General features: G+C 48.8%; 1 long non-coding RNA gene across 1 annotated transcript; it reads right to left on the minus strand.

The window, feature by feature from the left end:
* Nucleotides 1–10,831: 10,831 nt before the first annotated feature.
* LOC138514261 (uncharacterized) lies at nucleotides 10,832–171,300 on the minus strand. Its single transcript, XR_011281902.1, has 4 exons — nucleotides 171,217–171,300; nucleotides 171,005–171,113; nucleotides 170,123–170,287; nucleotides 10,832–10,893 (listed from the first exon to the last, which is right to left on the minus strand). It is a non-coding gene; the product is annotated as an uncharacterized lncRNA (long non-coding RNA).
* Nucleotides 171,301–288,358: the final 117,058 nt, after the last annotated feature.

The raw sequence follows: 288,358 nt of genomic DNA on the forward strand, positions 1-288,358 counted from the left end.
CTCCAGCACCAGGGGGAATAATTTGCATTTATTCTATGTAGACAATGGGGGGAGGGAGGTGGGGAACAGGTACCATCTATAACAGATTGCATAGGCTGTCTCCTTGATAGCTATGCTTTTAGATATTTTATGTGCCCTCCTCCAAATCTGTCCCCATTTCTCTTCCGTGATTGGCTCACCAAAAACCTTCTCCCAACTATCTTTATACAAGAGCTTATCACCCCTTTGCAAGCTATCCAACAGCCTATACAGTCTCGCTACCCCTTTAGTTGTCACACCTTCCTGAATGGTCCGTTCTAGCTCCACTGGAGCCCTTGTGCACGCCTCAACCTTCTTTTGGGAGATCCACGGCCTGATTTTAATTTATTTATACCTTTCCTTCTCCTCTATTCCAAATTTCTGTTTGCATTCTTCAAATAGAAGGGAAGCCCCTCCTGAAACATTTCCTTTAAGTTGATAGAGTCCGTACCCACCCAATCATTGCAGAATTTCTTTGTTGGTCTGGGGTAAAATCAGCATTGTGGGCCATTGGGGAGAATGGACCTAATCCGTGCCGTATTTTGTAAATCGGGTTTTAACCCTTTAAGTGCCATTGTTGTCCCCCCCCCCCGTGCCACAGGTTTTTTTTTTTAAAAATCGCGGTACCCACCGCAAAACCCGCCCAACATTTCCCCCGTCATTAACCCCTTAAGTGCCATCGACGAGCCGGCTCGTCGGTGGCAACCTGGAGCGGTTTTTACCGATGAGCCGGCTCGTCGGTGGCATTTAAGAGGTTAAGGTCAATAGGAGTTTATCCATGTCAATTTGATGACTTCATTTGTTATTCATTTCTATCAAACATTTATTTTATACATCAGGTACATTCATATACTCTAATATGTACATTTGAGCAGTCAAATAAAAAATTAGCTCGACGCGTTTCGGGAAACTGTCCCCTTCATCAGGAGCGAACCTTTTATTACATTCATGAAGTTCATTAATTTTCTAGCTTCAATTATGTTTTATAAAGTAAAGCAAAAAAATAACTAGTGAGTGTTTCTACAAGGAAGTATATCGGGGAGTCAGAGATAGTTAGTGTTTAAGTGTCACCTTATAGGAGAGTTCATCAGAATATGCGCCTTCCGAAATGGGAGATCCCACCATTCGATCTAAACATGTTCTTGTTTTTTAGTCCTGTACTTCTATATTCTTTCTAGTCTCTTATTTTCAGAATTCTTTTAAAAACTGTAACTTTAGTCATAGACTACATGTCTTCCGATCATACCTTCATCGCATTGAACTGACCAACAACTAAATTCTCTTGAGCGCAAACACAGATACTCAATTTGGAGGTATGTGCTTCTTTACTTACCTTTTCGAGCGTATTGTTTAACTAACCAGCTATTTCTAAAACAAGATTGGTCTCTGTTATATTTCAGAGTAGACCAAGACTTCCACCATTACTTAGTGACACGCCTTCACGGGACCAGTTGGTGTTCCACCCACCCAACAGGCTTCCAGTAACAGCGGTAGCACAGTAAGGGGGTTATACCCAAGCACCATATAACCCACAACAGATGCAACAGCAGCCCAGATTTATACATTTTCAACAGCCTGGATTTGCATATGTAGGAGGAGTAAACCAGTACATGGGACAATATCCGACAGGAAAGGGATATTATCCAAGGGGCACAGTATTTCGAGATGGGGCTATGGGGCCCCAGTTTGGAGGACAGTGTTTTGTTTGTGGACATTTTGGTCAAAATCCCAGAACATGTCCACTCATTCAACGAACAGGACAGCAAGGAGGAGTGCAGCCACAGCAGCAAAGCATGCAGACATCCGCACAACCTCAACAAACGCAAGTGATACCACATCAACATATGCAACTGTCGCCTATAAAGACATAGGTCGCAACAACACAGGGACAAGTATCAGTCCAGGGGGAAAGATAGCATGATTATTAAAGGGTAAAAGTGTAATGCAGGCACCAGCGCAGACACACGCACAAGAGAAGGTGACAATATTGGGACTGAATGATGCGCCCCATTACACCGGGGTTGCAGTGGTGGGTGAAAATCCATTCACATCTTCACCCAATAGGGGTGCCCACGGGATGTACGAGTGTGTCCTGTCCGAGCAGGAACTGAAGACCCTCAAGAGGAGCCTGAGCTAGCAGTTGAAATAGGAAAGAGGGACTTTTCTTTTCTATTACTGGAGCAACTGGATCCAGTACAAAAGAAGGGGGCTCCATTATCCAACAAGAAATTGGACATGCAAGGCTTTTCGGGGATCATCCAAGCGGTTCCTCTGACAATAGCGACGCAACACATTGTAGCCCCATTATTGCAGTCAAAAGACACACCTATCAACATATTAGGAAGAGATTTGTTAAGCAAATTGAATGCCACCATTTCATTTTCAGAGAAGGGGGTGGTATGCACCACACCTGAGATGTACCCAGCCAGGGTGGCAGTGTTGATACAAGCATACTATGCACACAGTACATTGAGAGGAATCCCAACGCGCACAGAGGTTTTCTTGTACTGAGTGCAAGTACTGCTAGGATTGGTCCCAGGGATACAAGGAAAGGTCTTTCGACTGTCAAATGATTTTGTATTCAGACCGCAGTGCCATTTAACCATCAGACCAGGCACACACACTGCTATACCTAGAGGAATTAGTAGTGAGAAAAGATAGGATTATACTGGTTGCTACAGATGACGATATCATGGAGTGGTGAACAATACTGTGCATCGATCCCACACTGACTAGAGTAGCAGACACTTGAGTTGTTCGCTACAAAAGACGAAGAGGAGGGAGAGTTAGTGTTTCCGTTGAGCATACCCTGTCCAGTACAGATAAAGGAAAGAGCAGTGCCCCAGATGACACAACTGGTGAAAATGCATTAAATGCATGGATGTGTCTGTCCCTGGGTTGCAAAATGTATTAACCTCTCGTTTGCCAAGGTGTCTAGACCATTATTTCTGAAAGAGGCCTAGGTCATCCCTCTTTTAAAAAAAAAAGGAGAATCTCGATTCCTTCTCTGTGGATAATTACCGCCCTACTACAAACGTCCCCTTTCTTTTGAACATTTTGGATAAAGTGGCCTATAACCAATTTCAAAATTTTGTGAGGGGAATGACATTCTCCTGGTACACCAGACGGGGTTCAAAATGGGGCACGGCACCGAAACTGCCATGCTAGACCTTAAGGCAAACCTTCTACATAGTATTGATCTTGGGAAACCAGCAGTATTGATGTTACTGGATCTGCCCTCTGCTTTTTATCTTGTTGATCATGTACTGTTAGAGGATGGACTCTGCACTGCACTGTAGTTGAGTTGCCTCAGGAGAGCATCCAATGGATCTCTTCTTTTATTGACCCCCGGAATGCCAGAGTGAGCGCTGGTGAGGTCTTCTCTGAGCCTACCCAGATTACATGTGGTGTCCCGCAGAGATCCTGTCTGTCACCCTCTTTGTTCAACATTTATATCATCCCCTTTCTGAGACTTCTTGACAGCCTGGGTTTCCAGTATGTGAATTGTACAGATGACACCCAGCTTGTCGTGAAACTCTCTGGATCCGACTCTGAGGCCAACCTGAACTCTATGCCTCATTCCATACCTGGATTGCTACCAATTCTCTCGCATTGAATGCCAAGAAGACAGAGCTCCTGATTGTTGCCTGTAGCTCTAAACTGAAATCTCTCTCGCCCGAATAAAAGAGCTTCCTTATTCTTGGCACCACGATTTTCATGGCTAAGAAGATAAAGACCCAGGGTGTTGTTTTAGATGCTGAGCTCACTATGAATCAACATGCCGCCCATAATAGATCATTCTGTGGGCTGATGAACAAATTGTTATGCAACATTCAACCATTTCTGACGCACTGAAAATGCAGCAACTCTTGCTACCATCCTCATTAATTGCCGATTGGACTGCTGCAACAGCCTTTTGAGTGGTTGTTCGCAGTCTAATATATCTTCTCTCAAGGGGGCGCAGAATGGAGCAGTTTGTGCTGTCCTTGGTCTGTCAAGACGAGATCCTATTATTGCGACCAGGCGGGACCTGCATTGGTTGCCTGTGAAGCTCAGAATAACGCATAAAATACTCACCCTGACCCATAAATGTCTTCTCAATCTTGCCCCTATATATCTTGTGGCTAGTATTCAGCCATATGCCGCGTCCCGTACTCTCCGGTCACAGAATCAACTCCGAGTTGAGCACAGATTTAAACTTGTCAAGGCCGGTGGGCAGAGCTTTAATGTCCAACTGTTTGGAATCTACTCCTATATGGCCTAAGTGCTATCCATACAAGAGTAGAGTTTAAAAATAAAGTTGAAAACACTTCTCTTTAACCTACCACCTGACTAATTGGTTTGGCTCCTTTTCTCCTGTTTGCCGGCTTTTAGATCTACTGTTTTCGCGTGTGTGTGTGTGTGTGTGTGTGTGTGTGTGTGTGTGCGCACCCTAACGTTGCTTGCTGACAAGGGGTAGAAAGTGGAGAAAGGAAAATTGCAATTTTTTTTTTTATGCGTCTTCACGTATCGACCCATATTGGGGGGAAAGAGGCATTCTGGTTCAGCAGTACTAGGACACAAACATGGAATACACAAGGAAGGGAAATTCAGTTTTCTCCCAACACAACTGCCAGCACATTACGCCGCACAAGCAGCAGAATTGGTGGCCTTAATTGAGGCACTAAACATGTCAGAAGGACAAGCAGTAATTTTCAGATTCTGCATCATTCACATCTACAGTACATTCAAGACTAGCAAGATGGGGAAAGGAAAGGGTTCAGAGAAGTGATGGCACAGAGGTACAACATGCAGCACTTATGAGTGCATTACTGGAAATGCTACCATTCCCAGTACAATTGGCAATAATCGAGTGCAAAGTCCATACTGGAGGCCAAGATTTTATTTCATTGGGTAATGAAAGAGCAGACCGAGCAGCAAAGGAAGTAGCAACTAAAGAACAAAATGCACTGTGTAAGGATTGCATGGTATTAGGAATAGACTGACACAATTGATCACAGTTCAAGGGTGTTTATTAAACTGTATAGCTAGGCTGGAAAAACGCCTAATCTAAGATGGGAGCAAGCTACGACCATCAAATCCAAATAAGGCAGTCCTAGTGGCGTTTTGTCAAAATAAAAGGCCTATACTATGAACCCCCTCCCCCCAAAAAAAAACCTATTGCCAATCGTTATGATAAATACAAAAGAGTGTGGGATAGGCTCATAAGAAATAAAGAAGTGTTCATAAATAATAGGTCTGAATGCGGTAGTCGTGGTCTCCCTTCCCCACGTTTTGAGCATGGGACATTGCAGGACTCTGGAGCACAGCACACGCTCGAACCTCCCTAGCACGAGACAGCAGTTCCGTTTTCAGCTATTGGGGTCCTTGATGGCCAACTCTCTTGCTCTATAAAAGTCTTACCTTCGAGGGCCTGATGTATTCAACAAAACAGACAGACAAAAAGTTCCTTTCCAACTGGACTTTGGGTGTTGACTGTTCACCCCTGGATCTCCCTCGGTCGGGCTCGGATCCAAATGCCAAGAGGGACAATCAACTCACCTGGTCTTACAATACTTCTTGCACTCACAAATCTTAATGTCTTTTTAAACAGCTCCTCTGGCTTCACCCCTTTTTGTCAGCCTCCGTCTGCCGTGTTTACTCTTGCCCAGTTTTGTAAAACAGTTCACTGTGGACATCCCTCAGGCAGGTTCACTCTTGTCAATAGTTTGTTCATAGGGACTTTAGGCCCTGCCTTCTTTTGTTAGCCTCCCTCTGCCGGGTTCACTCTTGCCAACATACTGTATTTCGGGACTTTAGACTTCGCCCCCTTTTATCGGTATCCCTCCTTCTGGTTCCCTCTTGTATCTTGTCATTCGTATCCTTCTCATTCGTTTCTTGTCAAGGTGGACTAACGTCTCTTCGCTTCACACATCTGTTGGCCAAAGACTTTCGACTGTACAGAGGATTTTACAAGACCCTTGTATGACCACTTTGACCCTCTCGCCTTTCCCAAGGCCTTGTGGTAATGTTAGTTTCAACAATCGGGTAATCGGCCAGAGTTTCTCTAGTGAGCACCCACGTGGTTCCTGGCTAATCTGCAGCTGGCTTTCCTCTTTTCCATCAACATTTCTTTGTACATTCTGCAATCAGTCAGTCAAGGCTGGTGCCACGGTAGCAACCGTCTTCCCTCTGTCCTGCTTATCAGCGTCTGCACGCTCCGTGTACAGTTGATATCTGCTGCAACACACTTGGGCTATTATCCGCGGTCTTACAATTCCTTCCACGGGGGTCTCGCAACCCTTGGTCAGAAAGGCCAAGGTCGCTTTTCTCCTTGTCACCCTCTCGGTTTGCGCTGTCTTTCTCCTCCTCTTGAACTGCTGTGTCTGGATAGCTCTCTCGTGCGGTCTGCCTTGCTCCTCTTGTGCCCCATCTTTAATTGCTGTGGGAAAAGGAAAGGGCCGTCGGGTGTGTGCGGTTCTGGTCAATGGCCTGACTTTGCCAGACCCTTGTATTGGGACATGTCAGGTGAACGGCTCGGGTGTTAGTCCGTTGAATGTGGTGTGCGAAAGTGTTCATGTCGGAAAAGAGGGGGTGGAGTAGGGCTCTTGAATATACTATGTGGTAGGATGGGGAAGATTTGTTATATAGAATTATAGCTTTTGTCCTAGGGGGGGGTAGGTGATTTCGGAAGGGTAAGCTTGGCAGGGTTTGTGACACAAACGGGAATGACCAGAATGATTTATTATAAGATGAACAGGGGGATTGTGGCAACGAACGGTAGTGTTTTGTTTGAACACATTGAGATTGTGGGAAATAACAATCGGGGACGAGAAGGAGAATGACTGACTGGGAGTATTAGGGGGGGTTTCAGAATGTACAGGGGTCGGGATCCTAAGAGGAGGAGATTTATATATGTAGAGTGTGTTGGATGTTGGCAGGAGAGATGCAGTGAGAGGAAGGGAGGCAGAGATGTACAACCTACAAAAGCCTTATGGACTCCGTCTTTCTCACCTTCCTCTTCAATATAATACTGTGTATCACCTGGGTTATTTGTCTGAGCATAACCCCGGGCTCCCCCACCCAGGTGATCCTCTCACTCGTCCGCCCCTAGAGTTGGGATCTGAGAGCGTCGGCGCTCTCCAGGCCACCTGAATAAGGGGTTCTTGAGCCCTGCTCGGGAGAATACCCTAAGGTTTCTCACAACTGGCAGAGGGCTTTAATGCAACACCGAAAGGGCAGATAATAAAATTCCAGGGAGAAGCACCAAATAATGAAAAGAGCTTTGGAAGAAAAGGGAGTGCTCTGTCTCCAACAGGTGGCAAGACTGTACCAGCAAGGTGGTAATGCCAAGAACATTGTTGATTGTGGCCTTGGAACAGCTTCACTACCCTGCCCACGTATTGAAAGAGCATGTAGCTTCAGGGATAAGTGTGGATTGGTTTGTGCCAAATTTACATGAATGCGTGTCTGAATCTGTGAACAATTGCATAGTTTGTCAAATGTTTTTACATGGCCACACTTTGAAAGTGATACACGGAACATTACCACGAGCGGAAGGGCCCTTCCGGCACTTGCATACAGACTATGCTGATATGCAAGACAGATGTACCTCTTATAGGTACATGCTTACTGTTGTATGACTGTTTTTACGTTGGTTTGAGGCTGGTCCCTGTGCCCGTAATGACAACTGCTCAGCGGCAAAACCTTTGGTGAGGGAGTTATTTCTGAGGTGGAGATCGCAGATGAAATTCGCTCTGACAATGGTCAGCATTTCTAAAATGATTTGGGGAAATAACTGCCCTTCTGGCAATACGGCACAAGCTATGTACCATTTACTGCCCATATATGCAATTCGCCTGGAGGACACTATTTCACTCCTCATGAAATTGTTACTGGTTGGCGAATGCATGCGCCTATTTCTCCGGCACGTACAGTTTTGGATGCTGACTCTTCTAACATCTTGGGGGAAGAGTTTCATATGTAACTCACAGAACTTACAGGATCGCTTGCCTATATATCACAACAGACAAATCCAAGAATACGTACTGAGCAAGCAGATGAAATAAACAGTGGCAATCAGTCAAGGAAATTTCCGTGAGCAGCAATTCTCTACCCCAGAGATAAAGTCTTCATAAAAGAAATTGCGTCAAAGTGGAAAGATTACCGTTTTACTGGTCAACACACAGTGAGGTACTCGACACCAACAGCAGTGTAGGTGAAAGGTCGCCGACGATGGTTCTCCTCACCGATGTGTGCATGGACAACAGCATCATCTCCCCCGGAGAGGAGGGGCAGAATGCAACGTGATGGGAAGTATACATCGGCTCTCATTCACTTTTTTCTCCGCAATAAGGTTGTATAGAAGACCAACGAGGTAAGGAGGAGAGGGTGTGTTTCGGAACAATGGGCCTCATTACATCGTAGGCGGTAGAGTGATAACGGCGCCGGTAGAGCTGCCGGCGCAGTTATCACTTACCGCCTCACTACGAGGTCTGCTGCGGGTCCCGCTAAGGACGTCTGGACAGACCAGGCGTCCTTAGCGGTTCCCGCTAGCAGACCAGGATGCTAAAAACGGGCCCGTTGTTAGCATCCTCCCCATTCCCATTGAGCCCTATGGGGGCTCAAATGGGAATGGGGATGTGTTGGGTCTGGGTCCCGGGAAATGGAAATTACTGGCCCTCCAAGGTCAGATTGGCCCGGTAATTCCCTATTCCTGGAACCTGGACTCGGTACCCCTTAATTGCTGAGGGTTTTGCTCCGAGTGCTGAGCCCTTTTTGACATTTTGGTTTGTCGCATTCAATCCCTTGTAACTTTTTTGTTACGAGTGATATCCCTGCCAAATTTGCACCCTTTTTCGTCCCCATGTAGGCGGTCATAACGACACAAAGGATTCCTAGTTTGCTGTGTTTTATAAGGTTTATTTATTTTTTATTTAATTTTTTCATTTCTAAAGCGCACAAAGCGGCCTTGGGCGTCATGGCACTGTTACAGCAGTGCTTGCTTAGTTACAGAGAGTCGACACAAGTGCCTGTCTGTTAATATCAGTTTTGTGAGAAGTAGGTGATGGGGGGCCCCCCTTTTTTTCCTTTCAATAGGACATGCTTGGATGGAATGGAAGAGGAGGGTAGGAAATCTGCATGGGAAGACAGAAAGGCATTTCTCCCAGTTCAGGAAACGGTTGTTTGCGCAGTTCGAGCAACAATTATGTAGCTAAAATTCCCATTGTTTGGTAAAATATTTGCAATTTGACAGAAAAAAAGTTATGTGCTGGACATGTTTGGACTTGTAAGGTAATGACTTCTGTGAATATTGAGAAAAGCAATGCACTGCTACATTCCCTCGACTCTTCTAGTTAGGAAATCACAAATTATTCGTAATATTTCACAAAAAAAGCAATAGCACAAACTGAACCATGATACACAGGATTTTTATGCTGATGGACTAAACGGACTTACTTAGTATGTGAAAATAAGGAAAACAAGTGTGGTGAAGAATGACAAGCATGCATTTTTTTTATTTAACTTCATTGGTTTTCTGATCACAGTCAAACATCAAATAACATGTCAGTTCAAAGGACAACCCCTCATAACGACAATTCTGATACTGTAACATACCGTGTCCTGAGTGTGCCGATTTTACCCACCTCCTCATAAGGTATTATGGAAACGTTGCCACTACATCTCTACAGTTGCACCCCCTCCATGGATTGCTGCAGTGATCTTTTCCATTAGATATATATATATCCCTCGCTGTAGTATCCCACTCTTTCAGTTTAGGGAGGGCCACCCTTTTCCAGTGTCTGGCTCGGTTTGCCCGGGCTGCCCGAAGAAGGAAATGTGCCAACGGGGGGAGAGCACACCACCTGTCCTCATTTTCCTCAAGACTAAAAAGTATCAACATTGGATCTGGCCCAAACTCCCCCTGCATCCTTAATCCTGCCCAGTACATCTGCACTCTAGGACAGTCCCACCACATTTGCCATTAGTCTGCAGCCCTGCCACATCCATGCCAACATTGGGGATTCACTGTGGAAATATCCTGGATAGCCGCATCAGGTCGTACTGCAATCAGTGCAATAATTTCATGCTGTGAAGCTTATATTGGCAAGAAATCGTTGTCTTGAAGGCTCTCCGGCACATCTGTTGCCAGAGGTTTTCATCCCAGGTCACTCTCTGGCATAGCCCTTGGGACGCCCACCCCCCACCCCCCCCCGCTTCGATTCTAGCATGGACCCATAGAGACGCAAAATAGGACCCTTCATCTCCTTGTGTCCATCCAGGACCCTTTCCACTGGCGTAAGATCCCTCTGAATCAACTCCCTCTACTTTTCCGCCATAAAAATGCCCTTCAACCTAAGGTAAATGAGCACTGAAAGTTTGCCTATAGCTATGGCTTCTTCCAGCTCTTGGATACTCACGAATTTCCCATCCTTTCACAGTTGTCTCACCCTGGAGAGCCCGCCCTCAAACCACGCCTGATACCTTGAGACTTCTGGTATAGCGTCCCACACCGGGGTGCCCATATATCGCTCATCTGTGAGGGCCATGTGGTGATCCCGCCCATTCTTCCTCCCATGCCAAGCACCTTCCAATGGACCCCAAGAAAAGGGTGTTCAGGGATTCTCCTCTGGAGCCTCCCCTTCGGGACCCAGGGCCATTCCCCCACCGTTGCCAGGAGCATGTGTTGATTCTTTAAGTATACCCATTGTCTCTCTGGATCCTCCCTCAGATGCTGGACCATTGCCCTAGGCTATGCTGCCCTGTAATACAACATTGGGCCTGGGAGCCCCACACCCCTCGATCCTTTGGTAATATTAGTGTTTCATAACCCACCCGCGAGATCCGCGACTTACCTTCTCTTCGGTGCGCCTCTGGAGCCCGGACTGGCAGCATCTGAAAAAAAAAAAAACAAAAAACAAAAAAAAATAAAATATATATATAATTACTCTCAGGAGCAGCTTCATTTATATTGCATTAAGCCTCCCCATCCACAACAGCTGTCCCTTGCTCCAGGTTACCATTTATGCTAATTTATCGAAGAGGGGGGTAGGTGGCTCCACCCAAGTCCTCTCCCGGTCTGACGATATTTAGTCCCAAATGTCTAATACTATCGAGCTGTATCTGCAGTCCCAGGGGACCGGGCCCCTCGGTCTCCCTGGTATCCCCTTCGGCGATCGGGAAGATCGCCAACTTGTCTGTTAATTTTAAAAACCTGAGAACGGCCCATATTCCTCAATTATCGCCAGTGCTGGTGGGACAGAGCTGATGGGATTCACCAGGTGCAACAGAACAGCATGTCGTCCGCTTGAAGTCCCAGTTTGAACTCCCTCGTACCCGCCCTAATGCCCTCCACCTGTGGGGCCCTCCTTACCCGTTCTGCTGACACCTCCAGTGTTAATGCAAATAGGAGTGGTTAAGGGGGCAACCCTGCCTAGTCCTCCTTTTGTAATCCGAATGCCCTTGACAACCGCCCATTCACTGTCCCCTTCAATACTGGGGCTGCATAGCCCAGCCCATAATTTCAGATGCCATCCCCCCCCCTCACACATCATTCAAATAGCTTAGCCTTCTAGTCTATCATGTCTGTGCCGTCCCTTTCCACCCCTACAGGAATATCCTGAGTTCTTCTGTGGAGGGGTGTTCAACTTTTTAAACTTCCTGCCACCCAGCATTTTCTTCTTAACGCTCTGCGGGCCCTCAGGTCTACGCTTTTCTGCTGGTGCGGCCGCCGACCCCTCTTGACCTTCCTTAGGATTCTCCCTTGAAGAATTGGAGAACCTGATGCGCATCCTGTAACTCGTTAATCTGCCTCCCCTTTCTCAAACGGCGCAAATGGGAAAGACAAGCGATATCTTATGCCCCTTCCATTGCGTGAGGGGGCGCAAAATCTGCGGCGCGTTAGGGTGAGTCCCAACAGCTCTTGGAACACCCTGATCGAGTCCTCTTCATATTGGAAACTCCCCAACCTCTTGGCTTTCTCCAGGACCTCCATGTTCTCCCGATATCTATCTCAGAAAGTGGACCACTATGGATCTTGGCCCCGTTCCTCCTCCACCGCCTCCTCTATGCGCCTTTGCCAGCTGTACCACCTACCCACCCCCAAGACAAAAAGCTGGTTGATTAGTCATTGCATCTTCCTTCCAACCTCCACAATGCGTAGGTTGTGCCGGCGCTCTCTATTTTCCAGGTCGTCCAGCTTCAAAATGGTTTCTTTGGCATTTCCAGGTCATACTTCATGTCCAGGAGGTCCACCTGCAAGTGGTTATTTTCCATCCCCCTACATTTTATCTTCCAGCTTGTCCAATCGGCACTTTAGGTCTCATATATAGGCTTCAATGTCTGTCCATATCGCCTTAATTCCTTGAAGTATGTCCTGAAGGTTATCTCTAGTTGGCGCCGGTGTACTTTCCCCTGCTGCCATCTCAGCCTGGGTTAGGAGGCTCCCCTCCCTCCCCCCTGCTGTCAGCAAGGCCCCTCCAGAAGTGTTGAAGTGACTGTACTCACGCCTGCGCCACACTTCCTTGTCCCGGCTGTTCCTGACCATCCTCCAGCATGGCCCCAGGCAATGTCCCTCAAAGTTCAGCACACCTGCTGACCACCACTGGCCCCTCCTTGTCTTCACTTCAATTCCTAGGCGGGCCGTCTCTTCTCCGGGGCCTCATGTGGGCTTCAAGCACCAACATCACTGTGGCTATGGCCTCACTGTTCTGGGCATCACCCAGGGGGTCTGTACTCTTGCTTGCCTAACTTCCCTTGGCAGTTCACTCCTGGTCCCGAACCATCAACCCCCTAGGCTCTGTGCATCCTCCACAGACCAAATTCCGAACCATCTCCTCTGGTCCCCACTCCACTGTGTGTTTGGGCACAAGCTCCCCAAGGCTTCCCTATCCCTTTCGGTGAGAGCAGCTCCTCACTTCCCATTGTGGTCTGTGTTTATCCTTTGCTGGGACTGGGGCCCAGTACTTCCTCTGTGTGTGCCATCCTCTCCTTCGCCTTCTTCACCTCTGTTTCTTTATTGCCTTGAGTCCCCCCCCCCCCTCCTCTCCTGTTAATCTTCTTTTTTTATTGTTCCTGGGAGTTGGGGAGTGTTTTCACCGCTCTGGGCCCTAAAGCTCAGCTTTGCCATCATTCCCTGCCCCCACCCGTTGTAGCACCAGGGGGAGGGCAGGCCGCCACAATACCCCGTTCAACACCGTTTAGAGTTGAGGAAGAGGGACTATGCTCCGCGCGTGGGTGATCTTTCTCCCTGGCTCTCCTCCGCCCCCCCCCCGGTGCCTGCACCCCAGTACTCTCCGATGAAGTCGCCTGCTCTCACTGTAGGAGCGCCCGGGTTCACGCTCTGTTTCCCGACCGTGCCGCTGCAGCGCTTCCTCACCCCCCGGGGTTCACCGCAGCTTCCGTGTCCTGCACAGTGTGAGGGGTACCGCCCCCACCAGCAGAAGACTCCGGTCCTCCTTTCACCTTGTGGGTGGTGCCAATCGCCCGCTCAGGGCACATGTTGAATCGTTTTTCTCCACGCGCCAGGCCCACTGCAGCCTTCATGTGGGTTCTCCACTCTTTGCACCAAGGAAGCGGGGTGCCTTAACTCAAAACCCCGTCTAGGACCTCGGGGGTCCAAAAACTGCACTTTACGGCTATACTCCTACGTTCTGTCCCCTTTCCTCCATACTTGTGGGACATTTCGTCCTTCGGAACGGGACAGGATTAGTTTTGTCAAAAAGCATCAAAAATTAAATTGTTGCCCTTTTATTTATACGCGGGGCCGCCGCACGTGGCCGTAACACCGCCCTCCTGAGAAGCCCCCCCACCACCCTTCAGTCCTTTTCTCTGCATGGTCTGTGCCGGACGCACTAGAATTTCTGGGAATTTTTCATTCCCATTGCCCTGCCTTCCTGCTCCGGTTCCACGGTCATCTTGTCCTCCATCTATGCCGGAGCGTCTGGGATTTGTCCTGTTCATCCTGCAAACGCTGTTTTGCAAGGGCAGATCCCCACTCTCTTTGCCTGGAGTGTCTAGGCCCGGAACACCGTTGGGATTTGTGCTTTTATTGCGACTCCATCGTTGTCTTGTTCGGTGGGAGGTGTTTCACCTCCACCGCATTTGGAGCTCTTCATCGACGAGAAAAAGAAAGGCTCAGTGAGTTCTTTACTGGTTAGGGCGTCCTGGCTAGGGGCCTCCTTCCTGGGGTCGACCAGGTCCAGGAGGGGCTCAAGTAGCTCTTCTACCAGGGGTATCCCTGAGGTGTCCTACAAGGGGCCTAATGGGCGCACCAGAGCTCCCTCCGAAGGTCCCCACAATGGGCCTGCCAAAACCAGACATTCTTCTGAGGCTCCCCTTTTGGGGGCTAAAGTTAAACCCAGTTCTTCTGTGGCTCTGGGTACCGGGGTTCACCCTGAGGTCTAGGTTTCTGAGGCTTTCCACACCGTGTCTCGGCTCAAGGCCCCTCCTGAGGGAGCTAAACGTACCGGGTTCCATCCTGAGGTTCCCCTTCTTGGGACTAAATCCAGTACCAGCAGAATTGAGAGAGCCTCTTTGAGGGTCCTGGCGGTGAGGTATATCCCTCAACCTTCCCATGCCCAGGGGCGTGGTGGTACCAGTTCTGTCGAGGGGGCAAAGAAGGTGGTCACGCACCTCAGGACTTCGAGTACCAGCTCTGCCGAGGTTCATCCACAGGAAGCTAATTCTGGGGCAGTCCCTAAAGTATCAAGTAAACACTCTAGATCTGCCAGTACTGGCTCTGCTGAGGGTCCTTGTTTCAAGGCAAAAATGTTATAAATAACCCTGACTCCCCTGAGGAGACCATTGCCTCACTTTCTCCTGTGATGCAGTTCACCTCAGGTGTCGACAAACCTCCGCGGACCACAGCGGCTATTTTGACTACCTCTCTTACACCAAAGTTCACTACGGCTGGTGCTGGGGGGCTCCTTTTGGGGCTGAGCAGCCTTTTCCATGCCATGTAGATAACAAGAACCTGTTCCGCCCTTCAATCGATTGTGTGCTCGGGTACCGCTGCCTCATAGTCTCGTTCCCTCCTGGTTCTGCACTCCTGATCTATGTGGACCCAATTGGTGGAGGTCCTTCCTGGCAACCGTCCTCATTGCATTCATGGGGGTATTCCCCTTCTGAGTGGCCTCTGCCCACACCCACAACTTCCTCTGATGATGTGTTTTTTTTAAAATGTATTTATTTTTTTATTTCAGATGCTTGTGCATTCTGATCCCATGAAGATGTACATTAAGGATCTGTTTAGGGAAATTTATCCTAGACCTCCTGTACCGCCCCCTGCTTCAGCAGATCCGACGCAGGCCCCGGTGGTGCCACCTCCTCCACCTCTGCCTGCAGGACCTCCTCCACCACTTCCTCCTCTGCCTCCCCCGATAGAAAAGATGTCGGGTGCTATGCCAAACAATACTTTGGGGCCTGAGGCGCCACGTGCGGCGGATCACTCTTCTGCTCCTACTTTGAGCTGCCCCGCTCTATTAGAGCATTTCATGACCGGGTGCTGGACAAGATGGCCCTGCTTGATTCCAGTACCCGAGGCCCCTACTCCACAGGAGGGGGTGCTTTCTGGAGCCTTTACTCGATCTCCTCAGGAGCGCACCGGCTTGTTCCTCCAGAAGGACATCTTGGCTGAGGCCTCCAAGGTCTGGGGAAAAACCTCATTCCGGGCAGCATCTCAAGAAGAGGATAGACCCTTGATACAAGCTTCATTCCACCGAGGACATGTCGGCTTGTCCGGTTCCATTGTAGAAAGTGCTGGCAGCAGCCACCCTCTAATCCAAGCCGCCCACTACATCCTCCACTGCAGCAGCCCATATCCTCTCCAAGGAGGACAAGCTTCTTGACGCCATTGGCAAGAAAGTCTTAGCCTGACTTGGCGCTATAACTTCGTCAGGTTAACACCGAGCTTATCCTGGCAACGTCCAATGTCAAGCTGTGGAGGGAGCTAGCCGATTTCCAGGAATGTATTCCTACGGCTAGGCTCGAGGACATCAAGGCCGGTTTGTCGAGATGCCAGAATGTTGGCACAGGATCTACTGGAGGCTGCTGCACACCATGTGGATACCTCAGCTTGAGGCCTTATGATCGGGGTTGACATCTCCCGCCAATGTGGCTCCATGCTACGAAGTTCTCAAAGTGCAGGACAAGGTGCTGGATCTTCCTTTTGATGGCAAGGAATTGTTCCATTCCTCCAAAGAAGAGGAACTCACTAAGGCGAGCAATCAAACAGCCAAGTGTTTGTCTGTCCTGGCGAAAACTCCAGCTAAGGCTCCTTACACACAAAGGTCAGGGTCCCAACTCGGTCCTTCTCTGGATTTTGGGTTTTACGGGATCGCCGTGCATGCCAATCTGAGGCTCCGGGTGGCGGGCCCCACCGTAAGCAGCAGCGGCAAGGTGGCCGGTTTTTCTCTCGCCCATCAGCCTCCTCCAGGGACAGGTAGTCTCCCTGCTGGCAAATCATCCAAATTATATTTTTTGTTGGTCGCACGAGACTCCGGTGGGAGGATGAATTTCGTCGTCTCTGGAGGTGTGGTAGACCATCACCTAAGAGGCCACTCCATTTGCCCCTCCCCCCTACCCTACAACCCTCCCATCCAGCTGACTGGGTTGCCCTTCCTCAGAGCCAAGGTACAGAAACTTCTAGACCTGAGAGCAGTGGAGCATGTTTCCCTCGCGAAGAAAGAGGAGGGCTTCTAATCTCATCTGTCCAGTGCCCAAACCCAACCAGGCTGGCCTGCGCACTATCCTCGATCTTTCCCAGTTCAATCTTTCTCTTCCCCCAAGAGAAATGCAAGATAATCACACCTTGCCAGATAAAGTCCTCTCTTCGGAAGGGCGACTGGCTCAGTGTGGTAGACCTCCAGGATGCATACGTGCACATTCTGATTCGGAACCTGCATCGAAAATATCTGCAGTTCTCCGTGGGAGCGGAACATTTCCAGTTTCGTGTACTCCCTTTTGGTCTCAGCTCGGCACTGCGTGTCTTTACGAAGATGTCGGTCATTCCAGCTTTTCTCAGACTGCAGGGGTTCATGTTTATCAATACTTAGATGATTGTCTCCTGCGCACAGACGGCCTTGACCAATCTTCAGTCTCTCCTTCAGCTCCTGTTCCATGTTAACTGTCGGTGAATTGGCAGAAATGTTCCATGATGGTCTCTCAAGACCTGATTTTCCTAGGTTTCCGTTGGAACACGGTCAGTACCAAGGTGTTCCTAACAGCGGACAGGATTTCAGACCTTTCGACTACTGCCAGCTCTTCCTCCAGTCCTCGCACAGGACGCCCTGGTGGTTCCAAAGACTTCTGGGTCTCATGGCCTCTTGCGTGCTTGCTCTACCTTTCGTACGTCTGAAGATGAGGCACACTCAGCTAACTCGCTGGAGCTGCTGGTCTCTGGCATCGGATCCGGATTCCAAGATAATTCCTGTTCATCCTGCATGACGGCAGATCTACAATGGTAGTCCTCGACCAACAACCTTTCAGTGGGGTCCTCCTTCGAGGAGCCCTGCCCACAAGTGACGGTTACTTCAGATTCCTCCCTTCTGGTGTGGGGCGCAACGCTGCATCACCGCCAGGTTTTCGACCTATGGACGCATCAGGACAAGCAGTTTCATATCAATTACCTGGAACTCCTGGCTGTGTTCCTGGTACTTAAAGCCCTTCAACTGTCTATCACCAACAGAGTAGTCGGTATTCGCACGGACAATTCAGTGGCAATGTTTTACATCAAGCAGGGAGGCACCAAATTATCTCTCATTGCGAATCTTGCCATACAAATTTGGGACTGGGCCATCCAGTAAAAGGTCTGGCTTCTAGGCTGTACACATCCAGGGTCACATCAATGTGACTGCAGACTCACTCAGTTGGCAGCCAGTTACAAGTGGGAGATGAACAGCGATGTCCACTCCAACATCTTCCATCAATGGGCTACTCCAGAGGTGGACCTCTTTGCGACTTCTACAAACAGAAAACTTCCTCTTTATGCGTCCAGGGACGGGCTTGGAGCGTCCTAACTGGGAGATGCCCTTGAGATTCTGTGAGACAACATGAAGGCGTACGCCTTCCCTCAATTGCCACTGATTCACTAATCACTCTGCAAGCTTGGGGCTGCATCAAACTGCACTCTCCTGTTCATAGCTCCTTGGTGGCCAGCCAGATTCTGGTTTTCGGGACTTCAGCATCTGTTGAGTCTTCTTCCGATCAGATTGCTGCTGATACCCAACCTTCTTCACCAGCTGTGGCACCGCTCCCCTCAATCGTTCAGCTTTGCAGCCTGGTGCCTGAGTTCAGATTGTTAGCGCAGTTCAATCTGTCCAAAGACAATATGCGCATTATCCAAGCGGCCAAGAAGCCTTCTACAAGGGCCCAATATAGGAGCAAATGGTGCTGTGTTTGCCACTGATGCTTAGCTAAACAGCTTGATCCCAGGCATGCTACGGTCGACACCGTTCTATCCTTTGTGTCTCACCTGGCAACATTTGGCATTCATGTTCTGTCTTGCAGGACTTATTTATCTCCCATTGCGGCCTACCTGTCCACGGACAGCTGTTTCGTTTCATTGACTAATCCAGTCAATAAAAGGCATTTTGCTGGACTTCATCTTTTCCCACCGGTGCAGACTCCTCATCCCAAGTGGGATTTAAATATGGGCCTCACTGCTTTATGCCATAGCCGTTGGAAGTACTGATCTTAAGTTCCTTTCTTGGAAGGTTGCTTTTCTGATTGCAATAACATCCGCAAGGTGAGTAAGCGAACTACAAGCGCTTTCCGTAAGGATAGTTTTGCTTTGCACTCCTCCTTCCTTCCTGCCTAAGGTGGTTACTGACTTTCATTTGAACCAATCGATCTCCTTACCAGTCTTCTTCCCAAACCTGGCATCTGATGCCGAAAGACTTCTACACAATTTGGATGTCAGGCGAGCACTGAAGTTTTACCTCGATAGAACCAGTGAACTCGGGAGCTCTTCACAACTCTGTTACATTCCGTGACCCGAAAGGGAAACCAGCTTCTAAAGTGTCCATTTCCCGCTGGATTGCCTCATGTATTTCAGAGGCCTATAAATATATCCGAGGCCTTCAACCACCAAAGGGCATCCATGCACATCTAGTTTGCAGCAAAGCGGTTGCTGTTGCCTTCCAAAAGTATGCTCCTTGGGAGTCCATCGCCAAGGCGGCTACATGGGCCTCCCCCTCGGCTTTCTCTAAGCATTACTGCTTAGAGCTGACCTCCAGGGCGAATGCCCAATTTGGCCAGGCTGTCCTCCAAAAACCTGTTTCAGTGAAGGGATTTTCCACCCACCCATAATACCTCTGGTTGTGCTTGGGAATCTCCCACAAGTATGGAGGAAAGGGGACGGGGCGTAGAAGTATAACAAAGTTACTCATTGTAGGGGACTATCTTACTCCTAGTCCATAGTCCCCTTTCCTCCATATGCCCGCCGCCCCCTCTAAAAAGAATCCTCTATTGGTGCTTAAATGGTCGCAGACGTTGCGCTAGAAAAGGACTCAAGGGCGATACGCAGGGTGGAGCTCAGGAGGGCGTTGTTACGGCCACGTGCGGTGGCTCCACTTAAAAATGAAAAAAGGACAAAAATTACATTTTTGATGCTTTTTGACAAAAGTGCTCCGGTCCGGCCCCGAAGGACGGAATGTCCCACAAGTGTGGAGGAAAGGGGACTATGGACTAGGAGTAAGATGGTCACTACGGTGAGTAACTTTGTTCTGCCGTGGGGGGGCAGCAAACTCCAGTGTAACGGTGCTCGGGCGGAGCAGCAACTTCAGACGGCCATCACGGTCCATGCCACCTGGTGGTCTTAAGCATACATTTTTTGAAAGAGCACAGACAGACCTTTTGAAGGATAGGTGACTTGCGCAGGTTACAAAAGTGTACAGTGCCTAAAGCGGCGACTAAATGTAGGTCACATTTGGGAAATGAAAGGGTTGTGTACCCAAGTGCAGTAGATAATGTATGAAAAAGTTAACAAAACCAAGAGAAAACAACAAATGTCCAACCTTCCCACAGGTGTTTTCCGATTAAAACTGGTACCTCACATGAGTCAGTGCACTAACCTGGGAGCAAAGGGAAAAGGCTAAACCACTGGTATACCAAAGGGCTGGGAAGACAACATTTTTACTGTATTTGGTCTTCTGGACAAACCACAGATTTGGCCCTGGGGTGTCGCAGCCACTAAGGAAAAACAGGGAACCTTAAGCATTTCTAAAAGACACCTATGGAGTCCAAAGAGGTCTTAAATTGGCAAATCCCACTAGAATGTATTACCCACAAGGCCACGCAAAGTCCAAAACGTAGGGAAAAATACTCAATACTCCTTCGTCCTGTCCCCTTTCCTCCATACTTGTGGACATTCCGTCCTTTGGGACGGGACCAGAGCACTTTTGTAAAAAAGCATCAAAAATGTTTGATTTTGTTTACTTTTTATTTTTACGCGTGGTACCGCACGTGGCCGTATCCCCGCCCTAATGAGCTCCGCCCCACGCATCGCCCTTCAGTCCTTTTCTCCGCATGGTCGTGCTGGACGCACTGGCATCGCCAGTATTTTTTATTCTTTTTATTCCCTTTGTCCTTCCTTCCTGCTCCATGGTCATCTAGTCCTCCGTCTATGCCGGAGTGTCTCGGGTTCGTGTCCTGTTCTTCATGCAGACTTTGTTTTGCGGGTGGCGAATCCCCACTCGTGCTTCTATTGCGATTCCCTCTCCGTCCGTGCACTCCCGTCGGCTTCTTTGGTGGGAGGAGGTGTTTCAGCGCCTTACTCCACCTCATTTTCATCTCTTGATCGACGAAAAGAAGAAACACCTGGTAAATTCTTTACATTTTAGGGCGCCCCAGCCATGGGCCGCCTTCCTGGGGTCTTCCAGGACCGGGAGGGGCTTGAGTAGCTCTGTTACCAGGGGTCCACAAGAGGTGCCCCACAAGGGTCCGAAGAGGCGCTCCAGAGTCGTCTCTAAGGGTCCCTGCAGCACACCTGCCAAAACCGGACACCGTTCCGAGGTTCAGTGGTTGGGTGCTAAAGTTCAGCCCAGTTCTTCTGTGGCTCTGGACACTAGGGTTTGCCTTGAGGTCTCCTTTTCTGGAGCTTTCCACACCGAATCACGGCTCGAGGTGCCTCTTGAGGGAGCTATTCGTCCCGGGTTAAAACCGGAGGTACCTCTTCTTGTGGCTAAATCCAGCACCAACAGAATCGAGGGATCCTCTTTGAGGGTCTTGTTGGTGAAGTACGTTCCTCAACCGTCCCACGCTCAGGGTCGTGGTGGTACTGGTTCTGTCGAGGGGGCAAAGAAGGCGGTCAAGGACCACAGGCCTTCCAGAACCGGCTCTACCGAGGCTCCTCCACTGGAGGCTAATTCTGGGGCAGTTCCTAAAATGTCCAGTAAACATGCAAGATCTGCGCGCACCTGCTTGGCCCGCAGATCCTTGTTTCAAGGCTAAAGTGTCACTTACTGTTACGCTCACCTGACTCCCACAGAGGCGCTGGCCTAGTTTGCGCTGCTGTGACCTCTTCTAAGGTGATGCCCAGGGTTCGGAAGACGGACTGGACCGGGCCCCCAAATCTGGCTTGTCTGGTTCGCAGAAGTATCCTTCCGTAGGCGAAAACAGGGGATTAACTGTCTGCGGGGTAATGCAATCGGCCTCCCACTTTCCCATCTCACCCTCCTTGAAACCCTTCTGTGATTTCTCGTAGCGTCTCACCTTAGGGTCTGGAAGGACGAGCTCTCCATCCTGCTTCTGAAGCAGGGGCGCGTTGGTATCCAGTTACTTCACTGGATTTTCGGATTGGTGAGAACCAAACTTGCTTGGCTTCCAGGTAAGTTTTTTGATAAGAGGTTCCCCTTGTGTCCATGCATTAATGTACTAATGCTAGTGTCTTTTTCCCCATAGGGGCCGGGGTATGGAATGCCGGGGAACAGGCACCGACCCGAGATGAGAGGTGAAATCCTTGTAGAAATCAGGTAAGTCTTTAATGAGCGTTTTTTGGTAATGTCTTTTCATTCGCTCATTAACGCTGATGTCTCTTTTTCCCCTTAGGGGCCGGGATCCGGAAATGCCAGGATGCGGCGCGGACCCGAAATGAAGAGGGAATGAATCAACAGGTAAGTCTTAACATGGAGATTTAACTTTCCTTATTCTCTTCTCTCTCTCACCTTTTGTTCTGGTCTTTTTTCTCCCTAGGCGCTGGGGCATGACTGCGAATCCGGATGATCGCTGCTGAACATGGAGGCGCCCTGTAAAGGTGAGTGGAATGCAGCGCTGCAGCGATCGACGCGATGAGCTTTTAAATTAAAGTCTTCCTTTTCAGGATTGTCGGCGAGATGTCTCCGGGATGCGGATTTAGCAGGTAAGGACTTTTCCTTCTACTGTTCTCTTCTTCTCTTCCTTTGCAGGTGATCCAGGATGCTGGCAGGCGTGGCAGAAGTCAGGATGCAGGAGCAGACACGGTGAGCGTCCAGCTGCTAGATGCAGAACAACGCGAAGCACGTGTGGCTGTTTGGGTGGGATTTAAATACCCTTGGAAGAAGTTCCAGGTATGTATCCTTCCTCCAATCAGGTATGTATCCTTCCCCGACCACGCCCGGATGGTAAATTAGTCCCACAGGTAAAGTAGTTCCTTTCAGGCCTCAAGGAGGCCGGGATTCTGCAGCATGGTCTGCATCAGGAAAGTGCACCCAAGCATTCCCATAATGAGCCTGGCGCCTATGGCGCCAGGACACTGTCCAAAGGGCCCCTATATGGGGTTGCTGGGTCCTTCCTTGGGGACTGGATGTCCGCTTTTGGGGACGCCGGGCTTGAACCGGCTCCCCGGGAGCGGGCATCATGACACTTAAGTCCCCTGAGGAGACGATTGCCTCCCCATTACCTATGACGCAGTGCTCCCCAGGTGTCGACAAAACGGCAGCCCAACCTCCATGGTCCACCGTGACCATTTCGGATACCTTTTTATTACACCAGCGTTCACGACGTCTGGTGCTGGGAGCATTTCTTTTTGGGGCTGAGCAGCCTTTTTTATGCTATGAGGACAACAAAAACCTTCATTCGACTGGCGTGCTCGGGCACTGCTGCCTCATACAGTCTCGCTCCTTCCTGGTTCCGCGCCACTGATGTATGTGGTTCCGGCCGGCGGTGGGCCATCCTGGCAACCATCCACATTGCGTTCATTGGGGTATGCCCCTCACCAGTGGCCTCTGCCTGTTCCAGGACCTAAACCTTCGTCTGAGGATGCGTTTTTTGGGAAGTTTCACAGGCTCCTACGATTTAACCCCATGAGGGTGTATTTTAAATTTCTTTTCAGGGAAATGTACCTTGAACCTCCTGTCCCACCTTCTGCCCCGGCTGTTCCTATGCAGGTCCTGGTGGTGCCAACTCCTTCACTGCTTCCTGTCGCACCGTCTCCATCATAGAAAAGACACCGGCAGCGCAGGATAACCCTTTAAATCCTAAGGTGTTACGCGCAGTGGACCCGTCTTCTGTTCCTGCTTCGCTGGATGAGCCTGAAGTGGACCAGGACAGCGATGACAGCCCCGCTCTGTTAGGGCATGTCATGACCGGGTCCTGGATATGATGGCCCTGCTTGAAATTCCAGTACCTACTTGATATTCCAGTACCTGAGGCCCCCACTGCACAGGAAGGGGTGCTTTCTGGGGCCTTTACGCTGTCACCTCAGGAGTGCACCGGCCTGTTCCTCCAGAAGGACGTCTTGGCTAAGGCACGTATGGTCTGAGATAAACCCCATACCGGGCTACATCTCAAGAAGAGTATTGACGCACGATACAAGCTTCACGCCTCGGAAGAGAAAGCCTTCTCGGCTTGTCCGCTACCTTCAACAGTGTTGGCATTAGCCACCCTTCAGTCCAAGCCGGCCTCTGTATCTTCCACGGCAGCGGCCCAAATCCTCTCCAAAGAGGATAAGCTCCTGGACGCATTCCCTCCCTGGATGGAACAGCTGTAGCGCATCACAGCCAGAGCTACAGAACGGCCAGGGATGCTTCAGCGGGCTTGTCTCCCATTTGGGACGACTGCCCCCAAGCCCTGCGGCGGTCCCACTGAACTCTGGCAGGGTCCCCATCCTTCCCCGGAGGCAAGAGCTGTAATGTAGCCTGTACAGACATCTAGGAAGGACAGAGCTGCTACCCCCAGCCTTGGGCGTCTGCCTCGTACATGCCAATTTCCCCCCCCCCTCCCCAGCCCAGCAGCAATCCTGGGGTGACCCGGCGGGGTCCCAGTCCCTCCACGGAGAAAAAAGCTCTAACGTAGCTCAGCCAGAGATCCAGAACTGCTGGTGGGGCTGCGACGGGCAACAGGCCAAACAGCCCTCGTCCCCAACCCCCCTAAAATCCTTTGCTTTGTAGCATAGTACTCCTTTCTGCTTCCCAGAAGTGGCAAAATGGAGCCAGACCCTCAATTTTGCCCACCCGGAGAAGCAGAACAGAGGTGTCCCACAGTGGGAGAGGGGATTCCTGAGAGGGCTGGCCCCCAGGGACTGGGCCAGCCCCCTGTTGCCCCCAAGTGTGCCACCAACAATGTAGTGGAATGTTGCTTTTCCTTCCTTGGGGGCAAATGGGTGCAAAACCATCTGCCCCCCCAAAAGGCAAAACATTGTGCCCCCACCCTTTTTTGTGGTGGGGTTGGGGGCCTGTTTGGCTTGGAGGGGGGGCAAAATCAATACCCTGGTGTTTCAGTGGTTAATCTCCTTGATTAAGGGTTCGTTGGAAAGGGGACTCTCCCCTTTCCATTGAGTCCTCACTTAAGGAAATAGAGCAAAACAATGCCAGAGCGGTATGCAAAAAACAAAAAGAGGATAGTTGAATATATAACAGAAGGCTCTAAAAGGGGGGAAGCAGATGATTAGTGAACACAAACAATTGCAGTGTATAGATAAAGAGGGACATAACATTCCCTGGTGTCACCATTAATGAGAATAAAAGGAGCAGTGTGGTATGGTGGCCAATGGGAGGGGGGAAATAATGCAATGTTGTGCTGAAGGTTTAGTGGGATTCCAACAAAATGTGTCCAATGTAAACAATAGCTGCAAGGCAGTTTCGGTGAAATATGTACATGCATTGACTTGGATAGGTGAAACTCGTACCAGTTTACATGAAGAACTTTATACGATTCCCTCTATAGTTCAGGTCCAGTGGGTCCATCCATTTGGGAACTAACACCGGCTGTGCCAAAGTGATGACCAGTGCGGCACGGATGCAAGGGACAGCCGTCCTTATGGACCTGTGGTGGGTGTGTGGATCAAAGGCCTGCTGAATGGAGTGGGGCTTGTGCGATTGTAACGCTGCACAGCCCTGTCCTGGTGGTGCCCTGAAGCAACAACAACATGGGGCTTTCTTTAAAGGAGTAGTCAATTTTGCTAAAGGAAGAAATGATGCAGCAAAGAATTCAAGCACTACTAAACAGAAAGAGGAGAGAAAACGGTTGGCCTAAGAAGAGTGCAGAAAATGTGCCAGCAATTCCTGCTGAGTTTCGACTGTTCTAAGAAAACCACTTCCAGGGGGGCAAACTGCAGCTAATGCCAAGTGTCTGCAGCTCACAAGATATGAGTTACTGAGACTGGCCAACTCAACAAAAAAAGGGCCTTAATGCAGTAAAGGAAGAGCGAAGGGCATTAAGTTTGTTGGCACTCCAGACTAGGTATGTGTTGCACCTTCTCACTGCCATAGAGGGAGCAGTTCGTGCCAAGATAGGAAGCAGCTGGTGTACCATAGTGCCCAATGGTGAAGCATTGAATGGAACATTGAGAGCAGCTATCAATGAAATACATACACTACATAAGAAGAGGGCAAACTGGTTGAACACCCCTTTTGCCTGGCTGCCCGCTTGGCTCTCAGGAGTATTTAAAGTGACTGTCCCCGCGCGTTGGTCCTCATGCTTGTCTCCTTCTGCATTGCCAAAACTATTTTGAGACTCTATACTAACAAAAGGAGAGGAACATGTATGTTGCCCCTGAATGTTGACAGGGCAAATGATAAAAATAAGCCCATAAACAAACAAGCCAAGGGTGAAAAAGTTGATGATTAAGTTGATTGGGTTACAATACTGCCAAAAGATAGAGAACTATGATGCCTATTGGATTTCATGCGATAAGGATAGGCAGGGGTGTGTGCTGATAGTGGGACCATTGGAAGACTGGTAAGAAGATGGAGGTGACCTGAATAGACTAAAGAGTATGGATCACTAAAAAGAGAGCAGTGGAGACTGGAGGAAGGAAAATATTTAGTTATTGATACATCAATAAAAGGGGGGGATAATGTGGTAAAGATGCAAGTTCAGCATGGTAAAAAGCTGCACATTTACCAGATGTGGGAGTCGCCTGCTGAGATGATAGGGGGCTTAATTGATAGCCATTCTATTATATTCTATGCACTAGGCTGGAGAATGCCCTAAATAATTGTTTCAAGCAAATAATATATATGCAATAAAGTTGAGTTACAGGTAAGTATATGTAGCTTAACATTAGACTGAGGCACTGTAAACCGGCCTCGGTGCATGCTTTTCATTAGAAACAAATTCACATTTTACTAACTTGCTTAGTAGCAGCAGAGGCTGCTGGCACATTGCAAATTACAAGTTCCCAGGATCATACGGTAAGAAAGGAACCTCCTTTGATACTTTCGAGGTCAGGACGCGAAGCTCGTGGGTGCCGGGGAAACGCAGTGAATGCATAATCATTTTTATAATTCGGCATATTAGTTTATGAAACTGGTCTACTGACGGTTTCAAAATGTCCCATGGTGGTTTGAAATTGTCCCTTTGCATATATGATCCTGGGAAGAGGTTCAAAGAGTTCCTAAGATGCAACATTCAAACTGTAAATTGTCAATGGTTCATGGCTCCTGCAGTGTCATGATCACTTGTATTCCCATGAGAAACGTATAGAGATGACCGGCGGCAGATGAATAAAGATCCACTGGTCATCTAAAATGTCTCAAGGTTTTGGCACTATGATGTGGGAAAATGTGGGTTGGACTGTGACGTCACAGAGGTCGTCGAGGGTGATGTGGCAAGGTTTGCAGGACCCAATGAATTCAGGATAATATATGTCCCACTATAGGGGAATGACGCAACTCTACCAATCAGCTTCACATGGAGGACTATCCTATTGTTGCAATGTGTTTTGATGCTAATTAGTTTGTATCATATAAAACCTTGTGTCTTAGGGTGTATCTTTGAAAGCGCCTTTCATGCAGTTCTGTTCTGCATTCTGTATGAATCTTGCTTACCCAGTAGGGATTGGACCCAGAATAAATTGCGTTACTTCTTGCTCGGTGTACACTCCTTTTGGATTGCTTTTGTAATTGGTTACTGGGGAGTTCCGAGGCAACCCACTGTACAAAAGCATCCTCTCTTTTGCATGTAGTTGCACAATCAAGAGTTTACAAATCCTTGGACATGGATCTGGTGACTACATTTTTAAATAAAAATTCTGTTCGGCAGAAATGGTGTAACAACATTGTTTGGAAAGACATAGGAAAAATAACACTTTATGACATTTTGAAAATCTTATTGAAGATGCCTCTTGGAATCATAAAAAAGGTATTCAAATAAGGTCTGCTTTAGTGAAGATGCATGTTCTCCAATGCTTGCAGATAAAGAAAAGGGGTCAGTTTGCAAATGTTTTGAGTAGGAACTATACAAAGTCTAGCTAGTGGAGCGCCTACCAGAAGTCACACATGCAAAAGATTTTCTGCAATTAAATCGATGTGAACTGTGGGTCATCATGGCAGGGAACTAATTAAATAGCACTTTTTTAAGTGGGGCTTAACATGCTTTATTCGAGGGGATTGGGTCCTCCGACGTATTCCATATCTATGACAGGTAATCACCACAGCTGTGCTGCTTCGGAAACTTTTTCCTGCGTCGATGACCTCCTCCGACGACGTCGGATGTGATAAGTAGGACGCACGACGCCCGTAGCCTCAGTTCCGTTTTTTCCGCGAACCTGTTGCTTCGTGAATCTCGGTTAACGCCTCGACTCTTTGGAGTTCTGTTCTTCTTGGTTCTTCGAACCTGTTCGTTTTTGTGGGAAAATCCTTTGTGTGAAGATGTCTTCTACTTCGTCTTCGACCCCGCGTCCGGGCTTCAAGAAGTGCGGGGAGTGTGGGTCCAAGATGTCGGTGACGGACTCGCACGACGCCTGCCTCTGGTGCCTCGGGGAGGCCCACGACACGGATGACTGTATCGACTGCCAGTCGCTCACGTCCAAAGCCTTACGTGAACGTAAGAAGAAGTTGTCGGTAGGTCGTGGTGTCCAAGCCCCGGAATTCAAAGTCTGCGGGGCTTTCGACGGATGATTAGAGAGGTGACTCTCCGCGTCATCGTCGGAAGTCTCGTGGGTCTCCATCTAGGAGTTGGTCTCGCCACTCCTCGGCCTCTTCGAGGCATTCTCGGAAGCGCCGACAGCGGTCGTCTTCCAGGTCCTCTTCTGAGGACTCTGCCCGGCACGTCGCTTACCCCACCAGCCGTGCGACGCCAGAGGAATGGGCTTCCTTCGGGAAGAAAATGCTGGCGATTCTCGAGTCGCAGGGTACTAAGCCGTCCGCGCCCCCGAGTGGGGTCGTCCGTGAGAGGTCGAGAGACACCGCTCGCAAGAGTGGTCGGCACGAGTTACGGGAGAGGACCCGTTCGGACAAGGGGACTCGTTCTCGACGTACCCGTTCCAGGTCCCGGTCCTCGACGCGTTCGAGACTGTGTGCACCTGTGATGTCTTCGAGGAAGACATCAACGTCTGAGGCGTCGAGGGCGTCGACAGGCTTTCTCGAGGCTCCGGCTCCGAGGAAGTCGTCGGAGCCGTCGACGCTCAGGTCGTCGAAGGACCCGCTCGGAGCTCCGGCTTCGAGGACTGTGTCGACGCCGATTTACTCGACGCCGGCGCCGATTCATTCGACGCCTTTCGAGGCCGGGGTGTCGGAGGTTCCCCGTGGCACGGGGAACCTCCTAGGAAGGCTCCGGTTAAGAGCAATCACTCTCGGGTGCCTTCTTTTCACCACCTGGAATATATTTCGGAGGTGGATGAGGATTCTGATGGCCTGGTTCCTAGTCAGGTTCCAGATGAAATGGTCTCGGGCCATAGTCAGTTTGACGATTTGAGGCAGTCGCTGCATGATGCCAGTGGACTGGACACCTCTCCGGAGGTGGAGTTTTGTAGGCCTGAGCCTGGCTCTCATGCCGATTCCTCGTACCGGCGCCTTATGTCTAGGGTTTCCGAGTACTTGGGATGGTCTGCTCCCCCAGGGGAGTTTGTGCAGGATGATCTCACGGACATCCTTGATGTTGGTCCCCCAACTGACCCGGTACTGCCGTTTCATATGGCTCTACAGAGAAGGGTGGCGGCGGCTTGGACTGCTCCGGAGAGTCTCCTGGCGGTGGGCAGGTCCTTGTCGTGAAAATACCATCCAGCCAGTAGCGACCCCTGCTACTTGACCAGGCACCCCACTCCGGAGAGTTTGGTGGTGCAGGCAGCCACGGCCCCGGCAAAGCAGGCGTCGTACCCTACCATCCCTCCTGATAGGGGCGACAAACATTTTGATGGCTGGGCAAAGAAAGTGTTTTCTTCTGGTGGTATGGTGCTTCAGGCAGCCAACTCCATTTGTGCCTTGTCTTGTTTCACACACACTCTGTGGAACTGTGTTGCGTTAGCGGCTGAACATATTCCCGAAGGGGACGAACGGGATGGTTTCCTTGCTATGGTCCAGGATGGTAAGGATGCCATGTGTGAGTCCGTTCAGTCAGGTTTGGACATGGCTGAATGTGTCAGCAGGTCCATGGCGGCGAGCACCGTGATACGCAGGTTTGCGTGGTTGCGGAAGTCGGGGTTTGCTCCTGATGTGCAGTCCCGGCTCCTCAACATGCCCTTTGACGGTGAACACCTTTTTGGCAGCAAGGCTGATGAGAGCCTTGAGAGGTTGCAGACCTCCAAAGCTGCAGCAAAGTCGTTGGGCGCTGCAGTTCGCCAACCTCCGCCTTTTCGTCCTAGGGGACAGCAATGGAGGGGTGGTTCCTTTCGCTATTACTCGTCCTTCAGTAAAGCGAGAGGAGCTGGCAGTCAGAGGCCAACGCAGGGGTACCAGAGGTGGACGACAGGGTACCCGTGGTGCCAAGGCCGCTCGGGCAGTTGCCTCTTTGCCCTCAGGTAACGCCGCAGCCGCTACCTCTCAGTCATGAGGCCATGTCCCATGTTTGCCGGTTGGGGGAAGGCTGGCGCACCATCTTGTAGAGTGGCGTGCCATTACTTCAGATGTGTGGGTTCTGGAGATCATAACCCATGGCTACTGTCTTCCCTTTCGGCTGAGGCCTCACGACAGTCCACCGGGGAACCTCTCTTTGCAGAGTCCGGATCCGCTCCTTGCACAGGAAATTCAAGCCCTGCTGGAGAAAGGCGCCATAGAACTGGTGCCTGTAGCAGAGAGGAACAAGGGATGGTATTCCCCTTATTATTTGATTTCGAAGAAAGACGGGGATTGAGACCCATCATGGACTTGCGCGGTTTGAACAAACTCCTCAGGAAGGAAAAGTTCAAGATGGTTACTTTCTCTCAAGTCCTCCAGGCCCTTCAGCTTCAGGAATGGTTGGTGTCTCTCGACATCAAGGATGCTTACTTCCATGTGCCGATCCATCCCAAGCACAAGAAGTACCTGAGGTTCGCGGTTGGCGACTCACACTTTCAGTTTCGGGTCCTGCCGTTCGGATTGACCTCCGCCCCGAGGGTTTTCACCAAGCTCATGGTGGTGGTGGCAGCGCATCTCAGGCAAGGGGGGATTCACGTCTACCCCTACCTGGACGATTGGTTGATCAGGGGGAGCTCCACCGAGCAGGTCCTGGATCATCTGTCCGTCACCTGCCACTCCCTTCACAGGCTGGGCTTCTCCCTCAATTTAAAGAAGTCCCATTTGACTATATCACAGCGGCTCCAGTACATCGGAGCAGTGCTCGACACTTCCCTGGGGCAGTGTTTTCCTCCCCAGGTGAGGGCTCTTCACATTCAGCAGATGGTGCACAAGTTTCAGCATGCCCAGACGCTCCCAGCGTTCGAGTTCTTGAGGTTGCTCGGCCTCATGGAATCCTGCATTCTTCTGGTGCCAGAGGCTCGCCTGCGGATGAGATCTTTGCAGTGGGCACTCAAGATGCAATGGTCGCAGTCCTCCGGCAGGATGTCGGACACGGTTCAAGTGCCGCCCTCGGTCGCCCAGGACCTTCTGTGGTGGGCCGTCGAAGGAAACTTGATGAAGGGGGCTCCATTTTGGCTTCCCTGGCTGGAGGTGACGATCGTGACGGATGCATCCCTCACGGGATGGGGAGCTCATGCCAACGAGCTGGCAGTCAGCGGTCGTTGGTCTCCGTCGGAGTCCAGACTCCATTTCAATCTGTTGGAGCTGAGGGCCGTCAGGCTAGCCCTGAAGGCTTTTCTGCCGACTGTGTGAGGAAAGAATGTCCTGATCCTGACGGACAACACAGTGGCCATGCACTACCTCAACAAAAATGGGGGGGGAGGGGCAGGGTCACTTCCTCTGTGCAGGGAGGCGATGCAGCTCGAGTTCTGGGCCATCCAGCAGGAAGTTTCGATCTCGGCAGTTCATCTGGCCGGAGATGAAAACGGGACGGCGGACGCTCTGAGCAGGCAGAGCACGATCTCTCATGAGTGGGAGTTGGCTCAGGAGATTCTCCTGGAGTTCTTCGCCCTTTGGGGGAACCCCTCAAGTGGATCTCTTCGCCTCCAGTGTCAACCGGAAGTGCGAGAGGTTCTGCTCGCGGGAATTTCCTCCAAAAGGAGCCTTAGGAGACGCGTTTGTTGTGGAGTGGTCATTCCCACTGCTGTACGCGTTTCCTCCAGTCCCCGTCATCCCGCAAGTGCTGCGGAGGTTACGGAAGTTCGGTTCCCGGATGATCCTCATTGCTCCGGCGTGGGCTCAGAGGACGTGGTACCCGGACCTTCTCGACTTGTCCATCTGCCCTCCACGTCGTCTTCCCTACCGAGACGATCTGCTCTCACGGGAGGGGGGGGTCAGGTTCTCCATCCAGAGGTCCGATCCCTCAACCTTCACGCTTGGCTTTTGAAAGGTTGAGGTATAAAGATTGGGACCTCCCTGAAGACGTGATGGAGGTGTTGCTCTCGGCCCGACGGCCAGCAACAAAGTCTCTGTACCGTTGGCGTAAATTCTGCGACTGGTGCAGAGTTCAGAATGTGGATCCTTTTGCATGCGACATCCCCATGGTTCTGTCCTTTTTACTTTCTTTGGCCCACAGGGGCTTGCAAGTGGGTACCATTAAAGGTTACCTGGCGGCGCTGTCCATCTTTAAGCGCTCGTCTGAAGTGTTCCTACTTTAAAATCCCTTTAATTTCACAGTTTCTGAAAGGACTCACTAATGTGTTCCCTCCGTCACCTTTCCTGGTGCCCGGTTGGGATTGAAACCTTGTTCTTAAGTTTCTTATGGGTGCTCCATTTGAGCCTTTGCATTCTTGTCCTTTGAGGCTGTTAACTCTGAAAACTGTGTTTTTGGTTGCGGTAACTTCTGCTCGCAGAGTGAGTGAGTTACAGGCACTTTCAGTTAAGCCACCCTTCACTGTATTTCACAAGGACAGGGTTGTCCTTAGAGTTCGTCCTTCTTTTCTTCCGAAGGTGGTTTCGGAATTTCATTTGGCCCAGAAGGTTGTTCTTCCGGCATTCTATCCTCCTCCGCATCCTGGTAAGGAAGAGGAGAGGCTCCATAGGCTTGATCCTAGGAGAGCTTTAAGCTTTTATGTTTCACGCATGTCCTGGGTCAGAGTGGACGATCAACTCTTTATTGGTTACGCTGGAAAGCGTTTGGGACAGGCTGTGACGAAACAGACTTTGTCTCTCTGGATTATTTTGCCCATCTCGGAGTGTTACCGCTTGGCGGGTAAGGACCCGCCGGCTGGCTTGCGGGCCCATTCTACCAGTGGTATGGCTGCATCTACTGCCCTGCAGTGGGGTGTTCCTATTCGCAACATCTGTGATGCAGCCGCCTAGGCTTCAGTACATACATTTGTACATCACTATTCCCTCGATTCCATCCGAGGACAGGATCTGGCCTTTGGCAAGGCGGTCCTTTGCTCTGCTATTTGATTGGCAATTCTAAATTTGGATTCTAAATTCTTTCCCTCCTCCTTACTCTGGTACTGCTTTGGGAGTCTGTCATAGATATGGAATATGTCGGAGGACCCAATCCCCTCGAAGAACAAGTTACTTTCTTACCTGGTAACGTTCTTTCGATGGGATGGTCCGACGACGTATTCCATATCGCTCCCTCCCTACCTTCCCCGCTGCAGAATTTCTTTTGCGATTGCATCTTACGTTCCGCAAGGCTTTGTGTCTGACTGGCAGTTGACTAATGTCACACGTTCTGGGGGAAAAAACTACAACTGAGGCTACGGGCGTCGTGCGTCCTACTTATCACATCGGATGACGTCGGACGTCGGAGGAGGTCCTCGATGACGGCGCGTCGACGTCATCGACGCAGGACGCAGACGCCGAAAAAAGTTTCCGAAGCAGCACAGCTGTGGTGATTACCTGTCATAGATTTGGAATACGTCGTCGGACCATCCCATCGAAAGAACGTTACCAGGTAAGAAAGTAACTTGTTCTTCTTAATGCAGTACATGTTTGATAAAAGGTCTATGTGGAAACATGAATAAGCAGTTCTGGATGGCCTTCTCGGTTGTACTTTGCAAACTTGTTTACAGAATGATTGGTCCTCGTGTCTTCTATCCATGGCGTTATCTTCCCTGTCTTAGTCCCCACTGTGCTTCTTATGGGTGGCTCTCACCGCTGATACTTTGTTTTCAAGGGTACTGGTTGGAATAAGTATCACAGGCCTGAGGAGAACATAACCTAAAAACAAGAGGGAGCAGCTTTGGCAGTCAGTTTCCCATTTCAACATCACAGGAGCGTAGGGTGGCCACAGAGGCCTCGTTCAGTTCATGCACATTCTCGGGGGTATTTAAAGCATCCCCTGCACGCTTTTTTTTTTTTTTTTTTTTTTTTTGGCTTGCCAGTTCCTCCCTGCATCCTTGAGCGCCCTCCTGTGACTTTAGTTTGTAAGCTCAGCACAACCTATGCATTTCCTTGGCTTTAGTGGACACCCAAGACAATTTATCAGCAGAAATGTCCCCGCTCCTGCCTGGGTGCTTTTATTTATTGATTTTTGTAACGCCCAGACCCGAGGATATCACAGCGTTTTGTACTGGAGCAGATAGAATACATGACATAAAAACAGCAGAGGCATGCATTGACAACAGCTCGTAGAGCCAGGTCTTGACAAGTTTCTTGAAACTAGTGAGCGAGTGCTCATTATGAATGTGCGCATGTTAGGGAGTTCCAGAGTTTGGGGCCTGTTCCGGAGAAGCGAACGCTGCCAGACCTGTTGCTCTTAAAGCATGGGGCGGTCCGTAGCGTACTGGTGCTTGACCGAAGTGATCACACGGACAATTTTGGTGATGCAGCTGTTTAGGTAGGAGGGGGCTTCTTGGTGGATGAATCGGTGTGCGATGGCCAGCATTTTGAAGGCAACGCATGCTTTGCTGGGGAGTCAGTAGGATTCTCGTCTTATGGCTGAGATGTAGTCGGAGCGTTTTAATCCAAGGGCAGCACCAAGTGCTTTATTTTGGAGTAGTTGGAGTTTGGACAAGTGGGTGGAAGTTGTGCCCATGAATAGGGCATTACAATAATCCAATTTGGAGAGGATCAAAGCATGAGCCAAGGTGAGGCAATTGCATGGAGAGCGGAATTGCCTACTTTGTGAGAGGAGTCTTGCAGTGTAGGCCTTCGAGGAAGCCAGGGCATTGATCTGTTTTGTCATTGCTAAATCGGCTTTGAGGTGCGCTCCCAAGTCTTTTTATGTGTTTGAGGATGGGGATGTTTGACATATCGATACAGATGGAATAGGAGGAGGAATCCAGGTCTTTGAGCCGGTAAGGTGAGCCAATGATGAGGGGCTTGTTTTTTTTTATCATTTAGGCTTAAGTTGTGGATGGCCATTCAGTTTTGGACTGTACTGTATACAGCATTGATAGTGGAAGTGTCTCCAGTGTGTTCACCTGTGATCGGAATGAGAATTTGGGTGTTGTCAGCGAAGTTGGTGTAAATAATCTTCCTAGTGACGAGCAGATCAAAAAGGGGGTTTGTATATGTGTTTATAGTGTGTTGGAGAGAGGCACAAGTCTTGCAGAATACCAAGTGGAGCAGGGATGGGGTCAGCTGCGGATTCCCTGAGGAATACTCCTGTGGTACGATCACTCAGAAAGGATTTGATCCAGTCACAGGCTGAATGCAGCAGAGAGGTCTAATAGCAACAGGATTGCTAGATTGGCTGAGTCTCAGATGGAGTCCACTTGGATTTTTAGATCCAGCAAGGCCATTTCCGTGCTGTGCGTAGGGCGAATGCCGGATTGCCTATTGCCAGGAAGGCAGTTTTGCTCGAGGACATTTTGGACTTGGTTATAAGCAAGGTGGTCTAGGATTCTAAGCAGTAATGGGACTGTTGTGATAGGGCTGCAGTTGGTAGGGATGGCAGCATCTAGCGTTCTCTTTTAACAGGGCTGCTATCCAGGCAGATTTGATGCTGGAGGGCACCACACTAGATGTGAAATTGTGACTGTTAGCTTTGCAGATGATAACCTCACCACACTCACCCTTAACTGTAAGAAAGAGGTTAAGTGCCAAGCAGTTATTAGCAGTGGGCTGTTTCTTGCATATGTGTTCTAGCAATCTTCTCTCTGCGAAGTGTAAGGAAGGCATGGTATCAAACAGTAAAGACTGACCCAAGTGATCACAGTTAAAGGGTGTTTATTGAACTTCAATTAGGTTTGAAAAATGCCTATCTAATCCTAAATCTGAAGATGGGAGCAAGCTACGACCATCATAACGCAGTCCTAGTAGAGTCTGCTCAAAAGGGCCCTATACTAATAAACCTATTGCTAAGCCTTACTTATAAATACTAAGGGTGTGGGAAACACATGTTATACAAAAGAGTGTTCAAGAATTGTCAGGATAGTTGAGCTTAGCACATACTCTGGCTTTTCTAGCACAAGGATGCAGTTCAAAATGTCAGTATCTGGACCTTCTGTGCCAAAGTCTCTTTGCCATTCAAAGTCTCTTATTTTAGAGGGCCTGATACGACAAACATTCAAAGTTCCTTTCTCCTCAGGATTCTCCTATGCACAACTTCTCTGGTGATTCACTGTTCATCCTGGCCCCCCTCCGCCAGGCTCAGACCCACATTAACACAAAACCTTCAATTGGTCTCCCTCTGCTGGGCTTGGACCAAATGTCTCATTTTATAAACTTTCTTTACTATATCAAAATCGAAGATTTTCGACTGTGCGCAGGGTTTTGCTTGACCTGTCGAAAGGACCACTTCGATTCACAATTCTTTGTTCTCCTCTTAATATAACGCTTTAACTTTCACTTCTCAGCTAGATAACTTGCAGAGACCTTTGAGCACCCACGCGATGCTGGACCACTCTGTCAAAGGTATCTTATCAAAGTATCTTCAAAGTTCAAAGACTCATCAGCAATTCAACTTTACTTGCGTCTTTTATGACACACATTTTAACAATGTTCGTTCCAGCGCTCCCCATACAATGTTGCTACTTGCAACCTTGGCTTCAACACAGTGAGGTCTTGTATTGGTCTTCTCAACTCACCAGCTGTTGATTTTGCAGATGCGGCTTTGTTCTTGGAGCCAAGGACGGTACCACAGCAGCAGCTACTTTTCCCTACCTTTATTAGTGACGCGGGAGGGCCCTGGGTATCTCCTACACACAACAGGTTTTTTGGCCTGGTTTCCGGCTTTCTAATCGTAAGGGCTTTTGAAAGTAATGTTTTTTTGTCGGAAGGGCCAAGGGAATTTTCCCCCTTGCCATTCCCTCCTGTTTTGCTGTCTTTCTGCTCTCTCATTCAGCTGCGATCTCCAAACTGCAGTTTCTTTGTGTGCTTTGTCTTGCTCAGAGTGTGCTCTCGTGCTCTGCCTTTTATCTGTTTGGGGAAGCCTAATGGAAGTCAGTCGGGTGTAAGTGGTGGTCAGTAATTGCCTGACCTCACCTAACCATTGTTTTGGGACACGTCTGGTCGGGTGTCTGTTTTCCCCCAGAGCGTGCTGTCCATGTGAAAGTGTTCGTGCTGGGGGATGGATGGAGTAATGTTCCTCTGTATCCTATTTGATGGGATGGGGAGGGTAAAGGTGTTACACGGAAGGGGATACTGCGTCTTGACATCTGGCGTTCCACTCCCCGAAGACCCCCTCACCCAGGTGGTGATCCCGCACTGGTCCACCCCCAGGAACTGGATCCAAGAGCGATGGCCATGTCTTGGCCACCTAGATGACAGATACCCCGGGTACTAGTGGGTGAGACACCTTCTGGTTTCTCACAGAAGGCAGACTAGATCATATGTGAACCAGATATTTTTAGGTTTGAGGTTTTGGGATTTTTGGATTTGATCGGAGCAAGCTGATCAAGGGCCTTGAGTAGGCCTGTGTGATAGAGATTAGCAAGGTTGTGTGCTGTTATGTTCTGACTAAGGTGAGATGATCTTAGCAAGACTAAGAGAGGGCAAGTTGTAAGTGTTGCGGAATTGTATGGGGCTGAGCGACACAGCTGGGAGTTTGCACGGTTTAGTCAAGGAGATGTTGAAGTGGATGAGAGTGGTAAGACTAGGGAACTGAGTTGATGTCTGAGATGGTGACATTAGTCATGAGGATCCAAGCAACGATGTGTCCTTTTGAGTGTATGGGGGTGGTTGTGTTGAGAGAAGTTAATATCGCTGAGGGAAGTGGATCGCGCTGAAGCTTTGATGTCAGTGGTATCATTATAGCCCAAGTTGAGATCTCCCAAGATGATGCTCTTGGTGGAAGGTTTCATGAAGGGTGTAATGAGTAAGGGTATATCAAGGTCAGGACAGCTGGGTCCATTCGGTTGTCTGTAAATGAGGAGCGGGTTGAACGTTGTTTGTGAGACAGTGATGAGTGTCAAGAGCAACATTTCATAGTCTGGGGTAGACGGTAGGGTGTACTGTCTAATCAGTAGGGAGGATTTAGCTATGAGAGCTACTCCTATTTCATTCAGGTGGTCTGTTCTGAGGATGGTGTAATCTGGGTGAATGGCTAGTGAGAGTTAAGGGCTGAAGGTGTTATGTAGCCATGATTCAGTGGTGCTAGGGTGGCTGTGAAACTCGAGGATGAGGTCACGGATTTTGATAGCGTGGGCACCTATGGATCTGGTGTTGATGGAGCGTATTTGAGAAAATGCTTGCTTGGGGGTCGTAGGGCTGGTGTTGAGGGAAGCAACCTGTGCTATCGGGTCAGGGGTAGGGGAGGTGGGGTGGAGTGCGTACGAGAGACAAGCCTAACTTGCTTAGTTGCTCCTAGGAGAGGAGGCGGTAGTAACTGATCAGCGTAATGGAGCGTAGTCTATGTAAGCAGGATACACCTAGGATGAGTGATGTGCTGCCCAGGGTAGCGAGGGAGTAGGTCAGACTCTGGATGTGCGTGTCAGGAGCAAAAGGTCTGTTGGAAGTGGATGTACCTAGAGATGGGATGTTGTAAAATGCGAGTCTTGCAGCAGTTCTAAATGGTGATTTTACAGGCTTAGCGTAACGGTTGGCAGTTGGATTGGCGTCTCATACTGCACAACAGTGGGAGGTGGGGTTTGAGGGGATGGCAAGTGTTCTGGCAGTGGCTGATTGCCCCTGAAGATGGGGTAGGACTTTCACTATGGCGTGATTACTGTGCAGAGGGGGTAAGAATGGTGTTGGGGTAGGGAGGGTGATGTTGGGTTTAAGTTTGCAGGACAAAGCACCTGGGAGGAACATAGTAGTGTAATAGCCAAATTATGGGTAGATTCAGGCAGCATGGGTACAGAAGAGGGGAACCTGCAGTGGGTCATAACTCACAGGCTCAGATTGGAACGTGGTGGCGTCAAAGCAGTTTACTGCTGGCATTAATAATTTTATATGCAGTTTGAAAGTTTAGAGACAAGCGATGAGTCAAAAGCCACATGCTCGGGGTGGAGCACTGGAGCATCAGGACATTTTTTAGCAGGCAATATATCATTATTCATGCAGAGGCAGGCAGGAAGTCATTCTACACGGGCTCAGAGTGTAGCACTATTTCTACAAGGCATCAAAAGGGGGACGCAACAAAAGAGGTGCGATGCAGTGCACCATAGTAGTATTGTGCATTATGGCAAACAACATTTTAGACTAAACCTTTTCTCACCCACCAGACATGGTTTACCCACTTTGGCAAGAACCCTCTACAGGCTCCGTTTTCTCCTTTGCAGACATGAGCCCACCAAAGCCTTTGCCTTTCACTACGCGAATATGAGCCCACAGTGGGCTCCGTTTCTTCCACATCATGGTCTGGGTTCTCCCTCAGTATATTATGTGGCCCCCGAGCAGGCTAACAAACCTCTCCTTAGATCTGATGGCCTTTGGATCCTGGCATAGTCGTAGCTATAGTCCCAAGTTGGCTCTGGTCAAGGTGCACTTGTCACAAACCAGGCTACATTACTCAAAAGACTCCTCCTTTCACCTCCTTTGTCTCTCTCTGCCTCTGACCCTCCCTCTCTTGTGTTTGTCTCGCTCTCTCACGCTCCCCCATAGCACTTCTGTTCATCAACTCTCTGGAACTCTGTCATAACTGTAAGTGGCTCACCTAATGCCTTTTAGATTGTCTTTGGGTTACTAGTTGTCCAAATGAGGTCTATGGTTGGGCTCTTGTCTTGTTAGTCCTTGGTCGTAGGATTGGCTAGGGGTTCTTTAACCATTCTCCTCCCCATGGGTTTCCTCTCCTTTAACTAACATGGCGTTCATCCCTATTGACTGCGGATTGATTCTTCAGCTTTCTGTGGAACGGGTTTAAGAAGGCTGGTTGACATGTTAAAATCGAGTTAACCTGTCATGGCTCCCCGGGTTGCCAGTGAAGGCGCTTAGCTGTCACAGCATTGGATTGAGCTGTGCACGAGCAGTCGACTCCTCTTTGCAAGCTTCCACTTGCTTCTACCTCGCTGTTCATGTTCATCCTGAGCTTCCCAAACCTCTGGACTACTTTTGAGAGGGTATCCTGCTCTGTGGATGGGCTTACAGAGTGTACTGTGCAACCCTAGTCAATTTGCTGCACTGTTTCTAAATACTCATCCTCATCCTGTTGTATGTGCTCCTCCTCTTCAGTATCATTTATCCATTGGGCCTCTAAATGGGAGGGCGGGGGGGTGGGGCAATCTGTACCTCTGTGTAACTCATGCCCTATTCATCCCTAATCTAATCTTGTGACAAAGGGTTGGGACATCATTGAAGGGGGATTTTCAGGTCTCCCTCTGGTGGGGCTTTGGGGCCATCTGGAGAACTCTGGAAAATACTGTGTACACCACAGTGAATGGCTACATAATCTCCATCCTGTCCAACAGCCCCCATCATGTGACGGCTACAGGATGTATTAGGAAAACGAAGGAAAAAAGAAAAGGACAAAGATAAATATAATGGGTCTGATTTACAAAGATTTGCATACCAGCTAATCAGGAGATGCCCGTTAGCATCTCTGATTTACACCTTCAACCTTGTATCTAAAATGATAGATTTATATCTAGAGCACACCTGTAGATGTCCTTGTGCATATCTTTGTGAATCTTATTTGCATTTGAACATCTCAAACATTCTCCAGACATCTCCTCCGTAATAAGGTAGCAGGTGCAAATCCGAGATGCTAAATTGAATCTTATCTATTCCAGTACAACTCCTTTTGTAAGCCAGGGCAATTAACTCAAATCTTGGAATCAAGAATGAAGGTAATATCCTGGATTTTAAATGGTTTTGTATTGTAGTTTTGTAACAAAACTAGATTTAGGACAACATAATAGATGCATTTCAGATTGTTTATTTTCTTTGTCAAAATGATGGGAGGGATTTTGAGTGTCCTCCCCAACACTCTACAGGATGGACTTTCTTTGATTTCAACAATATACTCTCTGGCTTCAAACAAATGCTTTTGAGTTCAAACAAAAATCTGTGTTTCGTACTCTTCCATCGGGGTTTAGTTTCTGGCATATACACTCCATTTTCTGTCACCCTGTCTCGCTCCTTGGTTGGTCCAGCCTCCATTCCTCGATGATCCCTTTGTCTTGGGACACTGCCTGTGCATGCACATTTGGCCTGGCCACATGCAATAGCTAGGTTTTGGTGAGGTGGGAAGGAGCTCCAGAGCTTCCACCAAGATGTTGCTGCCCTTACCTTCTCTATTGGTTGTGTCAGGGTACCTAATTCACCTCCCTGTCTTGACTGCCTGACTCCATTCCCCAACATAACCTCGTTGATTTATCACAATGGCTCATGCCTAAGGGGACCTTTTCTGCACCTATTGTTTGCACTTTTTTTCTCTTTCTCTCTCCTCTTCCATGCCTACACATTTGCTCGTGGGCCCACCCCTCCTCCACTCACACTCCTCAGTCTTAGAGCGTAATTGATCCACTCACAACTCCTTCTCCTCTAACCTGCCTTCGACTAGTATCCTCCTGACAATTCTCCTCTACCACCTTTTCAATGTCACCTCCAATCTCCTCTACTATGTTACCCTTCCTCTCTTCCTTTTAGTTCTCCCTCCAACCACCAACTTCTGTTGTTCCTCATTACCTCCTTCCTTTTCACCTCCAACCGCTTCTCCTGCTCTCTAACCACCTCTCTCCAAACTCGTTCATACTGTTATAACTCCTTGCTCTAACCTCAAACACTCTCCTAAGCAACTTCTCCGCTTCCACTCTCCACCTCTGTACTCCAGAGCTTCCTATCCCTGCTGGGCTGGAAGCTGGCCTTTATGAAAGAAGGGCTGACTTGAAAGGCTCCGCCCTGATTGTTTAGAGTGCTCACGTGACTGGTCTGGTCTTGCACAGTGTTAGGGATACATTGTTGCTCTGCCCCTCTGGATGAAGTCTTTAGATGGGCCAGACACCATCTTGGATCACATTCCAGAGGGTTCTTGTTGGTGGCTGGCTGCAGCTCCTGTATATAGCCTGTCAGTAGATGTGCTGAGCATTCTCTTTCACAGGTGGGAAGGCTACAAAGGCACTTCTCCAGCATGTGGCTTTGTGTTTGTGTTTCTCCAATGAGAGGAAGGTCTGCAAGTCTCTCTCCGGATTGTACTTGCAGCTGTAGGGAAGGCATGCGTTACCCCCCTCCTCCTCTACACAGAGGTATGATGTGGACGGGGGGGAAGTGGCGCTCTAGCTGGATGTCCAGTTGCTGCATGGGTGGTTGCCACACTTAATTTTGCCCGTCTTGGTGCTAAGTGGGTAGGGGGTACACGCTCTTCACGATTGTCCTCTTTAGTAGGCAGAATATTGTGGGATGCTCAGTTCCGCTCTACTGTTCCTGCACCAAATATGTACATATTCTTTCGTAGTTGGGTCTAGGTTTTCCCTTTTTTTACATAGAAGGAAATTCTTTGAGGTTTAGTCTTTTGATTGTTGGGTGTCGCAAAATAGGCAGGGTAACATAGTCTGGAAATGGAACTACCTGGGCTATACCTGGCTTCGAGGACCTGATGTCATGTCCAGGTTCATGTGAGGATGACCAAAAGGACAAATCATTCTAGTTCAAAAGATGAAGGTTTCGAATTGCATGAAATTCCTGAAGTCAAATGATGTACTCATTAGGCAAGACACCTGGAAATCAGACCTCTTTCAGAAAGGGGGGGTACGAAAGATATTTTAGAGATGCTATCAAAGGGCAGATGTACCCTCCAAGATGAGGGAAATCATGGTAGTGTGTGTGTTGGTGATCGAGATGATTGAATCCTCATGCCCATTGTTCTGTAATGACATGAGTATATGCCACAGTATATGCCACATTTAAAACCGTGGAGTGAAAATGCCGGAATTGAGAAAGTGTTCCAGTAGGTTATTATGGCAACCGAGGGGAAAAAAAGCTCTAATGCGGTTTATGTGTGACTTGAATACAAAAGTGACAAATGGACAACACAAGGGGAAAGATATATTGATCTGGAATCCTTGCTAGGGACTTCCCAAAGGTAATTAAAATAAAAAAGTGAGATTAGGGAAGCCTGGTTATGCAAGATGCCTTACCTAACATAAAGATAATTGCACTAAATGGGAAGATGTGGACAAAGTGAAGAAAATACTATTTTTCAGGAAAAGGGGTGACTTTAGATTATGGGGTTGTGTCTGCATATTACTGAATATGGTGAAAGGGTTCAGATGTTAACTCTCAACCAGAGAATAATGCACCCCTAAAACCGAGCCTTTTGCAAGCAAAGAAACTTCATGAATGCAGGGAAATTGTAAGCAGAAATGCAGACACCAAGGTACTGAGGTGCAACAACGTGAAGTCTTGAAAGAGAAATTAATGCAAGGGAATTTTGATAAATGGGCAAACCATCTTCCCGGTCTGTATCTAGCAGTAGGGGGCAGCATCAGATCTACATCTATTTGGTAGATGCAATTTTAACATCTGCAGAAGTAATATCTGAAAATGTGCCTTGTAAAAAGAATTTTGCAAATTCTGAACAGTTTGACAGAGAAAATAAGCCCAAAACTCCAGGGTATGCTTTCTCAAGCAAGGCAGCCCTTTCGCGCAAACACACAGGAGTTCTTTAATAAGAAGAAAATGTGCTAAAAACTGCTGGCACTCATAAGCAATTTATTTCTAAGAAGTGCTAGGAGCAAGGGTAACAGAACATATTGGTACTTGATAGAAAATGGTACATCTATCATCGGAGCAAACTATTCTGCTAAAGTTCCTGTGGACATTTGGCTGAACATTGAATGTTTACAAAGGTGCTGGCAGCACTGACTCGGGCCTTTAAAAGATCAAAGCGTTCACTCTTCAGAGCCTATCAAAAAATACATCTGAAAAGGTTTTTACCAGCATAATGGAGGCTTTCAAGAATGGGACAACCACAGTTCTGAACAATTTCACAAATACCTTATTTAAGAAATAAATTAAAGTCTGGGTCCTAATGCTAGGGTGAGCGTATGTGTACGTGCTTATATCTCATAATCGCGGGATGAAGGGATATTCAGAAAAGGGGGTATTAGGGATCCCTTTTCATTTAGGCTAGGTACGAAGGTAGATGTGTATACCAAAATGTGTTGCAAAGCATAGTACTCCAGCTCGAATGCAGAGTGTAATAGTTAATTTACAACACTGTGGCAGGCTTCAGAACAACCGCTTAACCATGATCAGGCTTTTATACCTTCCAGAATTATAGTGACCTGTGTAAAAGGCAAAGTTATGCGGCCAAAATGGTCGTGGACCTGTGAGCTCCTTGCCGCTCCAACAAATCATCGCAATCCTGCTACTTCCCGATCTGCCACCGCATTTCCAACGGTTGCATCAGGTGCATGAATCCCTTGGGCATACCCCTGTGGAATGTTGGAGGTGCAGCGTATGAACAGAGTGTGTGCTGTGAGGCGAAGGGAGTGGACCGGTCTGCAGCGCATGGTTATGGAGACGTGCACAAGCAACTGGTGACCTTTGGCGAGCCGTGCTGTAGATGTGGAGGCTTGGCTCCCCGAGTTGAGACCCTGCTGTCAACGGAGGGATTGAATTGGCACTTATCGTATGCTGGGGTACAAAATGTATTAACACTAGACAGCACAGGCGGTGAAAGCACTGAGGATCCCACACACACAGGGTGAGTGGCACCTGCCTGTGGAGGCAACACAGTCCCAGTTCCAGTTTGGGTCTTAAAGCTCACGGGTGCAGTGGTGAGCATTGGTATTGCAGCAGAGATGGAACTGAAGTGCTGCAGGGCCACAGCAGGAATAGCAAAGTGAGCTACTGGAGGCAGGACCCATCTGTGCAACCCAGCCGCTCTGACTGGAGTCGGTGTGACCATAGAAGCCTCCCACGGAAGCGCTGATGGTGGGGAGGTAGAGGCCCTGTAAATTGTGGCTCGTGGATGAGTCTGCCAATCGCGATTGGTGAGCCTCAGCAGAGGAATGTATTGAACATGATATATTATGGCGCCCTGTAACATGCTTGCAGGTTGTAGTGGTGTGAGCTTCATCCCATGAGCCCTGAGAAACATAGGCACTGGTGTTATGAGACTTGGCTGCCCACCCCAGCATTGTGCAGGTGAGGAGCTGGAAACCTCTTTTATTTTATATTGGAGCTTTGCTAACTGCGCACAGCAAAAACTGGTACTGGTGGGAGGTGAGATGGCGCTGGCTGGAGGTGTGGGCCTACAGGGAACGGCAGAGGCTGGCAGACATTGAGTCCTGTTACCCGTAGCACTGGGTGGTGTGATTCTACAGCTGGAGCTGAGACAGTGGTGCTTTTGCCTAAGCACATGAGTGGATAACTTGGGTTGGATTGCACGTCCATCTGTCGGAACGGTCTGCATACCCCATGGTGAGCAGCACTGCATGACATGCCGGGTGCCCACTATATGAACATTGAGGAGGCAACTTGCGTCTAACTACGGGGACACAGATGAGAGGTGGCGTAATGATCACCTGCGTTGGTGCGGCGAATGCAGAAAAGGCTCTGAGAGGGGACTGTGGCAAAGAACCAGAATGATAGTAGCAGCGTGGGTTTCCCCTGAGGCTCCCCCCTGCTGAGAGGAGAGGCAAAGGCACCAGTGCTGTCACATCCTTGATTGTGGTGACAGAGCAGTGGGAGCATAGGAAGTGGGGATCGCCCTTCCCCCGATACCCAGTGCTGAGGGCTGACATTTTCATTAAGGGGGTTATGAGTGTGGTGCATGCCCCAGCGCCGGAGGAGCGACACTGTCGAAATTGCTAGAGGTCAGAAAGCAGCAGTCCAAATTGCATTTTGACATCCCTGAGCAAGTAAGAAATAAAGTGGTGGAAGACTTGCCGGATGGACCCTCTCAACCCCCCTGATCCTAGAAGTGCGTTTAATGACATTAAGGTTATGTTTAATCAACTGCAAGCCAGCATACAATCGCTGGATGGGCAAATGGACACTCGCGTAAAGTATACAACATGCAGATGCGTTTGGACAAACGTGGGGAGAGGTTGGATGAGGTAGGATGAGTCTCTACCGTAGAAGATAAATCAGGATCTGTATCGCGTGAGCTCGTGAAAGTCAGAAACTCTCTTAAGGAGCTAGTTGAGAAGCAGGAGGAACTTGAGTCAGTCTGGACAAAATAACCTGTGGATAGTGGAGTGCCTGAGGCAGAGGATTAACGGGCCATGGAACCCTTGGTCGAATCCATACTGCAGGAGGCACTCTGGGGCGAGGGATTGGCATGCTCGGCCTCCGCTGCCGCATACAGTCTCGCTCCCTCTTACATCCACGCCTTTGATCTACGTGGATCCAGTTGGTGGGGGACCTTCCTGGCAACCATCCTCTTTGCGCTCCTGGGCCTATGCCCCTTCCGAGCGGCCTCTGCCCTCCAGTGCCGAGACCTTCATCTGAGGATGTGTTTTGTGAAGTTTCAGACGCTTATGAATTCTAATCCCATGAAGGCGTACTTTAAGGATTTGTTTAAGGAAATGTATCCTAAGCCGCCTGAACCAGCCCCAAAGTTCCAAGGGCAGGGTTGCATTGTCTCTCTAAGGTACTGGTCATGCCCGTCTAGCAACGCCATCATATCCACAACCCGGTCGTGAAAGGCTCTAATAGATCAGGGAGGGTCGCCGCTGTCCTGGTCCACTTGATCTTCATCCAGTGTGGCGGGAACATAATCCCGATCTGCAACACGTGGCACCTCAGGCCCAGAGGGTAGGACTGACTGCGCAACGGGAGTCTTTAGCACAGGTGAAAGTGGAGGCAGAGGAGGCAGTGGGGGAGGGGGGACCACTGAAGTAGTGGAGGAAGTGGCACTACCAGGAACTGCAGAGGGATTGCCTGAGAAGGGTGCGTCTCAGAATAAATGTCCTTGAATAAATCCTTAAAGTACGCCTTCATTGGATCAGAGTGCATAAGCGTCTGAAACTTGCCAAAAACAACACATCCTCAGAAGAATGTAACGCTCACCTGATTCCCGTAGAGGCGCCGGTCTTGACTGGGCGTATACCGTATCTGCAAAGGTGATGTGTAACACACGGCTGGCTCTTTGGGCTGGACCTCTGTGCACTGTATGTCTGACTTGAAGGGTAAGATGTCTGCAGATAGAAAATATGGGATTAAGGAACTGGGTTATTGAATGTCTCTCTCTTCTTCCCTTTCTCTTCTCCTGTAGAACCCCAAAGGTTAACGCTCTCACCTTAGGTAAGTGAACGCCGTGCTCTCCATCTGCCTCGGGGCAGGGTGCTGTAACCAGTTTCTTCACTGGATAAGGGGAGCAGGCCTCTTGACTTCAGAGGACTGCTGTCCGTCGTTTACTGCACGAACGGTAAGTTTCGAGTAATTCTAATGTCTTTAAAGTCTTTAGTAATGATGTTTCTTGTTTTGCAGGGTTCCGGCGATGGCGGATGCCGGGCTGAAGTGAGTTGAAGATGGAGCCGTGTGATGAATAGAAGCGCCTGGAAGCACGTAAGTAAGCGCTTGTTTCCTGCTTCACGATGCGCTCTAACTGTCTTTTTATTTTGCAGGTACAAGTTCGGAGCGGCTGCAGGGTGCCGGAATACCCACTGGGTTAGATGTGGAAAGGAGTAATGGCATGTGAGTATTAAAGTTCCCCAATGTCTTTAAACGCACCTTGTTTTGTCTTTCAGATGCGGGATGCAGCGCCGAAGGCCTCCGGAGCATGCGAAGAGTTGGTAAGCTTTTGTCTTTCAGATGCCGAATGCAGCGTGAGGCGTTGGTGACAGCCGATGGACCAGGTAAGTGAAGAGCTGTCACTGAAGACCGTAATGCTAACCTGTTCTTTCTTGTCTTTATAGGTGTTGCTGAAGACTGGATTCAGGATGGTAAGCCTTTTTCCTTAGGCCCAGGATCAGATGCAGAAGACACGATGAGCGTTCTGCTGCAGAGGATGCAGAATAACGCAAAGCAAGATTCATCCATCGGGTGTGGTTTAAATAGCCTCCTGTAGTGCTTGGGTGTCTCCTTCCACAGCCACGCCTAGGTAAGAAAAGAGTTCCTGCTTTCCAGAAGAGTTCCAGTGTTCTGAATCTAGGGAGTGGCTCCTGCCCCACCCAACAGGAAAAGTAGTTCCAAACAGAAGAGGATCAGAGGCTCAACTGGCAGGCAAGTAAGCAGCATGGTCTGCTGCAGGTAAGTCCACCCAAGCATTATGAGCCCGGCGCTTCCAGCGCTGGGACTGGGCATATTTATGAGCCTGGTGCCACTGGCGCCAGGACTGGGTCCAAAAGGTCCCAATTGGGACTGGTTGGCACTCGGAACCTGGGTTATGGATCTGCTTCCAAGGGAGTTGGGAAAACCCTGACCTTTTGAAAGCAGAGATCATGACAAAGAATACCTAGGCGCTGGAGTGGGCAGAGGCCGTTCTGAAAGGGCATACACACAGGATCGCGAAGAGGATGGTTGCCAGGACGGTCTTCCACCAACTGGATCCACGTAAACCAAAGGAGCAGAGGTAGGAGGGAGACTGTGTGGTAGCGGAGACCGAGCACGCCAATCCATTGGAGGGCAGAACGGGTTCTTATTATCCACAAAATGTGTAAAAGGCTGTTCAGCCCCGAAAACAGGCCCCTCAGGACCAGCCATTGAGAACATTGCTGTGAGAGATAGTCCAAATGGCCACCGTAGACCTTGAGGGTTCGACCGCCATTTTGTTAACGCCTGAGGTGAACTGCGTCACAAGTGTCAGTTAGGCTGTGGTCACCAAAGGGGTATCAGGGAACTTCTGTTACATTTTAGCGTTGTGACAAGGAGCATCGGCAATGCTAGCAGATCTAGAGTGCTTTTGCGAGCCCTTAGAGACTGCTGAGGAATTAGCCCCCAGTGAGGGAACCTCGCAGGGCTGGTACTCAAAGCCTTAAGGTGTTTAACCGGCTTCTTTGCTCACTCGGCAGGATCGGTTCGACCACAGGCCTGAGTGTGGAAGGTCTAGGGTCACCCCCTGAAGCCAGAGCCCTCAAAAGGGGCCCCTCATTCTTGCTTGTCTTCGATATAGCCCCAAGACGGGGGATCCTCAGGGGTAACCCTGGTACGTTTAGTCACCTTAAAAGGAACCTCGAGACGAAATGAGGTACACTTAATTCCAGGTCTGGAAACCTCAGGAATTACCCCAGTGATAACAGGCCCAGACGTACTGGGCTTAACTTTAGCCCCCAAAAGGGGAACCTCAGATGAAGATCCCGTCGTGGCAGCCCCTTTGCCGAGAACCTCGGAGTGCCGGTTAGATCCCTTACGGGGGACACCTCAGAGAGATCCCTGGTACCAGAGCCACTTGGGTCCCTCTCAGAACTAGAAGACCCCGGGAAGGAGTCCCCTGGCCGGGGTGCCCTAAAAAAGGAACAAACTTACCGGCCGCTTCCTTTTTTTTTTTTTAATGAACTGCTGTAAATGTGGAGGAGGAATCCGCTGGAACACCTCCTCCCACCTGACAAGCGGACGCTGGAGTGGCCAGAGAGGGAGTCGCAGTAAAAGCACGAGTCCCACCAGTGTTCCAGGCCCCAGCCCTCTAGGCAGAGAGTGGGGATCCGCCCTCGAGAAACAATGTTCGCACGAAGAACATGACACGAATCCCAGATGCTCCGGCATAGACGGAAGAAAGAAGACCGTGGAACCAGAGCAGGAAAATGAAGGACAAGGGAACAAAAATCTATTTTTTTCCCCAGATGATGCAAGTGCATCCGACCCCGACCACGCAGAGAAAAGGACTGAAGGGCGATGCATGGGCTGAGATCAGGAAGGCGAGGCTGCAGTCAGGTGCGTTGGCCCAGTGTAAAGATAAAAAGGACCAAGAAAAAAGATGTTTTAAAAGTGCTCTGGTCCCGTCCTGATGGACGAAATGTCCCACAAGTATGGAGGAAGGGGGACGGGACATAGGAGTAGCACCTTCCCGCCCACATGCGTCCACCTCTCCACATTAACAGGTGCATAATAAACCATACCAGTCATCTTTCAATCATATTCAGGGTAGCTCCCCTCCAGAATACAATGTAGACTTTTGAGCTCAAGTAACCAGATGAAGTTTTTAAGGATCCCATATGTCCCTGGGTCTGGCACAGAAATGTACTATTCTTCCATATTCAAGTTCTGTCTCATTGCAATAGAGAATATCCTCCCTCCATCATTAAATCACAGGACCATGAGGTCCACCCCACACCATTACCACTCTCCACTTAGCTAAAAGCAATAGCAGCCCCGCCAGCTTCCTTACTCAGTTTGAAATCTTTCTGGTATTACCCAGCAGGGCAGTCTCCGGGAGTGGCTCCACCCTCTCCCCGATTATCGCTCACTATCTGAAATACTTGTTCCCAAAATCACTATGGGGGGGGCAGCTCTACCCCACATGCATGAAGCCCACTGGTGCGGTGGTACATCGAGCGCATTTATCTGAGGTGTCTGGGAAGAATTTATGTAACCTCGCAGGCGTATAATAAAACCGGTGTAGGTACTTAAAATGAAACCGCTTAAATCGACTTAAGGGCCATCTTCCTTGTTTGTGCACAACAATATCTCCATCTATCCTCTGAAACAGTGCCCCTTAAAGAGATCTCCCACTTTGTCTGGGAGGACTCTGCCCAACCCATCCGGGAGTCCTGTACCATGCTGTAAAGAGTAGACACAATTCTACTGGTATACACCCATTCGATCATCCCATCCAATATAGGTGCCACCCCAGGTTCGTGTGAAAGGTCTAGCATAAGCTTCAAGGATTCTCACATTCTAAAATATAGAAATAGATCCAGTGATGTGAATGAACCCTTGCTGCGCATCTCCTCCACAGTTATAAACTGCCCTTCTGAATAGAGGTCCCGGAACCAAGATATGCCCAGGTGCTTCATGCAACGCACGAATCCCAGCTCGCTGGTCAAAGATGAACCCGGGACGTGTATGATCTGAAGTTTTGGAGAATGAACAACTTCTCCCTTCACTTTCCTCTCAATACAAACCCATAACAAGTCAACGCCACCATGTTCCGTACTTTGGGTGATCTATCGGGAGCCGTTAACACAACCGCACGCAACAAATACGACGCTGCGAGAGCCCTCTACCTCCACAAATTCCCAATTAGAGTATTTTATAAGTGGGAAAAATGTGTTTTAACAGGAAATTTGCACCTAGTTATTCATGCATATTTAAAGCTACAGCTTTACCTCTTCTGATCAGGCAGTTATAACTAGTTTCTTCCTGTTGTACTATGTGCATTACTGCTCCAAACATATTCATGGAACTGTATGAGTGAAATGAGGGGCACAAGCTCTGTTTCCTATTTTCTGTTGAGAGTATTTGTACTCCCTATTTTTATTTTTTGGGAGTATTTGCCTATTTTTAGGGAGTAAAAGTGGCTGATACACCCTTTATCTGTAGGGCTGATCATAGTACATCTCAAAATTAGGAAATTCCAACCCCCCCACCCTCCTTCCCCCCGTCTAATGGTGCAGTCAATTGTTCCCAGGACACACTTGCCTGCCTAGATAAACCACGAGACCCGACTATCGCACAATAATACGACTGCTGCATCACCAGGGGTACATTAACACAGAGAAACTGCAGCAACAAAACCATTTTAACAAACGAGATCCATCCATATAGTTTGAGAGGCAGCCCCACCCATCTGCCCACCAGAGTCCGAGCATGTTCTAACACTTTTGCATAGTAACACTTATACAACTCATCTGGGGATCGCGTGATATCGATCCCCAAGTACCAGGTGTACACCACAAATGCGCTGGAATCCATAGCCATCAGTGAATCATCCAGTACAATCAGTGAATGGGAAAAGTACTATTTTGCAACATAATTCACAAACCAGAAAAATCTCTGAAGTGTAGCACATCCACCATGACCGATCCTAGGTTATTCTGCGGGTCTGTGACATACATTACCATATTGTCTCCATAAAGGGAAACCACCACCTTATGTCTATATAGCTGAATTCTTCTATGGACAGGCCTGTCTAAGTAATTCAACCAAGGGTTCAACTGCAAAGGCAAATCGTAGAGGTGAAACAGAACACCCCTGTCGTGTGCCTCTCTCCAGCGGTATAATTGATGTTAGCTGGCCATTCACTGTAATTTTCACCACATAAAAAAACAAAAAAAGAGTATAGAGTAGTGAAGTCATGGAGATAAATTCCTCCTCCATCCTCCGTAATACTGTGAAAAGAAAGGGCCACTCAACTTAATCAAATGCTTTTTCGGCATCCAATAATGCCGCCACAACCGGTTCATCCTGCTGAACCACCGACATTAGGCAAAACATCTGCCCTAATCCATAGGAGGTGGAACGCTCCAAAATGTTTCCCCGACTGATCGGACTGCATGCGCCTATGCATTAAAAGGTGCTAGCCGCGTCGCCTTAGCTAGAGTTGTATTATCCAAGTTGATATTTGAGATTGGGCAGTAGGAAGAGCATTCATGCGCTGCTTTCCCGGGATTCAACACAGCAACCACCGCCTCTCTCAGATTCTGGTAATCAACCATTTCTCAGAGCCTGTTGATACACCTCTAAAGGATGCAGAGCCAGCTTCAATGCAAAATGTTTATAAATCTCAGCTGTGAAGGATCAGGTCCCAGAGCCTTCCCGGATGACGATGCATTCATTGCAAGTTTCATTTCCTATATTGTTATGGGACGACCCAACCACTCGCTCTCATCGTCTTTGCACCAGTAAAGTGCTACCTGATCTAAATAACTATCTCAGGCAGCAAAACTAGAGTTTGTCAGGAGTATATACGGGTGTAGAATGTGCAGAATTCCTGAGCAATATCTATCTGCATACCTCAACTCTCCTTGTTCATTCCTAACAGATAAGACGTGTGCCTTTGGTGTGTCAGTCCTCGCAAGTTATCGACCAGGACGTTTGCCTCCCCATATTGTCGGACAGCTGCCCTCCCCATCAAAAACATCACCTCCCTTTGTGCCACCTATCTGAATTTATCCAGCTCCTCCCTGATCTCTCTGGTGGGTACAGCCTGCATCTGCCGCAGTTGTACCTCACTATTTGCAAGACCTCACAGAATTTGTCTTAATATCCCAGATTACTTCGAGATGAACTCCCTTGGAATCACACATTTGAAACTCTCCCATAGCAGTGCGTGTGATTCGACAGAGCCCAGGCTCTCCTTAGAAAAAGTATCAATGGCGTGTTATCCCAGTCCGAAACACCTCATCAGACAGCACCTCACTTTTAAACACCCAGGGCAGTCTCCCACCCATCTGCCCAGGTATCTCTAAAATCAACACCATTGGTGCATGATCTGATTGTGTACATGCCAGTGTTGTGGCCTTGATCACGCAGCCCACCAACATGTCTGAAATCAGAAAAAAAAAACAATTGAGATGTCAATTGGTGGACCGTAGAGTGAAACGTGTAACCACCCTCACCCTCCATACATCATTTAACTCCCAGGCACAAAATAGATCTTGGAACTTACAAGTCGACCTCCACAGCGGCCTATGAACACCTGCCCCACACTCCTGTCGAGTTCAGGTTCCAGTACCGCATTGAAGTCTCCTGCCCACATCAACTCCCCAGGTGAGCATTTATCTAGTTCTCCAGCATGGGGTCTGGCATGGATTCACATGCTCATGATCACCCTCCAACACGTCCTGGGTCAGCTGGAGGAGGGCGATTTCCTGTCGTCGTTGGATTTGGAGGATGCCTGGCCATGCACAGTTCCCAATAAATCCCGCCCCTCCCAATCCTTAATCATCTCAGTGAGGTGAAACCCTACTGAGCTTTGCATCAGTATGCAGAACCCCCTCCCCCCCAGCTTGAGTAGGAGGAATACGAGGAAAAATTGCAGTGACAACCCCACCTCTGCCCAAATTGTGCCTTCCCTGACGGTGTCAAATGGGTTTCTTGAAGGAACACTATCGACCTGTTGGCGTTACATATAGAACACCTGGCAAGCTTTAGAAGGGAAATTCAAACCCCTAAAATTCCACGACATACATTTAACCATACTTCTGTACCTTCCTCACAAAAGTGTCTGGATACCCCAAAATAGGTCTAGCATTTCTGAACCACCATGTCAAACAATAAAGAGACTTCCGGAATAGAGCAAGAGCGATTCCTAAAACCACCACTCTCCCTCAACACCCATTCAATCCCCTGCCAATCCATCCCTCCACCACCAGCAACTCCAATTCTTCAGTGACCCCCACCCTCTCCCAGACCATTACCCCACCCCTCCCAAAAACTCAATAGCTTCCGCATGGGGGCGATATCGCCCCTTCCCACCACCTTCCATGTTGACAAAGTTACTCACCGTAGTGACTACCTTACTTCTAGTCCATAGTCGCCTTTCCTCCATACTTGTGGGACATTCCGTCCTTCCAGACGTGACCCGAGCACTTTAAAGCATCAAAAAAATGTACTTTGTGTCCTTTTATTTTTACGCAGGGACACTGCACGAGACTGTAGCCCCGTCTTCCCAAGCTCGGACCCACGTATCGCCCTTCACTCCTTTTCTATCGCCAGGTCTAGGACCATTTAGCAACAATAGAGGATATTATTAGAGGAGGATGTAGAAGCCGGCTTTGACTGGAGCGTAGCTGCTGCCACCACCGTCTAAGAGGGGAGCGGGCATCCCAACAAGGATATGTCCTCAGACTCATGTAGCGAGAGTCAATTTTCTTGTTTAGGTAAGGTTTTTCCTCAGACCTTATGGACATCGGCCAGGACGTCATTCTGAAGGAGCAGGCCGGTGTGCTCCTGTGTCAACAGAGTGAAGACTCGAGAAAGTACACCCTCTTATGGAGTTGGGGGCTCGGGTATTGGGATATCTAGCAATGCCATCATATTCAGCACCCGGTCATGAAAAGCTCGAATAGAGTGGGCAGGTCATCGCTGTCCTTGTCTGCCTGGTCCTCATCCAATGTGCGGGAGCAGAAGTCTAATCCGCCACACGTGGTGCCTCAGGCCCCAAAGGCGTGGTTGACACAGCAACCAGAGTCTTTTACACGGGGGAAGTGGAGGCAGAGGAGGAAGAGACCCCACACGGAGTGGTGGAGGAGGTGGCACTACCGGAAGACGCATAGGGATTGCCAGAGCACCCACCGGCCGGATTAAAAACCGGAGAGCTCAGGAAAGGCCCACCTGGACCCTGTGTGGGGCATTTGGCACTAGGCTCATGCTATGAAGCTTGTTCAACAAAACTAACACTGGCTGTCTGCAGGCCTGAACATCCCTAATGGCTGCTTCTGGAATGGGTTTGACAAGTATGGGCGTGGCCAGCAGAACGTGCTCCAGGATCTTGGGTGTGGCCAGGCCTGGCTATTTAAACCCCGCCCAGGCCTGTCAGACGCTTTGCATTGAAATGCCCATGGCAGCAGAACGCTCTCTGCTGACATCGGATCCACGGAAAGAAATTCCAGCATTCTGCAAGCACGCAAGGATTGCAGCTTACCTGTCACTTACCCAGTGATCCTTGGCATCCGCAGCGGTCACGCAACCTTATTCCTTCCGCACAACAGCTGATTCAGCCTCCAGCACCATCTCCGACGCTCCGCTCAATCTTCTGCATAGCGCCGCACCTCCAAAGAAAGAAGAGAAAAGCAAAACAAGGTTGGTTCAGAAGAAAAAGCTTGCGAGTATAGTTCCCTCTCGTGACCGCAGCTTACATACCTTCAACGGCATCCAACGCTTCACGTAGCAGTTCCATCTGTGCTTTTGCTGTTACATAGGAATTTGGGAACATTTCATAATCGACATACGAGAAGGCAGGGGAACAGTGAATAACGAACTGTTATTCTATTGCATAATTAAACAAGGGAAGACTCACCAATTGCACCGGATCAGTGGAGCAACTCGATCCAAGTACCCTTGTACCGGATCAGTGGAGTAACTTGATCCATAAGAACATTGCACCGCAATCAGTGGAGCAACTCTATTCAGTGGAGCAACATTGCACTCCTGATGAGACGAGCAGGAAGGAGCGCACATCATTACAATCTCCAAGGTGAGCAAACACCACACCACGTTGGATAACCAGAACAACACAAACTCCTATCTGGGGACGCAAGGGAAGGGTCCACCGGGGAAGGCACCAGTCCCCTTATATTTATTCTGTTTTCCCATCAGGAGCTCACTCCAGGCCAGTTCAAGCTGAGACAAGGGCACCTGAGCAAACCAGCTAGGGAGCGGAGCTCAACCTCGCTCGAACGTACAACCTAACCTCGCTCGTATTCGACGCCCCCGCGGAGACAAGGTGAGTGTAACGGAACGCAAAGCCTCTCCAAAACCTCCGCCCGGGCGCCATGGAGTCCACAGACCAGCTAGCCCAATTGTTGGGGGAGTTACGGGCTGAAGTGCACACTGCGCAACAAGAATCAAACGCCCTGAGAAGGGAACTCATAGTAAACCGGGAACGTACTGATGACCTAGCTAGGCAGCTCCTGCAGACGCAGGCGGGCCAGGCCTGCTACCTGATTCAGCTTCCTCTTCTTCGATCCCGCAACCTACACCAGTGCAAGTAGTGCTCCCCAGCGCAGTACCCTTGTCCCCGCCCGAATGCTTCACAGGGAACTCCAGTAAATATGCAGTCTTCATGAACCAGTGCCGTCTGCACCTTTTGTGTCGACCCAGAGCTTTCCCCAATGTCAGTCAAGGGTTGCTTTCGTACCTGAGTGGCAGTGCAGCGGACTGGTCGATTCCTTTGGTAAATCGAGACGATCCTTTGCTTCATGATTTTGTCGGGTTCCAACACGAAATGGAGAAGCTGTTCGGCCGCCGTACCAGAGGTCAAGCCTTAGATAATGAACTACTGTCCCTCTGTCAGGGAAATCAAGATCTGCTGTCTTATATAGCCACCTTCAACCGCCTCGTAGCCATGACCAATTGGCCCGAGGAGAAGAGAACTACGCTCTTTTACCGAAGCTTGCGAGGAGAGCTGAAAGACGTCCTGGCCCAAGTGGTGAACCCTCCTGAAGCCTTTGCGGAGTACATAGATCTGGTAGTGCAGCAGGATCACAGACTGCAGGACCGAAGAACTGACCGAGCCCGGTCGGAAAGCCGAGCCGTTTATGTGCAACCCAAGGAGAGTCCAGTCCAGCAGGAGTCGCACCTAGAGCCCATGCAAATAGGAGGACTGAGGAGCCCTCTCACTAGGGCTGAAAGAGAGAAGAGGAGGCAACAGCTCTGCCTGTACTGGGGCAAACCAAGCCATTTCCTTTGTGAATGCCCGGTGAAATCGCCCAGGAAAACAATGGGAGCCACTGATCAAGAGGACACTGCACCCGATGCGGGAAACTCAACGCCCGACAAACGTAGAGGTCCGCTTGTCGAGCAGAGAGAGAGAATCTTCACAGACCTCGCACCTAGTCATACCGGTCATCTTAATTAGCCCAGACAAGCCCTCCCGAATGCACGCATTGGAAGCGTACATGGACAGCGGCGCGGTCTGCAATTGCATGGACCAGGATTTAGCAAAAAAGATCGGTCTACCCCTTTGTCAGAAGCTGACAGCGGAAAATGTAACGGTGGTGAATGGAACCCATCTGTCCTCCGGCCCCGTGACACACTGCATCCTAGAACTTACCCTACTTTGTCAGGAGGGACATCGGGAGAACAAATTTTTTTTTACCTAATCTGTGCTCCCCAATTCCAGGTAATCCTGGGAATACCCTGTTTGGAAGCTCACAATCCTCAAATTGACTGGCGTGCAAGAGTGTTGACTTTCTCCAAAGACTGTGCAGGTACTTGTTATGGAGTCGGTGCCCTCTTGGAAAAAGAAGTGAAGACCACCTCGCCGGCAGGGGCTAAGCTGGGCTTAATGGGGTCCTTGCCCTCTGAGTATGCGGATTACCAGGACGTGTTCCAGAAGGAACAAGCGAACACGCTCCTGCCACATCGGTCGTATGACTGTCAAATTGACCTAATACCACGGTCCCAAATTCCGTGCAGTAGAATCTACGCATTAACAGAACAAGAAAACAGCCACTTGAAGACCTACCTGGACCAATACCTGGACCAATACCTCGCCAATGGCTTTATGCGCCTGTCAGTCACCTGCAGCCTCGCCCCTCTTCTTTGTACCAAAGAAGGAAGGGGACTTAAGAACATGCATAGATTACAGATCGCTGAATTAAATCACGGTGAAGAACCGATACCCCTTGTCGCTCATCCCCCGAACTGTTGGTCCAGGTTAAGGATGCCCAGATTTACACTAAACTTGACCTCCGAGGGGCCTATCACCTAGTACGGGTTAAAAAGGGGGACGAATGGAAGACCGCTTTCCGTACAAAGTATGGCCTGTACGAGTACCAGGTCATGCCGTTTGGACTCTGCAATGCCCCGGCTACGTTCCAATTTTTCATGAACAATGTACTCCGAGAGCTACTCGATGTGTTGATAGGTCAAAGTATCGGATTGAAATACAATAGGGTCGAATCAACGGACCGAAAACAAAAGGGTCAGTTTATTTTTTTTTTGGGGGGGCGGTTCCCCCCCGAAACACCTTTTTTTTATGGTAAAACCAACTTTTTTGTTCCTATACGGAAACCCAAAAAAAATGTATAAAAAACCCCCCAAAAAAATTCGATCCTTTTTTTTAGGTCCTATTGACTCGACCCTGTGGCATTCGATCCTTTTGGATTCAAACCTTTGACCGGACACCGTCTTGGTCTATATAGACGATATCTTGATTTATTCCACCTCAAGAGAAGACCATATCACCCATGTGCGTGCTGTCCATCAAAAACTCAGGCTGCACCAATTGTACGCCAAATTAGAAAAATGCTTGTTCCATGTCACGGAAGTGGAATTCCTAGGCTTTATTCTCACCCCATGAGGTATCCGGATGGACACATGCAAGGTGGATGCCATTCTCAACTCGCCATCGCCAACATCGGTGAAAGGAGTACAGAGTGTCCTTGCTTTTGCGAACTTTTACCGTCGATTCATACCAAGATTCTCTCGATTGTCCATCCGATCACATCCCTACTGCGCAAAAATAGACCGTTTAACTGGTCTCCAGAGGCAGAAGAAGCTTTTCAGGAACGAAGGCAAAAATTCACCTCGGCCCCTGTCTTGCAACACCCCCGACCCAATCTCCCATACGTGGTGGAAAGTGACGCTTCCAGTGTCGCCATGGGAGCAATACTCTCCCAAAGGAATCCTGAGACGGGTCAACTGCATCCCGTGGCATTTTGGTCACGTACGTTCTCCGCTCTGGAACTGAACTATGACATTACCGATAAAGAACTCCTAGCCATCAAAGCAGCATTCAAGGCTTGGCGTCATTACCTCCTAGGAGGCAGACATATAATCACGGTAATCAGACCATCGCAATCTGCAATACCTGAGGTCAGCCAAAGCCCAGTTTTCCCGCCAACTTCGTTGGGCACTTTTCTTAGCTGAATAGGATTACGTGATCACATACCGACCAGGAGTGCGTAATGGCAAGGCAGATACTCTCTCGTATTGGGTGATGGAGAGGGTGCGTATGTCACACCTGACCCCATTGCTATCATTCCGGAAGAAAGGATCTTGGGCGCCTTGAACGCAACATCTCTGAAGGAGTTACAAACCAAGGTCCAGGATCTCATGGGCAAAAAAGAACTGCAAACCTGGGCAGGAAGAGGGCAACACCACACAATCATGAGCGGACTGCGTTTTTACCAAAGACGTCTCTACCTTCTCAGCAAGGAACTGCAGGATCAAGTGCTCAATAACTACCACGACTCGCTCATTGAAGGACACCGGGGAATCACCAAAACAACGGCCAAAATCAAGAGACATTACTGGTGGCCGACCGGGCGAAAAGACGTGGCTCAGTATGTGTTAAGCTGTGGAGTCTGTGCACAGAACAAATCTCTGAAGCAAAAACCTGCAGGCCTGCTTCGCCCTCTAGCGATACCTCCCACACGTTGTCATTAGATTTGATCACGGACCTTCCACCCCACCGTGGGTACAATACCATCTTAGTAGTCGTTGACTTGTTTTCTAAAATGGCCCATTTCGTCCCTCTGAGGGGCCTCCCCACAGCTTACACTCTAGCGAAAGTATTCTTGGAACAAATCGTCCGTATCCACGGCTTTCCAACTATCCTGATATCTGATCGAGGAATCCAGTTTGTGTCCACATTCTGGCAAAAAAGTGGTGCGTTAGCAGGAATTGACATCCGCCTGTCTACGAGTCCCCACCCCCAGACCGATGGTCAGACGGAACGGACAAACCAGACCTTGGAGCAATACATGAGGGGTATGCTACACCAATCGGAGGACACCTGCGTAGATGTGTTGTGGATAGTGGAGTATGCTTACAACAATTCCATACATTACAGGACAGACTCCCTGCTACACTGTACATGGGTGACATCCACGCACTTCTACTTTCGATCCTCCTGACGTTTTGGAAATGCCCGCAATAACCACCTTACACTTCACGATTGCTCAGGCTCTCAAGAGGGCGACAGAACACCTCACCAGGGCCAAGGAGGGACAAAAAAGATTCGCCGATTAGCATCGGAAAGAAGCTCCAGCCTACCAAGTCAGAGATACAATTTGGTTACCGTCTAGACATCTTCCCCTGAAGGGATCTAAGACCTTCCGTCCAAGGTACCTAGGCCCGTATACCATCCAAGCAATTATCAACCCTGTTGCTATGAAATTAGCCCTATCTGCAAATATGCGCATTCACCCAGTGTTCCACATTTCTCTCCTGAAACCAGTATCGTCAGGAACAAGTGTCACAGCAGCACCAACTCCAGTAGTAGTGGATGGGGAACCCAAGTACGAGGTCAACGACATCTTAGATTCTATAGTGACCAGGTCGAAACTATACTATCTCGTAGACTGGAAAGGATACGGGCCCTAAAACAGGACGTGGGAACCCAGTGAATACATCCATGCCCCGCGTCTACTCGAACGCTTCCATCTTAATAATTTGTATTTTATTTATAAAGCGCACCAGGCCCAAGGGCAACCGGGCGCATCACTTTGTTACAGGCAAAATAAAAATAACAAGGTTAGGCATTATATGTACAGACAAATATAAAAACATATGAACATATGACTTGAATATACAGATATATCCCACCGAAACCAGGACCTGAGAGAAGGCCTTTGAGGGGAGCCTTGAGGGGGTGTGTTGTCATGACCAGTACCTGCGAGAGATAATGTAACCCTGCCCTTGGAACTTTGGGGCTTAAAAGGAACCCCGTCCGGATTAAAAACTGGAGAGATCAAGAAAGGCCGACCTGGACCCTGTCCTGGCGTCTTTGGCACTAGGCTCATGATATGAAGACTGTTCAACAAAACTAACACTGGCTGTCTGCAGGCCTGAACATCCTTAATGCTGCTTCTGGAATGGGTGTGGCCAGCAGAACATGCTCCAAGATCTTGGGTGTGGCCGGGCCTGGCTATATAAACCCGCCCAGGCCTTGTCAGACGCTTCGCGTTGAACTGCCCATGGCAGCAGAACGCTCTCCGCTGACATCGGATCCATGGAAAGGAATTCCAGCATTCTACGAGCACGCGAGGATTCCAGCTTACCTGACACTTACCCAGTGATCCTTGGCATCCGCAGTGGTCCCGCAACCTTCTTCCTTCCGCACAGCAGCTGATTCAGCCTCCGGCACCATCTCCGAAACTCCGCTCAATCTTCTGCATAGGGGCCACACCTGCGGAGAAAGAAGAGAAAAGCAAAACAAGGTTAGTTCAGAAGAAAAAGCTTGCAAGTATAGTTCTCTTGCGACTGCAGCTTACATAACTTCAATAGCGTCCGACGCTTCACGGGGCAGTTCCACCTGTGCTTTTGCTGTTACACATTGTCCGACGTCCAGAATCTGTGGGAAGAAGAGACATAGGAATTAGAGAACATTGCATAATGGACATACGAGAAGACAAGGGAACGGTGAATAACAAACTGATTCTATTGCATAATTAAACAAGGGAAGACTCACCAATTGCAGCGGATCAGTGGAGCAACTCGATCCAAGTACCCTTGTACCGGATCAGTGGAGTAACTATTCAGTGGAGCAACATTGCACCCCTGACGAGACGAGCAGGAAGGAGAGCACATCATTACAATCTCCATGGTGAGCAAACACTGCGTTGGGTAACCAGAACAACAAGAACTCTTATCTGGGGACGCAAGGGAAGGGTCCACCGGGGAAGGCGCCAGTCCCCTTTTATATTTATTCTGTTTTCCCATCAGGAGCTGACTCCAGGCCAGTTCAAGCCGAGACAAGGGCACCTGAGCAAACCAGCTAGGGAGCGAAGCTCCACCACGCTGGAACGGACCACCTGACCTCGCATGCATTCGATACCCCCGCGGAGACAAGGTGAGCTCCACAAGAGAGATATTTAGGTATACCTTCTGGAGCATTTACTGTCGACAGCGGAGCGCACTGGCCTTTTCCTTCAAAAGGATGTCCTGGCCGAAGCTTGCAAGGTCTGGTGAAAAACCTAATTCCCTGCAAAATCTACAAGAAAAATGACGCTTGCTACAAGCTACACACGTCTGAAGACATATCCTTGACTGCATGTCCAATCTCCTCATCGGTGGTGGCAGCAGCTATGCTCCAGTCGAAGCCGTCCTCTATATCTCCACTGCAGCGTCTCTGGTCCTTTCCAGGGACGACAAGCTTCTTGACGTCATTGGGGAAAATGTATGTTCCAATCGGCTCTTCAGCTTGCTCTTCGGAGCTGCTGGTCCCATGCTACGGATCTGGACTCAAAGATGATTCCAGTCCTATCCTGCATGATGGCGGATCTTCAATGGTGGTTGTCCGCCAGCACCTTTCAGTGGGGACCTTCTTTCAGGAGACCTGCCTACAAGTAGCAGTTACCACAGACTCCTCCCCTCTGGGGTGGGAGCGACACTGCGTCACCTTGAGGTGTACGATTTGTGGATGCCCCAAGACAGGCGGTCCCATATCAAATACCTAGAGCTCCTTGCAGTTTTTCTGGCACTCAAGGCTTTTCAACCCTCAATCACCAGCAGTGTGGTTCAAATTGGCGCAGACAATTCCGTACTGAAGTTCTACATCAACAAACGGGGGCATCAAGTCTCGTGGACCTAGCTATCCAATTTTGGAATTGGGCTATCCAACACAATGTCTGGCTTCAAGCTTGAATGTCCAGGTCACATCAATGTGGCTGCAGACTCCCTCAGCCGCCAATCTGCGTCGCATTAAGAGTGGGAGAGGAACACTGATGTTCTCACCAAGATCTTCCAGCAATAGGGTTCTCCAGCGGTGGACCTCTTTGGAACCTCAGCTAACCGAAACTTCCTCTTTATGCTTCCAGGGACGGGCTCGGAGTGTCTTCCTTGAGGGGACGCTCTTGAGATCCCTTGGGACAGCATTAAGGCTTACGCTTTTCCTCCTTTGTCGCTGATTCATTGGTCGCTCTGGAAACTCGGGAGTGCTACCAACTGCACTCTCCTCTTCATAGCTCTTTGGTGGCCACCCAGGTTCTGGTTTTTGGAACTGCAGCACACTGGTTTTTGGAACTGCAGCACCTGTCCGTGTGCTCCCCTATCAGGTTGCTGCAGATTCCTGACCTCCTTCACAAGAGAAATCACGAGTTGTGGCACGCCTCCCCACAATCTTTCAGCTTGGCAGCCTGGTACCCGAGTTCCAGTCATTAGCGCAGTTCAACCTCAGTGAGGATATCATGCGTATATAATTCAAGCGGCACGTAAGCCTTCTACGAGAGCTCAATATAGGTGCAAGTTGCTCCGATTTTGTAATTGGTGTCTAGCTAATCAGCTTGATCTCAGGCAGGCTTCTATTGACTGGGTCTTGTCTTTTGTATCTGACCTTGCAGCCTCTGTCATCCATGTCTTATGCAGGACATACTTATCTGCCATTGCTGCTTATATGTCCACAGACAGTTGCTCTCTTTCACTGGCAAACCCAAGCATCAAGAGACATTTTACAGGTCTTCATCCATTTCTGCCGGTGCGGGCCCCTCGTCCCAAATGGGATCTGAATGTTGTCCTCACCGCCCTATGTGATGAGCCTTTTGAACCTATGGCCACTACCGAGCTCAAGTGCCTTTCTTGGAAGGTGGCCTTTTTGATTGCAGTAACATCTGCGAGATGAATAAGTGAGCTTCAAGCTCTGTCGAACATTCGTTCCTAACTTTCCAAAAGGATAAGCTGCTTCGCACTGGCACTTCTTTCCTTCCAAAAGTTGTTCCTGAATTATCTTTAAACCAGTCAATATCTTTACCAGTTTTCTTCCCTAACCTGGTCTCTGATGCCGAATCAGACGTGCTCTGAAGTTTTACCTCGACAGAACAAGTGAACTTGGTAGTTCTTCACAGCTCTTTGTTACGTTTGGTGACCCAGAAGGGAAACCAGCCTCGAAAGCGGCCATCTCTTGGATAGCTTCATGTATTTCAGAGGCCTACAAAACTCAAGGCCTTCAGCCCGCAAAGGGCATTCATGCATAGCTGGTCCGTTCCAAAGTGGATGCTGTTGACTTCCAAAAATACGTCCCTTGGGAGTCCATAACCAAGGCTGCTACATGGGCTTCCCATTTGACTTTTTGCAGAAGTCTTGACGTTGGCTCCCAGGCTAATGCCCAATTTCTTAAGAATTTGTTCCAATAAGGGAAATTTCCATCCACCCGTATTTACTTTGGTCAGTGCTTGGGAATCCCCCACAAGTATTGAGGAAAGGGGACCGGTCGTAGTAGTATGACAGTTACTCACCGTAGTGACTACCTTACTCCTAGTCCATAGTGCCCTTTCCTCCATACTCCCTCCCGCTGTCCCCTCTAATAAGTATCCTCTATTGTTGCTAAATGGTCCTCGACCTGGCGATAGAAAAGGATTGAAGGGCAACGCGCAGGGCGGAGCTCAGGAAGGCGGGGCTCTGATCACGTGCGGTGACCCCGTCTAAAAATAAAAGAACATAAAAGTGAATCTTCTGATGCTTTAAAAGTGCTCCGGCCCATCCCGATGAACGCAATGCCCCACAAGTATGGAGGAAAGGGGACTATGGACTAGGAGTAAGGTATGTCACTACGGTGAGTAACTTTGCCAATAATAATGATGATGAGCCTAACCATGACACAGTGAGGAAAGCTGCATATCTGTACTAGGGTGGAGTGGAGATGATTGATAGGTTAATATGAGAGCAAGGGTTGATTTGCTGAACTGCTGGTCTTTCTTTATTTTTTGTGTATTTTTGTGTGTTTATTGTTCTGGAAATCAAAGGTTTTTTTTTCTTTAAGTGGGCAATGGATTCAATCCACTAATCTAAACTTTGGCGTAAGCATCAGAAATTGGGTGACTCAGAACTGACAATTATGTCTATTGGCGCTATATAAAACAATAAATACAAAAATAAAAATATTAATGCATAACGTTACACTACGGATTCTAGCCAAGCTAGAAGTCTGGCAACCTTTACAAATAATGTTTACCCTTTTACAGAAAAGGAAGAGAATGGTCCCAGGTATCGGCTCTTCATAGTGGAAGAATACCTTTGCCATACCTACAAATGGATACAGATACAGAGATAAAACTTTGACCTCGCCTATATAGAAAAGAATGAAGAAATAAGTCACAGAGGGCAAGAAGCTGTACACCGTTATTCAGGACCTATTTACATGGTCTTCAATGTCAAGCTTGCATTAACAATAGGCTGACTAGATAAAATAAGCAATTCAGAAGGTCACATTAGGAGGACCCTTAGTAGGTATAGGACAAGAGTCAAACTATACAATTCAGTCTTTTAGAGAAGGGAGACTGCAAGATTGTACGGCTCCTAGCAGCATAGAACAGTAACTACTAGCCTGTAAGAATAAAACGGGAAAGTTACAGATCACCCTAGGCATTGGAATATTTTTTTTTAGAAGTGTATAGAAGGTTTAAAGCCCTTGAAGAATTTCCGGAGATTGAGACTGAATGAAGAGGAATGAAACATGTCGGGCAATATAATGGTTACTAGATCTTTAAAAGGATCTTTAGAGTAGTTGCACAAGTAGAAGTTTAAAGAGATGGTAGCCCTCAGCACATTGACACTTTCAGCACAAGACACATTAAAGTGTTTTTTAATAAGTGTGTTATCTATCTGCTTTCTTATATAGCGCCTTACACCTTTGGGCCTCAACTATATGTATAGTTTTGTTATTGTCTTGTATATGTGTGGTGAAACCTAGTTTTATTGAAGTGTGACACAGATTTTGCTTAATGAATATTTCAAAAGACTCAACAGATCCACGTGTAAACGGAGCAGTTTTTAAGTAGTTAGACTTGACCTATATAAGCAGCCTGGGAGGGTTTGTTTACTTTAAAAGGATATTTGTGGATACCATGGACCACAACAGTGCCATTTTTATACATATTGATCACCACCCTCGGATAATGAGTATGAGAGTTTGTAAGATGCAGCATCCTTTAACTCCATTGATCTCGATTTAGCCCAGTGGTGAGAAGGTTGATTGCATATGGATTCTACCCCAGGCCTGAAATTTGTGGAAAAAGATGAAGATGTCAGTTATGACTTTGGAAGAAATGTTTGTATAAGGGTCTGCAATGAAACATGTCGGGCAATGTAATGGTTACTAGATCTTTAAAAGGATCTTTAGAGTAGTTGCACAAGTAGAAGTTTAAAGAGATGGTAGCCCTCAGCACATTGACACTTTCAGCACAAGACACATTAAAGTGTTTTTTAATAAGTGTGTTATCTATCTGCTTTCTTATATAGCGCCTTACACCTTTGGGCCTCAACTATATGTATAGTTTTGTTATTGTCTTGTATATATGTGTTGCCTATTATACTTTATTTTGCAGTGGAGCATGGTGAAGCATGGGTACCATGTGATCATCTCGTCATGAAAAAGTCGCCAGGTCAGTGACTTTTCCTGCCCCCAAAATACTTTCCTCAAATATTCTTGGAGGGGTATAATTATTTCTCCAGCATTGGATCTTTCATAGATTGAGATGCCTGAGTATTCCCTGTCGTCAGACTGGGAATCCTCTGTGATTGAAATAATTATTGATTTTTTTATTTTTAAATATATACATTATTTCCATAGAAAATATGAGTGTAGCTAGCCCATTATGGTCTATGACCCATTCACTTGTGTAGTCCCTCCACCTCACTTTGGTCCTTTATGGCCCTAACCAATGAGGTGGCAGGGCTTAAGCTCCGCCCCAGTCAGCCATCTTCAGATTTTTCACCGCAGTCTAACAGAGGGAATCCTCCAGCTCTCTGGTTATCTCAAAATATATCTTTTTGCGATCTCCTTATCAAACTCTTTCTGCTCTGTGTTTCTGGTGTCAGAAAACACTTTTCCTCACCTAAAATTAGTCGAGGGAAATCCTCTTCAGATCATGGCTGAACTCCCAACTGCCAAAAAGCCTTCCCTGTTCAGTGACTGCACATGGTGCATGAAGAAACTAGTCTACATGAAGGATCCTCATGAGCAATGCATCTACTGCATGTATCCTCATGATATCAATAAATGTGACATTTGCCGGACTTTCTCCAACAAATCCCTGCAGGACAGACAGAAGACTTATTTTACATTTAGAAGCCAAAGGTCTTATCTTCTGACGAAGAATCTGCCAAGAATCTGACAAGACAGCTCCTGTACATTCTACTAAACCATCTGAGAGGCAAACTTCTAAGAGAAGCGCCTCTTCAGTGGAAAGGAGTGTCTTTCCCTCTCAAAAGTAAGAGGAAGGTGGAAATACCATACCCCCTTTGGGCTCTGGGGATCACAAGAAACGGCATCCTGAGGAGAAAAATACCTCCAAAGGTAAGGAGGTGTTTTCAAAAAACCTGGGTGGGCAATCGTCAACAGATAAGCTATCTACGAGTGGCTATAGCGATAGAGGCCCATCGAAGACCAAGCGTTGACGAAACCCATATCATTCATGACAACGACACTTCAAACCTCGTCATTGACTACCAAATCTTCATCGTCGAAATCAGCCTCCACGAAACATTGGTCGACAGAGTCCCATCACTCGTCCACGAATCTCTCATCCACGAAGAACCTATCTATGGATAAACACAGTCAACCGTCGACAAAGTCATCGTAGCTACCGTCGACAATGTCATCGTCCACGAAGCCACTGTCGACAAAGCATACGACGACGCTGTCGACGACACCGTTAATTCCTTCGTCCATGGAGAAAATAAAATCCAAAACAACCGCCCTAGATGCCACTGTTAACCATCCAATGAAAAAACAGTGCCTCCTATATTGGAGACTCGTGACCCTTGCTCCCACCCCTTGCAAGGTACATCCTTTAAGCCATGTTATGTCTGAAATCCACAAACTGCTTCAAAAAGCAGCTATCGAACCAGTCTAAGGCCAACAGAAGGGAAGAAGCTTCCTCTCCTGTTTCTTTCTGATCAAAAAGAAAAACGGTCAGTGGAGACCTATAGTGGATCTAGGAACGCTCAACAAGTTCATCAAGCGCATCAAATTCAAGATAATATCCCTGCAAAGCGTCTTACCTTGGATAAACTGGCACAACTTCCTGGCCACTCTAGTTCTGGAAGACGCTTACTTCCACATTCCCATCCACCCTGCCCACAGGCAGTTCCTCAGGTTCGCAATAGGGGAGTTACACTTCCAATTCCGTGTTCTCCCATTCGGCCTAAGGTCAGCACCAAGAGGTTTTACCAAATGTCTTGCACCGGTAGCGGCAAAACTCAGAAGGACAGGAGAACAGAAGTATTCCCATTTTTGTATGACTGGTTGATAAGGGCAAGATCATACAAACTCACACGCTTGGCAGTTTCGAGAACAATAACCCTCTTAAAAGGGTTAGGTTTTTCAATAAAGGTAACAAAATCATGCCCAGTGCCCAGCAAGACAGTTCCCTTACTGGGTGCAGATTTAGACATCAGCATTCCCAGGGAAAGACCATCGGCAGACAGAGTAGCAGCTATTCTCCACTTGACCTCATGGTTCCTAGACAGAGTGGCAACCACGGTACACTCTTTCAAATATCTCCTGGGCATGATGTCCTCATGTATATTTCTCATACCAAATTGCAGACTTCGCATGAGACCAATCCAGGAGGCCCTGGACCACCAATGGAAACAAGCACTTGATTCATGGGAGGATACTGTCCAACTACCGGAGACATTACACAAGGCGCTTAGATGGTGGAATACACCTCCGAACCTCTTACAGGGAATGCCTTTTCTGGCACCAACATCTGCCCTTCTCCTCTGGACAGATGCATCTCTGTTGGGCTGGGGGGCTCACCTAGAGGACCTCCAAACCAAGGGCACATGGTCTGCTCGGGAATCTCAACTGCACATCGATGTCCTAGAGCTCAGGGCAATATGGTGGGCGCTGAAAGCCTTCCTCCTGGTATTAGCTGGGCAGGTGGTGACCATCCAGACAGACCATACGACCTCCATGCATTACACGAACAAACAAGGAGGCACCAAGTCAAAGATCTTGTCACAAGAAGCTCAACTGCTATGGGGATGGGCATTGCAGCACAGAGTTCAAATCAAAGCGCAACATCTCCCGGGAGTGGACAACGTCCTAGCGGACAAACTAAGCAGAGTTTACGACATCTCACGAGTGGGAACTAGACGAGAAAGAAGTTCAACGGATATTTTCAGAATGGGGTCATCCACAGATTGACCTCTTCGCCACAAAAGCCAACAAGAAATGCCACACATTTGCATCCAGGTACCCAGAGCATCGGTCAATAGGAGATGCGTTCTCTGTGGATTGGACAGGGAAATTCCTTTGTCTTTCCCCCCCATCCCTCTCATAGCGAGAGTGCTACGCAGACTGAAGGAACAGAATTGTTCAATGATCCTGATAGTGCCAGATTGGCCCGGCAGACATGGTACTCAACCCTACAACGCCTCTCCTGTTGGCCCTCAATTCATCTCAAAGCTCATCAGGAGCTTTTGACACAACAGTACCGCAAGGTACTCCACCACGACCCAGCAAACCTATCGCTCAAGGCCTGGTTCCTGAGCAGCTAAAATGAATCTGGATCTTCCTGCAGATTGCTGGGATATTATCAAAGCATCTTGGGCTCCTTCTACTCGGATCACCTATATCCGGAAATTGACTCGTTTTTCCAAGTGATGCGAAACATCGTCAGTGAACCCACACACAGCATCGGTCGAACAGGTGCTACCTTACTTGCTGTACTTGGCCAAAGCAGGATTATCTATATCCTCTATCAAGGTTCATCTATCGTCCATAGCGGCAAATACGATGAATCCAGATAAGCAGTCATTGCTCACTCTACCAGCTGTTAAGATCTTCCTGAAAGGGCTGATGCGTACTTACCCACCTACACCAACAGCAGTTCCATCCTAGAGCCTAAATACAGTACTGACCGCTCTAATGGAACCACCTTACGAGCCTACTCATAGATGTGACATAAAATTCTTATCTTGGAAAACAGCTTTCTTGATGGCCATCACATCTGCCAGGAGGATCAGTGAGTTACAAGCTTTATCATCAGAACCTCCTTTTACCTTGTTCCATAAAGACTGCGTCATTCTGAGAACTCATCCAAATTTCCTTCCCAAGGTTTTGTCGGAGATGACTCTCGGAGCGCATTGCCCTCCCAACTTTCTTCCAGAATCACACATTTGATGCAGAAAGAACTTTGCATTCTCTAGATGTGGCGAGGGTTCTAAAGTTTTACTTAGAGAACTAAGGAGTTCCGCTCCTCCAAGAGATTGTTCATTGCTTTCTCTGGCCTAACTAATGGCCAAAGTATTTCAAAACAAAGTTTGGCACGTTGGGTGTCTCAATGTATTGCCCACTGTCACAAGTCTAAAGGCGACCCCCCCCTCACTAGGCCTCCTTTGGTGCACTCCACCAGAGGGAGAGCAGCTTCAGTGGCATTTCACGCAGGGGTAGCATTGAAGGACATTTGTAGAACCCCCACCCGGGGCACTATGGACAAGTTTGCCAAGTATTACTGCCTCACAGAAGATACCAACAAAGAATCTGCAGTTGGCCAGGCAGTGCTCCGCCACCTCTTTGCATAAGGTAGTATCAGCCTTCCTCCCGCCTTTCCCTGGGTATAAAACCTTGGTGTTGCTGCGTGGCAAAGGCTTGCATATCTATGTATTATGATGTGGGCATGTTTTAACTGCTTGGTATTCTATTCAAGCATCGGAATCTATGAAAGATCCAATGCTGGAGAAATCTTACTTACCTGTAACTGTATTTCTCCAGCATTGGTATCTTTCAAAGATTCACATGCGTCCACCCGCCTCCCCTAGAGGCTGCTCCTACGCTCAGCATCCATCATCTGTAGTCTCTACGGCTCAAAATCTGAAGATGGTTGACTGGGGCGGAGCTTAGGCCCTGCCACCTCATCGGTTAGGGCCATGAAGGACCAAAGTGAGGTGGAGGGACTACACAAGTGAATGGCTCCTAGACCATAGTGGACTATCTACACTCATATCTTCTATGGAAATAATGTATATATTAAAAGGAAATTTACAGGTATGTAACCAAGACAAGATTACCTCCAATCGTAGAATATTTTGTAAAGTGTTTGATTGTTTAGATGGTGCATTTTTAAGGAAATGACGCCACCTGGGGACCATTTTCACTGCAACATTATCACTGGATACCGAAGCATGTGGGTGGAAAGACAAGAGAGGAGCAGTTGGAGAACTAGCGATGGTCATGGAGGGGAAGAGAAAGCAGAAGAGATGACAGGGACATAGCAAGGTACATATGGACCATGAAGCTTAAGGTGTGAAGGTGATGGGGAAACAAAAGGAAGGTGTATCAGCTGGATGGATGGTGAGCGACGCAGAGATGGGAGTTGATGTAGAAGAGGAGAGATTGAGGGCAGCTCAAAGGCTGTAGGAGTAGAAGTAGAGGAAACGATATGTAGCTAGGAGGGAGAGATGGGATAGAGGGGGTGAATTGCGCATCTGGAAGAGCAATGGGGAGAGCAGTTTGCGTCCAGCTTGCAGGGGGGAGAGTAAAGAGTGGTAAGGCCTTGTGAGACAGAGATGCTGAGGCAGCATTTGTCTATTTATATTTAAAGAACTAAGATTATGTATAGGTTGTTAAATAATCAGTTGTTTCATCAGAAACAAAGGGCATGCTTGATAAATTGCTCTATGTACCAGACATAAGGGGATGTATTTAAATATTTTAACAAATGGCAGCCAATGCAGTTGAGCTAGGCCCGGAAGAGACATGATTTCTTTTGAGAATATGGAGAAAAATACAATTTGCCTGGTTTCAAATTCTTTGCAGGTGTATCATTTTTTCCGGTAATCCCAGATAAATGGAATGAAAGTAGTCCAATCGAGAGGATATGAGTGCATCCTTTATGGCCACAGGGTTGAATGCTGAAAATGGGTCTATCCACACCAGCGCACCCGTTGCTCCATAATCTACTCGTCTTCTAATGTCGTCTGACATCAAGGTAAACAAGGATTCTGTGCCCATGCTCAGCCTAAACTCCGCCTCGCAAAGCTTAGCCCATTCCAGAATCTCAGGTGCCACTGGCCCTACCCCTATGTTGTCCCTTCCTGGCTGCTGATGCCAAGATGCATCACTACACCAAATGACTAGAGCTTTAATTCCAGTGAGGCAGTGAGCTCCCTTTTCTCTTCTCGCTCCACTTTAATCTGATTTGATTTGAGAACTTGTATCATGCATATCCCACAAGAGGATCCCAGCAGAGACCTGCATCTGTGCACAGATGAAAATGGGTATAGAACAGAACCCGCACAGAATTTGAATACTTGCTCTGGGGGCAATAATATTATATAAATACGTTTCAGTTGCTTCCTGAATATATTCAAAGATTCAATTTGTCACAGATTTTACAGAAGGGAATTTCAGTAATGGGGGCCAGTAAGGGAGAAGTGCCTGTCCCCCCCAGATAGAAGTTCTGGATAATGAAACCACCAAGAGACCTTGTCCCATAGATTGTAAAGAATGATTGTGACGGAGTAACAATCTTGGAAGATCAATAAGCTGGGCTGCATTGGGACCTAAAGAAGACTCTTTTGAAAAGGGGAGCATTGGTTAATGTGCCCACCACAATAGGTCAGTCTTTCTATGAGATAATGGGCAGTAGAGGATTCAGAAGTTTTAGCAGAAAATAAAAAACTGATTTAACAATCTGGTTGATATGTAAATTACAGCTCAGACTAGACTGCCATAAACAACCTAAATAGTTCACTTTCTGGGTATATTTAGTTGGAGCCTCAAACAAGGTTGGGCAGGGAACAGGATGTAAAACATTAGCTATTTTTGTTTTAGAACCAAACACAATGATTTCAGTTTTTTGACGGATTCAACTGAAACTTATTCTTCAGCATCCAGTTTTGGGTTTTGTCAGCACAGGACAAGACTCGCTCCATTGCCTCCAGTGGTTGCTTTAGCCTGACGTAGATCTGAGTATCATCTGCATAAGCATGATAGCAAAGATCAAACTGGGTAAAGATGTTAAGCAATGGGCGAATGTACATGTTACACAATAGCAGTGACATGGAGGAGCTCTGAGGCACTGTGCATGTAACAGGCAGGGGATCCGACAAATGTGGTCCTGCTTTAACCTGCTGGAAACAGTCCATCAAGAAGGACGGAAACCATTTAAGTGCGTCATCAGATACCTGAGCCACTGATGACCGTCTTGACATATGAATATCAAAATCGACTGTATCAAAAGCTGTCGACAGATCCAGCATGACAAGCATGCTAATATCACTGTCGCCGGCAGCCCTGAGTAGATCGTCCCAGGCGGCAGTCAGTGCCACAGCCTGGTCTGAATCCTGACTGATATAGGTAAAGGATATTATTTTATTCCAAGAAGTCCTGTATTTGCATAGTCACGACTTTGTCTAAAATCTTTGCAGGCCACAAAACACTCACAATAGGACGATAATTGGAGAATATTTCATAGTCTAGAATTGTTTTTTAAGGTAAGGACTTTTTCAATTCCAGTGGGACACATCCTTGAGTTAGCAAAGCATTAACCAAAACCTGAATAATCCAGCTAAGGGCTGGTGCATACTGCTTTCCCTCAAATGTACTACCCTACGGCACATGGATCCTCACCGGGGCTGCTCTCCCCATACTCTGCTGCAAGGGATGACCACCCACTTTCCCAATTCAGACGACATCTGCTCTGTCCCCTTTCTACCGCCCTTCTCCTGCTCAACCAACAATGAACCTAGCCCGAGTGCTGTCACTGTTTGCAGACTCCACAGGCTAAGGTCTTGCACTAAACCTTCACAACTGCAAAGTTACCATAGGCCAACAGTTCTCAGGAACTTCATGCTTGGCATACGCTCCTCATGCTCCCCCTGCCTGCACGCGCGCACAGTCACCTCCCAGTCCATGCTCGCCACTCTACCTAAAATGTTGTCTAAAATACCCTTCTCGGAGCCCACGCCACTCCATGACAACACCCACGGCACACATAAGATCATCTCTTCCCTCTCCATGCATCGCTCTTCTACTACTTGCCTACCAGGAGTCCTCCACTCTCGTCCTACACTACCTATAGTCACCCCCCCCCTAAACAATAAGAAAATCCCTCTCCCTCCTCTCAAATGCGCCCTCATAAACTCACGTTCGCTCCCTGCCCGTGCTACAGAGAATGGTGACCTTATCAACTTCAACATCTTAGCCATTACAGAGTCCTGGCTTCATGAAGCAGCCGGACCTGCTATCGCATTCGCTCTCCCACCCGGCTACACCATTCACCTTCAAGACAGACGGAAGATGAAAGGGGGCGGAGTAGCCATCATAGTCAAAGAAGCTCTCGCTCTCAGAATAGTCATCTCTCCTCTGGAAGGCAACACTGACACCATCTCTGCCAAACTTTCCATCACCCCCAACTACAGTCACCATATGCATTGTCTACCGGTGCCCAGGTCCGGCTACAGACTTTAAGTGTAACCTACTCCATGTCTTAGGAGATAATCTTAAAACCTCTACTAAAACTATTCTACGTGGTGACTTAAACTTGGGCCTCAGTGACCCTAAAGACAAATCAGCCAAGGCTCTTGCAAAGGAACTCAAGGACCTGGGTTTTGAACAAAGAATCACGAGCCCCACCCATTGCAAAAGTCGCACTCTAGTGTTACTCACTGCTTTTCTGGCCAGGTCTCAGGAAGACGAGCCTTAGGTCGCTCAGGCGGAAGAAGCAGAACAGCTGACAGGACTACACTCGCCAGCCGGGGTTCACCCAGAACCCAGGCCTCCTCAACTTGAGGGAACTCTCTTATGATACCCCCCTCTACTGATAAGAGTTAACAGACAGAGGAGTAAATCATACCAAAGAGCGGGGAACACGTACACCGCAACACCGAGCTATAAGAGAAATGACAATGGATTAAAGGAACCGCTAAAACAAAACGGAGCGTGTAGCCAGAGCCTCCCCAGTAATACCTTGGTTGAAATGGTTCAGAACAAAGGAAGGACCTAGGAAAAACCAAGGATGCTTATTAGACTCCCTAATTCTAATCATGCCATAGAAAATCAGGGTTAGAAGGAGCAACGCTTACCACAGCGGGATTTGAGCAGAGTAGTGAAGAACTAGAGTCTGGGAACAACGACATGGACAAAATAACTAACAGGAAGTTAGTATATGGAACTATCCCGAGCGGCACGAGATCGCACTAGTGCTGGGTTGGTGCGCTAATCTGCAGAGCGTTTGTACGTGCACGTTCTGTTTGTTGGTTTTAAGAATTGAATGTCCCCTCTTGTAGTCCAAACGGTAGGGTTGATGGTGATCGGAAATGACTATTGACAAAATACAAGTAAGATGTGACCTAGGCATGGTGGAATTTCTTTAGTATATGGCACAGAGAAGAAGGTAACAACCCCCAGTAAGGAGGAGCGTACTGATTTAGTTCAGGGTGCTTTTCTACACATGTTCACCCCTCACCTTATTCTGTATGTGGTGGATGGTAGAAAGAGCCACGAACACAAAGCGGAATGGAATCCGCTTTCAAGCAGAATCTGCATAGGCTGAGCAGGAGGCGGCTCACGTAGGAAGTCCGTATAACAAAGTCTGCGTCAGCAACAGGAAAGTTAATATAAAGAATGTGCCGACTCCCTTGCACCGTTTCTGACGGCTTTCGTTAACGCCTTTCGCATCTGCCTGGTCCCGTCGGGTCTTAAAGAAGCTTGGGTACGCCCCTGTACTAAGCTGTTCCCATACATGCTACTTCCTACCTGGCAGGCAAAGTCGCCATCTCTGGTGGTCAGTGGATCACTGTATGCCGGGTCCTAACCATACAAGAGCTGCAGAATTGCACAAAAAAATAACGAGGAAACTAACATTAACAAGACTTTGGAACATCATACCCATAACCATCAGATTTGCACTCAACTACATGTACGGAACTCTTTGAAGTAGCACCTTCTTTGCACCCTCCAAACCAATCAAGCACAGTATCCCTCTGGATGATGGCCTTTACAGCCAATGCCCCCATTGTCCCTTTCAGCACTGTTTAAAGTTCCTCAAGAACTATAAATATTAACTATTGCTTTCTGCCCTAAATGGTATGCTGGAAATAAATGCTAAAGTATTCTGTAAGGACTAGGCATCTAATGTAAACCTGTAATCGCAACCAATGCAGAGATCTCAGTTGCTTCCCGAAGATAGCAGTGTGCCCAATGAATACACAAAATAAAGTGCTTTGTAGGGAGTTCGCTCCATTCCCAAAATACTTTTTACATTATATCAAACACCTTAAAGACTGATAAATATCTTTTGTAGAGCACTCATGTACGTCCTTTAAAAAATAAATAATAAGATTAAGTTTACTTCTCTTTGCTACTTAAAATAGCAGGCTTGAGCTGCAAAGCATACGTATTGTCAGTTCAGCTTTTCATGCAGTGATTGATTTTTTTTCTTTGGGTGAATTTCCATGACGGTCCTAACAATCTGGGTCAAAAGCACATTTTTATTTTTTATTATATCTGGTTTAAATTAAACCTTTACAAAACAAACCAGCATAAATAAAAAACAAGCATCAAAGCATTTAAAACAGAAGATGAGAAGAAAAAAAAAGAATTTCATAACATTTAATTCAGATATTATCAAATTTCAGACAAACCGGAATTCCAAGCACAAGATAAAATGAACAAAAACAGATGCACGTGAATAAAACAGCACTAAAATGACATCATATTTAGGCTATTAATGAATCCCGAGACTGCTAAGCCTTCGCGAACATTCTGGATATTTAGGCATCTTTTCCATGAATTATCATTGTTAATCCTGTGTGGTACACCAGAAGAAGCCCCATGTATTTGGTCCTGTGGGCAGTTAATGCCTCACAGTCGGACCAAATGCTTGATTGATTCAGTTACTAAATTACTAAATTTTCATCCACTATTAGCCTCGGCTATTATCCTTCTAAGCAAAATCTCCTTTGTGGGAAAAAAAATCCAGCGTTGTCAGAGAAACATAGCCCAGTGCCGTCGATTTGTGATTTGGGAGAGCAATATAGAAAGGTTCCCTCAGCGTTTATGCTCATGGGATAGATGGCTCATAGAAGAATGAGTGAAATAGGTCGGTCAAAGAGGGCCCTTTTCCACCTTGGTCGGGTTAGAAGTTAAGGTATCCAGATCCAAGGACGTTCTTGAGAGAATTACTTCACATTTCTGGCCAAACCCAGCCAGATAATGAGAATTCACTTGGGGGTCATTGTGATATTTAAGGGCACCACCCAAAGTCTCATACAGGGCATCTGCTAGTAGAGATGTCAATTTTGAGTATAGTGACAGCAGACATTACTCAACACAAGCTTTTAGAGAAGATGCACTCATTACAACCTGATTGCCGCAAGAGGAATTGCTTTGGGGATATCCAAGATCTTACGCCACAACTTGGCGTCAATCCGATCCAAAAGTTTGAAAGTAACGCCGCCATATAGTTCAAGGCTATGAGTTACGTTGCGATTTTCCCTTCATAGAACATAAAAGCCGTTTCTATAGAAAATCTTCAAAATTTGTGATCGATTTTGATGATCTGTCTCTGGAACTGGACTGCTTTTTGCAGAAAGGTCTCCGATGTTGTTCAAGCCCAATTGGGCCCCGAAATTGAACCCCAAATATACAAGGCTATGGCTGGTCCTGATATTTACATTTTCCACAGACCAAGAAAAATAGATTTTTTTTTCGATTTTCTCTTTGAGACGGCCAAGATTCTTGTCTTGCCAGAATTAATAAGAAGCCGTTCTCATTAGCATATTTCATAAAGATGTTCAAGAGTCTTTGAAGACCGACCTTGGATTTGTCGAATATCAAAAAATCATCCGCGCAAGCCAGCCATGATATTTTGCAATGGCCTACCTTAGGTGTAATAAGGCCCCCTTCAGCAAGACAGTCGGCCACGTCAGATAGATATTGGTTGAATTACCAAGGGGCCAAGACACAACCCTGCCTTAAGCCCCTGTATGAGCGTATTCTCTGCGAGAGATCGCCCTTTTGATTCAGCCGAATCTGTATTCCGAGATTATCATAGACCCCAATCACTTAACGCAGTAGACCATGCGGCATACCCCAGCCAGCCAATTTAGACAACCGATTCCGACCTACATGGTCAAATGCCACCAAAGGATCAGTTGAAGCCATAGAAGTACAGCCTTCAGGCATAGCCCATGCTGATTCCTATATCGACTTCCCAGCAGGACCATTAATATTGATTGAATGTCCCCTGCGAAAGCCCTTCTGGAATATTCAGTCCATGAGCAGAGGAAGCCCATTGCTCCAAATGAGTCAGAAGAAAAGCTGAAAAGATCTTGCAGTCCGCATCGATTTAAGGATATCGGGCGATAATTCGGACCTGCTGCCACATTTAAAGATAAGAACAATATGCGCTGTGCTCCAAGAGGCTGGCCATACTCCTGTGTGGAGAATACTTCTGAATTGCAGGAACAGTATGTTAGCCCAATTGACTGGCTCAGCCTTAAAGGTGTTATTAGTTAGTCCGTTCTGGCCCGGGGCATGAGACTTCTTACATTTCATTTGTAGGTGGTAAATGGCTTTAATGTCTAGCTCTGGCTGCCAATAGTAGTCATATGTGGCAGAGCTAGAGAATAAATCAGTGCCATCATTGCCAGCAGGTATTCCGAATAGAGTCTCAATAAAACTGACCTGTTTTGGCTCCGGAACGGCATTTAGTTGGGAGATAGCAAAATGAGCCTTGGTTATTTATTAATGACCAAAACGACCCCACACAGGAGTTTATCAGAACTTTGAGCATGGTCTCAGCGTCGCACTGCAACATTGCTGCTCGCATGGACTTGCACATGTTTTTATATTTTTGCCTGGTCTTCTTTGCAAGTTTAGCTTTAGTAGCAGCAGCAGTTTAGCTTTAGTAGCAGCAGCATCAGTTGTAGCCTTAAGTTTCCTAATCTCCCTTCTCATGTGAGATTTAACTACAGTCGGCTCTTCATTGTAGCAGTGGATAGGTCTGGACGTCTCATTGGCCGAAATCTAGTATTGGTTCTTACACGATTCACCAAATCAGTGATGAGGTCCTGTAACCTATTCACATTCAAATGTTGCCTTTTCGACTCAAGTGGTGTTGTCAACATAATAGAATCGAGATCTTGATTTAGGATAGCAATATTGGAGTCGGACCATCGCATTGCATTGCCTGAGTGAGTCATTCTAAAGTATGGCAGATCTGTATACTCTCTGGTAATCAGAATAATATCAAATCCCGCTTTTAGAGTAGCATGGTCGCTCCAATTATTCCTAGGCACAGAGAATGAGGTACACAGTTTGACAAATAATCCTCAATAAAGACGTAGTCCAGAATTGAGGAAGTAACCCTTCCATACCATGTGTCATTTCCACACCATTTGCTTAATTAATGGCCTTCCCAGTAAGAGGCTGAAGCCCTACCGCCCCCCAAAGTAAGGCACCAACTTCTTCCAGCTTGGGATTTAAAGTTCTGCGAGATCATGTCTGAAGGTAGAACACACAAATCACAGTCCCATGTCCTGGAAGAGGCAGTTGGCATCCCCTGCTGACATAACCCTTCCACTAGGGTTGTTAGATGACCACACAACAATACATTCACAGACTAACTCTAAGAAATGTGTACGTTCAGAGATCCCCTTGTGCCAATATACGTTCACCACCAGTAAATTGAGAGCTAAATCTGCTTAACACAGGACGAATGCCATGGCTCCAAATGGAAGGTCAGCAATGGGCGCTGCAGACATTCCCAAAGCTGAATTAACTGCAATTAAAAGCCCTCCCACCCTTGCTAGCCTTTGCAGCATGATGGGACGTATCTGTTCTGACTTGAGTGTCGTGTAGACCGATGAGACCTCCGTCCCCAAGTGACGCACAGGGGAACAAATAGAAACCCGCTGTGCGACCCTTGAGGCCACAGGTGAGAGATGTCTTCCCAGATCCACGGAGCCTCTGGAACACCGATGCTGCTGTCAAGAAGGAAGGAGGTTAAGCACCAGGCAATCACAATACAGCAGGTAAACAAAAGAATCTAAAGTGTCTTACCTATCTGGTGTAAGGGAGACCCAGGAAACCTAGTAGGGAGGTTCGAGGCTCAACAAGATACAGCGGTCCCCGGAGTGGTAGAACCGCAGGTAAGCGTGGATACGGGTAGGCCACCTGTAAGATAGGGCTTGGCTTGGGCGTAGGAGTACAGCAAGATACTCAGGGATGATCCAAAGACAAGTCGATGTGCAGTCCAAAAATCCGGCAACAAGTAAACAGTTCCAAGCAAAGGTACAAAGGGGTGTCCAAGAGAGTCCAAGATTGAGTTTCGTGGTCGAGGTAGCAAGGAGCAAGTAGTAACGCCAAACAGGGTCCGAAGCCAGCTGAGAAGCAATGATCGTCCTGCCTCTCAGTTCTTTATACTGTGTGTCCCTGGGTCATGTGACGTCTCTGGGTCATGTGACGTCCACCAAGATCACGTGAGGAACGCCACACTGTATCACATGACCGACGTGATGACGTAACGCCGCCCCTTCTGCGATATATTCTCCAAGGCAGTTGCCAATGCAGGAAAGGTTGTAATCGAGCCCGTACACCAAAGGAGGTACGGTGTTTTCGGTTCTGTGGGTTCACCGAATCCCTTGAGCCTCGAAGCTGGGGTGGAGAAGTTGGGGGAATGTGAGCAGTGTTCCGATGTGGGGAGGCCTGATGTGCCGAGGATCGCCTAACAGTATCTCAAAGCCCAGAGCCTGTAGGCTGAGTTTTTGAGAGAGGACAAGCTCCTTAATCAGATTCGAGTTAAAGTGTATAATGGAGGTGTCAGGGTGGTTTCTGTCAGGGAAATTTTGTACACCTTCCTCGTCTATGGCATACACAGGAACTGCTTCAGGCGGCGTTGGTTACAGTTAGTTTGGTGCCGCCACTTGTGTACTTCCTCCATGAACGTGGCTTTCTGGGATCACCATTAGCGCGGAATGCAACTTTGCCAGTGAGCATGTGCCTCTCCATGATTGCGGGAGGTGCAGGTACGCCATGTGGCTGCAAACCCAGTATGTGTCCATCATTGCAGCCGTTCCCTTCTTCATGACAGGTATTGTGAGAGTTTTGTTGCGTTTTGTTGCACTTTTTGAGTCCCCCCCCCATGTTCTTTTTCCCTTCCCTGCGGAAGCAGAGTTCGTAAGAAATGTCTTTTTGCAATTTGAAGTGTTTCTCGATGGTGGTAACGCAAGTGAGCTTCGTTATGTGTTCAGTCCATATGGGAGCGCAGGTTCTCTGTACCCATGAAAGCTTTTGTTCAGTTAGCCCTCTCACTGCTTCTGCTTTTCATAGTATTTCTTCGTTTTGCCATTTATTGTCCGTGTGCAATGTCCCTTTTATCACCAGAAAAGGCTCTTTCAAACAAATTACTCCTTGCGGCCGGGACTAACATGTCAGCTCGTTCTGCAATAGTTCAAATGAAACAGTGTGTGCTTGAAAAGTATTTTTGATTCACCATAGCGCGAGATGTAGGAGACACTGAGCCTCTGCAAATGGAATTTCTTGTGGCGGCAATACCTTGGGAGTGCCTGAGGTATAAGGTATAAGTGAGCACATGTAACAACTCTCGTTAGTTGTTTGTTTTGCTGTGTTGCTCATGTCTGCATACCATTTGTTTGTCTGGTGTGGGTGCTGGGGATCATCAACTGTCTAAGCCGAACTTATAATGCTCATCCCATTTTTCCTGTTGTGTTTCACCTCTTTTGCCTCTGAAGGCCATCTACCTCATTTCCTTGGGCCTGCCTGCCACTCTTTTCCCTGCCATCTTGTATATAAATTATAGTAGCTGATGGCCATATGTTAGTCATCACTACTCTCTTCTCTGATGGTTATGTTTCCTGATGTTGTGGTTTCTGAAACTGGCATGGTCGTTTGGTATGGGTGATTCTGCACCCACGTGAGTTCTGTCATTCATTGTGTAAACACTAAAATCAGATTCATTTACATATGCCTACTGTGGGGTGGCTTGCATCGTTGTGATGCTTGTGGTGCTATTATATTCATCCCCATGGCTCCCATGGGCCCATATTAATTTGGCACCATCTCAAATTAGATGGTTCCCTTTTTATATTGTTTTTATGCCTACACCCCCCCCCCCGGCTCATATCGATTGAAATATATGTAATTGCCCAATACAGGAACAGGCTAAATAATGTTGAAAAGATACTACTGCACACACAAACAGCACACATTCATATGAATAACTAGGATAAACATGTCTCCTTTGTCTATTCCTAACTACACTATCATTTGTTGCTGCCGGGGCCTCGTCCATGCCCTTAGTAGCTCCTGATAAATGAAATATAAGCATTTGTTAATTATGCATATCTAAGCTTTTGTTATTTACACACCGTTTACTCGTTAATCACCTTAAGGATTCAATTTACATTTAATTTAATTAAATTTTTTCACAATACCAATATGTGTTCCTGCATCCCTCCCTTCTACCTCCCCACACCTCGAGTCTGGGAAAAAAGAACTGAGGGAGACGCAACACCGTCAGTTGAAATCAACGAAAAACATGAATCACGTGCATATTTACATCCATATAAAGGAAGGAAAAAATGTAGAGAAAGAGAGAGATCTTTGTTACTTTATCCTCTTTTACATGTTACCAGTACTTCTTGATACCATATTTATTTTGAGATCTTCATTTACTTTGTTTGACTCTAATCTGCGCCTGGCTATTATTCCTGTATTCTTCCTTTTCCCACCTTCTATGTTTGTGCACTTTGCTCGTTTCTGTTACCTTTGTTATCTGCACAGTCTGTATTCCCGTGGGCCTTATGAACATCTGTTAGGTGTACCTTCACTGCTGTGGGCGTTGTCACGATGCCCGCTCCCGGGGAGCCGGCTCAGGCCCTGCGTCCCCGAAAGCGGTCATCCAAGTCCCCGGGGAAGGTCCCAGCAACCCCTTATAGGGGCCCTTTGGACAGCGTCCTGGCACCTATGGCATCAGGCTCATAGAAAATGTCAGTCCTGGCGCCATAGGCGCCAGGCTCATTATGAAAGTGTTTGGGTGCACTTACCTGATGCAGACCATGCTGCAGAACCCCGGCCTCCTTGAGGCCTGAAAGGAACTACTTTACCTGTGGGACTCATTTACCACCCGGGCGTGGTCGGGGAAGGATACATACCTGATTGGAGGAAAGACACATTCTAGGAACTTCTTCCAAGGCTATTTAAACCACACCCGATCAGCCACACGTGCTTCGCGTTGTTCTGCGTCTGGCAGCTGGACGCTCACCGTGTCTGCTCCTGCATCCTGACTTCTGCCACGCCTGCCAGCATCCTGAATCACCTGCAAAGGAAGGGAACAAGAGAACAGAAGAAGGAAAAGGCCTTACCTGCTAAATCTGCATCCCGGAGACATTTCGCCGACGATCCTGAAAAGGAAGACATTTATTTTTAAAAGCACATCGCATCGATCGCTGCAGCGCATCATTCTACTCACCTTACAGTGCGCTTCCATGTTCTGCAGCGACCATCCGGATCCGCAGTCGCGCCCCAGCGCCTAGGAGAAAAAGACAATAATGAAGGTGAGAGAAAGAAGGGAAAAGGGAAGCTAAATCTCCATGTTAAGACTTACCTGCTGGGTCATTCCCTTTTCATTTCGGGTCCGCGCCGCATCCAGGCATTTTCAGACCCCGGCCACTAAGGGGAAAAAGACATCAGCGTTAATGAGCGAATGAAAAGACATTACCAAGACGCTCATTAAAGATTTACCTGATTTCCACAAGGATTTCACCTCTCATCTCGGGTCGGTGCCTGTTCCCCGGCATTCCGAACCCCGGCCCCTATGGGGAAAAAGACACTAGCATTAGAACATTAATGCATGGACACAAGGGGAACCACTTATCAAAAACTTACCTGGAAGCCAAGCAAGTTTGGTTCTCACCAATCCGAAAATCCAGTGGAGTAACTGGATACCAACGCGCCCCCGCATCAGAAACCACCAATCCGAAAATCCAGTGAAGTAACTGGATACCAACGTGCCCCTGCATCAGAAGCTGGATGGAGAGCTCGTCCTTCCAGACCCTAAGGTGAGACGCTACGGGGAAGCACAGAAGGGTTTTGAGGAGGGTGAGAGGGGTAAGTGGGAGGCCGATTGCATTACCCCGCAGACAGTTAGCCCCCTATTTTCACCTATAGAAGGATACTTATGCGAGACAGACAAGCCAGATTTGGGGCCCGGTCCAGTCCGTCTTCCGACCCCTGCGCATCACCTTAGACGAGGTCACAACAGCGCGAACAAGGCCAGCGCCTCCGTGGGAGTCAGGTGAGCGTTACAGGCGTGCAATATAGCACCTTGTATGAACCATGGAACCTTTGCCCGTTCAACCTACGCACGAAGCGCCTCACATATACCACGTCACCTGTCATCAACTGGCAGTCTGGTCTATCTGTGGCTGGAGTGGTTGTATCAGTAGCGTTTTCCTGTGTGAATGGTGGTGCTATTTGTTTGGCTATGGCTTGTGCTGCTCTTGTCAAGTTCCTAAGATACTCATGGAATTCTTTTCCTAGAACTGTGGCACTTTGGTGTGCATCTGATTGTCTGCGCAGGGGTGAGTGGGCTGTGTGCATCCTCCTACCTGTCACAATTTCATGGGGTGACAGGTGGTAGTCCTTGCTAGGTTGGTTCCTCATTTCAAAAAGCACCAGGGGTAAACAATACACCCAGTTCTTCTTGAGTGTATGACACAGTTTTGACAATCTACTCTTAAATAATCCGTTCATTTTTTCAACAATTCCGTTCGATTGCGGATGATAAATCGTACAGAGCTTATGGGTTATACCTAGCATCGCAGTGATGTGCTTGAACATGTTCACAACTTGTGTCCCATTGTCGGAACGTATGACATCACAAATGCCCCAGCGGGGAAACCCCTCTCTCACTAAGAACTTGGCGGCACACCGTGCATCTGGATGAGCGCAGAGGCCTGCTTCCACCCGCCGGCGAAAGGGGCATACCACAACAATCAAATATCGAGCCCCATTACACTGCTCTCCCATGTCTGTATAATCTATATGCAGTTCTCTGAACGTCCCTTCAGGTTTTGGCAATGTTCCTCTGAGGGTTCGTAATGTCATGCCAGAGTTGTATGTTTGGCATGTAATGCATTCTATTATTAACTTTGTCACGTGTTCCTGTGCTCCTGGGGTGAACCAATTTTTCTGTATGTCTGCAATAATGTGCTGCTTTGCATTGTGAGCTGGGACGTGCAATTATTTGAATGCGACCTCTAGCAATTTTGCTGGCATCACTACCTTGCCAGTGTTGTTCTGTCTCCATAATAGATCAGTGGATGACTGGCTACACCCCCTTTTTACCCATGTCTCCTTCTCCTCATTGAGTGCATCTTGCTGAAGCTCAATGATTTGAGAGACTGGTAATGAGTTGAATCCTTCCGGCTGTGTTTTCTATACTATCTTCTGTAGTATGTACTCACCATTTGGGGGTTTTGGTAAATAGGAGGCTTCCTTGGCGGCAGCGTCCGCTGCCGCGTTTCCCAATTAGATGACGTCACCACCTCGTGTGTGGGCCTGATATTTCACAACTGCTACAAGTGTAGGGTCTTTTAATGCATCACTTAATTCCCCTAGTAGTGTTGCATGCTGAACTGGGTCCCGTCTGCCCTTCGGAATCCTCTCCTCCCCCATCTTGCTAACCCTCCATGTACTGTTGTTGCCATATAGGCAGAGTCTGTATAGATGGTGACTATGCACCCCTTTGCTGTGTGTAATGCTTCTATGAGCGCTACCAGTTCTGCTGCTTGAGCTGAGAAGTGCGGTGGTAATCCTTTCTGCACAATCATTTCAAATTCCCCATCCTCCACCCAAACTATTGCTGTTCCTACGTGTTTTTCTCCCGTTTCACAATCTATGGAAGTAGACCCATCTACGAAGTACATTTCTCCTTCTGACAGTGCATTTTCACGTGCTTTCGGCGTATCATCATCTCCTGTGTATGTAGCGCAGTTGTATTGCTACATGTCTTCTACTGTGCATGTTTCTGTGATAAATGTGGCTGGGTCTACACTTTTGCACCACACAATATGAATGTTTGCACTAGATATGATCAACTTATATGCTGTGGCCCTTTGGGTAGTCTGTGTGCTTTTTGATCTTTCAAGGATGGCAAAACGAGAGTGTTCTACGTATAACGTGACAGAGCATCCCATCACGATTGTAGAACTCTTTTCAATTGCGAACGCGGCGGCTGCAAGAGCCTGTTCGCAAGCAAAGTGTCCTTGCATTACTGCATCTAGTGTTCCACTGTAGAATGCCAGGGACTTGTGACCCGGGGATGTTTTTTTGTGTCAATACAGTTGTCATGAGTGTGCCATTACAATGTGAGAATAAATAGAATTCCCGCTCATAATTAAGAGTCACGAGAACTGGGGCAGTGGATATCAATTCTTTGAGTGTGTCAAAAGCTGTGTGCATTTCCTGCGTCCATTGTAAGTTGGTGTTTTGCAGCTGTGCTTCCATTGAGTGCCTGTAGCATGGGTTTTGTGTATGCTGCATAATCCAATATCCAAGCCCGGCAATAGTTACACATGCTGAGAAACTTCTGCATCTCTTTTACTGTGTTAGGCTCCTTTACTGCTTTTATTGCTGCTGCTCTGTCAGGTATTGTTCTCTTACCATCTGTAGATATCAGCTGACCTAAGTATAGCACTTCTGTCAAGCAGTATTGCAGTTTTTGTCTGTTTACTTTGTACCCTTTCTGTGCGAGATGTGTTAACAGGGCAATAGAATCTTCTCTGCACTCTTTTTCATCTTTACCGCAGACTAACAAATCGTCTACGTACTGAATTATTGGGCTCGTTATGTGTATGTTTCCAAGGTCTTCATGCAATATTCTGTTGAAGATACTGGGACTCTCGCAGTACCCTTGGGGCAATCTGCAGTGCTCATATCTCGCTACCCCTCCACCCCCAGCGTAAATGCTGTCAGGTAACATGAACCTTCATCGAGTGGAATTGAGAAGAAGGCATTTAGGTCCACTTCTGGAAAATGTGTGGCCTCTGTTGGGGTGCTGCATAGGATTGAGGCAGGATTTGGGACAAGAGGAAATTCCTTCTGTACTATCTCATTGAGGGGGCGTAGGTCCTGGATCATCCTCCACGCCCCTCCCTTCGCTTTCTTGATCGGGTAAATGCAAGTGTTGCAGGGCGAGTTAGATGGCACTATTATTCCCTGTACCATTAATGCGCAAATTGTCTTTTATTCCTTCCTCAGCTTCCCTAGATAGGGGGTATTGTTTTACCTGGGGTAAGATGGCCCCGGGTTTGAGCCTTATCTTTACTGGTGTCACTTCATGCAGTAATCCTACATCATGTGGGCCTGTGGTCCACAGCTGCTGTGGTACTTGGGACGTGTCTTCCTCAAAGTATGCTGGTGGTGCTTTGATCACTGCTACGAGGGGTAGTGGCGCCTCTCTTCTTTGGATCATGACATCACAGGGGATTGCAATTTCCATCACTATTTCCCCATTATCTACTGTGTCACTAAAAAGTTCCTCATCTGTTACGTCTCGCAGGGCCTTATTGGTGTTGATGAACAGCACTGGCATCCCTTCATGTCCGTTGCTATTACTGCTATTCTTTGGGGTGACACTTTTACTGCATGTATATCCAGGGATACTATAGGCCCTGGCATTATTTCTGGGTCTGCCATTGGGTGGAAAAAGAATTCTGAAGGCACCCTCCATTTTTCACCTTTCAATTCTGGCACTACTCGCTAGTATTCTCAATACTTGTATGAACCTATCTGTATTTACAGGTATGCCACGTGTTTGCGGGAAGTTTGCTTGCGTGTGTATGGCTAACATGGAGCGAATCGCACATATGCCTGGTGTAGAACACACTATTCTATTCCTCTGTCAGTGAAGGATATGGTCATGTTGAGTTTGCTGAGAAGATCCCTTCCCAGCAAATTAATGGGCAACTCATCGTAATACAGCAGGGTTGCCCGTACAGTTTTTCCCCCCACCGTTATGGCTAGCTTTTCAGTGTATGGAACCTCGACCACCGCCCCAGGGAATCCTTGCGTTTCCAAAGTCCGATTAGAAAGCGGGAACATGCTTCCTTTAGGCATGATTTTTTCCGCTCCCGAATCCACTATGAAAATGAATTGTTTGTTTCCTATCGCCGCCCCAACCAGTGGTTCCTCTGCTGCGTCGAGGGTCGTCGACAGTACTGGACATGCAAGTATTCCCTGTGGGCTGTCCTTTGCTGAATGCCATGGGAGTTCATCAAAAACATTTCCTGCTACCATCGCTGTACCTCTACACAGTGTAGGTGCTCCATTTGCAGTGGTGGCATAAGTTATTGCGCATGGGGGCAGTACCGTCATGACACTGGGGGTGTGGAGATGTATTCTTTTGGGGGCATTGGACGTTTGTTCATGTACCTCGGGTCGGGCTGGCTATCTCATCTATTCCCGCCCATCGGTAATCCATAGGGGCTCCCTGGGTAGGGGTGTCTGTTCTGGTGTTCATTTGGATATGAGTTATTGGGCCTGCTTCAAATTCTCTCATGAAATGCCCCCACCTCCACAATTCCAACACTGCCCTTGCATTCCTCCTCGGTGCCCTCCATACCCTGCACCCTCTCCCCTCGATCCCCTGAATGCTCCTCTTATTGCCCCGCCCCCTCTCAATGACCACTGTGGTCCCTCATACTGATTTTCCCCTGACCATGAATCCTGGCCGTTACCTGTCCAGTTTGCTGCCATTTGCATTGGTATTCCCATCTGTCCGTCGTCGTCCTCCCGCTCTCTTCCTGTCGTGCTGGTTGCTGCTACTGTACTGATCTTCAGCAGTTTGCTTTGTACTAATTTAGCCTCGTCTGCCAACCGCCGCTGAGCTATCTCCTTTTCCTTCTCTCTGATCCTTTTACAGTGGTGCACTATTATGCTTTGAATTTCAGGCCATCCCTTGGCTTCTACCCCAGCTATTTTATCAAGGGCCTTCTGTACTTCCTTTGGGAGCCCCCTTTTTATAATAAAATGGAACAGGGAAGTTGATTGGTCCCAGGCCGTACCCATTTCCGCTCTCCACATGTCCTGCACACGGAGAATGAAAGCCATCACATCTTCCTCATCTCCCAGTGTACACTGCATTACTGACTGTAAATCTGGAGTGTCTGGGAATGTTTCTCTCAATGCATCCCACACACGTGCTCGCACTGTGTTAAATGAGGCCCCATCTTGGCGGTCACACTCTAATGTTATTCCGGGGAACCCCGCCTTCGCCCAGACTCTGTTTGCCTGGTCTCCCACTGCAGATACCAGGAGGCTTTTAACATCCCCCACCGCCAAGGGAACTCCTGTCGAGTGTTTCTTAAATGCATATATCCACTTGCTGGTGCCTCCTGACAGTGGGGGTAGCTGTTTGAGCAAATTGGCCTTGTCCATCTGGGTCCATGGTATGTAATGTGGCCTTCCCGCCCCCTGTGTATTAGTGACAGCTGTAGATTCCCCCCCCCTTTGGTACTCACTTTCTTCCCGATCACCACCATGCACCCTGTTCTGTTCCTTAACCTCCCTCTCCACTCTTCCATGGGAGGCAACCCCTCTCCAAATGAAGCCCCACCTGTGGCAGTTCCTAACCTCCTTTCTTCTTCTTGCTCCTATAAGTCACCAATATTATTTCCCCCTGTCTGATGTCACCCCTCCCTCTTCTATCTTGCGTTCACTGTCAGCTGCGTTTATTGCTATGATTCGGGTGGGGGTTTCATTTATTCGAAATAGTATCTCTCGCTTGTTCCAGCCATCTTCCCCTGCCTCTACACTCGGTTGCGGCACCTCATCGTGATCTACCCGGGGGGTGAGTGACCCCCTTGTTCTCCCATAGCCCTTAGGCGGGACAGTTCAGTTCGTGCCATTGTTAGTCGCGAGTCTCGATCTTGTGTCAGCTTCTCTGTCGATTGTAGGGGTACTCACCGGTCCTGTTACTCCCTGACTCTCATAAGGGGGTGGTGCTGTGGCAGACGGCTTAAGTGTGGGGGGCGCTGTGGGTTGTGCTACATATACAGGGTCACTATATCCTCTCGCAGGCACAGGTTTTGACAATAAGGGATATACACGTGTGACCTCTATAATGTTCTCGCTCTGTATAGTTGGCCCTTCACTGCCAGGGGAGATGTATTACACTTGCCACTTTTCTCTGGGGGCACTTCCTCAAACAGCCGCCACAGGTCCAATATTTCTCTCCTGTTTTGCAACTGTTTTCCTTTATATTTAATAAATAGACAGGTGGCAACCATATCTAGTACTGCTTTATCGAAAGACATTCCTTGTGGCCAAACTTGGGGCAATCCCTTCCCCTTTAACTCCGTGACCCATTGGTCATGGTATTTATTAATCCTTTCTGCATAATCTGGAAGGGTCTTACAAATATGGGCAAGGGGCGTCTCTGCACCCATTGTACTTGACTACAAGCGTTACTCAACTGACAATCCTTATCTAGACTCGTACACTTCTCGTATGGCCAACTCAATATGCTATGTCTCAAAAGAAATGTACTGCTCACTTACTTTTCATTACTTATAAACCGCATCAATGTGAACACAACTCTTTCCATGCAATGTCAGATCAATTCATTAATGTTCATTTACAAAAGACAATGGGCCTCATTACACGGATGGCGGTAAGGGTTTACCGGTACCGGTATTTTACCGGTACTGGTAAATCCTTACCGCCTTACTACGAGGTCCCTTTGCGGGTTGGGGAATTTAACGCCTGCTTTTTGCAGGCGTTAAAAACCAACCCGCAAAGGGACCAGGGAGCTAATTACGCCTTCCCCATTCCCATAGAGCCTTATGGGGCAAAAATGGGAATGGGGAAGGGCAATGGTGGAAGGGGGAATAACCGCCCCACCAACCATGGAATAGGGTGGTAATTCCCCTTTCCACCAAGGCGGTGCCGGTATTTTACCGGCATGAACCATGGCGCTAATAGCGCCATGGTTCACCGCCATCCGTGTAATGAGGGCCAATGTTTCCACAAAGAGACCAACACTTAATAAATTTCACATACACCGGAAAACATAGACAACATAAATTGTACTTCATCTTCCCTAATGCCCCTTCTACCCCTGCTTAGTTGCACTTCCCTGGAACAATTCTCTCCTCTCACTTCGCTCCAGTCCACCCGAGAGGGAGAGAGAAAGCGATGGGTAAGACGAAGTTGGAAAAAGCGTTTCTAAATGCTACTCCGGGTCTTCCTTTGAGACCCCTACGTTATCCTTTTTCGCCTGCGTTTTCTCACGCTCATATATCCTGTACTAGTCGAGATAGCACTATGCGGCGCCGCCTTCCACCCCCCACTGTAGATAAGATCCCTTTTAACCTCTTTTCACCTTGAGCTCTGTCACTATCCTAATGGCCATATGCGATAGAATGAGAATAGAATGGAATATAGAGAAAATACCCAGACCCACAAGACCTTTCCCCCCTGTGCTTCAGATTTCCACACCTTTTTCACCCAAATTATGCCGTTTGTCCCAGGATCTTCTAATCTGACTCCCACCCGCCTTCAATATCACCCGCACTTGACACTCACGTGTCCGTCTTGATCCGAGACCCTCTGGACCCGATCGGTCAGTGCACCAATCCTCGCTCAAAGACCACGCCCGGCTCCGGTGAGTTGTACAGTGGGTTTTGTAAAGGGGGATCCTGTACCCTTTCGCCCTACTGCGTGCGCACATCTAGGTGTACCGGTTGCCCTTGGCGGGTAGCTCTTGAGGGAGCACGCTCTGGGTCATGACAGGGGGCCGTCTCGTGCCTTAAGGACGGAAAAGAACGCTATTGCGTTGGGGTCACCAATGTAAGTGAGAGGCCCCCAAAAATAGTTAATTCTCCCAATGGAGTCAATCAGGACACACCCCAAGAGGGAATGAGACCAAGACCAAGTGCTGGTTATATCAAAGGCTTTATCTAAAATAGGGCAAGCAGAATCTACTCTGCCCATGCCGAGAGCGCTCTGCAGAAAACATGTTACAATTCACTTTTATACAGAAAATTTGTCATCAAGCTGAGGGAAGGCCTAGGGGGCACATGAACAGTTGGGATTGGTCACTAAGAGCGGACACCTATAGGTGCCATAGGGTCGGAGGTGCTTGGTTGGCTTGAGGACACGTGGTGTGGCGATGAAGTGTCTTGGGTCAATCGGTCAGCTGGGCTCATCGAGCTGGTATGTAGGATTGGCAACTTGTGATGTTGTTTCCTTTGTTAAATAACCATTTGACATTTGCCCTTGTGGCCACACATTCCCATTCATTCACTACCATAATCTGCTTGTCCGGTGAGCTCAAAGACTTGTGGCTTAAACACTTAAGAAAACGTGGTTCAAATACAGGTTAATATATTATTGGGCATAGGTTAAGATTCATCCATTAAATACAGTGCTTGACCTGTTCAGGTAATTCAGAATATACTGACTAAGGGGTAGAGCTCTTGGGGTCATTGTGTGATCTGGGATCAAAGAGGGCTCTAAATCTATGACTGGTACAAATAGGTCACAAGAGGTACATACCATAATGGGCATACATTTAATTGTGGGGGGTTTTAGTGGTCGGTTGTCCAAACATCATTAAATCTCTACTAATCTATCTTGACACCATGAAGGGTAGAGGAGAATCTAAACTTCTTTGCGGTATAATTCCTCGTTACACAAAGAAACAGGGCCTTCAGGAATAGATCTTACATACAGGCTTTTTACATGTGGCTTACTATATTTCATTCAGGTTATATTGATTTAGAATATAGTACATTTTCTATCGGGCTAAACATTCTCATTGTAACAAAAACTCAGTAAGAAATGAAACGTGTACTTGAATCAGTGTTCATCCTTCATTAAAAGCAGTTCATGGCTCGGGGTCTGTGCATGCAGTTCTCCAGCATGGGGTCTGGCATGGATTCACATGCTCATGAATATTCCCCGTCGTCAGGCTGGGAATCCTCGGTAAAGAAAAAACCAGTATCAGTTTCGTTTCTGATCTGTCTTTCGTAGTAATAACCAATCACTGGTCTCTGCGTCATACTGACCACAGCCAATGACTGCCCTCTACCTAAGCCCCGCCTCTGGCAGCCATCTTCAGATTTTTACCGCACGTTCATGTGTTGGGATCCTCGTGCTATTGCTCTCGAGCGTTAGTGCTATTTTTTCCACGTTTTTCTCAAAAACTTCGTTTTTTTCGGTCAAAAGAGCCTCAAGCTCCACCGACTCTCCATCCGATCAACGGGGACCCGTGTCGGATTCGTCTGCGCCCCTCAAGGGTGAAGATTTCGTCGAGCTACACTTTTGGAGGACTCCAGAAGTTTTCGCAGGCCCGTCCCGGACATGGCCTAGGAGAAGGGAAGCTCGACGCCCGGAAAGCTGTTCAGGGTCTGCCCTGGATGCCAGCTGCAGAACGTCTTTAAGGAGGACGAACACTCCTTTTGTCTCTACTGCTTACATGAGGACAAGACGCACGTGGAGAAGGACTGTGCGTTTTGCGGCAACATGTCGGAGCGGACCATGAAGGACCGTCATCAACGTCTCGCCAACTGGCTGGAAGGGAAGAGCCCGTCCGGCGAGAAGAAGAGGAAGAAATCCGAGCGGTCTTCTAAGACCTTTGAGGACGCCCCGGCGACGGGGGTCCAACACAAGGCCAAGCACCGCGAGTCCGCTGGCACCGGGAGCGCCGAACAGTCGGGCTCTAAGGGCGCCAGGCAGGGCGCACCCTCCCCGGTACCATCAACCACGAGCCAACGCTCTGGGTCGGGTAAGAGGAAGGCCGAGCACCCGGCGAAGCTCCTGGAGAGGCCCCGGTCGAGCTCGAAGGCCCCATCGGAGGGGGAGCGAGGCAGTGTCCCCCCCTCAAGGATAAGGCGGTGAGCGCACCTAAGGTGGTGAAGGCCTTAATCCATCCGGCCAAGGCCTGTATCGAGACTGTCGCGGCGGCCCTAGCTCAGACTGTGGAGGCTACGCCAGTGGTGGCGACCTCGGGGCTCAGAGTCTCCCTGCCACCTCGGAGGGAGTCCTCTTTTATGCCCATCGATAGGACCCCCGTGAAATCTCCGGCGGAGAAGAAAAAGGGGGGGGCAGGGTGTCGTCGTAGACTCGGTTTCAACCTCGGAGGAAGAGCTGATCGAGGTCTTAAGCCACGGCCTCGGCGTGGAAGAACACCGGCCCGTCGGGATGGATCCCGACGCGGGTGACGACGACATCGTCGAGGGCGCCGACGGGGCCCCTGATCGCCCGTCGGATTCCCCTCTGCCAGCGCCGCAAGACAACTCGGCGGCCATTTTGTTGGCTATACAGTCCTTATGCTCGGAGATAAGGACGAGACTACCGTTGCCAGCGGAGGAACCACTCCCGTCGGGGGACCCAGAACCGGGACCTTCTGGCGTTCCTCCTCCCAAGAAAAGAAGGATTCACCCTCCACCTCCTTTTCAGCCGTCGCGCCCCGTCCAGCCCTCCTCCCCGTCCACGACTCGAGGGGATGATACGGGGACTGACACGGCCGCGACGGGTACGGACGACGAGGTCTAGGACGAGGATCTTCCGTCGTCACCTCCCACCAGGGCTTCTCCGCCCGACGAGATTGGATCGTTCCACTCCATGATCGCCAGGGCATCCGAACTTTTCCAACTCTGCCCTGAGGAGAAGAAAAAGGAAGGATTCCTTTATCAACGGCGCGAGGCCAAGAGGAAGACGGTTCTCGCGGTGCCTCTACTGGACGACATTTGGGATGAGGGCCTCGCCCTCCTCAAGAACCCTTCCACGACGCCAGCTAGAAGAGACCGGTACGAAAAGAAGTACCGGGTCCCGGACGCGGCCCCCCTGTGCCTCCGGGCGCAGCCTACCCCGGACTCCGTCGTCTCAGCGGCGGCCAGGAAGAAAGCGGGGGGGGGGTGCGGCCTCCACATCGACTTCCCCGCCGGACGGCGAGGGAAAGAAATTTGACTCTATGGGATGCAGGGTCATCTCGTCTGCAGCGACGACGATTAAGGCGGCCAACGCCTTGGCTATCGTGGCCCGCTACGACAGGGAGCTATGGTACAAACTGGCTCCCCTGCTGGACTTCCTACCGGACGACAAGAGGGCGGACGCCCTGGAGATCCTACAGGAAGGTGAGGTGGCGTCGGACCACGCCATCACTATTGCGACGGACATCGCCGATACGGGATTTCGCCAGTTGGGCAACGGCGTGTGCCTTAGGCGGCGTGGATGGCTCAAGGCTACGGACTTCCGTCAAGACGTACAGACCAGAGTCCTGGACATGCCGTTCGATGGGAACAACCTGTTTGGGAAAACAGTGGACGATTCCCTTCAGGCCATTAAAGCGGACACGGAGACGGCCGGGCCCTTGGGGTTCTGCAACAACGACGGCCGCCCTTTCGGAGCAGCGGAGGCAAGGGCGCCTCCAAAGGCTCCGGCGGCGGTTTCTCCACCTACCGTCAAGCGGCCCGCTCGTCGTCTCAGGCGGCCTAATGGTGGACGAGGCAAGTCGGGCGGACCCCGCCGTCGTCGACAAGGAGGTCAAGGCGGCAAAGCCTCGTCGAAACAGGATTGAACCGACCGTAGGGTCGGGCCCCCACCGAAGCACCCCGGTGGGAGGCCGGCTGGCGAGCTTCGTCAGCGTGTGGGAGTCCATCTCCACCGACCGTTGGGTGTTGGACGCCTTAGCCCGGGGCCACGCGCTCGAGTTTCAAAGAAGGTGCCCGCGCGTCCCCCCCGTGGCCAGGAAAGAGCTTCACGTCCCGCAGCTTCTCCGGGAGGTAAAGTCGATGCTCGGGAAGGGCGCCATCGAACTCGTTCCAAAGAGGCTTCGGGGCTCCGGAGTTTACTCGAGATACTTCCTCGTGAAGAAGAAGACGGGAGGATGGCGCCCCATCCTAGACCTGCGACGTCTGAACAAGTTCATCAAGGCTCAGAAGTTCCGGATGGTCACCCTCCAGCACGTCCTGGGTCAGCTGGAGTAAGGAGACTTCCTGTCGTCGTTGGATTTGGAGGATACCTACTTCCATATTCCCATCCTAAGGGGGCACCGAAAATTTCTCAGGTTTGTGGTCCAAGGGCGTCACTACCAGTTCAAAGCCCTCCCCTTCGGACTACGGTCGGCACCCAGGGTTTTCACCAAGTGCCTTGCACTGGTGGCGGCGCAGCTGCGCCGAGAGGGGAACCACGTCTACCCCTACCTGGACGACTGGCTCATCCGAGCCAAGACGAGGGAGCTCGCCGTGGACCACACGGCAAGGACCGTCCAGCTTCTCACGGACCTGGGATTCTCCGTGAACTACGCCAAATCCCACCTGGTACCCGCGCAAGACGCACTGTTTCTGGGAGCGAGGCTCGACACAGTGTCCCTTCTGGCCTCCCCGTTGGAGGAGAGGACCAGGGCCATCCTGGGCAAGGTACAACGGATGTTGGTGGCCGATGCGGCCAAGGTGAGGTCCATCAAGTCCCTCCTCGGGATGATGTCTTCCTGCATCTACCTCATTCCCCTGTGCAGGCTCCGGATGCGCCCGTTGCAGGAGTTCCTGGACGCGCGCTGGATCCAAACGACGGGCAGCTTCGAGGAAAGGATCACACTCGACGAGAGTTTCCGACGAGCGATCCGGTGGTGGGGCACCCGCGTGCATCTGACGGCGGGCATGGACTTCCAGACCCCAGCCCACCAGGAGACAGTGACCACGGATGCCTCCCTGGAAGGGTGGGGAGCGCACACCGAAAATCTGCACGCAAGAGGCCTTTGGCTCCCGACGGAGAAATCACTACATATCAACGTCCTAGAGCTCCGTGCAGTGTTTTGGGCCCTCAGGTCCTTCCTTCCGTCCCTCAAGGGCAAGGTGGTGAGGATCTTCACCGACAACACCACCACCATGTTTTACATCAGGAAACCGGGCGGAACCAGGTCCCCAGCACTGTCCAAGGAGGCGCAGGACCTGTGGCATTGGGCCGTCGCCCAAAGGATGTTTCTGGTGCCGTTTCATCTGGCAGGGATAAAAAACACCATCGCCGACTCACTCAGCAGGGAGCTGCGCTCGTGCCACGAGTGGGAGCTACGGCAGGATCTAGTGGATCGCCTCTTCCGACGGTGGGGCACACCCCAGATCGACCTGTTCGCGACGGCGACGAACTCCAAGTGCCGGAGGTTCGCCAGCAGGTTTCCCCAGGCGAGGAGCATGGGCGATGCTTTCTCGTTCCCCTGGGAGGGCCTGTTCCTTTACGCGTTCCCTCCATTGCCACTGCTAATCCGGCTCATCAACCAGCTCAAGAGGTCACGGTGCAGGATGATCCTCGTCGCACCTGCGTGGCCGAGGCAGATATGGTTCCCGGACCTTCTGGACTTGTCAGCGTCCCCGTCAATCAAGCTGCCGGTGGACGCGGATCTACTCTCCAGGGAAGGAGGCGCCATCCTCCACCACAATCCGAAATCGCTGAACTTGCAGGCCTGGCTCCTGCAGCGCTAGAGTTTGGAGGATACGACATACCGGCCGACTGCAGAGAGGTTCTTGCAAAGGCCAGGGCGTCCTCGACTCTTAAATGCTACGGACACAAATGGAAGAGGTTCTCTGTCTGGTGCCACGCACAGAAGATTAACCCTCTACGGATTACGGCTCCCCAAGTACTGCCGTAACTGCTGACGCTGGCCAAAGCTGGACTGGCACACGCGTCCATCAAGATTCATCTTGCTGCGACCTCCCGATACACCAGAACCACGGGGCGGATGTCCTTGTGGTCTCATCGTCTGGTGAAAGAGTTCATGAAGGGACTGTTCAGATCGTTCCCGCCGGTGAAGGCTCCGGCCCCGGCGTGGGAGCTCAACGTGGTGCTGACCAAGCTCATGGGACCTCCGTTCGAGCCTCTGCACTCGGCCCCGTTGAAGTTTCTGTCATGGAAAACAGCGTTTCTTGTGGCCATCACCTCCGCACGACGAGTGGGAGAGATCCAGGCCCTTTCCTGCAAGGCCCCGTACTTGACTTTTCACGACACGAGGGTAGTGCTCAGGACGCACCCCTCCTTCATGCCCAAGGTGCCGTCGGACTTCCACCTCAACGAACCCTTGGTGTTGCCTGTGTTCTTCCCGTCGCCTTCGTCGCCGGCTGAGAGGACTTTGCACTCGCTGGATGTGGCTAGAGCGCTGAAGTTCTAGGTGGACCGCACGAAGTGTTTTCGGAAGACGTCACAACTCTTTGAATTTTGGACCTGTCAATCAGGGGAAGGCACTCTCGAAGGCTTCCATTTCCAGATGGCTCTCCGGCTGTATCATGTACTGTCATCGGTTGGCAAACCGACCGCTGCCTGGCCGTCCGAGAGCCCATTCCACCAGAGCGATCGCAGCTACCACGGCGTTCCTTTCTGGTGTGCCCCTGCTGGACATATGCAGGGCTGCTACGTGGAGGTCGACGCACACCTTCACGAAATTCTACTGCGTCGATCGGGATTCCAGGGAGGAGTCCAGGGTCGGCCAAGCAGTGCTGCGCAACCTGTTCGCCTGAGGTGAGCCTGGTGAGGAGGTAAGATGCTTAATGTTGAGTTTGATGTAATGCTTAATGTTGAGCCTTTGCCACCTCCCGTGGTTGTGCATGTGTGTACTGCTATGTATTCTTTATTCATGAGCATGTGAATCTATGCCAGACCCCATGCTGGAGAAGGAACAAGTTACTTACCTCTAACTGTTGTTCTCCAGCATGGGTCTGGCATGGATTCACATGCGAACCCTCCCGCCTACCCCTCTGCGGCTCTTCACTTGGTCATACTGCCACTTCACGTGCTTCCAAATCTGAAGATGGCTGCCAGAGGCGGGGCTTAGGTAGAGGGCAGTCATTGGCTGTGGTCATTATGACGCAGAGACCAGTGATTGGTTATTACTACGAAAGACAGATCAGAAACGAAACTGATACTGGTTTTTTCTTTACCGAGGATTCCCAGCCTGACGACGGGGAATATTCATGAGCATGTGAATCCATGCAGACCCATGCTGGAGAACAACAGTTACAGGTAAGTAACTTGTTCCTTTTAACACATGTTGCAATTTGTCGAGAGTGATGGACTACAGGTGTTGGCAGTAAACCCACTTGGTAGCAGTCTGTACCACCCAGATTTACCTGGTAGCTGTGGCTGAGCAGTCAGACTTCCCTCAAGAAGAGTTAGGCAGTATGCAAAGTATACACAATAGGCCCTCAGATACAACAATACAAGCAAACACTGACCAGAGCTTTGGTATCAAAGTATATAATTATTTATTTAAAAACACACAGTTTGAAACACTCCAGCACTCTTATCAGTTACTATTGTAATATATACACCCCTTTTCCCTTATCGGATAAATCACAGTAAAACACCACAAATTTTCATACAGAGGTGAGCGCTTAACTAGATTGCACTCTGATAAGTTTGTGAGAAAGGGAGGGAAAAAGACAGAATATGGAAAGGTACACCACTCTAAGATTCAGGAACACTGTTAGCAAGGCAGAAGAGCAAAAGTCACTGGTGAGCCAAAGTCCAAAGGCTGGGCCCACTCTTAGAGAGAGCAGAGCACAAATGTGCCCAAGATCACACAGTTACACTATGCTTAAAGTCTTGCAGAGGGTTCAAAAAAGGGTTTAGAGAGGCTTTAAGAAAGTTTAGCCAGGGTGTCCCAGACTAACCCAGATTCGAAAGCCGTGGGCTAAATCTACCCCGTACAGTCGGTAGCAAGGGAAGCCAGGCGGGACACACTACCTTAAGTGGGAAGGATCCTCCAGCGGTGGCAGTGGTTTCTGGTAGTGGGTGCAAGTTGCGTCGTCGTCCAGGGGAAGAGAAGATCTCGACTTGGAGGAAAGATGAAGGTCGTTGCACTACCAGGGAAGAAACCAGCCGTGGAGTTTTCCGGTTAAAGGTGGTACCTTTTGTTTCGCAGTCGTGGTAAAACGTGGTATCCCGGTTGCCGGGGTGCTTGGCACAGGCAAGGCGGCCACGAGGTACGTCGGGAAGGCGAAAAGACGGTGAAACTGGTTATCCCCACCAGTCAAAGGAAGAAGACTCTCCGGCGGGAGATCTGTCGTTGGGAAAAGTGGTGAGGCAGTCCAGCAGGGCTCCACCGGTGGTGGTGTCGTGGCAGGTCGGCTCAGCTTCTCCCTCGTCGGATTCTTAGGTCCTGTGGCGACTTCTGAAGTTCCAGTCCCCAAAGCCCTGCTTTTATGCAGCAAACCCCCATTCACTCAGCCTAGCTGTCACTCAAACATGCTAAGTGGTGAGCTGGTCGGCTCACCACTTGGGCCAATCAGGATGGAGTGCGACTTGAGTTGCCTAAATTTCCCTCCACCCCTCCTAAGTACCCCAGACAGAGTGGCACCACTTTGGAGGGCTTCTGTGGAGAAGCCCGCCAAAAAGTGGAACAAAGGGCTTGGGTTGGAGTCACAGAAGAGAACACAAATGCCATTTTAGAATCAAGTTTTGGCAAAAAATACCAACCGGAGAATTAATAATTAAATAAACCAGTGGTATGTTCGAGGCTACCGTAAATAATTAAATAAAGATAGCCTAAAACAATGGGAAATCCCATAGGAAAATATTCGCGGTTGAATATAAAAAGTAGTATCCACTGCCGCCAGCCAAAACTCGATCAGGGGGGACGGAGACGTGCCCCCTCGACTAACAGACCCCGGGCCAATTGAATTGCCCCAGCCAGTACGTCCACAATATGATGGTTTGTACTGGTTCTGTTCAGAAATTTAAGACTAGTAAAGTCAATGGTGACTTTACATGCCCTGGGAGACAGTAGTCAGTCCCAGGGTATGGAGTCTATACTGGGGGGTCACTATGACACCCCTGTGTCACTGCACTGAGGGTGCTGTGTAACACACATCACAAAAACACATGAAGCCTTATGGGGTAAAAGACCCCATATCCCATTAAACACATCTAGATTCAAAGAGAAATACTCAAATCATGCCCAAGAGTGAGGGTAAAAGAGTCTCACTCTTGGCAGGAGAAAAAAAACAAACCCCAAAAATCCAGCAAAGCTGCTGGGGGACTCACTAGGTTAGGAAATTCAGCCTAAACAGAGAATTCTCCCTAACACATACTTTCATAATTAAGCTTCAACGTGAGAACTTCTGATTACACATATGTTATATTGTTTGCTAGTATGCCTATTGCTCCATTATTAGTTTTGCATTATTTTGCATGCAAAAAGGCACGTTGGCGCTGTCCTCATTGAGACGCGAACAATCAAACAGACTCGAGGGTCACGTCTAACTGTCGAGCCTGCCTTAAGGAATATGGGTATGGTGTTCGTTATGGCCAGGGTCTGTTTGGTGTGGGGGCAGGTTTATAGAGACGGATTGCTTTTGCACTGGCCCTCGCTCAGGCCTGTATCTGTGTCAATAAGTGAGACGGAAGTCAGAAGATACAGTGTAAAGTTTATTGCATTCTCGCGGCTAATCTCTCATGAGAACTGAACAACTGCAGAGACAGCAAAGGGCGGAGGTGGGGGGAGTAGCTTGCACGCTGTGCGCGCCTGACTGGGAAAGCTGCAGGCCTGCGTTGAAACTTTACAACTATCTTGCCATTACAAAATGGAGTCGGTAGCATACAAAATGGAGTCTCGTTCAACTCTGGTCTTTCACTGTCACAAGGGGAGTCGAGGTTCCTAGGGGTATTCCTGCATGAGTGCTCCGGGGCCCTGACCCCAAAGCAGCTGCAACTGGGCCTACCCAGGAAGTGTAGGAATGGGGTGGGGGGGCTTCAAAATGCCCCCTCCTTCCACTCGCCTCTTAAACAAATGGAAAAGTCTGCTGAATATATTTTAAACATAAAAAATTAAATGGGGTATACTAACATGGGGTAAACGGGATATGCACATCACTCAACCTGGTACTTGAACCTTGTATATCGAACAAAATGGGTAATCATTAATATGGGTGGGTTAAACAGGAGAAACTGCCTTGCAGATAGATGTGTTGGTTAAACTTGGTTGGCGGAGGGGACGTTTTCTGTTGTGGTTGACCATAGTAACGTATCAATCAGTGACACAACTATCAAATTATGTTTAAGGATGTTCATAACAAAATCTAGTGCAACTAAAAAGTGGTTAATGCATCTCTTTAGTATTCAGTTAATTATCGTCAGTCACATTAAACCTGATCATTTAATTAACCTTGAAATAAACATATTTGGAGCCCCCACCCCGATGTATTAATTTTTTGTAGTTGAGCTCTGCATATATATGTTTGAGGACCTGATTATATTTCCTAAAATGTCCTTGTAGTCCATACCAAAAGATTGCCTAGCATTAATGTGGAAAACTTGACAACCTTCTGAGAATGGTGATTCCTTTGCCGAACAGTCCTATGTATAGTGATTGATTTACTACAGTTTTACTTCATAATATTTAATTTGAAGGGATTGGGTCCTCCGACGTATTCCTTATCTTTGATAGATCATCTCCCAGCATGCTGGCCTCGGAAAAAATGTTTCAGTAGAGGGCGCTGCGCGTCAACGTCCCTCGAGCCGATGTCCCTCGACAGCCTCCGTATCGGCGCCGACGTCACCACGTGTATAAATAGACTCGCGCAGTTTCGTGGGGCCTCGGAATAACGTTGCTCAGTTCTTCAGTCGAATATATCAATATATTCCTCGTGAATACCAACTCGTACTCAATGGCTTCCTCGCCCGAACCGACGACTTCAAAGTCCAGCTTCAAAAAATGTCGAGACTGTGGAAAGAAAATGTCATTGACGGATCCTCACAGGATCTGTTTGTGGTGCCTGGGAATCGAGCACCATTGTTCGGAGTGCGAGGACTGCATGTCCATGACGGCGAAAGCCTTGAAGGAGCGTAAGGGGAAGCTTGAGAGAGGTAAGGCAGTTAAAACTTCTTTGAAAGTTTCCTCGGCGGAGTCGAGACATTCGTCTCTTCGCCATCATAACAGACATTCTCGGTCTCGAAGCAGTTCCCATCACTCTTCGAGATCTAAGCATTCAAAAAAGAGACGTCGAAGATCCCCTTCTTCGTCTTCTTCCGTTTCCCCAAAAAAGGGTCTCCTGCCCCACAAAACATAGCTCTCAGGTTGAGTGGGAGGAATTCAGGAAAAAGATGCTAAACGTCTTCGAGAAAGCGGCCTCGACCCCCTCGAAGACTGCTGAGGGAGATACCCTGGGTGAGCCGCGAGTCGCAGTACCCGGCGAAAGAAGCGACTCGAGAGCGTCAGGAACCCTCGAGTAAAGGCAAAGTTGCGTCTTCGACGCCGTCGTCGAAGATCCCTTCGACACATAGATCGGCGGCGTCAACGCCGTTATCGAAGGGTTCTTCGACGCACAGGTCAGTCGAGTTGACGCCGACTTCGACGCCGAGAAAGGATAAACCCACGGCCACCTCACAGCCAGTGGCCATGCCAAGAGCCTCGAGCACGAGAAAGTTGTCAACAACCTCGAGTAGAATCCTGATACTCTTGAGTTCATCGAGGCCTCTACCACCTTTCTCAACGCCTTTTCCGATGGCTTCGAAGCCTTTAACGTCTGCGTCGACAACGTCAACGTTTTCTCAGCCAATCATGACAAACTTGGCTCCTTCTCCTCTGGAAATGGGATTTATACTATTTTCAAGACCTGATCACTCCAGGATCTTATCTTCTATTTATGAAGAAGGGGAGGATTCGGATCCGGAAAGACCTTTTGAGTTGCAGGGATCTGCAACTCCTGCACCAGAGGAATTTACCTCTGAGGAAGGTAGGTTGAAAGACCTCCATGAAGCCCTACAGGAAGCAAGTGGGTTGGACACTTCACCAGAAGTGGAATTTGCCACACCAGACCCAGAGGAACGTGCTGAAACCCCTTATAGAACCTTGATGGCAAGGATAATAGAGTTTATGGGATGGTCCACACCCTCACTTGCTTTTCAACAAGACAACCTCACAGACATCTTGGTCAAAGGTCCACAGGAGGATCCTGTGGTGCCATTTCATGCGGCATTACAAAGGAGAATATTGGCAAACTGGGAAACACCGGAGGTAATCCCGGCAGTTAGCAAAAAATTATCAGCTAAATATCGGGTGTCTTCTGCTGACCCTGAATATTTATCCAAACACCCAACTCCGGAGAGCCTGGTTGTTCAGGCAGCTACTTCAGAAGGTAGTAAATCGGCTTACCCTACTGTTCCACAGGACAGGGATGATGCGGGATATGACTCTATGGCCAAAAAAGTATTTTCCTCATGGAGCATGGCGTTGAAATCCATCAATGTTACTTGTACGCTCGCAAAGTTCAGCCACACACTTTGGGAGTGTGCTTCATCAGCGGCTGACTGCCTCCCGACGGGAGAAGAAAGGGAAGCGTTTCTCAACATCATTAAGGATGGTAAGGACGCAATGTGCGAATCCCTTCAGACTGGCATCGATTCTGCTGACAGTATCAGCAGGGCCATGGCGGCAAGTACAACAACGAGGAGATTTGCTTGGTTGCGAAAGTCTGGTTTTGCTCCAGATGTGCAAAGCAGACTCTTGAAAATACCCTTTGACGGCTCTTCTTTGTTTGGTAAGAATGCGGATGACAGTTTAGAAAAACTACAAACATCAAAGGCAGCAGCAAAATCCTTAGGAGCTGCAATCCGTCAGACACCATATCGCCCCTCAGGAACCTCTTGGAGAGGTAAGTCTTTTTGCTTCTATTCCGCATTCGGAAAGGGCAAAGGACAGCCGGTTCAAAGGGGTCAGAAGAAATTCACCCGAGGTGGACGGGGTAAAAACACAAAAGCCGCAGCAGGTGCCTCTTTACCCTCGGCATCTGCATCAGCCGCCTCCAAACCGCTCTGAGGACTCTCTTCACAAAACACCAGTAGGGGGCAGGTTAACTCAACATCTGACAGAATGGCAGGCTATTACGTCAGATGCTTGGGCATTGGAGACAGTTGCCCAAGGTTACTGCCTGCCTTTTCTACGCATCTCTCAGTCATCCACCGGCGAACAGCTCTCTGAAAGTTCCAAATCCGCTCCTCTTGCAGGAAATTGTAGACCTGCTAGAGAAAGGTGCCATAGAACTGGTACCTGTAGCGGAGAGGAACAAGGGCTGGTACTCCCCCCTTGACGGAAGACTGAGACCTATCTTGGACTTGCGAGAATTGAACAAGTTCCTCAGGAAGGACAAGTTCAAGATGGTAACTCTCTCTCTCAGATCCTTCAGGCCCTCCAGCTCCAGGACTGGCTGGTATCTCTGGACCTTCAGGATGCTTATTTCCATGTGCCAATCCATCTCAAACACAGGAAATACCTGAGGTTATCAATTGGCGGCTCTCATTATCAATTTCGAGTTCTGCCATTTGGGCTGACCTCCACCCCAAGGGTCTTCACCAAGTTAAAGTCGGTAGTGGCTGCATGTCTAAGGAGAGAAGGGATCCACGTCTACCCTTACCTGGACGATTGGCTGATCAGAGCTGTATCTTCGGAACAAGCTCAGATCCAGCTAGATTATGTCTGCCACTTCCTTCACAAACTGGGCTTCTCCCTCAATTTAAAGAAGTCACAGATGATACCATCACCGAGACTCCAGTTCATAGGAGCGGTCCTGGACACTTCCCTGGGAAAAGTCTCGCCACCAGAGGTGAGGGCTCAAAATATTCTGCAGATGGTCATCAAGTTTCAAAATGCCCAACGTCTCCCAGCCTTCGACTTTTTGAGGTTGCTAGGCCTCATGGCATCTTGCATCTCCCTTGTGCCAGACGCTCGCCTGAGAATGAGATCTCTTCAGTGGGCACTGAGAACTCCGTGGTTGCAATTCTAAGGGAGAATGACAGACCTCCTTCAGATTCCGGACAAGGTGGCTCGAGACCTTCAGTGGTGGGCCTGCCAGAAAAACATCTTGAAGGGGGAACTGTTTTGGCAACCATGGCCGGAGATCACAGAAGTCACAGATACCTCACTCAGGGGGTGGGGAGCCCATACCAACGACTTGACAATCAGTGGTCGTTGGTCTCCATCGGAGTCCAGACTACGTATCAACCTGTTAGAGCTGAGAGCAATCAGACTAGCGCTGAAAGCTTTTCTGCCATCTGTACAAGGGAAGAATGTCCTGATAATGACGGACAACACAGTGGCCATGCACTACCTGAACAAAAGAGGGAGGCGTAGGATCACTGCCACTGTGCAGAGAGTCAATGCAGCTCTGGTTTTGGGCAAGTCAAGAAGGGATCTCTCTATCGGCAGAACTTGGCGGTGGACGCTCTGAACAGGCAGGGCACAGTCTCCCACGAGTGGGAACTAGCTCAGGAAGTCCTTCAGGAGATCTTCGCCCTTTGGGGACCCCCTCAAGTGGATCTGTTCGCCACCAGTACCAACAGAAAGTGCGATCTGTTTTGTTCAAGGGAATTTCCCCCGAGAGGAGCTCTAGGGGACGCATTCGTAGTGGACTGGGAGTACTCCAATGTCCAGTCCCCTTTCCTCCATACTTATGGGACATCTCTCAGTCCTGTGGGACGGGACCGGAGCACTTTGTAAAAAGCATCCACATTCTTTTAAAAAATGTGTCCCTCTTTCCTGCGCGGGGCCCGGCATGCGGCCGTAACCCCGCCCACCTTGGCTCCGCATCGCCCATCATTCCTTTTCTCTGCACGATCGGGGCCGGACGCACTTGCATCCATGGAAGATTTTCTTCCCTTTTTCCCTCTCTGGCTCTCGCTAGCGTTCGCTTACTAGTCTGTCTGTCTTTTAAATTAGATTTTCCAGACTGTTCATCGTGTCACCGTCGCTTCGCGAGGGCGGATCCCCATCCTCTTTGCAGTGTTTGGGTCCGGAACACCGTTGGGACTCCTGTTTTTACTGCGACTCCCTTTCGGTCCGGGCACTTCAATGTCGGAGCGGTGGGAGGAGGTGTTCGGACGGACTCCTCTTTCGCATTTTCAGGCGTTCATCGATGAGAAGAAAAAACACCTGGTAAGTTCTTTACTTTTCAGAGCACCCCGGCCGGGGGATACCTTCCCGGGTTCCTCTCAAGCCGGGAGGGGCGTGGATCGCTCTGTTACCGGGGTTCGCCCTGAGGTGCCTGTCGGACCTAATAATTCTACCAGAGTTTTCTCCGAGGGTCTTCGTAAGGGGCCTGTGAACACCGGAGTACGCTCCGAGGCCCCTCCTGTGGGGGCTGTTTGTAGACCCAGTTCTACTGAGTCGTGGGGTACCGGAGCTTGCTCTGAGGCCGCTCTTTCGTCTTCCCTCAAAAACAAAACTGGGGTGCGCCCCAAGGTCTTGGCTGGGCTTGAGGGTACCGAACGGATGTTCGGGGCCCATGCCGATGAGGCTTCTACGGGGCTACTAGGTCCCTCGTACAAAGGCTAAGGATACCAACGGTTCTGAGGGGCCGGGCAAGGCCCTGTCGGTGATAGCGCACCGTTCCCGCTCTTGTGGTGACACCAGATCTGTTGAGGGGGCAAAGAAGAAAGTTTCTTCTCTTACCGGCAGTGCCGAGGCTCTTCCTTCGAAGGCTCAGTTTGCGGTTGGTATGTCGCAGAAACATTCCAGGCCTCATAGTAGAACCCGGCTCTGCCGAGGTTCCTTACGTTAAGGCTAAAATTAAGACCCCTGATCCATCGACGGGGACCCCTGCCTCACTTCCTCACGTGCCGCAGTTCCCCTCAGATGAGGACAAAATGGCGGCCGTTCCCGCCACGACCACGGCGGCCATTTTAGGTACTACCCCTACAACTACGCCATCGGCCCCTGGTGTAGGGTTCGGTCCTTCAGGTGAACCTAAGGTCCCTTGTGCGCATCCTTACCGGCCGGTTTATAATTGGAACGCCCGGATGCCTCTTCCGCACAAAGTTTCGTTGCCCGCGGGGGCGGCTCCCTTGATTTATGTGGATACGTCGGCTGAGGGGCCGTTGTGGCACCTCTCCCCGTTACATCCCTGGATTTGTCCACCTCATGAGAGGCCTCCTCAGGTTCTGAAACAATCTCCTGAGGACGCCTTTTTTGGTAAATTTCAAGTGCTTATGAGCACCGACCCCATGAGGGAATATTTCAAAGGGCTTTTCAACGAGATATGTCCATCCGCGCCTCTGGCTCCACCCGCTCCGACGGTGGTTCCGCCGGCGCCTCCCTTGCCAGTGGTGCCTCCCCCTACGCTTCTGCCTGTGCCACCATTGTCCCCAGTGGACAAGGCAGTGCCTGACACGGCTCAGCAGGATCCTGACCTGTCAGATGACCCTCAAGGCGATCAGGACAACGAGGACCTTCCCCGCTCTATCAGAGCTTTCCATGACCGGGTACTGGACATGATGAGTTTCTTAGATGTTCCGGTGCGGAGGGCGTGCTTTCTGGGGCGTTCACCTTGTCTCCTTTGGAGCGTACCGACCTGTTCTTGCAGAAGGACGTTCTGGCTGAGGACTGAAGAGTTTGGGAAAAGCCACACTCAGGACTTTTTGTCAATAAAAAGATTGACGCGAGGTACAGGCTACATTCTTCGGAAGAAGTGGCCTTGTCGTCTTGTTCGCCTCCCTCCTCCACAGTTGTGGCTGCACCTACGTTGCAATCCAGACCTGCAGCATCCTCCTCCGTGACGGCTACTCAGGTCTTGGGAAAGGAGGACAAGCTCCTGGACTCCCTAGGGAGGAACATCTTCGCCAATTCGGCCTTGCAGCTCAGGCAGGCTAATGCAGAATTGATTTTGGCGGGAGGTAACATGCCGATGTGGAGAGGTCTGTCAGAGTTTGAGGAGCACATTCCGGTCGAGAAGTTGGAGGATTTCAGAGGAGGCCTTTCCGATGCCAGGGTCTTGGCCCAGGATCTCCTGGAGGCTGCGGCTCATCACGTAGACACCTCGGCTCGGGGTCTGATGCTTGGGGTTGATACCTCGCAGCAAGCGTGGCTACATGCCACTAATTTCTCGAAGGGGGTGCAAGACAAGGTTCTGGACCTTCCATTTGATAGTAAGGAGCTTTTTCACTCTTCTACTGATGTAGAGCTCACCAAAACCAAAGACAGCACTCAGACGGCCAAATGATTCTCTTCTGGTTAAAGCTCCCTTCAAGGCTCAAAGGCCGTTATCGCAAGGTCGACCTTCCTCTGGTTTTAGGGGCTTCCTCAACCGCAAATCTCGCAGAGTGGATACTCCTGCAGGGAATAACCGCCGTAGACAACAGCGTACGCGGTATTTCTCCCGCTCCTCAGCCGCCTCATCATGTTCAGGTGGCACCGCCACCGATAAACCTGCCAAATGAGGGTTTTCCGCACTCGCACGAGACCCCGGTGGGAGGACGCATTGCGTCTCATTGGGAGGCGTGGCAGGCCATCGCAGAAGACGGATGGGTCTTGTCAGTCGCTCGAGCGGGCTTCTGCTTACCCTTACCCCGCCCCTCAACCCTCCTTTTCAGCTGTCGGGCTCACCCACCCGTAAGGCCAAGGTTCAGAAACTTCTGCTCCTCAGAGCTGTGGAACCCGTTCCCCTTGGGGAGCGAGGGGAGGGCTTCTACTCCCAGCTGTTTATGGTGCCCAAACCCAACCAGGCTGGCCTGCACACCATCCTAGACCTTTCCCAGTTCAATCTTTCCCTACCCCAAGAGAAATTCAAGATGATCACGCCCGGCCAGATTCGCTCCTCGTTGCAGACGGGCGATTGGCTCAGCGTGGTGGATCTTCAGGATGCGTACATGCATATCCTGATTTGGAATCCACAAAGGAGATACCGCCGTTTGTCTTTGGGAGAGGAGCACTTCCAGTTTCGGGTGCTTCCTTTTGGCCTCAGTTCGGCGCCGCGTGTCTTCACGAAGATGTCGGTGATTGCGGCCTATCTTCGTCTCCAGGGTATCCATGTGTATCCCTATTTGGACGACTGGCTCCTACGCAGCCCTTGTCCGTTGGCAGCAGCGGGCAGCCTCCAGTCTCTCCTTCAGCTCCTGTTCCATCTTGGGGTGTCGGTGAACTGGCGGAAATCCCCCATGACGGTCTCACTGGACCTGACTTTCCTGGGTTTTCGTTGGAACACGATAGACTGCCGAGTGTATCTGACCGGGGACAGAATAGCGGATCTGTTGGCCACGTGTCCGATGTTTACGCAGTCGGAGAGCATGTCGGCTGGTGGTTCCAGAGACTTCTGGGCCTCATGGCCTCGTGTGTACTGGCTCTTCCTCTTGCTCATCTCAAAATGAGACGGACCCAGATGGCTCTTAGGAGTTCCTGGCGTCAGGCTGTGGACCCGGATTCCAAGCGGATGCTTCCGGATTCCATGAGAGTGGACCTGGACTGGTGGTCATCTCTCAGCAACCTGTCAGTGGGCGCGGATTTCCAGGACCCAGCCCCCATGGTGACGATCACGACAGACGCCTCCCTTTTCGGGTGGGATGCGACGTTCGATCTTCTTGAGGTCTCAGACCTCTGGTCACCTCAGGACAAGCTCCTGCACATAAATCATTTGGAGCTTCTGGCGATTTTTCTGGCGCTCAAGGCATTCAGACCTCTCATTGTCAACAAGGTGGTCCGCATAAGAACGGACAATGCGGTGTCAATGTACTTGCATAAACAAGCAAGGGGGAATGAAGTCTCCCCCTCTCGTGGATCTGTCCATCCAGATTTGGGAGTGGGCCGTGCTTCATGGGGTCCGGCTGCTTGCAGTGCACATCCCGGGCCGGCTGAATGTCACTGCGGTTGCCCTCAGCCGGCAGACAGTGGTCGGCTATGAGTGGGAGTTGAAGGCGGAGATCCTCTCATGGATTATCTCGCGTTGGGGTACACAGGAGGTGGACCTCTTCGCCACGGCGGTAAACAAGAAGCTTCCTCGGTACGCCTCCAGAGGGGGGCTGGGAGCCTCCTCTCTGGGGGACGCACTCGAGATCCCATGGCACAACATGAGAGCTTACGCCTTCCCGCCTCTTCCCCTAGTTCATCGAGCAATTTGGAAGTTGAAGAGCTCTGTCAACTGTTCTCTTCTACTGATAGCTCCGTGGTGGCCGGCCAGGTTTTGGTTCTCAGAACTTCAACACCTGTCGGTGTGTCCGCCGATCAGGTTACCAGTAACTCCCGATCTTCTTCACCAAGGGGAACAGCAGATGTGGCACCCTTCCCCGTAATCGCTCAACTTGGCAGCATGGTGCCTGAGTTCACGGCTCTAGAGCATTTGGGTTTGTCTGCGGATAACATGCGCATTATTCAGGCAGCCAGGAAACCCTCGACCAGAGCCCACTACAAGAGTAAATGGCTCAGGTTCTGTCATTGGTGTTTGGAGAAAGAATTGGACCCGAGGGTGGCGACGATTGACACGGTGCTGTCCTTCGTATCCTCCCTAGCAGAGTCAGGGGTTCATGTCTTGTCCTGCAGGACTTATCTCTCGGCGATTTCCGCCTACCTCTCTACAGACCGGTGTTCTTATTCGTTAACTAACCTGGTAGTGAAGAGACATTTTGCTGGCTTGACATGTATCCACCCTCCGGTTCGTAGTCTGCACCCGCCTTGGGACTAAATGTAGTCCTGACGGCGCTGTGCCATAAACCCTTTGAGCCAATGGCTACGGTTGACCTCAAGTACGTGTCCTGGAAAGTGTCCTTTCTGGTAGCCGTTACGTCAGCGAGGAGAGTGAGTGAGCTCCAGGCATTGTCGGTGGAGCATCCTTTCTTGGTCTTTCACAAGGTCAAGGTAGTCCTTCGGCCGAACCCAGCTTTCCTACCAAAGGTAGTGACCGAATTCCATCTGAATCAGTCGATTTTCCCTTCCGGTCTTTTTTCCGAACCCTTCCTCGGAGGCGGAAAGGGTTCTACATACACTGCCTGGATGTCCGAAGAGCTCTTAAGTTCTACCTGGACAGGACTTCTGAGTTTCGGAGCTCTTCCCAACTGTTTGTGACCTTCGGTAAACCCCAGGGCAGGCCGGCGTCTAAGGCATCCATTTCCAGATGGATTGCTGCTTGTATCACGGAATCTTTCACCGTCCAAAAGCTGAAGCCTCCTAAAGGTATCCATGCACATCAGGTGCGAGGCAAGGCAGCCGCGGTTGCTTTTCAGAAGTATGTTCCCTGGGAGTCCATCGCTAAAGCGGCTACTTGGGCCTCCCCATCTTCTTTCTGTAAGCATTACTGCCTCGATATGAGCTCTAGAGCTGACGCTCAGTTTGGCCAGGCTGTGCTGAAGAACCTGTTTCAGTAAGGGGTATTTCCATCCACCAGTAGTTCCTGTAAGGAGTGCTTGGGAATCTCCCATAAGTATGGAGGAAAGGGGACGGGACGTAGGAGTATTACCAGGTTACTCACCGTAGTGACCACCTTACTCCTAGTCCATAGTCCCCTTTTCTCCATACGCCCGCCCGCCGTCCCCTCTAATAAGGTTCCTCTGTTATTGCTAATGGGTCTTGACCCTGCGATAGAAAAGGACAGATGGGCGATGCGTGGGCCGGAGCCAAGGTGGGCGGGGTTACGGCCGCGTGCCGGGCCCCACGCAGGAAAGGGAGGAGGGACACATTTTTTAAAAAAATGTGGATGATTTTTACAAAGTGCTCCGGTCCCGTCCCACAGGACGGAGAGATGTCCTCTCCGGTCCCGTCCCACTGGATGGAGAGATGTCGCATAAGTATGGAGGAAAGGGGACTATGGACTAGGAGTAAGGTGGTCACTACGGTGAGTAACCTGGTAATTTCCACTCCTGTACGCGTTTCCACCAGTCCCTGTCATCCCTCAAATGATCAGGAGGTTGAGAAGATTCCTGAGAACCATGATCCTAATTGCCCCAGAATGGGCCAGGAGAACGTGGTACCCGGACCTTCTGGACATGTCCATCTGCCCTCCAATTCATCTTCCACTCAAGGAGAATCTTCTCTCACAGAAGGGAGGTCAGGTTCTCCATCCAGACATCAGAACCCTCAACCTTCATGCCTGGCTTCTGAAAGGTTGAGATACAAGGATTGGGACCTCCCTGATGACGTCATGGAAGTGTTGCTTTCGGCCAGAAGGCCAGCAACAAAGTCTTTATACCGCAGCCGTTGGAACAAGTTTTGCAGCTGGTGTAGCGAAGAGAATATCGACCCCCTTTTCATGTGGTATACCAACGGTGTTATGCTTTCTACTCTACTTGGCAAATTCAGGCCTTCAAGTTGGCACTATCAAGGGCTATCTCGCAGCGCTATCGATCTTCAAGCGCACTGCAGAGGAGCCTTCGTATTTCAAATTACCCTTAGTAATACAATTTCTAAAGGGATTAACTAATGTCTACCCTCCAAGACCTTTCCAGGTACCTTTATGGGACTTAAATTTAGTCTTAAATTTCCTGATGGGTACTCCTTTCGAACCACTCCACTCTTGTTCGCTAAGATTTCTCACCCTTAAAACGGTCTTATTAGTGGCTTTAACATCTGCTAGGAGGGTGAGCGAATTACAAGCTCTATCTTGTAAACCCCCTCATGCAATTTTTCATAAAGACAAGGTCGTCCTACAGGTGAAGCCTAATTTCCTTCCAAAGGTGGTTTCTGAATTCCACATCACTCAGAAAATTACTTTACCTTCATACTATCCGCCTCCCCATCTGGGGAAAGAGGAAGAAAGGCTACATAGGCTGGACCAAAGGCGAGCTTCAAGCTTTTGCATCAGCAGACTTGCTAGGATTAGGCAAGCATACCAACTGTTCGTGGGTTACTCAGGGCACAAGTTGGGACTACCGATAACAAAACAAACCATTTCCAGATGGATTATTTTGGCCATCCTGGAATGTTACAAGCTGGCAGGGAAAGAGCCTCCTCAAAATCTTAGGGCTCATTCAACCAGGGGTATCGCAGCCTCTTCGGCCCTCCAAAGAGGGGTTCTGGTTCGAGACATATGTGCGGCTGCCACGTGGTCATCTGCACATACCTTCACAAGATTTTACAACCTGGATTCCTCCTCTAGTCTAGAGACTAGGCTTGGCAAAGCCGTATTACATTCGTTTCATTCCTGAAAGGAAACGTGGCGTTTTAGTCCCACCTCCAATTGCACACCACTGCTATGGGAGTCTATCAAAGATGAGGAATACGTCGGAGGATATAATCCCTTCGAAGAACAAGTTACTTCTTACCTTGTAACGTGCTTTTGATGGGATGTTCCTCCGACGTATTCCTTATCGCCCCTCCCATCCATCCCCGTAGTAATACCTAACTTGTGGTTGCAGCTTACGCTCCTTCAAGGTCAATAACCAATTCATGTAAAACAACTGTTAACGTCAAAACGGAACTGAGCAACGGACGCTGCGCGCGTCTATTTATACGTGTGGTGACGTCAGCGCCGATACGTAGGCCGTCGACGTGCAGCGCCCTCTACTGGAAACATTTTTCCGAGGCCAGCAAGCTGGGAGATGATCTATCACAGATAAGGAATACGTCGGAGGAACATCCCATCGAAAGAACGTTACAAGGTAAGAAGTAACTTGTTCTACTATTTTAAAGAGCAGGCTTACAGGAGATTGGCCTTGAGTTTGTGCACGAAAGCAAAATGTTATTGGGAGTGGAGTGCCAAACTTAGCTGCTTGATGGGCAAAGGGTTTTCTCCCTTCAGATTAAAAGCTAAAACCTATAAGAACAAGAGCGCTACATCAAAGGAATTGATGGAATCCGAGAAGGCGTAGGCTTAATGATGAAGGCAAGTCCTTCTATAGGCACACTCCAGAGTAAATAAAACCCGCTAGCGAAATACAACAAGAGATAGTTTTGCAAGGATAACAAGATTTTACATGTATAAAATACAAGTGACAGCAAAACTCTGCTGCTCGAGAGCGCTCTGGTCTTACATCAGTAAACATTGGGTTATGAACACAAAAATTGTCAGACACCCGTAGGACGCTTTGGTGCCACTGATTGGAGGCACGTACACATGGGCCTGCTCCATAGCGGATGCCAGGAGGTAATTGGCTGGTTCTCCCTTGTCTATCTTGAGGCATATGGGTCAGCTCTGCTCATCCTTGCGGTGAATTTCGGGGCATACATAAAACTCTGTATAAATAAAAACTGTTAATCAAGAACTGTGCACAATTGGCAGTGTGGATATTGCATGCGTCTTTGAAGTGTGGCAAATCGTCTTAAAGAGATGATAAAGCTTTGTGGCCAGGATTACCATTGGGGCTGTTTTGCTGGAAGTGGATAATTTCCCCCCGAAGAGATTTATTTACCAGTGGAACTTTTGTTGATTAACTTTTACTTTGACTTTGCAATATCAAGAACTAAGTTGAGGCAGGTTTTCTTCTTTGGTTTAACATTTGCAGAAGTGGCTTTGAATCCTGGGAAAGGGAAATCACCCAAGACATTAGAAGGTAATTTAGGAACTGTGAGTGTTGTTCATGTCATGTTGAATTTCCGGATCTTTTCTTTATGTATTTGTTGTTTAGTGTGAGGGCCAGTATCCTGTGTTGGGGTGTATTCCCTTACCCATAGGTTAGACAGGGAATTCCTCAGCTGAGTAGGCGCATTGAGGCATTTTGACAAATTATCTTTCATATTAAAATGGCATATATTGAGACATCCTCAAACAGTTGTCTGCCTTGCATTACAGACCCCTCACAATTCCCTCTGTAATAGTTAAGAATGCGTCAAATGCTTGTACAGACAGAAGACCAATTCCAATATGGCAGCGATGCTGTGATCCTCTATTACAGGTATGGATGGCACAGGCGTGTGAAATCTCTTAATTAAGCATAGTCGAGCAGGGATTTTAGGAAGATTTAAAAAGCCATTTGAGGAAAGGAAGGAATGATAAATCCCGACACCTCCCACTCCACCGCCCCAGAACAGAACACCCGTGGCCACAGTCAATCCAAAGGTACCAGAGAAATGCAGAAACCCCTAAAATGATATAGAAACACCACCAATGTGGCAGAAGAGAAGGGGCAGGGGTGGCCAATGATGCTCTCTCTGTCCCTGAATACCCCTGGACCACACTTGTTGGCCACAGAAAACACTCACCTAGGTCAACACACGAGCTGATCGCCTGAGGTATAAAACCAAGTTACTGTAGGAAGGAGAACCAGCAGCTGGGAGAGAAGTGGACCAAGGGGACTGGCCAAGAACCGATTACAGGAGAATTACCTAGTTAAGGTGGCTTAAAGGACCCTGAATGAGGGGGAAAGTTAATGCCTATTTGAGACAAGATCTGGGAGAGACTCATTGAAGCCGATTTTAGAAGACCCAGGTTTGGAAAAGATAAGCGAAACACGTCTGTACGTATCAAGGCTTAAGTTTTGAAACCCAAAATCATGGAGAGACCCAAAGAACAAGGAGTGTGTGTGGAATGCTCTCTGCATTGAGGGAGCCAGAAGCTGAGGAGGAAGCTTGTACAAGCATCTTTTAAACCAGATAACTGGGAGGGGTCTTTGGTGAGCTAGTAAGACTGAAGGGAGTCCGGATGGTGAGTAGACCTGAAAATGCTTTCAATGAAGGAACTGTTAGCTTTTCTTTGATCAGGCCTGGGCATTTGTAGATTACGATTTATGAACTCTCATGTTGAACGCTGGGAGGCTCAGGGGTGGGGGGTGGTGAAACCTGCATACTTTTTTTAAACGCATTTTAGAGGTTTCAAGAGAAAGATCTTTACAATGCTACTTTTACGATCAAAAGAAAATCGGGCATTCTAAATCCGTCTTTTTCTCTTGAGACCTTTAAAATTAGGTCTTTTCACATAGAACCACATTTTACTAGCTCAATGTTGATGGGCAAAACAAATAGCACATTTATTTGATCTGTGCACTGGTTTGATAATTATGTTTACCCTGTTATCTTATTTTGCTAACACAAAGGTGTAATTGTATAGTTCCCGTAAACACAGCTACAAGTGGGTCACTTTGATGTCTTTATCATCTCCAACAGCATCTCTCTGAGCTTAGAGAGTAGGAAAGGAAGATTTGACAAAATGATAGCGTTGCATTGAAAAAGTCTGGACTTTACTCCTCCCCACGAATGTAATTTTTTGTAAGATTAATGTAGCCCCATATCCAATTTGTTCAATTTTGGAATCTAACTGGGTGGAGTTTTTGAAGAATAAGTACCAGCTTCCTGAGGTGTCTATAGGTCTCCAGGACCCCACTGAAGGCCCGAAAAAGTTTGGTCAATGTCCATGGACAGAGAAAGACCTTTTGTGGGCCATTAACAAAGCTAAACCATCTAGGGCTCCTGGCTCTGACAGTCTACCACCTTTTTGTTTTAAAGCATGCTCCAATTTTGTGGTCGTCACTTTTAAAAGCATGCTTTGACCATATTTTTGAGACCCACATTATCCCTCCATCTTGGTCCCAATCGATGCTCATTCCCATTCACAAAAGGGCGACTTAGCTAATCCAAAAACATATCTCCCTAATTGACGCCATACGCAAGGTACTTGCTTTATTCTTATTAAGAGATCTAAACGTAGCTATTTGACAATCTGTCACCCTCTCCTGTTTTCAAGTGGGATTTAGACAAAATATGGGCACTAACCTTAAACGCTACCATTTTGGCCCATTTATCATATGGTGCCAAGCATAAGGGTGCAGGACCAATTTATGGCTTCAATGGATCTGCCCTGTGCAATTGATTGTGTTGTGTGTTCTATCTTGTGGTCAAAACTGCTGAAATGCAATTTCCTCCATACTTCTGGGACATCTCTCCGTCCTGTGGGACGGGACCGGAGCACTTTGTAAAAAGCATCCACATTTTTTCCAAAAATGTGTCCTTCCTCTTTCTTGCGCGGGGCCCGGCACGCGGCCATAACCCCGCCCATCTTGGCTCCGCCCCGCGCATCGCCCATCAGTCCTTTTCCTTTTCTCCGCTCGATCGGGGCCAGATTAACTTGCATCCTCTGAAGTTTTTCTTCCCTTTTTTCCTCTTTGGCTCTCTAGCGTTCGTTTACTGGTCTGTCGTTCAAGCTAGACTTTCCTGATTGTTCATCGTGTCACCGTCGCTTCGCGAGGGCGGATTCCCATCCTCTGTTTAGATTGTTTGGGTCTGGATCACCGTTGCGACTCCTGTTTTTACTGTGACTCCCTTTCGGTCCGGGCACTTCAACGTCGGTTGGAGCGGTGCGAGGAGGTGTTCCGACAAACTCCTCCTTCACCTTTTCAGGCGTTCATCGACGAGAAGAAGAAACGCCCGGTAAGTTCTTTACTTTTCAGAGCACCCCAGCCGGGGGATACCTTTCCGGGTTCCTGGGGCGTTGATCGCTCTGTCACCGGGGTTCGCCCTGTGCCCATTGGGCCTAATAATTCTACCAGAGTTTTCTCCGAGGGTCTCCGTAAGGGGCCTGTGAATACCGGAGTACGCTCCGAGGCCCCTCCTGTGGGGGCTGTTTGTAGACCCAGTTCTATTGAGTCGTGGGGTACCGGAGCTCGCTCTGAGGCCTCTGTCGGCTTCCCTCAAAGATAAGACCATGGTTCACCCCGAGGCCTTGGCTGGGCTTGTTGTTACCGAACGGATGTTCGAGGCCCGCCCAGATGAGGCTTTTACTGGGCCTGGGTCCGAGGTCCCTCGTTCAGAGGCTAAAGCTTCCAACAGTTCTGAGAGGCCGGTCAAGGCTTTGCCGGTGAAAGCTGTTGCTCACCGGTCCCGCTCTTGTGGTGACACCAGACCTGTTGAGGGGGCAAAGAACCAAAGTTCTTCTTTTACCGGCGGTGCCGAGGTCCTTGCTTCGAAGGCGCGGTTGGTATGTCACAAAAACATTCCAGGCCTCATAGTACCGGCTCTGCCGAGGTTCCTTATGTTAAGGCTAAGATTAAGACCCCTGATCCATCGACGGGGACCCCTGCCTCACTACCTCACGTGCCACAGTTCCCCTCAGAGGAGGACAAAATGGCGCCCGTTCCCGCCACGACCACGGCGGCCATTTTAGGTGCTACCCCTACAACTACGCCATCGGCCTCTGGTATAGGGCTTGGTCCCTTGGGTTAACCTAAGGTCCCTTGTGTGCATCCTTACCGGCCGGTTTATGATTGGAACGCCCGGATGCCTCTTCCGCACAATGTTTCGTTGCCCGCGGGGGCAGCACCTTTGATTTATGTGGATATGTTGGAGGAGGGGCCGGTGTGGCACCCTTCCCCGCTACGTCCTTGGATTTGTCCACCTCATGAGATGCCGCCTCAGGTTCCGAAACAGTCTCCGGAGGATGCCTTTTTCGGTAAATTTCAAGCGCTTATGTGCACTGACCCCATGAGGGAATATTTCAAAGGGCTTTTCATGGAGATATGTCCACCTACGCCTTTGGCGCTACCTGTTCCTCCGGTGGTTCCGCCGGGGCCTCCCTTGCCCGTGGTGCCTCCCCCGGTTCTTCCGCCTATGCCTCCATTGTCCCCAGTGGACAAGGCAGTGCCCGACACGGCTCAGCAGGATCCTGACCTGTCAGATGACCCTCAAGGCGATCAGGACAACGAGGACCTTCCCCGCTCTATCAGAGCTTTTCATGACTGGGTACTCGACATGATGAGTTTCTTAGATGTTCCGGTGCCCGAGGCACCCGCTCCGCAGTAGGGCGTGCTTTCTAGGGCGTCCACCCTGTCTCACTTGGAGTGTACCGGCCTGTTCCTGCAGAAGGATGTTCTGGCCAAGATCCGAAGAGTCTGGGAAAAGCCACACTCGGGACTTTTTGTCAATAAGAAGATTGACGCAAGGTACAGGCTACATTCTTCGGAAGAGGTGGCCGTGTCGTCTTGTCCGCCTCCCTCCTCCACAGTGGTGGCTGCGGCCACTTTGCAATCCAGACCTGCAGCATCCTCTTCCACGACGGCTACTCAGGTCCTGGGTAAAGACAAGCTCCTTGACTCCCTAGGGAGGAAATTCTTTGCCAACTCGGCCTTGCAGCTCAGGCAGGCCAATGCTGAGTTGATATTAGCGGGGGCTAATATGTGGAAAGGTCTGTCGGAGTTTGAGGAGCACATCCCGGTCGAGAAGTTGGACGACTTCAAGGGTGGCCTATCCTATGCCAGGGTCTTGGCCCAGGATCTCCTGGAGGGTGTGGCTCAACACGTAGACACCTCCGCTCGGGGCTTTATGCTGGGGTTGATGCCTCACGGCAGCCGTGGCTGCATGCCACTAAATTTTCAAAAGAAATGCAAGACAAGGTGTTGGACCTTCCGTTCGATGGTAAGGAGCTCTTTCATTCTACAACAGATGTAGAGCTCACCAAGATGAAGGATAGCACTCAGACAGCTAAGTCATTGGCTGTCCTGGTTAAGGCCCCTTTCAAAACCCAGAGACCGTTGTCACAAAGTCGACCCTCCTCTGGTTTTAGGGGCTTCCTCGACCGCAAATCTCGCAGAGTGGATACCCCTGCGGGGAATAACCGCCGTAGGCAACAACGGACGCGGTTTTCTCCCGCTCTTCAGCCTCCTCCTCAGGTTCAGGTGGCACCGCCACCGATAAACCTACTAAATGAGGGTTTTCCGCGCTCGCACGAGACCCCGGTGGGAGGACGCATTGCGTCTCATTGGGAGGTGTGGCAGGCCATCACAGAAGACAGATGGGTCTTGTCAGTCGCTTGAGCGGGCTTCCGCTTACCTCTACCCCCCACCCCACCCCACCCCGCAACCCTCCTTTTCAGCTGTCAGGCTCGCCCTCCCTCAAAGCCGAGGTTCAGAAACTTCTGGACCTCAGAGCTGTGGAACCCGTTCCCCGCAGGAAGCGAGGGGAGGGCTTCTACTCCCGGCTGTTTACGGTGCTCAAACCCAACCAGGCTGGCATGCGCACCATCCTAGACCTTTCCCAGTTGAATCTTTTCCTACCCCAAGAGAAATTAAAGATGATTACGCCCAGCCAGATACGCTCCTCCTTGCAGACGGGCGACTGGCTCAGCATTGTGGATCTTCAGGACGCGCACATGCATATCCTGATTTGGAACCGACACAGGAGATATCTCCCATTCTCTTTGAGAGAAGAGCACTTCCAGTTTCGAGTGCTTCCTTTTGGCCTCAGCTCGGCGCCGCGTGTCTTTATGAAGATGGTGTCGGTGATTGCGGCCTATATTCGTCTGCAGGGTATCCATGTGTATCCGAATTTGGACGACTTGCTCTTACGCAGCCCTTGTCTGACTTGCTCTTACGCAGCCCTTGTCCGCTAGCAGCAGCGGGCAATCTCCAGTCTCTCCTTCAGCTCCTGTTCCATCTTGGGCTGTCGGCGAACTGGCGGAAATCTTCCATGACGGTCTCGCAGGACCTGATTTTCCTGGGTTTTCGCTGGAACGCGATCGACTGCAGAGTGTACCTGACCGGGGACAGAATGGCAGATCTGTTAGCCACGTATCAGATGTTTGCGCAGTCGGAGAGCATGTTGGCCTGGTGGTTCCAGAGGCTTCTGGGCCTCATGGCCTTGTGCGTGTTGGCTCTTCCTCTTGTTCGTCTCAAGATGAGGCGGACTCAGATGGCTCTTCGGAGTTCCTGGCGTCAGGCTGTGGACCCGGATTCCAAGCGAATAATGATTCCGGATTCCATGAGAGTGGACCTGGACTGGTGGTCATCTCTCAGCAACCTGTCGGTGGGTGCGGGGTTTCAGGACCCAGCCCCCAAGGTGACGATCACGACGGACTCCTCCCTTCTGGGGTGGGGTGCGACGTTAGATCATCTTCAGGTCTCGGACCTCTGGTCGCCTCAGGACAAGCTCCTGCATATAAATAATTTGGAACTTCTGGCGATCTTTCTGGCGCTCAAGGCGTTCAGACCGCTCATTGCCAACAAGGTGGTCCGCATTCGCACGGACAATGTGGTGTCAATGTATTACATCAACAAGCAAAGGGGAACAAAGTCCCCCCCCCCCCCTCCTCGTGGACCCGTCTATCCAGATTTGGGAGTGGGCCGTGCTTCATGGTGTCTGGCTGCTTGCAGTACACATCTCAGACCAGCTGAATGTCACAGCGGATGCCCTCAGCCGGCGGACAGTGGTCAGCTACGAGTGGGAGTTGAAGGCAGAGGTGGATTTTCTCGCGTTGGGGCACACCGGAGGTGGACCTCTTCGCTACGGCGGTAAACAAGAGGCTTCCTCAGTATGCCTCCAGAGGGGGGCTGGGAGCCTCCTCTCTGGGGGATGTTCTCGAGATTCAATGGCACAACATGAGCTTGCGCCTTCCCGCCTCTGCCTCTAGTTCACCGGGCAATTTGGAAGTTGAATAATTCGGTGAACTGCCCCTTCTACTCATAGCCACGTGGTGGCCGGCCAGGTTTTCGTTCTCAGAACTTCAACACCTGTCGGTGTATACGCCAATCAGGTTACCAGTAAATCCCGATCTTCTTCACCTAGGGGAACAGCAGCTGTGGCACCCCTCCCCTCAATCACTCAGCTTGGCAGCATGGTACCTGAGTTCAAGCCTTTAGAGCATCTGAATTTGTCTGCGGATAACGTGCGTATTATCCAGGCAGCCAGGAAACCCTCGACCAGATCTCAGTACAAGAGTAAATGGCTCATGTTCTGTCATTGGTGTTTGGAGAAGAAGTTGGATCCAAGGGTGGCCACGGTTGACACGGTGCTGTCCTTCGTGTCCTCCCTAGCAGAGTCAGGGGTTCAATGGCTACTGTGGACCTCAAGTACTTGTCCTGGAAAGTGTCCTTTTTGGTCGCCGTTACGTCAGCAAGGAGAGTGAGTGAGCTCCAGGCATTGTCGGTGGAGCATCCTTTCTTGGTCTTTCACAAGGACAAGATAGTCCTTCGGACAAACCCGGCCTTTCTGCCGAAGCTTGTGACCGAATTCTAGCTGAATCAGTCAATTTCCCTACCGATCTTTTTTCCGAACCCTGCCTCTGAGGTTGAGAGGATTCTACACTGTCTTCATGTCCGAAGAGCTCTTAAGTTCTACCTGGACAGGACTTCCGAGCTTAGGAGTTCTTAACTTTTTGTGACCTTCGGTAAACCTCAGGGCAAGCAGGCGTCTAAGGCAACTATTTCTCGGTGGATCGCCGCCTGCATCACGGAGTCTTTCACCCTCCAAGGGCTGAAACCTCCTAAGGGTATTCATGCACACCTGGTGCGGGGCAAGGCAGCCGCGGTTGTTTTTCAGAAATATGTCCCTTGGGAGTCCATAGCTAGGGCAGCTACTTGGGCCTCCCCATCTGCTTTCTGTAAGCATTATTGTCTCGACATGAGCTCAAGGGCTGACGCTCAGTTTGGTTAGGCTGTGCTGAAGAACCTGTTTCAGTGAGGGGTATTTCCATCCACTAGTAGTTCCTGTAAGGAGTGCTTGGGAATCTCCCATAAGTATGGAGGAAAGGGGACGGGACGTAGGAGTAGTACCAAGTTACTCACCGTAGTGACCACCTTACTCCTAGTCCATAGTTCCCTTACCTCCATACGCCCGCCCGCTGTCCCTCTAATAAGTTTCCTCTGTTATTGCTAGTGGATCTTTGACCTGGCGATAGAAAAGGACTGATGGGCGATGCGCGCGGCGGAGCCAAGATGGGCGGGGTTACGGCCACGTGCCGGGCCCCGCGCAAGAAAGGGGGGGGGGGACGACACATTTTTGGAAAAAATGTGGATGCTTTTTACAAAGTGCTCTGGTCCAGTCCCACAGGACGGAGAGATGTTCCGTAAGTATGGAGGAAAGGGGACTATGGACTAGAAGTAAGGTGGTCACTACGGTGAGTAACCTGGTAAAACTCTTCCATGAGGATTCGCCTAACTGGTGAGGTTGCGTCAGCTAAGGCTGCATTGGCTTGCATTCACAGACGACCTCATATTTGTTGACTGGGCACCTTTGGGTTTACAGCACAAGCTGAATTTGTTCCATCAATATGCCGTAAGAAATCATTTAGAGGCTAATGAGTCTAAGTCGAAAGTGGTGATGTTCTTGAGCAATATGAACCCAAAATCCAACTTGGGTCCTTCCTTTCGTCTAGCTTCCTCTCTACCTGTGGTGTTCCCCAAGGGTCTAACCTCTCGCCCTGGCTTTTCAACCAATACCTGGCAACTCTCGCCCACCGCATTGCCACTTTCTGCTCATATTTCCAGTGCTACACTGACGACGCTCAACTCATTTTCAGGCTGCCCTCTGCCACCTACTCTCCCTCTCTCATCTCTGATTGCCTAACTGCCATTCAAGATTGGTGTCCAGCCAATGAACTTTGTCTGAATGCCAGCAAGATGGAGATCCTCCTCATCGGCACACCGTCACCATGCTTTCCCATCACTCTGGCCGGCCTCCCTTGGCCCTCCTCCTCCCCCCACCTACCCTCCTCTTTGACTCCACCCTTTCCTTCTCCACCCACATCTCTGAGGTCTTAAAGTCAAATTTCCGACTGCACCTCCTCAGAGGTACTCTGCCTTTCCTCTCCTTCCCCCAGAAGCTCATGGTATCCAAAGCTCTGGTTCTCTCTAGCTTGGACTATTGTAACAGCCTCTTTCTAAATCTACCTGCCTCTACTCTCCTCCCTCTGCAACTAATCCAGAACAGGACTGCGAGACTTGTCCTTGGCCTCAAGCCCTGGGATCGTATCTCTCCAGCTCTGAAATCTCTCCATTGGCTCCCAGTGGATGCAAGGATTACATTCAAAACCCCCTGCATTGTCCACAAGGCTTTCTGGGGTCTGGGTCCAAAATACCTTCAGCTATCCCTTTGCAAATACCTCCCATCTCGAGCTCTTTGCTCCTCTACCTCCAACTCCCTCAGGGTCAGTCGGTTTTCAAAGAAACGAGCTGGGAGATGAACTGTCTTCGTCTGGGGCCTCCCTCTGGAAGAGCCTCTCTGCCACTCTAAAACTTGAGGAGAACATCTCCGGTTCCGGAAGCACCTCAAGACCTTCCTCTTTTCTTCTGCCTACGCTCCTCCTCTCCCCTGCTGATCTGTTCTCCATTGGCACCGTGCACCTGGCCACCCTCTGTCTTCCGGGCCCAGCTACCTGCTCACCCTGCCACCCTCCCGCACTGCCTCCGGGCCACCCCTTGCAATGGGGTCTGTATCTACATCCATGCAGCCCCCCCTTTTTTCTTCCTGCACTTATTAGACCTACCCTGTCTGCTGCCTTAAACCTAGCACTTGCATATTGCTGGCTGCACTACCACTGTTTGTTGCCTTTATTTATCTGTTTCTCCTCTTCTTCGCACTTTCCGCTTCTCCCCCCTTCCATGCACTTGTCTCCTCCCCCATGCACTTGCGTGTTCTCAATGTCGCTGGGCCTAGTTCCCCTCCCTTGCCTTGTTGCGCTCTGAAACACTTGTGTACGAGCGCGATAGAAATAAATATCAAGATCAATGTGATGGTCTTTGAGAAGTGAGGGATTGGATTGCGTACCCTCCTTAACATGTTAGGGTTACAATATTGTGAATACGTATTCAATTGTAATGTGGAAGGCCACCTTGAAGGCGAAGCAGAGTCCATACATTTGCCGTATGAAATGTAATTTTCCAAAATGTGCAAATGTTCTATTCTACCTACTTTGCACTACTGTCATTTGAAGATAGAGACAGATTTATTTTATGGGATAGATCTGTCCAACATAGGTTTGGGTGACTATCGGAATGCTTTACAAGGACAGTTATGGAAAAAGGTATTGGGATTGGCTCTCTCGGTGCCGATCTCAGTTATTCACCACAAATTGGTCACAAACAGGCCAGTTTTCTATGGCAGCTTCTGTTGAACTACACCAAAATTTGCCAACCCCAGAGAATTTACTTTACTGTGACTTAAACAAAATGGTGAAGGATTGCTCTGTGCACTCATTAAATCTTTTTAATTTGAAGATGCAGGAACTATTGGTGTGTATAAGTTCATCAGAAGAAGAACTAACCAATTGCCTGGTAAAAGTTGCATTGTATCTTTTTAGGCATGATTGGATGGCGACACTTGGCTCGCTAAAGAGACTTTTATTCAGAGTATGCAACATTTCCTCACAAAAGAGATCAACTCCCGACATATTTAATCTGTTTTCTTTGCAACAACCTATGTAGATTATATATATGCGTTTCAGACTCCGCTATCAAGGAGAGAATGAACAAAAACTGGAATTCGACTCATGTAACAGACACGTAAATGTCCTGATTCATTGGAAACTTTACGGCATTGGGTCACTGAATGTCCGTACCTAGTTGTGAATAGGAATAAGGTATTTTACAAAAACTGGGATTGCTTTTTGTACAGATCTTTCTAGGAATTTATTTTGGTCTAGGCTGATGTGGTGGGTGGGGAGGAATGTTTCTTTAACGCTTTATGCGTTTTTTTAACTGATATTGAAAGTGCACTCCAGTGATTTTAATTTTTTACATTTTTTTTATTGTTATCTTTTATATGAACTTGTAAGTCCTTTTAATAATAGATGTTTGTCTTTTTGATATTTTGTGTAACGTTTATTGCAAACTATAACACAATATAAAATGTATGTAATGTGTAAAATAAAAAAATAAGGCGAGAACTGGACAAAGCCTTGCCTGCCTGGGTGTGTGCTGTGCAGGGGTGGGACCTTCCTAAAAGCATCTGTTGTAAACCAGGGAACAGTTGAAGTGGAGAGAAGCAGCAAGGGGCCAAGATTTACAGCTCCGGGTAGGCCCAGGAGAAAAGCATTCCCCAGATGCATCTGCCAGAGCAGCCCGGGAGGTGAAGAAAGGGAGAGGGCGGCAGTCAACCCCGGCCTGCCGCGATTGGCGGTGAAGACAGGTTCCAGGCCACCGCATTTTAGCGGCTCGGGTGAAGTGTGGAGTTCAGGCATGATGGCTGGAGCTCGCAAGAGTTAGAGGCCCGCCCCCATGTAGCGCTTCGGCGCAGAGAAGAATTGAGGGTGGCCTGTCTAAAGAAGTGTGGTAGTGACAGTGGTATCCCCAATGGCATAGGGTTGGGGGGGGGGGGTTTGTGGGGGGGGGGGGATGTGTGTGTGTGTGTGTGTGTGTGTGTGTGTGTGTGTGTTTCTCCCCCCCCCCCCTGGGGAACACCTCCTCCACCAAGGACAGCACCACTGTTATTTATTGAAAGGGGGTGGCTGACTGCAGTAGCCACCCCCATGCAATATAATGTAAATACTTGTTTATTATGAAATAAGTCTGTATGTAATTGTGCATTTCAAGGTTATATTTTATAGTGATTGAGGTGGCGGGCTAAATATACATTTTGATTCTGTTAGTGGATCTAGATTTGGTTGGTTATGGGTTGTAGGTTATATAAGGTGGGTAAGTAGAGGCAGTGCTTCCCTGGGTGAGGTAAAGGATGGAAGTGGCGGCCTGCCCAAGGCCACCCATGGAGCCATCGTCTGGCAACCCTCCACAGTGGGTGGTGCCAGGCAGGGCGTAGGGTTCTGTTCCATTAGTTCCACTTTAACGGTCTACAATTGACCCCTCTCCGGCAGGGTGGGCTGACTGAGCAGATACACCAGAGGGAAATCACGCCAGGGGAACCGAGGATAGGAAAGTTAAAAGGGTTTTGATTAGACCTGTTTAGATGGGTTTTAGGGTTTGTTAAAAAAGTCTTCTCCTTTGGGATGCCTTAAAAATGCACCTTGTGTCTGTGGCACATTGTGAAGAATAATGTAAGAACTCCGGGGAGTAGCCCATCTTCTATTGTAACTTCCTTAAATGGCAGCTTGCATGACACCTTTTCCTATACGGAAGGTCTGGAGGTGGTGGCAGTTAAAGGGTGGTTGATCCCTGGTCTGGGGTAAGAAAGGTCCTCCATTGACCCAGATAAAGTAGAATTGGCTGTACAATTTGTTGTCTTTACACTATAAATATTCTTAATTGTGGAAATTGTTGTACTACAATATACATTGTCAGATCAGGGTTCACAATGAAAGGCATCTAAATGCCCCTCTCTTCTGCACCTGTTCTGGATTTTACAGGTGGAAAACCTCCCTCATAGCAGTTACATTTCAACTATGAAAGCAGTTTTGGCTAAAGCAGAAAAAAAAGATAAAGTAATCCAGGAGACCTCCTTCTGTTGCCCATCTCACTCATTTGCCATCTGCCTGCCCACCACCCAACGCTTGCCACATGTGCTGTTCTGAACTCGAACATCTCCTTTGGCTGCCCTTGCCGTGGGTCACACCTACATTACTTTTATGTATTACATTTCAACCTCTGGCAAACTGATTATAATTTTATTTTGCAAAAATTGATTGGTTATGTTGATATATCCTAAAAGGGTTCGCAGATCAAGAGTTTTTAAATTCCATTTTACGTTGCATCTCACATGGACCAAGGTAAATGTCTTTTCATTTACATAAACTTGTAATGTCCTCACTGTGTAGAGTAATCTGAGCAGGTGTGTTCAATGTGATGGTGCAAGCAGATGCCACCAGGACTATGATGAACATTCAAAGTTCCAGTTCAGGTTCTTTTCAGTTGATCAAAGTTGCCAATGGTATCGAACCAAACGGTAACAACAAAAGTACTGTCTCCCATTTAGTACAGTGATCTTTTCTCAATTAATATTTCCGCTTATAGCGGAGGGTGGGAATAGAGCGACCACTGTCGGGACGAGGCCATGAACACCATGGCCAAAGACCTCTTGGCTTGGCAGGGAGAGTAATGCAGGATTGAGACCGAAGCTGATGATGCCTAACACTGCTAGAATGGTGAAATGTGAAGTGCAGTTTTGCTTAATGAGGGTAGAATTGGTCTGATGTAAACTGTACCACTGCTTAACCGGTGGTATGCAGAGTGCTGCCTGTGTCTATCCGTTAACGTTTGAGGGTGTAGAGTGGAGTGGGCAGGATGACAATTCATGCATGGAGTTCATGGGAGCAAAATTGTACAGAAAAACATTTTATTTGGTGTGAAACACTTGATTGATTTGGTGCTCTCACATTGAAAAGGGCAGGGTGTCCTTTGGCATGCGTCCAGTGTGACTGTTATCTAATATCTTAATTACCAAGGGCCATGCCAAGCTTGATGATGTACACCTTGGGCCTCATTACGAGTATGGAGGTAATGAAAAAAGGAAGGCGGAATGGCAATACCGGCATTAATGGGTCCGGGCCATTACGACCTGACAACCCGCCACTACCGCCACCGCCCATACCGTGCCCCTTCTTATCGGCATGCGCGCGTACTACTACGTCCCTTCGCGGCGCTAATACCGGGATGCCGCTAACAGGAGAACTTCACAAGTTACGCGGGCATGCACTTACCGGCATCCCGAAGGCGGTAATTGGGGCCTGCACGACGGTGGCAATACAGGCATCGCAGACCACTCGTAAATAGCAATGCAGGCAACTGCCACAGGTGCACACAATCACCACAGGTGGAGTCAGTGGAGCCTGTCCCAGTACAAAAGGAGTACATCCATACACCACACCCCTTCCAACACCAAAATGATCCCACTAGCTGTTGCAATCATGGTGTTGGAGGACATCCCTGTACTGCTACAACAACACCAACAACAACTACAACAGGCAGCACAGAGGAGACGCGGGAGGAGAAGGAGGGTGAGACTGTCCCAGCAAGTTCCACCAGTGCAGCCAGTGGTACCACATAGGCAGCCACCAATCCCTTGCATCAGACCCAGTCCATTCAATCTAACCCCTGAGCAGATCCACACCCTGTACCGGTTGGACCGGGACACCATCACCACCATAGTGGACATGATACACGACGACATCGTCAGCCTGATGGAAATCCGCACTGCCCTCCCTCCTCTACTAAAGGTGGTGTCTGTGCTCTACTTCCTAGCCACAGGCACCTACCAGCACACAGTGGGGCAGCTGCATGGCATATCACAACCACTCTTGTCCTGCATGCTGACCCAAGTGCTTGATGCCCTCCTGAAGCATGCAAGCATCCACATTTCCCTACCATGGACTTGCCAGGAGCTCGCTGACACCAAAGTAGGCTTCCATGCACTTGCAGGCATGCCCAATTGCATCTGTGCCCTCGACTGCACCCATGTAGAATTAGTGGCCCCTCATGCCAATGAGGTGGTGTACTGCAATCGCAAGCAATACCACTCCATCAATGTGCAGATGGTATGTGACTCCAGCAAAATCATCACACCTTGCTGCGCCCGATATCCCGGATCTACACATGATGCCATGGTGCTGCGTAACTCCCCGCTACATGGAGTGACATGCTGGACGGCGTGCCTGGCTGCTCGGTAAGTTGCCTGACTGGGCCATGGCAGTGCATTGGGGTTGTGAGGTGGGGGATGCATACTCCACCTGTGTGGGAATGGGGGGGGATGCATACGCCACCTGGGTTGGATTGGTGGGGTGCGTATTCCACCTGGGTGGGATTGAGCTAAACACTGTTGTCCTGAACATCCCAACCTGAACATGACACATCAATGCCATACATAAGACCAATGCTGCACATCAATGACCACATGCCAGACGCACAAGCAGGCCACCATGGGTATGTCAAGCGATGCATGACTAAACATGATTACAACTGTGCCAATGCCGCTAGTGTGATTAGGTACGGAGTAGCATACACTGCAATAATGGGTGGCAATACATCGTTTCGCATCCACAGTACATCCGCATCAGCATGCAAGTGAACACCCTGCAACGCAATCCACACTAGTAGACCATTGAGCAGTGCACAGTGCATCAAATGAACCTGTGTGCATACATCCAGGGACATGTGCATGTCAACACCAAATAACTGCATGGGCAGTTATCCTAAAGGTGTCAGCTCAGATTGACTCACACATACCTCTTTGTGCGCCCATGCAGGTGATGTAGGCTATCCCTTGAAGCTGTGGCTACTTAACCCTGTACGGATCCCGCCTAACGGGCACGAAGAGGAGTACAATCTGGTTCATACCTGTACCCGTGTTGTGATTGAGCAGACCTTTGGCCTGTTGAAGGCACGGTTCCGCTGCCTAAGCTGTTCTGGTGGAGCACTCCTTTATGGCCCTGAGAAGGTGGCAAAGATCACCATGGTCTGTGTCATGCTGCACAGCCTGTGCATTCGGAGAAACGTACCACTGCCACCTGATTGACATGCATGCACCGGGTGAGGATGATGATGATGGAGGAGAAGCAGCACCCCTGGCAGTAGGTGATGCACAAGATGGCTGTGCTGTACGCCAATCACTGATTGTCGATTACTTCTGAACCACAGGGACATTGATGGTTATGTGTCAGTACCACACTGGGACCGTGTGGACATGGACACACAGGGTGTGTGGGGAGTTGGGCACTGTGCGCTGTCATGAATAGAATGAACACACACAAAATGAACAATGTCCAGGCATGAAGTGATTTTGAACACAACGGGTGTATTAAGAAAAATAACATAGTGCTTCCTCCCTACACCACTCAACACACCCTTCCCCCACTCCCCCTAGAAACACCCAAACACCCCATACCCCCCAAAAAACCCACCCCCCCAACAAACCATACCCCCAAAAACACCCCCTTACTCCCCTCAACACCGCCAACACCACCTCTCCCTTCACCCACTGTCATTTCACACACAATGTGTTTGGACTGGCTATTTCTGGACTTTTTTTTGTGCCGAGGGCAGCATTTCTGTCGACCTTGCACTGCGCCTCGTCATCCGCACAAGGCTCGAGGGAGTAGAGCTTGCAGGTGTGGACGATGGGGTGGATGCGGATGGGTTTTTACAATGCCGGTGCAGGTTGTTGGTGCTGCATGTGTTCGAGCATCCTGTTTAGGACCTGTGTGACGGCACCCAAACTGTCACGTATCATTATGGCACTTGAATTGATGGCTGTGATGGTTCCAGCATGCGCCTCCCGGATCTCACAGCGTGTTTCCTCGCCCTCGGCCACATACTGGCGCACCAGCTCGATCGAGTCCTGGCGGGCCTCTAGCCTTGCCAGGCGTGCCACCATGTCAGTGGGGGCTGTGGATGTAGAGGGTGCTGCGGCTGGGTGGGCCATTGCTGGGCTGGCCTCTGGGGTGCTTGTAAAATGCGAACTGAGCAGTTGAACCGCTGGTTCCTGCATGCGGCTGGACAGTGTGCTCTGAGTGGTGTGTTGGTGGGGGGGTGACGGGGGGGCTTGGGGTGTGGTGACATTCGACATGGATTGTGCCGTCTATGTCCTTGTACTCCTCTGCTTGAACATCCACATCGCTGAGTGGGGCTGTGGCTGCTGCCTCACCCACTGAACTGGTGGCAGCGGACAGCGTGCCATCAGCCTCGCCTACAGCTGTTGTTGCTAGCTCAGTATTCGCAGTCTCGTCTGCTGCTGTTGTCTCCTCATCAGCCTGCCTGGCCTGTACAGGTGCCCTGGGTTATAATCTGGGCCGCGGTGCTGCACCGGAGGTGAAATGCCCAGTGCCCTGTGGTCTGGCCCTGGATGTTGATACCCTTGGGGCAGGGTCCTGCCCTTCACCTTCTGCATCAGTGCCTGTGGGGGAACAAGATGCAGGGCATCAGTGATGTGTTACATGCAAGATGCATGAGTTGGTGCTGTACAATATTTCATTTCTCATGCATTGCCTTCTTATAGGTGTGTCACACAGGGTACTTTCAAGGGGGGGGACATATTGACATTACCCGTGGCGTCTCCATTCGGCACTGATGCGTACCAGGTGGCATGCCATTGTATTGAGGTTTGTGTGATGTATGACATGCAAATGGTCCCTGTGTGTTGGGTGTCTGTTGGTAATGTGATTGGCACGCAGCTGTCATGATGCCTGCCTCCAAGGAGCCAAACCAGGCCCGGCACCCTCAGAGACAGACACCATGCATTCAAGGGAAGTCCCAGCAGCCCCAGATGGGGGCCCTTTGGACTCAGTCCTGGCGCCGTTGGCGTCAGGCTCATAGGGGACATCAGTCCTGGCGCCATCGGCGCCAGGCTCATACAGAAGTAGGTTGGGAGTAGTGCTTGGTGTAAACTTACCTGTGCAGACCATGCTGCAACTTCCAAGACTGGAAGGAACTATTTTTCTAGGGACTACTTGATCTCTAGGGTGTGACCGGTGGAGGAATACATATTTCTGGGGGAAGAATACATACCTGGAACTACTTGAAAGGCTATTTAAGCCACACCCAAGCAGCAGACCACGCTTCGCGTTGTTCTGCACTTAGCAGCTGGACGCTCACCGTGCCTGCTCCTGCCTTGGTCCTCCATCACGCCTGCCAGCATCCTGGAAACACCTAAAGAATAAAAGGGAAGAGAACAGGTGAAAACAAGAACCTTACCTGATACATCTGCACTCCGGATTCTGCACGCCGACGATCCTGCAAAGAAGGCAAACATTTTAAACGCGCATCGCGTCGCGCAGCACGCTGCATTTCACTCACCTGCACGTGGCGTTTTCGAGTCCTGCGACGTCCATCCGGAGCTTCCACCGCCATCCAGCACCTATTGGAAGGAAGGAGAAAGAGAGGAGAGAAGGGGAAACACGAATCTAAGTAGAATTTACCTGTGGTTCAATTCCCTCTCCGCCTTCGGGTTTGTGCCATACCTTCGGCATCTCAGCACCCCGTCCCCTAAGGGGAAAAGAAACAGACATTGTATTAGTGAGAGCATGTGAGAACATTAGCAATACGCTCACTCAAGACTTACCCATTTGCAAGAGAGACACAGCAGCTCTTTTCGGGTCGGCGCCTTACCTCCGGCATTGCCGTACCCCGGCCCCTATGGGGAAAAAGACCTTGGAAATTAAAGGAGATACTTAAAACTGCAAAGGAATCTCTCATCGGAATTCTTACCAGAATTTGGCTTCATCCAAATCGCCTGCAGCCCGGAATCTTCTCCAGCACCTGCGAAAGAAAAGAACAGATGAGTGAATATAAACCCAAACTTGCCATAAACATTTGCGGTACGACGGGAAAGGACAAACTAGTTTAAACTCATCAATCCAGTGAATTAACTGGAATCACAACGCGCCCCTACATCAGAAGCAGGATGGAGAGCTCGTCATTTTGGTCCCTAAGGTGAGTCTTCGCAGGGAATCCCAAAAGGGTTTCACGGAGGGAGAGAAGGGAAGTGGGAGGTCGGAACATCACCCGCAGACTATTAACCCTTCCTTTTCACACACAGTGGGATATTCCTCCGAGCCAGAAAAGCCAGGTTGGGGAATCCAGTCCAGTCCATCTTCCGGGTCTTGCGCATCTCTGTAGAAGAGGTCACAGTAGTCCCAGCCACGCCCGCGCCTCCGTGGGAGCCAGGTGAGCGTTACAGCAGCATGCATTTCATTGTGCCAGAGTTTGGGCCTCCATCTGGACATGGATCTGTATATGTGTGTATGATGGGCCATTCATTGGCATGGCTCACTTTCACATCAGTTGTACTACCTCATGATTTGGCCTACTGGGGTTTGCAGGGTCACTCGCCTCCATCTCCCGATGTCGTGGCACCCGTCTCCATTTGGCCAAAGCCCTCTCCATTTGTATGGTCATGCTGCAGATCTCTTCCCAGCTCATCAGTTTAACTGGTGAGTGGGCACCCCCGCATGTGGCCATGGCCTCCCTGTGATTAGAGGCCAGGATGTTACGGACTCAGAGACGTAGGTTGTCCCATCGTTTTTTACATTCTTTGACTGTGCGAGGGGTGGTGCCAACCGCTGACAACTTGCGTGCAAACTCCTCCCAGATTTCTTTCTTTCTTAACTGAACTTCCCTCTAGAGGTTGTTTGCAAAAACCTCATCTGCATGGGCTGCAAGGGTATCAGCCAGCATGTTTAGCTCCTCATCCGAGAAGCGCTTCTTGCGCAGGCCGGGGGTTGTCTTGCGGGTAGCCTTGGACATGCTGGATGGTATGGCCCTGGTCTCTCCTCTGTATCACTGCTCGATTGAGAGGATTGCAATGGATTGTGTTTTTAAAGATGGCCGCAGGCGCATTTCCCATTATGACGCAATGACGTTACTTCCGGGTCCGGTATTACGAGCCCGGTAATGGCATGATGTTATTACCGGGTCGTTATTAAGGGGTTGCTCCTTGGCAGAGGCGGTATCTGCGGGTCCCGTGACCGTGCTATCGGGGGGTTGGAGGGCCTTTTGCGGCATGGCGGTGCAGCCATTACCGGTATGGGGGTTCGTGCACTCTTAATCAGCCGCTATTAGCAGCGTCAAGGGAGCACGGACGCGCTACTACCTTAATGCCGGTAATGACTTGTTTTTAGCGGGATTCTCGTAATGAGGCCCCTTGTATGGCTTTCAGTAATCATTTGTTTACTGTATACATTTCTGTATTAGTCTTTCCATAGGACTTGTCTGTGGGGTTTGTGGAAGTGAAGTCCAGAGTGCCGTGTATAGTGCTTAATTTGTGGGGGTGTTATTTTTGATGCCTGGTACCTATTGTCTGAGACTCACTTCAATTATGAAGCAGTGATAGTCCGTGTATCCATCAACCACAATGAGCAGGTGCGAGCTGTAGTGTAACTCCAAATATGTTGACTCTGCGGGGAGCACCCATGGGTGCTGCAGTAGTGGTGGGGAACTGCCTGCGTCATTGGAGTGCTACAAAACATATTTGGGCCTTGGCAATTATTTTTTTACAAATTAAGCACTGAATTACATATAGTACAGTATTATTGTTGGTCTTCCGCAACCCACAAAGTAATGGGAAGCCTGTAAATTGAAGAAGCTTTGGTCATTTTGCACGCACAGCGAATAATGTATGCTGAAGAGGAACTGTGTGCCCTGACAGTCTCCTCTAAATGAAAAATCGGCAAGTATATACAGTAGCTATTCTTTGTCGTGGCAAATTGCTGATAATTTAGATATTTTGTAAGGAGATTTACAGAAACTTCCTGTCCATTGCATTTTTGTTTTTGACATATGCCCAGATACTGCTGAGAAATGCCCTCTAATAACTAGACTCCAGACACCATGCATGCTCTGCTGTGATGAAAAGCAGCACGACATGAGACTCCACTTCTGAGTGTTTTGAAAATTGTGGTCTTCAAAGCAGATTATTATAGAGCATTTCAGGCCAGAGTATACAAAGTTAAGCGTCAGACAAGAAGCTTTTTCATCACTTTTGGCGAAGCTGAATTATCGGTGACATCAGCTAAGTCGGCGTGGCATATGAATACCACCAGTGAATGCTGCCTGCCCCTGACAAAATGGTGCAGAACGAGGTTTGTATTTGCTACCTGTCTATTGGCTGCCATTGGGTTTAATGATCTTACCCGTTTTTAATCCATGTGATGGCAGGATGTCTCCCTCTTTTGTGTTAAATTATGTTATGTTACTGGTATTTAAGGTCACCAGGCCGTCTGGTAAATCTGAAATAGAGCAGGGGGGACATTGGGTTTATGGGAGAAAAGGGAGGGTGCAAATAGTTTTGCTGTTGTGTTGATGCATGAAGTTCGGAATTGCACAGTAAGAGAAATAAGGCGTCTACAGAAATCGCAAGCCTTGCAAAATGGTCAGGTTGGGAACAATAAATCCTGTTACCATCTGCAACATTAACCAACTGAAATGGCGTGTGTGGGTTTATTCCTACTTGTGAAGATGGTGGTAAAAACCATGTGCACTCAGGCGTTGGACCTCAGATAGTGTGACCTGGTTGTTAGGTTTTGTTTATAAAGCGAAGAAATGAGAAGTATTGTCACTCAAGTGTTGAATATAAGTGCTGATTTATTCTGCATATAATGTGCCCTTTATTAATAACATTCAGAGTGCCTGGTAGCATAAAGAGTGCCGACATGTGTTTCGACCATGGAGTTCTTTATCAAGGCTTTGGTTAGAAACGGACAGTTTAGTGTACATTGTGTTATTGGTGGATCGTGAGTCGTGATCACCAAGTATAGTGATGAGATGGTGGTCATTACCGGGTGACATGGATGCATAGGTACATCATGTGACAATTATTTATGGGTGAGGTGAGATGGGTGTATTGGTGAGTACAGTCATACAGATTGTGTTGCATACATTGAGTCATTGCATGTTACATAATGATTTGCGCCCATAGTGGGGGCATACAGGTAAGGTACAACAGGTTGTGGAGAAGCAATGCACCAAGGTGCAAAGGGAGGGAGAGAAGAGGGCATATTGTTAGTTGGTGATCAAAGTGAAAAAACGTTTGTCTGCCTTAAAAGATTGGGGGAGCTTGGAGGCTCGGGGCGTGACTTACCGAGTAGTCAGCGGTGCTGTTCCTTGAGTCTTGGAGGGCTCCAGAATGAAGAATTAGGTGCTGGCTAGCAAGCTGTGGGGTTAAGAGAAGTGCTTAGGGCCTTTGTAGCGAGGATAGAGAGCCCAAATCAAGATGCGTGATTGGCCAGAATGGGTAGGTCTGTCTGGTAAATGAGAAGTGAGGCAGGATGGCCGGTGTGGTTTGCTAAGGTGACATGTGGTGGGGGTTTGGGGGGGTTTGGGCTGGTGTGGCTGGTCCTAATCATGTGTTTGACCTTGTGGGGATTCAGTATTGCTGAAGCCCCGTTGGATTGGTTAGGCGAAGTGTAAGGCTAAGCGTTGTGCCCTGTGGGTAGAACTGGCGAGGTGCCGGGTTCGAAGTATAAAGCAGGGGCGGTATTTGGGGGCTTGGGGGGTGGCGTATAACCCATGTTGGTGGTGCTATGTCTAGTTCTGTGGGATAAGGCGGAGGTGTCTGTGGTGGGAGCCTGCCATTGTGTGAAGATAATGTGGTGCGCAATGAGACTAGGGCTGGGACAGGGGGTGGGGGTGGATGGTCTGAGTGGTGTGCCACCATGGTCTGTGATGGGAACCAAGAATTAGATTGTCCTGGGGACAGGTGTCCCGTAATGTTAGTGCTGTCGCTTGTAGAGTATGGGGACGCAAGGTGGGGCGGGTTGTAGAAGGAAGAAAGGTGTATGCAGAGTGGGACAAGGATGTGTGGTGGGTGGCGTTAATGGGCCCTCTGATGGAGTTTTCATGTGGATGACAAGGATCAGTCATCATATGGAAGTGCAGCGCTGCAGGGAAGAGCGTCCTTGTTGTGGCTGCCAGGACTAAGAATTAAGGTATGTATCGTGTAAGCAGTCTGGGTTTGTAACATGAGTTGGCCATTATAGGAGGAAGGGAGGCAAGTGTGCTGATGTCATGCCATTAGCGGTGTCTGCATAAGGCATCCAGCGGAGGTTGGTATTCTGAGTGTGAGTGGCTGAACACGAAGTGGGTTGTTCGTGATATAGGCACGGAAAAGCCTGGAGGCAGCCAACATGTGTGTAGTAAGTCTATGGCGACATGTGTAATTGGTGGGTGTGGGTTACACAGCACCAAGAATAGTCCTGCTGAGTGTACAGGCTGGGGTGGGTAGCTGTTACTCACCACTCCGAAATAGGCCCAAGATGTGGAGGAGTGCCCTTGGAGATGATGGTGGTACAAGAATCGATCTTCAGCTTTCCATCCCAGCTCCCCTGAGTACAAGACTCAGGCTTCCTCAAAGAGGGGCTCTTTTCTACAATGTACCTCTCTGCTGTTTCAGTTGGGACAGACAGAGGTGTCAATTGAATAAAAGAGCGGGGAGAACACACACCGCCAATACCAATGCTGCAAAGGAATACAAAGATATTAGACAGTATTGAAATTAAACCAAATAATCAGAACAGTTGTATTTTACGGGAAACTACCTAGGTAAGTATTGGAGCGGAGTTTCCCCGGGGTGGATCTACAAAAAAATATGAATAAACACAATGAGTGGGATAATTCTAAAGAGCCTTCCTAAAGTATCAATCCACCTAAATATCGAACCAATAACAACTAACCTGAATAAGGAGATCTTGAGGAAAGTAGTCCATAAAACAGAAGACAACGGAAGGAGAAAATAACAAACAGGAATGTTAGTATAGGGAAGTAGCCCGAACGGCACGAGGGTCGCACTAGTGCCGGGTTGGTGCAGTTTCAGCAGAGCGTTTATATGCACTTGAAGACAAATTCACAATATAGTCACTCACTGTCCCAGAATCCAACAAAAGACAAATATCCAAACAAGGTCGAGGAGAGAAATAATAGCAGAGGCGGGATTTGTCAATGATAAGTATGTATCTGAGCGCACACGCATCCAGAGTAGCGTAGAAAGTTCCAAATTGTTGACAGCAAGTTCTCTGCGAGGAAGGCTTTGTGGTTCCGCTCCCAGGAGCGGCTAACTGGAATGTAGAACCGTAGTGACAGCAGGAAGCCAAATCCAATAACGTTCCGAGTCAAAAGCCAGGCGAGCACGACAGGAATAAAGGAAGATGCAAACCAATCCAGAAGTCAGGCAAGGGGCAATACCGGAAAAGCAGATAAGGAATTCGTGTGGAGGAGACACGAAGTAGTAACGGACGTAACCGCTGTAGCTTGTAACGCTAATTAGCAGCAACGAGCCTCTTAAAATACGGTGGTTTTAAAGCCGTATGGGGCGTGTCTTGCCGTACGTCTTCCACATACAGGACGTGTCAGCTGACACGGAGTCCGTCATAGTTTGTACAGGCGCCATGGCAACCTGTATCTGGTCCACAGAGGAGCTTGTAAAGAAGTCGTATTCTGCAGGGAAGACCGCAGAGAAGCCCGAAGTGTAACAGTAGCATATACATATGCATGGATTGGTACATACTAATTGGGTATGTTCGCTAGGTCTGGGGACGTCCTCCTAATTATGTCCTGTCTGGGGTGGCACAGGTGTGCACTGGTGAGCAAGAAGACAGGCATGGGCCAGATGGCTGTGGAGGCCATGCTAGGTACGTGCTGGCTGGGGTGGCTAGTGTGGCATAGATAATTGAGAAAATCAATATGGGACAATAGGCCCATCCTGGGGGGAGAGGGCGAATGTGGACAGGTGAGAGGGACTTTAGTGCATCAGAAGATCATCAGAGAATAAAACCGTCAGAAAAGACCATCATAGAAAAACATTGAGTTAATGTTCAGTGTTGTGGCCTTGGTTGTATTTGCAGATTAGTTTTGCCTCTCTTGATGGAGTCTGAGCTCCTGGTTCCCTCCTCATGTGTCACATTTGATGGTTTCTAAGCCCACAAATCTGATGTCCTCTTTCTTATCCAGTTGGTGATTTTCTTGCCAATGTAAAGCCAATGGATATCTAGTGTCTTGCGAGTTGAGGAGGCTCGGGTGTTCTCGTATCCCGGTAGTCAGTTCTCTGATAATGCTCCCGATGTACTTCTGCTTGCAAGTGCAAATGATCACATAGATAACCCATTTTGATTTACAATTGATGAACTGGTTGATTAGTGGCAGTGTTTGAATTCCTGACTTTGTTTTTGTAGATAAAAGTGTATGCTCACAGAGCAAGAAGTCTGTTAGATCGCTACCTGTGACTTATAACCGTTTTGAGAACTGAGTAGTGGCAGTGGCCATCATTAAAGGTGACAGATTTGGCATTTTATGCATGGGGCACATAGTACAAGTTCCACATTTGTGGAAACCTGAGGCTCTCAATGGGGTGAGCCAATTGGAGTTGGCTGGTGCAATGGGTGCCTTGAATGACGGATTGAGTGTGCCTCAGAGTGGGAGCTTTGGTAAATACAGTTGTGGTCTGGTGGTTATCCATTTCTGGATGTCTGTGTCTATGCTTAGTAGGTGCCAGTGCCTATTGAAGATTTTCTGAACTCTCTGGCTGTTCTGGTGTTACTGAATAATATCTTATTTTGTCTTCATTTGGTTTGGCCTTGGCTTTAGTCAGTAGCTTGTCCATGGCCCTTGTGGCGGTCATTGTGATTGGTGTCTCAATTGACTACTGTTTCGAGAGTAGGATGCACTACCTTCCCACCTGTCATATGGCCTCAATCCGAATTTGTCGGTGTGGTAAAAAAGTGGCGATCCGTTACTTCCCCTTTTTTTTGGGTGGCAACAGAATTACCTCAGTTTCTTTCTGTGCACCAAACCAGGGACATCATTCAGGGGTCGCACCTTCTCCCTTGCTACCCATAAAAAAAAGTAAAACCTATTTTTCCCCCACTTTACATTTTTTTTATTTATTGAGGCCCCTGGGCTGAGGCTAGCAGCATGTGGCTCTTTGTTTCCGGAGTGGCTGGTTTTCTGATAGCTATAGCTGTTAAGCTAGCTCAGGGGGTTGAGCGCTTGCTGCTACAATTTGTGTGATCTGCAGGTTGCAGGTTCGACTCCCGGCAAGGTCAACTCAGCCTTTCATCAGGCTGAGGTTGATAAGTGCTTAAGCGTAAGTGCTATATAATATGTTATGTTATGTTTATTGAGTTTATACAGCGCTTTACACCAAAGCGCTTTACAGAATTACAACAGTACATGAGAAGAAGCAAATTTACAAAATTGAAACAAACCAGTGGCACAGTATATAGAACAATTAACTCGGTAGGAAGCGGGGGAAGGGGGGATGAGGGGAGTTCACTGGAGAGTATGACACCCGTAGGTGGTTACAGCTTCCTGTATGAGGTTAGGGGGATGAGGAGGAAGATGGGTGAAGGTATGGGTAAAGGATAGAAGGGGAGGGGAGAGGTAGGGAAGGAGTCGGGGGGGGGGGGATTAAAGAGGAAGGGGGTACATTTAGTGTTTGAGATGATGTAGGGAAGGGAGGAGGGGAACGGCGGGGATAGGGGGAGGGAAGGAGAGGCTGGGGTGGTGGTGTAGAAGGAGGGCTTTCAGGGAGGAGCGGAAAGATGGGAAGGAGGGGGGATGAGCGGATAGAGAGGGGTAGGGAGTTCCAGTGGAGGGGGGCCAAGAGTTGGAAGGAGCAGAAATGTGAGGAGGCACAAGGGACTGGGGGTACATTGAGAAGATGTAGGTCAGCTGAGCGGGGGGAGAGTAGAAGGAGAGGAGGGAGGAGAGATAAGGGGGGCTAGGTCATGGAGAGATTTATAGACAAGGCAGAGGAATTGAAATTTCATTTGAGAGAGGAATGGGAGCCATCCTAGTTAGGAGAGAGAGGTAGAGATAGTCACAAGGGCCGAGAAGACAAAGAGTACGGCTGGAGGAGTGGTAGATGGATTTTAGGGGAGTCAGGTGAGTAGTAGGGAGGCCAAAGAGAAGAGGAGCAGTAGAAAGAATGGGAGAAAATAAGGGAGGAGATTAGGAGTTTAGAGGCGTGAAAGGTGAGGGAGGAGCAGATCTTTCGGATGTTGAGAGGTGGTACCAGCAGGTACGAGATGTGAGAGATGTGGGTGGAGAAGGAGAGAGAGGAGTCGATGTGGAGGCCAAGGTTGCGGGCATGGGTAGAGATGGGGAGATTGGAAGGGGGGGGGGAAGTGGATGAAAGGAGGAGGGGAGGGTGAGAGTTTTAGGAGGGAAGAAAAGCACTTCGGTCTTGTCAGAATTGAGGGAAAGAAAGTTGGATGACATCCAGTTATTGATGGCCGTGAGGCAGGAAGAGAGAGTGTTGTGGAGGTCAGAGGTGAAGGAGGTGAAAGAAAGAAAGAGTTGGGTATCATCCACATAGAAGTGGTGGGAGATGCCGAAAGATAAGATGACGGGGGCAAAAAGGGAGGTATAAAGAAATAAGAGGAAAGGTACGAGTACAGAGCCCTGGGGAACGCCATAATGCAGGGGGAAATTAGAGGAGGTACTGCCACCCCAGGAGACAGTAAAAGAACGGTTGGAGAGATGAGATGAGAGGAGAGCCAGGAGAGGACAGAGCCTTTGAAGCCAAGTGAGGAGAGTGCTAAGAAGTAAGGGGTGATCGACAGGGTCAAAGGCTGCAGAGAGGTCAAGGAGGATGAGGATAGAGGATTGCTTGGCATGTCGGGCGGTGAGGAGAGTGTTGAGTACATACGTCTCATCTAGATAGAAATGTAATTGTTAGCATGTGCCACACTCAGGATTCTTAACTTTAGCTTTCGCCGCATCTAGGTAGAAAGGTGATTGTTAGCATGTGCCACACTCACATGGAATTTTAACCCTAACTTGCGTCACATCTAGATAGAAATGGGATTGTTAGCATGTGCCACACTCGCATGGAATTCTAACCCTAACTTGCGTCGCATCTAGATAGAAGTGTGATTGTTAGCATGTGCCTCACTCAGGATTCTTAACTTTAGCTTGTGTCGCATCTAGATAAAAATGTGATAGTTAGCATGTGCCTCACCCAGGATTCTTAACTCTAGCCTGCGTCGCATCTAGATAGAAATGTTATTCTTAACATGCACCACACTTAGAATTCTGAACCCTAGCTTGTGTCGCATCGAGATGGAAATGTGATTGTTAGCATGTGCCACACTCGCATGGAATTCTAACCCTAACTTGCTTCGCATCTAGATAGAAATGTGATCGTTAGCATGTGCCACACTCGTACGGAATTCTGAACCCTAGCTTGCGTCGCATCTAGATAGTAATGTGAATGTCAGCATGTACCGCACCTAGATGGAATCCCATAATAGCAAGGACAGCAATGCCAACTAACCAACCAACTAAAAATTCCATACCTCTGCATACACCTCTCAAGCTCTAACCAAACACAACCAGAAGCCTTAAACTCAGCAATCCGCACAATCTTCACCACAATGCAACAACAAAACAAGCCACACATAGACTCGCACAACAGCACACGACGACTATCGACTGTAAAACACCCCAAGCCCAACCAACGGACCCACCGGGCTCAGGCTGCCAACAGCACATCAATGCTCTCTTGCACTTTTCCAGCTTATTCCCACTAACCCACCCCCTCTCCTCCCCTTTTTCAGAGCCGCCAGAGTGCCAAGGGACCACTTCGGTGGTGATAGTGCGCGGTACAAATGTCCTTTAACATTAACATTTAACTGTTGGTATCTTCCCTGGGTGCATCTTTCACTCGGAAGGTGGCATTCAGCTCGGTATGCTTGGACAGTACTGCTGTTTCTTTTGGCCCTAATGAATTCGCCATTGGGGATGTTTTCTATAACAGACTTCCAGTGACAACTGGTGGTGAAAAGAACAGAGTTCACCTCTGTTTATTCCTACCTGGTCTAGGTTGTGGGCATATATGCCATTGTGTGTAGAGGGTAGCCTCATCTGTCCATGGTGCAATGATGCAAAGGCTGGGGCAGTGGTATGTAAGTTGTTGTAGAGGTGAAGTGTTAGTCTTTGAAATCTGTGGTGGGGGATTAGAAAATTGCTGTGTGTGGGTTAATCGATGAGAGTAGTGTGTCAATCGGAATAATCTTATTGTATAATGTAATATAAAATGGCCTTATATAGCACCCTTTTAGCACCTGTTTGCTTGGCCTCAGTGTGTGTGTGGATTGTAAGAAAAGAGGGGGATCGTTAGTGGAATAGCGGGAGAGGCATATGTGAAACCTATGGTATGTATGTATGTATTTTAGTTTATAACGCGCCGGTCGCCCGCAGGCATCAGGGCGCGTGTTGATGAGTAAGGGTCAGAAGTACCCCGGTACTGAGTTGCGGAGTGCTGATTTGCTTTCTATGATAAGAACACTTGGGCATATGTTAACCGAAGGGGCAGCACAAGACTACACCACTTGTGATCTGATTAGCCGCAGATGTGGGAAGAGTGTGTAAGGGTTCAAAAAGGGAGCTTAGTCATAGGTCGATTAGCATTGAAGTGCTAATAGCTAGGCCTAATGTGCTCATCTGTGGGAGATTTGTGTGTGTAGTGTAAGATTGTGGGAGATCTTAGAGGGAAATTGGTTAATTGAGGAGTGGAATAAGGGAGTAGCGTTTGTAAGAGGAAAATTATATCCTTCCAGCATTTCGGAGGAATAACATTTGGGTGCATATTACGCTTGGGTAAAAGGGTTCACAAATGTAGTCAGCTGATGGAGAAATTAGAAAATATACAGCAGATACGATGGGTGGACCATTTCCATGGCTACATTGGCAATGTATTTAATGTATATATTGCCTTTGGCATACTCGGGTGATCTGAGAGATGATCATGGGTAGTAGATCCATCAGAAGGCGTGCCAATCTAGCACATGCATTTTGGTAACAATTCAGAAATTGGTTAATTACCTGGACATGTATGGTGCACCTCCCCCAAATTGCACGTTCCACAGGCACACTAGCATATCAATGATGGGTATGCAGTGGTGTGTGTACTAGGTAGCTTCAATGCACAAACAGTACATGCATTGCGCAAGTGTATTATGGGACGACAGTAAGTAACTTTCCGCGGCTTGTGGATCGGTTACAATAACATGCTTTGCATAGGCCGACATCTAGTGGTAGTTGCAAAGCATTGCATGACTTGTTTTCGAAGTTCGAAAAGGGACGTTGAAATGGGTGTGTTTGTAATACTATCGCTAGTGTGACTTGATTGTTCTTTTCCACCATTGTGGTTGGTCACTATTATGCAGAGTTCGTAGCTTTCACTACTCTTTTCGTTCTACTACTTTCGTTCTTGACGCACACATCTTCAATGCATTTTTTCGATGATAGGTTTAATCTGCCATTGACTGAAGACAGATTCCTCGATGAGTTGCTGCAACGTATATCAGGCTTCAGCCTTGCAGTAGGAAGAGTGGGGGGGGAGGGATCAAGATTTACATACCTCTCTTAGAGAATAACTCTTATCACTTTCTCCGTTACCTACATTTGTCTGGCTGAAATGACTTACTCATTCAGATCCCCTGCCATGTTTGCCCAGTAGGGGGGTTGTATTACTCAATTCACGCATGCATGGGAAGGCATAACATAAGACCAGCGGCTGTCATCTACAGTAGCCAAAGTAATATTCCATAGAGTTCCTGGAAACACCTCGCCACCATCTGCTGAAGTTGATAAGAACGTCTCAGGAGCATCACTTGATTATACAAGCAGAAATTCAGACACTCTTACAAAAAGGAGCAATATAGCTGGTTCCACCTCTGGAGGTAAACAAGGTTATTTATTCAGTATACATCCTTGTCCCCGAAAAGGATTTAAGCATGCACCCTGTGTTAGACCTGCGTCCTGCAACCACGTATGTCAAGCCACAGAAATTCTGGATGACCAAGCTACAGGAGGTAATTCCACCTCTGAAGCAAGGGGATTACATGGCAACACTGGACATGAAAGATGCATGCTTTCATATTTCAGTGTTGCCAGCGCACATAGTACCTAAGGTTCAAGGTAGGGACAACTCGGTACCAAGTCATAGTACTTCCCTTCGGCATAGCCTCAGCGCCAAGGGTATTCACCAAGTGATTGCAGTGGTGGCAGCACACCTGCACAGACACTCCATTCCAGTGTACCCCTATCTAGACGACTGGCTAATAACAGGGGACACACCACAAGCATGGCAACGAAACACCCAAGAAACAAACCATCTTTTTTTCCAGTTAGAATTCTGAAGTATCGTTCCAAGTTGTGTAAAACAGTTTCTTGGAGCACTAATTCAGAAAGAAGATGCCCTTCCAACGGGAGGGTACAAAACATGGTATTTATGATATGATATGGCATTTGTAACGCGCCTATACACAAGTGTTTCAAGGCGCGACGAGGCAGGGAGGGGGGGGAATGGGGAAGACAGACATTGATCCTACTAGGCCAGGTGTCATTCAGATCGCGCAAGTACATGGGTGGAGGGAAAGGGAAAAGTGCAAGGGCAAAGGGAGGGTAGAAAGTTCTGTACAGGGTAAGTAGAACAACAAATAAATACTGGGGTCAGCTGGTGGCAAGTGCAAGGTAAGTGCAGACAAGTGCTGGGAAGGGGGGCTGTAGGGATACAGAGACAGTCCCACAGTGCAGGGGTTGCCAGGGAGGCAGTGCAAATGGAGAGTGGCTGGGCCAAGGACCGAGATCGGTGAGAGTGACCCAGTTGCTGATTCAGTGCAGTTTCAGTCAAGAATTTAGCAGGGGAGAGGGAGAGAAAGTAGAAGCAAAGAGGAAGGTTTTGAGGTGCTTCCGGAACCGGAGATGGTTCTCCTCAAGTTTCAGGGAGGCAGGAAGGCTGTTCCAGAGGGAGGCCCCTGCCGCGGAGAGAGATTATTTAAGATACCATAGCTGGTCGACTGATAACCGTACGAAGGCAATGCGCCTTCTCGTAATTATGGCTTCATGCATTAACCTGGTATCTCACACGCTCCTGCGCATGCATCCAATGGAAGAGTGCCTACCGAAACAATGATCTATGGAACGATCTAGTGGTTGTTTCGCAATCGCTTGTTCACTCTCTGCAGTGGTGGTTAAAGGAGAACTTCTTAAAGGGAAAATCATTCACCACCCCTGCATTAGAACCCACTAAAAGACGCATCACTATCAGGGTGGCAAGCACATTTTCTCCATCACACCACGCACAGGGTGTGGACGTAAGCAATGTCAAACAAGCATATCAACCTTCTGAAATTATTAGTGGTGTTCAATTCTTTGCAAGTGTTTCAACACCAAGTTAGCAAACAAAACAGCCTTAGTCCTCACAGACAGCACAACAGCAATGTACTACATCAACAAACTGGGTTGGACACACTCCCCAAGTCTGTGCAATCTAGCCCAGAACATCTATTTTTGGGCGCTCAAAACACAGCATGCCTCCTGTCACAACACGAATGGCAGCTGCACTCAGACATCCTAGACAACATCTTTGCAAACTGGGATCAAACCGACCTAGATATCTTTGCAACACAAGAGAATGCACAATGCCGTAGTCTGGGCATCCAGGTATCCCCAGACAGGGTCTATGGGAAAGCACTGTGGATGTATTGATCAGGGAGATTTGTGTACGCTTTCCTCCCCCAACACCTCTTCTCAACACAATAATTCACAAGATGAATCAGTAGCAAGTCAAACTGATACTGATCGCACCAATGTGGTTCTCATACCTGCCAAAAATGTCTCTACTCTAGCTTTCATTGCAAAAGTACCTTAAGCAGCTACTTGGAGTACATTTCACACCTTCACACAGCCCTACTGTTTGGATACACACTCAAGAGGAGACTCCCAGGTGCGGCAAGCGGTGTTAAGACCTGTTTTTGCTGCTGCGCCTTCAAACAACCCAACAACTTCTTCAGGTACTGCTGGCTAGTCTATGCAAAGCATGTGATTATAAGCGGATCCACACGCCTCAGAAGAGATACATTACGTACCCTAAACGTATTTCTGATGCTTGTATCTGCTTAGGTTCACATGCGCCCACCCTTCCTCCCTGTAGTTGAAGTTAGCATAGACAACTTGTACCTTTCTTTACTTTCTGTACTCGCGCATACACTTCATGCTCCCTCATGTCAGAAACAAAGCAATCTGACGGACCCCGACACGTGAAACACCATGGGTACAGTACATGTCGCACTAGAGATTGTATTACAAAACCGCCCAGTCGATGTCCCTTTTCGAACTTCGAAAACAAGTCATGCAATACTCTGCACCTACCACTAGATGTTGGCCTATGCAAAGCATGTGAATCTGAGCAGAGCGCAAGCATTTGAAATACGATTACGGTATATAATGTATGTCATATACTCCTACGTCCCGTCCCCTTTCCTCCATACTTATGGGACATTCCTCCGTCCTGTGAGACGAGACCGGAGCACTTTGTAAAAAGCATCATTTTTCTAAAATGTGTCCTTCCACTTTTTACGCGGGGTACTGCATGCGGCCGTAACCCTGCCCTCCTTAGCTCTGCCCAGTGCATCGCCCATCAGTCCTTTTCTCCAAACGATCGGGACTGGACGCACTTGCATATTTGATAGATGTTTTCCTTCCATTGTCCTTCTCTCCTGCTCCGGCTTAACGGTCGCGTTGTAGTCCGTCTATGCCTTTCTGTTTAGATTTTCCAAATTGTTGTTCATGTGAGCGTAGCTTCGCTAGGGCGGATTTCCATCCTCTTTGTTTAGAGTGTTTGTTTGGGTCCGACCACTGGTGCGACTCGTGCTTCTACTGTGAATCCCTTTTGGTCCGGGCTCTTCAGCGTCGTCTGGAGCAGTGGGAGGAGGTGATTGGGTGCGCTCCTCCTCCGCATTTTCAGAGCCTCATGGACGAAAAGAAGAGACGCCCGGTAAGTTTTTATTTTTTTAGGGCGCCCCGGCCGGGGGACTCCTTCCTGGTTCGGGAGGAGCTTCAAGAGCTCTGTTACCGGGGTTTCCCCTGAGGTGCCTTCTAGGCCTAATAAGTGTACCAGAGTTTTCTCTGAGGGTCTCCGTAAGGGGCCTATCGACACCGAATTACAATCCGAGGCCCCTCCTGTGGGGGCTGTTTGTGGGCCCAGTTATACTGAGGCGGTGGGTACCGGAGCTTGCTTCGAGGTCTCCTTGTCTGGAGCTTCCTATACAGACACTGGGGTACGTCCTGAGGCTTCTGTTGATGCTTTCTGTACCGAACTAAGGTTCGAGGCCCCTCGTGAGAGAGCTGTTACCGGACTCTGGTCCAAAGTTTCTCTGTTTGAGGCTAAGGTGACCGACAGTTCCGAGAGGCCTGTAAAGGTCTTGTCGGTGAGGTGTTTTCCTCATTGTTCCAGCTCGGGCGGTGACACCAGTTCTATCAAGGGGGCACAGAGTGAGGTCTCTGACCGTAATTCCTCTGTTACTGGCGTGGCCGAGGTCCGTCCGTTGGAGGCTAATGTGGATGATAGCATGTCTCAGAAACATCCTAGGCCACACAGTACCGGCTCTGCCGAGGTTCCTTGTGTCAAGGCTAAAATGGCGACCCCTGCCTCGCTCCCACATGTGTCGCAGTTCTCCTCAGGAGCTGACAAAATGGCGGCCGTTCCCGCCAAGACTACGGCAGCCATTTTGGCTTCCTCCCTTACACCTACGCCATCGGCTTTTGTTGTTGGGAGTGGTTTTTCAGGTGAACATAGTTTTCCTTGCGCGCATCCTTTCCGTCCAGTGATTGGAACGCTCAGATGCCTTTCTCACTCACCATCTCGCTCCCTGCGACATCTGCGCCCTTGATCTACGTTGATTATAGTGGAGAGGGATCTTCTTGGCAGCCCTCTCCCTTACGCCCCTGGAGCTGCTCCACTCGAGAGGGCCCCTCTTGCCACACCTAAACCGTCGGCAGAGGATGCCTTTTTCGGAAAATTTCAAAGGCTTATGCACTCCGACCCCATGAAGGTGTATTTCTGAGGTTTGTTTAGGGAAATCTGCCCTCCAATGGCTCCTGCGCCGTTGGTTCCGGCAGCTCTGCCTTTACCGGCCGGCCTGCCTCCAGTTCTTCCTCCCTGGTCTCCAGTGGACAAATATTCTGCAGGACCAGATGCGACGCAGCTAGACCCGGATGTGTCGGATGACACACAGGGGGATCAGGACAGCGGGGACCAGCCCCGCTCTGTTAAAGCCTTCCATGACCGGTTGGTGGACATGTGTCTTCTGGATGTTCCAGTACCCGAGGCACCCGCTCCTCATAAAGGGGTGCTTTCTGTGGCGTTCACCATGTCTCCTCTGGAGCGCACCGGCTTGTTCTTCCAGAAGGACGTTTTGGCCGAGGTCTGTAAGGTTTGGGAGGAATCACACTCTGGACTGTTTGTTAACAAAAAAAATTATGCTCATTATAGGCTTCATTCTTCGGAAGAGGTAGTCTTAGCGTCTTGTCCGCCCCCTTCTTCCACGGTGGTAGCTGCGGTCACGTTACAATCCAGACTGGCTTCAGCGTCATCTACCACGGCAGCCCAGGTTCTGGCCAAAGAGGACAAGCTTCTTGACTCTTTGGGGAGGAAGATCTTTGCTAATTCAGCCCTGCAGTTGCGTCAAGCGAACGCAGAACTTGTGTTAGCAGGGGCGAATATGAAAATGTGGAAAGGTCTGTCAGAGTTTGAGGAATTTATCCCCATGGATAAACTAGACGATTTTAAAGTGGTTTTGTCAGATGCCAGGGTCCTCTCATCAGGCCTGGCTTCATGCCACAAAGTTTTCCAAAGAGGTGCAGGATAAAGTTCTGGACCTGCCTTTTGACGGCAAAGAGCTTTTTCATTAGTCGACAGATGTTGAACTGACCAAGACTTAGGACAGCACTCAGACTGCCAAGTCCCTGTCAGTTTTGGTGAAACCGCCTTTCAGGGCGCAGAGGATGTCTTCGCAGCCTCGGCCTTCCTCTGGTTTTCGAAGGTTTCTGGATCGGAAGACTCAAAGTCGAAACAGCAACCGGAAACTCCCGTCGGTGTCAGCAACGGGGCCGGTTTTTCTCTCTCTCCTCGTCCTCCTTAGGATCTGGTGGTCCTGCCACTGAGAAACCAGCAAAATGAGGGTTTTCTGCGCTCGCACAAGACCCCGGTGGGCGGGAGCATTGCGTCTCCCTAGGAGGTGTGGCGGACCATCACCGAGGACCGTGGGTCTTGTTAGATTGCCGGGCGGGCTTCCGCTTGCCCCTTCCCCCTACCCCACCCTCCATTCCTTCCTTCCAGTAGTCGGGGACACCCTCCCTCAGAGCCAAGGTCCAGAAGCTTGTGGATCTCAGGGCGGTGGAAACCGTTCCCCTAGGGGAGCGAGGTGAGGGCTTCTACTCCCGTCTGTTTAAAGTGCCCAAATCCAACCAGGCTGGCCTGTGCACCATCCTAGACCTTTCCCAGTTCAATCTCTCTTCCCCCAAGAGAAATTCAAGATGATCACGCCCTGTCCGATAAAGTCCTCTTTGCAGAAGGGCGACTGGCTCAGCGTGGTGGATCTTCAGGATGCTTATATGCATATCCTTATTTGGAGTCCGCATCGGAAATACCTACGGTTTTCCATGGGGGAGGAGCATTTCCAGTTTCGTGTGCTCCCGTTTGGCCTCAGCTCGGCACCCCGTGTCTTTACGAAGATGTTGGTCATCGCAGCTTATCTTCGGCTACAGGGTATCCATGTGTATCCATATTTGGACAATTGGCTGCTGCGCAGTCCTTAGTCCGCTGTCCGCCTTGAACAACTTTCAGTCTCTCCTCCAGCTCCTGTTCCACCTCGGCTGTCGGTGAACTGGCGGAAATCCTCCGTGACGGCTCTCAGGACTTGATTTTCCTGGGTTTTCGTTGGAACACGATTGACTGCAGAGTATACCTGACCGGGGACAGAATGGCAGATCTTTTGGCCACGTTTGAGGTGTTCATGCGGTCGGAGAGCATGTCGGCCTGGTGGTTCCAGAGGCTTCTGGGCCTCATGGCCTCATGGCCTTGTGTGTGCTGGACCTTCCTCTTGCTTGTCTCAGGATGAGGAGGACGCAGATGGCTCTTCAGAGCTCTTGGCGCCAAGCAGTGGATCCAGACTCACAAATGATTTTGGTTCCATCCTTCATGAGGTCAGACCCCCTGTGGTGGTCTTCTCAGCAAACTGTCGGTGGGCACTGCTTTTCAAGACCCTGCCTGCTTTTAACGGTCATGGCAGATTCCTCCCTGCTGGGTTGGGGTGCGACATTGGATCTTCTTCAGGTGTCCGATCTCTGGTCGACCCAGGACAGACAGCTTCATATAAATCACCTGGAGCTCCTGGTGATATTCTTGGTGCTGAAAGCGTTCAAGCCTGTCATTGTCAACAAAGTGGTCTGTGTCCGCACGGACAATGTGGTGTCCCTGTTTTATATCAACAAGCAGGGGGTTACCAAGTACCCTCCTCTTGTGGATCTTGCCATTCAGATTTGTGAATGGGCTGTTCAGCATGGTATTTGGCTGGTGGCAGTACACATCCTGGGCCAGCTCGATGTTACTGCAGATGCCCTCAGCATAGGAACAATGGTCAGCTACGAGTGGGAAATTAACACAGAGGTCCTCTTACAGATTTTCCGTTGTTGGGGCACTCCGGATATGGACCTCTTCGCGACGTCGACAAACTAGAAACTTCCCCTGCATGCGTCCAGTAACGGGCTGGAAGCCTCCTCTCTGGGGGATGCTCTCGAGGTTCCCTGGCACAACATGAGGGCCTATGCTTTTCCACCTCTGATTCATCGGTCGCTTTGCAAAATATGGGGCACAGTGAATTGTTCTCTTCTGTTCATAGCACAGTGGTGGCCGGCCAGGTTTTGGTTTTCGGAGCTTCAGCATCTATCGGTGTGTGTGCCGATCAGGCTTCCGTTGGTTCCCAATCTGCTTCACCAGAGCGATCGGCAGTTGTGGCACCCCTCCCCACAATCGTTCAACTTGGTGGCCTGGTGCCTGGGTTCGGATCCTTAGAGCGCCTCAATTTGTCTGCAGATAACATGCGCATTATTCAGGCGGCCAGGAAACATTCAACAAGATTTCCGTATAGAAGTAAATGGCTGCGGTTCTGCCACTGGTGTTTACCTAGGCAGCTGGACCCCAGGGAGGCTACGATTGACGTGGTTCTGTCCTTTCTCGCATCTGGCAGTCTGGCATTCATGTCTTGTCCTGCAGGACTTATCTGTCGGCCATTGCCGCTTATCTGTCCACAGATCAGTGCTCTTTTTTCACTGTCAAATCCAGTCATTAAAAGACACTTTGCGGGCCTCATGCACCTTTACCCTCCTCTTCGCAAACCGCATCCAACTTGGGATTTGAGCGTTGTCCTTACGGCCTTGTGCCATAAGCCTTTTGAGCACATGGCTACAGTTGACCGTAAGTACCTTTCGTGGAAAATGTCCTTCTTGGTGGCTGTGACTTCGGCAAGCCGTGTGAGTGAGCTCCAGGCATTGTCGGTGGAGCATCCCTTCCTGGTTTTTCATAAGGATAAGGTTGTCCTGAGGACGATTCCTTCCTTCCTTCCTTCCTTCCTTCCTCCCTTCCTCCCTTCCTTCCCTTCCTTCCCTTCCTTTCCTTCCTTCCTTCCTTCCTTCCTTCCTTCCTTCCAAAAGTGGTCTCTGATTTTCATCTGGATCAGTCAATCTCCTTGCCTGTCTTCTTCCCAAACCCAGCCTCAGAGGCTGAAAGGGTTTTGCATTGCCTGGATGTTAGAAGAGCTCTTAAGTTCTATCTGGACAGAAAATCTGTGCTTAGGATGTCTTCTCAGCTTTTGGTGACCTTCGGTAATCCGCAAGGTAAGCCACCTTCGAATGCAACCATCTCCAGATGGATTGCTGTCTGTATTGCGGAGGCTTACACTGTTCAAGGTCTTCAACCTCCAAAAGGGACTCCTGCTCATCTTGTGCGGGGCAAGGCGGCTGCCGTTGCCTTCCCAAAGTATGTTCCCTGGGAGACCATCGTGAAAGCGGCTACGTGGGCCTCCCCATCGGCTTTTTGTAGGCATTACTGTCTAGACCTGAGCTTCAGAGCTGATGCTCAGTTCAGCCAAGCTGTGCTTAAAAATCTTGTTCAGTAAGGAGTTTCCATCCACCCGTAATTCCTGTGAGGAGTGCTTGGGAATCTCCCATAAGTATGGAGGAAAGGGGACGGGACGTAAGAGTATAATAAAGTTACTCACTGTAGTGACTACCTTACTCCTAGTCCATAGTTCCCTTTCCTCTAAGGACTGAGCTCGACGCCGGTGATGTTCTGAGACCAAACCCCGGGATTTATTAATATTGTAGATACAGTGTTTATGCTAGAAACGTAAAAACGTACAGTAATATGCTCAGAGAGGGTGTGTATGTCTGTGTAAAATTTGGTGCAGAACCAATATTGGGAAACCCACCAAAATTGCGAATAAGTTGTCATTTCTGAACCAAAGATCGTAGGAACCTGGGACTTGAACAGAGATGTAGCTTAAATAATTTGTGATGTGTGTATGTATTATGAACAACCTGTGTATCTGGGAAATATGTTTTTGGGAAAAATGTATTTTCTAAGTAAAAGCAAAGGAGAGTGTTCTTTCCCTAAGCCATAAACATGACACGTGATGACACAGGATAGCACACTACTCCCTTCTCCAGTCAGGTGACAGGAAATTCTCTAACCTATCAAATCCTTAGGGGGTTGGGCATGTAGAATCAGCCTCCACACTCACTTTGAAAACACATAAAGAGACTGCTTAGGACAGAGAGGACGCACTCACTTTTCCACTTCAATCGATTCCTTGCGAAGCACTCTGCCGGAAGACCTCAGAATCCAGATAGATCCAGAGACCAGACTCTAGAACCAAGCTCCAGAATCCAGAACTTTGAAGCAAAGGCCTAATTCACAAGCTGAATCCTTCACAGCAGGCCTCAGACCTTTTGCAACCTGATACTAACCCCTAAACTTCCAAGGGGCATCTCAAAATCCAACAGCCTGGCTGAGCTGTTTTGCTGTTCTAGCTAAGAACCCTGTGCTAGTACCCAGATCCAGAACCAGAGAGAGCAGTGCTGTATCCAGAACCGTCAGACCCAGACCAGAGGCCGTGCTGTGAGCAGAATTAGTGCCCGAGACCGTCCGGTGGCTAGTGAAGTCCAAACCTGACCAGATCGGTGACGAGGCCCATTTCCATTCCATTCCAAAACTAGGAGTGAGTATCTAGTCTAGAACTGTACCTGAACCAATCTTAGTGTAAAGTAATCCTCTTCCATTCATGTCAACCTATCCAGAACTGCATTATAGAATCCTGTGTTCATCCTGTTGATTCCAAATCCGTAAAGCGCCATCTGTCATTCTGAAATCTTGACTTTATTTCTGAAAATAACTGTCATTTTAAGGCTAAGATCCTAAGCTTTCCACCAAACCCAAAACGAAATTCCAATTCATTATAGTTTTTCCGTAATCACGATTTACGCACACGGAAAAATTGCTGCAAATTGCAATTTAGCTCCATTTCACCACTTGTAAAAGGAGCTGCTTCTTGCTTTCCACTGCTGAATTTCCTTTCAGTCTGATAATCATTCATGAATCATTGCTGGTGTTGACCTGGACCAATCTAAAGTAACTATCACTCATCCTGAATCTCTTTATTGAATTCAATTTATATTTTTCCATCCATTGCAATCACATTCCAAAGCGTTTTGACCTGTGTTTTAAAATCATTCCTGTCTCTCTAAGCTTGCTGGGGGGAACTGGAATTGAACTGCATTCTTGATTGTAACCTGTGTGGCCTCATTTCCATCTCTTCATATTGCATAGGGGGGGGAGTGAGTAGTCACAGGGGAAAAAGTGATCACATTATCTTTTGATTGAAATCATATCAAGTTATTTCTGTGTTGCATTCTTTCCCATCATTGCATTTCCTTGAATCATATAAGGTATTCTCTGCTACAGTATCCTTCATATTCATACTCCTGTGATTAAAGAGAGTGTCAATTTTGCAATATTACCCATTGTTGATTACCGTCCATATTCATAAGTGTGCTATTCAGATATTATTTTGTTCATAAAGGTGTGATATATATATATATTGTTTAATTCTTCAAATAAATCTTTTAATTTGCAAAACAAACCTACTTCTTAGCTCAGTGAGGTCAGGGGGATTCAAAGAGAGGGGCGTTATATAAGGGTTCATCATCCAGATTGAACGAACTTTGACATGAAAATATATAAATAAGGGCTTCCATTGGGCATCCCATCCTAAGCATTGACTTAGTTGGATTGCTGAATTGAAGTCACTTACAGTATCCGGACCGTCTAAACCTGTCAGCGTCGCCTCCAGTCAAGATGCCGGTGGTTCCGGACCTGCTCACCAGAGAGTGAGGTGCAATTCTTCATCACGACCCAGGATCGCTTAACCAGAGGTTTTGGCACCTGCAGCATTATAGTTTGGAAGTTATGAGTTACCAGCGGACTGCACATATAAAAAAAGGATATAAAATGTGCATGTGTGTAAATCAAATAGTATCCACGGGAAACGTCCGGACAGTTCGATAAGATTTCTAAGTTCAATCAGGTTTTGGACATTGGATTTAGTTCTCCGATAGCAGGCCCTTCTCAAGTAGTCCACCGTACCCCAGGCCACTGGCAGGGGGATACTCTTACTCTCGACCCATGCTCAGCCACACTTCTCGGTGATCGCTCCGGTATTACTATACTCCAAGCCTCAGTCGGCCTCAGCCGCCTCCTCTGCAGCGCTGCTAGGCAAGGAGGAGAAGATCTTGGAGGCGTAAGGCAAGAATACCTACTCCAGCGCCTCTTTGCACCTGTGTCAGGTCAACGCAGATGCCATGCTGGCTGCCGCCAACCAACTGTTATAGAGGGAAATTGCAGACTTCCTTCCCGGAACTCCCCACCCAATGCCAATCGCGCTTTAAGGCGGGGCTAGTGGAAGCAAAGCTTGTGGCGCATGAACTCACGGAATCCACAGTGGCTCATATCGATTCCTCAGGCCGTGCCATCTACATTGCCACGGACATGAGAACAGCCTGGCTCCGGGCAACGAAATTCAACCCGGATGTCCAGGAGCGCATTCTAGATCTACCATTCGAGGGGGGGACCTCTTCCACTCCTCTAAGGATGAAGAGATGGACAAGAAGAAAAGCTCACAAACGGCGAAATCTTTATCCATTCTTACAAACACCACACCCAAACCCTACACCCAATCTCAGCAGCGCTCGGAAAAGGGTTGTACATATGGAGGGTTCCGCGGCTTCCATGAATGCAGATCCAGGCAGCCGGACCACTCGCCATCTCAGAACTGGCGCAAAAAACAAAAAGGGGGTGGTGGGTAAGGGCTTTTTCCAGTCCCTCTCCTCAGCGTCAACTTCCGAGGGAAAGAAGGCATGATACGCCCCTTCGGGTCCACGTGTCTCCGGTGGGGGGCAGGCTTGCTCTCCATGCACAATTCTGACGCCAGAATTTCACGGAACCATGGATCCTCTCCGTATTATCCACGCAGTACCGCCTTTCTATCCCAGCCTCTCCTCCCCACAGGTTGGGACAGCAAATCTTTTGGCGGATATCCGGTCGCTCGTAGAGAGCCAGGCAGTGGAGGAAGTCCCAGCCTCCCATTGAGGTTTAGGCTTCTACTCCAGGATTTTCACCATTCAGAAGAAGAACCAGGCAGGCCTGAGATTTGTGCTGGACCTTTCCACTCTCAACCTCTCCTTACCCCTGCAAAAATTCAAGATGGTTACGCCAGCTTTTATAGCGGAGACATTGGACAAGGGAGATTGGATGTGCTCCCTGGATCTGAAGGACGCGTACCTACACGTCCCGATTTGGCAGCCCCATCGTTCTTTGCTACGGTTCAGGATCATGGGCTACCATTTCCAATACAAAGTCCTTCCATTTGGCCTCAACTCGGCCCCCAGGGTCTTTACCAGACTCATGAACGCTGTGGCGGCCCTCCTCCGAGCGCATGGCCTCCACATCTACCCATACCTCGATGACTGGCTCGTAAGGGCTACATCTCAAAGTGGTTTGCCACTCTTCCCATGCCCTTATGAACACACTGCACGACCTGGGCTTCTCGCTCAACCTCAAGAAGTCACAGCTGCACCCTACGCAGATTGACATTCCTGGGACGCATTTGGTAAATGTTTTCCCAGAGGGTTTTCCCGTTGGAAGACAAAATCTCGGCCATCAAGAGGGCCACCCCCCACTTTCTCAGCAGAGAAGGGACCTCGGCATGGTGGTACCAACATCTCCTGGGTCTACTGGTGGTGGTCCTGTTAGCCGTGCCGCACACGAGACTAAGGATGAGAAGGATTCAGCTGCACTTCGCAGCTTTGTGGAATCAGGAGCGGGGCACGCAATCCAAGATGATCAACGTTCCTTCATCTCTCCAACTGGACCTAACTTGGTGGTCCATGGACTGCAGCCTACGGAACGGCAAGCCCTTTCGGCCGCCCTCTCTGCAGGCCACCATCACCACAGAGTGCTCGCTCGAGGGCTGGGGAGCCACCCTGGACGATCTCTCGGTCGACAGCACCTTGACTCGACAGGAGCAGGAATACCACATTAGTTGGTTGGAGCTGAATGCCATCTGGCTAACGCTCAGAGCATCCCTACCACTTCTCAAGGGAAAGGTTGTCCTCATCCAGACAGACAACTCGACCAGCATGTACTACGTCAACAAGCAGAGAGTCACCAGATCCCCTCCTCTGTGCAGGCTGGCAATTAGCATGTGGGAATGGGCCCTGGAAAACGACATTTACCTCTCGGCAGTCCACCTCCCGGGGGAATCCAAGCTGGAGGCGGACAGGCTCAGCTGGCTGGGAGCGGATAATTACGAGTGGCAGCTAAACAACCTCGTTATTTAGGAGATCTTCAAAAGGTGGCGTCCCAAGTGGATCTCTTTGCCACCGGGCACAACAAGAAGTGTCCCCAGTTTGCATCCTGGCAGGGTCAGTGCCCCGGCTCACTGGGGGACGCATTTCACCTCCAGTCGACTGGCATGAAAGCCTTCGCATTTCCGCCTATTCCCCTCTCACCGACTCATCATTCTGATAGCTACATGGTTGCTGGCCAGACCATGGTTTTCGGAACTACTCAGCCTCTCGGAGGTGCCCCTGATACACCTTCCGACGGGCCTAGAACATCTTCTGGCACAGCAGGGGGGCATAATCATCCACCCCGCGCCACGGAAACTAGCCCTTACAGCGTGGTACCTGAGCAGGTAACGCTTAAGCACATTAGCCTCTCACAGGCCAATCTGGAGATCATACAGGTTCGCCAGGAGCAAAGCCACCAGGGCCCAGTACAAAAGCAAATGGACCAGATGCTGCCACTGGGCAGACTCCAAGGGAATCGACCCCTTGGCCTGCAATTTGGATGATGTGCTCTCCTTTTCGGCGCATCTCGTTCATTCGGGCCTACAGGTGGACACCTGCCGCACATACCTTGCAGCCGTTGGGGCTTTCATGAACTCGTAGGAAGGCATTTTTTCCTCCTCCAATCCTATCGTCAAACATCTGACTGGTCTTGCAAGGCTCTACTCGCCTGTCAAGAGACCGCACCCTATGTGGGCCCTTAAGATAGTCTTGGGCGCCCTGGCGCACAAACCATTTGAGACAATGGCGTCCGTGGACATTAGGCTGGTAACCATCAAGACGTCCTTACTAGTCGGTCTTACCTCGGCTCGCAGAGTCGGCGAGATCCAGGCGCTGGTCGTCTCTGAACCATATACCACCTTTCACAAGGACAAGGTAGTCATGCGGACGCACCCGGCATTTCTGATGAAAAAATCTCTTTGGAGTAAAATTTCTCTTTTTGACTAAATTGTTTTGTGAAATTATAATTTCTTTCATTCTTGTTTGGGATTTGGGAAATTAGTACATTAATAGTACGAAGTATTATGGTGCATAGACACTAACTTTTGAAACCTTGTTGGGACAAGTTAAGTAAACTGACAGAAAATTGTTTGGATATATTCCAATAGCTAAAGGTGTGCATGGGGACGGGAGTTCCTATTATCAATAGGAACTCCATTCTGTTCATGTCAGGTGTGCCCTAAAATTCTACTTGAACAGGACCAAGGGCTTCCGCAAATCGGACGCTCTGTTTGTCACTTTCACAGGCTCAAGGCCAGGCTATCAGGCCTCTAAGGCTTCCATATCCTGCTGGATGGTCTCTGCCATCAAGGAAGCTTACGAGGGCCAGCACAAGCCGCACCCGGCCAACATGCATGCCCACGCAGTCAGGGCCAAGGCAACGGCCATCACATTCCAGCGCCATGTCCCTTGGCAAGTTAAAAGCAGGGTGGCCACTTGGGCCTCTCACTCGACTTTCTGCAAGCATTACTGCTTGGATGACGGCTCTAGATCCAAGGCGGCTTTCGGACAGGCGGTTCTCAGGAACCTATTTGCTTAAGGAGGGTCTCCTCTCTGCCCTGGGGCTACAATCAGTTGTAATCGCCCATACAGTATGGAGGAAAGGGGACGGGACATAAGTTACTCACCATAGTGACTAATGTACTCTTAGTCCATAGTTCCCTTTCCGCCATACATATCACCAACCTCCCTCCTAATAATACTGGTGGCATTAGGCAATGTTAAATCTATTGTCGACGCGTCAATGGGGACTGAGGTGAGGCACCGGAGGGCGGAGTCAGGGCAGCGCATGCACTCTGGCCCGCGCCCCCGCCCCCCTCTAAATTTAAAGGGGAAGAAGGTTTTTTTCTGGTGAAAAAGGTTCCGTCTCCTGTCCCTTGGAAGGGATGACCATACAGTATGGAGGAAAGGGAACTATGGACTAAGAGTACGTTAGTCACTACGGTGAGTAACTTATAATGTCCGGGCACTCCAGCGTCGTCTACTTCGGTGAGAGGGAGTGTTCCAACGCGTTTCTCCACCGCCTTTTCAGCTCTTCATCGACGTGAAAAAGAAACTCCTGATAAGTTCTTTACTTTTTAGGGTGCCCCGGCCAGGGGACTCCTTCCTGGGGTGTTCGAGGACTGGGAGGGTCTCGAGTAGCTCTGTTACCAGGGGCATCCCTGATGTGTCCCGCAACGGGCCTAATAGGCACACCAGAGTGTCCTCAATGGGTTCCTGAAGTGGGCCTGCCAAAACCGACATTCTTCTGAGGTTCCACATTTTGGGGCTAAAGTTCAGCCCAGTTCTTCTGTGGCTCTGGATACCAGGGTTCACCCTGAAGTCTCCATTTCTGGAGCTTTCCACACTGACACTGGGGTTCACCCACACAGTTACGACTCGCGGCTTCTCTTGAGGGAGCTATACGTCCCGGGTTCCATCCTGAGGTTCCCCTTCTTGGGGCTAAATCCAGTACCGGCAGAGTTGAGGGATCCTCTTTCAGAGGCCCGTTGGTGAGGTACATTCCTCAACCTTCCCACGCTTGGGTCGTGATAGTACCATCTCTGTCGAGGGGGCAAAGAAGGCACTCACGCACCTCAGGCCTCCTCCATTGGAGGCTAATTCTGGGGCAGTTCCTAAGATGTCCAGTAAACACCCTAGACCTGCCCGTACCGGCTTGGCAGAGGATACTGGTTTCAAGGCTAAAATGTCACATAAGACCCCTGATTCCCCCAAGGAGACTGTTGCCTCACCTTCGCCTGTGACGCAGTTCACATCAGATGTCGACAAAATGGTGGCTCAACCTCCACAGTCCACGGTGGCCACCTCTCATACACCAAAGGTTCACTATAGCTGGTGCTGGGGGGATTCCTTTTGGGGCTGAGCAGTTTTTTCCACACCATGTGGATAACAAAAACCTATTCCTCCCTTCAGTGGATTGCCGCGCTCGGGCACCGCTGCCTCATACCGTCTCGCTCCCTCCTGCTTCTGCATCTTCATCTATGTGGACCCAGCTGGTGGAGGACCTTCCTGGTAACCATCCTCTTTGCGTTCATGGTGGTATGCCCCCCCTCCCGAGCGGCCTCTGCCCACTCCAGCGTCTAGACCCTCAGTTGAGGATGCCTTTTTTGGGAAATTTCAGACGCTCATGCATTCTGAACCTGTGAGGGCGTACTTTAAGGGTCTTTTCAGGGAAATGTATCCTGAACCTCCTGTGCTGCCTTCTGCCCCGGCTGATCCTTCGCATCTGGTGCCACCTTCTCCACTTTCACCTGCTGGATCTCCTCCTTCACTTCCTCCTCTGCCTCTGCTATCTCCGATGGAAAAAACATTGGGTGCGCCGCTAGACAACACTTCGAAGACCTGAGGCGCCACATGCAGCGGATTAGTCTTCTGCTCCTGCTTCACTAGATGTGGGCCAGGCAGACCTGGACAGTGATGAATAGCCCCGTTCTATCAGAGCATTTCATGACTGGGTGCAGGATACGATGGCTTTGCTTAAGATTCCACAGGAGGGGGTACTTTCTGGAGCTTTTACTCTATCTCTGCAGGAGTGCACCGGCCTGTTCCTCCAGGAGGACGTCTTGGCTGAGGCCTGCAAGGTCTGGGAGAAACCCCATACCGGGCAGCATCTCAACAAGAGGATTGACGCACTATGCAAGCTTCACGCCTTAGAAGATCTAGCCTTGTCGGCTTGTCCGCTCCCATCATCAACGGTGGTGGCAGTAGCCACCCTCCAGTCCAAACCGGCCTCTACATCCTCCACTGCAGCGGCCCAAATCCTCTCGAAGGAGGACAAACTTCTCTATGCCATTGGCAAGAAAGTCTTTTTCCAATTCGGCGCTCCATCTTCGTCAAGCTAACGCCAAGCTCATCCTGGCAACGGCCAATGTCAGGCTTTGGAGGGAGCTAGCTGATTTCCAGGAATGTATACCTGCGTATAGGCTAGAAGACTTCAAAGTCAGTTTGTTGGATGCCAGAGTGTTGGCACAGGATCTACTGGAGACTGCGGCTCACCACGTAGATACCTCAGCTTGAGGCATTATGGTCGGGGTTGACGTTTCCCACCAAGCGTGGCTCCATGCAACACAGTTGTCAAAGGAAGTGCAGGACAAGGTGCTGGACCTTCCTTTTGATGGTACATAGTTGTTCCATTACTCCACAGATGAGGAACTCACAAAGACTAAGGCGAGTACGCAAACCGCCAAGTCTTTATCGGTCCTGGCGAAAACTCCAGCTGAAGCCCCTTATGCACAGAGGTCAGGGTCCCAAACTCGGTCGTTCTCTGGGTTCAGGAGGTTTCAGGATTGCGTGCGTGCCGATCTGAGGCTCCGGTTGGCGGGCCCTGCCGTAAGCACCAACAGCAAGGTGGCTGGTTTTTCTCTCACCCATCAGCCTCCTGTCCAGGGACAGAGGTGGACACCCTGCCGAAAAATCATTCAAATGATATCTTTTGTCGGTCGCACGAGACTCCGGTGGGAGGACGAATTTCGTCTCATCTGGAGGCGTGGCAGACCAGCACCGAAGACCGATGGGTTTTGTCTATCGCTCGGGCGGGCTTCCGCTTGCACCTCTCCCCTACCCCATCTTTCAACCCTCCCTTCCAGCAGACCCTGTCGCCCTCCCTCAGGGCCGAGGTACAGCAACTTCTAGACCGCAGAGCTGTGGAGCCTGATAGGGGGCTACTACTCTTGTCTGTTCAGTGCCCAAACCCAACCAGGCTGGCCTGCGCACTATTCTCGATCTTTCCCAGTTAATCTATCTCTTCCCCGAGAGAAATTCAAGATGATCATGCCTTGCCAAATAAAGTTCTCTCTTCGGAAGGACAATTGGCTCAGCATAGTAGACCTCCAGGATGCATACATGAACATTCAGATTAGGAGCCCGCATCGGAAATATCTGCTGTTCTCCCTGGGAGAGGAAGACTTCCAGTTCCGTGTGCTCCCTTTTGGTCTCAGCTCGGCGCTGCGTGTCTTTATGAAGATGTCAGTCATCGCAGCTTTCCTCAGACTGCAGGGGGTTCATGTTTATCCATATTTCGACGATTGGCTCCTGTGCAGTCCTTGCCCACAGACGGCCTTGATCAATCTTCAGTCCCTCCTTCAATTCCTGTTCCATCTTTGGCTGTCGGTGAACTGGCGGGAATAGTCCATGACGGTCTCTCATGACCTGATTTTCCTGGGTTTCCGTTGGAATACAGTCAGTACCAAGGTGGTCCTAACGACGGACAGGATTGCGGACCTATCAACCACATGTCAGGTCTTCCTCCAGTCCTCGCACAAGACGGCCTGGTGGTTCCAAAGACTTCTGGGTCTCATGGCCTCTTGCGTGCTAGCTCTAACTCTTGCACGTCTGAAGATGAGTTGTACTCAGCTAGCTCTTTGGAGCTGCTGGTCTCAGGCATCGGACCCGGATTCCAAGATAATCCCAGTTCCATCCTGTATGATGGCGGATCCACAATGGTGATCTTCGACCAACAACCTTTCAGTGGGGGCCTCCTTCCAGGAGCCCTGCCCACAAGTTACGTTGACCACGGGTTCCTCCCCTCTGGGGTGGGGAGCGATGCTTTGTCACCTCAAAGTTTTTGACCTGTGGATGCTTCAGGACAGACAGTTCCAAATCAATTATCTGGAACACCTGGCTGTGTTCCTGGCGCTCAAAGCTTTTCAACCGTCTATCACCATCAAGGTAGTCCGTATTCGCACAGACAATTCTGTGGCGATGTGTTACATCATCGAGTAGGGTGGCACCAGGTCACCGCTCCTTGTGGATTTAGCCATACAAATTTGAGACTGGGCCATCCAGCACAAGGTCTGGCTACAGGCTGTACACATCCCGGGTCACATCAATGTGACTGCAGACTCACTCAGCTGTCAGTCGGCAGCCAGTTATGAGTGGTAAATGAACAGCGATATCCTCCAACATTTTTCCCCAATGGGGCACTCCAGAAGTGGACCTCTTTGCAACTTCTACAAAGCGGAAACTTCCTCTTTATGCATCCAGGGGACGGCCTTGGAGTGTCCTCCCTGTGAGACGCCCGTGAGATTCCGTGGCACAACATGAAGGCTTAGGCTTTTCCTCCATTGCCTCCGATTCATCGGTCACTCTGCAAGTTCAGGAGTGCCTCAAATTGCAGTCTCCCTATTCATAGCTCCTTGGTGGCCAGCCAGATTCTGGTTTTCGGAACTTCAGTATCTGTCGCTTCTTCCTCCGATCAGATTGCTGCTGATTCCCGACCTTCTTCACCAGAGCAATCACCAGCTGTGACACCCCTCCACACAATCATTCAGCTTGGTGGCCTGGTGCCCGAGTTCAGATCTTTAGCGCAGTTTAATCTGTCCAAGGACAATATGCGCATTATCCAAGCGGCCAGAAAACCTTCCATGAGGGCTCAATATAGGAGCAAATGGCTCAGTTTTTGCCACTGGTGCTTAGCTAAGCAGCTTGACCCCAGGCACGCTATGGTTGACAACGTTCTATCCTTTGTGTCTCACCTCGCAGCTTCTGGCATTCATGTTCTGTCTTGCAGAACCTACTTATCTGCCATTGCGGCCTACCTGTCCACGGACAGTTGTTCCTTCTCATTGACTAATCCAGTCATCAAAAGTCATTTTGCAGGACTCCTCCATCTTTTACCGCCAGTACGCACTCCTCATCCCAAATGGGATTTAAATGTAGTCCTCACTGCTTTATGCCATAAGCCGTTTGAACCCATGGCCACTACTGATGTTAAGTACCTTTCTTGGAAAGTTGCTTTTCTGATTGCCATTACGTCCGCAAGGCGAGTACGCAAACTCCAAGCTCTTTCTGTGGAACATCAGTTTCTCACTTTCCACAAGGCTAAAGTTCTGCTTCGCACTCTTCCTTCCTTCTGTGGTTACTGACTTTCATTTGAATCAGTCTATCTTCTTACCAGTCTTCTTCCCAATTTGGACGTCCGGCGAACCCTTCATTTTTACCTCGATAGAACGGGGGAACTCAGAAGCTCCTCAAAACTCTTTGTTACGTTTGGTGACCCTAAAGGGAAACCAGCTTTCAAAGCATCCAGTTCCCGTTGGAGTTCCTCATGAATTTCAGAGGGCAATAAGATTCAAGGCCTTCAAGGGCATCCATGCTGATCTAATCTGTGGCAAAGTGGCTGCTGTTGCCTTCCAAAAGTATGTTCCTTGGTAGTCCATTGCCAAGGCGGCTATGTGGGGCCTCCCCATCAGCTTTCTGCAAGCATTACTGCTTAGATCTGAGCTCCAGGGTTGATTCCCAATTTTGCCAGGCTGTCCTCAAAAACTTGTTTCAGTGAAGGGATTTTCCATCCACCCTTACTACCTCTGGTTGTGCTTGGGAATCTCCCACCAGTATGAAGGAAAGGGGACGGGATGTAGTAGTATAGCAATGTTACTCACTGTAGTCCATAGTCTCCTTTCCTCCATACGCCCGCCGTGCCCTCTAAAAAGTATCCTCTATTACTTAAATGGTCTCAGACCTGGTGATAGAAAAGGACTGAAGGGCGATGCGCGGGGCAGAGTTCAGAGGGCGTTGTTACGGCCACGGGCTCTGGCCCCGTGTAAAAATGGAGGAGAAAAAATGTAGAATTGTCTGATGCTTTTTGACAAAAGTGCTCCGGTCCCAAACCGAAAGGACGGAATGTCTCACAAGTATGGAGGAAAGGGACTATGGGCTAGAAGTTGGATACTCGCCATAGTGACTAACTTTATTCTCGCTTATTTAGTTTTAAAAAAAACATATCGGTGGGAACAATGTACTGGAGACCATTGCAGAAAACGGCTGCATAATGAGCTGTATTCACAAATTCTCAGAAACAAGCCTGCCGCTTCTAATCTTGTTTCAATTCAACTTTCTCATAGCACTGGTCACCATTGAAGCAGAATAAGAACCACGTATCATGATAGCTATGCAGATAAAGTGGTTCAGTCAAGGTCACACCAAGATAACACATGACTAAATCAATGGGACATACCGCAGAAGAAGACAAGAAAACACTCCACATCAGACAGACTTGTATAGTAATCTCTCTGCGTAGTTAAAGTAACCCATTTCTCCCTATACCTTTTTTTTCTTCCCAGATCAATCAAGCATTTTCTCCTTGGGTCTGACCATGGACAGCATCTCATCAAGCCAACCCTCCTCATTCGTGTTTTTTTCTTTTTAAATTTTTTGGGGACTTCTGCACTTGTTTTCATGCATGTTCTTTGTTGATGTCCTGAGAGCTGAATACAGTTTGCCCTTTAATTGGTGGATGACCCCAGTTTAGTCGGCATGTTGGCTTTCTTTTTCCAGATTCAGGGCACCACTTTTGGTGGATGGGCATCAGCAGGCTAGACGGTGCTTGCTACATTGAGAATTATGCTGGAGTCGCGCACATGTTGACAATCGACCATTGACTGTTCCATCTCATATGGAAAATGTGCACCTAAAAAAAAAAAAAGCTTCATCCATGTGTTCTGTCCATGACACTAACTAATATAGTCGCTAATTTCAATTCTTTTTAGTGGTATCCAGTTATTGCCTCGACAGCCAGACCATCGACAACCATGCCCTTGAAAAAAATGCATCGAAAAAAACCCCATTGAATGCATTTTTTTCAATGGTAAAAGGTTTAGTAGCAAAACATTGTTTTTAAATGTTAGAGGAGTTCGGGGGCAGGGGGAACCCCCCCATTAAAATGCATTCAATGCTTTTTTTTCAAGGGTATGGGTGTCGATGGTTTGGCTGTTGTGGCAATCACTATATACCTTTTAGTCATCTTGTAGCATTATCAACAATTAGCTTTTATACAGCGCTGCATAACGCAATTTGGCAGTTTCATGCTATTGTGGAATTTAGCTGTACTTAATGATTAGGAGCGAAAGCTACGCCAAGATTGAAATCGGTGATCTGGCTGCAACAGCATCTTTCTGAATACCGAGATGCCGGTAGAGAGAACCTTGTGTTAGTGAGCCCCCTAGTGGCTCTTAAGGAACATGCACACAATCTTTTTTATTTGTATTTCTGAAAAAATGAAGTGCTGAGCGAAGAAGCCTGTACAATGGGTGATAAAATAGGTTTTTACTGAGGGTATGGAGGATGTGGTGGATAAAGGAGGCGCATGTCCATAAGGGGAAACTCATCATTAATGGAAGAAAAAAAAGCCACAAGTAAATTACAACTTAACGATTTTTGAGGATGAAATTGCATAAAACCTTAACGGTAAATGGAGGCAGCCCAAGACGACAGTTAAATATATTAAAATTATTTACCGATCTACACTGCTATGCAATCCAATGGTGACAGTCTTTAGGGTTCATGTGGCAGGGTTTATTGCACTCTGGGTCTCTGTCATATCCTCTGATTTAATGTTCTCTGTGCAGGGGATGCGAAATGGCACTCGTATCTTTCATGTCTATTCTTTTCTTTTGTAAATGTGGACAATATGCTGACAGTGGCACCCTGACATTTTTGGCAACCGGAGGGGAACCTCCAATTCCTTGGGAAGATTGGAAAGATTTATTTTTACTTTGTTGCATCTTGGTTTGAGAGATTTTCAGATGAGAACATGCTCTACTCCTATGTGCTGTGTGGGTGCCAAAGCTGTGAGAGTTATCAAAATACTACCAGATATTGAAGATCAGGATGAACAAGAGGGGGGTGGTGGGGATGGATTAGGTTTATATGGCAAAGCAATGAGAAAATTAGAGGCACAATATGGTAAGCAAGTTAATGTCGTTTTTGAAAGATATAAACTCTTCTCAAGAAAACAAGGTGTGGGGGAGACAGTGGACAGTTTTGTGTACGATTTAAGGGGGTTATTATCTTATTGTGAATTCACTGGAACGAAGGAGGAATATTTAAGGGACCAATTAATGATGCATACGTCCAACTCCAAAATACAGGAAAGACTGTGGCAAGCTAAAATTACCCTCGCTGGAAGCATTGTGAGTTGCTGAAGCTGTAAAGTTAACAAACAAATGTCTTAAAGTGAATACTAAGAATGGAAAATAAATATTTCAGGTGGTGAAAAGTGGGGAGGGAGAACTGGAGGTGGTGGGGAAGGGTCAACAGTATATGCATTAAAGAAGAATCGCAGACCTGGGGAAGGAATGACAATAATTCGCAACACGGAGGGTGCAAAAGACATTTCCCTGATTTGGATTTGAGAAACATGGTCTAAATCCAAAAGTGTCTTCAGCTATGAGAGGGAGATGTAGGAAGTGTAGTATTGTAGGTCATTTTGCAAGATTTTGTAAAGTCAATATCGATCCCAGTTTGACAGTGGGAGAAATGTGTGCAAAGTCTGTTAAGGATGACGGACATGATTGGGCTAACAAGGTGGTCCATATTGTGGGAGAGGTGGGTGATGATGATGATGAAGGGGAATATGTAACTCCGGAAGTGGACATTGTTATGGCAGGAAACCTTATCAGAGCCCTAGCCGACTCAGGGTTGCCTTATACCATAATTTCAGAAGCAAACTACAAAGAGTTTTGGGGTGAGAAGAAACACTTTACACAACACAGACCTAAAACCTAAAGTGTATGGAGGAGGGGAAAATTGATTTGGAAGGTTTTGTGTGGTGTGGTGTGATATTGCACATGGAGATAATCGCATTCATGGTAAGGTGTATGTGGCTATCAAAGGGGATTTCTTGCTAGGTTGAAAACACCAGGGTAAACTGGGGCTAGAGTTGCATCCTGGTAAGGAGTCGAAAGTATGCTACGTAAGTAGGAATGTTTCCGAAAAATTCAGCGATGTCATGGGTGGGTTTATTAAGGTGGTTCACAGTGGAATTGGCAGGCTAAGAGGTTATGTGCATAACATTCAGTAATTGGGTAATGCAAATCCCAGTGTGCATAAGGTGAGGTACCTTCCATTGAATGTGAGTGAAAAAGTTAAAATGGAGTTGAAGAATCTTTGTGAACAAGGGGTAATTGAACCCATTGAGAGCAGTATGTGGTTAACACTGATAATCTGATCCTGCCGCCAGGACGTTGTGTGACTATGTGTAGACCTGCGGGATTTAAATAAGAATATTCTGCTGAACCAGACACCCTTTACCTAAAGTGAGTGAAATGCTCTCTACCAATGGAGGAAGCTGAATGGTATTCCTCTCTAGATTTATCTTCTGCATACCACCAAGTTGACCTCCATGAATCTCCAAAAGCTCTTACAGCATTCATCACTCCCATGGGGGCTTTTCAGTGAAGGAGATTACCTTTTGGTTGAGGTTCAGCTGATTCCGTGTTTCAGAAAATCATGGAAGGTTTGTTGGAAGGCTTAGAGGGTGTCCAATGTTCCAGGATGGCATCTTGGTGGGGGCAAAGAGACGAACTGGAACATGATGCTAAGGTCGTGAATGTGTTGAGTAGACTGGAGAAGGCTGGTTTGACAATAAAAAGAGAGAAGCGTCAATTTAAAGTGCAAGAAGTCAAGTTTTTGGGACACATGTTTACTAATAAAGGTGCAGAGACCCGGCCAGAAATGGTGGATACAATATTAAAAGTCGGGTCTCCAACGAATAGGGATGAGCTAAGGTCCTTTCTTGGTGTTGTGGAATTTTATTTCAAATTTGTAGTTATAAATTCACATTTTTGGCCAGAAAGTTTTTAATATACTTTGTCATACTAAAAGAGCAGCATCCAAGGACACTTGTCGATTTATAATTTTGTACATAATACACATGAGTACAGTCCAGTCAAATAGACTGTATATCAGTGAACATAGAACATGTTTCTCCTTTTTTGATCAACGGGATTCAATATATAAATAACATGCAACTACACAAAACAAAGTGACAGTGAACAAATTACAATGTTAATAATGGACACTGAGAGGGTGGAACAAACGTCAACACTGTTGTGTTTCGGCCAAAAGAATAAAGCTTTTTGATAGACCTTGAATGTGGTTGTCCTTCATCAGGATGGTAATACTGGTGGTAGAGAAGAGTGTACTGCGGTCTCTTTCAAGAAATAATAAGAGGTGTGTGTGCTTTAGAAAGTGTGTGATCTCGGGTTATAATTACTCAGTAACATGCAGCTATTAATGCCATCATTGAAAAAAGTGCGATGTTGTTGGAATACAACATCACTAAGCTTACCGTATGCAAATCTTTTCTGCGTTGCAGGGCTTGTGAGCTGATCTCCTGTTGCAAATGTAGGAGAAAGGTGGCACCGGTTACTTGGTGAAAGCGTAATGCACCATGCTGCCTTCGGAGACAAAGACAAGGGTGGGAAGACTATCAGGATATTGAGACGCATTGAGATATGTTTCTCATACAAGAGATAACGTAAGAAATGGTGATCCTCTTACCTCAATGGGAAGCTGTGCACTTAGTTCCTAATTCGTGCCAAAAGAATGCACATAGATAGGGTCCAACAGCGTGCTGGGGTCTAAATCCGAAGCTGCAGGAGGAGAAACACACAATGTGTGGGCATCCTATGTATGTAGGTAGGTGGGTACAAAGAGTAACATATGCAAAGTTGCATCATGCTGTGGTATTGCTAAAGTGCAAGAGTGCAAAAATAGATTTGCTGGCTTAGCACCCAAAAGGAGTTGAAGTACTGTGCACACACGGGTGGAGTATTGTGGGTGGAAAATGCATGCGACCCCCCGCTGTGGTGGACATATAAATCTGCAGCATGACATGAAAACCAGGCGGGACAATGGTGTGTAAACCCATTTCATTGGCTGGTGAGCCGTTCTACAACTGAGCGACTCTTTTCTGCCAGGCGATAAAATGTTATCCTGATCGCGGACAGAGTATGCAATCCCAGTGTCTCCGTGCACACATGTGATTAATGAAAGGCGTGTCTGTGAACACTCGAGCCGCTGATCGCATGCGCTCGAGTGACACCGCTTTGATTAGTGACTGGTTGGGTCCTGGATGCTCTAGGGAGTGACAGATCGAGATGATTCTGCCGTCGTGCAGTGTTGCCTAGGCAACCTATGGTTTATATAGTCATTGCGGCCATTTCCGGGTGGCAGACTAGAGGCCAACAAACTGTTGCCATTGTGCTAGCCAATGGCATACTGCCGCGTATTGAGTCCGGAAATGTGTGTGTAAAAACACTAGAACTCGGAGTGGGGCTAGCCTCACGTTCAAGATGTCGAAGTGAATGAGAAAGTGTGATCATGCATAACTACTGACCCCTGTGCCAGTAAATAACTCGGAAATCCAAAGTTTACAACGTTTCCTAGGAAACTTCTCGGTGGCCATTTTGTGGGTGGCTGACTTGGGGCAAAAACAAAACGCTACCATGGAGCGGGCCAATAAACTACTGCTGCATTCTGTTCCCGGAATGTGTGTGTAAAAAAAACACTACAGCTTGGGGTTAGGAAAAACCGCACACTCGAAATTCCGGAATGATTATGGATATGTGGAGCAGTTTGTTTTTTGATCAATGTTGGCAGAGGTGTTGCGTAAACAGATTGGGTTTTCCAGCTATTCATTAGCTTTGTTCAAAGTGTGTAAGGGCCAAGCACATAAATTGATAAGCCATATGTATTAACAATGAAAGTATACTAGCCACACATGACCCCCATACGTGGGATTCATGGCGGTTAAGGGGTGAGCTCCCCTAACCAGAACATGATTATGGCACGATTGGCATAAAAATGGACTAGATGAGTTTTGCACCATGGTGTAACGTAGTTATGTGTGGGGACAAAAAAACGCACACTAGGTCACAGGAGATGTATACCACGGTGGACCAAATTACCTAACTCTGTCGTCAAAAGGGTACAACTGGCTTAGAATTTCAAGCTACTGATCTGTGTTGGCTAATCCCAGAAAGGCGTAAGTCTCAAGATTAAGTGAAAAACGAGCCGCCAAAAGAGGGGGGTTATTGTCTGTGGTGGCCAAGTCTCTGTTGAAGAAGATCTCCCCGTATATAGCCAAAATACAAGGTGGAGCCACATTTCAGGTAATGCGTGCAAAAGTCACATTTATTTCTCATGTGAGCGCATGTGTTGTGATACATATCTAAACATTACATGTATGAGATCCCTAATGTTGTGTCGTTAGTACATAGCAAATGACGTGATGAGCAATTCGTATTAACAGTTAAAGATTGTTACCAACACGTAGCCATCCCATGTAACATTTGTGGTGGTTCAGGGGAGAGCTCCCTTAATTAGAACATGATTGCGGCATGCATGGCATAAAAATGGACTTGATGAGTAATGCACCATGGTGTAGCGTAGTTGTTTGGTGCATGTGTGGGTACATAAAACTGCACACATAGTCACAGTGGAAATATACCACTGTGGACCAAATTGTCTAAATCTACGTCGTTGGAAGGGTACAACGGTTTTAGAAATACAAGCAACTGATCTGTATTGGCTGATCCCAGAAAAGCAAAAATCTCAAGATTAGGTGAAAACAACGAGCCGTTCAAGGATGGGGGTTCTTGTGTATGGTGGTCAAGTCTATGTTAAAGGAGCTCACCCTGTATATAGTCAAAATTCAAGGTAGATCCACATTTCAGGTGACATGTGTGCAAAAGTCACATTTATTTCTCATGAGAGCGCATATGTTGTGACACATATCTAAAACAATACATATAGGAGATCCACTATTGTTACCTAATGTTGTGTCAAGATGTATTTGTGGATGAAGCTGCATCTATGGCCATAAATCATCTCCCATAGAAGTTGACATCTGGTCTCCCATAAAAGTTAACATCTATAGCCAGAAATGTTTCCACTCGACAGTGATGTTTAAACCGTTCCCAACTGTGTTTAGCCTACGCACCCAATGTTGTTCTAGTCGTGTAAGTGTCCTGTCAATATCCCCTCCTCTTCTTTGTGGGGTGAGCTGTTGGACTACTGACCAGACAATGTCTTCGTTGGAATGTCCCATCTTGTTGTAGTGTTCGACTTGGGGCTTGTCCGGTATTTTGTTTTTGATACACGATCTATGTTTGGAAATGCACTGCTTGATTGATATGATAGTTTTCCCGACATAGAGAAGGTTACATGGGCACTTGATGATATAGATGACAAATTTACTATTGCAATTGGTATGAGTCTTGAGGTTCCAACGGAAACCGTTGCGAATGAGCATTTTAGTGGGTTGAGTGAAGCGACGGGCATTGCATTGTCCACATCTAAAGTGTCCCGTCACAGGAGGTAGGTTCCACAGGGTGTTCCGTTCTTTTGTCGGTTCAATGTAGGTATGTACTAAGGTATCTCAGATTTTTATTCTTTTTAAAGGCAAACATTTCTCCAGAGCACCTTCGTTTCGAATCATGTGCCAATTCCTGTTGATGGTACTTTTGTCAGGTTGAAGAGAGGACTATATGTGGTGGCATACTATTCGATCCATTGATGTTTTGGTCCTGGGTGTCAGGCAGACCTTGCGGTCCGCGTTTGCGGCTCTTTCGTGCATGCTTCATGGACTTCTTGGGATATCCTCTATTAACAAGGCTAGTCTGTAAGTTATTTGCATGTTGTTCATATTTCTTTTTTTAGTGCAGTTCCTTCTAATCCTGAGAAATTGCCCATATGGCACGTTGTACTTCAGTTCTTGGGCATGATAGCTTGTGAAGTGAAGTAAGCTATTCCTGTTGGTGGGTTTTCTGAAGAGTACCGTTTTCAGCGTATCGTCTGACCTATAGAAGTGGAGATCTAAAAAATCGACGGCTTGGTAATCCCACTGAATGATAAAGCGGATCTGTCCATTGCGTCCATTGAGCCATTGATGGAATATTTCAAGTTCTTCTTTTGTGCCAGTCCATAGCAACAAAACATTATCTATGTAATGACGCCACAGTAATATACTGTCCTTGCGTGGGATGGTGTTGGCGGTGATGTGGTCTGCTTCATATTGTGCCATATAAAGGTTGGCCACATCAGGGGCGAACGTTGCCCCCATACTGACTCCTTTGATTTGTTGGTAAAGTTGTTCTTGGAAAAGACAAAGTTCTCGGACATTGCTAACCTCACACACTCCAGAATGATGTTAGTGGGGGTAGTGACAATGTCTGCTCTTCCCATGCAGAAGACGAGGTATGGATCTGTGAAGGGGAACGTCAATTTCTGAACAAGAAACTCAAAAAATCTAGAGATTTCTTTCATTCCGTAGGAGTACAGTGACGGAAGTGTGTGTGATCTCGCGCACTGATTAATTTGTAAATGTATAAGTATTTCTGAGGCTTGTGGAATCTGCTTAGATCACATGCTGTGCATAGGCCGACATCTAGTGGAAGCTGCGGAGTATTACAGTTTGTTTTTCGAAGATCGAAAATGGGCGTCGACACAGGGCGTGCCAGTAATACTATCCCTAGTGTGACGTCCACTGTACCCATGATCCCTCACGCGTCTAGGATCCCCAGATTGTTTTTTTCCGCCATTCTGGTCGGAAGCACTTCATCGGAGTTCCCTGGCTTTGCCATATTTGCACTCAAAACTAATTCTAATTTGCCCCGTTTTGTCGCCCTTACGTCGATCAACATCTCGACGCCGAACCGGGGAGGAGATCAACGTCGAATACCCGACGGATTGGGCCTTGAGGCTTCCGCCTCGGCTCGGGCCTGGGCCGCTGGCCTCGGCCCTACAAGTAGGGAGAGTGGGGGGTGGTACACTTCCACACTCGGTTATATATATAATCATATAGACACCTTCTTACCTACACACACTTGCCCGCTGCCCACAGGCGCGTATGGAGGGTACGCCCTTTCAGTTTTGCCCCAAGTGTAATAAGAAATACCCTTGGGTAGATAAGCACGCTACGTGCAATCTTTGCCTGCCCAGAGACCACCGAGGCGGGTTGCAGGGCCTGTAGTAGGTTTAAGACCAAAACTCTTAAGGACCGCTCCACCAAGCGTTGGGCCCACCACGCCAAGCTAGCAGCTATGGAGGCGGAGGGTACCTTCAGCGACGGCAGCGACGCCGGACTTTCGGACGGCGAGGGCACCAAGGCGTCGAAAGACAGCCTAACGCACATCCCCGGCCTCGGAAGGTCGTCCGTCCCGGCGACTATGGGGAAGTCCCCCGGCGACAAAAGCGTTACACATACACACGCTAAACACAAAAAAGCCACCCGAGATTCGACGTCGTCGAAACCTCGAAAAGAGGCACAGAAGGAGCGGTCCGAAAGGACGTCCTCTGGGCGGTCCCGGTCGAGGTCGCCGCACGACGTCAGGCAAGCCTCCACACTTGCACATAGTGCCTCGCCCATTAACATCACGGAAGATCACTCGTCCGGAGACGAACACGACTTCCATCCCCAGCCTGCACCCCAGGAAAAGGGTACACCACTTGGAAGTAAGGAGGGCCCAGTTTCGAAGCCTAGTTCGAAACACAGGCATTCCACCTCCGATCCTCGACGCCAGGCGTCGAAAGATAAGGGAAATGGTAAACACACTTCCACCCACGGGGAAAGGGGTAAGCAGCAACGGAAACAACCCTTGCAATCCTCCACAACAAGAGAACTGACTTCCCCATCCAAGTCTTCTCAGGGACAGTCCATAGAAAGTTCCAGCAATGTCACCCCAAGCTCCAAACTCTGGTCATGCGAGGACATTGACAGAGTAATGTCAAGGATGTCTTCCTTGGCAAATTTCTTCGAAAGGCACCCTGACCAACTCCTAGCTTTAAACCCTCAGGAATCTTCTCCCTCAGGTTCAAGGGACCCTATCCCTTCAAATAAAAGGCCCCGGGTCGAGACACCATTAAAGGCTTCAGACCCCTTTGAGGTCCAACCCTATTCTTGCCTTTTCCCTACAGGCCAAGGAGACTCTTCCCTTATAGAGGGTCAGGAATTTGAGACGCCAGAAGATCTCGCAGTGTCAGATTATTACGGGGAGGACGAAGACGAGGATGAGCCAGAAAATAGCCCAGATATTTTCAGAATGGACTCACCAGTCGAAAGGGAAGCCCCAGTGTCTGATTCCCCAATAGATAATCAGCCCCTCCTGAATGAACTGCTCTCTCGGGCAGCTAACCACTTCCACATAGACACACAAGGTGTCCAAGAAGAGAGGGACTTCGCGGAGGAACTAATAGGGGAAAGGAAGACAGTAGCCCAGACCATTCCCATCCTGAAATCTATTCAACGCAGAATAGCACCATCCCTTATCAACCCAAACCTGACAAGACCTGTAAACCCGAGAGTAGAGAAGCTGTTTAAAGCAGCCCAGTCGGACCCTCTATATATTAGAGGTCAACTTAAGCCAGACTCTCTAGTCGTAACTAACACCCGCAAGAGAGCTGGAACCCCATTATCTTCCTCTGAGGCTCCCCCCGACAAGGAAAGTAAAAAACTCTATGGTTTTGGTAGAAAAGTAGCTTCCACGGCAGCCTACCAAACCAGAATCGCGAATTCCACCACACTGTTGGCCAGCTACAACTGCCATCAGTGGGAAGAAGTGGCAGCACTAATAGATTCCGCTCCCGAACCCCTTAAGAGCCAGCTATCTCGCATTTGTGCAGAGGGAAGAAACGTCTCAGGCTGCATTTTAAAAGCAACTTTGGACGCCGCAGACAATGCGGGTAGAATTATAGCAGAGGGGACTGTCATCAAAAGACATGCTTGGTTGAGGCAGTCGGGATTCAAAGCAGAAACACAAGCTGCACTCTTAGACAAACCAGTGGAAAGTGATCTCCTGTTTGGAAAGGCAGTCGAGGACGCTCTAAAAAACGCTAAGGAGGAATTCGACACCCTCAAATCCCTTGGCCAGTTAACTACAAAACCACCTAACCAAAGAGGGAACGGCAATTTTCGTCACCCCCGCGGCCAAAATTCCAATAGAGGAAATAGCTATTCCCACACCAGGGTACACAGTGGAACACCAACTCACAACAGTCTACCCAGGGGTATGGTAGGGCTAGTAGAAGAGGACGTGGTAGAGGCAGAGGCAGCCCCAGTAAAAGAGGCGGCACGCCTCCACCAAAGCAGTGACGCTCATTTCAGGGTCCCTTCCCATACAACCCCAGTAGGGGGACGAATATCCAGCTTCACCCAGGCATGGTAAGGGATAACATCCGACAGGTGGGTGCTGTCAACGGTATCCAATGGGTACTGTATAGAACTACTGCAACGTCCCCGAAACCATCCTCCAAGACAAAAAGTCCACTCTTTAGAACATCAGAAGATCCTCCTCGAGGAGATCTACAATCTGCTCCAAAAGGACACGATAGAAATCGTCCCAAGCCACCAGGTAAACAAGGGTATTTATTCAACTTACTTCCTTGTTCCAAAGAAAGACTTAACAATGCGCCCAGTATTGGACTTGCGGCCTGCCAACAAGTATGTCAAGCCCCAAAAGTTTCGTATGACTACACTACAAGAGGTAATCCCCCTCCTAAAAAAGGGGGATTACATGGCAACTTTGGATATGAAAGATGCCTATTTTCATATTTCCATGCTCCCAGCGCACAGAAAGTACCTACGCTTCAAGGTGGACAGTCAACACTATCAGTTCAAAGTGCTGCCCTTCGGGATAGCTTCGGCACCAAGGGTATTCACCAAGGTACTGGCGGTGGCGGCTGCACACCTACGCAGGAAAGCTATCCCAGTATACCCTTATCTGGACGACTGGCTCATAACGGGGGAAACCCCAGTGATTTGCAGGACAAACATTCAAAGGACTATCGACCTCCTTCAGGAATTAGGCTTCTCAATCAACGAGAAGAAATCAAGCCTAGTGCCAAGCACCTCCAAACAGTTCCTAGGAGCTATCCTGGATACTCAAAGAGGGTTAACGTTTCCTTCAGAGGAAAGAATTCGGAATATACTACTGCAAATTCCGCAATATCAGGCCGGTCGCCAAATAACGGTACGCAGGGCAATGCGTTTGCTGGGCATGTTGGCTTCATGCATTTACCTGGTCCCCCACGCACGACTGCGCATGCGTCCCATGCAGGAATGGTTGGCGAAACAGTGGTCTCAGGCAAGGGGTCAGTGGGACGATCTAGTGGTCGTTTCGCCAACATTGGTACAAAGCCTTCACTGGTGGACAAGAGTAAATCTTGCTCAGGGGAAACCTTTTCACGATCCCGAGGTACAGGCAATAGTCACTACCGATGCATGCCTCACTGGGTGGGGAGCTCACCATCTCCTCCACACAGCCCAAGGTCTTTGGTCTCCCTCAGTAGCCAGGAACCACATCAACCTTCTAGAACTTCTGGCAGTATTCAGAGCACTTCTAGCATTCGAGCCCTACCTGCTCAACCTGGCAGTGCAAATCCGGACGGACAGCACAACAGCCATGTTCTACCTGAACAAGCAAGGAGGGACTCGTTCACCAAATCTGTCCAAGCTTGCCCAGAAAATCTGGATATGGGCACTCAGACGGAACATCTTCCTGTCAGCACAACATGTTCCAGGGGAACTCAATTCCCTAGCGGATGCTTTAAGCAGAGACTCCCTCCCAGAGGAACACGAATGGGTTCTACACAAAGAGGTCGTAGAAGACATCTTCTCTCAGTGGGGTTGCCCCACTATAGACTTATTCGCCACAAGCGAAAACAGACAATGCCCAGGATTTGCATCCAGGTTCCCCCAACCAGACTCCCAGGGGAACGCCCTGTGGATGAACTGGTCAGGGATGTTTGCGTACGCTTTTCCACCAACTCCTCTCATCAGGAAGGTGGTCAACAAGATGAACAGAGAGTCGATGACGCTCGTCCTAATTGCTCCCATGTGGGCAAGACAACCTTGGTTCCCACACTTACGCAGGATGGCGGTGTGCGAACCCATCAGACTTCCAACCTGGTACAACCTTCTGTCCCAGCACCAGGGTCAAACAGTGCATCCTCAACCCAACTCAATGAACCTCGCAGCATGGCTCCTGAGGTCATAGAGTTTGGACATCTCAATCTACCACAAAGATGTATGGACATCCTAAAAGAATCTAGGAAACCAAACACAAGGCACTGCTACTTTGACAAATGGAGGAGATTTGTTATTTGGTGCCAGAATAAACAAATCAACCCAATTGAATGCACTCCTTCCACTATTGTTACATACATGCTCCACCTGCTAGATGCAGGTCTGGTTTTTAACTCACTCAAGGTGCACCTGGCAGCTCTATCAGCCTACACCACCTCCCATAACAAGGTATCGTGGTGGAAAATACCAGTGGTTAAAGCTTTCATGGAAGGAGTAAAGACTTCATCCTCCAATTTCCAACCCACCACCAGGATGGGACCTGAACGTGGTGCTATCTAAACTCATGGGCCCGCCCTTCGAGCCCATGCATAAAAGTAGTCTCAAACATCTGACTTATAAAACAGCCTTCTTAGTAGCCATTACTTCTATAAGAAGGGTCAGTGAAATCCAGGCTCTGTCAGTGCAGGATCCCTTCTTTACTGTCCACAAGGACAAACTGGTTTTACGCACACACCCTAGGTTCTCACCTAAATTTATCTCTAAATTCCACGTAAACCAGTCCATCGAGCTTCCGGCTTTCTTCCAAAACCCACAAAGCTCGGCTGAGGTGAAACTACACACACTAGATGTGCGTAGGGCGGTCCTCTACTATGTAAACAAGACCAGACCGTTACGAAAAACAGATCAGCTGTTTGTCTCCGTAGCTACAGGCAGAGAGGGGGATCGCGTCTCTAAGGGTGCCATCTCTAAGTGGATTGTTAACTGTATCCAGCTGTGTTACTCACTCGCTGAAAAGACTCTGCCTTTCACGCCTAGGGCCCACTCTACAAGAGGTATTGGGGCCACTCTGGCTTTCATTGCAAATGTACCCCTTGACACCATTTGCAAAGCAGCTACTTGGAGCTCTATTCACACTTTTACTCAGCACTACTGCATTGACACTCATTCCAAGACAGATACACAAGTGGGACAAGCGGTTCTAAGACATTTATTTGCTCATGACCCTTCTCACACCTCCTTCTTCAGGTACTGCTCGCTAATCTATGCACAGCATGTGATCTAAGCAGATTCCACAAGCCTCAGAAGGGATACATTACTCACCCTAATCGTATTTCTGATGCTTGTATCTGCTTAGATTCACATGCGACCCACCCTTCCTCCCCTCTGAGAGAAGGCGCATGGTTGCTTGTAGTCCTACCTTTCTACCTATCTGCTTGGATTATCTGTACTCAAGCTACTCCTCATGCTACCTCATGTCAGGAAAAACACAATCTGGGGATCCTAGACGCGTGAGGGATCATGGGTACAGTGGACGTCACACTAGGGATAGTATTACTGGCACGCCCTGTGTCGACGCCCATTTTCGATCTTCGAAAAACAAACTGTAATACTCCGCAGCTTCCACTAGATGTCGGCCTATGCACAGCATGTGAATCTAAGCAGATACAAGCATCAGAAATACGATTACGGTGAGTAATGTATCCCATACCCACCTGGGTAAATCGGGGCACGATCGCCATCACCTTCTGCTTCCATTGCCAGCGAACAATCAAACTCCTCTTCGAAGAGAAAGTCGCCCAATCCGGCTAAACTGTGGGAGAAGCCTGAGAAGCCGCAGGCGGAGGAGAAGATGGCCGATATACCCAAGAAGGCCCAGGCAGCACAAGAGAAGTCTTTGTTAACAATAGAGCTGGTGGCGGCTGCTCTCTCAAACTAAAGGGGCTGACCCCGAGAAGTTAGCCTCCACAGCGCTGAAGGTATCCCTCCCCCAGAGGTGCGAGGCCGCTGTGATGACTTTGACAAGATTTGCCGGCACGCCGGAGAAATGGACACCCCCTCAGAACCCGGTTCCAGCCCCACATGGTGGAAAAAAGTGGGGGTGGGAGGCAAGGAGGCCCCGGATCAGGCCCAAGCCATGGAAATTTCGTCCAAGGACATTAAGTCTCTACATACGGTCCATGAGAAAGTGGAAGAGAACAGTGACGATGACGCCCCAGGGCCCCAGGACATCCTATCAACCCTCCACACATTGGTGTCGGAGATCCAGAAGAGGATGCCACAAGGGCCTGGCCCAACGGCCCCCCAGGCCCTTGACCAACCGCTCACAAAGAGGAAGCGCCATCCGATGCCCCCATTCCAGCCTCCATATCTGGATCGGGCCCCCTCTCCGCCAGCAGACACAGGGGCGGATACGGCCACAACGATATTGGAGCGTGCAGCAGATCCCTGCAGCCTAGGACGTCCCCACCAGATGAGGTGGGGCCGTTCAATTCTATGATCGCCAGAGCTGCCGAGATCTTCCAGCTTGTGCCCGAAGAAACCAGGAAGGAGGGGTTCCTGTACCAGAGGCGCGAGGCCAAGAGGAAGGCAATCATGGCAGTTCCCCTCCTGGAAGAAGTATGGGAGGAGGGCCTTGCCCTCTTGAAGAACCCTTGCATGGCTCCAGCCAAGCAGGATAGGCTGGAGATGAAGTACCGGGTACCGGAATCTGAACCCATGTGCCTAAGGTCGCAACCATAGCCGGATTCTGTGGTTTCAGCGGCTGCCAGCAAACGCTCATCTAACTCCTCCTCGTCTTCAGTCCCTCTGGACAGCGAGGGTAAGAAGATGGATGCCATGGGAAGGAAGGTGATTTACACTGCAGCGTCCATCATCAAGTCGGCCAACGCACCAGCCAGGTACGACAGGGAGTTGTAGTACAAGCTGGGTCAAATTTTGATGACAAGTGGATGGAGGTGATCGCCCTCTTCAAGGAGGGAGAGGTAGCGTCGGATCACGCCATTACAGTGGCGCTGGACATTGCAGACACAGGGTTCCGGCAGATGGGGAAAGGTGTCTGCCTTCATCGCTAAGGCTGGATGAAGGTCACGAAATTCCACCGGGCGGTCCAAATGAAGGTACTGGACATGCCTTTCGGCAGAGGTAACCTTTTCGGGAAGTGTCGTCCACAAGTCCCTACATGCTGTTCCCAGGCCTATGGCGGAGGAGGACAGCATCACTGTCGCCAGCAGGGCGCTGGTGCTGACACTCACCCGTGCACCCTGCTGGGAGGCCAGCTGACAGGGTTCGTCAGCGAGTGGGAAAAGATCACCACCGACAGATGGGTGCTGGAAACTCTCGTCCAAGGACATACCCTGGAATTTCAGCACATGTGTTTGTGATCTCTCCCATGGCCCGTCAGGAGCAGCACATCCCTCAGCTCTTGGAAGAGGTACAGGCCATGCTACGAAAAGGGGTGATAGAGCTGGTTCCTCAGCGACTCTGGGGCTCTGGAGTATATTCCAGATATTTCTTGGTAAGAAAGAAGAGGGGGGCTTGAGGCCCATTCTAGACCTGAGACGTCTGAAGAAGGTACCTCAAGTCTCAGAAATTCAGGATGGTCACGTTGCAGCATGTGCTTGGCCAACTGGAAATGGGATTTCTTGACGGCTCTCGACCTGGAGGACGCCTACTTCCACGTCCCCATTCACAGGAAGTACCTGAAGTTTCTACGCTTGGTAGTGCAGGGACAACGCTATCAGTTCAAGGTCCTACCCTTCGGCTTGAATTCGGCCCCCAGAGTATTCACGAAGTGCCTGGCACGGTGTTGGTCCATCTGCGTCTACAGGCGATTCACATATACCTGTACCTTGCCGACTGGCTCATCCTGGCCCAACTCATGAGAGTTGGCCATCGGGCACTCAGAGGCGGCCGTCAATCTGCTGACGGATCTGGCATTCTCCATCAAATATCCAAAGTCCTGCTTGCCCCATCGCAGAACGCGCTGTTTCTGGGGGCCAGACTTGATACATTGTCCTGCCTAGCATCACCCTCGGAGGAGAGGGTAGCGGCCATTCAGGCGAAGGTGCAGCGGCTGTTGTCGATGAAGACAGCCACGGTGTGGACCATCAAGTCGTTGCTCGGCATGATGTCCTGCACTCTACCTCATCCAGCTCTGCGTGTTGCCAATGCGGCCCCTTCAGGAGTTCCTGTGGCGCTCGCTGGGTACAAGTGTCCAGAAACTTCATGAAAAAGATCACTCTGGACGACGAGTTCCGTTGGGCGATAAGGTGGTGGGGAGTCCGCTCTAACATCTCCCAGCTTAATCTTCACACTGAATCTGTCGGTTGTCTTCATGACCATCAGTCTGCCTTCAGAGATGCCAGAAGCACAGAAACTGCTCTCCTCAACATCCGTGAAGACCTGCTCTCAAACCTTAATTCCAACACCCCCTGTGTCCTTCTCTTACTTGATCTCTCTTCTGCCTTTGACACAGTTAACCATGCCATCCTGCTCAACCGTCTGTGATAACCTGGCTATCACCGGTCAAGCCCTGGCGTGGCAGACTTCTTTCCTCTCTGATCGACCCTTCCAGGTCCAACTTGGGTCCTTCCTCTCCTCTGTCTCTATCTCTAACTGTGGTGTCCCCTAGGGGTCTAACCTCTCTCCCTGGCTGTTCAACAAATACCTGGCACTTCTTACCCACCGCATTGCTGCTCTCTGCCCCATCCTTCAGTGCTGTGCAGATGACACTCGACTCATTTTCAGGCTACCTTCAGCCACCTCTTCTCAGACTCTCATCTCTGATTGTCTGACTGCTATCCAGGAGTGGTGTGCCGCCAACGATCTCTGCCTTAATGCCAGTAAGACTGAGATTCTCCTCATCGGCACACCCGCTCCCTCCTTTCCTGTCACTCTCTGGCCTGCCTCTCTTGACCCTTCTTCCTGCTTACACCTGCGAGGCTAAAAACCTCCGGGTCATCTTCGACTCCACACTCTCCTTCTCTCCTCACATCTGACGTCTCTAAGAAGTCACATTACCAGCTGCACCTCCTCAGAGGTATCCTTCCTTTCCTCTCCTTCCTCCAGAAGATCACTGTCTCCAGAGCTCTGGTTCTCTCTAGGCTGGACTATTGCAACAGCCTCTTTCTAAATCTGCCTGCTTCTACTCTCCGCCCTCGGCAACTCATCCAGAACAGGACTGCAAGACTTGTCCTTGGCCTCAAACCCAGTGATCGTATCTGTCCAGGACTGAAATCTCTGCACTGGCTCCCAGTGGCTGCGAGGATGAAGTTAAAATCCCTCTGCATTGTCCACAAGGCCTTCTGGGGCCTACGGCCTCAATACCTTCAACTCTCTTCATTAATATCTTCCTTCTCGAGCTCTTTGCTCATCCGCCTCCAACTCCCTCTGGGTCTGTCGCTTCTCCAAGCAACAAGTTGATGGTAGATCTTTTTCTCCGGCTGGGGCCTCCCTCTGGAAAAGCTCTCTGCCGCCCTGAAACTTGAGGAGAAGCATCTTTGGTTCTGGAAGTACCTCAAAACCTTCCTCTTTGCTTCTGCTTTCTCTCCTCCTCTCCCCTGCGGAATTCCTAACTGAACTGTACAGGTTACCACCCTCTGATCTCAGGCCCAGGTCCCCTCCCCCTCCAGTTACACTCCTGCACTGCCTCCCTGGCAACCCCTGCACTTGGGGACTATTTTCTGTATCCCTACAGCATTTGACACCTAATGTCTGCACTTACCCTTGCACTTGCCAGCTGGCCCTATTGTATATTTTTTTTTATTCTATCATCCCATGTACTGCACTGTCCCCACTACCCTCCCACTCTGCACTTTTCCTCTCCCCCTTCCCCTGCACTTGCGTGATCTGAATGGCACTTTGCCTAGTACGATCGCTGTCTGTCTTCCCCCTGTTCCCCCTCCATTGCCGCATCACGTCTTGAAACACTTGTGTATAGGCACGTTATGAATGCCCATCATACCATATCATATAACATCGCCCAGGGCACAGGGTTTCAGAGCCTGCCATTCCAGTAAACGGTCACCACGGACACTTCCCTGGAAGGCTGGGGAGCGCAGACAGGACGTCTGCATGCCAGAGGCCTGTGGCTGCGGGAAGAGAAGGATATCCATGTCAACATCCTGGAGCTACGGGCAGTGTTCTGGGCCCTCAAGTAATTCCTTCCGCCTCTGATGGGCAAGGTGTTGAGTATCTTCACGGACAACACCACCACAATGTTCTACATAAGGAAACAAGGAGGCACTCGATCCCTGGTGCTCTCCATGGAAGCTCAGGACTTATGGTGCTGGGCCGTCGGACAGGAGATGTTCCTCGTCCCTCTACACCTAGCGGGAGTCAAAAACACCATTGCGGATTCCCTGAGCAGGGAATGGCGCTCCTGCCACGAATGGGAACTATGGCAGGACCAGGTGGACCACATCTTCGCCAAGTGGGGCAGGCCCCAGATCTTTTTTTTTTTTAGTGACGCGGTGAACTCCAAATGCCAGATGTTTGCCAGCAGATTCCACCAACCGAGGAGCCTGAGGGATGCATTCTCCTTTCCATGGGAAGGAATGTTTCTGTAGGCGCTTCCTCCGTTGCCTCTCCTGCTACGAGTCACTCAGACATTGTCAGTGCAGGATGATGCTCATCGTCCCAGCTTGGCAGAGGCAGATTTGTTATCCTTTCTTCTCTCAGCCTGTCGGTGTCGCCTCCGATCAAGCTTCCAGTGGTCCCGGATCTTCTCGCCAGAGAAGGAGGCAGAATCTGCATCACAACCCAGGATTGCTCAACCTGAGGGCTTTGCTCCTGCAGCCCTAATGTTTGGAGGATATCAACTGCCTGCACACTGCAGAGAGGTCCTCGCCAAGGCCAGGGCGTCGTCGACTTTGAAGAGCTTCGGTGACAAGTGGAAGTGTTTCGCTACATGGTGCCGGTCGCAGAAGATTACCCCTCCTGAGGATCACGGCCCTGCAGATTCTTCCATACTTGCTATCCTTGGCCAAGGCCGGACTGGCGCACTCCTCGGTCAAGGTACATTTGGCAGATATCTCTAGCTACACCAGGTCTCTAGGAAGGTCTTCACTTTGGTCTCATCGGCTTGTCAAGGAATTCCTCAAAGGAATTGTTCGTTCTTTACTGCCGATGAACAATCATGCCCCGGCATGGGAACTCAACGTGGTGCTGACGAGACTCATGGGGGGGGGGGGCCCCTTTCGATCCTATGCATCGGGCCCCTTTCAAGTTCCTGTAGAGGAAAACTGCTTTCTTGGTGGCCATCACCTCCGCCAGGAGGGTGGGTGAGATACAGGCCCTATCCTGCAAGCAGCCATGCATGACGTTCCACAAATCAAGAGGGGGGCTGCGGACGCAACCCTCTTTCATGCTGAAGGTTCTGTCGGAATTCCACCTCTAACGAGCCTTTGTTGCTTATCTTTTTCCTAAAACCTTTGTTGCCGGCTGAAAGGCCCTTACAGTTGCTGGAAATTTGCTTGTGCACTGAGGTTCTACGTGGCACGCACTAAGATTTCGAAAGAGTTCACAGCTGTTCGTGAACTTTGGTCCTCTGAACCATGGGAAGGCCTTGTTTAAGGCTTCCATCTCAAGGCGGCTCTCCGGCTGCATCATGCACTGTTATCGGTTGGCGAACCGAACGCTGCCCGTCCGTCCGAGAGCCCACTCCACCAGAGCGATCGCTGTGATGACGGCGTGCTAGCTGATGTGCCCCTGCTGAACATCTGCAGAGCTGCTACATGAAGGCCCATGCACACCATATGAGGTTGTACTGCGTCGATGGGGATTCCAGGGAGGAGTCCAGAGTCGGCCAAGCTGGTGAGTCTTTTCCAGAGGTAAGAGTTAATTGCTTCTGTTGAGCCTTGCCACCTCCCGTGGTTGTGTAATGTTGTACTGCTGTGTATTCGTTATTCATGAACATGTTATTCCATGCTGTCCCCCACCCTGGACAAGGAACAAGTTACTTACCTGTAACTATTGTTCTCCAGCATGGGTCTGGCATGGATTTGCATGCAAACCCTCCCTCTGTCCTCTCTGTGGCTCTTTGTGGTCATACTGTCCCTTAACGTGCTTACCAGATCTGAAAAGGGCTGCCAGAGGAGGGGCTTAGGGAGAGGGCCGTCATTGGACGGGGCAATATGACCCAGAGGACAGTGATTGGTTTAGAGGAGAAATACAGTTTGTAAGTGAAACAGTTTTTTCTTTTTACTGAGGATTCCCAGCCTGACGATGGGGAATATTCATGAGCATGTGAATCCATACCCCACACACTCCCCCCTCTCTCATCCCCCCCCCGCTGCCACTGGCTGCATGAGGTTTGTGAAGCTTCATTGGTCTCATGACCTTCCTAAACTGTCTGCCCCACATAAACTGAAGGTATAATTTGTGATGGTGTAAAAACAGATGCAGGTGGGCATCCTTCTGATCTAGGCACACAAGTCAGATGTCCTTCTGCAATACGTCTCTGAGGAGGTTTATAGCCTGCATCTTCAAATGGCGGTAGGTCATCCAGGAATAGAAATTGTTTAAATGTAGAACCATCCAAACTGTCCTTAGGTAAGCTCCCTGGGTTGTTCCATAGTCAGTGCAGTGGCTTTCATGCAGACGAGGTTCACCACTTCTTTGTCCATGAGCTGCTTCTCTTGTGAAAAGTGAATGGGATTGTGAAACCTTGTCTGCATTGATATACCATAACAATCTAGATGGAAACCCAGCACTGTCTGGAGCAGCCCAAGTATCTTCTGATGTCACCCTCCAGTTGTGAATACTTTCCTCTGTACGACTGCCCACCAGTTGTAAATCCATCCGGGGTACAATGACCGGAGGTAATAGCTGGTTGGCAGGAGTTTCTTCATCTGCGACTATGACCCCTTTGGTGAAGAACTCTCTCTGGGCGCAGATTCCAGTAGCAGGGCTGTCCCCTTTCCTTAGGGTCTGTTAAAAGCATTGGTGAAGCAGCCAGTCGAATGACCGCAGCTCCTTTCATCCCTCCCAAAACCTCTGGAGAGGCCCTTAGTGTTGATGCTTGGGCCTTGTACAAGACTGTATAAGTACTGACGAACTTAAATTCTTTTGTAACCAAAGAGGAGGCCCAAGGGGCCGGCTTTGCCCCGGAACCCACCAGCATGCCTGGATTCAAATTGAGATTTACTAGGATCTCTCTTCTCTGTTCAATGGATATTAGCGTTTACTAAAAGACAAGCTGCTGTCTGTGCACTACCTACAAGGATATGTGAATCTACTGAAACACCAGTGTCCACATCTTGCTGCGTTGGTTCTGTATACTCATATGCCCTGTCCCTTTTCCTCCATACTTCTGGGACATTCCTCCATCCTGTGGGACGGGACCGGAGCACTTTGTAAAAGCATCAAAAATATTTTGCAACATTTTTGTCCTTCCTCTCTTTCTACGTGGGGTACGGCACGCAGCTGTAATCCCGCCCTACTTGGCTCCACCCCACACATCGCCCATCAGTCTTTTTCTCCGCTCGTTTGGGACTGGGCACACTTGCATCTGCCGAAGAATTTCTTCCTTTTTTCCTCCTCTCTGGCTCTCGCTGACGATCGCGTAGTAATCTGTCTATGTCGTTTAAACTAGACTTTCCAAATTGTAACTCCTGTCAGCGGCACATCGCGAGCACAGGCCCCCATCCTCTCTCTTTAGAGTGCTTGGGTGCCGATCACCGTTGGGACTCCTGTTTCTATTGTGATTCCCTTTCGGTCCAGGCCCTTCAACGTCGGTTAGAGCGCTGGTAGGAGGTTTTTCAGTGTACTCCTCCTACGCACTTTCAATCCTTCATCGACGAAAAGAAGAAATGCCCGTTGAGTAGTTTACTTTTCAGAGCACCCTGGCCGGGGGACTCCTTCCCGTGGATTTCCCGGACCGGGAGGAGCGTCGACTGCTCTGTCACCAGGGCTTGCCCTGAGGTGCCTTCTGGGCCTAAAAAGTGTACCAGAGTTTTCTCAGAGGGTCTCCGTAAGGGGCTGTGGACACCGGAGTACAATCCGAGGCCCCTCCTGTGGGTGCTGTTTGTAGACCTAATTCTACCGAGTCATGGGGTACTAGAGCTTGCTCCGTGGCCTCCTTGTTTGGAGCTTCCCTTAAGAGTGCCGGGGTGCGCCCTGAGGCCTCAGCTGGGCTTGGTAAAACCTAACGTATGTTCGAAGCCCTCTGTGAAGAGGCTTTTACCGGACTCTGGTCCGAGGTCCCTCGTATAGAGGCTAGGGTGACCAACAGTTCTGAGGAGGCTTTATCGGTAAAAAATCTTTCACACCGGTCCCGCTCTTGTCACGACACCAGAACCGTTGAGGGGGCAAGGGGTGAGCTTTTGAATCGAAGTTCCTCCTTTACCGGCAGTGCCGAGGTCCTTCCTGTGAAGGCTAGTTTTGCTAATGGCATGTCGCAGAAACATTCCAGGCCGCATAGTACCGGCTCGGCCGAGGTTCCTTGTGTTAAGGCTAAAATGAAGACCTCTGATCCATCGGGGGGGGACCCCTGCTTCACTTCCACTCGTGCCGCAGTTCCCCTCAGGTGATGGCAAAATGGCGGCCGTTCCCGCCACAACCACGGTGGCCATTTTGGGCGCTTCCCCTACAACTGCGCCATCGGCCTCAGGTGTAGGGTTTGGTTCTTTGGTGAACATAAGGTTCCTTGTGGGCATCCTTTTCGTCCAGTTTATGACTGGAACGATTGGATGCCTCTTCCGAACAACATCTCGCTGCCTGTGGGTTTGGCACCCTTGATTTATGGGGATACCTGTGGGGATGGGCCTCTTTGACAACCCTCCCCTCTGCATCCCTAGAATTATCCTCCTCATGAGAAGCCGCCTCCGGCAGCTCCAAAGCCTTCTCCGGAGGACGCTTTTTTCGGCAAGTAGCAGACGCTCATGCGTTCTGACCCGATGAGGCAGTATTTTAAGGGTCTTTTCAGGGAAATATGGCCGCCTGCGCCTCCGGTGGTTCCGCCGGTGCCGCCTTTGCCTGCGGTTCCTCCCCCAACCCTTCCGCCCTTGCCCCCGTTGTCCCCGGTGGACAAGACGGTGCCCGACGCAGCTCAGCAAGACCGTGACATGTCGGATGAGGCGCAGGGTGATCAGGACAGTGAAGACCATCTATTCGAGCTTTCCACGACCGGGTACTGGACATGTGTCTATTGGATGTCCCAGTGCATGTGGCACCCGCTCCGAAGGAGTGTGCTTTCGGGGGCGTTTACCTTATCTCCTTCGGAGTGTACCGGCCTGTTCCTGCAGACAGACGTTCTGGCCGAGGTCCGTAGAGTCTGGGAGAAGCCACACTCTGGACTCTTCGTCAATAAGAAAATTGACGCACGATATAGGCTGCATTCTCCGGAAGAGGTGGCCCTAGCGTTTTGTCCGCCCCCCTCCTCCACGGTGGTGGCTGCAGCCACTTTACAGTCCAGGCCTGCAGCATCCTATTCTACGAAGGCTACTCAAGTTCTGGGGAAAGAGGACAAGCTCCTCGACTCCCTCGGGAGGAAGGTTTTTGCTAACTCGGCCCTGCAGGCAATGCACAACTGGTGTTGGCGGGGGAAAATCTGAAAATGTGGAAAGGTCTGTCGGAGTTCGAGGAATTCATTCCGGTCGAGAAGCTGGAGGACTTTAAGGCGGGATTATCCGATGCCAGGGTCTTGGCCCAGGATCTGCTGGTGGCCTCGGCTCATCACGTCGAAACTTCGGCTCGGGGCCTTATGCTGGGAGTTGATACCTCTCGACAAGCGTGGTTGCATGCCATCAAGTTCTCAAAGGAGGTGCAGGACAAGGTGTTGGACCTGCCGTTTGATGGTAAGGAGCTTTTCCATTCCACAACGGATGTGGAACTTGCCGAAAAGAAGGACAGCACACAGACAGTTAAGTCCTTGTCCGTCCTGGTTAAAGCTCCTTTTAGAACCCAGAGACCGTTGTTGCAAAGCCAGCCCTCCTCGGGTTTCTAGAACGGAAATCCCACAGAGCGGATACCCCTTTGGGTAATAACCGCCAGAGGCAGTAACGGACTCGGTTTTTCTCCCGCTCCTCAGCCTCTTCCTCAGGTTCAGGTGGTAACACCACTGAAAAGCCTTCCTAATGAGGGTTCTCTGCGCTCGCACGAGACCCCGGTGGGAGGACACATTGGGTCTCATTGGGAGGCGTGGCAGACCATCACCGAGGTCCGGTGGGTCTTGTCAGTCTCTCGGGCGGGCTTCCGCTTACCGTTACCCCCTACCTCGACCTTCAACCCTCCTTTCTAACAGTCGGGGTCGTCCTCCCTAATAGCCGAGGTTCAGAAACAGCTGGACCTCAGAGCTGTGGAACCCGTTCCCCCTCGGGGAACGAGGGGAGGGCTTCTACTCCCGGCTTTTTACGGTGCCCAAACCCAACCAGGCTGGCCTGTGCACCATCCTAGACCTTTCCCAGTCCAATCTTTTCCTACCCCAAGAGAAATTCAAGATGATTACGCCCGGCCGGATACGGTCCTCTTTGCAGATGGGCGATTGGCTCTGCGTGGTGGTCCTTCAGGATGCGTACATGCATATTCTGATCTGGAATCCACATAGGAGATATCTGTTTCTCTGTGGGCGAGGAGCACTTCGTTTTGTGTGCTTCCTTTTGGCCTCAGCTCGGCGCCATGTGTCTTCACGAAGATGATGTCGGTGATTGCGGCCTATGGGTATCCATGTATATCTGTATTTGGACGACTGGCTCTTATGCAGCCGTTGCCCGTTAAAAGCTGCGTGCAATCTTCAGTCTCTCCTTTAGCTCCTGTTCCATCTTGGGCTGTCAGTGAACTGGCGGATATCTTCCATGATGGTCTTGCAGGACTTGATTTTCCTGGGTTTTCGCTGGAACACGATCGACTGCAGAGTCTACCTGACCGGGGACAGAATGGCAGATCTGTTGGCCACGTGTCAGATGTTTGCGCAGTCGGAGAGCATGTCAGCCTGGTGGTTCCAGAGGCTTCTGGGCCTCATGGCCTCGTGCGTATTGGCTCTTCCTCTTACTCGTCTCAAGATGAGGCGCACTCAGATGGCTCTTCAGAGTTCTTGGCGTCAGGCTGTAGATCCGGATTCCAAGTTGATATCGATTCCCGGCTTCCATGAGAACGGACCTGGAGTGGTAGTTGTCTCTCAGCAACCTGTCGGTGGGTGCGGGTTTTCAGGACCAAGCCGCTATGGTGACGGTCACAATGGACTCCTCCCTTCTGGGGTGGGGTACAACGTTGGACCTTCTTCAGGTCTTGGATCTTTGGTCGCATCATGACAAGCTCCTCCACATAAACCATTTGGAGCTTCTGGCGATCTTCCTAGCGCTGAAGGCGTTCAGACCGATCATTGCGAACAAAGTGGTCCATATCCGCACGGACAATGTGGTGTCCATGTATTACATCAACAAGCAAGGGGGCACCATGTCTCCCCCTCTCGTGGACCTGTCCATCTAGATTTGGGAGTGGGTGGTTCGTCATGGTGTCTGGCTAATTGCAGTACACATTCCGGGCCAGCTGAATGCCACGGCAGATGCCCTAAATCGGCGGACGATGGTTAGCTACGAGTGGGAATTGAAAGTGGACATCCTCTCCTGGATTTTCCTGCGTTGGGGCACTCGGGAAGTCGACCTCTTTGCGGCAATGGCAAACAAACTTCCCCTGTTTGCCTCCAGAAATGGGCAGGGAGCCTCCTCTCTAGGGGATGCTCTCGAGATTCCATGGCACGACATGAGGGCCTATGCTTTTCCGCCTCTGATTCATCGGACGATTTGCAAGCTGAAGAACACGGCAAACTGTTCTCTTCTGCTCATTGCCCCGTGGTGGCCGGCCAGGTTTTGGTTCTCAGAACTTCAAAACCTGTCGGTGTATCCACCGACCAGGCTGCCGGTGAGTCCCGACCTGCTTCACCAGGATCAACAGCTGTGGCATCCCTCCCCACAATCGTTCAGCTTGACAGCAGGGTGCCTGATTTCAAGTCATTAGAACATCTCAACCTGTCTGCGGATAACATGCGCATTATTAAGGCAGCCAGGGAACCCTCGACTAGGTCTCAGTATAGAATCAAATGGCTTAGGTTCTGTCATTGTTTCTTAGACATACAGCTGGACCCAAGGGCGGCTACGACTGACACTGTCTTTCGTGTCCCACCTAGCAGAGTCGGGCATTCACGTTCTGTCTTGCAGAACTTATCTTTCAGCGGCATCCGCCTACCTATCCACAGACCAATGCTCGTACTCTGTCTAATCCAGTGATTAGGAGACATTTCGCGGGTTTGACGCGCCTTTATCCCCCAGTTCGCAAGCCACACCCGGTGTGGGATTTGAATGTGGTTCTTACGGCATTGTGCCATAAATCTTTCGAACCAATGGCCACGGTGGACCTCAAGTACCTTTCGTGGAAGGTGTCCTTTTTGGTTGCCGTTACTTCAGCAAGGTGTGTGAGTGAACTCCAAGCTTTATCGGTGGAGCATCCCTTCTTCGTTTTCCTAAGGACAACTCCTTCCTTCTTTCCTTCCGAAGGTGGTCTCTGATTTCCATCTGAACTACTCCATCTCCCTACCGGTCTTCTTTCCGAACCCTGCTTCAGAAGCTGAAAGGGTTCTGCATTGTTTGGATGTGAGAAGGGCTCTTAAGTTCTATCTACATAGAGCATAAGAATTTAGGAACTCTTCTCAACTGTTGGTGGCCTTTGGTAATCCACAAGGTAAACAGGCCTCTAAGGCGACTATGTCCAGATGGATCGCTGCATGTATTACGGAGTCTTACACTTTCCAAGATCTGCAGCCTCCTAAAGGTATTCATGCACACCTGGTGCGGGGCAAAGCAACCGCAATTGCTTTTCAAAAATATGTCCCCTGGGAGACCATCGCAAAAGCAGCTACTTGGGCCTCCCCATCGGCTTTTTGTAAACATTGTCTAGACTTGAGCTCCAGAGCTGATGCTCAGTTTGGCCAGGCTGTGCTGAAGAACCTTTTTCAATAAGGGTTTTCCATCCACCTTGGGAATCTCCCATAAGTATGGAGGAAAGGGGACGGGACATAGGAGTATAAACAGGTTACTCACCGTAGTGACCACCTTACTCCTAGTCTATAGTCCCCTTTCCTCCATATGCATGCCCGCCCGCCGTCCCCTATAATAAGGTTCCTCTATTATTGCTAAAAGGTATGTGACCCGGCGATAGAAAAGGACTGATGGGTGATGCGCGGAGCGGAGCCAAGGTGGGCGGGATTACGGCTGCATGCCGTACCCTGCGTAGAAAGAGGGGAAGGACACAAATGTTTGCAAAATATTTTTTATGCTTTTACAAAGTACTCCGGTCCCGTACCACAGGACGGAGGAATGTCCCATAAGTATGGAGGAAAGGAGACTATGGGCTAGGAGTAAGGTGGTCACTACGGTGAGCAACCTGGTTATTATTCTCCTATAAACCAATCGCTTAGCTCTGGGTCATACTGCCCTCTCCCTATGCCCCTCCTCTGGCAGCCATCTTCTGATTTTTGCCGCACGTTCAAGTGTTGGGAGTCCTCGTCTTTTGCTCCGTGAGCTTTTCTACATTTCTGTGTTTTTTTCAATAAAGAGGTTCCTATTTATGTCAAATGGAGCCCATGTGCTCTTTCTTCCTCTGCCCGGCAAGCGGGGATCCATTTGTCTGCGTCTTTCAATGCCTCTCAAGGGCAAGAATCGTTGAGATTTCATCGAAGATTCCAGAAGGCCATCGGGCTGACACCGCACGCCGGTCCATGTCGGAGGAGAAGGCGAGAGGATCCCTCTTCAAGCTCTGCTCCAGCTGTGGATTAAGGAATGTGTTTGTGGTGCCTCTGTCTCCACCCGGACCACAGGGAAGCAGATTGTGAAATCTGCCTTGGGTTCTCCAAAGGCACTGTCAAGGATCGTCACAGGAGGTTAGCGGCGTGGCTCAATGCCAAGGCCTCTACCCTGTGCGGCAAGCAAGGGCATGCCTCACCCAGGACTGGCCGGTCCGAGGACCAGGCTTCTAAGTCCTTTTGAAGACCCTCCATCCGTGGGGGCCTAAGACAAGGCCAAGCACTGCAAGTCAGTTTCCGTAGGGGTCGCTGCGCAAGTGGGTCCCGCGACGGGCAGGGCGCACTCATCTTCACCCTCTGCCTCCATCTCAAGTGATCGCTTCACCTGCTCCTCAAAGAGGAAATCGGCTAACCCAGGGAAGCTGCGGGAGAAGACCATGGCACAGCGAAAGGTGTCCAACCTGCCCCTGAAGGCCCAGGTGTGGTCCAGGTGAAGTCATCCTTGATGATCGAGCTGGTGGCGCCGCCCTCTCGAAGGCGAAAAGGGGCTGACCCAGTCCAAGAGGCCCCGACAGTGAACAGAGTGACCCTCCCTCCAAGGCGGGAGGCCTCGGCCAAGCAGGTGGGGAAAACGCAGGAGAAAAGGAGGCCTTACTTAAGCCCGGGACCTCCCCCTCAGGATGCAAAAATGGGGTGGTGGAGGCTTCAACCATGCTCCAGGGCATGGATATTTCTTCCTCAGACGAAGAGGAGCTGATGTCTGTTAACATGGTCCCGAAGGACATGGTAATGACGATGGAAACACTGAGGAGGACGACTATGGCGGAAACGGCGAGGGGGGCGATGACAACTCCAAGGGACGTATTGCTGGACATCCTGTCAACTTTCCATACACTGGTGTTGGAGATCACGACGAGAATGCCGACGGCACCCCCGGCACCGGGTCCGCCGCCGGCGAATAAGAGAAAGTGGCACCCTATGCCGCCTAATCAACCGCCACACATAAACCCCCTAGGGGTACAGGGACAGACACGGCGACAGCGGACACAGACGATGACGGCAGCGTCTCTCCGCCGCGGGCCTCTTCCCCGGAAGAAGTTTGGTCGTTACATTCCATGGTCGTCCGCGTGTCTGAGCTCTTCCAGCTGACGCCAGAAGAGACCAAGTAGGAAGGTTACCTTTATCAACGTCGGGAGGCCAAGAGGCAGACCATTCTGGCAGTGCCTCTCCTGGACGACGTTTGGGATGAGGGCATGGCGGTGATTCGAAACCCAGCAACAGCCCCAGCGAAGACTGATAAGACTGGAGAAGAAGTACCGGGTGCCGGAGTCAGCACCCAAGTGCTTACGGTCGCAGCCCTCCCCGGTCTCGGCGGCTGCAAAGAAGTCTTCCAACCCCTCCTTCAGCCTCTGTTCCCCCGGATAGCGAGGGGAAGAAGTTGGACGACGCGGGTAGGAAGATGATCTACTCGTCATCAACGACAGTCCAGACATTGAATGCGCTTGCGATCCTGGCCAGATACGACAGTGAGCTGTGGTGTAAGATGGCCCCGCTGCTGGAATTTCTGCCCGACGACAAGCAGTTTGAATCACTGTCGACTTGGAGATTGCGGACACAGGGTTCTGACAGATGGGGAACGGTGTCTGCCTCCGTCTTTGTGGCTGTTTGAAGGCCACCAACTTCCGTCAAGAGGTCCAGACAAGGGTGCTGGACATGCCCTTCGAAGGGGACAACTTTTGTTGATAAGGCAGTCGACGAATCGTTCTAGGCCATTAAGGACACATTGCCGTACCCTAAGTACTCTTCAGCAGCATCGTCCATTCTTTTGTGCTGCCGGTGGAAAATCGGCAGATCGTCGAAGCGGTTCGGCGGAGGGTACTCCTTGTACTGTCTACCCTCCCGGTCCATGACCCAAGAGGCCTACAGGGGCCGCTTCAAGGCTTTCGGAGGTGGCCGTCGTCGCTCACAAGATGGTATGCAGGCTCCGAAGCAGGATTGACCCAGCCAGGACATCGGGCCCCCATCCATGCACCCTTGTGGGAGGCGGGCTTCGTCAGCGAGTGGGAAAAGATCTCCACCAAACGAGGGGTGCTGGACGTTCTCGCCCATGCAGATACCGCCGGTGGCCCGGTAGTGCAGCCCATCCCTCACCTCCTGCAGGATGTATGGGCCATGCTACAAAAGGGGGAGATAGAGCTAGTTCCAATGTGACTCTGGGGCTCCAGACTACTCCAGATACTTATACCTCAAATCCAAAAAATTCAGGATGTTCACGTTGCAGCACGTGCTCGGCCAACTGGAGGAAGGAGACTTCTTGTCGTTGCTGGATCTGGAGGACGCATACTTCACATCCCCATTCACGAGAAGCATCGGACGTTTCTGGGCTTGGTTGTACAAAGGAAGACATTACCAGTTCAAGGCCCTTCCCTTCGGACTGAAGTCGGCGCCCAGGGAGTTCACGAAGTGCCTGGTGCCAGTGACGCCCCATCTGCGTCTACAAGAGATACATGTGTACACCTACCTTGACTGGCTCATTAGCGCCATTCAAGAGAAGTAGCTGCTGAACACGCACAGAGGACTGTCCGGCTGCTGACAGATATGGGGTTTTGTGAATTTTCCAAAATCCTGCATGATTCCATCACAGAACGCGCTGTTCCTGGGGGCCAGACTCAACACGGTCTCCTGCCTGGTGGCCCCCTTGGAGGAAAGGATAGCAGCGGTACTGGGCAAGGTGCAGTTACAAGGTCAAATGTTCGAATGCAAAGGATCGAATGACCAAAGGGTCGAATCAAAATGACCGAAAACCAAAGGGTCGAATTTTTAAAAAAAAAATAATTCCCTTGTCAGTTGAAAGCAGCGGGCAATCTTCAGTCTCTCCTGCAGCTCCTGTTCCATCTTGGGCTGTCGGTGAACTGGCGGAAATCTTCCATGACGGTCTCACAGGACTTGATTTTCCTGGGTTTTCGCTGGAACACGATCAACTGCAGAGTGTACATGACCGGGGACAGGATGGCGGATCTGTTAGCCACATATCAGATGTTTGTGCAGTCGGAGAGCATGTCGGCCTGGTGGTTCCTGAGGCTTCTGGGCCTCGTGGCCTCGTGTGTGTTGGCTCTTCCTCTTGCTCGTCTCAAGATAAGGGGGACTCAGATGGCTCTAAGGAGTTCTTGGCGTCAGGCTGTGGACCCAGATTCCAAGCTGATAATGATTCCGGCTTCCATGAGAGTGGACCTGGAATGGTGGTCATCTCTCAGCAACCTGTCGGTGGGTGAGGGGTTTCAGGACCCAGTTCCTACGGTGACTATCACGAAGGACTCCTCCCTCCTGGGGTGGGGTGCGATGTTAGATCCTCTTCAGGTCTCGGATCTCTGGTTGCCTCAGGAAAAGCTCCTCCACATAAATCATTTAGAGCTTCTGGCGATCTTCCTAGCGCTCAGGGCGTTCAGACCGGTCATAGCCAACAAAGTGGTCCGCATACGCACGGACAATGTGGTGTCGATGTATTACATAAACAAGCAAGGGGGAACCAAGTCTTCTCCTCTCGTGGACCTGTCCATCCAGATTTGGGAGTGGGCTGTGCTTCATGGTGTTTTCCTGCTTGCAGTGCACATCCCGGGCCAGCTGAATATCACAGCGGATGCCCTCAGCCGGCGGACAGTGGTCAGCTACGAGTGGGAGTTGAAGGCGGAGGTCCTCTCATGGGTTTTCTTGCTTTGGGGCACACCGGTGGTGGACCTCTTCGCTACGGTGGTAAACAAGAAGCTTCCTCAGTATGCCTCCAGAGGGGGGCTGGGAGCCTCCTCTCTGGGGGATGCACTCGAGATTCCATGGCACAACATGAGAGCTTACGCCTTCCCGCCTCTGCCTCTAGTCCATCGAGCGATTTGGAAGCTGAAGAACTCGGTGAACTGTTACCTTCTGCTCATAGCCCCGTGGTGGCCGGCCAGGTTTTGGTTCTCAACTTCAACACCTGTATCCGCTGATCAGGTTACCAGTGACCCCCAATCTTCTTTATCAGGGGGAACAGCAGATGTGGCACCCCTCCCCACAATCGCTCAGCTTGGCGGCATGGTGCCTGAGTTCAAGTCTTTAGAACATCTTAACTTGTCTGCGGATAACATGTGTATTATCCAGGCAGCCAGGAAACCCTTGACTAGATTCCAATACAGAAGTAAATGGCTCAGGTTCCGTCATTGGTGTTTGGGAAAACAGTTGGACCCAAGGGGGGGCTACGATTGACACGGTGCTGTCCTTCGTATCCTTCCTAGCAGAGTCGGGTGTTCACGTTCTGTCATGCAAAACTTACCTTTCAGCGGTCTCCGCTTATCTTTCTACGGACCACTGTTCTTACTCTCTGGGTAATCCAGTGTTTAAGAGGCATTTTGCAGGCTTGACACGCCTCTACCCTCCAATTCGTATTCCGCACCTGCCGTGGGATCTAAATGTAGTCCTGACGGCGTTGTGCCACAAGCCTTTTGAACCAATGGCCACGGTGGACCTCAAGTACCTATCCTGGAAAGTGTCCTTTTTGGTCGCTGTTACGTCTGCGAGGCGGGTGAGTGAGCTCCAGGCCTTGTCGGTGGAGCATCCCTTTTTGGTCTTTCACAAGGATAAGGTAGTCCTACGGACGAATCCTGCTTTCCTGCCGAAGGTGGTAACTGAATTCCATCTGAATCAGTCGATCTCCCTGCTGGTCTTTTTTCCGAACCCTACCTCAGAGGCAGAAAGGGTTCTGCATTGTCTTGATGTCTGAAGGGCTCTTGAAGTTCTATCTGGACAGAACCTCCGAGCTTAGGAGTTCTTCTCAATTGTTTGTGACTTTTGGTAACCCTCAGGGTAAGCAGGCGTCTAAGGCGTCTATTTCGAATGGATTGTGTCCTCCCACGTATTCCTCATCTTATGATAAGTCGTTATCTCCAGCTTTGCTGCTTCGGAAAAAAAAATCTCGAGAGCGCTGTGCTCGAGGTCGTGGTGTCGATTGTCCCTCGACGGACTCCGTACTCTGTCGACGTCAGCGATGGTATAAATAGCTCGTGCCGCGTCCGTTGCTTCAGTTCCGTTTTTCCGATCGCTTCGCTATCGAGAACGGCACGCTTGAGATTTTCTGTGAAGAAAATGTCATCATCTTCGACTCCTTCGACTCCTCCGACACCCAAGACTGGGTTCAAGAAGTGCCTAGATTGTGGATCGAAAATGTCGATCACGGATCCCCACCGAGTTTGTCTCTGGTATCTCGGTTCAAGTCACCAAACCGACGACTGTGGTTCCTGCCAATCCATGACCGAGAAGGCCCTTTGTGAGAGGCGAGGTAAACTGTTGGTGGGGAGGGAAGCCTCTAAGAAGGCTACGTCCAAAAAACATAAAAAAACGACCGATTCAAAGGAATCGGATCGCCATAGGCATTCCAAGAGATCTCGATCCAAGAGTAGATCGAGACACTCTTCTTCCTCGTCCAAAAAAATGAAGAGGAGACATAGATCTCCATCATCATCTTCTGAGTCGACTGAAGAAATTCGATTTCCGACAAAATCGGATTCCCCCAGAAAATGGGAGGAATTTCGTAAAAGGATGATGGAGGTATTCGAGAATGCGGCCCAACCCCCTCTAATGAACCTCGGAAGAGCCATACCCCCAAAGTCGCTCCATTGGACGACAAAGGGAAGTCTAAAACTACTATGGTAAAAGCCAGTAGTGTCGAGGATACTCGAAAAACTTGAGTCAACGACAAGTCGTCGAGGACTCTTCGAGAGTCGAGCACCTCTCCGGTGCCACATAAAAAACATAAGTCGTCGAAGGCTTCGACGACTTCATCGGCGTCGATCGTTTCGGCATTGAAGCCAAAAGCATCCTAGACGCCTGTATCGAAGTCATCTTCGAAGTCATCTAAGATGCCTTTGACAACTTCGAAGGATTTTTCCATTCCTTCGACGCATATTGTAGAGGATGAAAGGAGATTTACTCCATTGCCCAGGTCCATGTCCTCAGTTTATGAGGAATCTGGCTTGGAGGAAGATGAAGTCACTCCTTTCTGAGTTTCATATGGCACAAAACAAGTCCCTGAGGAACTCATTGATCAAGAGTCTAAAATGAGAGACCTGAGTGATCCTCTACATTCTGCCAGTGGAATCGACACCTCCCCAGAATTAGTTTGCCAGACCTGATCCTGCAGAACATGCAGACTCAGGGTACAGGAGTCTTATGACCAGAGTGATTGAGTATATGGGTTGGGGTAACACTTCACCCGTTTTCGAACAGGACGACATGACAGATATAATTGTCAGAGGACCGCAAAAAGATCCAGTTCTCCCTTTCCACAGGGCTCTTCAGAGGACGGTGGAGAAAAACTGGGAAAATCCTGAGAGCATAGCTGCTGCAAATAGTAATTTCCCCAAGAAATACAGACCAGCTGGTACGGATCCTGAATATTTAAACAGGCATCCGACTCCAGAGAGTCTAGTTATTCAGGCAGCATCCACATCAAAACAAACTGCTTATCCCTCTATCCCTCCGGATGGAGAGGATAAAAAAGTTGATGCTTGGGCCCGTAAAGTTTTCACTTCAGGCAGCATGGCCCTTAAATCGACAAATGTCACCTGTACCCTGGGCAGGTTTACCCATACCCTCTGGGATCATGTTCCAGAAGGGGGGGAAAGTGAAGGCTTCCTGAATGAATATAGTCAAAGACGAGAAGGAGGCAATGGGGGAATGTCTCCAGTCTGGACTACATACTGCTGATAGTATCAGCAGATCCATGGCTGCAAGCATTGTGCTACACAGATTTGCGTGGTTGAGGAAGTCGGGGTTTGCACCAGACGTGCAAGCCAGACTCCTCAACATGCCCTTTGATGGCTCGAGGCTGTTCGGCAGTAAGGCTGATGAAAGCCTAGAAAAAGTTCAGACCTCGAAAGCGGCAGCTAAATCGCTTAGTGCCTCTTTGCGCCAGCCTCAAAAACCCTATTCCGGCTCATCTTCCTGGAGGGGTCATTCTTTTCGTTACCTCTTCCTCATTTGGTAGAGGAAGAGGACAGGCTTCTCAGAGGCAAAAGAAATTTCCCTCGTGGTGCACGAGGAAGAGGTGCAAAATCAGCCTCAGGAGCGGCATCTTTACCCTCAGCCACTCCTGCAGCCGCCTCCAAAGCCCTCTGAGACCTTGTTGCACAAAACACCAGTGGGAGGCAGGATCTCTCAGCATCTGAAGGAATGGCGGGGCATTAACGCAGATGCTTGGGCACTGGAAACAGTAGCTCAAGGTTACTGTCTCCCCTTCCAAAAAAGGCCTAAGAATCATCCACCGGGATCCAACTCCATAAAAATTCCAGACCCGCTCCTGTTGCAGGAAATTTTAACCCTGCTAGAGAAAGGTGCCATAGAACAGGTACCTCTAGCGGAGAGGAACAGGGGTTGGTACTCCCCATAGTTTCTCATCCCAACAAAGGAGGGAGGATTAAGACCCATCTTGGACTTAAGAAACGTGAACAAGTTCCTCAGGAAGGACGAGTTCAAGATGGTGACCCTTTCTCAGATCCTTCAGGCTCTCCAACTCCAAGACTGGTTGGTATCATTAGACCTTCAGGATGCTTACTTTCATGTGCCAATCCATCCAAAGCACAAAGTACCTGAGGGTCGCGATTGGCAACTCTCATTATCAGTTTCGAGTTCTGCCATTCGGGTTGACCTCCGCCCCAAGGGTTTTCACAAAACTGTTGGCGGTTTTGGCAGCGAGTCTCAGGAGAGGAGGTATTCACATCTATCCCTACCTGGACAATTGGTTGATCAGAGCAAGTTCTCCGAAACAAGCTCAGGAACATCTTTCGATCACCTGCCACTTCCTCCACAAAATGGGCTTCTCCCTCAATTTCAAAATCCCATATGATACCATCCCAAAAGCTCCAGTTTATCGGAGCAGTCTTGGATACTTCCTCGGGAAAAGCCTCAGCCCCCGAGGTGAGAGCTCTCCACATTCTGCAGATGGTAACAAAAATCCAGAATGCCCAACGTCTACCTCAGGTTGCTCGGCCTCATGGCATCCTGCATTTTCCTAGTATCAGAGGCCAGGTTGAGAATGAGATCCCTTCAATGGGCACTCAGAACTCAGTGGTCCCAGTTCTCAGGGAATATGTTGGATCTTCTGCAAGTCCCGAGTGCAGTTGCTCAGGATCTTCTATGGTGGGCTTGCAACGACAACATTCTCAAGGGAGAATCTTTTTGGCAACCATGGCCGGAGATAACAGTATTGATGGATGCCTCACTCACGGGGTGGGGAGCACACACCAACGATCTGCCAATCAGCGGTCGTTGGTCTCCATCGGAGTCCAAACTACACATCAACCTTTTGGAGCTGAGGGCAATCAGATTAGCGCTGAAGGCATTCCTGCCCTCTGTACAGGGAAAGAATGTCCTGATAATGACGGACAACACAGTGGCCATGTACTACCTCAACCAAAGAGGAGGTGTAGGGTCACTACCACTGTGCAGAGAGGCAATGCAGCTCTGGTTCTGGGCAATACCAAAAGGAATCTCTCTATCAGCAGTTCACCTAGCCGGAGAGCAGAACACGGCGGTAGATGCTCTGAGCAGGCAGAGCACGGTCTCTCACGAGTGGGAGCTAGCTCAGGAAGTCCTTCAAGAGATCTTTGCCCTTTGAGGAACCCCTCAAGTGGATCTGTTTGCCACCGTAATCAATCGGAAGTTTGAGCAGTACTGCTCAAGGGAATTTCCTCAAAGGGGAGCTCTGGGAGACGCATTCATAGTGGAGTGGAATTTTCCACTATTCTACGCGTTTCCCCCAGTCCCCGTGATTCCTCAAGTAATAAGGAGGTTGAGAAAGTTCAGGAAAACCATGATTCTAATTGCCCCGGATTGGGCCAGGAGGACGTGGTACCCGGACCTTCTAGACATGTCCATCTGCCCTCCAATATGTCTTCCACAAAGAGAGGATCTTCTCTCGCAGGATGAAGGTTGGGTTTTCCATCCAGAGGTCAAGACACTCAACCTTCACGCATGGTTTCTGAGAGGTTGAGATACAAGGATTGGGATCTTCCGGATGACGTAATGGAAGTCTTGCTTTCGGCCAGAAGGCCAGCAACAAAATCTTTGTACGGATGTCGCTGGAACAGGTTTAGTAACTGGTGCAGAGATAAGGATGTGGACTCTTTTCAATTTGGCACTCCAATAGTGCTCTCTTTTCTATTACATCTAGCCAATCTGGGGCTCCAGATAGGAACAATAAAAGGATACCTTGCCGCGCTGTCCATTTTCAAGCGCACTTCGGAAGAGGTTTCATATTTCAAAATACCCTTAATCATTCAATTCTTAAAAGGGCTTACTAACGTATACCCTCCAGTACCTTTTCATGTCCCAACTTGGGATTTAAATTTAGTAATAAAATGTTTGACTTGTATACCTTTTGAGCCTCTGCACTCCCGTCCATTGAGGCTTCTAACATTACAAACTGTCTTCCTTGTGGCCCTATCATCAGCCCGCAAGGTTAGTGAACTTCAGGCTCTCTCATGCAAACCACCATATACTGTTTTTTATAAGGATAGTCCTTAAAGTTAAACCTTGCTTTTTACCAAAGGTAGTTTCGGACTTCCATTTGTCACAAAAAATATTACCAACATTTAATCCTCCTCCTCATTTGGGCAAGCAAGAGGAGAGACTGCATAGACTAGATCCCTAGAGGGCTCTGAGTTTTTACATCTCAAGGATGTCTAAATTACGACAAGATGACCAACTGTTTGTCGGTTATACTGGTCATAAAATGGTCTTATCAGTAACAACAGACCATATCCCGCTGGATCATTTTGCCCATAATTGAATGCTAGAGATTGGCGGGAAAAGACCCACCAGATGGGCTTCAAGCCCATTCTACAAGGGGAATGGCTACTTCTGCGGCTCTAAAGAAGGGAGTCCCGGCAGCAGATATTTATTCAGCTGCAACTTGGAAAACAATGAATACTTTCATCAAGCATTACTGCTTGGATACTGCCTCCTCCAATGAGGGGTTATTTGCCAGGGCAGTTCTACATTCTGTCCATGAAAACTGTAATCAGTACTCCCACCTCCATAATCGCCACTGCTATGGGAGTCTATCATAAGATGAGGAATACGTGGGAGGACACAATCCATTCGAAGAACAAGTTACTTATCAACTGTAACGTTCTTTTGACTGGATGTTCCTCCCACGTATTCATCATCGACCCTCCCATCCTACCCCACAGTACAGTTTACGTTTTCTTACCTTCCTCTCACGAAGAAGCTAACAGTCATGGGGCACGCCTGGGTGTTCCTCCTATATGTTCATCGAAAAAACAGAACTGAAGCAACGGGCGCGGCTCGAGCTATTTATACCATCGGTGATGTCAACAGAGTCCGTCGAGGGAGAATCAACGCCACGACCTCGAGCACAGCGCCCTCTGCCAAGAAATGTTTTTCCCGAAGCGGCGAAGCTGGAGATAACGACTTATCATAAGATGAGGAATGAGTGGGAGGAACATCCAGTCGAAAGAAAGTTACAGTTGGTAAGTAACATGTTCTTCTCGGTGGATCGCTGCCTGCATTACGGAGTCTTTCACCGTCCAAGGGCTGAAACCTTCTAAGGGTATTCATGCATACCTGGTGCAGGGCAAGGCAGCCACGGTTGTTTTTCAGAAATATGTTCCCTGGGAGTCCATCGCTAGGGCAGCTACTTGGGCCTCCCCATATGCTTTTTGTAAGCATTATTGTCTTGACATGAGCTCAAGAGCTGATGCTCAGTTTGGTCAGTCTGTGCTGAAGAGCCTTTTTCAGTAAGGGGTATTTCCATCCACCCGTAGTTCCCGTTAGGAGTGCTTGGGAATCCCCCATAAGTATGGAGGAAAGGGGACGGGACGTAGGAGTATGATCAGGTTACTCACCGTAGTGACCACCTTACTCCTAGTCCATAGTCCCCTTTCCTCCATACGCCCGCCCGCCGTCCCCTCTAATAAGGTTCCTCTGTTATTGGTAATAGGTCTCTGACCTGGCGATAGAAAAGGACTGATGGGCGATGCGTGGGCGGAGCCAAGGTGGGCGGGGTTACGGCCACGTGCTGGGCCCCGCGCAAGAAAGAGGAAGGACACATTTTTGCAAAACATTTTTTGGATGCTTTTTATAAAGTACTCCGGTCCTGTCCCACAGGACGGAGAGATGCCCCATAAGTATGAAGGAAAGGGGACTCTGGACTAGGAGTAAGGTGGTCACTACGGTGAGTAACCTGGTTATTCATGAGCATGTGAATCCATGCCAGACCTCATGCTGAAGAAGGAACAAGTTGCGTACCTGTAATTATTGTTCTCCAACATGTGTCTGGCATGGATTCACATGCAAACCCTCCCTCCTGCCCCTCTGCGGCTCTTCTTGGTCATACTGCCACTTAACGTGCTACCAAATCTGAAGATGGTTGCCAGAGGAGGGACTTGGGGAGAAGGCAGTCATTGGCTGAGACAGTATGACCTAGAGCTCAGTGATTGGTTTATAGAAGAAAGACAGTTTGTAAGTGATAGTGAAACTGTTTTTTCTTTTACAGAGGATTCCCGGCCTGAAGACCGAACATTCATGAGCATGTGAATCCATGCCAGACACATGCTGGAGAACAATAGTTACAGGTAATTAACTTGTTCCTTCTTGAAGTATCTCAGAAGGTTTGTAACACAATGAGACAGTATACCTGAATACACTGCCCACACCATTCCAGCGATCCGGTCCCATTTTACAGCAAGCTGCGGGGAGAGATTAAATCGCAGACCAGTAATAAGATGGTAATCACAATTTAGCTGCTACCCCACTACTTTTCCCTATTTATTTTTGGATTTAGTGGGCCATGTGTTCCAGTGTTTGACTTATTTTAATAATGACTAAAATTGTAACTTTTGTATAACTTCATCAAGGTTTACAGAGTTATTGAATTGTAATCTCTGCATATGTGAATGTTCGTTCTTTAGGAGTGATAAAATACATCAGAAGAAAGATGAATATCAGACGATGTAGGAAGTAAAAGATGTTTAGTTCTAGGAAGCAATATTCATGTAAGCGAGTGTGGGCATTTGAGACATCGGTTTAATCGCAATCAGTATGGAGCATAGAGGGAAAGAGTGTGTTGCTGTGTGGCTACTTTCCCACATTGAGTCTTTTCTCTGTGCCCTTTGGAGAAGGCGGTCCCTAGCAGTGAAAACCATCGGACCGAAATGAAAGCTGAGCGAGTGCGGCAAAGAGTGTGTTGCTGTGTGTTCCTGTGGAGTTTTGCAGAGTCTTTTGACAGCGCTGCCCGGGGGACTGCCAAAGTGGATACAGACACCAGGTAACTGCCTCAAACCTAAATAAACCTGAAACAAACTCCTTACATACTCCCCCATTCTGCACCCCACAGTCTGCCCTGTTGATTCTTCAGGGAAGGAGATGCCTATAATTTTAGTACGATAAAAGCATATTCTCTATAAACATATATGCCTACCAAATTTAACTTTCAAAATAACTGATTATCGAGGGCAACTAGCTTAAACTCCTGGGCACATTATTTCAAGTAGACTGATGCCCAATTGCTACAATTTTAGAAGTGGCAGTTTGACCTGGGGGACGTTCTAAAGGTACCAGAATTGGATAAGATGTCGCGGGCGAAAGAACACGAAATGATTATGTTCCATTCTCTTGTTAAACCGCTGCAAGCCGAACCTCAATCCGACTATGACCAAACCAACACTAACAGCTAGTCTGTGTCCAGCATCCCATCCCATGGGTACCTTACTTAGAAATTACATAGATGACATGCTTATTACATCCTCAATAAAGCGTAAAATAACAAAGAGGATGTCAAAGAAGAGAAGATTGCTCAGTGACATCATACTTTGTGAAGGAAGTCTCTTTGATCAAATACATCTGGGGTGGAAAGTGCTGATACAGACATGCGAGAAGAGGTCCTACCAATGCCCAATGAGGAGGGCGTATCTAATGGCACGGATCGCGGGGGTACATTCACCTCTCAAAAGGGGCCTCAAGTGTCTGAGTCTTTGAGTACAGACCTCCCACAGACCCTACCAGCTCCCAATTCCAACAACTCACTGCCGAACTCTACCTTGTCAGCTTTGAGCTTTGTTTTGAATTCCCTGGTTAGTGTAATCGAACTACTGAAGACCGAAGTCCAAATGCACTCAGGAACCTTGCTCGAACTAACCAGGGAGATGGGGGGCCTGTGAGTCCTCAATGGTGGGCCTCAGTGGCCTGATTAACTCATCGGTCTTGTGCTTTTTAAATGAAGAAAGCCGGACTCCATCTAATATCTCAAAGGAAATTAAGTCATACTTGGTTGTCCTCGAACAGGAATTTCAAGCAATGAAATCCAAGGTAAACCAAAAAATTTGGGAGAGACCCTAATGGGGCGAATAACCAGACTGCGGATGACCTTCTGGAAAATGTCCCGCTGGTTGACACTTTTTTGTCAGTCAACTTTAGAGGAATTCATAGGGCCGGCTGAGTCTGGGATGTCATCCCGGAGACGCCAAAGAGGGTCCTAAATGAAACGGGACAACAGGCAACCATATCGACGGATTAAGAGTCAGTCCTTGTTCCTCAGAAGTCTGGCGCCTGGATGAATCTGCTGGCTAAGTAAGACTGCTTCTACACCAAACGCAGCAAGCGGAAGTCACAAGACTAAAAAACAAACCAGCTGCTAAAAGCAAGAAACAAAGATGTCCAGCAAAGAAAAGCAACTTCCAAGGAAACTCCAGAACCCAAGCCCCAGAAACATAAGAACATAAAGCAAGCAAAGCAAAAAGATTCTGGAAAAATATATTTTTTTAAAGCACTAAACCATGTTGCCCGCAAGCAAATATCTGAGGCACCAACCCAGTCCTTTTCTCAACAAGCGGGCATGAACAATGCAACTCAAGAAGTGAATGTCGGTACTGGTAAGGAATCATCTCGACTACCAAAAACTCAGCCTGGACCAACAATTAACAAGATTAGTGGGTCTGCAAATGGATGGCATAAAAGCAGTGGAAAAGTCACCTCTAAGCCTTGCCCCAATCTTCAGTAAGGAGTCAGCCAAGTCAGGTCACAAGCAGAGAACCACAAATCAAATTAGTGGGGTCCCTTCACTTGGAAACGCCATGACCGCAATTGATTTGAATGGCCAAAATAAAGGAGGGATCACAAACACAGTGGAAGACGATCCCAAGCCAACTGTGTGCCAGAAGCAGACGAGATGTTGGTTCTATAAGACGAGCTTACAGATAGGAAGGAACCTAGCCCCTTTTCAATACCAAGAATATGGCTAAAGAGAACCAACCCTATCCAGGATCAAGCGAGCCTGAATAGGGGAAACATTTTGGCTGTAACAAAACAAATCCCAAATTTGTTTTTGTCTTCACATGCCATTGGCCGTATAAGCTTCCTGTATGAACAAATAACATAGATAGAGGTGTTAATGAAATCCCAACTGGGCACAAGAGCTATGTTTAATGCATAAAGGGACTTTGTAGATCTGGTCTGATCCGGGTGGAGAAAAAATCTAAATTTGGACTTTGCTTCCAGGAATCCTCACTAAAGAATTCCAGAAGTTGAATGGTGTAGAAGATTTACTTTAGTGGAGGACACTCTCAGAATTGCCAGCTGGAATACCTGGGGCTCCAGTTCATTCAGGGGGGAACAGATGAAGAATTATATCTTTAAAGACCATGATTTGATCCTCTTAAAAGAGACATGGCTGAGGGAGTCCATGACATTAGACGGCTTTACTTCATTTAATCAGTCCGCAACTAATGCGAATGGAGGAAAGCCATTGGGGGCTGGAGGGGCTAGTGGTCGCTGTTCGCAACTCCAAGGTAACGACCATCGAGCAGGTGCCCTCAAAAAGACAGGAAATTTTGCCAGTTAGAATATGTTTCCCGTCACATTTCATCTGCAAATCATTGGTACTATTTAATCTATACTGGAGACCTGCATATTTCAATCTGGCATCCTTTTTAGAGGAATTAGCGGATACACTGTGGATGGTATGAATTACCTATCAAGGGGACAATGTCTTAGTGGCGGGTGACCTGAACTCTGACTGTCTGCGGAATAGTTACAGCGAAGTTAGAGGGGTTTCTTGTAGGAACGGTCGAATGTGGTCAAACCTCTTTGAAGAATGGAATTTATTGTAAACGGTTCTATCACTGGTGATGTTCCACTGGCTAAAACGTGGAAGTGGAGCATTTTCCTCAACCATAGATTATATCATAATGTCGGCACATCTTTTCAAGCAGTGTAGAGAGTTTAAAGCTGTCGACATAGGTACCAGTGACCATATACCTTTTTTGTCAGCAGTTTTCGATTATCGCAAAGTGGGTCCTCCGAAACCAGTGCATCAAACACTCACAGTTGACCAGGGCAGAAATTGTGTAGTTATGTTTAAACGCAAAGGTGGAAACCTCAATTCCAAACTGGAAGATTTGACGAGTTGCCCAAACTACACGTCTTCAGACCTTCTATCTGACCTGGGATCTTTTCTCGAGCTTCTCCTGGAAATGGATAAACCTGCCATTAAACAAGGGCCCCCTCGAGGAGCCCACCCTCATAGCTTAGAGACAGCCGAGCGTATAAGAGCTCTGCGGAGTAACATTTGAAAGTTGCACAGACAGGGTCTCGAACTGAAGGATTTCCTTGGGGAAAAGAGTTTCTTTGCAATCAATATCACAATTGGTCAAGGTCTAAAATGTTTGAGAGAAGCAACTTGGATGGATTGACTATGTTAAAAGCTGTAACTGAAGCCAATTCACGTACCTTTTGGGGACTAATGCCTCCACAGACGCAACACCTAGTCAAGCTGTATTACGGAATTGACATTAATATTGATTGTTTATTTGTATGGCGCCTATACACAAGTGTTTCAAGGCGCCTCAAGGCAAGGGAAGGAGCAAGGGACAATACAATGACATTTTTACAAGGCATTGAGCCATTGAGAATGTGAAATTGACTCCTCTTGAGATGTGCCTGGCTGCTCAGTCACTCTACCAACTTGTGTAGTACAGGCTTATACCAAAAGGTTGGGTTACATATTGCCAAGAGGACAAGCCTGGTGCAGTCTCCCACAGGCTACTGCATACAATATTGCTGAACAGGACCATATTTGTATTGCAATTTCTTTGTACCGATTCTACAGCCCTCTCTCCCTCCCAAGATGAGCCTGGCTGCCCGGTCTATGCTACCGTATACTCGGGTGGTACATCCTTATACTAAGAGTGCAGTCTTGTACTGTCTCAGTTGAATGCTTTTTCTAAACCCTTAGTTAGACTTCTGAAAAGTTATCCCAACAATGCGGTCTATTAATGCCATACAATATAGACAAGCTAGTCATTTTAAAAGTCATTTTATTAATCAGAATGTGGTGAGCTCTAACAAAGTAAAATAATGAGCTTTGCTAGCACCTGTTTTGACCCAACATCTTTTTCCAAGGCAGGCATATAGTTTTACGTGTACATTATCCGAGACCCATTCACAATTTGAGAGTAGTTATTTTTGTATATTCTTTTCGTCATCTTGGCTAATTAACCTATGCAATATTCTCACCATTACATGCTACGTTAAAGTACTGTGGTTATATTTTTTTATTCCTTCCTAGGGAAAATATCTGCTGGGACCAATTTGCATATGATAATTGTCTATGCAGGTTACGTGCAGCCAATAATATGGTAAATTCAATTGATTTCAAATAAATGATCCCGTTAGACTATATTGCAATCAACTTCTAATTCTTGCTTGAGATCAAATGATTACTGTACTAGCAAACATTTCTTGTTGTCCAATGAAATGGCATCATAGTGAAATTTGGGTCATTCCACAACACACCACCACAGCTGAATGCAATGAACTAAATATATTCCCAATATTCACTTGAATTACTTAAATTGCACTATGACGCAATATCTATATTGTAAATTAATTGATGTAAACACACTTGTAAACCAATTGATATTTCTCAAATTATTTTTATAAATACTTCAAGAACAACATTTTGACTGTAATTGCACTTTCGTGCCTTCCTAAATTCTTCACTTACTTCTAACACAACCGCCCCAGAGGACATGGACAAAGTACTTCTCTGGGGTTTTTGAGGAAGTAAACCCACAGAGTTGAGGTGTAAATCCAAAGGTAAACTGGGACCCCAATATAGAGGAAAAAGAGATCGAAGATCTGATACACAGCTCGTCTCGATCCTGAGCAGTGGGGCCAAACGGCCTTCCAAATGAAAAGGAGACCGTGGGAACCCCTCTAATTACCGTCCAATAGCCCTGATGGACATGGAGAGTAAAATATTTGCCCGAATAGTCCTGGAGGAACTTGAGGATTGGGCTGAGCAGGCAAACATGTCAAAGTTTCAGACTGATTTTTCGCAAGGGACTCTCGACATCACTGAATGGCCTGGTCCTTAATATGCTGAATGCAAAATAAACGAAACAACGACGACTCTATGGTGTTTGAATAGATTTATCTAGGGCTTTTGACGCCATCAACAGAGGTAAACTATGGTATACATTTAATTGGGTGTCCCACAAGGACTCTTGGCAATTCTAATTCATCTGCATGATAAGTGATACAAGTATGACTGGATCTTGCGGGCCATTTGTCCTCACCGATTACAATAATTAAGCTTTAAGACAGGGATGCATTGTAGCACCCTGCCTTTTTAACCTCTTCATAGCGGATCCTTGGAATAAACATACATCCCACTCATGGGTTGCTCTGGCAATTGGCAACCTCAAAATCACGTTCATCTTGTGCTGATGGCGTGGTCTTGTTGGATTGTACCCAGATAGGCCTACAACGCTTGATTGCAGCCTTTGAAAATTACACTAGTTCAAATGATCTCGTTATCAACCCTAGCAAAACGTTTGTCATGACATATAACCATATAGCAAAGAATGGAACAGGAGGCTTCAAGTGGAGGCCGGCAGGTCAGAATTTACCAGTGTTAAAAGAAATAAAATACTTGGGCTTCATGATTCGATAGACTCCTTCCATGCCAGCATTGGAAGCTGACCTTGGGGAAAAGGTGACCCAGTTAATATGCCAAATGAAAAATAATGATTTCTGTATACTGTAGATTCACCCCCTTGCCTTTGATCAAATTCTAAAAGGGCAAGGTTATTCCAGTTCTAATGTATGGCATTGAAATCGAGACAATGGCCCAAAAAAATCAATCGGGTGCGAATAGAGGACTGCATTTGGAAAAAAGTACTCAATTTGGCTAGGTTACGCTATGAACCAGGTCTTCAATCTTTGCAATCTTATGTTAGATGGAAAAGGATCTCATTATACAGATCAATCATATGCCCACCAAAATATTCTCTTTACGTCGACATTGGCGGTTTGATGGTAAAAAACATGAACACATGTCCTCGTGAACTGAAGCGAGAAGGATCAGTCCTGTTGCTGAAATGTTACTCATCTGAAAAGGAACTCCTCGACAATCCACTGAAGGTAAAATAAAAATTTGATAGGCCTGAACGACTGGATTGCGACAAGGGCTACATTTGTGAATATGAAATGTTTTAAGAACTTCCAAGTTTCAGACAAACCTTTAGGTTACCAACCACTCTACCTCAGAAAGTTTCCCAACCCACAATGGCAGGCAAATTTCCTAAGTGTGTGCATGAATTTATACATGACTCGTGACCTATAGAGAATTAGGAATAAGGGGTTATGGACCGATAGTATGTGTAACCTGTGTGACTTGAATGCTGATCAAAACGTGAGACAACTTCTAATGTCATGCTCTGGCACAAGTCAACAAAGGGCCGATCATTTTTCCAGTTTTGTCCATAACACCGACTTGTTACATTCACAGGAATTTTGGAGTTGTTTATCGGAGGGGAAGGAGATATTTCTGTCTCTGGAAGGCTTGAGGTTCTTGAAGAAATTCGAACCACTCAAAAAGGATTGAGGGTGGTCTAGATTATCTTGTATGTCTGACTAATGAACTGATGGACGTAATTGTGCCGAGAAATGCTTTTTGTGATATTATTTTTTTTTCTCTTTATTTTTGTAATGATGTACTGGTTTTCCTTGTCTTTTGTATTTATTGTTTATTTTTTTCACTTCTTTTTTACTTGCGCTTATAACTTTTGTATGTATTGTGAAAAGTCATATATTGACTAAAAGCAAATAAAAAATAAAATAACCAAATAGAGCATAGAGTTTTAACTATAGAAGATGGGTGGGGGAAGTGAGACCATGCATCACTTCAAAGACTATTTAAGATACAAGATTTGAAAACCGAAGTAGGTGGGAGCTCTTGCCTGATGAAGTCAGTTAAAGGGATTTGAACAGGTAATTATACAAGCGGGAGATAGTTTATGCACGGAGAATTGAAGAGGAAGGACAGGGCATAACGATGGTCATATATATATTTCGAAGGGATTGTGTCCTCCGACGTATTCCTTATCTTAGATATCTCTTTCCAGCTTTGCTGGCCTCGGAAATTTTTTCTCTCTAGAGGGCGGTGCGTCGACGTCCGCCGAGTCGATGTCCCTCGAAAGCTGCCGTATGGACGTCATCCTGCCTATAAAGGCTGCGCGCAGTGTCCGTTGATCAGTTCCGCTTTTCCGCGCTTACTCAGTGCCTCGGAATATCGTTGCTAAGTTTTGTAGATATATTATTCCATTTTCCTCGAGATATTCGATCCATATTCGATGGCTTCCTCGTCTGAACCGACGACCCCTCGGTCCGGCTTTAAATGCCGAGACTGTGAAAAAAAGATGTCGCTAACGGACCCTCACAGGGACTGTCTGTGGTGTTTGGGAGCTGAACACCATTGTTCGGAGTGTGACAGCTAAAGCCCTGAAGGAGCGTAGGGGGAAGCTGGAAAAAGGTAAGACTTCTAAAGCTTCTTCTTCCTCGACGAAGTCGAGACATTCGTCTCCTCGTCACCATTCCCGCTCCAGGTCTCGAAGCGGGTCCCATCACTCTTCGAGATCGAAGCACTCGAAAAGGAGACACCGAAGATCCCCTTCTTCGTCCTCCTCTTCCTCTGTTTCACCTAAGAGAATCCCTTGCCCCACGAAGCATAGTTCCCGGGCTGAATGGGAGGAATTCCGAAAAAATATGATGAGCGTCTTCGAGAAAGCTGCCTCGACCCCCTCGAAGACTGCCGAGAGCGATACTCTGGTCGAGACCCGAAGGTCCAAAACACCGCGAGTCGCAGCACCCGGCGAAGGAAGCTTCTCGAGCGCGTCACGAACCCTCGAGTAAAGCAAAGACCTCGAATCCTTCTTCGAAGGTTCCGTCGACGCCGAGGTTGGTGTCTTCGACGCCGTTGTCGAAGGGACCTTCGACACACGGGTCTGTCGACTCGATGCCATCCTCAACACCGGCGTCGACGCCAAGGAAAGTCACGGTTGCGGCGCACCCAGTGGCTATTCCCAGGTCTTCGATGTCGTCAAGATTGTCGATATCCTCGAGCAGAATTCCGATTCTATCGAAGACCTCGAGGCCTCCACCTTTGTTTTCGACGCCACTTTCGAAGCCTTCGACGTCGGCGTTGACGACATCGACGTTTTCGAGGCCGATTACGACAAGTTTGGCACCCTCTGCCTTGGAGATGGGTTTCACACCCTTTGTGAGCTCAGACCAATTGAGAACAATGTCTTCAATTATGGAAGAGGGAGAACTGTCTGATCAAGAAGAGCCATTTGAGTTGCAGGTATCTGCAACCCCAGTTCAAGAGGAGTTATCCTCAGAGGAACGCAGATTAAAGGAACTCCATGATTCCTTACATGAGGCAAGTGGTTTAGACACTTCCCCAGAGGTGGAGTTCGCTAGACCAGACCCGGGGGAGCATGCTGAAACCCCTTATAGAGCCTTAATGGCCAGGATTACAGAATTTATGGGGTGGTCAACACCTTCACCGTCTTTCCAACAGGATGACCTCACGGATATTCTTGATAAAGGTCCACAGGAGGATCCTGTAGTACCTTTTCATAAAGTTCTTCAAAGAAAAATAATGACGAACTGGGAAACCCCAGATGTCGTTCTGGCAGTAAATAAAAAACTGTCTGCTAAATACAGGGTATCTTCTGCAGACCCGGAATTTTTGTCCAAACACCCATCCCCAGAAAGTCTGGTGGTACAGGCAGCATCTTCTACTGACATCAAGACTGCTTACCCTACCGTCCCACAGGACAGGGACGATAAGAAATACGATGCTATGGCTAAGAAAGACTTTTCGGCATGTAGCATGGCGTTAAAATCTATTAATGCTACTTGCACCCTTGCTAGATTTAGCCATACACTTTGGGAGTATGCTTCTACAGCGGCTGACTGCATCCCGGAGGGAGAAGAAAGGGAGGCGTTCCTAAATATCATAAGGGACGGTAAAGACGCTATGTGCAAATCCCTCCAGATGGGCATTGACTCGGCTGACAGTATCAGCAGAGCAATGGCGGCAAGTACAACAGCCAGGAGATTTGCTTGGTTGAGAAAGTCTGGTTTTGCCCCAGATGTGCAAGCCAGGCTCTTGAACATGCCATTTGATGGCTCTTCTTTGTTTGGGAAAAAGGCACAGATGACAGTTTAGAAAAACTGCAAACATCAAAGGCAGCAGCAAAATCCCTAGGCGCTGCAATCCGTCAGACACCTTTTCGTCCCACAGGAACCTCTGCGAGAGGCAAGTCTTTTCGCTTCTACTCCGCATTCGGAAGAGGTAGAGGACGACCGGCTCAAAGGGGACAAAGAACTACCCGAGGTGGACGGGGTAGATATTCAAAAGCCGCAGCAACAGCAGGTGCCTCTTTACCATCGGCATCTGCATCAGCCGCCCCTAAACCACTCTGAGGACTTCCCTCACAAGACACCTGTAGGAGGCAGGTTAACTCAACATCTGGCGGAATGGCAGGCTATCACGTCAGATGCTTGGGCATTGGAGACAGTTGCACAAGGTTACTGCCTGCCTCTCCTACGCATCCCTCAGTCATCCACCGGGGATTAGCTCTCATAAAGCTCCAGATCCGCTCCTCTTGCAGGAAATTTTAGACCTGCTAGAGAAAGGTGCCATAGAACCGGTACCTGTAGCGGAGAGGAACAACGGCTGGTACTCCCCTTACTTTCTCATACCAAAGAAAGACGGAGGACTGAGACCCATCTTGGACTTGCGGGAATTGAACAAATTCCTCAGGAAAGACAAATTCAAGATGGTAACTCTCTCAGATCCTTCAGGCCCTTTAGTTCAAGGACTGGTTGGTATCTCTGGACCTTCAGGACGCTTATTTCCATGTGCCAATCCATCTCAAACACAGGAAATACCTGAGGTTTGCAATTGGCAACTCTCATTATCAATTTCGAGTTCTGCCATTTGGGCGGACCTCCGCCCCAAGGGTCTTCACCAAGTTAATGTCGGTAGTGGCTGCAAGTCTAAGGAGGGAAGGGATTCACGTCTACCCCTACCTGGACGATTGGTTGATCAGAGCTGTATCTTTGGAACAAGCTCAGATCCAGTTATGTTTGCCACTCCTTTCACAGACTGGGCTTCTCCCTCAATTTAAAGAAGTCACAAATGATACCATCGCAGAGACTCCAGTTCATCGGAGCGATCCTGGACACTTCCCTGGGAAAAGCCTCGCCACCAGAGGTGAGGGCTCAATATATTCTACAGATGGTCACCAAGTTTCAAAATGCCCAACGTCTCCCAGCCTTCGACTTTTTGAGGTTGCTAGGCCTCATGGCATCCTGCATTTTCCTAGTGCCAGAGGCTCGCCTGAGAATGAGATCTCTCCAGTGGGCACTGAGAACTCAGTGGTCACAATTCTCAGGGAGAATGACAGATCTTCTTCAGGTTCCCAACAGGGTGGCTCGAGACCTTCAGTGGTGGGCCTGTCAGGAGAAAATTCTGAAAGGAGAGCAGTTTTGGCAACCTTGGCCGGAGATAACAGTAGTCTCAGATGCCTCACTTACGGGGTGGGGAGCCCACGCCAACGACTTGACGATCAGCGGTCATTGGTCTCCATCGGAGTCCAGGCTACATATCAACCTGTTAGAGCTGAGGGCCATCAGACTTGCGCTGAAGGCTTTTCTGCCATCTGTACAAGGAAAGAATGTCCTGATAATGACGGACAACACAGTGGCCATGCATTACCTCAACAAAAGAGGAGGCGTAGGATCACTACCACTGTGCAGAGAGGCGATGCAGCTCTGGTTTTGGGCAATCCAAGAAGGAATCTCTCTATCGGCAGTTCACCTAGCCGGAGAGAAGAACTTGACAGCGGACGCTCTGAGCAGGCAGAGCACAGTCTCCCACGAGTGGGAACTAGCTCAGGAAGCCCTTCAACAGATCTTCGCACTTTGGGGAACCCCTCAGGTGGATCTGTTCGCCACCAGTGTCAACAGGAAGTGCGATCTGTTCTGTTCAAGGGAATTTCCCCTGAGAGGAGCTCTGGGAGACGCGTTGAGTTTCCACTCCTGTACGCGTTTCCACCAGTCCCTGTCATTCCTCAAATGATCAGGAGGTTGAGAAGATTCCGGAAAACCATGATACTAATTGCCCCGGATTGGGCCAGGAGAACGTGGTATCCGGACCTTCTAGACTTGTCCATCTGCCCTCCAATTCGACTTTCACTCAGAGAGAATCTGCTCTCACTGAAGGGAGGTCAGGTTCTCCATCCAGACATCAAAACCCTCAACCTTCACGCTTGGCTTCTGAAAGGCTGAGGTACAAGTATTGGGACCTCCCTGATGACGTTATGGAGGTGTTGCTTTCGGCAAGAAGGCCAGCAACAAAATCTTTATACCGCTGCCGTTGGAACAGATTTTGCAGCTGGTGTAGAGAAGAGAATATCGACCCCTTTTCATGTGGTACACCAACGGTGTTATCCTTCCTACTCTACTTGGCAAATTCAGGCCTTCAAGTTGGCACTATCAAGGGCTATCTCGCAGCGCTATCCATCTTTAAGCGCACTGCGGAAGAACCATCCTATTTCAAGTTGCCCTTGGTAATACAGTTTCTAAAGGGGTTAACTAACGTTTATCCCCCAAGACCATTCCAGGTTCCCCTATGGGATTTAAATTTAGTCCTAACTTTCCTGATGGGCTCACCTTTCGAACCACTCCACTCTTGTTCGTTAAGGTTTCTTACCCTTAAGACTGTTTTATTAGTAGCACTTACATCTGCTAGAAGGGTGAGCGAGTTACAAGCTCTTTCTTGTAAACCCCCTCATACAATCTTTCACAAAGACAAAGTTGTTCTGCAAGTGAAGCCTAATTTCCTCCCAAAGGTGGTTTCTGAATTTCATATCACACAGAAGATTACCCTTCCATCTTTCTATCCTCCTCCCCATCCGGGGAAAGAGGAAGAGAGGTTACACAGGCTGGACCCAAGAAGGGCTTTAAGTTTTTACATTAGTAGACTGGCTAGGATAAGACAAGCAGACCAGCTGTTCGTAGGCTACGCAGGTCACAAGCTAGGGCTACTGATAACTAAGCAGACCATTTCCAGATGGATTATTTTAGCCATTTTGGAATGTTATAAACTGGCAGGAAAAGAGCCCTCTCAAAATCTTAGGGCTCATTCGACCAGAGGTATCGCAGCTTCATTGGCCCTCAAAAGAGGAGTGCCGGTTCGAGACATATGTGCGGCTGCCACATGGTCGTCCGTCCATACCTTTACACGGTTTTACAACTTGGATTCCTCCTCCAGTCAGGAAACTAGGTTTGCAAGGGCAGTATTGCACTCTATTCATCAATAAGAGGAAGCATGAAGTCAGTACTCCCACCTCCAATAACAGAATACTGCTATGGGAGCCTATCTAAGATAAGGAATACGTCGGAGGACACAATCCCTTCGAAGAACAAGTTACTTCTTACCTTGTAACACTCTTTCGATGGGATGTTCCTCCGACGTATTCCTTATCGACCCTCCCATCCATCCCCGCAGTACTACTTCCCTTGTTGTTGCAGCTTACGCTCCTTCAGGGTGATTAGTCTAGTCCAGAAAGAAGGGCTACAAAACAGAACTGAGCAACGGACGCTGCGCGCGGCCTTTATAGGCATGATGACGTCGACGTCGATACTGCGGCTGTCGAGGGACATCGACTCGGCGGACGTCGACGCGCAGCGCACTCTAGAGAGAAAACATTTCCGAGGCCAACAAAGCTGGAAAGAGATATCTAAGATAAGGAATACATCGGAGGAACATCCCATCGAAAGAACGTTACAAGGTAAGAAGTAACTTGTTCTTCTTTTTTAAACTTTATTTCAGAAATTGAACCAAATTCCATTCCAGTACATCAAAGAAAAAATACAAATTCAATAATATTAAAATTGCTTTAAAAAGTGTAAGTATAATTATAGAAATTACCTGCTGTTCCAGACAAAACATGCTCACAAATTAGCAATGATTAACATCATATTCCTGATACAGAGTGCATGTCCAATAAAACTTCTAACGGCACAAGCAGAGTATTTCTTGTGTTGCAAAAATAAAGCACAATGCTGATTTATCACTCAATTTCCAAAAGTGCAGAAGTGAGAAAAAATATGTATTTCCTCCTGATTAAGAAACTTAGTTCTACTCTAATACACAAGCCTTTTTTGTAACCTTTGCAATTGATACAGATTTGAGCCACAGAGAAAATGGGCCTCATTACGAGGAAGGCAGTAGAGGGCTAACAGCGCCAGTAGAGCCGCCGGCGCCATTAACCCTCTACCGCCTTATTACGAGGTCTGTTCGCAGGTCCCGCTAAGGACGTCTGGTAAATCCAGGTGTCCTTAGCGGGACTCGCTAGCAGACCAGGTGCTATCAACGGGCCCGTCGTTAGTATCCTCCCCATTCCCCTTGAGCCCTATGTGGGCTCAAGGGGAATGGGCATGTACCGGGTCCCGGGAAAGGGAATTACCGGGCCCTCCAAGGTTGGAATGGCCCGGTATTTCCCCATTCCAGGAACCCGGACACGGTACCCAGTGTGGGGGGAGCCATGCCGCTAAAAGCGGCATGGCTACCTCCATACTTGTAATGAGGCCCAATGTCTTTAGAAAAGAGGCATTAAGATAAAAGTAGATGCCAGAATGTTGTGACCGCAGAGAAAGGGAGGAGGCAGTATATGAAATCCAAAGGTGGAAAATTTAGCAGGAGGAAAGGGGACAGAAATGCTCAAGCTTTGAGGAATTAATGCAGTGAGTTGGTCCCCCAGCTTGATTTCATAACAATGCCTCGGATCAGCACGTTTTTGTATGTAATGTTATGCCCGATTCCCTGTGCTTGTAAGTTCTGTAATAACAGGTGTGGTCATTACCAACTTGACTGGTTCTCAGTTGGTCTACCTCGGAAAGAGTAAGAGGTGAGTGGATTGTAACGTGATTAAAGCCCGTCTCCTCCAGGCTGAACATAGATTGCATTGGATGAACGCTTTACTTGCAGAGCTTTCTCCTTTGCATTTTCATGGGAATGGTGTAAAGGAAACTTATATCAGGGGCAAAAATTCAAGTTGCAAGCTGCTGGCCAGCCATAAAAATGTAACTTGCTACCTCCATTATATACAGGGCACCATTTTGAATGGATTGTGTCCTCACAAGTATTCCTCTTCTTCGATATATTTGTAAACCTGATTGCAGCTTCGTAAAGTTTGTTCCATTTTATTTTATCAGCTGCTGTGCATCGGGTCGTGGCCCTCGACTGGCTCCATCCTGTCCTCAGCCTTAACATCGACCCTGGTATAAGTAGCTTGTGCGGCGCTCGTTGCCTACAGTTCTGTTTTTCCGCATTTCCTCAAATGTCTACACAGTTTGAAATGGTGTACCGGTTGTGGAGCTAAAATGTCTATTACAGACTCGCATCACATTTGCCTGTGGTGTCTGGGTGTGGACCACAGGGTTGACCACTGCGGTTCCTGTCAGTCTGACAGTGAAAGCCTTGGGGGACAGGAAGGGGAATCTTGTGGCATGTAGGCCCCTTTCTAAATACCCTTCTACTATCCCTTCAAAAATGAGGTCATCGGACGACTCAAGGGAGATTTCCACAGTGAGAAAGCGCTCCAAACATTCGAGGTACTCGAGATTCAGATCTCATCATTCGTCCTCTTCTCACAAGAAGACGAAGAAAAAACGCCATAGATCGCAGTTGTCTTCGTCAGGCTCCTTTCCCAAGCAAGGCAGCATCTTCTGCTGACTGGGAAAGATTTTGTCAAACGGCGGCTCTCAGCGTCCCTCTGAAAAAGCCCAAGAAAGCTTCAGAACGTACCGCTACTGGAAAGTCTGTCTGGGTATCTTTTGAGAACACTACTCGCGTGTCAAAGAGCACAGGCAGTAAGTCTCCTCACCATTTGTTGAAAAAGTCTTTGTCGTGACACAAGCTGAAATCAAAGCCGTCCTCCCCGACTCTGGAAAAGGAGCGGGTCCTGTCCCATCGAAAGTCAGTGCCACCCTTTTAAGCCATTGACATCCTCAAAGCCTTCGAAGATTTTAAATGATTCTGTCAGTCTGTTAAGCCTTTGCCTAAGGCTGATTTCTTTAGGACCATGGGGTCAATTTTTGAGGAGCAGGAGGAAGATGATGACAATGCACCTTTTGGTTTTTAATATGGTACTGCCAATGTACCTGAAGAATTCATTTCAGAGTCCAGAATGCAAAATTTGGTGGACTCTCTAAAGGAGGCTAGTGGCTTAGACACCGCACCACAAATCGAGTTTACCACTCCTAATGCTTGAGGTCATTCTGATCCTTCATACAGAGCAGTGATCGTAAAGGTCACTGAATATCTGGGATGGAGAAAACCAGTTGCAATCCTAGAAAAAGATGATCTGACATCCTCAGTAGCAGACCTCCAAGAGAGCCAGTGTTACGCTTTCGCACTGCTTTAAGAACTAGAGTATTAGAAAACTTGTGAAAACCGGATGCCACACTGGCGGTCAACCAATATTTCACCATAAAATACAGGGATGCCTCAATAGATCCAGATTTCCTATCGAAGCACCCCACTCCCAAGAGTTTGGTGGTCCAAGCAGCCACATCAACTGCAACTTATCTATCCCCCGGGATAGAGATGACAAAAGGTTTGACACCTTAGGAAAGGGGGTATTTTCCTCAGGCAGCATGGCCCTCAACTCCATAAATGCAACTTGTGCCCTGGACAAGTATACTCGCACTTAGTGGGATGGGATGCTTTGGCCATAGACCATATCCCTGAGGGGAGGAGAGAGAGGGTTTTCTTGACCAGGTGCAAGACTGCAAGGATGCCATGTGCCAATCTCTCCAGTCTGGATTCTGCAGACTGTTAGCAGGGCTTTGGTGGTGAGTTCTGTCGCCAGACGATTTGCTTGCCCAGTCACGTCTTTTAGACATGCCATTTGATGGATCACAGATTTTCGTCTCAAAGGCCGATGAGACCCTAGAAAAATTACAGGCATCCATGGCAGCTAAGTTGCTGGGAGCCATGATACGCCAGCCTCATCAGTTTTGGGAGTATGGGGGGTCCCCAGGGCCATTTAGTTTCTACTCGATTGTTAGAGGAAGAGGCCAGTTTGCACAAAAGGGCCAAAGAAGGGCTCCCTGTGGCTCAAGAGGACGAGGAAGAAAAAAGTATTTCTCGGCCTCTGCTTCTTTGCTCGCTACTTCATGGGGCATAACCTCTGATGCTTGAGCACTGCAGACAGTGGCCCACAGCTACTGCCTCCCCTTCTTAAGGAGATGCCCAGATTGTCCTCTGGGTGGCAAATACTTGAGCGATCCGGATCTGCTCCTCCTACAGGAGATCTTTACCCTGTTGGAGAAAGGTGCAATGGAGTCGGTACATGCAGCAGAGAGGAATCGTGGTTTCTAATCTCCAAGAAGTACAGAGGACTGTAACCTATCTTGGACTTGAGACGCTTGAAGTTCATCAGGAAGCACAAGTTCAAGATGGCAACTCTTTCGCAGATCCTTAAGGCCCTTTAACTCCAGGATTGGTTGGTGTCATTGGACCTTCAGACATGCTTAATTTCATGTGCCAATTCTTCACAAACACAGAGTACCCGAGGTTTGCGGTTGCCGATTGTCATTATCTGTTTCAGGTTCTGCCATTCAGACTCACCCCTGCTCCGAGGGTCTTCACCAGGCTCATGATGATGATGATGATGGTGGTGGTGGTGGTGGTGGTGGTGGTGGCAGCAAGTTTAAGGAGGGAGGGGATTCACATATACCCTTATCTAGAGGATTGGCTGATCAGGGCTTGTTCTCCTTAACAGGCTCCGGATCATCTCAGTCATACTTGCCACTTTCTCCACAGGCTGGGCTGCTCCCTGAATTTCATGAAGTCCTACGTGACACCATCACGAATGCTTCAGTTTATTGGAGCGATACTGGATTTGGGGTTTTCTGGGGGGGGGGGGTTAGGAAGGGAGAAGGCTCAACTTCTTTCGCAGATGGTCCAGAAGCCTAGCGGCGGACGCTCAGAGCAAGCAGAGCACCATCTCCCACGAATTGGAGTTGGCTCAGGAAGTCCTTCTAGAGATCTTTACCCTTTGGGGAACCCCCTCAGGTGGATCTGTCAACAGGAAGTGCAACCTATTCTGCTCCCAGGAATTCCCCTTAGAGAAGCTCTAAAAGATGCGTTCGTAGTGACTGGGAATTTCCACTTCTGTACGTGTTTCCACCAGTCCCCATCATTCCTCATGTCATGCGGAAGGTGAGGAAGTTCAGGAAATCCATGATCCTTATTGCTCCGGACAGGAGCATGTGGTCCCCAGACCTTCTAGAAATTGCCATCTGCCCTCCAATTAGTCTTCCCCAAAGAGTGCTTGCTCTCTGAAGGGGGGTCTCCTTCATCCAGAAATAAGTACTCTGAACCTTCACGCCTGGTTTCTGAGAGGATAATATACAAGGATTTGGACCTGCCAGAAGTGGTAACGGTGGTGTTGCTTTCAGCCAAAAGGCCAGCAACAACACCTCTGTACTGCTGCCGTTGGATCACATGTTGCAGCTGGTGCAGAGATAAGTGTTTTGATCCGTTTACATGCAAGACTTCTACTGCATTGTCATTTTTGATTCACCGGGCCCACATGGGGCTTCAGGTCTCCACAGTAAAGGGTTATTTGGTGGTACTTTCTATTTTTAAGCATTTGCCTGATGAGGCTTCCTATTTCTAGGTCCCTATTGTAATTCAGTTCTTAAAGGGGTTAACAAACATCTTTCCCCCGGTTCCATTTATCATCCAGGTTTGGGACTTGAATTTGGTGTTGAGGTACCTAATGGGTTCACCTTTTGAACCCTTACTTTCTTGTCCACTCCGTACGTTAACCCTGAAGATGATTTTTCTGACGGCAATTACATCAGCCCGCAGAGTCAGTGAGCTTCAGGCTCTTTCTGCTAAACCACCCTTTACTATCTTTTTTAAGGCAAGGTGGTTTTGAGGGTACATCCTTGGTTCCTACCCAGAAATGGTATCTGAGTTCCATTTATCTAAACAAATAGTGTTGCCTGCTTTTTATCCACCTCCTCATCCCTCTGAGAAGGATTATTTCGCTTACACCCTAGAAGGGCCTTGAGCGTCTACATTTCCAGAATGGCCAAAATCGGGCAAGATGACCTGCTCCTTGTGGGCTAGTCAGGTCACAAATTGGGACAAGCTGTTACCAAACAAACCATCTCACGCTGGATAATTCTATGCATTTCAGAATGCTATACATTGCTGGCAAAGATTTGCCCAATGGTTTAAGAACGCATTCTACCTGAAGAGTGGCTACTTCTTCGGCTCTTCAAAGAAGGGTGCCTGTACAAGACATCTGTAGTGCGGCAACTTGGTCCTCTTTGCACACTTTCAGCAAATACTATTGTCTGAATTCTGTCAGGCCAGGAGGCAAGATTTGTCAAGGCTGTACTTAACAACATTGATCAACAATACATCCTCTGTTCCCACCTCCATCTACACACTGCTTTGGGAGTGTATCAAAGATTAGGAATACGTGGGAGGACACAATCCATTCAAAGAAATTACTTATCCCTGTAATGTTCTTTCGACTGGATGTTCCTCCCTCATCTCCCTCCCATACTTCCCCTCTATCTTGCTGAGAATTAAAGTGTTTTTTCACCTTTCTCTCTTTCAACGTCTGAGTAATTGGTTTAAGATGGCTGAGCATTGGGAGGAAAAAGCTAGAACTGAGGCAACTAGTGTCGCGCAAGCTACTTATACCAGTGTCGATGTCATGGCCGAGGACAGGATGGAGGCCGTCGAGGGCCACGACTCGACGACGCACAGTGCCCAATACTATGGAAAAAAGTTTTCAGATCTGCAAATAGACCTGTGAATATATCAAAGATGAGGAATACGTGGGAGGAACATTTATTTATTTTATCTATTGTGCATTTGTAAGGCGCTTATACATCAAATAAATTGTGTTTGAAAGCATCCACAGGGCAAAGGGGAGGGAACATGTGAACAAAGGCAAAAGAATAAACAGATGATCAGGGAAATAGAGGCGGTCCTGCTAGGCCTTGTGAGCCTTCTGAACGTGCAAGTGCAGGGAGAGAAGAGGGACGGGGAAAGGGGTAAGTGCTAGGAGTACCACAGAGGAAAGTGTTGAGGAGTCGGATGTGTGCAACAGTAAGTGCCTGGCATAGATTGCTAGGTACAGTGTGATCACCTGCCATTAGTTAGTGCAGGCCTGTGAAACACAAGCCAGTAGGTGCCAAAAGTCAAGTGCTGGGATGGTGTTGAAGGCTGAAAGTGATTGGGCGGAAGGCTGGGACCCACAAGGACACAAGGTCTCAGGCCACCGATCTCGGCGAATGTGGGCTATTAGCACGCGAGTGAGAGGGGACAGGATGAGGTCAAGAGGAAAGTCTTGAGGAACTTCTGGAACTTGGGGAGGGCCGGCTCAAGATGGAGAGGAGGGGGAGGCTGTTCCAGAGGAGGAAGCCAGCTGAGGAGAGGTATCTGCCACCAGCCTGCTGCTTAGAAAAGCACCTGACACGCAGAAAGTTGCAGCCGGAGGAGCGTAAGGGTCTGGAAGGCCACTATTTTGTGAGAGCAACTTGTAGATAGTGGTCCTCGGCCCCAGACAGCCTTATGGATGATGCAGAGGGATTTCAATTTGATCCTTGCAACAACTGGTAGCCAGTGGAGGGATTTTAGGGCTGGGGAGATGCGGTCCCTGGGCTTGAGGCCAAGGAGAAGTCTCTCAGCCGTATTCTGGACAAGCTGGCGGGCGGAGGGAGGAAGAGGGTAGATTAAGAAAGATGCTGTTGCAGTAGTCAAGCCTAGAGAGTACCAGAGATCTAGAGATGTTGAGCCTCTGGGAAAAAGTGCAGAAAGGAAGGATAGCTCTGAGGAGGTGGAGTTAATAATGGGTCTTCTTGCCAAGGTCCAAGATGTGATGGAGGAAATGGAGAGAGGAGTTGAAGATGACACCAAGGTTTCTGGCTTCAGATGCAGGAGAAGCGAGAGAACCCATAGAAGGTGGCCAGAGTGAAGGGAGAAAAGAGGGGGTGGGACTCCCAATAGGAAGGATCTCAGTCTTGCTGGCATTTAGGCAGAGATCATTGGAGGCACAGCAGGGCTGGATAGCAGATAGTCAACCGGGAATGGTAGAGGAAGAAAGAGGAGCATCAGAGGGAAGTTTGAAGAAGAGTTGGGTGTCCTCTGCATAACACTGGAAGTGAGCGGAGAAAGTGGAAATAAGGTGAGCAAGCGGAGCAAGATAGACGTTAAAGTGCCAGGGTGAGATGTTAGAGCCCTGGGGAACACCACAAGTGGAGATAGAGGTAGGAGAGGAGAAAGAGCCCAGGATGACCTGGGAGGAACCGTCGGTGAGGACGGTCGTCAGCCAGCCCAGTGCCCGCTCTTAGGTGGTGCCGAGGGTATCGTGAAGCCGTTTTATGGGATGGAATGGTTGACTGTATCAAATGCTGAGGAGAGATCAAGCAGAATGAGGACAGCAGAGGAGTTAGTGTCGAGAGATACGAGCAGTTCTTCACAGGTGTTCAGAAGAGCAGTTTCTGTGCCTCTTGATGCTCTGAATCCAGATTGATTGTTGAATAGGCAACCAACTAGCTGGGTATGCTGGGCCACTTGGGGGTAAACACGCTTTTCAAGGAGTTTCACAAGGAAGGGAGTGATAGATGGGGTGGTAGTTAGTGAGGGGTCAGTGGCAGGTCTTTTCAGGAGGGGGCGCACAAGAGTGCTTGAGGGAAGAGTGGAAAGACCCAGTAGCAAGGGAGTGATTGCAGAAATCAGCAAGTGCAGGGGCAAGGGAGCCAATGTCCTTAGTATTTTCTGGAAGAACAGGGAGAGAAGAGACCTTCAGAGAGCGGACAACCCTAGTGACCTTGTGCGGTGGAATAGGAGAGAAGTGGGAGCAAAAGGTGGAGAGAGGTTGGGGTGAGGGGGTTGGCAGGGGGATGGATGGATGGATGGGGCGAGGTGAGGGAGTGCTCAGTATGCACTGAGTTTTTGCAGCAAAGTGGGTGGCCAGTGAAGTACAAAGGGGCTATGAGGGAAGAGGCGAAATGGAGACTGCAGAAGGATTGGATAGTTCTTTGCAGATACATTTGGATACTAGAATTGGCGTGTTCACAGTCAGACGCAGAAGGTAAAATGATGACTTGCACTGCACAGATCTATCTAGTTACAAACCTTCAGTAATTAAAAATGTGATTTACCATTTTTGCCTGTTGTAGTCTTAAGAACTGTTACATAAATATAAATCTGCAGATATTTAGGCTATAAGTACTAATATTTGGTGCTTTGCCGCCTTTAACACCTTCTGTTGTGATATCGTTGTGAATCATCATTTTCTGATTGCAGAGAAGAAAAACTACATCCTGTCGTCGATTTTATTTTTTTTGCAAACTCAATCGCATACTATAGTTCTCCCCTGATACGTGTGCCATTTATTTAGCTTGGATTTTGATGGAAGGCGGTTGAATTTTAATCTAGTGTATAAAGCATGCAGTCTTCTGCCTTTGAGATTATATTCAGGTAGGGACGGTTGGTATTAACCCAAAGCGAGAGCAAGGTATTTTAACAATGTGGGCCTAGTCTGTACTCCACATTTATGTGTATCTACTAACCACTCTAGTAAATGATCACTGTTCCTAGACATTGCCCCCCCCCCCCAGCCTCGTACACACTTCAAACAAATAACAATAAAACTAGCGCTGTTCTCTCAAGAACTGGCTCGAATTATTTCCATTAAATTGACACTGAAAATAGCCAATTATAGCTATGCAAAATGTTTACCTTTCAGTAATTCACAATGCAACAAACAAAGGCGGAAATAATAACACTTCTCTAAGGCTGATCTCTATTCATATGGGTTTGCCATCTACAACTAGCGATGCCAATAGCTTCTAGTCGACTACATCACATATCCAAATCACGAAAGCAGTAAATGCCCATTTGGTGGCCTGGCTCTCGGGGAGAGGTAAAAAGGAAGCCAAGAATGTTGGTCCCAATCAACTTAGTAATTTTGAAAATGGAGGTAGTGGGTTGAAAATAGACCATGTTTCTGTTTGCTTCCTGTATTGTCTTTTTTTGTAGAATGGACATTTTCATTGATGTAAATGTCAAAGGCCTATATGGGCATAGTATGTCAATACATCAACAAAACTCCAAGAAAAGGCATGATACGCACATTACATATGGATTCACTATAAGATGAAATTCCCTGCCAGGTGACACGCACATATTAAAACGTGCGTAAATAGGAGAACTGTAACAAAGGCTTCCAAAGGGGACAAGAGTTTCTGGACTCGAGGGATTAAGTTAGTTAGCTGAAAGGTCCTCACGATTTCATTTGTGACAAGTTACTGTGACTTTTGTACTCCTAGTGGATAGTCCTGTTTCCTCCATGTTGATGAGTTATCAGTCACCCGGAGAAGGTATCAATGCATTTAGCATCAATATTTCAAACAATACATTTTGAAAAAGCATGCAATGCTGGGATGTATGTGTGCCCATATGCACACCTGCAATTCCCTTTCTCTCATCTATGTGGGATTTAATTGTCAATACTTATTCTCTTATTAGATAAAGGATGGGTTTAGGGAGTCATATAAAGGAGGGGGTACTGGGTACTATAGATAATGAATACACAGGTCATTATGGTGAGTGACTTGATCTTACTCCTAAATCCCATGCCCTTACTGTTCGAAGACTACCCCAGCGCAAATTAACTGTGCTGTTCCTCCCATTTTCATCAGCCTAAGTTTGTAGGTCTTTAAGGACACCTCATTAAAATTGTGCATCTAATCCTAGCTTCAGTCTAGTGAGCATCATGTGGAAAGGACCTCGTAGAAGTTCTGAAAATGATGTCGAACTGAACATGTCCTTCCTCGCTGCTTTCAAGATCGTCATGTTGCCGTGATAAAGACTAAAATGGCTGTACGCCAACTACTCGGGTACCAAGCTGCTACGCTTAGCAGGTAAGGGAAGGGGTGGACCACTGAATTTATCGTTTGCACTAGTAGATCCCCAACGAGGACACGATGACGTGGGTGTTAACAAAGATAGGTGGACAAAGGAGGTCCAAAACCTGAAAGGTCAGCAAATGGCTACTAAATCATGTTTGCAGTTGTGAAGACTCCTGCACCTGTGAATTGCTTAGGGCACTAGAGCAAGATGTTCTCCCATAGCAACACAATAACATCTCCCACAAACCCTTGTTCGTTGGCATAGCAGTCCAACTTGCAAACAACGCTTTACCTGGAAGTAAACGTGCACTGTTAGCTTACATTAAAGTATCATTTTTAATGTCCAGCAATATGCAAACGATGCCCATTTCAGGGAGTATCCGAGACTAGAAATCTTTCATCCCCCATGCTGCCACAATAAAATTACTAACCTTGAAAATCTAATCAGTCATTCTGTTCCGTCTATGATCTATTTGAGCGTCAGAGCATTAATTAATCGTTTGGGCATATGATTGGGCCTTTCACACGGGAAATATATTAACTCTCCTTAGTGAAATGACAATTACATTTAATTCAGGTATTTCCAAGTAATGAATATGGGGTAGTGGGCACCTTCATTGTTTGACTCCGTATTGGATGTCTTTGTTTCTGCTATTCCCCAGTAGCTTTCATGGTACGTGTTGAAACAGAACCAAAGTCTAATTTTCAAAGAAGTGAGCCTTTGTCAAGGTTGACGCCTATATAATAATTATTAGTTTTAGAATAATTTGCTTTTATATGGTGGTTAAAATCCTACTAGAGGCCCAAGCTCTGTTCTAATGTGTTATGGTTATCCAAAATATTGGTTCCAATTGTATACAGTTTGGAAGCATGAAAGTCTAAATTTGATTAATAAGTGTAACCAACAAGTTACAGATATTAACTTTTTTAAATGTTGGGCTTTATGTTGGGTTCCTCCAACTTCCAAGCACTGCAATAATCTAGCCTTCTTCACCAAGGAAGAAAGAGGTAATTATCGCGGGAGGTACAAAGGGTCATTATCCAAGAGCGGCACCTCCCGAGGTCTGAGGCTGTTTGCACATAGTGGCAGTAGCAATACATTATTTTGGACTTTTGGTGGTGAAGTGTTATTTTAATACTGGATGAAATAAATTGGCAACAGGATTAGTAAAGTAAATGAGGTTTTATTGTGTAATATTAAAATAATGTAGTTCATATAAATTAAGCATTTTAATCGCAAACCTGGTTCACCTGAAAAGGGTTAAACACGAGCATTTTTCTCTATAGTAACGTGAAAGCATTTTCCCATGTTTTAGCTTTCTCTTTCATATATGAAATATGATGTTGCTGCAAACAAGTCTGTAAAGAGAGCTGTCAAATTCATTGTTTCTCAGTCTGCTTTTGAAGACAGAATTTTCAGAGCGCAGTCAATGCCAGTAGTTATTGGTTGCAATCTAAACTTTGTGATTGAATAAGAGGAGGTCATTAAATATCTGTTGGTGCTAATAGGTGCTATTACTCTCTTTATGGTACTTAATTTATCGACCTTGAAAGATTTAAGAGCCGAGTCAATCCTGTCACAATTGGAGCTTGTGACTGCAAGGGGTGAGTGCTCATTTCGGTGGCCATTTTACCACTTTAGAGCTGTGAGGCATGTTTACGGTCTGCATGTGTATATTTAAAAACTAGATTGGCTTTTGAAGGGGCTGTAAGTATAAGATCTCCTCTTTCCATCCTGATCTACATTAATCAGGGGGAGAAAAAAGCAAGTGGTATTTTACTCCACAAAATCTGGAAGACACTGGGACCAAAAAGATAAGAGATGATGCTGAAGCAAGAGCCACTGCAGGCCATACACCAATTCCCCAGTGGACCAGTGGTGGGCCTCTTATGGAGAGAGGAATGCTTATTATACAGTGAGTTAGTGGACTGTGGCAAGTCGCTATTTAGGTGAGAGTACCACTGTGGATCAGAGGGATGAACATTCGTAGTGGCAGCAGCTAGCTGGTGACTTATTGATGTGTGTTTGCATAGCTGGCCCTTAAACCTCAAAATAAATAAATCTTGGGCACGCTGTTTCGTATGCTGCCGATTGTGTGGCGTTACAGTGTAAAGTGATCCAGAGTTCCACAAGACCGGTGTGATGGCTGCAAGAAGTCAGACCTTAGTGAAATGGTATGTGCAGCAACAATGGAACACATAATATCATGAAAATACCAGGTTGCATAAACCAAGAAATGTGATTATGGAGAATCAGCCACGTTGCTTTTTACTTCGTACTTCAAATTGTAGTTTTTGATATTTCCTTGTGCTGTGAATGGCAAGTACTACCTTTACACAATTCAATGGTACTGAATTCATGAACCTAAAAAGGTTCAACCAAGTCAGTGCTGCAGACATTTGAACCTGAGAGTGTTAGGGCGGTAGGGTGAAAAACATGCCACTAGCAAGTATTTAACTCACTGATTTTTGGAACCGGCTTTCCAGTCACAGCCCGAGCTTGGAGATTGAAGACTGTTTTCCCAAAAACAAGGAGAACGCACGTTTTTGGTGAACCAATTTATCGAAAGGAAAATTGAAATAATGGCAACCTTAACTTGGCCCATGTCATACATGATGTAATTTCTGAGGTAATGTTTAGTACCATCTGTGATGTTCTATGGCTGAGCAACGAGGTGACTCCCGAGAGTTAAGGTTGTCACTTTCAGCACCTGCCGAATTTCATGGGTTTTGTTGCAATAGATAAACTGTCTCTTAACTACGTTTTTTTCCACTGAATTTCAAGGGTTTTGTGATGTTAAATTGTACCCACCTGTAATAGTAAATGACACCCCTTTACAGCAATGAAGGTAAGACTGCGTCCCACTGGTCATGGCCTTTGGCCACTGGTCTCTTTGCCCTCGCCTATTGTACTCCCCTCGATTCTTTCTGTATGCACTTCATGCGATCATTTACCAAGTAACCGCACTAATCGTACCATTTTACTGTGAAAAGATGAACACAAAAGCTTTGAAATAGGCCTTTCTAGCCTCCCCAAAGTGTACAACTGCCAGTGCGTCCTCTTTCACTGTCCCCACCCTTACCCTGATCTGAAACCTCACGTTGCCTTACTCCAAATATATTTAGAGGTCTGTGTCCGACAATTTCATTTCGCTGTAAAATTTCAGCCAGAGCGCCAGTGAGTCCAAAAGTTGTCAGCAATAAGACTGTTTGTGAAAGTCAGTGGTTGGTATATTTTACCTTCACTATAGGGCGACAACCTAACAATGAGATCTGCAGGAAGCTACCATTGATCAAGTACAAGGTATACCCAAAAAATAAACCACAGTTACAAAAGCGTGTAAACGTCAAACCGGGAAGAATCATGTAGTTTTAAGGAGAAAAATGCTGTCATTTAATGAGTTTAACCCTTGCAGGTTTTTTATCTCTATGTGAACATGACATGTTGGAGCTGGGTGTGGATAGGCCAATTTAGCTAGTTGGCATTAGAAGAAAATGACGATCTAAAAAACTGGACAAGAAGGAACTATATAGTATATGGAAAATAGAAATGTCACAGATAATCTACGAACACTGGATCGGAAACTGAAAAATGTACTCCACAACTGATGGCATTTTATCATTTGGGTATGCTCCCTTGACCGTTACATAGAAGCATCTGGAAACTAAATCTGATCTAGGTCTTCGTTTTGAGAGGATCCTAGCCATATAGGAGGCTGCCTCCCTTTTTCAAACCTTTGAAACAAGTGCTGCTTGGAAGTTGTAGACCGTCTTGGACTAAGGGCCTTTTGTGTACATGTGTTAACACCAGTCAGATACCCACCCATAGAAATACCAATGCAGTTAAGTAACCCATGGTCCGGGGGATACAAGAAAGGGTCCAGATCCCAAAATGGAAAAAAAAAGAAATTTGCGTCTCTGATGCAGGCAGTCAGGGATCCCGAAAATACAATGGTTCTCCAGCATGGGGTCTGGCATGGATTCACATGCTCATGAATATTCCCCGTCGTCAGGCTGGGAATCCTGGGTAAAGAAAAAACCAGTATCAGTTTCGTTTCTGATCTGTCTTTCGTAGTAGTAACCAATCACTGATCTCTGCGTCATACTGAACACAGCCAATGACTGCCCTCTACCTAAGCCCCGCCTCTGGGAGCCATCATCAGATTTTTACCGCACGTTCAAGTGTTGGGATCCTCGTGCTATTGCTCTCGAGCGTTAGTGCTATTTTTTCACGTTTTTTCTCAAAAACTTCCATTTTTTTCGGTCAAATAGAGCCTCAAGCTCCACCGATTCTTCATCCGATCAACGGGGACCCGTGTCGGATTCGTCTACGCCCCTCAAGGGTGAAGATTTCGTCGAGCTACGCTTTTGGAGGACTCCAGAAGTTTCTCAGGCCCATCTCGGACATGGCCCAGGATGAAGGGAAGCTCGACGCCCGGAAAGCTGTTCAGGGTCTGCCCTGGATGCCAGCTTCAGAATGTCTTTAAGGAGGACGAACACTCCTTTTGTCTTTACTGCCTACATGAGGACAAGACGCACGTGGAGAAGGACTGTGCGTTTTGCGGCAATATGTCGGAGCGGACCATGAAGGACCGCCATCAACGTCTCGCCAACTGGCTGGAAGGGAAGAGCCCGTCAGGCGAGAAGAAGAGGAAGAAATCCGAGCGGTCTTCTAAGACCTTTGAGGACGCCCCGGCGACGGGGGTCCAACACAAGGCCAAGCACCGCAAGTCCGCTGGCACCGGGAGCACCGAACGGTCGGGCTCTACGGGCGCCAGGCAGGGCGCATCCTCCCCGGCACCATCAACCACGAGCCAACGCTCTGGTTCGGGTAAGAGGAAGGCCGAGCACCCGGCGAAGCTCCTGGAGAGGCCCCGGTCGAGCTCGAAGGCCCCATCGGAGGGAGAGCGAGGCAGTGTTCCCCCCCCCCCCCCAAGGAGAAGGCGGTGAGCGAACCTAAGGTGGTGAAAGCCTTAATCCATCCGGCCAAGGCCTCTATCGAGACAGTCGCGGCAGCTCTGGCTCAGCCTGTGGAGGCTACACCAGTGGTGGCGACCTCGGGGCTCAGAGTCTCCCTGCCACCGCGGAGGGAGTCCTCTTTTATGCCCATCGACAGGACCCCTGTGAAACCTTCGACGGAGAAGAAAAAGGGGGGGCAGGAGGTCGTCGTGGATTCGGCCTCAACCTCTGAGGAAGAGCTGATCGAGGTCTTGATCCACGGCGTTGGCGTGGAAGAAGACCAGCCCGTCGGGAGGGATCCCGACGGAGGAGACGACGATATCGTCGAGAGTGCCGACGGGGCCCCTGACCGCCCGTCGGACTCCCCTCAACCAGCGCCGCAAGACAACTCGGCGGCCATTTTGTTGGCTATACAGTCCTTATGCTCGGAGATAAGGACGAGACTGCCGTTACCACCAGCGGAGGAACCGCTCCCGACGGGGGACCCGGAGCCAGGCCCTTCTGGGAGCCCTCCCCCTAAGAGAAGAAGGATTCATCCTCCACCTCCTTTTCAGCCATCGCGCCCTGTTCAGCCCTCCTCCCCGTCCACGACTCGTGGGGATGATACGGGGACTGACACGGCCGCGACGGGTACGGACGACGAGGTTTACGACGAGGATCTGCCGTCGTCACCTCCCACCCGGGCTTCCCCGCCCGACGAGATTGGATCGTTTCACTCCATGATCCCCAGGGCATCCGAGCTCTGCTCGGAGGAGAAGAAGAAGGAAGGTTTCCTTTATCAACGGCGCGAGGCCAAGAGGAAGTCGGTCCTCTCCGTGCCTCTACTGGGCGATATTTGGGATGAGGGCCTCGCCCTCCTCTAGAACCCATCCACGATGCTGGCTAGAAGGGATCGGTACGAGAAGAAGTACCGGGTACCGGACGCGGCCCCCTTGTGCCTCCGGGCACAGCCTACCCCGGACTCCGTCGTCTCCGCGGCGGCCAGGAAGAAAGCGGGGGGGGGCGGCGGGTGCGGCCTCCACGTTGACTTCCCCGCCGGACGGCGAGGGAAAGAAATTGGATACGATGGGACGCAGGGTCATCTCGTCTGCAGCGACGACGATTAAGGCGGCCAACGCCTTGGCTATCGTAGCCCGCTACGACAGGGAGCTGTGGTACAAACTGGCCCCCCTGCTGGACTTCCTACCGGACAACAAGAGGGTGGATGCCCTAGAGATCTTGCAGGAAGGTGAGGTGGCGTCGGACCACGCCATTACGATTGCGACGGACATTGCCGACACTGGATTTCGCCAGTTGGCCAACGGTGTGTGCCTTAGGCGGCGTGGATGGCTCAAGGCTACTGACTTCCGTCAAGACGTGCAGACCAGAGTCTTGGACATGCCGTTCGATGGAAACAACCTGTTTGGGAAAACAGTGGACGATTCCCTTCAAGCCATCAAAGCAGACACGGAGACGGCCCGGGCTCTTGGGGTTCTCCAGCAACGGCGGCCGCCCTTTCAGAGCGGCGGAGGCAAGGGTGCCTCCAAAGGTTCCGGCGGCGGATTTTCCACCTACCGTCAAGCGGCCCGTTCGTCGTCGCAGGAAGCTTACAGGGGACGAGGCAAGTCAGGGCGGACCCTGCCATCGTCGCCAAGGAGGTCAAGGTGGCAAAGTCTCGTCGAAGCAGGACTGAACCGGCTGTGGGGTCGGGCCCCCACCGAAGCACCCCGGTGGGAGGCCGGCTGGCGAGCTTCGTTAGCGTGTGGGAGTCCATCCCCACCGACCGTTGGGTGCTGGACGCCCTAGCCCAGGGTCATGCGCTCGAGTTTCAAAGAAGGTGCCCGCGCGTCCCCCCTGTGGCCAGGAAAGAACTTCACGTCCCTCAACTTCTCTTAGAGGTAAAGGCGATGCTCAGGAAGGGCGCCATCGAGCTCGTCCCAAAGAGGCTTCGGGGCTCCGGAGTTTACTCAAGATACTTCCTCGTGAAGAAGAAGACGGGAGGATGGCGTCCCATCCTGGACCTACGACGACTGAACAAATTCATCAAGACACAGAAGTTCTGGATGGTCACCCTCCAACACGTCCTGGGTCAGCTGGAGGAGGGCGATTTCCTGTCGTCGTTGGATTTGGAGGATGCCTACTTCCATATTCCCATCCTACAGGGACACCGAAAGCTTCTCAGGTTCGTGGTCCAAGGGCGTCACTATCAGTTCGGAGCCCTTCCCTTCGGACTAAGGTCGGCACCCAGGGTGTTCACCAAGTGCCTCGCACCGGTGGCGGCGCAGCTGCACCAAGAGGGGATCCACGTCTACCCCTACCTGGACAACTGGCTCATCCGAGCCAAGACGAGGGAGCTCGCCGTGGAGCACACGGCAAGGACCGTCCAACTTCTCACGGACCTAGGATTCTCCGTAAACTACGCCAAGTCCCACCTGGTGCCCGCGCAAGACGCACTGTTTCTGGGAGCGAAGCTCGACACAGTGTCGCTTCTGGCCTCCCCGTCGGAGGAAAGGACGAGGGCCATTCTGGGCAAGGTGCAGCGGATGCTGGTTGCGGACGCGGCCAGAGTGAGGTCCATCAAGTCCCTCCTCGGAATGATGTCTTCTTGCATTTACCTCATCCCCCTGTGCAGGCTCCGGATGCGCCCATTGCAGGAGTTCCTGGACGCGCGCTGGATCCAGACGACTGGCAGCTTCGAGGAGAGGATCACACTCGACGAGTTTCCGACGAGCGATCCGGTGGTGGGGCAACCACGCGCATCTGACGGCGGGCATGGACTTCCAGACCCCTGGCCACCAGGAGACAGTGACCACGGATGCCTCCCTGGAAGGGTGGGGAGCGCACACCGAAAATCTGCACGCGAGAGGCCTTTGGCTCCCGACGGAGAAGTCCCTCCATATCAACGTCCTGGAGCTCCGTGCAGTGTTTTGGGCCCTCAGGTCCTTCCTTCCGTCCCTTAAGGGCAAGGTGGTGAGGATCTTCACCGACAACACCACCACCATGTTCTACATCAGGAAACAGGGCGGAACCAGGTCCCCAGCCCTGTCCAGGGAGGCGCAGGATCTGTGGCATTGGGCCGTCGCCCAAGGGATGTTTCTGGTGCAGTTTCATCTGGCAGGGATAAAAAACACCATCGCCGACTCACTCAGCAGGGAGCTGCGCTCGTGCCACGAGTGGGAACTACGACAGGATCTAGAGGACCGCCTCTTCCGACGGTGGGGCACACCCCAGATCGATCTGTTCGCGACGGCGACGAACTCCAAGTGCCGGAGGTTCCCAGCAGGTTTCCCCAGCCGAGGAGCATGGGCGATGCTTTCTCGTTCCCCTGGGAGGGCCTGTTTCTATACGCGTTCCCTCCATTGCCATTGCTGATCCGGCTCATCAACCAGCTCAAGAGGTCACAGTGCAGGATGATCCACGTCGCACCTGCGTGGCCGAGGCAGATATGGTTCCCGGACCTTCTGGACTTGTCAGCGTCCCCGCCAATCAAGCTGCCAGTGGACGCGGATCTTCTCTCCAGGGAAGGAGGCGCCATCCTCCATCACGACCCGAAGTCGCTGAACTTGCAGGCCTGGCTCCTGCAGCGTTAGAGTTTGGAGGATACAACATACCGGCCGACTGCAGAGAGGTTCTTGCAAAGGCCAGGGCGTCCTCAACTCTTAAATGCTACGGACACAAATGGAAGAGGTTCTCTGTCTGGTGCCACGCACAGAAGATTAACCCTCTATGGATTACGGCCCCCCAAGTACTGCCGTACCTACTGACGCTGGCCAAAGCTGGACTGGCGCACGCGTCCATCAAGATTCATCTTGCTGCGATCTCCCGATACACCAGAACCACGGGGCGGACGTCTTTGTGGTCTCGTCTGGTGAAAGAGTTCATGAAGGGACGGTTCAGATCGTTCCCGCCGGTGAAGGCTCCGGCCCCGGCGTGGGAGCTCAACGTGGTGCTGACCAAGCTCATGGGACCTCCGTTCGAGCCTCTGCACTCGGCTCCGTTGAAGTTCTTGTCGTGGAAAACAGCGTTTCTTGTGGCCATCACCTCTGCATGACGGGTGGGAGAGATCCAGGCCCTTTCCTGGAAGGCCCCGTACTTGACTTTTCACGACGCGAGGGTAGTGCTCAGGACGCACCCCTCCTTCATGCCCAAGGTGCCGTCGGACTTCCACCTCAACGAACCCTTGGTGTTGCCTGTTTTCTTCCCGTCGCCTTCGTCGTCGGCTGAAAGGACTTTGCACTCGCTGGATGTGGCTAGAGCGCTGAAGTTCTACGTGGACCGCACGAAATGTTTTCGGAAGACGTCACAACTCTTTGCGAATTTTGGACCTGTCAATCAGGGGAAGGCTCTCTCGAAGGCTGCCATTTCCAGATGGCTCTCCGGCTGTATCATGTACTGTCATCGGTTGGCAAACCGACCGCTGCCTGGCCGTCCGAGAGCCCATTCCACCAGAGCGATCGCAGCTACCACGGCGTTCCTATCTGGTGTGCCCTTGCTGGACATCTGCAGGGCTGCTACGTGGAGGTCGACGCACACCTTCACGAAATTCTACTGCGTCTATCGAGATTCCAGGGAGGAGTCCAGGGTCGGCCAAGCAGTGCTGCGCAACCTGTTCGCCTAAGGTGAGCCTGGTGAGGAGGTAAGATTTGCTTAATGTTGAGTTTGATGTCATGCTTAATGTTGAGCCTTTGCCACCTCCCGTGGTTGTGCATGTGTGTACTGCTATGTATTCTTTATTCATGAGCATGTGAATCCATGCCAGACCCCATGCTGGAGAAGGAACAAGTTACTTACCTGTAACTGTTGTTCTCCAGCATGGGTCTGGCATGGATTCACATGCGAACCCTCCCGCCTACCCCTCTGCGGCTCTTCACTTGGTCATACTGCCACTTCACGTGCTACCAAATCTGAAGATGGCTGCCAGAGGCGGGGCTTAGGTAGAGGGCAGTCATTGGCTGTGGTCAGTATGACGCAGAGATCAGTGATTGGTTACTACTACGAAAGACAGATCAGAAACGAAACTGATACTGTTTTTTTCTTTACCGAGGATTCCCAGCCTGACGAGGGGGAATATTCATGAGCATGTGAATCCATGCCAGACCCATGCTGGAGAACAACAGTTACAGGTAAGTAACTTGTTCCATCCCTGGCACGAGAGCTACGCTGAGGATCAGGAAGAAAAAAATCTAGAGTAAGGGACTCTTGTGCAGGCAGGGGTCCCTTTACTCAAAATAAAAATAATTTAAAAAAATAATGTTGAGGCCGCGACTGGAGTGCCAGGGTCAGTTGGTGAAACCCTGCAACAGGGTTCATGGTGCACCGCGACTGTAGACACCACTGCTTGGGCCCTGATTGTGTTTTAGCCCTCCTGGGGGCTTAATTTAACAATACGGGCCACCTCCCTTACAGGAGGCCCATCAGAACTCCCTGGGTCACACCTGGCAGACGTGGCCCAGGTGGACTGAGTAGTGTGGGACCCCCCACCCCTTCCCCCCCGCTGCCTCTGAGTGCTGGGCTGAATCTGACATCCGCAGCCTAGCCTACTTAAAGACTTTGGGGTCCCCACACACTGTTGCTCCTGCTGCCGCCCACTGCCCGGAGAGTCACCAGCAAAGAGTGCAGGAGGAAGGAAGGAAGATCAAGCGAGCAGCAAGGACCTTGAGACGGCCCTGGCAAGGTTGTCTTACAAGTGAGGTCTTTTTAAATAGTGTTTTAATACAGTGCACTGTATAGACTTTGTATATATTTTAAAGACATTTAATATTTTTTTATGGACTTTATATTCTTGTGTTTTTATTTTTTTAGTAACGAGCTGCTTCAGAGAATTTAAGTTGTACATATTGTCTAGTGTTTTTCCCCTTTTTGTAACAAACTCACAAATCCTGCTGGTGTACTGGGAAAGTATATAAGAAAGCTTATAACTAAAAAGAACTGTACACCACCATTCTTTTTGTCTGACTCTCCTTTTGTGCTCCAGTTACTCTAACCTTGGGTTTACTCCTTAGGGGTATTTGGGGAACAGACCTGCCCTCCCCGCTTGGTCTTCCCTAACCTTACCTTCTTCCTATCAAAGTACACCAGGGTGATCTCGAACCCAGGAGAGTGAGGTTGGAGACGGGTAAGAGGTGGGTCAAGTTATAAGTTAAGGGTTAAATTGTATATTGTGTGCCCGCCTACACTTTCTCGCAATAAGGTGCATTGGAGAATCATCCCGCTAAATTTATACCACCAGTGGCTTATAAAGTGACATCAGCTCACTGAGCTAGGAATCCATTAAGCTTTTCCAGGCTGTGGACGTATAGTTGTTATGGACCGATTAAAGTCAGAATTTCATTTTGGGGTAGTGAGTGGCACAAAAGATCATTCAGAGTTCATTGACACTAAATTGGGAGGGCAAGCCTCTTCATCTCTGTTTTATAGAGATCGGGGCATTTGTGTGACTCTGGAATGTTAACTTGGTGGGTGGTTATGATATACAGACAATCCAGATTCGTCCATGCCACTTATGCTGAAAATACAAACATTTACCCAATTCGTTTTCTTGATTCGCTATGTCATGAACTGCTGTATACTTTGTTTTATAATAGATCTCAGATTTTCCTCAGCTGTAGCCTTGCTTAAAAGCAAGTGTGGAAAAAATTTCTTATATATAGAAACCTACACAATTCGTGAAAATCCTACTATGATCAGAGTGTGTAAGACACCTACTGTAGACGGTATTCTTCCAAACTCTTGAGTGTATTCCAGAACATCGTTCTTCATGTATGCAAACTGGCCATGTTAAGTAATTAGATTTTATTGACCCAGAAATAGTTTGCACTTCAGATCTAATAACCAAAATTGGTTGTCCCAGCAAATTGGATTGACCGGCTTGAAATAGCTGGATCAGGGATACATTTTAAACCAACCACAAAAACATCACGTTCCATTGTTCAATGAGTGGATCTTCTCTTTTGGGCTGCTTGTCAAGCCTTACCACATTAATTGCCCTACTGGCGAATACAGTATTGTTTTAAGAAGTCTTCCTGTATTCGATTTTAAACCACAAAACACTGACCTATTTCACATACACTGTAGACTCTCAATGAGCCGCATGTTCTGGGTATGTTGACATATACAGCAATAGCCAGGATATGGAGCAAACATGCAATTTGTACATAAATCAGACGACAAAAATGTCAAGTTGCAAGCTGCTAGCCCTCTATAAAGTCACTTGCCCCCTCAGTTATCCACATGGCACACCATTTCTTACTCGCAATTGTTAAATTGTTCCTCCCTACAGCTAGTGCCGACCGATTGCCGATTTTGAGGCCTACTTTAATTTGGTAAATTAAAAAAAGCACATTGAAAACTCATTATGTAAGATTTATCAAACTTTTATCAAGGTACCAGAGTTGCGCCGATTATTTTGCTCATTGTAGCAATGCTCACTAAGACTGTAGTGATAGTTACAGAAATCATAATTATAAGGTTGCCCTGTTATATCATGCTTGCACTCTCGCCCAAGCACAACTAACCAATGCACACGTTATACATCCACTTCCCCTCACCTTTCGCATAGGATGTCAATGCACCAACTCAAGCCGAACATGCTTCTCCATTTTAGGAGGCTGATCCCTCCCCCCCCCCCAACATCCCCTCGCTACCATGTCCCCCTACAAAGCTACCTCCCTTGGCTCTCTCCATTGCCATGGATGAAGCCAAGTCTGCTTACTTCAACCCATTCTCCATGCTCATTTACAACACCTGCAAATATTCCTCTACCCTTCAAGACATGATCGCCTCAAGGCCCAAGCTATATTCCATCCCCTCTTCCAATGACTTATGGCCAGAGGCGCCACCAAGGGGGGGCCACGGTCACCCTTATAAAAATGCTGCCCGCCTACCTGTTATGTGCTTGTTTTGGTGTGCCGCCCTAGTCACCTCATCAGGCCACCCCTATGAAAAATGTCTGGGGACGCCACTGCTTATGTATGGCCTGTGTTTCTCCTCCAAACACATGAAGATTTCAGATACTTTAAGCAACCTTCTCTTTCCCACCCCTTTATCTGATCGAAATATCTCCTCTACCCAGACTTTCCTTGCAACTTTCTCCCCACGACTCAATGGCAGAACTTTAACATATCCTTAGGAAGGCTCACCCTGCTTGCACCCCGATAGACCAGCTTGATCCACAAGGAATTAGGGCCCTAGTGCCTCTCACTTGCTTACCTTTCTCCGGTCTTTACTTTCTCTTAAAACAGGATCTTTCCCTGCCTGCTTAAGAACTAATACTGTCCTTCCAATCTCTCCAGACACTAATAACCCAGACAACTACCAACTCCTTTTCTTACAGTTCGCCACTCTAAAGCCCTTGAACAGTTGCCTATCTGAGCCCCTCCAATCCAGGTTCTGATGCAGGCACCCCATTAAAACAACGCTTACCCAAGTCTCTAACTTTCTCTACTGAGTCCGCGACTCCACACTTTCCTCAATCCTCCTACTTGCCCTCTCGGTTGTCCTCCACACAACTGATCACCTCTCCCTCCTCATTGCCCTGTTGCACCTAGGTATCCATGTCACTGCACTTATAATTGAATTGACCCAAACTACTGTCACTGACCTACAAATGTTAAACAGGCTCGGCCCCTCAATACTTATGAACTGCTTTTTTACTGAACAACACAGACGAGAACTGCGGCCCTCGGATAAACACAAGGGTGTGCAACCACGATTTTAGCTTGTAAAGTTTGGCAGGATGACCTTTGAGGTGCAAGCCCTCAAATAATGGAATGCCCTACCTCTATCATTGAGGGCATCCTCATCCCCGCGCATATTCAAAAAATTCATAAAACCACACTTGTTTTAATCTAATGGCAGGTTGAGCGGTTCTGAGGTCTTCGCCTCCTCCCCTCTTCCACCTATGTAACTGCCTACTTGTTTGTCCTTGTCTGTATATATGTGCGCCCTGAGGACCAAGGGGCATGTTGGCACATTACAAGAAATAAATAATAATTGCCTCTTACTGCTTTGATGGATGTTTCTCCATCTCCTGGAACATGGATGCCAGCTTTATCACACACATTACTTTTGACTCAAATGGCTCTTTAGAGCCACTGTTAGTTTTGGCTTCTAGGTGGCGCTTTAGCACCTGTAGTTTTGGTTCTTAGATGCTGCTTTTTAGCACCACACATACTTTTAGCTTGTGGTTCACCCTTTAGCATCAGTTGATGGAGTGCAGGATATTTCTAAAGCTATATGGAATGTGGAATGCAGCACTGGGGTGGAGGTTCTGAATAGAGGAGTATTGGAATGCTGCACTTGTCGCCTTCGGGGCTGCGGGCCACCTACCTTGTCTCTCTAACTGGGACCTTAGAGGAGTTCCGTTTAGCAAACCCAAAACTGTTGACTTAGTAATGCTTGTTTTTAGATCTCTAGATAATTTGACGATTGTTCCAGCGTTCTAATTGTAATTAGTAAATTTGACCTTTACATTGTCGTTCTATTGCCTTCTTGGGTGTACAGCTATTGCTACATCAAAGTAGAATACAAAATGTTCATGGCTTTAGGAGACATTTGTGATTTATAGAGATTATCATAAAATGTAAAACATAAATGCTAATGTGCACTGATGCATGACTATAATTGTGTACCGAATCCTTTCTATTGTTTTAACTGTTTAGGGCCATGTTCCTGTTTGTGGTGACTCATCTACTGAGGTCTAAGCATTGTCATGGCTGCATAGCGGAGGAGGAGAAAGCGTGTATCCTCGTGTGCCATCCACCACACAACAGTTTCCAAGGCAACTTCCCGTGGATGAATAGAGAAGATGTGAGTGCTGAACGACACGGGTTGCTGCCAAAAGAGAAAAACTGCCACGGTCACTAGCACGCTGAATTGTCCATTTAAAATGAAGGTATTTAAAAAATATATATTTAAGGTGTTTAACACATCGTACACTTTTGATTACAGAAACTGTTAGTTTGGTGTGTGCTGTAAGTGAACCAATAAGTATGTGCTCTTTTGTAGTTACCAGTTACTTAACAATGTATTTATGTCATTGAAAGTGTTGTGTTTTTTAATTTACCTTTTAGAGAATTATAGTTTTTAATGAGGAACTTCAGTAACTAACATTCCTTGTGGTTCTAAATTATGGTGACCGTCTATTGTGGATAATCTGTCTTGGTCAACCAGCTTTTCTACTCCCACGCCTTCAGAATGTTGCTGCACTGCTGGCTCTTGAGGCTCCTAGGCTGTTTTATTCTATTTATCTGTTGCGCCAACTGCACTGGCTTCCGATTGAGAGTCGAATTAGCGTCAAGGTATTATTGTACACCGTGCCATTCATCAAACTGATGCTGAATTCCTTCGATATAAACTTGCTCTTTACAAGCCTGTTAGATTTCTCCAATCATCTTCTCAGGTGTTGCTGAGTAGGGCTCGAGGCGCTCTTTCTCAGTTCTAGCCCCCGCTTTGTGGAACTCTCTACCAGCATCCCTTTGAAATACCGACGATTACCTGTTATTTCGAGGAGTCTAGAAAACCTATCTTTTCTACCTTTCGGGCTCAGTTCAGTTCCCTTACCTCTATCTCTGCCCTTCAATGCCTAGATGCCTTCTGACCTTAGCACGCTACAAATCCACATAAAATATAATCTATCATGGCACATGCTTTGCCGCTAATGTAGTATTATGGACAACTGCATCAAAGTATATTTCCAGCATTTATTCTCTCCCTCGCTCACGTTCTTTCTCTCCACCTCTTTCCCATTCTCTGACTTTATCTTGTGTGTACACATTTCTAGATCTTGTGAATCTGCTTAGATTAACATGCTTTGAATAGCCGTTAGCAAAGTTTAATTAATCTATGGTGTGCCTGGCATAACTCTTAATTGGTATGCAGTGATTTTAATGAAAATAAATAACGAAAAAATCTCAAAAATATATGTATATGGGGATGAAAGGTGTGGGGGGTTGGGGTTGGTTTTATTCGTTTAAATCACATGTAACGCTCTTAATTGTTTCATTGGGTTGAAATACGCAATCAAAGGGTTTGAAATACGTTATAAACCACAAGGCTGATTGCCAAGTGGTTTGTAAATTTCCCACAGACCCCGAGATGACATTGATCAACCATAATCGACATTACCTGCTATGTATTTATATTTATGTTTAAAATATCGTGGCTCGTGTGGCCATCTAGCATCAAAAATACACATATAAAAAGGGACTTATCTGCTGCATGTAGCCCATGGTAGAAGCAGAAACACAGCCATTCATCAATCAGGAAAGCAGATCTGACTAGACTGCTCAAGAGTCCAACGGATCCAAAACACTGCAGCCAGACTACTCCTCAAACTATCCAGAAGAGACCACATCACCCCGGCCCTAAAAACACTACACTAGCTCCCAGTAAAACAGCGTATCATCTTCAAAACAATGTGCATAACGCACAGGGCAATCAGCTGCCAAGGAGCAGAATTCCTACAAAAAAAAATAACAATCTACAAGCCAAAGAGACCGCTCAGGTCAACCAACGAAATCCGACTGGAACAAAAACCTTACATCAAGAAGAAACTCGGAGGCACCGCTTTCTACCACTTAGCCGCGAAAACCTGGAACAACATCCCAAAAGTAATAAGGAACACCAAAGATCACCTTAAATTCAGAAAATTACTAAAAACCTGCCTCTTCAACACCGGAGACTAAAACCGAAACAACGATAAAACAAACGACTCATCAAAAAAAGCACATTGACAAACCCCTAGAACCGACAGAAGTACCCTGGGCACCAGTAGGGCTGACGCTGGACACAGGGGTCCACCCGCGAGACCCAGAGAAACGGATACAACTACTCCAGCCAACCCTTACCATCCCCCACCGCCCGTACAGCCACAACTAGGTTCCACAAGGCTGTGGAACGGACAAGTTACCACCAATCACCACACAACCGGGTGTATGGACACTAGCAGCGGCGCTAGTCATGTGGAGGGGGTGAGGAGCATGCAAGGTTATTAAGGGAGCGGGCGGAGGGGACAGCTAGATCCTCAAACGGCCTCGAATGAAAAAACGGGCACGTACCTCCTGAGGCTCAGGGTGTACAAGCATCCCGTCGGGTAAGATTACACGAGCCCAACCGGTTCAGTCCAGGATAGAGATGACTAACGAATACCTTCTCTGCATACACCTCTCAAACTCCAAACCAAACACAACCACAAACCTCTAGCGCAGCAAACCGCACGAACTTCACTACACTGCAACAACAAAACAAAAACACACATAGACTCGCACATCAGCACACGACTACCGGCGGCATACACCCCAGGCCCAGCCGACGGAACCACCGGGCTGAGGCTGCCAACAGCACATCACTGCAATCTTGCACTTTTCCAGCCTCCACCCACTAACCCACCCTCCCCCCCCCTCTTTCAGAGCCGCCAGAGCGCCAGGGGACCACTCCGGTGGTGATAGTGCGCGGTACAAATGACCTTTAACATTAACAAATCCAAGAGGGGCTTTAATGACCTCCCGTCTCTAGATCATGTGACTGGAGATCAGCAACATAGAGTGCTTGGGAATGAGGAGGTGCTAACCCCCAGAAGAGAAATGGGATCAGTGAGAATAGGTCATGAGACTCCCCACCAGTCGGGTCAAATCCTAAAAAGTATGAGAAGGGGACGAGAAACAGAAGGAGGGGAGGAGAGGCTGTTATGACATGGAAGATATGTTATCTTGCATTTGTATAGCGCCTTCTGCCATAGTTTGTCATTGAAGTGCTTTTGCCTGTCCGAGAGGCAAAGATGGAGTATGATATAAAATTTAGTAGTGGTAGGGAGGACCAAAGTCGGGCAGATAGTTGAGATGGGGGCGAGAAATAGATAAGATGCTCAGGAAGGCATGAGAAGGAAAAGGTTGAGGAGCTATGTGTATAATTGGCCCGACATTATCGTGGTACGCCACTGTATTATATGGGGAGCAGCACCGAAAGGAGAGGGAGCTGGAGAAGCGCTCTTAGCTGCACCAAGGGGGTTTATCTAGAATGTACTCGCTACATCGTCAGCCTATGCATGTTGAAGCCATGTCCAAGAAAACTGACGCAGAGCAAACCCTCTTCTACTTACTTCCTTAGGCCAACAACATTTGGGAGGTGTATGTCAGAAATCCAAATTTGCCAATGCTACAAAAGCTCCCTGAAATGCGAGCAAAAAATACCTTTTTTTTGGTTTGCTCATTTGTCATGGTTAACACACCCCTAGGCTTGTGTGCAAAGTGCTTAACGACACAAAGCCTGTCAATGGCTTAGCCATGGTCAGACTTCTGAGCCTACACAGTGTCATGGTGAGCCAAAGCATGTAGAAACCGTGGCCAGGAAAACACAGCGTGCAAAGCCTCTCTACTTATTCCACAAATGGCCATGTTTTATAGATGGGAAAACCTGGAAGGAAATATGGGCTAATTTAACCGAGGGTGGGAATCTGACCACAGCTTCCTTGACAGCACAAGTCCCAGTTCGGCCTTCCTGGCCGTTCCTGAGTAAAGCTAGGGCCTTTAAGGTAATGATTATATTGGTGTGAGAGACAGGAATCCTCTGCACATACTGCCTCAATGTCACTGCAGAGAGTTGGAAACATGTTGTGCTGTGACTGGTTAGACTGGGCGGCAGCAGTAAGTTGGCAGAGAATCCAGCAGGCAGCGCAAAAAACACTGGAGAGGTTGCCACAAAATCCATGAATGTTCCTGTAAGAGAAGCTATTGAAGCTGGAAATCCATTAACAAACCCTAGTGGGAACAATAGGAAATACTGTCATATGGCCAAGTTTTGCCTTAAAGTTGTATGTTGAGAAATATAGTAAGAGTTCCAAAGCATCTCATTGAATGTGTAATAAAAGGACGGCTCAGACACTCTATTTTTGCAAGTTCAGTCTGACAAGGAATGTGTGAAAAATAAAGGTCTGATTCTCCGTGCTGGGAAATATAGTAAAGGTATGAACGTTTCCCATAAAGACTTAGGAGAAGGAGCCACTTACGAGCTTAGAAAATTCTTTCTGGTCATTTTAGTCAAAGCACAAGTGTCCAATAAAGACACGAGAGAAGGAGAACTCAGATGATGCCTTCTGGGAAACATAGTGTCTCTGAGTCGAGTGGGAACACAACACAATTCGAAGGTATAAGATGTAGCAGGAGTGTTCTTGGCGAAAAGCAAACCAGCATTGTGGTTCGGATAGAAGTAGGTATTGGGAGTGGTGATAAGTGCTCTTTTAAACGGAGCAGCTAAAAGACTCTTCCGTTCAGCAAAAGACAATGGGCCTCATTACACAGAAGGCGGTAAGGGTTAACGGTCACCGGTAATGGTTAAAAACCAACCCGCAAAGGGACCAGGGTGCTAATTACGGTACCGCAATTTGCGGTACCGTAATTAGCACCTTCCCCATTCCCATTATGCCCTATGGGGCAAGAATGGTAATGGGTAAGGGCAATGGGGGAAGGGGGAATTACCGCCCCGCCAACCTTGGAATAGGGCAGTAATTCCCCTTTCCTCCAAGGCAGTGCCGGTATTTTACTGGCATGGACCAAGGTGCTAATAGCACCTTGGTCCACCACCTACCGTGTAATGAGGCCGAATGCTTTAGGCGTTTCCTTCTACTTCCCTAAGCAGGGCCACAGCAAACTCAAATGGGATAGGTAGAGTCTCTGAAGTCCAGAAAATCAATAAGCTGCTGTGTTTGAATCCAATTGTGCTTAAAAGAAATGATAGGTTTTACATGGTTCTTGGGTTGGCCTCTTATTGACCACGAGCCACAATTAGATCACCATGGTCTTTTTCTTCAAGCTTTTTTTTGGGTTCCTTAACCCACTTGCCTTGGCTCTGTATGAAGATCTGTCCATGGTCTGCTCTTCCCGGGTTTAGCTGGGTTTTCATGTCTTTTCCCTTCACTGGGCGGACATTAAGTCTTGTCCAATAGGGGGTACACTCGATCAAGGATTAAATTGTGCCGGGAGGGTCTTGGTTCCATTGACCACCTTGCTTCTCCGAGGACTTGGTCTCTGGAACTGCCCGCAGCTGTCTGGCCCTATGGAATCTCTCTGACCCCCATTGAGATTTCCCTATCTCATACCTCCTCCGCCACTGAGGTCTGCCCAGGAAATCGGCCACCTGGTCGGCTGGAACCTATCTGGTTTCCTTCTAGCTCAAGGTTACCTGTTCTCCTGCATCCTTGGGTGTTGTCACAACATCTTCTACTCTAGCTTTCCAGAGTTGTCCTCCCCAGATGGTATCTTTTCTCCTTCCACCACCTCCGTGAGCTCTCCCTCCATGTGGTGTTACCTTAAAACGTTCTCCCTCCATGCTCCTCAATACGATTTCCCTCTAGATGGTTTCACTCCTCTTTCAACTTTTTTAGTAGTCCTTCAATCTTGAACTCACCCCTCCAGTTGGTATTACTTTCTCCTCCAGCCTTCTCAATCCTCTCTTCTACAACCTCCTCAATCTCACTCGCACACTCTTTCCAGATGGTACCAGCTACGTCTTCAACTACATACCTCCTCCCTCTCCAACCTCCAAGTCTTCTCTTCTCCACCACTTCTCCCAATAGATATCTAGCTCACCACTCTCCTCCAAACACCTTCCTTCAGCTTCTCCAACGCCTCACACTACCAGGCTGAACGGGCTGCTTTCTATAGGGTAGTATTCATTCCCCTTGGGTGGTGCTTATCGATATTGGTTGCACCTTGACTTTGTGGATTGGGCTATTTCTTGAATGGGTAATCTTCTTTGTCTTGCGGGCTGAAATGGGGTTGGATCAGGTTCATTTCAAGGCCTTGAGTCATTCTGTTTTTTAGAACTGGCCTGGCTATGTATAAGAACTGTCTCTCCACGAAGCTTTGTTTGCATTGTCTGCTTGAACCTGGGCTCTTATGATTGCCTAGTGTGCAAATTGGAAGTAAAAAAAAAAAAACCTCTGGAAATCTTTGCTGCTCCTTGTACATTTGTAACCTCTTGTCATGGGAGAGTGGCACGTGTGCAACTCATGTGACATTTACAGGAGGCAGAGAATGGTCTTTGTTTATTTTCATTTCCTAGCATATAATGCACGCCTGTTTCACTTTGTGCATAATCTCTGTGCAAGTATGGCTCATAATGGGAAATGGTTCTCTGCACTGGTGCAGGAGTAATACAAATATTTTCTCTGCTCACTGGTGGTTTAAAAGTGTTCCAACTGTCTTTCTTTAGAGTGTAAAGCTGTTTCCTGTGCGCAGTATGGGTTCTGGCTTGGTAGCTGGAATGTCTCTCTGGGAAGTGTCAGCTTGATGGGAAGGGCCATATTCAAGGGTCCTCGACTCTGCCTTCTCCCTATTGGCCATGGGTGTCTGAAGGGGTTTTCTGGATGGAAGTGCTCCTGTGAACGTCCTGTTGGGGAAATGGGGAGTGGTGGGAGCGTACGTTTTCTTTTTACTGGCCACTGCTTTTATGCAGGGTCCAGGTGGGGGGAGTTTGGAGATTCACCCATACACCTCCTTTGTCTCTAGCGTTCACTAGCTCGGGGTGAATCTTCCACCTCTTTGACCACCCAATGTTGATCTCCAGCGTTGGCAGATGACCTCACTACAGTAGTAAAAGTACCATTTCATCCATAAAACATTGTGAGAGAAACCCTGATGCTGAATTCTGGGAAGCATACCAAAGCGTCTATCAAACCCTGATAGAGGAAGAAAGGTGTGACATTTTATTCTGAGAAATGTAGTCGATTTCACAAGGGATCACCAATAGATTTTTCATGACCAGAAACCCCATTCTGCCAGCAATGTTAAGGAAATTCTATTCTGACAACTGACTTAATACTGTGTTCTATGGCAGTGTTTATGCTTCTCATTTTGAATTTTTTGGGAGGAAGACTGTTGATTAAACGGAGAATCGATTGAATTGGCTCATAGTTGTTCCCCTCACTCCCCAGCAATGTCAATAAGACAATGTGTAACAATGGACATGTATTCATGGAGTGCCACTCACATGCTGTGTTTTGATGGAAGTTAATGCTGCAGGATACAAGGGGTATTTTTCCCTTTCAAGCGCTCCACTTCCCGTTCGCACCTCACAAGTCCCCAACTCCAAGGTTAGGTGAAGAAGAGGGTAGCTCCTGATGAAAGCGTGGGCTGCTGGGGTGAGACCCTCATCCACATGTGGTCAGTGAGCACCTTTTTAATGATGTGACCTATTGGAGCACTGACTGCAAAAACATTTGGCCAGCTAAAAGGTTCAAGGAGCCTGAAAATGGCCATCACAGCACTATGCATTGCCCTATGCCCCGTTTCCGACAGGGGAGACCAAGCGCAGGTGAATGAGCCAGGGACTGGTGAAGTTGCAAGTGCATCCCCTCATCAGAGAATCGCTCAACAGGGACAGTCCCTCCTCCGACCTTCTAGGAATGCACTGCTTTTATGCAGCTAATTGTGCACACAGCCATATGTCATGTCGCGTTATATGGATTTTGTCTAGTGTCTACTGCCATTGGTATGGCCTCCAAGCACTGTGGGGATGAACACACGTCGGAAGACAGTAGTCGGAGACGGGATCTCTAAAATGCATGTGTGCATTTTGAGCCAGCACAAAGGTAGGGGTGGAGTGGCTGGGTCCCTAAAAGCAGCCCACAACTATCGGATGAGTGATGGGTGCCGTGACAAATTGTCAGGGGAGTTGGAGAGTCAAGGGAGACAGATTATATGAACAGCTGGACCAAATTATTTCGTGGGACTCGGCTGTATTATTATATTGGAATTGGTGATATGTGTTTGCTTAGGTAAAGTCCAGCACTGTTTATTGCAGATGCATGTAGGTGGGTGTGCGTGCACTGGGCGGGATACAGCTATGCTCCCTTGTGATGGAGTGCTTGATGTTCCAACGATGTTTGAGTGCAATGTATCCGTTTTTCCAGTTCCTTGTGCCTTGTGCAATAAAACTGTTATAATGGCAGATATTTAATGCTATTCATTTTTAAGTTGTATATAGTTTCCAATTACGTAGTATTTGGAGTCTCAGAGCAGTGCCTACACGAAATAAAGTTTGGCCTGTTCTAAAGCATTTCCTCTCCGCCGTTACCTTGTGGCACATTTGTGTGTGAAACGCTACTAGAATCATTAGTTGCAGCTGATGCAGTCATACCTGACCCACTAAAACGCGTTAGCCGTTCAGGTAGTACTGTGAGCTAAGCGTTCGCACCTGATATTTGTGTGAGCCTTCTGTGGCAGGTTTGAATATCGGCAAATCTACCTTGAAATACTGCTGACTGTATTCCATGGACCTCAGTTATTTCACCCAACACTGTCTTGTGCAGACGATAAATCAAGTGGTAGTTGACAAATACTGACAGATTTACCATCTCCATCCAAGAAATGGTTTCAAATACCAGGGCCACTACAGAGGGAGGAGCATGGGGGGCGTGGCCAGCGAGCATGCCGTGAAGACGTGTGCTCGAGAAGCTCCTGCCCGCGATCCTGGTACGGGTGAAATTGCGCCGATCTAACTACCCCATAAGCGCCCAAAAACAACATATCTGGAAAGGGGAGCCTCTCCCCCCTACCCGGAACCTGCTCCCAAGAAAAACCGAGCCGGGCAAGCCTAAGAACGGGACCGGCGAAGAGGCGCCCCTCGGCCCCACAAGATGGCGGCGCCCGTGGCGCTGATGGGGGAGGGGGACTGGAGCTCCCGGACGAAGAGACTCTGAGACCCGGACGGACCAGCGGAGACCGCCTCCCGCTTGCCCTATCCTAACGCTGTGAAGACCCACCCCCGAACTGCTGGAGATTTGGCTGAGTGTGTGGCTGGGCCGCGGTGCGAATTGAGAGCGAGAGGCGGACACCTGGGCGAGCGGGTGCCCCTCTCCTCGGCCGGCGTCCTCGGAAGCCTTACCACGAGCGAAAGGCGGCGAAACAACGGTACCGCTTGGAAAGACTGGGAGACACACCACGCGACCCCGTCGTGCTGAGCCAGAGGAGGAGCAGGAGAGGCGCCTGGAGCTGGAGAACGGAACGCAGACTGTGGCGTCCGCGGAGGCCTACCGCGCAGGGAGGTGAGTCCAGGGTCCGTGCGGCCGCCGAGGAGGTCAAGCTGCGGCCCCCGCCACTCCCACCCCCAGTGAGGCCACACTTTATCCCTTGACTGCCGCGAGCAGGAAAAGGCTCGCGACACCTACGGAGCAACTTCTCCCCACTGCAACTGGGTGGCTGCACACGCAGACGAAGATTGCACCCCACAGCCGCAATCTGAGGCGACGCATAAGCCCACGACAGGAACTAAATCGTGGCTCAAAGCAAGCTTGTACCCTACTTAACACTGGATCTACAGGCAGAGATGCCCCCAACTAAAGCGAAGACAAAACTGTCAACGACAATGGACTCCTACACGACGGTCAGGCCCAAACAGCCGTTACAACAGGCCCCAGACCCCAATGCAGCGCAGTCGCAGCCGGAGGCGGAACCCAAGGACACAGTGGTCCTTCAAGCAATTGCAGCACTGCGCACCTCTATCGAAACCAAAATAGGGGAAATGAGGGCGGACATGCAACTCATGCGACAAGATGCCCGCAACCTAACGGAGAGAGTAAACACGAATGAAGCTACCCTGCGAGACAACGTCACTAACACCTCAGACCTAAAGGCAAAGGTAACGGAATTGGAGCTGAAAGTAGCGAGGCTGGAGGCGAGATCTGAGGATGCGGAGGGCCGCGCACGACGCAATAATGTCAGGATCCTGGGGGTCCCGGAAGACATGGAAGGCTCGGACCCCACAGACTTTGTAGAGACATTGCTCCTACAAGAAATCGGAGCTGGGAAACTTTCCCAGGGGTTCTCAGTGGAGCGTGCCCACAGATCTCTCCAAAAGCGTCCCCCCCCGGGGTCGCACCCGCGCCCGATAATAGCAAAAATCCTCAACTTCCGCGACAGGGAAACAATACTACGCCACTCCAGGGAAGGCGAAGCGATTAGAAGACAGGACTCCAGAATAGTCGTATACCCTGATTACACCCCTACGGTACAACGAGCCAGGAATTCCTTTATACCAGTGAAAGCCAGGCTACGAACACTTAACATAAAATACATGCTGCTCTACCCATCTCGCCTTAAAGTCTTATACAAAGGGAAGGCAATCTTCTTGGAGACCCCGGAGGCGGCAACCATGTGGATGGAGCACAACAACTTGGCCGGGAATGGAGAGGACCCTCAAGAAAACAGATAGGAGCGAAATGGACAACAAAATGTACACCCATGAAATGTCCCACATTGATGATGAGACACTCAACCGGATACTACAAGGGACCGCACTGAGATTATAGCTACGTCGGGCAGGACCACGAAGAACCACGAGCAAACACACCGCTGACACGCCCCTCCACGGCAAGTGCAGGTCAAATGCCTACACACCACCCGCGCAGAAAGGCCTGGAGAGGCCCAGAAGGCCCGGGAGCCCCTGAGCGCTGCAAGTTAGAAGCAACTGCTGGGGGCAGTTTGCAGTTAGACATTTTTGGTTATTCATCCGTTCAGATGAAAGTTACAACCGTTGGTAAGTCTCCAGAATGTATCAACCTGAATGAGGGGGAGTGGGCTGGAGGGGGCAACACCCTGGGGGTAGCCTCCCTGCGAAACATTGAGATCAGTAACCTCCAACCTAAAACAGAATGGCGGGAAACACGAAAATAATGACATGGAACGTAAGGGGCCTCGGTACTTACCTCCGAAGGAATAGAATTAAGTCATATATACAGAGGAAGAAGGTTGGGATAGCGCTCTTACAGGAGACGCACTGCACAACGACATCTATGGGCAAACTCCAGGAGCACTGGGGGGGACAGGGATTTGGTACGGCCTACTCGAAATATGCTAGAGGGGTATACACATGGATCCACCCCCAGCTCCCTTTCCGCCTATCCAAATTTATTACCGATCCTGAGGGCAGGTATGTGATTGTATGGGGACACATCGAACAACAAGAGCTATGCATAGTGAACTCTTACTTACCCAACATTAGCATCCCGGCATACCTGGCCTCGATGCACGACATAACCACCCTACACAGAGACTGCCTTTTTATTTGGGGTGGTGACTTCAACTGTGTACGAGATCCCATGCTAGATAGGTCGCTACCACCGCCCACCACCACTATGGCAGCCTCGACAGCACTAAACACACTGATAGACAGACTAGAACTGGCTGATATATGGAGAGAACTACACCCCCATACACGGAATTATTCCTACTTCTCATCCCCACATGGCCTCCACACAAGGCTAGACTACATTTTTGTCGGCAGGGAACACCTATCCCAGATGGAAGAAGCAGAATACTTAGGAAGAACGATCTCAGACCACTCCCCCCTAACTGTAAATTGGAATCGTGCTGGCCCCAGGCCCCCCATCCCTATGTGGCGCATGCCAATAACGGCCCTGAAGGACCAGGCATTCAGAGATGAACTGCAGGACACGATAGACGACTACATAGAGCTAAATAAGGGAAGCGTAGAATATGTAAGCACGACATGGGAGGCCCTAAAGGTGGTGACCAGGGGAGAGATACTGGCGAAAGCGGGTGGCATCAGAAGATCGCTACGCAAGGAATTAGAGCTGGGCGAGGCGGAGATTCAGAAGCTTAGCACGGACCCCATAGACCAACAACAGCATGAAGGCAGACTTCGTACACTCCGCGGAGAATGCTCGAATGCTTGGAATAGGCTCGCTAAGTTCGACTTTGCCACCAGAACGAACAGGACGCACACGGAAGCAGATAGACCTAGTAGGCTCCTGGCCTGGCTCTGCAGGAAGGAGCACCCCAGACACACCATTACCCTGATCCAAGATGAACAGGGCAATACACACCAGACTCAACAGGAAATAAATGACACCTTCAAGAATTACTACGAACACCTATACTCCCACGAAACAGAAATATCTGGGGACTACATAGCGGACACCTTAGACGAGATAGGGCTGCCTAGGCTCTCCCCTGAGCAGGCCGAGGAACTAGAGGCAGATATTACAACAGAGGACATTGCCGAAGCGATCAAGGCACAAGCTGCGGCTAAAGCCCCGGGGAGCGATGGGTTGCCCTCGGAATTCTACAAAACTTATAGCTCCTCTTTGACACCACTCTTACATGAGGTCTTCCAGGAAATATACGAGCGAGGTATCTTACCCGACAGCATGAAGGAAACCCTAGTGGTCCCAGTTCTTAAGCCGAACAAGCCAGCGGAGCACTGCGATTCATACCGCCCGCTGGCCATGCTCAACCACGATGTTAAATTGTTAACCACAATCCTGGCTCAGAGACTGTCCAGACAGATAGGAGACATCGTACACTCAGATCAGTGTGGGTTTGTCCCAGGCCGAAATACAACCATGAATTTACGCAGACTTCAACATGTTATTGCACAAACTGATACGATCACTGAACCCTACGCCCTGCTGTCACTAGACGCCATCAAGGCGTTCGATTCCATATACTGGGAGTGGTTATTAGCAGTTCTGAAGGAATTCGGGTTTGGCCCACGCTTTATCAGGTGGATCCGAATATTATACACCGAACCAAGAGCACGGGTAAAAACTGGGAGACATGTGTCAGAAGTTTGGGAGATATGCAGAGGTACCCGTCAGGGCTGTCCGCTGTCCCCCATGCTTTACATACTGGGACTAGAACCCATAGCTATCTATTTTCGGAAACAATTTTTCGATGCTGGAATAAGGCTAGGGACGACAGATCACATAATCTCACTGTACGCGGACGATGTGCTTTTGTACGTCAGGGACCCCCACCTCAACGTCCCAACCATGCTGGACGTCCTTGATAACTTTTCCAAAGTCTCAGGCATACAATTCAACAGGGCAAAATCCTGCCTATTCCCACTAGCTGGCCTTAGGGACAGATGCTCGGAGGAGCTTCCAACACTAGGGATACAGTGGCAGACCACCAGGTTCCGCTACTTGGGCATCCAGATTATGCACACCCCCCAATTGATGCACGAAAATAACACTAATGCAGCAATACCCGCGCTGCGAAGATCAATGTCCTTCTGGGCAAAGCTCCCACTGTCGGCAATGGGGAGAATTTCGGTGACCAAAATGATAGTCCTCCCTAGGCTCTTGTATAGGTTCCAAAATGTGCAATATTACATCAAGAGCTCATTTTTCCGCCTCTTGGGGTCCATAACACGAGATTTTATTTGGGGGCGGGGCAGGCACAGAATAGCACACTCCACACTAGTTCTGCAACACGCTCAAGGTGGAACCCAACTCCCGCACTTCGAAAAATATTACTTAGCAGCCCAGCTTAGCTTTGTGTCCAAATGGCTAGCTGACGAGATCACATCCGAGACTCCCCTGCTACAGTCCCTGATTCCTCCACTGCAACTTAAAGAACTCATTTGGGCGCCACAACACCTGCTGAAAGACACACCCTTCATAGCCACTCTGGGGAAACAAATCTGGCATAGAACGAAATCACTAAGGAATCTAACACACCTGTACTCCCCAGAGATACCACTGATCTGGGACCTGTGTAGGTCAGACTTGGACTTGTTACATCTCAGGACCTGGGAGAAGAAGGGGGTTTACACGTGGGGAGATCTCTATGAAGAAGGCTCCTTTAAAGAGTTCAACACACTACACAATGTAGACGGAATACCCACCAGTCAATACTTGTGGTACCGAAAGATACGCGAAATAGCAAGACACAAATGGGACACCTGGCCAGAAGAACCTGAGTCTGATCCTCTCACAACTTTATTATATAACCTAGGCGAGGGGCAACGGCCGGTCTCCCAAATATACAGCCACCTCAACGATAATCCCAACCCAAAGGGAGAGGCCCTGAAAAACAAATGGGAAACGGACATTGGCCGAGAACTCTCGGAGGCAGAATGGTCCAGGGCGCTAATATTCCCTAAGGCTGTGTCGAGAAACCACAGATTCCGCTTTATACAACTAAATGTCCTGCATCGGACATATCTCACCCCGCACAGACTGGCGACATTCAACAGGAATGCGAGCTCCGACTGTCCATGGTGCAGGGCAGAAGGGGCTGACCTCACACATATGTTCTGGAAGTGCAACAAAGTACAATCCTTCTGGGCAAAAGTCAAGCTAACACTTGAGAAGGCAGGAGCCTCCAAATACAGATGGACTCCTGAAGAATGCATCCTAGGAACGTACTCTAGACCGGCCAAACTTAAGCACATGGTGAAACTAATGGACCTATCGTGCCTTCTGGCCAAAAGACATATCGCCATGTCCTGGAAAAAACCAACAGGCCCCAGACATGGCGCCTGGCACAGCGAACTTATCAGATGGGCCGATGCAGAAACTAAGGCTTGGGAGGACAGCGTTTCCAAATCTACCGATGACTCCAGCTCCACCCTAGAAGCATGGAGGGAGATAGTTAGAACTATCACATACCCCTCGGACGATAAACCCCCGTGAACAGGCACTAGCTAGATTGTGCTGAACTGCAAAACCTAGAAACTCATGTGGGAGGCCCCCAAACACCTATGGAAACTGCTGCACTCAAGAGCCCCCCCCCCCATACCACCCTCTACAGAAGCCTTGGCAAAAGCACGAAGAAGACTAGATGCGGAGACGGTTTATGTTAATGTTATTGGTTTACTGTTTATTGTTTGGAACACCCCCCCCTCTTCCCTGCGCCCTCCCTCTCCCCTCTCACTCTCTATCCTCCCCCCCTACTTTCCCCCCCCCCCCTTTTTTCTTTTCGCCCTTCCCCCCCTCCTCCCATCCCCCCCTCACCTTTGTTCACTAAGATATTACTGCAAAGAGTTAGCTTCATTTGGCACGATTGACCGGCTATGTGCTACTGATTTTATGATAAATGCCAATAAACAAATTTGAAAATAAAAAACAGAGGGAGGAGCATCTTATTAGGTCAGTAAATATTGATATTGTATGGCTGTGATTGAAACCTAATACTGCGTGGGAGTTTTCTTTGTCCTTCGCAGATTACATTATCTAGTGCCATTTTGGCAGAATGAAACACTTGAGCACGCTTGTGGAGTTTCTGACATGAGTGCTCAAGTGTTCCGTTCTGTCAAAATGGCCATAGATAATGTCATGTCGGAAACCGCACTCGCACAGTGGCCTTTGAGCATAATTCAAGCAATGTCGTACAGACTGTGCTATGATCCAATGGCAATCACAAATTTCAATTTGTTTACTTGAAAGTGTGCCATATAGCTCCTATAACTTCTGCCCAAAAATAAGTAAATGGCAAGCAACACGTCATTCCTGTTTGGCCCCGTTCAGACCTGAAAGGGGCTTGAACCACAGCCTTTCCTCTTCTTTCCAACCCCATTCTCTTCATTTCATGCCCCCTGACCCAACATCCTCCTCCCTTTCCTCCCCCTTTCGACCACTTATTGTAATAGTTACTCTTTGTCATGGGACCTTGGCATACCTTCACAAACTCTTCCGTAAATGATAATGATGTGTTATTTATATAGCGCCTTAATCCAAAGCGCTTTACAGAGCACATATTTACATACAATATCACCCAACTGAAATTGCTACTCATTTATCGACCTCGGAAGGATGAAAGGCTGAGTTGGCCTTGCCGGGATTCAATTCTGCGACCGACAGATCACGCTCAGGTCGCAGCAGCCAGCGCTCAACCCGCTGTTTCGCTTCCTCAGCCTCAAACCCTCTAACTATCCCCGTCCACCAGGCTCCTCTAAAACAACACCTTGGTTGTTCCTCAAACTTTCTTCTACCCATTCCAATGTAAGTTACTCCACTTGTCTCCCCTAGAGAACCCCACCTCTCTCCACCCACTCACTCTCCAACTGACCTCACTCTAGGTCGCTGGGAAGCAGTCATGCTGTAATAAAACCTTCGCCACTGCCCCATTTGACTCCCATCTCCCCAAACTCTCGGTGACGATCATCACTAAAACGTGGAACCCCCTCATCACAAGGGCTCACTGGCTCCCCTCCTCATCTTAGTTTAAACAACTAAGATGTTGGTCGAATAACCTTTTAAGACACCCAACAATCCCCTCTTGCCATCTATGGCAAACTCCCACCTGATGTCATGGGTTGCCTTTGACTCACCAACATGACTGACTGATCTCCCGTCTTGCCCATCACTTTGGTCTATTCAATCTTCATGCCAAAACTCAAGGCAACTTACTAGAACTCCCTTCCCATGCTCTTCTCTTAACTCCTATGCTCTGTGTTGATCCCTCACCACTCATCCATCCACTCACTAGCTCTTTCCCAACCCTACACACTCCCTTTTTCCTCCATCTATCACTAAAACTAAGTTCAAACCTGATTCCATGGCCCCCTCTATCGACTAAGTCAGAACCTTCTTTCAAGCTCTCCCCCACTTACTAGTACCTCTGTTAAACTTGGTCTTTGCTGCGTTCAAAACTGCACTGGTTCCCCACTTTGACTATCACTAATCTTCGAGAAGCAACAGAGTGCTGTACAATCATAGGGGGAAGAACATGGTGGGGGGGGGGAAAAGAGAAACAAGGGGAAACTGGCCTTACTGGGGAGGAGGAAGGTGGGCAATTGTCAGTAAGTGATCTACAAGCAACTGGAGAAGGAAACCGTGGGGATTAGATCACCCGGTCTCAGGAAGGGTGGGGGATGGAGGGTGTGTGTACCTAGCTGTTACAGAGGAGCCGTTCCTTGAAGAGGGTCTTGCGCTCCTTCCTGCTACTAGTCTATACATTCATCCAGGATTTGCCTCCAGTTCCCCCCCACCCACTACTACCCATTCTCCCTCGATTTGCCTCGCTGACTGCCTCTCCCTCTCGAATTCTTACCCACCTGGTCTCTTCACAACCTTTCAGTCCCCTGATCCCTGTAAACCCCCCACACCTCTCAGCATCCCACGTTACGTTATTTGCATACACGATCCTCTCCACTGCAATGATCTCTGCCGGACCCAGACCATCAAATCCATCTCTTCATTGCAACTTTTCAAAACATGGCTTAAACTACACTTGCTAGTGATAGTAGGAGCCCCCTTCAAATCCTTCCATCCCCCTATCCAAACTAACTGCCAACCGGCATCTCCTGCATTCTGCTGTCAGAACCACTGTATGTAACTTGAAAATGTTCAAATACTGGTCCCAGGCTAATAATGTTAAAGAAATATGCCCTCCAGTTCCTCTACTTGATATATGTTCCCACTCTTACACATTCACCTTTCTGTATGTAACCACTCAAACAATGCCCTCATGTAAAACATTTTACCATAGAACTGCCGCTGCTCTGTTTTTCCCGTATGACACCCGATGCTTAAATTAATACAAATACAAAAAAAGCAGCTTCTCCAGGATGAGATGGGTATGGAATTGTTTAGAAACACTGTTTATTAGTCATCTCATTGATGTATTAAACCGTAGACTAGACTGTGCATTTCTGTTTATTGGAAATGGTTCATGCACTTAAAAAGTTTCACTTGTCTTAAATTGGATATGGTGATATTTGTGCCTTTTTGTGAGTGGAAACCTCTCAATTCTTCTGTCCTATGAATCTGGTCCCACTCGTGATACCCATTTGTTAAATCACTGCCCCTTTTTCCCTCCCTCTTTCTGTTTTCGACATTAAGAACCTAAATTCACCCAATATTCTGTACCTAGTGCAATAATAAAATAATCACACACTGGAAAGTGTTGCCCAGTGTTCATTTGGGCGTAAAAGTGCACCCTCTATTGCCGTTAGACATAATAATTGTAATTAGATTGGTTCGTTCGCAAGCCTTTCCAGACGGTAAGCACGCACACGCTGTTGCGCGTCCCTCGTGCCAGTGTTGGCTCTTTCTGTTTTTTTCGCCCTCCCTGGAAAGGGAGAAGGGACTAGTTCCTTCTCCTTTTCTATGGTGGCCATTTTTTTGTTTACTTTTTTTCTATTTGCTTGTATTGTCGCCATGGAAAGGGCGACAGGACTACATGTAGTCCTGTCTGCCATGGCATACATTTTCTTTGTTTGCGATGGCCACCACAGAAGGAGAAAAGGGACTGTGTGCCAGTTCGCGGTGGGCATTTCTTAAATTCTTTTCTTTTTTTTTTTTTACTCTTACTATTTCCCCGCAACGGGTCTCGCAGCCGGGGGCGGGGGGGTCACCATTAGTACCCCAGTCTAACAGGCTAGGGTGCTAATGGCAATAATCCCCGTGCCTGCAGACCATAACCGCATAGGGTAATGCCCCCGGGGCCTTCGTTAAGGCCCTTGCCACACTCAGGCCTGTAACTATGGGCCCCCGGGGGCATTACCTTACGCAGTAACGGCCTGCCGGCTAGGGGCTTATTGCCTGATTATTAGCTGTTAACTAAGTTTAAAAAATATATATTTTTATGAGTATAGAACTTGTGTGTGCAGTGATAGCATTCACACTACTTGCACGTAGTCGCTTTCCCAGCAAATCACATCCTCCTGTTCTTAAAATAGTTTGTGAAAGCTAATTTTATAACCACCGAAATTCATCTGGTAGATTTCCTGGTACAATTAAGCCTTACTGCGGCTTAAGTTTTATTTCGCTTTCTCTGTTTTTGCAGTGAATTTCACAGTCAGTGCTACGTGTCTTAAACAGGATTTGGTTATTACTGAATGGTAGCTTAGGGTGCAGCATGTTTCTAACAGTTATTGTTCGAGGTAAAAAAATATGGACCTCCCGGAGAGGTAAATAAAACATTGCTTGATAGAACGTGTAGATGTGTGTAAGATGCCATTCGTAACAGCATTTATTTTATTGCTTATAGCTCGAACCTAGCTCCAGAGCAGTGGAGCGCTTTACTACAGGATTGTGCCAGAATTGGGCTTGGCATTTTATACAGTAATGTAGTGCTTTTGGTGGAGGGAGAGAGGGCTTTTTATTCGCTAGGTAGGTATTGTGGAAAGCATGACTTGTAGAGATATAATTGTATGCACTATTCAGTTATAGGTTACAGAGAGCAACAAACGGGTTGTGTTTTTTCTCTCTGCTTCCCCCATCATTGGCAGGATGTACCATCAAACCAGTGCTAGTTCTACTGTAAGCTTCGAAGTCCAACAACCGTCGCTTTTGGAAGTCTTTGTTCTTTTTTTAATGCTATGGTGTATTGATAATTAGGCAATAACAAGGCACACGAGAAAAAAAACTGTACCTCAAATGGCAGAAAAATAAAAATCACTGCAATCACGGCCCTAACCCAGAAAGTGGTAGATGAGTATGAAGTATGTTGTCCCTGCCTACTGGCCAAGGCAACTTATCTAGTAGGATTACTTCATGGTTCAGCTCATACAGGGAGAGATTTTATCTTCAATTAAGACCATAGCTACCATTTCCCTACTGATGGTACATTAAGTAGTTTTGCAGGGATGTGTATACCTCACTGAAACTTTATAACTTGGTGGATGTTGCTCGAAATGGGTCACGTATATGGTGGTAGTGACTAGGCTTGTCTACTCTTACTATTTCCCCTCAATGCAAATCTCCTCAACCCCCCCCCTAGCCCCCCCGAATAATGGGGAATGGTTGGCTCACGTTAGTTTCACAATGACAATGGCTAAGCTAACTGCAACCCTTAGCTATCAAATGCCTAAGTAAATCAAGGTTTGCTCTCCCTTTATAGGCTCTGTGAGACAAATAATTATCCTAGCATACACCATAAACCTATTGCTATGAAATAATTCCCATTGTATTAATGTGAAAAAGATGGACTCCTAATTTCTCCAGCATTGGATCTTTCATAGATTCAGATGCTTGAATATTCCCAGTCGTCAGACTGGGAATCCTCTGTGATATTAATTATTACATTTCTTTTTAAATCTGCATACACTGCCAACTAGCAGTGCATGTACATATCCCACTGTAGTCTGAGCCATTCTATTGTGTAGTCACTCCACCTCACTTTGGTCCTTTATGGCCCCAACCAATGAGATGGCAGGGCTTAAGCTACGCCCCCGGAAGCCATCTTCAGATTTTTCACCGCAGTCTAACAGACAGAGGAATCCTCAAGCTCTCTGAGCTTTTCAAATCTTTTCTACTTTTGTGTGGAATATATTTATTTCAAATTTATTTTGCTTTGTTCCCCTACTTAGGGGCTTTAGTCTCAGTGAAACATTGAGACAGAAAACGGTAGTTTTCACTTAAAAATCGTCGTGTGAAATTTCTCTTCACCATGGCTGCACCTCAGGCTGTCAAAAAGCCTTCCCTGTTCAGGGACTGCACGAGGTGCAAGCAGAAACTGGTTTACATGAAAGACCCACACGAACATTGCATTTATTGTCTGTACCCACATGACATCCAGAAATGCGATATTTGTAAAACCTTTTCCACCAAGACCCTTCAGGACAGGCACAGAAGACTCCTTTTACACATGGAAGCCAGGGATCAATCTGTGGGCGAACAGTCTGTCAGGACAATCCAGCATTCCATCTGAGAGGCAAACCTCAATGAGACGGTCCTCTTCAGTGGAAAGGAGTTCCTCTCCCATAGCTAAAAGCAAGAGGAAGCTGGAGTTGATACCCTTTCTGCCTCCACTGGACTCATCAAGCCAGAAGAAGTCACACTCATCAGCAAAATCTACCTCCAGAGGTAAGGAGGAGTTTGCAAAAAACCGAGGGGGGTAGTCGTCGACAGGGAAGCCGTTTACGAGCAAAGGGAAAGGTAAAGGCCCGCCATCGGCCATACCATCGACGAAGGCCTCATCGACGACGATCACGCATAAAACAACGTTGACGGCAAGATCATAGTCATCAGATTTATCGTCCACAAAGCACTCTTCAACGAAGAAAACACACCATTCGTCCACAACGCACTCGTCAACGGCCAACCCACATTCGTCGACGAAGCATTCGTCGACTGGATCCAGACCACAGTCATCGGCAAAGACTCGTCCACGGGACGCTCATCAGCGAAGATAGCATCGCCCACAACACCGTCGGCTAGACTGCAAGTTCCTGCAGCTACGGAAGAATTGGCCTTCTGCGCACGATACACCTGTCATTGAAGATAATCTCCTTGAGGGTACTGAAGCTGAACCACTGGTACAGCAAGTTTCACTTCTAGGGGACATTGGCAGAACTCCCTGATGTAATTCTCCAGGAAGAATTTTCAGATGCAGAAGTGGTGGAAGAGAGACCTGACTCCTTCCCGAAACAGTCCTCCTTGGCTGCCGTCCACGGAAGAGGCTGAATATCCTCATGACCAGATACTTATGTTATCTGTACAGAGGATTGTAGAGGAATTCTACAGACATCAAAGGGAGAAGGTTATCCCGACTGATCCCATAGAATTGGAAAACCTTCGGAGAGACTCATCTCCAATTCAAGGCACGTCAGGAAGTTCACCTCACAGGGGTAGACCTCAAAAGCGGACGAGATCACCGGAAACTGCTGGAAGACCTAGGAGCAGCACTCAGTGCTTCACCGACCAGAGTCCCATCACCACAGTCATCACATAGACCTCGATCTCCGGATGGAGATCCAACAACGGTGCCGTCCACCATTTCAGTTTCAGATTGGCAGGAGGATCCTTTTAGAGAATTCTCTGACCCAGAAGAAGGAGAAATAACACAGGAGCCTGACGCAATCAGTGAGTGGGATGACTACGTAGTCGAGAAGCCCAGGAGAAGAGATTCACCAGGCGAGGCCTCACCGCTGTATGATCCGGTTTCCTTCCACACCATAATAAGCAAAGCTGCAGAATTGTTTAAAATTCAGGTTGCATCAGAGGAAAAGAAATCGGTGCTTTATGAGCACAGGGACAAACGCAGGAGAACAGTGACCCCCATCCCTCTCCTCGACAACCATCTAGGAGTCCGGATCCAAGATCCTATCTACGCCATTATCTACTCCGGCTCTGGTGTCAAGATCAGAGAAGAAATATAAAGCTCCAGAGTCTGCACTGCTTTGTTTGAGAGGTCACATGAAACCAGACTCTGTTATCACAGTGGCAGCAAGAAAGCAACTCTCCAATCCCGCCTCACCCTTGTCAGCACCACTGGACAAAGACGGGCGTAAACTGGAAGCCATGGGCAGGAAGGTATCATCTTCTGCATCGCTCACCATCAGAGCGGGTAATGCGCTGGCCATGACCGCAAGGTTCGATCATGAGCTTTGGCTCCGCATGTCCAAATTGGCGAAGCAGCTACCACCAGAGCTCCAGGAAGAGGCTAGGTCAATAATCGCTGACGGTGAAGCAACATCAGATCATATGATCGACGCAGCGGTTGATGTGGCCGAATCAGGCTTCAGACAGATGGCGCACGGCACAGTACTCAGAAGGCAGGCCTGGATGAAGGCTACTAATTTTAGGCCTGAAGTCCAAGCACAGATATTAGACATGCCCTTTGATGGACAAGATCTCTTTGGAAAGAAGATAAACGATCATCTGAAGGGAATCAAAGCGGACACAGACACAGCCCGAGCCATCAGTTCTTTGAAGGATAAAAATAAGTACCATCGATCTTTTCGTTCCTTTAGAGGCGCATCTTCCAAATTCAGAGGATGAGGTCGCTCCTCGTATGGGCAGAAAGCACAAGGCGGCACGTATAAAGACAAAAAATATAAGTAATCCAACAGATACGCCCATAGAGGCAGGCGTGGCTCCGCCCAAGGGAAGTCACAAGGCAAGCAAAACTGACTATCAAACACTTCCCCTCAACGCCACACCCCGGTGGGGGGAAGAGTAAGCCAGTTCTTCCAGCGCTGGCAGTCAATTACATCGGACAAATGGGTGTTGCAGGTGATCCGAAAGGGTCACACCTTAGAATTTCTAGACCAAGCTCCTTCCCTGCTTCCTTCGCGCAGGCTGCATATGTTACGGTAAGTCATGTCCGAGGTGCAAAAACTACTCCAGAAGGCAGCGGTATAACCAGTGCCGTACACTCGGAGGGTAAAGGGTTTCTACACTCGTTTCTTCCTCATCAGAAAGAAAAACGGTCAATGGAGGCCCATCTTAGACCTGAGGGCACTCAACAGATTTATCAAACGCATGACATTCAAGATGGTGGCTTTACAAGGGGTGCTACCTTGGTTAAACAAGCACGACTTCTTGGCCTTTAGACTTGGAGGATGCATACTTCCATGTGCCGATCCATCCAGCACACAGACAGTTCCTCAGGTTCACGGTGGGAGAGCTTCATTTTCAGTTTCGAGTGCTCCCGTTCGGCCTAAAATCGGCACTGAGAGTTTTCACAAAATGCTTGGCGCCTGTAGCTGCAAGTCTCAGGAGGGCCGGAATGGAAGTCTTTCCTTACCTGGACGATTGGCTGATAAGAGCAAGTTCCGCCGCAAGGACTCGCTCAGCAGTGTGAAGGACTATCAGCCTTGAGTTAGGTTTTTCCATAAACACGAAGTCCTGCCCGGTCCCCAACAAAACAGCTCTCTTCCTGGGAGCCGAGCTCGAAACCAGCATTCCCAGGGTGAGGCCATCAACAGAAAGGGTAGCAGCGATTCTACACTCAACATCAAGCTTCCTGGAGAAAGAAACAACATCTGTACACTCTTACAAATCCCTTCTGGGCATGATGTCATTGTGCATATTCCGCATACCAAACTGCAGGCTGTGCATGAGACTGGTTCAGGAGGCCCTGGTCCACCAAGCTCTCGGATGCTGGGAGGACATCGTCCAGATTCCATCGACGTTGAACAAAGCTCTTCGATGGTGGAATATTCAGAGAAATCTTCTGCAGGGGATGCCATTCCAAGCACCGACATCGACCCTTATGCTGAGGACGGACGCTTCCTTATCAGGCTGGGGCGCTCATCTTGCAAACCTCCAAACCAAGGGCACTTGGTCGACACAAGAGTTCCAACTTCACATCAATGTGTTAGAGCTCAGAGCCATAAGGTTGGCGTTGAAAGCTTTCCTTCCAGTGATAGCTGGCCAAGTGCTTACAGTCCAGACAGACATGACCTCCATGCACTCCACAAACAAGCAGGGAGGCACAAGGTCAGAAGTCCTATCACAGGAAGCCCAACAGCTATGGGTATGGGCCTTACACCACAGAGTGCAAATCAAGGCAGAGCATCTTCCGAGAGTGGACAATGTTCTAGCGGACAGACTAAGCAGGGAATACACGTCGTCCCACGAGTGGGAACTGGACGAAAAGGAAACCCAACACATTTTTGCCGTATGGGGCCACCCGCATATCGCCCGTTTTGCCACCAGGAACAACAAAGTGCAAGAGGTTTGCCTCAAGATAACCGGAGTACCAATCACTGGGAGACGCGTTCTCAGTGAATTGGACGGGAAGTTCCTCTATGCCTTTCCTCCCATTCCCCTCATGGCGAGGGTACTTCGCAGGGTGAAAGAACAGGATTGTTCTATGATCCTAATCGCACCGGATTGGGCGCGGCAAGTCTGGTACTCGACGCTGAAGCATCTAACCTGTCGGCCCCCGATTCACCTCAAGATGCATCAATATCTGTTGACGCAACATAACCACAAGGTCCTCCACCACGACCCGAGGAGCCTATCTCAAGGCATGGTTCCTGAGCAGCGCAAACTGATGAACCTGAAGCTACCATCAGAATGCTGGGTTATCATCAGGGCCGCGAGAGCCCCTTCGGCACAAGTTACCTACACCAGGAAATGAACCCGTTTCTCCAAATGGTGCGAGAACTCGGCAATCGATCCTCTCACGGTCTCGGTTGATCAGGTTCTGCCCTACGTGTTGTACCTATCTAAGTCAGGGCTCTCATTGCCCTCCAAGGTCCATCTGTCAGCCATAGCGGCGTACATGACAACCTCTGAGATGAAATCCTTGCTTTCTTTACCGGCGGTTAAAATCTTCCTGAAAGGACTAATTCGTACTTATCCTCCTACGCCTTCACCAGTTCCGAACTGGAGCCTCAACACCGTCTTGACAGCCCTCATGCAACCTCCCTTCAAACCCATACACAGATGCAAAGTGAAATTCTTGTCATGGAAAACAGCTTTTCTGATAGCCATCGCATCAGCCAGAAGGATCAGTGAGTTACAAGCTTCGTCTTCTGAGCCTCCATTTACTTAGTTCCAGAAGGACAGCATCATTTTAAGGCCACATCCTAAGTTCCTTCCCAAGGTGCTTTCGGAGATGACACTCACTGAGCGCATTGTTTTACCAACCTTTTTTCAGAGTCACGCTTCTGAAGCGGAAAGAGCATTACATTCTCTAGACGTTTCTAGAGTATTGAAGATTTATTTACAGAGAACCAAGGAGTTCCGCTCCTCAAACCGACTGTTCATTGCCTTCTCTGGCCGTACCAAAGGTCAACATATCTCTAAGCAAAGTCTAGCACGCTGGGTATCGTCTTGCATCTCCCACTGCCATCAGATGAAAGGCGACCCTCTAATTAGACCGCCATCTGCACACTCCACCAGAGGAAGGGCGGCGTCAACAGCATCCACGCAGGAGTAGCCTTGAAGGACATATGCAGAGCCGCCACATGGAGCACTCCGCACACCTTAGTGAAACACTACTGCCTGGCTGAAGACACCAACAAAGAAACTGCAGTTGGACAGGCAAGTGCTCTGCCTTCTCTTTGCATAAGGTAGGACCAGCCTCCTTTCCCACCTTTCCCGAGGTATGTAACCGTTGTGTTGCTGCATGGTAAATGTGTTTTTTCTGTATTTATGCATATATGTAATGATGGTGGCATGTTTAACTGCTTGGTATTCTATTCAAGCATCTGAATCTATGAATGATCCAATGCTGGAGAAGTCTTAGTTACTTACCTGTAACTGTATTTCGAAGGGATTGTGTCCTCCGACGTATTCCTTAACTATGATATTTGTATCTCCAACTTTCTTGGCTTGGAAAAAATTGTTTAGAGGGCGCTGTGCGTCGACGTCCGTCGAGTAGGTGCTCCTCGATGGCCACCGTATCGACGCCGACGTCATCATGCCTATAAAAGGCCACGCGCAGCGTCCGTTGCTCAGTTCCGTTTTTCCGCGCTTCGTGTGCCTCGAAATACCGTTGCTCAGTTCATCAGTCGATATATATTCATATTTCCTCGAGAAAACCGACTCGTACTCGATGGCTTCCTCCTCCGACCCGACGACTCCTCGGTCCGGTTTCAAAAAATGCCGAGACTGTGGGAAGAAAATGTCGTTGACGGATCCTCACAGGATCTGTTTGTGGTGTCTGGGAATCGAACACCAGTGTTCGGAGTGTGAGGAATGCCTATCCATGACGGCAAAAGCCTTGAAGGGGAAGCTCGAGAGAGGTAAGTCAATTTTAACTTCCTCGAAAGTTTCCGCGGTAGAGTCGAGACATTTGTCTCCTCACCTTCGAAAGCATTCTCGGTCTAGGTCTCGAAGTGGCTCCCACCATTCGTCGAGGTCTAGGCACTCGAAAAAAAGACGAAGAAGATCCCCTTTATCATCGTCTTCTAGTTCCCCTGAAAGAGTAAATTGCCCCACAAAACACAGCTCTCAAGCTGAGAGGGAGGAATTCAGAAAAAAGAGGCTAAGCGTCTTTGTCCCCCTCGAAGTCAGCTGAGGGTGATACCCTGGGTGAAAATCCCAAAAAATCTAAACGCCGCGAGTCGAAGCACCCGGCGAAAGAGTCGACCCGAAAGCACCATGAGCCATCAGGAAGTAAAGCATCTTCAACGCCATCGTCGAAAGCCCCTTCGAAGCATAGATCGGCGCCATCGACGCCATTATCGAAGGGTTCTTCGACGCATCCGTCGATCGAGTCGACGCCGACGCCGATAAAAGAAAGACCCACGGCTACTCCACAGCCAACGGTTACACCGAGAGCCTCCGACACGACGTCGAGAACATCGTCGACATCCTCGAGCAGGATTCCAATCCTCTCGAGTTCTTCGAGGCCTCTTCCAGTTTTCTCGACGCCATTGTCGGCGCTATTACGTCAGATGCTTGGGCATTGGAGACAGTTGCCCAAGGTTACTGCCTGCCTTTTCTACGCATTCCTCAGACATCCACCGGGGAACAGCTCTCTGAAAGTGCCGGATCCGCTCCTCTTGCAGGAAGTTGTAGACCTGCTAGAGAAAGGTGCCATAGAACCGGTACCTGTAGCGGACAGGAACAAGGGCTGGTACTCCACCCCCCCGCCCCCACCCCCTACTTTCTCATACCAAAGAAAGACGGAGGACTGAGACCCATCCTGGACTTACGAGAATTGAACAAGTTCCTCAGGAAGGACAAGTTCAAGATGTTAACTCTCTCTCAGATCCTTCAGGCCCTCCAGCTTCAGGACTGGTTGGTATCTCTGGACCTTCAGGATGCTTATTTCCATGTGCCTATCCATCCCAAGCACAGGAAGTACCTGAGGTTCGCAATTGGCAACTCTCATTATCAATTTCGAGTTCTGCCTTTTGGGCTGACCTCCGCCCGAGGGTCTTCACCAAGCTAATGTCGGTTGTGGCTGCAAGTCTAAGGAGGGAAGGGATTCACGTCTACCCCTACCTGGACGATTGGTTGATCAGAGCAGTTTCTTCGGAACAAGCTTGGATCCAACTAGATTATGGCTGCCACTCCCTTCACAGGCTGGGCTTCTCCCTCAATTTAAAGAAGTCACAGATGATACCATCACAGAGACTCCAGTTCATTGGAGCAGTCCTGGACACGTCCCTGGGAAAAGCCTCGCCACCAGAGGTGAGGGCTCAAGATATTCTGCAGATGGTCACCAGGTTTCAAAATGCCCAACGTCTCCCAGCCTATGACTTTTTGAGGTTGCTAGGCCTCATGGCATCCTGCATATTCCTTGTGCCAGAGGCTCGCCTGAGAATGAGATCCCTTCAGTGGGCACTGAGGACTCAGTGGTCACAATTCTCAGGGAGGATGACAGATCGCTTCCGGATTCCGGACAAGGTAGCCCACGACCTTCAATGGTGGGCCTCTCCAGAGAACATCTTGAAAGGAGAACTGTTTTGGCAACCATGGCCGGAGATAAAAGTAGTCACAGACGCCTCACTCACGGGGTGGGGAGTCCATGCCAACGACTTGACCATCAGCGGTCGTAGGTCTCCATCGGAGTCCAGACTACACATCAACCTGTTGGAGCTGAGAGCCATCAGACTGGCACTGAAGGCTTTTCTGCCGTCTGTACGGGGGAGAAACGTTCTGATTATGACGGACAATACAGTGGCCATGCACTACCTCAACAAAAGAGGAGGCGTAGGGTCACTGCCACTGTGCAGAGAGGCGATGCAGCTCTGGTTTTGGGCAATTCAGGAACGAATCTCTCTATCGGCAATTCACCTAGCCGGAGAGAAGAACTTGACCGTGGACGCTCTGAGCAGGCAGAACAGGAAGTCCTTCAAGAGATCTTCGCCCTTTGGGGAACCCCTCAAGTGGGTCTGTTCGCTACCAGTATCAACAGGAAGCTCGACAGATTTTGCTCAAGGGAATTTCACCCGAGAGGAGCTCTAGGAGACGTGTTCGTAGTGGACTGGGAGTGCCCACTTCTGTACGCGTTTCCTCCGGTCCCTGTCATTCCTCAAATGATCAGGAGGTTGAGAAGGTTTCGGAAGACCATGATCCTAATTGCCCCGGATTGGGCCAGGAGAACGTGGTACCCGGACCTTCTGGACATGTCCATCTGTCCTCCAATTCGTCTACTGTACAGAGGATCTTCTCTCACAGAAGGGAGGTCATGTTCTCCATCCAGCCATCAAGACCCTCAACCTTCACGCTTGGTATCTGAAAGGTTGAGGTACAAGGATTGGGACCTTCCAGATGACGTCAGCAAGAGTTTATTAGGTTCAGTTTGTGCATTACACGGGGAGAATATTATATTCCCAAGAATATATTCTGTTGTATTATTAGTAGTTGACAGCCCAGTCTAATTTAACTACAGCAGGCATAAAGCTTTTACCATTCCAACAAAGTCTGTTTCGTTTCCCAGGTTAGAAATCGTTTTTTGTTACCTGGGAAGGCCTCGACTTTAGTATCAAGTGAAGCGTAGATCTTGGATTCTATCTTATATCATCTCTCACTTTCTCGTGGATGATTTTCAGGCAGTGCATGAAGTCTACCCATATTAAAAGTGCTGATTATGCATTTAAATCACATATTGCCATGCTTAATTACTTGAGAAGCCATCATTTATTTGCAGTATTTTAAATGCAATCATTTTGTATTCTGACCAGACTTGGCTGTCTCGGGATGCAACGTTCAGGCATAGTTCTCAAGTGTACTGGGTTACTTTCACAACCCCACCGTCCCCAAAGTTTTAGTTGATCACATCAAGATGTATTTGTGAGATATTTGTATGTGACGCATCTTGAACTGATGTATGAAATTAGAAGCTGCTTTACCTCAGTTTTAAGGCCACGTGTCAAATTTCGGGAACACTGCACAGTTCTATTTATGTTCGATTATTATTATGGGATTGATCGAGCATTGACATAGCTTTGAGAAGCAATGGAGCGCTTTATAGAGCTATGCAACGGTACAGATGCATAACGGAGTGCTTTTCAGAGGTAACAACACATATACAGCGGGGGGTGAGATACAATGGGGCACAGAGGAGGGGTCCAGCTGTATTGGGTGACAGGGACGAGAGGGGTGGGTGGGGTCTAGCGAGTCAGGTGGCGCGAGGGGTGATGTGTTGGTCTAGGTGTTGAGGCGGAGAGATTCCTTGAAGAGGCGGGTCTTGAGTTCTTTTCTGAATTGTAGGAGCATGGGGGTGAGTCTGATGCTGATGGGGAGAAGATGCCATAGTCTTAGGGCGTAGGCACAGAATACTTGTTTTCTGGTCCTTTCCTTTTTGCAGTGGCGGATTTTAAGTCTGTAGGTGTCCTGGTTTCTGGTGGTGCGCGGTCTGCCGCGGATTCAGAGTTTCTCTGCAAGGTAGCTGGGTGACTTGAGGGCGACTGCCTTACAGATGATGTAGCAAGACTTGAAGGTGATTTATGCATGCAGTGGTAGAAATTGAAGGTGGGCCTGGGTGATGTGGTTGTATCTGCGTAGACACTTGATGAGGCGTGCGGCTGCGTGTAGGACACTTCTCACAGGCACAATGGAGGACAACCGGAGGCCCTCGAGGAGTGCATTGACTCCATCCAGTGGGATAGGCCCAGTGCTAGAACAGTGGAGCTAAAGCTGTCCGGCGGGAGGAAGGGCTTGACTTTTTGCAGGAGGGAGAGCTGATATCAAGCTGTCTGAGTTTTCTTAGCTATGTGTGTCTTGAAGGAGAGGCGTTTGTCCATGTGGCGCCCGAGAGACTTGGTGCAGGAGGTGAGCTCAGGTGTGAAGCCCTCAGAGTTCATGGTTGATAGCTAGGTCTACATGTCTGGGTGTTCAGTGCTGTTGGAGGAGTAGGAATTGTAAAAGTTTACATTCTGTCATGCCTAAAAAAAAAAAAAAAAAAAAATTCTTCAGTGACTACATTGAAATATACCACAAGTGCAAAACAAAGGGGGGTCTGGGAGTCTCTATACCAGTACGAACACAGCCCATTGACCTGTTCTTGGGTGAATAACCCCTGGGAGAGACTCTACCAAGTCTTTAGCTTACTGTCCCTTTCACAGAGAAGAAATGTCCCTGCATATCAGCTTTTGTCCTGCCCAGAGGCAGTCAAGCGCCGAAATGCTAGGTAATTCTCCTCTAAACAAGAGTACCAACAGTAACCCCATACACGTGTTTCAGCCTTGTTGGGCATCATCAGTGAGGTGAAACTGTGCCTCTCTAAGAACAGTGAGCAAAGAGTCCACGTCTGGATCGCCCTATTAACTTAGGGTCTGACCCTAAGTTAATTTATGCAAAACAAAGGGGGGGGGTCTGGGAGTCTCTCTACCAGCACGAACCACAGCCCAATTACCTGTTCTTGGGTGAATAACCCCTGGGAGAGACTCTGCCAAGTCTTTAGCTCAATGTCCCTTTCACAGAGAAGAAATTTCCCTGCATAAAACTGCATTTTATAAATGCACCGTATGCGCATTTCAAAACTCGATGGTTCCACAATTTCTGTGTAAAAGAAAAATGGCTTTTTATATAGTCCTATTGACTGTGCTGAGGGCCAAATGTTGGGGGAGGATCATTATCCCGAGGTCTACAAGGTTATTAGCACATGGTGGTGGTAGCAATACATGTGTTGGAATTGTGGTGATGAAGTAAAACATTTTACTTTTAAGAGTGAGTAAATAGACATACTCCTAACTCCTGTCCCCTTTCCTCCATACTTATGGGACATTCCTCCATCCTGTGGGACGGGACCGGAGCATTTAGGAAAAAGCATACCATTTTTCTAAAATGTGTCCTTCTCTTTTTACACGGGGTACCGCACGAGGCCGTAACCCTGCCCTCCTTAGCTCCGCCCAGCCAATCGCCCATCAGTCCTTTTCTGCGCACGTTCGGGACTGGACGCACTTGCATCTTCAGATTTTTTTCCTTCCAGTGTCCTCCTCTCCTGCTGCGGTTTAGCGGCTGCATAGTAGTCAGTCTATGCCGTTTCGGTTAGATTTTCCTAATTGTTGTTCCTGCGAATGACGTTTCGCAAGGGCGGATCCCCATCCTTTGTTTAGAGTGTTTTGGGTCCGGATCACCAGTAGGACTCGTGCTTCTACTGCGATTCCCTTTCGGTCCGGGCTCTTTGTCGTCTGGAACGGTGGGAGGAGGTGTTCCAGCATGTTCCTCCTCTGCATTTTCAGAGTTTCATCGATGAGAAGAAGAGACGCCCGGTAAATTCTTAAGTTTTTAGGGCACCCCGACCGGGGGACTCCTTCCCGGTCCGGGAGGGGCTTTAAAGGCTCTGTCACCAGGGTTTCCCCTGAGGGGCCTTCTAGGCCTAAGAAAAGTACCAGTTTTCTCAGAGGGCCTCCGTAAGGGGCCTACTCACACCAGATTGCAATCCGAGGCCCCTCCTGTGGAGGTTATTCAACAGGCCAGTTCTACTGAGGTGGTGGGTACCGGAGCTTGCTTCGAGGTCTCCTTGTCTGGAGCTTCCCATGCAGACACCAGGGTACATCCGGAGGCCTCTATTGAGGTTTTCTGTACTGAACCAAGGTTCGAGGCCCCTCGTGAGGGAGCTGTTACCGGACTCTGGTCCGAGGTCCCTCTATTGGAGGCTAAGGTGACAGACAGAGCTGAGAGGCCTGTTAATGTCTTGTCGGTGAGGTGGGTTCCTCATCGATCTTGCTCTAGTGGGTATACCGGTTCTGTTGAGGGGGCACAGAGTAGGTTCGCTGACTGTAATTCCTCCGTTACCAGCGTTGCTGAGGTTCCTCTTTCAGAGGCTAATTTCGCTACTAGTATGTCTCAGAAATATCCTAGGCCACACAGTACCGGCTCTGCCGAGGTTCCTTGTGTCAAGCCTAAAGTCAAGACCCCTGACTGGTCTGTGGAGATCCCTGCCTCAGTCGCACATGTGACGCAGTTCTCCTCAGGCATTGACAAAATGGTGCCCGTTCCCGCGCGAACTGCGATGGCCATTTTGGACTCTTCACTTACACCTACGCCATCAGCATTGGGTGCATCTTTTCGGGTGAACAGTGTTTTTCTGGTGCACCGTTTCGTCCGGTTCATGACTGGAACACCCGGATGCCATTACAACACTCTCTCGCTCCCTGTGGCGTCTGTGCCATTGATCTACGTCAACTCGGCTGGTGAGGGCCCCTCTTGGCAACCCTCTCCTTTGCGGCACTGGAGCTATTCCGCTCATGAGTCTTCCTCCTGCCACAATGTCTAAGCCTTCAGCAGAGGATGCCTTCTTTGGAAATTTTCAGAAGCTAATGCATTCCGACCCCATTAAGGAATATTTCAGATGTCTTTTTAAGGAAATCTGCCCTCCATGGCCCGGTTCTGTTCCGACGGTTCCCGTCACAGCCACGGTTGTTTCGGCAGCTGTCCCACCTCTACCAGTTGGCCCACCTCCAGCCCTTCCACCTCTGCCACCCTTGTCTCCATTAGACAAGTCTTCGGCGGAGCCAGACGTGACACAGGTCGATCCGGACGTGTTGGATGACGTGCAGGGGGATAGAGGATGGCGATGACCAGCCCCGCTCTGTTAGGGCGTTACAATGCTGGGTACTCGACATGATGATGTTCTAGTACCTGAGACACCAACTCTGCAAGAAGGGGTGCTTTCGGGGGCGTTCACCTTATCTCCTCAGGAGCGCACCGGCTTGTTCTTTCAGACGGAAGTTTTGGCCGAGGTCTGCAAAGTCTGGGATAAGCCACACTCTGGACTGACGCTCGTTATAGGCTTCATACTTCGGAGGAGGTAGCCTTAGCGTCTTGCCCGCTTCCTTCCTCCACAGTGGTGGCAGCTGCCACTGTTCAATCCAGGCCAGCTTCTGCGTCATCTACAGCGGCGGCTCAGGTTCTGGCCAAAGTAGACAAGTTGCTTGACTCTTTGGGGAGGAAGATCTTTGCTAATTCGGCTCTGCAGTTGCACCAGGCGAACACAGAGCTCATTTTAGTTGAGTTAATTCCTGCGGATAAGCTGGATGATTTTAAGGCGGGCTTTTCAGATGCCAGAGTCCGGGTGCAGGATATGCTTGAGGCTGCAGCATCATGTCGACACCTCGGTTCGGGGCCTCATGCTTGGCGTTGATGCGTCTCGTCAGGCTTGGCTTCACGCCACAAAGTTTTCCAAGGAGGTGCAGGATAATGTTCTGGACCTGCCTTTCGACAGCAAATAACTGTTCCAGTCGTCAATGGACGTAGAGCTGACTAAAACAAAGGACAGCACTCAGACGGCCAAGTCTTTGTCCATTCTGGTGAAACCACCTTTTAAGGCTCAGAGAACGCCTTTGCAGCCTCGGTCTTCCTCTGGTTTTCTGGGGTTTCTAGATCGGAAAACATGGAGAGTCGATCCTCCAACTGGAAATTCCCGCCGGCGTCAACAGCGAGGCCGGTTTTTCTCTTGGTCCTCGGCCTCCTCCTCAGGATCTGGGTGTCCAGCCTCTGAGGAACCCGCTAAATGAGGGTTTTTGGCACTCGCACGAGACCCCAGTGGGACGGCGCATTGCGTCTCACTGGGAGGCATTGCAGACCATCACCGAGGACCGGTGTGTCTTGTCAGTAGCTTGGGCGGGTTTCCGCTTGCCCCATCCCCCAACCCCACCCTAGAATCCTCCTTTCCAGCCGTCGGGGACGCCCTCCCTCAGAGCCGAAGTCCAGAAGCTTCTGGATCTAGGGGAGCGAGGGGAGGGCTTCTACTCCTGTGTGTTCACGGTCGGTGCCAAAACCCAACCAGGCTGGCCTGCGCACCATACTAGACCTTTCCCAGTTCAACCTTTCTCTTCCCCAAGAGAAATTCAAGATGATCACCCCAACCAGGTAAAGTCCTCTCTTCAGAAGGGCGACTGGCTCAGCATGGTGGACTTTCAGGATACTTATATGCATATCCTCATTTGGAGCCAGCATCGGAAATACCTACGGTTTTCCATGGGGTGAGGAGCATTTCCAGTTCTGTGTGCTCCCTTTTGGTCTCAGCTCGGCACCGCGTGTCTTTACGAAGATGTCAGTCATCGCAGCTTATCTTCCGCTTCAGGCTATCCATGTGTATCCGTATTTGGACAACTGGCTGCTGCGCAGTCCCTCCACTGAAAGCCTCAAACAACCTTCAGTCTCTCCTCCAGCTCCTGTTCCACCTCGGGCTGTCGGTGAACTGGCGGAAATCCTCTGTGACGGTCTATCAGGACTTGATCTTCCTGGGTTTTCGTTGGAACACGATCGATTGCAAGGTATACCTGACTGGGGACAGAATGGCGGTTCTGTTCGCCACGTGTCAGGTGTTTGTGCAGTTGGAGAGCATGTCGGCCTGGTGGTTTCAAAGGCTTCTGGGCCTCATGGCTTTGTGCGTGCTTGCTCTTCCTCTTGCTCGTCTCAAGATGATGGCTCTTCGGAGCTCATGGCTTCAAGCAGTGGATCCATATTTCAAAAGGTTACTGGTTCTATCGTTCATGAGGACGGACCTCTTGTGGTGGTCGTCTCTCCGCAATCTGTCAGTGGGCGCTCCCTTCCAGGACCCTTGCCCGCAATTGACTGTCACAACGGACTCCTCCCTTCTGGGTTGGGGGGTGAAACTGGATCATCTTCAAGTTTAAGATCTCTGGTCGCCACAGAACAGTCCGCGTCATATAAATTATCTGGAGCCTCTGGCCATATTCCTGGCGCTGAAGGCGTTCAAACCACGTATTGTCAACAAGGTGGTCCGTGTACGCACGGACAATGCAGTGTCCATGTTATATATCAACAAGCAGGGGGGTACCAGGTCTCCTCCTGTTGTGGATCTTGCCATTCAGATCTGGGAATGGGCCATTCAGCATGGTATCTGGCTGGTAGCGGTTCACTTCTCGAGCCAGCTGAATGTCACTGCGGATGCCCTCAGCCGACGAGTAATTGTCAGCTACGAGTGGGAACTGAACACTGCGATCCTCTCTGACATTTTTCGCTGTTGGGGCACTCCAGAAGTGGACCTCTTTGCGACATCTATAAACGAGAAGCTTCGCCTGTATGCCTAAAGGAACGGGCTCGAAGCTCACTTAGGGATGCTCTCGAAATCCTGTGGCACAATATGAAAGCCTATGCCTTTCCACCTCTTCCTCTGATCCATCAGGTGCTTTGCAAGCTGAGGAACACAGTGAATTACTGCCTGCTGTTCATAGCCTCTTGGTAGCCAGCCAGGTTCTGGTTTTCGGAGCTTCAGCCTCTTATCAGTGTGCCTGCCGCACAAGCTTCCACAGGTTCCCGACCTGCTTCACCAGAGCGATCAACAACTGTGGCACCCCTCCCCACATTCGTTCAGCTTGGTGCCCGAGTTCAGATCTTTAGAGTGTTTCAACTTGTCCGCGGATAACATGCGCATTATTCAAGCAGCCAGGAAGTAAGGTAGTCACTACGGTGAGTAGTTAGTAAATTAAATGTGGTTTTATTTTGCAATACTCAATAACATGGTTGCCTTCATAAAATAAGCATTTTAACTGCAACATGTTTGCACGTGAGCATGCAACAGTTTGCATTTAAAAGTAAACAGTTTTTCCATAAGGTGCAAAACATTTTCCAAATTGTAGCTTTCTCTTTTATGTGGTAAATGGCATGCTGCAGCAAAAACAAACAAATGTCCACCCTGTTGAAAGAAATATTGCGTGGAAATTGCGTTTTTCTTTTTCTGTCGACTTATGAAGGCCGAATCTTCAGAATGCAGTCAAATGAGAGCCATTTAGATAAACCTGCTTGCCACAACAGTCCACAGATTTTTCATCCTTGCCAGGAAGAGGAATTGATTGATGAGCCCAACTGGGATGACAAAGTGGGCGTTCCCTGCAATATGGTTCCTGAGACCACAGCTGAATGCCAAGCTGGGTTAGAAGACCAGAACATTTTTTTTCCCTTTGTCTAATCCCGTAGTAGATGCATCAAGCTCAAGTCAATGTACACGCCCCACTCAGTGGGTTCAACAGTTACTTTATATTATAACAAAATGGTTAGGGTTAGATGAACAAGTATAAGGTACTAGAGGAAACTCTACAACTAAAGACAGACATCTGAATAAAGCTTCCGGGATAGGCTTAACTGAACAGTGACCCCTTAGTGTGCCCATGGTTACTTTTGTGATGCAACATAAATATCCAAATGCTATTGTAAAAAGTCCTTGCCCTTCAAGGGACTTCCTAATCTACAAAGTAATGTACAAATGATATGGGCAATAGAAAATGTCTAAATCTAAGCTTGTAAGTTCATCTTGTGGATTCTCAAATCTTTAAACGTACTCTTTAGAGTACATCCCTTTTCTAATGCAACAAAAAAGGTATGCTCCCAAATGGAGGTTCCTTTAGCAGGTGCTGCCAGTGTGAAATTGTTTTCAGGCCTCCTAGTTTTAAACTTGCCTCTCCTGACCTCTCCTTGGGTTCAGGTATCCAAAAGCCTTCTCCTTAAGGCTTTCTTCAGCCATCACTTGTCGGCCTCTTCTGTTCTGTACCTTCTGGTTTTATATATCTCTCTCATAAGATTTAAGCCGTCCTGTTTGGGTGCTCAGTCTCTCCTGGACTAGGATGTTAGATGCATTCCCTATAGGTCCCAGATCAAATTTGGTTTCTGGATTCACAATAGGGGTCTCTCATAGACCTTGGATTTTCAGGCTTTGCACAGATCGCTTCCCAGCCCTAGTTTTTCAGGCTTCTTACCAGGTCTAGACCTCAGGTTTCAGCTTCTCAGCAAGGAATTTTCAGACTTTGTGGTTCAGGATCTCAACGGAAGGCCTCTTTCAAAGGCCTTGGGTGCCAGGATCCACAGGTTCCTGGGGTTTTGCATTGAAGGCTCTCTCAGAGGCTTGTTTTTCCTCTTGGTTGGGAGCAGCCTCTCCCAGAACCTAGCAGGGTTTCTCCAACTTGCAATCTTCCTGGGCTCATCCTTCTTCTGGCTCTCCCCTTTATACAAGGGAGTAGGGCCACACGTCTGTAATCCTTGTGCTCTTCCCCCTGACTGTTTATCTTCCTCACAGTGGGTTGGGCTATTAGCATATCAGGATAAAGTCAGACTAACGTCATCCCTCGCGGCCTGCTGCGCCCAAAGGCTGGCATGTGGAATTCAGCACACTTCCTACATGGGATCTCAAAGCAGTCTTTGCGGTAATTGCACATTAACCTTTTTAACATATGGCAATGACTGATTTTAAGTTTGTATGTAGCCAGCAGCTTTTCTTTCACTTGCACATATAAGGTCACTGAGCTACAATCAATTCGTTCTTTTGCATTTTTTGGGGTTTTCCACAAAGAAAGAAGTGATGCTTCGGAACACCAGTTTTTTGTTCCATTACAATTTCACATCAGTCAGTAATTGTCTCATCCTACATTCTTCCCCAGCACTCAGTCAGAAGTGGAAAGAATGCTGCATTGTCTGGACGTTGTGAGATCTCTTATGTTTCACCTTGCATGAACGATAGACGCCAGATCCTCGAGTATCTTTTTGTCACTTATAGAGCAGCCACCCCAGATGAGGCCTCCAAGGCGTCAGTTGCCAAATGGATAGTCTCCTGTATTTGGGCAGCTTATAAAATCTCCAAGCTTCCAACACTAAAGGAGATGTGTGCTCCTTTTGTGCAGGCAAACTACTTCTTTAGCCCATCAGAGACATATTCCCATGGATGACATCTGTAAAGGTGTCATGTGGGCCACCACTCTCGCTTTCTGAACACGTTATGCACTGGATCTCTTAGAGCCTGTTTTAGTCGAAGTTCTGAGGAACTTGTTTAGTTTGGATTCTGCCCTTCTTTCAGTTATCCATCCACCCATCTTTATACGATGCTTAGAAATCCCCCATAAGTATGGAGGAAAGGGAACGAAGCGTAGAAGTAACTCTTACCGTAGTTCCTTCTGTATTTCTAGTTCATAGACCCCTTTCCTCCATACCTTGCTGCCACTAACCCCTTTAGAAGAGTAAAGTGTTTGGCTATAAAGAAATAACTGGCAGTTGCAGCCTGTGGGAATGTGGTCCCGTGTGGGTGTGTGTCATGATCTCTGCTTCCAAAAGGTCAGGGTTTTCCCAACTCCCTTGGAAGCAGATCCATAACCCAGGTTCCGAGTGCCAACCAGTCCCAATTGTGACCTTTTGGACCCAGTCCTGGCGCCAGTGGCACCAGGCTCATAAATATGCCCAGTCCCAGCGCTGGAAGGGCCGGGCTCATAATGCTTGGGTGGACTTACCTGCAGCAGACCATGCTGCTTACTTGCCTGCCAGTTGAGCCTCTGATCCTCTTCTGTTTGGAACTACTTTTCCTGTTGGGTGGGGCAGGAGCCACTCCCTAGATTCAGAACACTGGAACTCTTCTGGAAAGCAGGAACTCTTTTCTTACCTAGGCGTGGCTGTGGAAGGAGACACCTAAGCACTACAGGAGGCTATTTAAACCACACCCGATGGATGAATCTTGCTTTGCGTTATTCTGCATCCTCTGCAGCAGAACGCTCATCGTGTCTTCTGCATCTGATCCTGGGCCTAAGGGAAAAGGCTTACCATCCTGAGTCCAGTCTTCAGCAACACCTATAAAGACAAGAAAGAACAGGTTAGCATTACGGTCTTCAGTGACAGCTCTTCACTTACCTGGTCCATCGGCTGTTACCAACGCCTCGCGCTGCATTCCGGCATCTGAAAGACAAAGGCTTACCTACTCTTCGTGCGCTCCGGAGGCCTTCACAATGCATTCCGGCGGCCTTCACAATGCATTCCAGCATCTGAAAGACAAAAGCTTACCAACTCTTTGCACGCTCCGGAGGCCTTCGGCGCTGCATCCCGCATCTGAAAGACAAAACAAGGTGCGTTTAAAGACATTGGGGAACTTTAATACTCACGTGCCATTACTCCTTTCCACATCTAACCCAGTGGGTATTCCGGCACCCTGCAGCCGCTCCGAACTTTTACCTGCAAAATAAAAAGACAGAGCGCTTCGTGAAGCAGGCAACAAGCGCTTACTTACGTGCTTCCAGGCGCTTCTATTCATCACACGGGCTCCATTTTCAACTCACTTCAGCCCGTCATCCGCCATTGCCGGAACCCTGCAAAACAAGAGACATCATTACTAAAGACTTTAAAGACATTAGAATTACTCGACTTACCGTTCGTGCAGTAAACGACGGACAGCGGTCCTCTGAAGTCAAGAGGACTTTGAGGGTTTTGTGAAAGATGAGGAGGGATGGTTCTGCTCTAGGTTCGTTAGGGAGAGCATTCCATAGTTTGGGAGCTATCTGGGGGAAGCCTAGACCTCTGGCATTGGCTATTTTGATGAGTGGGACTTGCAGTTGGTTGGCATAGTGATGACTTTTGGTACGGTGCTGTGTGACTCATGCATTTGTGCATGATGGTTAGGATTTTGAATTTCAAAACTCTCATAAAAGGGGTTTCAGTTTCTTCAGCCATGGAGCTGATACAATAATGAGCAACTCTGTTTTTCGTTGTAAAGTGCAAGGGAATTTAACACCATCCATGCCTGGATAGCACTGTACCCCTCATTCACGGCCTCGGAATCGTGTACATAGTTACCTGACAACTCAAGGAGAACCTGGGTGTCATCAGCCTAATTTGTATATTGTACGCCTTAGCTATCCAAGAGGTTGAGCAATGGTTTGATATGTATATATTGAACAAGGTGGGTGATGGACACAATCCTTGCGGCAGCCCACAAGAGGTTGCTTGTGATGTCATGCAGAAGACAAGTGACTTTTCAGTTTGGGCTTGAATAGCCCTTCTGGGGTGAGACCACGACTTTATTTGTTTATTGGTATTTCCTTCCACAATGGTACATCAGGCTGAAAAACAGTGGTTTGCAAAGTTGCCCCAAGGAATGCCAGTGGTTATGATTAATTCATTGATCCGCTGATTAGAAAGGAGATAATTGGATAAGAAAATTATTAGGGGTTATTTTTAAAAACATTAACGAAGGGACAATCTACTCATGGAAATTTGCAATTTTTACATGTATTTTAAATGGCAATGATACGGTTGTGGTTGTATCCCTAATATGTTTGTTTTTAGAAGGTAGAAAAGAACTACGAAACCAAAGGAAGGCCACGTGGCCAAAACATACATTCATTTATCAAACCATCTTCAAAAGTATGGGATTACAATTCTACGACACTCAACCCAAAAGTCATACAAATTGGTTAAACGTTGTACATAATTTAGCACACATCAGTCAACCCAACCTTCCTCCAGAAAAGCAGCGCCTGTCACTTTCCTTTCTTTGATAGTGTAAATGGCTGTTAATGAGTCCAGAAGTCCCTTCCTTGCTCCAAAAGGTCCCCCGTGGGGAAAACTCAAATCTTGTGCATATGCTAATTCCCGATAGTCCCTCATTGTCCCTTGAAGGACAGCTCTGATAATGTGGCTGAATACGGAATGCCTTTTTTTTGTCTGGTTTCATCAATTACCTGTTGCACAACGCTTTGTAAGCAATTCTGGTAGCGATCATTAACTATGAATTGGCCAGCTTCAAGAGAGAACTACAAACTCGAGATTGCAGTGTAATTGGACTATCCATCCTATACTGACCACCCAGACACCCTTTCTTTCATTGTCAGCATACCTCCCTTTACCTTTCCGCAGCCGCTGCACCCTCTTTAGGCCAAGGAAGTAAGTGTGCACCCAGCTATGTAGGGCACTTTGAGGCGTCCACACTACAAGTCAATCTTTCCTGATCCAGTCTCAATGTGAAGGACCCCATAAACCCCCCTACAGGGTTGCAGCATCACTCTGAAACCAAAGTTGTGGTGCAGCCTCAACACCTGGTGAGCCATGGCCATTGGGGACGGGGGGGGATTTAACTGTGGCTGTGTACCCTATGTGAGGATAGATCTATGGGAGAAACAAGCAGGGATTCTAGCCCCTGACCCGGATGACAAATATGTGGCCCCGGTCCCCAACGGGCTGACAGACAAGACTCAGCAGGTCACTGAGCACAGCACCTGAGCATGTTAGAATGAGATTTGAGGCGCTGCTCAGCCTGCCATCCAATGGTGGTGAAAAGGGTGTCTGCAGTCCTGCAGAATTTCTAAGAATTTTCAAGGCCTGAGACTATCCAGGGATCCTGTGCCATGCTAGACTATATATGCACCTGTGCTCTCTGTAAGGAAGAGCTTGAGGGAACTCTGTTGGATCCTGTGTTTACCTCCTGCAGGGGTTGTCAGAGTTGGTGGCCGCCTCTGGTCCCCAGAGTCCCCCAGCCTTATGTTAAGGTCAATGGATGGCTAGCCTTATAACAGTTGTTGAGAACAGGTGCTAATAGTATCCTATTGTTTTTTAATTGAATGTTATCACCCTCAGGAGAATGGATGGCTATTCACCCCTGCCTGGGGTTCGATCCTGTGACCTGTAACTTGAACACATATATCACAAATGAGAATGTATCTCACTTTCCTGTGTTATGTTATTCTAATTGTCTTTTATATTAGGCCAAATCACCACCACAGTATTTTCAGAGCACTTAAGCTTGCCAATGAAGTGGTCCACTGTGACCCCAGCAGGGGTATCATACATCGGTGTGCTGGAGAAAAAAAATAAAGATTAAGGGGAGATGAAGCATGGGAAGGCAGGTAAGAGATGTTGCAAACAAAAGGAAGTAGGGGTGCAGCAGGGAAAGGAAGTTTTGTGTTGGCATGAGTGCAAGTCAGCCTTGGTAGGTTGTCCAACATGCTGCAAAAGCCAGAAGGGACGTGTGCTGTTAAGGGTTTTGATAATTTGATTGTGTTTTGTAAGGGTGCAGAAGTAACCCTCTGACACAGAGGGTTCATCGTGATTGCTATACACCTATATTCAAGGATAAAAAGGAAAAGAAAACCCTATGTCGCCCTAACTCCAAGAGGGGTTTCCATGCCTCAACTGAAATAACCAGTGTCAGAATGTCCAAAGCTAAAGTCCAGTATCAAAATCCGAACTCTGTACCTTACGCTCTAAACTAACTAAATCAAAGGAGATGTCTTCTTGGTCCACAGGAATGACTCCCTTCTTCTGGACAAAGGGCAGTTCTTGTCTTGGTAGGATTTTCCCAATGTGGTTTCCACCACACCTTGGCTGTTGGGGGTAGGAGGGATGTCTCCCTTCCCCCAGCTTCCTCAGGCTTACAACCTAGTTCCTTAGAGTCCCAGACCCTGGTTGGCAGCTCTGGCTTCCTCTCGCCGTATACTGCACGGAAGAAGAGCATCGATGCACTCCCAAAGCTGTAGTGGGTCCCTGATCCTGGTTGGCAGATCTGGTTCCCTCTCACCATGTACTGCCACGGATAATAATAGCCTGGATACACTCTCCAAGCTATATTGGGTCCCTGCGCCTGGTGGGGAAACCTGGCTCCCTCTCACCAGGTAATGCAACAAAGAGGAATAGCCTGGATACACCTGCCACGCCTTAGTACAAGTCCATGTACTTTGCTTTTCTCCCACTGCATTAGGGTCCCAGACCCTTCTTT

This window comes from Ambystoma mexicanum, chromosome 12 (genome assembly GCF_040938575.1).
Source record: "Ambystoma mexicanum isolate Mex_15411 chromosome 12, UKY_AmexF1_1, whole genome shotgun sequence".
Lineage (NCBI taxonomy): Eukaryota > Metazoa > Chordata > Amphibia > Caudata > Ambystomatidae > Ambystoma > Ambystoma mexicanum.